General features: G+C 39.6%; 7 protein-coding genes across 14 annotated transcripts; 2 read left to right on the top strand and 5 right to left on the bottom strand.

Annotated features, from left to right (window-relative positions):
• Positions 1 to 4,533: 4,533 nt before the first annotated feature.
• On the bottom strand, positions 4,534 to 42,811 carry AOX1 (aldehyde oxidase 1). The gene is made up of 35 exons (XM_033065379.1): positions 42,718 to 42,811; positions 41,739 to 41,796; positions 40,704 to 40,800; positions 38,927 to 39,035; positions 38,365 to 38,491; positions 37,419 to 37,480; positions 36,743 to 36,823; positions 35,873 to 35,953; positions 34,261 to 34,405; positions 33,999 to 34,091; positions 32,247 to 32,398; positions 31,911 to 32,004; positions 31,093 to 31,202; positions 30,064 to 30,248; positions 27,549 to 27,711; positions 26,454 to 26,546; positions 24,294 to 24,463; positions 22,915 to 23,041; positions 22,501 to 22,623; positions 21,320 to 21,416; positions 20,274 to 20,398; positions 18,711 to 18,844; positions 17,403 to 17,490; positions 15,835 to 15,921; positions 14,202 to 14,393; positions 13,664 to 13,891; positions 12,530 to 12,625; positions 11,934 to 12,062; positions 11,390 to 11,464; positions 9,520 to 9,572; positions 7,842 to 7,956; positions 7,173 to 7,238; positions 6,408 to 6,596; positions 5,818 to 5,985; positions 4,534 to 4,875 (listed from the first exon to the last, which is right to left on the bottom strand). The coding sequence occupies exons 1-35, from the start codon at positions 42,775 to 42,777 to the stop codon at positions 4,816 to 4,818; spliced, it is 4,032 nt and encodes a 1,343-aa protein (XP_032921270.1). The 5' UTR covers positions 42,778 to 42,811; the 3' UTR covers positions 4,534 to 4,815.
• Positions 42,812 to 46,330: 3,519 nt separating this feature from the next.
• On the bottom strand, positions 46,331 to 61,292 carry SGO2 (shugoshin 2). Its single transcript, XM_033064647.1, has 11 exons — positions 61,066 to 61,292; positions 57,568 to 57,695; positions 56,298 to 56,391; positions 55,108 to 55,265; positions 54,397 to 54,572; positions 53,967 to 54,044; positions 53,181 to 53,263; positions 52,565 to 52,791; positions 50,152 to 52,110; positions 48,379 to 48,523; positions 46,331 to 46,754 (listed from the first exon to the last, which is right to left on the bottom strand). The coding sequence occupies exons 2-11, from the start codon at positions 57,623 to 57,625 to the stop codon at positions 46,649 to 46,651; spliced, it is 3,084 nt and encodes a 1,027-aa protein (XP_032920538.1). The 5' UTR covers positions 57,626 to 57,695; positions 61,066 to 61,292; the 3' UTR covers positions 46,331 to 46,648.
• Positions 61,293 to 61,312: 20 nt separating this feature from the next.
• KCTD18 (potassium channel tetramerization domain containing 18) lies at positions 61,313 to 67,574 on the top strand. Of its 2 annotated transcripts, none has more exons than XM_033064653.1 (7): positions 61,313 to 61,412; positions 61,907 to 62,104; positions 63,370 to 63,581; positions 64,482 to 64,675; positions 65,640 to 65,734; positions 66,065 to 66,167; positions 66,889 to 67,574. In XM_033064653.1, the coding sequence occupies exons 2-7, from the start codon at positions 61,948 to 61,950 to the stop codon at positions 67,418 to 67,420; spliced, it is 1,293 nt and encodes a 430-aa protein (XP_032920544.1). In that variant the 5' UTR covers positions 61,313 to 61,412; positions 61,907 to 61,947; the 3' UTR covers positions 67,421 to 67,574. The 2 variants fall into 2 exon arrangements, with proteins under 2 accessions (XP_032920544.1, XP_032920546.1); XM_033064655.2 differs by lacking the exon at positions 61,313 to 61,412 and adding an exon at positions 61,537 to 61,693.
• Positions 67,575 to 71,775: 4,201 nt separating this feature from the next.
• Positions 71,776 to 148,896, bottom strand: SPATS2L (spermatogenesis associated serine rich 2 like). Of its 5 annotated transcripts, none has more exons than XM_033064648.1 (14): positions 148,822 to 148,896; positions 130,094 to 130,150; positions 111,807 to 111,870; positions 101,420 to 101,528; positions 100,107 to 100,156; positions 99,441 to 99,681; positions 95,554 to 95,628; positions 94,626 to 94,826; positions 94,080 to 94,215; positions 82,062 to 82,120; positions 78,548 to 78,657; positions 77,972 to 78,074; positions 74,991 to 75,208; positions 71,776 to 73,118 (listed from the first exon to the last, which is right to left on the bottom strand). In XM_033064648.1, the coding sequence occupies exons 3-14, from the start codon at positions 111,843 to 111,845 to the stop codon at positions 72,723 to 72,725; spliced, it is 1,737 nt and encodes a 578-aa protein (XP_032920539.1). In that variant the 5' UTR covers positions 111,846 to 111,870; positions 130,094 to 130,150; positions 148,822 to 148,896; the 3' UTR covers positions 71,776 to 72,722. The 5 variants fall into 5 exon arrangements, with proteins under 5 accessions (XP_032920539.1, XP_032920540.1, XP_032920541.1 ...); XM_033064649.1 differs by lacking the exon at positions 148,822 to 148,896 and adding an exon at positions 148,347 to 148,363; XM_033064650.1 differs by lacking the exon at positions 148,822 to 148,896 and adding an exon at positions 139,117 to 139,134.
• Positions 148,897 to 215,541: 66,645 nt separating this feature from the next.
• On the bottom strand, positions 215,542 to 222,214 carry MAIP1 (matrix AAA peptidase interacting protein 1). Its single transcript, XM_033064138.2, has 5 exons — positions 221,901 to 222,214; positions 220,150 to 220,221; positions 218,273 to 218,399; positions 217,154 to 217,304; positions 215,542 to 215,958 (listed from the first exon to the last, which is right to left on the bottom strand). The coding sequence occupies exons 1-5, from the start codon at positions 222,210 to 222,212 to the stop codon at positions 215,880 to 215,882; spliced, it is 741 nt and encodes a 246-aa protein (XP_032920029.1). The 5' UTR covers positions 222,213 to 222,214; the 3' UTR covers positions 215,542 to 215,879.
• Positions 222,215 to 222,363: 149 nt separating this feature from the next.
• On the top strand, positions 222,364 to 231,155 carry TYW5 (tRNA-yW synthesizing protein 5). Of its 3 annotated transcripts, none has more exons than XM_033064137.2 (8): positions 222,364 to 222,670; positions 223,964 to 224,118; positions 226,258 to 226,327; positions 227,173 to 227,217; positions 227,647 to 227,784; positions 228,377 to 228,464; positions 228,934 to 229,050; positions 230,764 to 231,155. In XM_033064137.2, the coding sequence occupies exons 2-8, from the start codon at positions 223,967 to 223,969 to the stop codon at positions 231,018 to 231,020; spliced, it is 867 nt and encodes a 288-aa protein (XP_032920028.1). In that variant the 5' UTR covers positions 222,364 to 222,670; positions 223,964 to 223,966; the 3' UTR covers positions 231,021 to 231,155. The 3 variants fall into 3 exon arrangements, with proteins under 3 accessions (XP_032920028.1, XP_032920026.1, XP_032920027.1); XM_033064135.1 differs by lacking the exon at positions 222,364 to 222,670 and adding an exon at positions 222,985 to 223,074; XM_033064136.2 differs by lacking the exon at positions 222,364 to 222,670 and adding an exon at positions 223,109 to 223,314.
• A 5,506-nt stretch (positions 231,156 to 236,661) lies between these two features.
• Positions 236,662 to 242,016, bottom strand: C7H2orf69 (chromosome 7 C2orf69 homolog). Its single transcript, XM_033064134.1, has 2 exons — positions 241,729 to 242,016; positions 236,662 to 240,103 (listed from the first exon to the last, which is right to left on the bottom strand). The coding sequence occupies exons 1-2, from the start codon at positions 242,014 to 242,016 to the stop codon at positions 239,264 to 239,266; spliced, it is 1,128 nt and encodes a 375-aa protein (XP_032920025.1). The 3' UTR covers positions 236,662 to 239,263.
• Between the last annotated feature and the right edge of the window lie 1,777 nt (positions 242,017 to 243,793).

Here is a 243,793-nt window from a genome sequence, read left to right as displayed (position 1 = left end):
TGCAACCAAAGAATTTTGAAAGAAGCTACTGAAATGTGAGTGAGGATTAAAAAAAAGAGTGTGAACCTGACTGCTTGGATTCTAACTCAGTCCAGTCTGGTAAATCCTGCACTACCATTTTCAAAGATCTCCTCTTGCCTCTGACTGCAGATCAGGGGCCTTTCCTCCTCCTCCCCCTCAAGTTTTCATCTGTCCTTCTGTGAATTTCCAGTAACTACTGCAATTAACCCTCTTCCTTCCTCTTCAAGTCCTATACCTTTCCTGCACCTAAGTCCAGTCCCAGGTTGTCAGGGTCTATGTCCCAGCTGGAAGAAGCCATCCAACAGAGTACACGAGACAGAAAAGATAGAGAAGTTCATTTAGGATCTTTCAAAGAAAATACTACATACCACAAAAAAAGGCCGACTGGTGCAAAATGAAATGGTCCTAAGTAAGGAGCTCTTCACAAGTTGGCTTTGCAGAGGCAGACTATTCATTTTTTTGAAAAAGTGAGGTATTTGTAATAATGTCAACATGTAGATTATCCACATTGAAATGTCTCATTATGTGTGACTAAAACTAGCATCTTCTATTTATCTGAGGACAGATCTTTCAGTTTCACAAGAATATCAGGTTTTCAATGTCTGTAGGAACTCAGTAATGCCTACCATTACTTCAGGAGGAAATATAAACTCCTGTATTGGATCCATGGGTGAGAATTGTTCTGGACTGCAAAGACCCAAAAGGATCTGCAAAGAAACTGAGGGAGGGTGGGGGAAGAATGCACGCATTCATGCTAAGTCACAAGTCTTTGTCAACAGATGAGATTCTTTCCTAGAGTGACAAGGAGTTTTGACACTTTACAGGTTGAGTTGCAGTCAAAAATTCAAGATGTCCAAATCTTTAATTCTGTTAAATCTATTCATAGGCTACTCAGTAGGGGTTATCTGACTAATCACTCTTAAACATTTGCTTGAAATACATCAAGCCTTAAGAAAGATGTCCCAGGATTTCCTGAAACTGATCATAACAAACGTGTTGCAGCCACATTGGGTGTGTAATGTCTACTGTGGGAAAATGCAGATTGTATAGCTGTGTTCTGCTCATAAACTTACCTTTCTGTTCATAACTTACCTTTCTGCCAGTCACAAAAAAGATTTGCTTATCTGATTGTTGAGAGCAAGCCATGCTTTTGCTTCAAAGTCTGAAAAATAAAGCTTTATGCATCAAGAGAAATTACTGAAATGTTGTATGCTCCTAAAGGTCAACTGAGTTTTCTTTGTCCTGCAGAATTTAATTTGATGCCCAGTCTGAAAATAAGCAGGTGTGGATGAGCCAGTGCAATGTCTGCCATTTATCAGCAATTAATGCATATTCAGATGCTAACACACCACCTCCTACTCCCCACCCTAACACTTCTCTGGCGACTGGAAATAATATTCAAAGAACTTGAGCTCCTCTAATTCTAACCCTGTAACATAGGAGATAACTGTGAGGGGAACTTCTGGGTTTGAGCTACAACTTCCAAGTCTGTTCATCCTGTTTATTTCCAGGTCTGTATATTATCCAGTAACAGATGAATTTAGAATACAAAGGCATGCCTGAAGCTAAAACCAAGGACATGCAACATTACCCTCTTCTCTCTTTGCTTCTAAAGCAAAGCTGTGGAGCCACAGTTCTCATCTTAGCTTGACCTGAACTATCTATGATCTTTTTTTCTGCATAATGACTAAGTTTTAACAAAATCAGCATTACTACTATGCACACATTCAAAATTTCCTTCTGGTTATCTCTGTGCTGTGTCAGTTCTATGCCCTTTCTGCTGTGGGTACCATATTTAACACATGCTGTGAGCTTAAAGAGAGAAATCCCAAATCCTGATTTGGGATTCAAAACTCATCCATTTCTTTGTACACGTGTCCAGAAACAAATCAATCTTTAAATGCCTTGCTAGAGCTGGCCTTTATTTTTTTAAAAGGAGAATTTTGGATATATATTTTAAAAGCCCTCATTGTAAGTACCTGTCTTTTGTTTCATTTACCATTTTACAGCAAAGCTGTCTGTATTTCATTTAGAGTGAGTGAAGGCTCGCAGGACAAAGTAGGAAGTCCCTGATCTTTGACCTCCCTTTAGAAGGCAAGAAGCTGATTATCAGCAGAGATATGCTGCTGGTTTTATGATTATCCCCTAACATATCCCTGAGAGCTACCACAACAAGAGCACTGGAGCGATCTCAGTCACTGAGTCCCTGTAGGCAAAAGCCCTAATGAGTCCTGCCAAGTGCAGCAGTAAAATCACTGTAGTACTCCTCATGCATTGTAGGTACAACAATGAAGGCTCAAAGACCTAAGAACAGAAAGAACCAGACCAAATAATTGATTTTGGTAGTCCAGTATCTAATTTACAGGCTAACCCTCCAAACCACAATCCAGTATTTATGTTAGGTATTTAAGCTTTCACCACATGGAATGGGCCTGCTGAGGGTGGACTGCTACAGGAACATTTCTCTCATGAAGAAAATCAGTAGAAAGAGTTCTTCTGAACCACATCCAGTTTGGGGGTAACTGTGCACATTACACAATCATTTACAGTGCACATTCATGTGTCAATAGCCATCCAATGTCAGCGCCGTTGAAGCCTTTACATTTCTGCTTATCTACCTCTCTGAAGATAAGAACACTTCTTTCATAATATCCCATGGAGCCATATTATCACCTGTCAGGATGGTAATTTGCTGAAATTTCTAGCTTCCAGGAAGGTTTTGAAACATTTAAAAGCCAGAAGACAGCTTAATATGCTTCAGACCTAAAAAACTCAACAACCCATATTTGCTACATTTATAGAATGCACTGAAGCAACTAGACAGGGAATCTTTGCTAATAATGACTGAGAAGCACATAAGATTTGCACTGCAGAAAACCAAGTGTAGGTCTAGAATGTGATGAACCTTGGAGTGTGAACACCTCAGTACTGCGGGTGGGGAGACACCATTGCCTGGAAGGTTTGGGCAACATTTTTACAAGATTTGACTTGCCTGGAATGAACAAGCACCTGTGCTGGTGCATAGGTACACAGGACAACAAGAGATAAGAGCGCTCCCACCCCAGTTTAGTAGATCTGTAGGCTCCCTGCTTCAGTATCTCCCAGAATTCACACGTATTTTGGGCAGTTATCTACATGTGGGGTTGCAAGCTGTCCTTGACAAACCCATATGCAAGGACTTAAAGAAGTAGTTGCCTGTCTCAAAACACTGTCCCCTTAAGACAAGGGAACTTGAGATAAGCACACCTGGCACAGCAGGAAGGAGCTGATTCCAGACTAACAGAGGCAATGGTTTGGGTTAGCAACTGGACAAAAATTCCCACTGTGACAAAATCTGGAAAACGGAACAAGTGCTTATACATACTCTTTCTCAAATTATTGGAATAGCATGTATATCCCATGGATACCCAGGACCTGGACTGTAGAGTAGTAGTACTTCCAGAAGAATGACTCTAGGATTATTGACTTTGGCACAGCGTCTTTGCACCGTAGGTGAGGCAGAGGCATCTCTTATAATCAGATTGTAGCACCAAACAGTGAAACGAAGAAGATATTTCAAATCAGAAAAACGAATTGTGGCAGCAGCATTCACGTTTAATTTATTGACTTCTAACAATATAATAAAGCCATATTAATACAAAGAAAGTGAAGAAAATGAAGTAAACCCCAAAAAGGCTTCAGCAGCCTAAATCACTTTCAGTACCACTTTCAACAATTACAATTACTATTATCTGTCTGGTCTCAAGCTGCTATACTCTATCTTCCAGTCCTGTGCTCCCCCGTGCCATGTCTCTACTGTCTTATGACATTCTAAAATGGCACAGACATCTATGTTTAAGCAACTGCATTTCACCAACTCATCATGGTTACAGAGAGACAAATTGAAACAATAAAGATTGCACATCTTAATAGTCAGTACAAAAACTCTTTAAGCGACTGACTTGATTCCTGTCACAGATACAGTGTCAGCTCAACAAAAGAAGGGAAGACAAGAGAGATTGTGGGACACTGAGGCAGTGAAATAGTAAGAGTCTGTAGGCTGACATGTCATCCATTCTCCCATTCAAAGCACACTGAACTCCATGTCAATTTTTCCACTGTGTTCAGAGGCTTTTGGCTTGCTCCATGAGATAAAGAAAGCTTCTGGTGGAAATTACACCTCTGTCAACTTCTGGGATAAAATTCTATATAATTAGGCTAGCCATGGCAACTTTCCTGGCACAGCAAAAGAGAATCGTAACTCTTGTTTCTTGCAGGATTTTTAACACAAAGATACCTGTGCCAAAAGATTTTAAACCAGTTTTACTACAAGTCAGAGCATCACTTCTGGTCAAAAAGACTCTGAATCCAACAAACAAGGTTCTGATTCTTTGACAAAGATCTCTCCACTTACACTTCCCTACAAGACTCAAATCGAAATTAGAAAACTAGCTGAAGCCATTACAAAACCATTTCTCGTATGAAATTATTTGTGTAGTATGTGGCAGTAAGTTATCTAGCATTTCATTCTAACTTTCCTCTCCTTCAGCATTTGAGCTGTGCTGATCAGCAGATCTTTCCTGTTGAAAATACATGGTTCAAATGCAGATGATTTATTCCTAACAATTAAATGCAATTCTTTAAGCAAAATACTGCAATGAGTCCACTGGAGGAAGAATGAAGATAAGGATGTAAGATATAAAGTGCCTATTTTTGGTAGCTGGTTCTATTCAGAAAAAGAGAAAATACATTTATCTGTGTGTTGATTAGTGTGTCTTGGGGCAGTAAATCAGTTTTCCATTCCAGTCTTGTGCACTATGGTTTGTCATTCACACAGATGTGGCCCGAGGAGGAAGCAGCTTCATTGTTTGCCATCTAAGAGACAAGCAAGAAATGACAACAGTGACTTTATTTGACTGGCAACCTCACAACACTGCCCTTATCGGGTCCCTCCAAATCAGTGATAACTGGGATTAGGACTAAAGAGGGATGGAGAAGCATGGTCCCTGCTCTGGTGGACCTCAGCTCCTGCAAGTTCCTGCAATGAGAGTAAACCCAAAAACCTGCTGATGCAGAGGCCAGTGGTGCCTCACCACAACCACAGAAATACCATGGGAGTAATCTGTGAATGAGAGCTCAAGAGTTTCCACAGCAGAGCCTCAGAGGTTCAGGGCACAACATGGATTTACATGTTGGAAAGGACCTTGCTTCACTAAGTAAAAACTTACCCAGAAAAAGAATTGTAAGAGCAGTGGGAGCATGACTAGAGAGAACAGTTGCAGAAAGCAGAGCAAAAAGGATCAGCATTATACGAAGTGTATTGCCTCGTTTGTTTTTCTTCTGTGTCTTTGTGTTAGTTCTGAGTTAATTATTTTCTCCCAAAGAGTACTGGGCATAGCAAGGAAGTGACAGTGCCAGCATGCAGTCAGTGGGGCAAAGCACCTGGAAGGAGACTGAAGATGCTTACAGCCTGATCCATTGCAAGTTAGTAAGATGAGCTATTTAATACTCTATGGGATTTGACTTCCAGAAGAAAGGAGGAGAGTTCAGGGACAGAGAGGGTTGTAAAAAGTATGTAAATTTAAAAGAAAAAAAATTATACAAAACCCAGGGAAAATTCCAACACAATGTTTGAATGGCATTTGTTGAAATAACTTGTGCAAATGAGACCTGTTACCAGACACTTCAATTACAAAGAGCTGTATATAAAGCATGACTGATTGGAGACATCATTAGGCTCTTCACAATTTAGGCCAAAATCAGCCACCACTCCTAGCCAGCCATCGTTAAACAGAGCCTTCCCCCACCTTCTCTTACCATCTCAGTAAATGCATCAGTGCAGTTTGCCCGTATTTGCTCAGCAGTCAGGGGGCTCTTCAGTGCAAAGGTCTTTTTCAGTCCTCTTTCATTCCTCACACCAGTTACTGCATCTCTCAAAGCAAAGAACACAGAACATCCCAAGAAAAATCCTGCTTCACCTATCCCCTGAAAAAGATTTAGGGAAGCCAGTCTCGCACACAAATACACACATACAGTCCTATTTTGCATTGCATAGTACCCACAAGTAAGCTGCATACTTTGAATGACATTATGATTTCTCCATCAATTAAAATTTTTACTCTAACTTTTCAATTTATCACCACATTTAGAAGTATGACTTTAAATTCGTCTTGCAGCTTCTATGTATGGTCTGTTAACAAAATTCTAAAATTACTACTTGCCAACCATTAAAGTGACACAATATCTGGCTTTATCAGTTTCCCTGATGTCATAAATAAAGCAATTTACTGGACATCTCTTTGAAATGCTAAAGGAGAGGAAATGAAAACTTACATGTGTTTTATATCCAAGTAATTTCAAAGTTTGACCTGGGATCTAAGAATTAGGCCCTGTGATGATCTGCTTACCTTGGATGCATAGATGGCATAAGGATTCTGAGAAGAGGACAGCAGGGAAACACTAAACTGTTCTGGAATATCACAAACAGCAGGGACCTTATACTGATCTGGACCCCGAGTATAGAGGACTCCTTCTGAAGAATACTTTAACTCCTCCATCGTGTACAGTCCAATACCTTGAACAAAAGCACCTTCAATCTTTAAATAAGAAAAGAAATAGCATTTATGTACTCATGTTTGGTTAACCGAGAAAACTTCACCAAGAAGTCATTTGTATCACTATCTGTTGCTGTAATACATGTGAGGCCTAATGCACGTCTGTTTGCCTAATGAGATTCTTCAACATTTTGGGGAAACTGTAATGGAAAAGCTTTCACACTCTTCTCTTATACTTTAGAAGAAAAATGCTGTGATGAAGTGATGAGATCTGTGGACCAGCCTGCAATGAATTAAGATGTTTCCCTGCTATCAAGTGGGGAAGGCAGGTCAAACAACTTGGAGACTGTAGATCACAAGTAGGATTTAAGTCCAGTTGACAGAATACATACACACATACCGGAAGCACGACAGGTTGAAATCATGGGTAAAATTCAAGCTTCTTTGACATCTACAGAGTTCTGACACTAATTCAATTGGAGCAAATCTATAGGCCAAAGACATTTTAACATGATCTAGTAAGAAATTAATGTTTTCTGAATTAATGAGATAATCTTCATTTCAGATAAGGACAATAGTGTAATGGAAATAAGGCATCAGAAAATTCTTGGCACATACCTGTCCTATATCCACAGCTGGATTTATGCTACATCCAACGTCCATAACAATGTCTGTCCTGAGGTTCTGTTAATAAAATTCAAATTTATATCACTCAGAGAGATGGACTGAAAGCATTAGAAGATAATGTGGGTCAGAGTTGGTATTCAGTGAAATAAGAAATATTGAGATAGGGGCCCCTCCATGTACCTAATTTCAGAATAATTGCCAGTATCTCATCACAAGCAAAATGGGCTTGTCTCAACTTTTACAGAAGTTTAGCCAGAGACAGCCCTGCCAGAATTTTCCCATTGCTCAAGGAAATCCCCATATAAATGTACAGATGGAGGGCATATGATCATCAGGCTGTAGCCTTTAGCTGTCCAGATGATCAAAAGCCTGGAAATTCAATATTGCTATACGGTGTTTGCCAGCAAACAGGGACAGAACGAGCAAAGAACATGTTAGATGTCAGCCATAACCCAAAAGGTGAACACATATGACACTGACGTGTGTCAGAAGCTGGTTAATACTGCACAGCTTTCATTCTGCTCCACCTGTAATTCATATTTACATCATTGATATATTTACTATCATGTGACAGTGACTTATTAACCCCAAATCTGAATGACTGTTGGAGCAAGCCTTATTCACATTGCTTTCAAAACTTCTCTGATATTCAGTTATTACCTTGTGATCTCCTGTTAGACAGTTAATTTCAACCTCTGAACAAGCAGCTCCAAAAATAAAATATGTGAATGGGTGTCCTTCCCCTTTCTCCCAGTCCATGTATTCATTGTAACCTCTGATGGAAGAAACAGAAGTCCACAAGAAGAAAACTGACCAGTCTTCATTATAACAGAGCAGGTAAGCACGTAAGTTTGAAACTGCTTGTGAAATCTTAAGTACAAAGTCTTAAATGAAATCTTAAGTAACAGCTCAGAACTTCAAATTTCATTAAAGCCTACAGAGCACTAATATTTTAGGTTTGATGCCTCTGGTATTTGTATAAAATACAGCAGACTAGCAAGCTATTTCAGTTCAGGAGAGTCTACAACCAGCATAATGCTAGAAATATATTAATAAAAGCACAGTAACACAATACAGAATAAACATCCAAGATAGTGGTTACTGGCATAATAGCACATAAAGGAATTTAGAAAAAGGGACGAACCTGTCAGGACTTATGAAAGAATAATTTAAGAGAGATAAATAAAAAAGTCAAACTTACAGGAACTCTACAGAATTGAGTGAGAGGATTAAAAGAGAAATATTGAAGTAAAAGTGTAATTACTTAGAAGGAAGTGGGATTAACCGAAGACACCATAGTAGTCAGAAAGATGAATCCAAGGTAAATGGTAAATCCAAGGACATGAGAGTACAGTGAAACGTGGTATCTTCCAAACATGGGAGCTAGGTGACTAAGGTGTATTTTCTGACTGTGTATGACTGGAATGTCTTAAAGCAATTATAGTACAGAACCATGCACCCAAAAAGAGATATCAAAATCCATATACTCTGCTTCTCATAATCCATTTACCTCACCTGCCTTTGAGATTCTTGGAAGTAGACAATATGACTGGATAAGAACTAGATCAATACAGTGTCAGATCTGCAGATGGTTTTGGACAACATTAAATACCGACAGCAAAGTATGACTGCTGTTCATTACTTTGTGATACCAACATTCCTAAAGGGCTGCATAAGCAGAAAAATACTTGAACAGGCTTAATTGCAGGAAGGGACATTTTATTTTGACATTTTTTGGTGGTTTATGAAATATGCGTTTCCCAAGTGCCCTTTCAACTTACTCCAGACTGCCCAGGGACCTGAAAAGTTGCTACTGATAACAGCAGAAGGAGAGAGAGAGATAAGGCACAGCAGGCTAAGAGAAAAACTTTGCTTTGAATCCCACCTGAGTTATAGCACAGAAGTTTTTAATTTCTGGCTCTTTATAAACATTGTGAAAGAATTCAAAGAAAAAGGACCAAGAGACTGCTCTGAGAGCAGTGGGAACAATGATATTTCTAGCTTATAGCAATCCAACCGCCAGTAAATAAATTATATCCCACTTTGCACATGACTGTTACAGGCAGCAGTCACTTTCTTGATGTTTTCTGGTTTGGTAAATGTCAAATCATGGAGCAGAGATGGCACAAAATATCCTTTTAATACTTTATAGAGAGTCCACAGAGGTCTAGACATAAATTAACACCTAAACTTTATGCTTCCAACTCTCCATATATCTACTAATTATATAAAACATAAAATGAGTTATTAGACAGGATCTTCTCTTTACAGCATTAATTATCTTCAGAAATCAGTCCTGGTCTAATTTATGCCTTTTTAAGGAACAAAAATATATTACCTAAAATAGCCAGTAGCTGAAAGGTTCACACTCTGCTTAAAAGCTTCTTTAATCTGTAAAATATAGCAGTGCTCATTGTAAACCAAGGAAGGAGTCAGGAAGGAACACAGTGTGTTTACTTTTTTTATATACTTACCCACGCATATTTACTTAAAAAACAAACTGTAAAAATTGTCAAGAAAGGAAGACAAGCTGAGTTAAGCATGTTTAGCTGCACATGGTGTCTAATACTACAGAACTAAAATCCTCTTGCATGAAGAATCTGAATTCTTTTGGCAATACAAGATGGAATAGACTTGTCAACAGTGGTATTCTTGCAGAATCTTTTTTACTGGTAACTCCATAGTCAGAAAGGGCCTTGCTCAGTTTTTCTGATCAAGTTCAATAGGGATTGTGCCTCTCTGCCAGCTAACCAGACCTGGTTGATAAGTCACTGATTATATTGGGTCATGAGACTGTGTGCACATGCAATCTTCTGCTTTTTCTTTTATAAACTGCCTTCATCTTAATCCACAGACTTGCTGGTTTTTTTCCATCTCATTTTCTTCCCCTATCTCACTGAGAAGGGGAGTGATAGAGCAGCACGTTGTGCACCTGGAGTCCAGCCAAGGTCAAACCATACACTGACATAAAAGATCTGCATGACCTATTTGCACAAAAACAACAGTTTTCAAGAGAAATGCTCTTTGTAAAGTTCTGCCAGTCATGAAAATGACAGCATGAGATCGCGTATCTATTCCCTTTGAGTGATTCTCATCTTAGATTTACTCAGTTTACAAGTCCAGAAATTTTGGTGAGGCTTTGGGTCAGTTTTGCTGACTTTCTAAGATAAAAAGTTACTTCTCTGTGTTTATTAACATTCCTGCTTTGGTCAGCCATTTCTGATAATACTTTGGTGTGTCTGAATGATCCAAATTAATTGCATACCTTTTAGAGGAGATTAGGTATTTTGGATTAGGGTTTCACTGTTATTCCTAAGCAGGGTTTACACAGAGCCAAGGTCTTTTCTGGTTTTTGGACTGTCCCTCTGGCGAGGAGTTTGGAGGTGCATGGGAAGCTGGGGTAACTGACCCCAAATGACCAAAGGGACATTCCAGACCATATGGCATCATGCTCAGTATACAAAGTGGGGGGAAGAAGGGGGAACAGGGGGATATTTGAAGTGCTGGTGTTTGTGTGATATGTTTGTGTGAACATTACGTGTGATAGAGTCCTGCCTTCCCAGAGATGGCTGAACACCTGCCTGCCCACAGGAGAGAGTGAAAGAACTATTTGCTTTGCTTTTGTGTATGGCTTTTGCTTTACCCATGAAACTGTCTTTAATTCAACTCACAAGTTATCAAGCTTCCACTCTTCTGACTCTTTCCCTGACTCTGCAGGTGGGGGAATGAGTGAGTAGCTGTGGCGTTTGGTGGCTGGCTGAGGTTACACCCCAACTTACTGTTGTGATATTTAGACAATTTGACATAGGCTGTGGACCAAATCTGAAACTAAGCATACCAGGCTGCACCTAGACTCTTCTGGAAAGTTTAGAAAGCCAGGGCATCTCACTGATGCTCATGACTCAACAGGAGGGACCATAACCTGATTTTACTATAATCCATTGTAACAGGTGATAGATTTGTTACCTGGGTACTGCACTGGCAATATTTAAATATTGTACTAGCAATAAATCTAATTGTTATCTTCCACATAATCATTTGTGCCTGGCCAAGAATCTTCTCTTGACCTTTCACCTCTTTGTGAAATAGCCTGTTTCTACAGTTTTTAACTTTAGGATTATTAGGCTGAACACATTCATAGACTACAGTACATATGTCACAGTTTCTGCCAACACTCAGACACATTCAGTAGGATTCACAGGTCTTACCCAATCATTCCAGGTCCCTGTTGGGTTCTCCTTGATGATGGGCTGCAGGCGTTTCAGAAGAGTTTGGCAAGCATCCTGGTGAGAATCAGGAGAATATATCACAAAATTAACACAGACACATTTGGTACTATTCACGTTCTAGTTACTATTAAATTAGTATATGCTTTACTGTCATCTTAGTTTGAAAAGGTATTGCAGGAAGTGTTGTATTAATTACATAGACATAAAACTTCTAAATGGTTAAAATACAAGGGCTGGGATCTGCATGAATCAGTAGATTTCAAACATGAACAGGGTGCAAGATCTGTATGGGACTACTTAGGTCGTTAGATAAAACAGATTTTGTCAAGTGTAAGCCTTTTTTGGCAAACTCCAGATTATATTCTGAAAACTCATAAGGACCATTACTAAGAAACTGTCAAGTCATGTTTCTTCTTGGCCATCTCCAGCAGTATTATTGGTAATCCCACACTTCATTTTTATGGGATCACTAGGGCCTAAAGTTTGGCAACTACACACCTCAAGGGACAGGGTATTTTTTTACCTTCACGGCCATGCCATTGACATCTGTCCCTGCAGATCCTACTGAGGCACATGCATTAGGAACAGTTGTTGTGCTTGTTTCACAGAAGTGAATACATGACATGGGGATGTTCAATTCCCGACTAGCAACCTGTCCCAGGAATAACAACATATTCTTTGTTTTAGAAACAATCTAAACACTAATTTTCATTGACTTGATAAGTATCTCTACAAATCTGTCTCAGAATTATCCAGTAACCAAATAGGATCGTAATATTATCATCATGACTATACCAATCTGAATAATCTCTGCCTTTTTCACTATGGGTTTTATGGAATCAGCTCCCAAAAATCTTATTTTTTATAAGCCTCTTCACATGCTAGAAGAACATTCTGGAAGAACAAAAAATAGTCTGTTTTTTCCTTCCTTCTGCCTCCATGAAGGGCATGAATTAATGAAGGTACCTTTGCTTTCTAACTCTATCAATGTAAAGAAGTAGTGGCTATGCTGATAAAGAAACTGTCTTGCTGGTACACTAACAAAAAAGAAAACCTTCACACTGTTTATCTGCATGACAGATAAAACTCACAGCAGTATTTATTTAGATCATTTGTTACCTGGATCATTTTTGTATGAATACCCTGCCCCATTTCAATTCCACCATGTGTCAGAAGCACAGACCCATCAGTATAAATATGAACCAGTGCAGCAGCCTAAAAAAGAAAAACAATATCAAGATCAGACTAGTGAGGAATGTGGTGTATGTGGTGATGAATTGAATAAAAAAAGACAAAGTGTTTAAGTGTATTTCATTTTTTCTGTTTAGTGGTTTAAACAGAAAGCAAAATTTGAAAGTCTGCTTGCTACTCTTCCTCTATAATGAACTTCAAGAGAAAAAGATACAAATCCTCAGTGGTCTGCTTTTTCTTCTTTGTAGATTCTGAAACAAATGTCCACATGGCAACAGTATCTCAGTGGCTCCAGAAAAAGCTGGAGGAAAATCCTTATCCGTGGCTCTAAATGCAATTTACTGCAAGTTCCATTTTCTCTCATTGACATGTAAGGGCCTTGGAGGTTTTTAAACGGCATAGGTTGAATTTCTGAATGAGATTTTATTCCTGGACTCAGCTAGAAGCAGTCCTGTAGACTACAAAGACCCTGTGGCTTTAACATTGAACAGAGACAGCGAGTTTGATATGACATCAGTCAGTCAATTAATTAATTTTCAGTTGATAGAATGTTGTCTCCTTCAGAAGCACTGGACACTTACATTAAAAAAACTACAAGAACCAAAAACACTACTGTCCTTTTTTGCTTTGTTAACCTTAGCCTTTGATGGCATCAAAGGATTTAAGTTTTTAAAAACAGCATCCCATAGTACCCCCTTGGGCAGAAAGAGGAGGCACAGAACTATTTCTGGAGTGGACAACTTATTCAATGAACATTTTGCTATCAGTCTTCAAAAACTTTTTCTAAGTGTGTTGGACTCACCTATTCCAACACTGTACCCCAACAGATGGGACTAGCCTTTAAGTAGGCAGGGTCCAAGCTGCCTCGGTGCTGAAAACCAAACAGCTTTGATCTCAGCTTGAAAAGAGCTACAGGCTACTACAGCCTCTTCAGGGAACAATCATCAGGAGGATGATAACTTTCCAGGAAAAGATAACATATTTGTTTTGTATTCTAAGATAAAGTGACTGTAATCTGCTATGGATAAAATGCTTAGCTCACTTACTCACAATGAAACTCACCTGAGAAAGGTAAGGTGTTCCTAGTCCAAATGGAAATTTCATCGGTACAATGGCAATCCCTCTTTTCTTCCAGTAATTTTGTTTGTTAAATTCATTGATAGCTGTTCTCCTACTGTAGTATGCAGATTTCTCCATACACTCATTCCAACACCGTATTAAATTCTCTGGATCAAGTTTTTGTTTGAAGTGTGTCTGCTCATTCTTCTTATACATATTTATTTCCCTAATCTGAAAAAATAAAATTACAGCTATCACACAATCCTGTTAAAGGCAAACTGACCATCTAGGGGGACTAACAGACAACTAAAAGATCACTGTATGTTTTTTTTAACAATTACCAATTTGTAAGATCATGCTATTCATTCAACAACCAGACATGGATTAAAAAAAAATATGAATTTCAGCACAAATTATGTTTAAGACTTGAAGACTTAAGACTAGAAAAGACTTGTTCAAACAATTAAACTAAACTAAAGGTTTTTAACTTTCCAGTTCCACAGACTTCATTTCAGGAGAGAAGATGCCTTCATTTAGTCACCTTTTCTGGTGCTAAACCAGTTTTATCTGCAACATCTGTAATCCAAGTTTCTGTCACCAGTCCAGACTGAGGAAAGCCAAAGCCTCGGAATGCTGTATTTGACGGCAAGTTTGTTTTGCAGACATATGCCCAGCATCTGAGATTGGGAATCTTGTACGCATTGTCCATTTTTAACAAGGATACTTCTGCTACCTGAGGAAGGAGACAAACAGATCTAGTTTAATGTCAGAACAGCGCTTCTTTCAAATTTACATTTGAATCTTCCTCATCTCTTATATAAAAGACCTAGAGACAATTAGCTTTAAAATTGAGTTTCTGGCCATTACTGGTACTAAGAGTACTCATGCATGCATACAGACTTCATTAATACATTTTTCATGCAATGTAGTAATTTTCAGGGTTTTTTTGATACAGAACACAGCTGATGTTACTTGTACTTGTTATCAGTAGTTAAGGATGTAATAGATATGTCATTTTATGATTGATTTTGCTCCTACTTCAATACCAAATGCCACACAAACTAAAAATAGGCAGATTAGATTGAAAGCAGGAGTAGCTATGAAAGGAACTGATGAAAGCACACTATCACATCCTGTGGAAATCCACACTTAAGGTTTAGTTCCACCAGCAAGCATATGTACTGCAGTCTACAGTGTCTTCTGGTCCTTAAGCTTTTCATTTAGAGGTTTTGCATGGCAAACACAAAATCCCATGAGGAAGAAAATCCTGTATTAGAGACCTCAAATTAGGTGCTAGGAGTCAGTATAAAAAAATAAATTTAAAAAATGGTTTGATGCCTGATGAAGAGGTCACTGTCTCTCTTCAGTGTTAAGTAGATTTCTCAGAATGACAAATTTAAGCCTCAGTTACTCCTGCTAGGTCCAGTAGCTTCACTGAATCATTGTAGGACTTCATCTTAAGACAGTTCTGACATGATCTGCATTAACATACATGCTTCTAATAACGATTTTCTTCTAACCTAGGCTATTTTTCAGATGCAGGTTAGGCAGCAACATCACAGGCAGTTACACTGACAGATTGTAGGATGCAAAAAATATTCATAGGTGGGGCAATGACAAGCAGATGAGGGGTAGTACAGTTTCAGTTACAGCTAGAATAGCCTGTACAAACACAAATACATAGTGATGATATCAAAGACAGAAACATACTTCGCAGACCTGTAACTGAGGAACTAAGGTATACAGCACAAAAAATGCTGAGCCAGTACAAAAATCTATAGGGATAGCAACAGAGTAACTATCACTATGAGTTTTCTGAAGGCCAAGCAAGGTCCACCCAGCCCTGAAGATGTAAAGCTTTAGGCAGGGACAAATGGAGGTACTACGCATTTTAAAAAGAATACATTGTTAGTTGAGATGTTCATTACAAAAAAATAAGCCAGAGAAATCATTAATGAAGTGAATGTGTAGGGCATTATAAGATAGTAGTAAGATGTTTCAATAAATTTAATAAAATAAGGTTAACCTGCTCAGCATAGATTCTTCCAACAACCCACAATCCGTATCTCAAAAGTCTATATGATAAATAATAAATGGGCAAGGGAATTTGGCTTCCTAATTTTCCAGCTAATGATTCCTCCATGTTGAAAGGTTCATCAGTATAAAATCCTTACCAGGACAGACTCGTCAGGGGTACATCCTCCATTAACATAATATTTGGCATCCACAGCTGTGATCCTACCATCATTCATGAAGCCAACCTAGAAGGATCAACAGTACATTATTTAGAATTCAGCATTCATTTGTTTCTGAAGTGCTTGTGTATTTTGAAAATTAACATAACCCACACATTTAGGGTCATATTGCACTATTAATTTCTGGACAGCATTTACTGAAACTATAGAAGGGCAAGAGATAAAGGAAGTATGTTACTAAGATATAGGCTTTCCCTCCTGGCATCTGTGATCTGAATAGGTACAGCAACATAAGCCCACTGGAAAAGGAAGGAGCAGTGGCTTCCTCTCTATTGCCTGAGATGGTTGACAAGAGTATCACCTAGGAGTGTTTACTGTAGATAAAATCAAATCCCACTTTAATGGTAACAGCAGTGTCTGACAGATGAAATATGAAATTTATGTTTATTAATGAAGAAATGTTATCTTTATCTCACATCCCTCTTTTCACCTGTTGCAACTAACATCCTGAATTCTCAGCATGAGCTACAGCTAATTTTCAACTTCAGAGAAACATCTTATAAAACTTCTCTTACTTTGCCTATGTAGAATGCCATGCAACTTGCTTAGTATTAGCAGCTAAATCTGTAGCAGCCTTAAACTGCAAGCTGAGAACTTTCCCCTAGGTATGCTGAACTGTTACCTAGTCAAGTAAAAGAAGGCCTCAGAGAGTCAGTTCAAGTTGAAAGATAAGGAAGCTATAATCTCTAGCAAAGGCTGCACAAGTTACATATAAGAAAAGAAATGGCCCAGTTACAGACAATGAAAGAAACCTATGAGGAATGTGAAGACTCCAGACCCTTAATATTACTAGTTTGTACTGTCATGGGGGGGATGGGGAGCTTAGATTGTAAGGGTATAATTGCCCAGGTATAATCCTATTATTCAGGGTCCCTCTTTGAAGGCATCCAGCTTGAGCTGTAGTGCTATTAACAAAAGGTGTTTTAAAGAGAAATCTTTCAGCTTATTGATTCAGCAGAAATTTGGACTTAAACCCCTTAATGGTGGCTGGCATACGTAATTGATATGACAAGTAGAAAAGGAAAAGAAGGCAGAAATTATCCTAATGAATGACTGATAGTAAATGAGCAGGAAAGAGATTAATTTCCTCCACAGGGTAAGTTTTCTCCATGACACCATTTCTGTGAAAAATTAGCTTCTTCTTTGTGTGAATCTAACCATATGGAGAGTTTAAAATAAAGTTCTGAAGAAGAAGTCTGACATAGGTTTGCTTCATGTTCCCAGAAAGACAGAAAGAGTTATAAAAGGAAAATAACATGAAGGAATTAGAAAAAATAATAAAACAAAACCCTGAAGAGACAGAGGTAGAAGTAGACACAGGAGCTGTACACCAACTTTATCTCTTGGGTTCCTGGCTGGTAGTTTTGTTGAAAAATTGAATTGGTTATACCAATTTTCATTAATAGAACACATTACCCAGTAACACTGAAATATTTATTTGCAGAATGTAGGTGGGTATTTTTTCACAGAATTCTTGTGGCACTCACTTTATATTTAGCAATAAAGGGATGTCGGCCACCAGTGATTACCATATCATCCTCTCGGCTTAGAATAAGACGGACTGCTCTGCTGGTTCTAAATCCAAAGAAGAAAAGACAGATTGCAATTAAAATAAAGGATCTTATTAATAAGAGAGCTATGGCTACTCATCATGTATCCAGATCCAGTCATGCATATAAACACGCATTTAGATTAAACTTAATTTTAATAAGCCTGAACATACGCTTAACACTTGTCCAGAGTTCGTATTTCTGACATTTACAATCATGTCAGAATTTTCATTTCATCTCTTGAAAGCCAACAAGATAACTCAGTGCAAACTACTCCTGAAGAAACTATTTCAGTGTTAAGTGTTCGTCACCTCTTAGCTATTCAGAATCATACTGAAAACAGAGTGTCTTGAAATGAAACCAAAATATGAATAACAATAAAAATACGAAAATTAGTCTAGAAATGGATATACCATTTAAAAAATTACTTTAGAAAAAGCTGACATAAGGTGTAAAATAAGGGACTAAGAATAAAAAAGATAGTTTAAACCATAAAATAAATATTATTTTTAGCATGACCTATTAATAAAAAACACAGATAATGTGGCCAAAAATAATCAAGAGCAAATTTTATACCAGTGACAGTAGAAACAACATAAACCTATTGAGCTAACTCCGCACATGACAAGATCATTTTGGCTCACAGGATGCAGCCTGATGTGAATCTGCAGCAAAACAGTTATAAAGGAGTTTAGTATGTCCTGACAGCTAATTGCCAATAATAGCCTGCCAAATTTGGAAGATGGGGGATGAAGCTTTATGTGTTAATGTTCTTAAACTAATTCAAGCAGTACTAGAAAAAGCATAATACTGCATAGACTTAAGCTAATTCTGATTGGAAGATGTTGAGGACTGAGCTAGAACTACTTTTTCTTAAAAACAGTTCCACTCATGAACTCTTCTTTCTGCATTCTGCTGTGTCAGTGAAGTTCACAACCGGAGGGTTAACGTCATATTTTAATGAACGTACAAAGTCTCACTAGTTAGGGACTGGTCCTTTTAAGTATTTCCAGCTTATACTAACACCAAAACCACCTTCTTGCAGCCCATTAATTTAGTTGAGGCTAGAGCTGCTTAACATAAGTAGTCCAACAAAACAAAACAAAAAAAATGCACCAAACAGTCTTGCAAAATGTGAAGTCAGGATTGTACGACTTTTTGACTAGCAGATGTGGAAAAGGAGAAAGCAAAATGTAAAACTTGTTTGCTCCATTTTTTTTCACATCACACAGAAACTGCACTTACTTGTTTGCTGCCACTGCAGCAACTGATGCCAATAAACCTGTTCTCAGGATTTTCCCACCAAAAGCTCCACCAACTCGTTTAACATGGCACATGATCCTGTTGGCTGGAACACCTAAACTTGCAGCTACCATCTCCTGTAAAACAAGTTTTAATATTTTATGCCAACTCAAACTAAGCCCAAAAGCTAGGTTCTGAAATAGAAACCTGTTCTAGAAAAGGGTTTCACAAATGTTTTTATTCTTCTATATAAGATGAATGTAACTTTTCCTTTACCTTAGGTTAAAAAACAAAGAAAGAATAACAACAAACTCCCAACAGGGCTCACATTTCAAATCTTTACCATGCAGACTGTGAAAAGGCCATTGGTTGATGTGAAGAATAATACTCTTGAATTACATTATCTAAACAGTAAGAAGCTTCAGGTATAATACAAATGGATTAGTACACAGTTTCTATTTTTCATTACTTTTATTTTTATTTAAAATAAACCTATTTGTTTCTTAGTAGTCTAAGGTCTTGCTAGTGTCAGGAATGTTTTTGCTTGAAATAATTTTCTCAAACAAAATACTTCATACTATTTGGCTATTGGGAATACAGTAATAATGGAAATGATAAAAGGAGCTGAACTAGGCTTTGAACACAACATGCCAGTGTTGAATCTGAAATACAATCAGTTTCATGCACTATGGCTATTGCTACATAGGCCACACGCTATGGCAGTTTTGTTTTGTTATTTACCATCATGACAATATCTAGAGGGTTAGAACACCTCTGCTATGAAGACTGAAAGACTTGGAGTTGTTCAGCCAGGAGAAGACAGCTCCAGGGAGACTTTACTGAGGCCTTTCAAACTATGAAGGGGATTTACAAGAAAGAGAGCAAGACTTTTTAGCAAAGCTTGTATTGACAGGACAAAGGGCTACAATTTTAAACTAAAAGAGGGCAGGTTTCGACTGGACAAGAGAAAGAAATGTTTTACAGTGAGGGTGGTGAGGCACGGGAACAGGGAACTTGTTCAGAGAACTTGTGGACACCTCATCACTGGGAGTGTTCAAGGGCACGTTGGGTGGGACTCTGAGAAATTCCATGCAGAGAAAGACAACCCTGTCTATGGCAGGAGTGTTGAACTAAATAGTCTTTAAAGGTTCCTTGAAACTCAAACCAATCTGTGATTATGAGACTGCTGCATGGAGTAGCAGTCTCACCTATAGCTGTTAGACTTGATCAGATCCTCAGTAGGTTCTGACTGTGTAGGGAACTGATTGCTCCTCACTCCAACAGAAAACCCACAGAGACGGAGGAGCCTCAGCACTCCACAGGGAATTTTTCATGCCTACAACAGTGCAGTGTGAAGTATTTTGCTCAAAGGAAGAGACTTATCCTGATAGTGTAGTGCTCAGTGTTTATCAGAATATAGCAGTACTACAAAGTAACTGTTATTGGACAATCCAGATGGGCAATTTCATGTTTCTATCACTTCCATTCCTCCATATTTTTAAACCAAACTTTAAAAGCTCTATTGTCACAAGTCCAAACACTTTCTCTGAGAATGTTCTGCATTACCTGAATAATTGCTGGATGCTGTGTCGACACATACAAATCCATTTCTTTATCCTCTCCTTTTGGAACAGCTAGCATACTCTGAGTCTCCATGTAAAAGTGTTTCTGTCCCCCAATGCAAATCTCCCCTGATCCAATGAGAGAAAACACAAGTGTTACTGAGGGAAATGGACAGAAGAAATGAACTAGAGAAGAACTAGCATCCCACCATCATGTAAATTATGGCAATCAGTGTCAAATCCTCCGATACTTCTTGTGTGAATGGGCAACATCTAAAATAAAAACACAAATTAAAATCCTTTTAAGATTAAATTGGTCTTGTTCCAGTAGCATCACCAGAACTGGATTAAGAGCAGAACACTTACTGCTCACAAGTGGTGACAACAATAAATAAAGCATAGGTAAGTTAAACAAAGCATGCACACACTGGACCAGGTCAAGAGGGCTACCAAGATCCTCAGGGGGCTGAACCACAGAATGTATGAGAAGAGGTTGAGAGAACTGGATTTATTCATCCATAAGAAGAAAAGGTTTAAGAAGAGATTTTATTGCCCTCTACAACTATCTAATGGAAGGGTGTAGACAAGAGCAAGTCAGACTGTTCTCAGAGATGCCCAATGGAAGGATAAGAGGCAATGAACACAAGAAATTCCAGCTCGCTATAAGAAAAATCAAAGTCAGCATGAAAGTGGGAAACACTGGAACAGGTGCCTATAGATGTTGCGTAACTTCCATATTTGGAGGTATTAAAAACACAACTGGACATGGCCCTTAACAACCTGCTCTACCCAGACCTGCTTTAAGTAGGATGTTGGACTAAAAGACTCCCTTCCAACCTATTTATTCTACAACGTTTTTCAAGAACGGATGATGCAAAAAGCTTTAATGCAGTAGCAGAACAACACCACACCTGTCTTCCAAGTGACCAACAGTTTTCTCAGGTCTAATGACTACATGGAAAAAAGGCATAACTGGGACTTCATAAGCAAACAGCCAAACCCAAATATTGACAACCAAAAATTTCTCATCAAATGCATTCTACAGTTTACCTTCAATTATATTATCAGCAGTTCCAAATGCCTCATCAACATTTCCTTGTTCTAATTTTCTGCTTGGCTCAAAGAACGAGTTGTGTTTTATAGCTTCCTGCAATGGAGAAAAAGAGAAATAGGGAGGTTAAGTATTTTTAGGATTCCCAGTTTGTTGCAGTATTTCAGTCTCAGGACTAACACTGCTGTCTTCAGAGACTGGAACCACCAGCGACCGAAGTCAATGAACAACTTTATCATTTTACTGTCATTGTCAAGTTTCTTTATTCAATATCAGTAATTCTTTCCTGATGCATCTTGTGTAACTGATGACAGCAGTTTCTGAAGGAAATGCAATTAGTTTATTCAACCTGCTCTTCCCTGTCATACATCCAGGAAGTGACCAAGACACCACAGAGTAAGAATGCAACTGCATCATCCAAAGAGTGATGCCAGTAAGAGGGGAAGAAGTCACAAGAACTCAGCAAAGGTGGAATCTATTTATAAATCAGCATTTGCTTTATTTCTAATATGATTTCATTGGAGTTTCAATTCTAATGAAATATTAACAAAATTGTCAGCCTTTATCTGTTTTTCTATCAGAAAGACTGTTCCATTAGACTACACATTATTAAAACAAACTGTAAAGTGACTACCAGAACTAATGCTGATTCCCTGCAAGTGTGTCCTTTGTTCTTTACTTCTACTCTCTTTAATCCAGGGTAAGTCCATGTGACTCCCACATTACACCTCTAAAATTTTGTACATCCCTAACATCTTTCCCTCATATTCCCCCAACATTCACTACTGCTCCAGACTAGCTGACTGTTAGCTACTATACACATGCTGACTGATCAGCTGGTATCTATCAAAAAATTAGAAACCAGCATGATCATTGCCTTTTTCCCCACTGGGAACATTAGGAGAGGTCTTTTTTTTTTTTTTCATTCTAATGTTTATTATTGTAAAACTTGTGAAACCTTCATACTTTTGAAACTGTTGCCCATGTATCACCAGTGGTCAAAATTAGACAAAAGGTTAAAAATTTATTTACAGGGAGATACTGAGACTGCTTAATTGGACGTTTAAGTTCATCTCATTTCTTAAAAATCATATTTAAAAAGCAACTAAAGAGTGTCAACTGGTACTTCCATTAATTACATAGATAAAACAGTAAAAAAAGCAGAAGAAATTATTAGTACCTCAATTGTTAAAATTACTGGTTCCAGTGTTTCATACTCTATCTTCACTTTTGCAGCTGCTTGTTTGGCATGAACATCTGAATCTGCGACCACAGCACAGACAATCTGACCCACACAAATCACCTGTAAAATATGTATCATGTAATGGAGCAGTGGATTGAAACAATTCCCATATGTGCTATTGAAATTCTTATTTTATGTAACCACCATTTATGTTTCCTGTTCAGAAGTTTTCTTTGACTTAGGAGTCCTGTATTTTCACATCATCTAAGAAGCTAATAAATTATAAAATACCACTATAACTACACAAACAAGGACAATACAGTATTCAGAAATGGAGAGTGGGAAAATAAAAGGATGGACACAAAACAGTTAAAATTAAGGAAATCAGTTGCAAAAAGATTGCAATTATACCTCGTTTCTTGCAAATATAATCTCCGGATCATCATAAAAATAAAACTCATTTGCAGCTGGCACATCATGAGCTGTTATGACATCAAACACACCTGCTCCTTTTAGGGCCTCTGAGGTATCTATAGATCTAATTGGGATATGGGAAGAGAGAAGTGTAAATTCATTAATTTTACAAACTGTTCACAGGAGAAGGGAACACAATACAGAGGAATATTTCTTGTACTACCAAGTTCTGCTCATAGGCTCATACGTGTCTTTTCCTCCTGTCTCTGGCATGTGGAGAAGTACAGATAAAAGAGAATTTAAGATTTTACTAACCTTCTTCATATTTAGGAGATCATTTAGAAACAACAGGGAAATCATTGTCCCATTAGATAGCTTGAACTGCACAATTACAATGTTACAACTGCAAGACCTCACAGTATACACTTATACTGCAAGATAAAAATACTCATCTTCACATGGAGGATTCATGTAGAGATATAAAAGAAATTACAAAACCAGTACAAATGAAGAAGGAATGGAAATGTCTAGATGTAGAAGGACCAGAAGGAACAGCAGAAAGTCTATAAGAATAGCATGTTTTGACAGCATGTAGTTCAGTAAGTCATCCGACCCCAGTCCACGTACGGGCATCTTCTCTGGACACCCAGATCAGGAGACAAAGGAGACTGAACAGATCCTAATGACTTGCAGAAATGGGGGTGATGTCACCTCTGTGATGGGACCAAAAAGAGGGCTGCCAAACCCAGCACTGACCTAAAAATAAGCTGGTAAATATGACAACGACTCTATAGCTAGAAGCCCCAGTCCTGTGTGTCATGACAACTAATCTTGACTAGATCACTTGAATATGCCTTGGTGCCTAAATGTTGAACAAACTGTTAGAATAGGTGTCTCTTTGCAGCATACATGAAAACCGTTTTCTTACAAAATAAAATCCTCTTCTCCACCATTCTCTCCTATAAGCCTCATATGAGCTTTGCCACCTTGTTGCTGCAATGTTGCCACACTATTTCCTACATTTTAGACAATTTTCGTCTTTCATCGTAGAGTTGAGGATTCAAAGCAGTGTTGGTAAAACTGAATCTTGAACTCTGCTTGCACTGCACAGCTGAGAACTTTGCGGCGGTAGCTAGGCTAGGTCTGGGCTGGTTTATGGACCAGAAACAGTTCAACCTTACTAGTATAGTAAAATGGGGTGAGACACTTAAATCCTAACAAACTCTTCTACTAGTGCAACAATACTGCTTCCAGCATGGATTTGCCTGCAGGTATCAGGCATGCTGCTCTGTACACACATAACTCATTAGCATCTCCAAAAATCTCAGGCAGCAATTCAAGATAACACTTTCTTCAGGTCCACTTTGAACACTTACACAATCTTAGCGTGAGCTCTGGAACTAGTGACAGCAGCCAGGAAAAGCTCCCCATCCACAGAAGGAAGGTCATCAATGTAGACTGCTTCACCAGTGGCATGCTTTATCCCAGACTGGTGCATAATAGGCCGTCCTACAGGGTCCTGGGGACACTGGCTTGGCTCTACGTCCTGTACAGTCAGAAACACACATCCAGCACCCCCAGTTAAAAAAAGAACTGTTAATCTTACAGTAATCAGAAAATTAGATGAATGAACAACTGGTCACACTATCATCTGGTTCAACACTGAAAGAGATGTAGCTGCAGGAGGTGACTGCTGTTCCTGGGGATTTCTTTCTCCTTTTCTCTTAAGAATCCTTCTGAGAGCACCACACGGTTTCTTTACTTGGATTTTTTTCCTTAATTATTTTTTTCCTTAATTATTTATCAGTGACAAAACCAGCATTTTTTCCGAAGGACATTTTCCTTCCTTACTGAATGGTGTCATGAACCTTTGATAATTTTCTGAATTATTTTCACAAGATTCTGCTCTGAATATTATCATTGTCAGACAGTGTATTGTGAGCTGTTTGCAATGATTTCTAGGATTTCTCATCCTCACTGAAAGAGTGCAACTGATCAGTGCAAATCAGTGAGAAAATATTGCCTAAATATTTTCTTCCCAATTATTTCCTGGCTCCTGTGTATGAATTTCATATGAAATGATCATATCAATCTTTGCTGCTAAGTTTTTTTGAAAACTGACTCAGTGTTTCCAGTTAAATCTGCCACATCAACTAACGTTGCCAACTTAGAGAAGACCTTAACAATTTTTGTGTCAGTATTCATGCTAACTTTTTCTTTTTCTACATTTAGAATTAGTTAATTGTTTACAACTTAAAATGTTTTTACTTATAAAGCTTCCAGCACACAAGTGTTCAGGCTACACACTTCTACTTCCTGCACTTTCTGGCATACTGTCTTCTATTGGCACAAAGTCAAGAACAAACACTCTTCATTTAAATGCCTAAAGTTCTTCAAATGGATGTCTCAGCCAAACCACTTCAACATTTCCACAACAGAATGTCAAGGTATTTAGATTTCATGATAAGCATCCTTCTTTTAAATCTTGATTTTAAAAGCTTAACAATGTCCAAATGAAGAAGTGCAGACAAAAAATATAGCCTTACAAAATGTAAACAGAAATTTAAAGCAGAAAAACTCAGATTTTCTGGGTTTCTAAATTTCTATTGTTCAGTGCCAATTGATCTGAGTAACAAATTGTTTCAATTTCTGATGTTCAGACACTTTATCACAGATAGGGAATAAACTGTCACAGAGAACTAGTACCCTTGATCCTGGCTCCTCTTATTGACTGTTGTTTTTTTGTTTGTTTGTTTGTTTTGGTTTTAAATAAGAATAATAATAACAACTCTGAAGGAAATTTAAGATGACAATTTGAACAAATTTAAACTATTTAAAGCTAAAATGTTTTTCTGAGGTATATCCAAAAACTAAAAGAAAAACAAATATTTACCTATATTTCATTTGAATTTTTCTTTAGGTTTTCAAAAGTTGGCATTTTGACTTGTGTATTGAGGGTGCCAAAATATCAAAAATCTTTGTGGGTGTTTCTACCATGAGCTATTTGTACAGTGAGCTCAGAAAATACCAAATGTGTCCTTTGCTGCTCTCTACTGTTGATTTAGGACAACCTGCTCGTGTTAATTTGAGCACACAACCATCACACACCATCTCAATTCCTAAATCTACAGTAGGACTTAAGAACCCCTGAGATTTTGAGAAACAATACTACAGTTATGCTACAGTACATATATATATATACACTATACTTGGGTTTTTCAATCTTTTTTGTTTTCTTCTCATTTCTTTCTAACTGGGTTGCACACTGCAATAAACCAATTTTAAGCAGTCTGACAATGGAGTTTGCTTAGCATATTTATCTTCAAAGAAGATAAAGTAATGAGTATATCCCAGAATCTATTTTTACAAACAAGGACTCTCCAAATGAGATGCAGCTGAGATCAACCACTAAAAGCCTCTTGCTTCCAGTCTCTTGGCAAATCTGTACCTGACCTTCACAGCAGGTTCATGCTTGAGCTGTGACTTTTTACCTAATCTTATAAAGCACAAAACAATGTCAGAATGAAATCACTTGCCTGGTATACTTGGATACTCTGGGGCATTCTGGTTTTGAAATCTTGAAGAACACTCTCATATTCCATAGGTATGCCAGCATAATGGCAAGGATCCTGAAAAGAAAGTGTATTACTACTAAAACTCACATTTTGAACATTCCAATTAAAAAAAGCCAACAACCAAAATCAAACACAAATTTTTTATACAGGAAATGTTTTCCAGGTTCAAACTAGAAAGGCTCGAAAATAACAATCTGAAAACAATGTAGAGGTTTTAGATGTTACTAAATAATATTTTTAAATATATTGGATTCAACTAATATGCTTTTTAAAGTAAGCAGCATAAAGTAGGGACAGACAGAGGAGCTTTGTTTTGAGATCTGATCAAAACTGGCTCAGAATCACTCCTGGTAATAAACAATCACCTAGTAATGGCAATTTAGAGGAATTTCTTGTATATTTTCTTTGGGTCTTTGGTATGTTGTTGTATTAATACTGCTCAAATGTGTTTTAAAGCCTAATGTCTAAGGTAAAGACACCTGAGCATCTAGAAGTTTAATGGGCATCTCTCCATCAGTCTCTTTGGAAGTTAAACATTCAGTTAGTGTGTAGCTCCAACCACCAAAGACAATGATTTAGCACACTGTACAAATGGCAAGCATTAACACGTAGTAAGAACACCCCTTTTATTTGCTTGCAGAAGAGCAGACATGGGGAACACTTGGTTTGCTCAGCCTGGAGGTGACTCAAGGGAGACCTCACTGAGGTCTTCAACATTCTCACGAGGGAAAGTGGAGGGGCAGGTACCAACCTCTTCACTCTGCTGACCAGTGAAAGGACTGGAGGAAACAGCATGAAGCCAGGAGGAGAGAGCTTTAGGTTGGATATCAGGAAGAGATTTTTTACCCAGAGTGTGTTTGAGTGCTGGAACAGGCTCCCTAGAGTAGTGGTCACAGCCCCTAGCCTGAGCTCAAAAAGCATTTGGTAATGCTATTAGGCACATGGTAGGACCCCTGTGGTGTCCCATCCTGGGCCAAGAGTGGGACTCAGTGGTCCTGATGGGTCTCCTGTAACTCAGTATATTCCATGATTTTATGATTCTATGAACTAAATTACCATTGTCTTCAATGACTGTGATACTTCCAGAAAAAATCTGTAGAAGAAACTGACCATCAAAGTTTTCTTATAGTCTACATTTTCACCACCAGTTGAGCCTGGAAGAGCAATTTCTTTAAGAACTAGTCTGCATGCTTCATCCAACATTTGTTCATTCCAGTGTCTGTTAGGAAGAACAACAGATACAATCAGACTAGGACTAATAAAAAATAAATACAGATTGCAGTAATATATGTGTACCATCGACGACAGGCATAATCCTGCTCACAATGAAGCCAAAATATTGATTCTAATAATGGTCTGCAATTTTTAAAGTGGTGTAGATCAATGCTGCTCACACAGCTGAGCTCCCATAAGTAAACTGAATTAAGTGCTATGCCAGTATTTTTAAATAAACAAATACATAATTATACAAACCCTATTACAGCTTTGAAGCTGCTTTAGCAGTCTTACAGATTCTCACCATATTGCAGATACTATCCTGTATTTGAAGTAGATATAGATGCAAAATGTAGATACTTTCAAGGGACCTAATTAGCTGTAACATTTCCTGAGAGCGCTGTCTTCTTCAAGTATCTCAATACTCTTAATTCTCCATACTTACACAACCGCAGATATCAAAATATTAGTCTCTTGGACTAAATTTAATCATGTAAAGCATCAAAAAAGATGAGTACAGTAATTTCACGACCATAAGGCGCACCGGACTATAAGGCGCACCCCCCCGGATTCGGCAAAATTCGCAACTTTGTAGATCAGATAAGGCGCACCCGACTATAAGGCACACTTTTTTTTTTTTTTTTTAGCGAGGCTCCACCCCCAGCTCCCCCCGCGCGGTTGCTGGCCAAGGCCCCGCCCCAACCCGGCAGCCATTGGCCCCCGGGCCTGCCTGTATCCGCCATTCCGTGCGGCATCCCTGGGGCCGGAAAAGGCCCGCCGCCGCTCTGTGCGGTGTCCCCGGCGCCGGAAAATGCCCGCCGCCGCTCCATGCGGCATCCCTGGCGCCAGAAAATGCCCGCCACCGCTCCGTGCGGCGTCCCCAGGGCCGGAAAATGCCCGCTGCCGCTCCGTGCGGCGTCCCCGGGGCTGGAAAATGCCCGCCGCCGCTCCGTGCGGCGTCCCCGGGGCTGGAAAATGCCCGCCACCGCTCTGTGCGGCGTCCCCGGGGCCGGAGAAAGCCCTCCGCCGCTTCGTGCGGTGTCCCCAGGGCCGGGGAACGCCTGCTGCCGCTCCGTGCGGTGTCCCCAGGGCCCCGCTGCTCCGGAGTTCCCTGGTGCTCCGGGTGCCCCCATGTCGGCGGGCTTGCCCCGCGCCGCCACTGCCCTGCCTCCCATCCCTCGCTCGGCTCGGCGCACTGCGGCCCCGTCGGCCCCTATCGGGCTGTGGCCCCGCTGCCTCCAGCACCGCAGCCCCGCTGGTTGCGCCTGCCCCTATCAGCTGTGGCGCCGCTGCCCCCAGCACTGTGGTCCCATCGGCTCAGGCCGCTGCGCACAACAAAGTTACAAAGTAGTAACACCTCCCTGCCCACGCTGCTCCCGGTACCTGGGGCACCCAGGGCCGGCCCCTGCCTTCCTGCCCTTGCTGCTCCCCGTGCCAGGGGCTGCCTGGGGCCGCACCCCGCCTTCCAGCCCGCGCTGCTCCCGGTGCCTGGGGCCGCCGGGGGCCACGCCCCGCCTTCCAGCCCGCACTGCTCCCTGTGGCTAGGGCAGCCCGGGGCCACGCCCCGCCTTCCAGCCCGCACTGCTCCCTGTGCCTAGGGCAGCCCGGGGCCGCCCCCCGCCTTCCAGTCCACGCTGCTCCCTGTGCCTGGGGCCGCCGGGGGCCGCCCCCCGCCTTCCAGCCCGCACTGCTCCCTGTGCCTAGGGCAGCCCGGGGCCACGCCCCACCTTCCAGCCCGCACTGCTCCCTGTGCCTAGGGCAGCCCGGGGCCACGCCCCGCCTTCCAGCCCGCACTGCTCCCTGTGCCTAGGGCAGCCCGGGGCCGCCCCCCGCCTTCCAGTCCACGCTGCTCCCTGTGCCTGGGGCCGCCGGGGGCTGCCCCCCGCCTTCCAGCCCGCGCTGCTCCCCATGCCTGGGGCTGCCCGGGGCCGCCCTCTGCCTTCCAGCCCGCGCTGCTCCCTGTGCCTGGGACTGCCCGCGGCTGCCCCACCATGGCTACTCGGCGCTCCCGCGGCGCCGCCCCCCCTCGCGGCTCTCACTTCCGGGGTGGAAAATTTTGCAACTTTGTAGATCAGATAAGGCGCACCGGACTATAAGGCGCACTTCCGGGTTTAGGGAAAAATTTTAGTCATAAGGGTGCGCCTTATAGTCGTGAAATTACTGTACTTTAAATAAGCAGTTGCATATTAAATGGTAAACCAGGCCAATGGGGTTACATTTAGTGTTTTTATGTTGCTTGAATTTGCAATTTTTTTCCTCCAAAACTTGGAAAGGCATTGCAAATTGGGAGGGAAAGTCAGGGACTAATTCCAGAGATTATTTGTTAAGAGACACAGACAAGATAGGAAAATTTTACCTTCCAATAAGTGTTGAACAGGTTTGTTTTGCACAGACTGTTGTTGAGACAGCACCTCCATAGAAAATGCTTAGATCCTTTATAATATCTGTATCTTCTTCAAAAAGGACTCTCATCCCAGCATTGGTTATTGGAAGAGCATTTTCCCGTCTTGGTGCTTGTCGAAATGCAGAGACATACTCCCCCTGAGCAAGATCAGACAGAAGTGTAGACATGTAAGTATCTGAAAGTAGAACTTGCTATTGCGCTATGTGAAGCAAGAGAACAAAAAATGAGGAGCACAAATTCAACTTCCTGAGCATTCAAGACTGTGCACTTTCTTCTCTTGACCTTTCAGTACCATCTTTTATTTTCTAGCAGCTCATACCCAGTCCTCCATCACCTACACAGTTCAGATGACCTAGATTTTCCATGGTAGATAACTGGAAGACAGGGATCTTGTGGAGTTATATTTACAACCAGACCATAAGTTCAGAGGCTTTCAAGTATTGCCGAACTTCAGTATTCAAGTAACATTGTCCATAATTCTCTTGTAAGATCCTATATTCACTCTTGCAAACCCAGTATCAGTTAAAGACTATTATTCAGTTCAGCAACATTTATGGAACCACCACACACACATCCAACCTTTTCCCATTTTAAAGAAATATCCTCAAGAGATGCCAATGCTTTACCTATTTGATGCCAGTCATATCACAGGTGAGCAGTCTGCTTTGGTGAGCACAATGGCAACTTGTCCAAGTTGTCCCTTTCCGTAGGGGACCTAGAAAATTGCTATTGCCCTCATCATTTTAGGGCAAACTTTTGTCTGACCATCACTTTTTATATAGCATTGCCAGCTACCTGCTGAGTTATGTTTTTTGGCTAAAACTGGGAGATGGTATGGTACTGAAATGAACGAATATAAGGAATTCAGAAAGTGAGCAGTAGCAGTGCTAGTTTAAAGAGATGGATTTATGTCCCCTGCTGCTCTTTATTTCATAGTCTTTAACTCTGCAAAAAGCAAATCTAAACAATCTAATAACTTACCTTCCTAGAATAGGGAATAAGGACAGAAACTAAGATCTCTTCTGGTGTAATGGTATTGTTACCAACTCCATCTGCAAAAATGTCAGTCATAGGAATCTGTCGCTTTTGTTCTAAAAAAAAAAAAAGAAAAAAAAAATCCCAAATCCAGAAAATTCCATACAATTGTGCAATTAACACATATCAGTAGTATTTTAATTAGCAAGAAATACCTGCTGCTTTCCTGAAAAAATAACCACTATAGAGTTTACATAAAAAATTATCAGTGATATATTCTATAAATTCAAATGGCTGCTCCATCTTCCATAACATCGTAATACCATATTCCTAAAAACATACCCAGAGATCAATTCCCATTCTCTAATCTTCCTTTCAGATACTGCCAGGATGATCCCACCCTAACTCCTGTCAATCTATTCCAAATCTCTGCAGCTGTTGTCATAAGTACCTTTCATTCTAAAACATAAAAAAGGAAGAACTGAGTAGTAAAGAACTGCTGTAAAAGTAAAAAAATATTAGGAAGGTGGGGCTTTTGCTGTGTAGGTTTTGGGTTAATTTCTTCTTTTCTTTGTTTGCTTTTCCCCTGAGATTCTGAACATTTCCAGGAGTCTAGAAAGAAATAAATGCTATTGCTTTTTCATTTCTCTTCATGATATTTTATTCTAAAAGTGAACATACTTGTTATTCTATGATATATATTATGAAAGTCAAATTTTTCAGAAAGGAAGATGACAAAATTCTGCAAGGAACCTGAGTCTCTAAAAGCCCTTTGAACACTTAAAATCTCATTTATGCTACAGAGACAGGCTATCTCCTCCTACCTCTTGAAGCCAGGTTGAGCATGCAGTTGCTGGCTGCCAGAACAGGATTCAAGTCTGAGGTTGATTTTCTACTTATGATGTTTCCACCAAAAGACTTGAAAAAATAAAGTAGTTTATGTTATCTTTCTCTGTAATAGTCGTATTTTTGTGTTAAGTGACAATATGACATGCAAACTATATGTACACTTATACATACTAAAAATGACAAAAAGAGGTATTGATAAAAAATTCATGGCAAAATCAAAAATAAAAATGCAAGTTCTACATGTGGTCAGGACCAATTTCACATTTGTTACCATTTTTTCAGACTATAATTGCAAGCAATTCCCAACATACAGCAACATTTCTTATCTGTTCTCCGCCCAGAGTTCTCAGCTGCTGCAAGACAGCACAGAAAACTCTCGTCTTCTCTTCAGGGAACTTGGCAATTGCATTTGTCAAGATGTCTTTCACTAGAGAGAGGCTGCAGGCAGCTCCCAGAGTTAATCCTGTAACCAAAGGATTATGAAAGTTAACATATCCATTGCTTTATTGCCTTGGTTTTAAATTGTGTTCAGACTGTAGGGCTAGGACAGCTCATGCGGGCTAAGGCAGATAAAAGGAGAGAGGCGTTCGCATTTTAAAGGAAGTGGAACCTTTCACTTCAGGAGACTGAGGGTAACATCCCCAGAAATTATGAAATTGAACTTACACTTCACCTCTTCTGCTTAAAGGGAAATCCCTTCTCTGCTTCCAGCTGCACATCCCAACTGCTTCCCTTGCACCTTGCTTTGGCTGAGTAAACGTTTAGGAGACATTTCACACAAAGGTGAGTCAGCTTCAAAACGCTTTCAACAGACTCTTCCTATTTTTAAGCATGATTTTCAACCTAATTTGCTCTTGCTTTGCATTCTAGTTGCTGTAGTCATAACAATGAAGATAGAATTATTTTTCCCAATAGAAAGACAACTCACATGCATTTACTTAAGAAATTTTTTGAGAAGATTATACATCCAATTTTTTTTTAAATGGTACACAGTTCCTTTCTATTAAAAATAATTATTTACATAATATATTAATGTTTTCAGTGAACACTGAAATTAAATGTATAAATGAAAATATAAATAAATTTAATGAATTTTAATCAAGCAAAGCAATATTAAATTTTGTGTATTTAAAAGAAAATCAAGACATATTTTATATTTAAATCTGATTAAAGAGAGGAAATGCTATTTCTGGCTGGCAAACTAAACTGTGTATCTCTTGTTTTAGAACTGGTAAGTCTCACCTTCGAATACCTAACTTTTATTTACACGCTTTAAAGAAGCAGTAAGCATTCTCCCAACTTCTTTTCAATTCCTAGCTACTTTTCAGCTAAGAACAAACTAGTCTTTGCACAGAATTGGATCACTGATCTGAAATAAAATAGGTATTCTAAATGCAATGACAGAAATATCAAACATAGTTTACCACTTTTAAAAAAGTGACTTCAAGCATGTAGCAAGTAATTTCATCAGCTATGACCTTCCTTAAATCTTTGACTATAAGCTTGTACAAGGTAATTTTTATCCAATTACTTTAGACTATTACAGTAAGTTGAAACCTATTTCTAGTTGTATTTCTAATCACTAGAATTTATTCAAAGCCCAAAATCTTTCTAACTGAAAAAAACCTCTATGCTTATTATAAACATGCAAGTTGAGGCACAAAAATTTTAACTTATTGTAATTAATGCTGTTATGATTGAGAACAGATTAGTTAATGCATATCAGCTATGCCAGTTTAATCACAGCCTTTTTTCTAACATAACCAGGCATGCTGCATGCTATCCCTCCCTGTGGTTCTGTAAGGGTCTCTGCTATTCAGGAGAGAGAGGCACAGCAGTCACAAAGCAAATCCTGCATGACTGAGCAGCAGAACCAGTATTACCAGAATAATCACCCTCAAACTAAGGCCCAAGATAATACTGCTGGCCAGCTCTGCACAGTCAGGAAGACAAAGCCATCCTGCACTGTGATGTGGCAACAGCCCCCTTGACCTGGGAAACAGCCAATCGTGCAGCATTCCTTACTGCAAAGAATTTCTGAAAAAAAGTAACTGTCTACTGACCATCATTCGTGTATTTCAGCACATTCAGATCTGGGATCCTTGCAGGAGCAATAAGAACTGGATGGAACACACCTCTGAATTTCATGTCAGGTCCTACAAGATAGGAATAGACTTAGACAAAAGGCTTTTCCATAGCAACAACTCTCACATAGTAGAACGTAAGCTTAAGGATGAAGATGCAAAAAGAGAGACAAATGTAGTCCCACTCCTCACATGCATATTGGAAGTAAAGCAACAGGAGCCATTCTGATCACATACATACCCACACTGGTGTTCCCAACCACAAGAGGTGCTTTGGGGTGGGCAGCTTTCAGATCCATCAGTTCATCCAAGCTTACAGGAGAAATCCACGTTACTCTCTCCCCACAAAAAACCAGAGTTCTTTTTGGTTGATTTTCTGCCATTCTCTGATGGAGAAACATGGCAGATTTATATACTCAGACATACAGACAGAAGTGAGGTCCAATCGACACTAGACTGAAAGTCAAAAATGTTCTTAAACAACAGCAGTTCTACATAATCCTTTAAAATTGGGCAAAAAGGGGACATAAATGTTATGCTGGCTCTTTGTAGAGTGATGAAAATCAAGACTGTGTGGGTGAAATGTCTTCAAGTAATTTCCATGGGTTAAGAAACAAGATTGATAATAAACAGCTCCCTAGCAAAAGATTTGGGAATAGATCCTGCAATTTCTAAAACTGTTAGAAAAGTGATAAAAAATACTTAGGGAGGTATTTGCCCACTTAGCTTGCTTGGAGAGCACCAATGACACTGACAGTAGCACTCCCTTCTAGATTATGCACACACTTACATGTCTCTGGCTGTTCTAGCACTGTTCACTGATCACCTGGAAATAGCTTGTGAACCAGTGCAGGTACAAACACACAGTCAAGAACTCCTGTCCTGCAGTTATCGATCTTTCTCCAGAAGCAGTCAGCTAACTACAATCCGGCTTTGAATCTCTACCCTGACAATAAAGTAAAACAAACAGCTTTCAGTTTTTCTAGGGCAAAAAATTAATTCCAGCTGTTTATATATTTGGCATGCCTTAATCACTGGGACTAAACACTCTCTGATCTGGGTGGCTATCTGAGAACAGACTAACAAAACTTAAGCCGCAAAAATGCTTGTCATTCAGTTTGTTGTGAGGTATTTGTATCTTCAGCTGCTGGACTGAAAACCCAGTTTAGGCTGCTGTGCATGATACAATTCCTCCAAAGACATCTTCCCCTGGCCTCTGGAACTTGCTATAATAGATAAGGTATCCTAGATACCAAGGTTGAGCCAAATTCCTTAAGAATTTGGTCACTCTCCTAACACTTTGGAAGATAATTGGTTAGAAATTAGTCTGTGTAATTGGTCAGTTCGCCTTTAGAACTTATTGGATGCTGTTCTTTGTATAAACTTCTATTGGTTGTAGTTTGAATCCCCCCTGAACTTATAAATATGACTGTCTCTCCTTGTTCTGGGAGAATCCCTGCTTGACCACCCTTCACATGAAATAAAGATTCTTGTGGAACTCATCAAGTAAGGCCTCCGGTCTTTCTCTGCTGGCTAAGTGTAAGCTTCTGAGGGATGGCTGATCGAGATTAGCACTCTCAGGTCCTGGTAAAACTATCACCAGGGACCAAAAAGAAAGTTACAGGCTGCTTCTTCATCTTCTCACCCAACACCGAACTCTGCATCTTCATTTTTCCAATATGACTTTTTTTTGGGTATGTGAATATTCAATAAGCTTACTGGGCAAAATACCAAAAAGGAGTATAATAACATTAAAATGTTTTGCCATTTCTTCTGATGAATTACTGCTACGCAGGACTCAAGAATTAATTCTGACCAGAGCATCAGAATAGTCTACAAGCAGCAAAAGTTACCATTAGTTCTGGAGGGAATATAAGCTCCTGGGTGGGATCTAACGGCTGGAATTCATCTGTTGAAAACAGGCTGGTGGAGACCTTAAAAAGAAGACAAGTAAAGACCAAGAATTTTCTCTCATCATTAATTTCATACAACAACAATAAAAGCAAAAGCAAAACCAAAGCAGGAGACTGCCACTGAAGTCAGTAAAAAATTAGTAATTTCATTCTGATTTGGATTTGTTGTTAAATCACCACATATCATTTGGAGGTGCTGAAGAAGTGTTCATAACATTTTCTTAAATATTACTGCTAATTTAAACGATAGAGCAGAAGCAAGAAACTGAAGGACAAGCTTCCTGTAGCTCTACTATAACAAAGTATTTTTGTGCCAACCTGAGTACTCAAAACCCAAAAATGTAGATCACATACTACTTAAAGAAAATTGAGAACAAGGTGAAATATTTATATGGATAAGAGGTTTCACATAAAATCCCAATCACAGCCCTAATTTTTAAGAGTGTATCAATTCTTCAGACTCAAGTCAGCTGTAGTATCACTGATCATTGATTTAAGCAAATTTCACATATGCCCTAATGTCTTGAACAATATAATTCTCACTGTATTGGTAGAGCTCAGACTACTAATATTACTGAACCTGAAAAGCTATTCAAATCTCAGCTCTGGAGATCCAAACTACCTTTATATTGACTATCTGACACATCACTACCTCACATGGAATATACACATGGAATCCACAGTTTTTCAAAATAGTTCCAAATTTCTTGTGAGGACTAATAAAATATCTTATTTATCAAATACTATACACAACATCCTTTCTCTAAGTTTTATACTGAAGTGGGATCATTAATACATTTAAAACTTTACCTTCTCTTCACTGTCAAACAAATCATCTTCCTGATCCAAGCAACATTTTCCATTTGCTTTCCTTTGACAACAAATGGATTCCTAAAATAGGAATATGTTATTAGTGAAATACTGCCCAGAATGGCAATGAGTTAAAGCTCATAAGAATAGCAATTCTGTATTTAAATAAAGTTCTAGATGAAGTTTAATTACAAGCCAAATTAAAAGGATTAAGTGTTAAAGGAGTAATATTAAAAAATAATTTTAAATCATCAGATGTTGAAGTCCTTAATACAAAATAATTCCTTTATGTAGAATTCAGCTGACATTGTGAGAGCAGACGCAGATGGTCTGTATTGCTCCCTTTACCAACTGTTCACTCCCATTTCTCCTCTGTAGGTTTCTGACATATTGTGTGCAGGATAAATTACTAAAAGCATGGACTGAAATTCTGATTTATTCATGCCAGTACTAACTCACAGTAAACCACATGCAGTTACTACAGATTACTCTTCATAATCCAGGCGAGACACCATGTTTATTTGTGTTAATCAATTTTTTAACAGGTTAGGCCATTTACTCAAAATGACATCCTTAAACAGAGGGAAGGGAAAATCTTAATGAAAATCTTGATGGTTGGTATATGCATATTCACTGATGGCCCCAATCTAGCAATCCTATTGCCACTACTTCTTACCTTACAGAAGGTTTTACAGGCATCTAGGATTGGCCGGTATCCAGTACAGCGGCACAAGTTCCCTGAAGGAAGGAAATCAGTCAGAAAAAAGCTTTGCTCTAAAGTCCATGGCTTTAGAATTTCATGTCTTTATGTGATTTATGTGAGTTTTGTGTTTTTGAAGTTCAAGGAGAAGTGTTAGCTCTCAAAACAGAACAGTGTCACAAGACTTAGGACCCTGTAGCTCCCGACAAAACATGCTGTTGTTTCAAGGGGAGTATGAAATAGCTGAGATCTGCACTACAGTGAATGCTGGCTACAGCTCAGTATGCAGGAGAATAAGAGATTGGATAATATTCTTCACCCACTCAAAATGTTGTTCTCTTTCGCCCGACTTTTTTCTAGAGGTGAAGGAAGTTAAAACTACACCTCTAAGATTACCATCGTATAGCAACAGGAAACATCTTTGGCTCCACTGTGACTCTAGAGCACAAGACAGAAGGCTATTTTACCTACAATAAATGCTCACACTTTTCCTTACTGAAGGCAGTCTGCACCTCTCTGCCTTATCTGGTCTAATCCTACTGCAAAGGGCCTGTCCTGCAAGGTTTATGACATTCTCAACGCCAGATACAAAGGCACCTTGGAGATGCTCAGATGCAGCTGCTTCTCCAAGATGACATCATTTTGACACATCTGATTTTAAGCATTTCAGAAGACACATATGGGGATGTTTTGAACACCTGAAACAATCCACAGCTCCATGTTTCATTTTCCAGGAGAAAAGAATGTCAGGGAATACAAGGTGTGCATCCAGTAGCCACTCTTCTAGGAAGCACAGTTTGTAAAAGTACATTATCCATGGCTGCAGGAACGTATACTCACACAGACAGGCACTCACATAGACAAAGCATCAGAAGAAATGTTTCAGGAACACATTTGCAAACTAAAAAGTGGCAATATTTACCAGCCAGAGCTGCAATCATCTGCTCTGAAGTTGGTTCTGGGTGGTTTCTTAGTAAAGTGTATATGGACATCACCATTCCAGGCGTGCAGAAACCACACTGGGAGCCATGGCACTTGGCAAGTCTTTCCTGAAATGAAATCCCACAAACAACATGCCTTCCAGCACTCCTCTCTATTCTAGTGACTGTTCTCTTAAATGGGAGATGCCATACAAAATGTTGCCTTCATAATAAATCAGACTTCTTACGTATAACACTTTAAGCAATATTAAAGAATAATTATTTTGGGTGTGATGTTCAGGCACATCTTACTAAAGAAGCTAAGTAACCATCAGTGGACTTCTGGGGTTTTTTGCATTTATACTAAAGTAAGATCCATCATGAGCAATGTCATCAGCCTTGATCAATCAACCACCAGAAACCAATATTGTCCTCTGTTGTCACTTAGCAGGGAAAATAATCATCTTATGAAATTCCTAGGTCCTAAAAGCACTGTCACTAAAGCCATTCCATCCAAAAAAAACCAATCACTAATCCTCCTATACAGTGATACTGTACTCTCACCTGAACTGGATGAATCCTGGTTTTTGTACTTCCAACACCTTCCACTGTAGTTACTGCTGCACCATACAAGGAGCAAATGGGAAGCAAACATGCATTGGCTGAATAGTGTCTTTGGAACATAGAAGAGAATAAAGAACATGAATATTATTAAAATAAACAAGTCTGAGTATTATTTTTTCAGTCAATCAAGATATAGTTCATACTTACAAAGCAGCCACTATTAACATTTGGAATGAGAAGGGATCACTTTCTACCTATGTCTCTTGTCCCCTGTGTAAAACCATATCTATGAGGACAATTCCATGGAATTTACATCTTCCTTAATACCTTAGTCTTTTTAAATTGCCCTCTTGCCTTGTTTGCCAACAAGCAATCTGTCAACTATATTTTGGAGGAGGAAGATAGTGAAGATTGGTGTAGCCATTGGAAGGAAGTAAAGAATTATTGTTGCAAATTTATAATCAAAATTCTGATCGAAAGAAAATTCCGATGTAAAATAAATATCATACTAAATAGGAACAACACACCAAAATGAAAATTCTTTAAAGCATTTAATAATTTTAATAAAATTATTTGGTTTTAAAATATAGTTGAATTGTTTCTTTTCAGGAGTCTAATTTTAGCTCTTTCGTTAACTTTAAACATTTTCATTTGTTTTGCATTCCAATGTAATGTAACTGTACAAAAGGACAACTGGAATGTTTTTTTCTCCACCTAATAAATACTTCAATGCACAATGACATGTAAGCATTTAACAATTTGATTGGAGTTTTCTCAACTTAAAAGTAATTTATTCCAGTTTCTAGCTTAATGGAACTTCAGTTTTGAGTTTCAAAATCTTTTTGTGGGTGGGGTGTAATGAATAGAGTTCAATATTAAAGGGCTGGTATGACTCACACTTCTGCTGACCCTACCTTCCCACCAATCATATGACAGTATGCTGGTTTTGGATGGGAGAGAGTTAACTTTCTTCAGAGTAGCCAGTGTGAGGCTGTGTTTTGCATTTGTGCTGGAAACAGTGCTGGTAACACAGGGCTGTTTAGCTACTGCAGAGCAGGGCTTACACAGAGTCAAGGTCTTTTCTGCCTCTCACCCCACCTCACCAATGAGGGGGCTGAGGGACACAAGAAATCGGGAGGGGACACATCTGGGACAGCTGACCCAAAATGACCAAAGTCATATTCCATACCATATGGCACCATGTGCAGCATACAGAGCTGTGGGAAGAAGAAAGGGTGGAAGTTTTGGAGTGATTGTGTTTGTCTTCCCAAGCATCCATCACAAATGATGGTGTCCTGCTGTTCTGGCAGTGGTTGGACAGCTGCCTGATGATGGGAAGTAGTGAGCAAATTGCCTATTTTGCAATGTTTGCATGAGCAGCTTTTGCTCTATCTATTAAACTGTCTTTTCTCAGCCCATGAGTTTTTTCTTTTATCCTTCCAATTCTCTCCCCCATCCCACTGGGGGGAGTGAGTGAACAGCTACATGGTCCTCAGTTACCAGCTGGACTTAAACCACCACAGAGACCTGCAGGTACGAGCCACATTCCAGTGGTCAAGCCAAAGTGGTCAAGTATGATAGCTCAGCAAACTTACAAGATGGCCGAATCAACAGCAATTTAAACAGCATTCTCTTTTTGGATTAAAGTGACCCTTCTCTGGATTCTTTTACTATTAGGTACGAATTCTGCAAGTCTGTTTTTAAAGTTTCATATCTGGAAATGGTATCTACAATCATAAAATTTTCTGCAGTTTTCAAAATATTCTGTTTAGGATACCGTATCTTCTTTGAAGCTGGATCATAAGTTGATATCATCACTGTGCAGGCACCACAGCCACCTCCTCCACAGCCATACTTAGTTCCTGTAAGATGGACTGAAAATGCTGTCATTAGGGAAAATGATAATCTGTTCCATTCTGGTCTTTACTCCAATCAAAGACTTGAGGTTTATACCTAAACCCCTAAGGAACACAGAATTGCTTTGGTATCAGCATATGTACAGGACTTCTTTCTATATTGGAATAACATTTTCAATTAAAGCAAGATGGAAGCTAAGGAATCACATGACCAAAATCCTCAAGAAAACAGAAAACTTGATTATGGCTTATTTTGTGGGACAGAAAAGGGAAGTGAAAAATGGTTCTCCAAGTGACAACATGAAAGGAAGAAATGTGTAATGGGCAAACCAGTTGTATATTTGAAACTTCAGTGAAACACTAAAACTAATTTCCCAGTTTCTCCCAGAAGGCCCATTTATGAGTCAGAATATTTGCCTTTTATCTCATCTGAAAGATCACACTTCTGAGAGAAGTGCACATTTCTGTGAATCTGGAACAGTGGCAAATCTAAAACTGTGAATCAACAAATTGGTAATTCATGTTCCAAAGTCATCAAAAGGACCTTTTTGCCCCTCAAAATTCCATTAACCTCAGGTTCTCATCACAAGATCTCCCCTTTACCAGGAGAGAGACTATTACAAAGCTTGGGGACTTCTATTCTGTCAAGCTTTATAGATACTGAGCACTAGATTTTTAGACTTCTTTACGAGATGGGAGGGGAGGAATACAGACACATATTCATTGTGTCTGATGGCATAACTTTGTGTGTTTAAAAAGCCGGGCTAAAAATACAGCAGCCCAATTGAAGAACATTTGGATTAAGAAAGAGACATAATTTAGTGTGATTGATTTATCTTAAAGGAATCACAACTTCCTTAATCTGGTAATTAAACCTTGAATTAAAATGTATGAGAAGTTTGCTTGAATAAGGCTTTCACATGAGTGACTTTAGAGAACAGTCGAGAAAAGGATACGCCTCTTTCGCAGATAAGACAAGAGCATTTGTTCAGGATCAGCATTTTTCTCTATTATCTGCAGCAAGAAAGTAAAAACAAGGTTTAATTAGGAAATCAAGGCCTCTCAAAATTAAGGGCACAGACTACATTCACACAAAGCCAGAAAAGAATCCTTCTCTGGCTCCCTCATAGAACTACACTAATTGCCAAACACCGCAGAAGAGTTTGGGCTCTTTCTGGAAATTCCTTTTCAGACAGATACATTTCCAGGGAAGAAGTGTTAGGGCACCTTGCAAGTACTAAAAATAACTGCTGCTCAGTGAAATGTTATACTGAGGGAACTGACCTTCGGTCACACTAGAAATAAAAACGCAGAACTTTAAAGACAGCGTGAAGAACTAATGATTTGCAGATCCCAAAGTCTCTCTGGCACTGTGACGCAGTGGAGTAAACATTAGAGGAAGCCTTTAAGCTATCGGCGGTAGCAATTTCTTTTCTAGTATTATTTGTATTAACTTTCACTTGCTGTAAGAAACTGACAACAGAGAACAACAGAAATATCCACATTCTTGATTAAGTACAGTACTTATCCAGTCACGTAGAATAAAATGGCTCCTTACAGTTGCTTTGGATCAGCAACCACTCCTTGCAGTATTGTATTTATGGTCAATAGTCCAAATTTGGGCACTGGAGTCTTGTTTTCAGTTGTGCCTCTGAAAACCTGATACCATCAAAGGTGAGAAGCCAGACAAACCAATGAAAAAAGTGGTTTGCTTACCAGATAAGTTTGATACCCAGCTAAAAGTGTGTTAACTTTGACACGTTTTTTCTCCCAAACACAGCAGAGCTAGCCAAAATGTGATGCAACCATCCAACCTTCTTCTGGAGGCTTGTGTGAGGATTCGGTTACATTCCCATGATAAAGTCTGAGGAAGCCAAATCTGTGCCCTTCGGGGTTCCTTCAGGCACAGCAGCCCCTCCTCCGGGCTACACTTACCTTCCTGCCATTCACATAGAAAACGAGCTCCTCAGGCGCCGCGGCCTCTCGCAGAGCCATGGTTGGCAGCCCCGGACCGGGGGCAGCAGGGAGAGCCGAGCAGCTGGAGGCGCCTCGCTCTGCAGGGCGGGGCCGCAGCGCAGCGGGGCGGGCGGGGAGAGCAGGGCCCCACCCGGCCCAGGGGTGACAGGGGCATCCATTGCAGCGTCCTGAGCTGACTACTAGTGTTTCTCTACTTCAGCCTTTTAAGGTGTTCTTTAAGTGTTCCAAAGCTAAGCCATACCTCACATTTTCTCAAAGACACAGGTGTTCCTGCAGAGCAAAACGGCAACATCAACACTGTGCACTGTTATCAGGTTCTTATAATAAAATCAACAACAGTAATTTTTAACTGAGATAAAATCCAGCAATGTAGTGATCATAAGATCAATGGGATTTTTGGTTCTATTTGCATTCACAAAATAATCAGCAGTAAGGTCTAAGTATCATAGCCCTTTCTAAAGGCTACTTGCACAGGCAAGGATTTATAGAAAAAATATTTTCTGTATAATCAAAATATATGGAATTAATTTCCTGCAAAATTTCAATTAGAATAAACATGACAAAAAGCAACTTTAAAGCTATATAAAGAAGTTCAAATTACCTTATCCTCAGCAAAATTATCTTCATTCCTGGTGATGATTACAAATTGATTTTTATGCCAAAAATCATGAGCTGCTTTTACATCATTTTCCTGGAAAGAGCCTCTAATATATCAAATGACCTGGTAAAATAAGCACATATAGTAAAAGTTCAAAAACAATGTTGCTTTTATATGATCATTTTGTATAACAATTACAAGAAATTCAACCTAGGAAATAACAAAGCGAGTTTTCTCCGTATTCCATGATTGAACACCAATTTGAACAACAAGAGTGAGGATGGAGAAAACAAGGAAAGAAGGGCAGCAGCAACAATGATTTTACAGTTACTTAACTTCTGTGCATCTTCAGGCCACTTTCTTTATCCTTCCTTACTTTGAAAGATATCTATACTAAAGGAATGGAAGAAATGAAGGCATAAAGCCCTAGGCCTTTTATTTTTATTGAAATGACATGCTTGTATTTGGGACACCTTAGCCGTCTAGCTGGTAACACCTGAGGCTGTGTGGAACAACAGGGCCTTCACTGAAAAAATAATTAAGCCCATCCCCAAAGAGATTATTTATTTTCTGGGAAGATAAAAGCATGTGCTTCTGTTTCTACCTTTCAAACCGCAGGCAGTAGAGAGAAACAACCATTTTAAAAACCACTGTGTTTTGCTGCTGCAGTGCCAGCACTGGGAACACAAGTTTTAACAGGTATTTCTTGAGGGTTTCTAATGACACAGCTGGTGATGCTGATAAATAGTAGCAGCTAGCAAAAACATTTCAATTAAAAATGAAATAAATTAATTACGGACTTGGTAACAAAAAACAAGGAAAATGCTTAATAATTTCTGTGTGTACTTATTTTTAAAAAATAGCATTGAAGAAGGATAGAATCTATCTTCCCAACCATTTCTGCACCTCTTCATAATAGTCTTGCTAATGGGGTGACGTACACAGCATGTTTCAGAAAGAAACTTCCCAGAGAATGTTAACAGCTCTGTTTTGCAATGCAGATCACATAACCTAGGTGATGAGGTAAGTTTTTTATTGGAAGAATTTTCATGCTGATTGAACACTCTATTTGTACTGCAAGGTTCTATATGAAAACACCTTGCTCTATTCACTGCTGTATATTTACAATCTTCACATGATCTTTGCAACTGGTAACCACAGCTACACAACTCTCTGTTTAGGGAATAAATGTTCCCTTTGTAAACTATTTCACTAGTGATATATTTAACTCCAAATTCATACATGGAAAGTCCTACAGGATCTTGAGGAAGCTGCCTTAGGGTTACAGATCATAACAAAATAATCACAGCAGAAAATAGTTGTGTTATTACTTAAGTGTTTGCAAATAATATGTTTATGCCTCTTAGTGTTTATGGTTATGGCTCCAGACTTACCTGAAAACCATATCCAGGAGTGTGTTTTGATATGTATGATTCCCTTTTCTGTCAAAATACACAGCTGAAATTCCGGCAACTCACAGGAGAAGGTTGTAGGTTCCTCCTGTTGAACTTCTTGAGATCCTTTCAGCACATTTCTGCAGCCAGACCCCTCTGAACAGTGGCACAACCATGGCGTATTTCAGCCACTCCTTCCAGTTTTGTATCAATTGCAGACTTGTGGAGGGTGCACTGGCTCATACAGGATGTTAGTCAAAGTGTTAATCACTGTTGGCAGCAGTATGAAACCCTGAGGAGCTCTAATGTTTTGCCTCCAGCTGGACCATTTGGCACTAATCACAACCTTCCAGGTTTTCAGCTCACCTCATATGCCCTTAAAAACCCCAGTTTGTCAGTGGAATGTTATCAGAGAAAATGTCAAAAGCCTACTATAATTGAGACAAACATCTAGTGCTCTACCCTCACCCACCAAACTAGTAGAGGACTATCAGGTTCATAAAGCCTGATTTCCTGATTGCAAATCAATGCCAGCTACTCCCAACCACCTTCTTGTCTTTAACATGTGTTAAAGGCCTATTTTCTCCATCAGCTTTCCAGCTGGCAATGTAATCTACAATGAAGTACAAAGAGTACACATTTAAAAGAACGTTTGTAAGAATATAGTCTAATTGTTAATATATTATATTTTAAGAATATATTAAAAAAACTGTATTATAAATCTAAGAATATAAATTATACCTCATAAAAATACACATGCTGTATCAGACAAAAGGTCAATCTAACCAAAGAACTGGTCTCTGAAAGTGTCAACAGGAAATGTCATTGGAAAAGGTACAAAAATTGGTCAAAGGCATAGTAAGGCTCCTCAAGAATCATCTTCCAGCCTTCAAAAATTTGCAGTTCAGGAATATCCTGTGCCAGAAATGGTGTTTCTGGTAATTCCTCAAAGGTTTTTCTTCCATTAATGTGTTGATCAATTTTTAAGCCCATGTAAACTACTGCATATGCATGAAAATCCACCATCTATAACCAGAATAAGTTATTTCTATCTCATAAAAAATGGTTTTCTGTTGCAAAATTAACCTGAACCTTATCCATTGTAATGTGTAAAAGTTGTGTGGGTAGTGAGCTATCACCTGCATCTGGCAGCATCTACAAATCAGATACTGCCAGAAATGACAGCACATTATGGAATGCAGAGGGGAAACAGTACAAAACCCTGAAAGCTGAATGGTATGACATTAATGCATTACTAGTCACACTGGAACTCTCAATTGGAAATTCAAGGTCTTGCTTTGTCTGGATCCAATTTGCTACTGAATTCCTGTTGCAGTGCTTTTTTCTTCCTTACTGCCTCTGGCACAAGTGTGGACACTTGACTTCCTTCCATTATTTCTCAATGAGATTTCCTTATTCAAATCTCAGTGTGTCAAATCCAAAAGTCAACTATCAAAAATAGAGAGACTATCTCCATCAATTTCAATAAATTCATAAAAATTTGGGACATGTGTTTATGTTCCAACCAGCACTGAGAAATTGTTCCACTCAAAATAAATATGAAAAACTCACAGTACAATTCCCGAAGCCAATTTATTTTTATTTCTTATTAAAACATATCTTTTCTAACAATTTAAGAAGTGCTGCAAACCATTTGAACAGATTATAAATTACTGACTAGAAATGCAAAACCTGAGCAAGTATAACCTGTATATGCCTTCCTCTGTAAAGTATTCTGTGCCCCTTTTATAGAGGTTCTTCTCCAGAAAATTTCACTGTGGAAGACCTTTACTAATCAAAGAACAACAAACACTCTATATTGCTAAACATTTACATATATACATAAACAATTGTACCCCTTTTAGAAGTATTGTCCATAAAGGCAATTCTCTATTCTTCAATAAAATTTTGATTTGCTTTTAAAATTTCCTTTCTTTTTCACTTTGTAGATTGGGGAATTCAGGAATTGTGTATCTGTAAATTGATCTCCTCGCCTTAATTTGCTGTAAAGACAAGAAATAAAAGACATCAGATCTAGATAGCATCAAGCACATATGCAACTATAATAATGTAATCATAATAATTCAAATGGTAAATAGCATTAATGAAAGCTTGATATGCTAAAGAAATAAAATTTGTGGAAAACAAGTATGTCTGAAAAAGCAAGACATAGATAACTACTGCATTCCAAAATAATGCTGGAAACATTAGTCTTTTTATGTGACCTCTATCATATGAGGATATGATATTCCTATAACACAAAATACAAAACTTATTTAAACCAAACACTTATCAGCACCCATTCAGGACAGTGTAAATCTAACTAAAATACAAATAGGAGACAATAATCTAAAATCTTGACTGACATCAACATTTTTTTCTGTTACTAGTTCAAGTCTCTCAGAAATACAAAACCTTATCACTTTGGAGTAAAAGAGTGGCAATGTGTGAATATATAATACTACAGCATTTTAGCATATATGACAATTAGTAAAATAAAACTGTGATTCTAATCCCTTTACAATTTTTTTTACACATTATCTGGCATAAATATTTCTGAATTTCCAGTGGTAAAGTGAAGGCTTCCCACATTACTTTTAGCTCCTACTTTTCCTCAGTCTCACTGCTTCAATTGTTAGCTTACTCACAGAAGTAAAAAATATTTTGAGGTTGTATGAGAACAGTGCTCTAATTTTTTTTTTCAGTTTGTGCATTTATGTTCTTCTCCTGCCACCGTGCTGCCAGAAAAAAAGGCTTTTTATACCTTTGTCATAGAGTAAGTTGCTATAATCCTTTCGCTCTCAACACTGTTCCAGGGAAGCCTTTCTACTGCCTTTACCTCATGAATACACATCCTAACACACACTCAAGACAGTGGAGCTGTTCCTTATACTAATATTATACTTCAAAAAAAATCCAAACCAAACAAAAAAACCTCAACAACTTTCTGGCAAGATCTCACACAATATTTTCAGAAGTAATGAACCTAAAGGTCCGTTTATATTTAGATCTATTCATGTAAGGGCAAATAGAATAGTTTTCCTAGTGGAAGTTTGGGTTTCAAATCCTCTTTTAAATTTTAGAAGTAATTTCACAATTTATGTCTTGTCTTTTAATAATCAATAAAATCCTGTGCCACTAAATTTTCTAAGAATACTAAGAGGCAATTAATTATAAAATGATATATCCAATATAAGTATCATTTTAATATATAATAAATAATTTATTATATTATATATAGCTAGTTAAAACAAAACTACTGAATTATATAATATTTGTACATAAATTTCCATTTGACAAGATTACAAGGACATTATTATGGTATAATTTACCTTTAAGTATAATATTCATAATTATTCATCTCTAAAGGGGTTTACATCATGATAAACATTAAGATTTACTGTTATTCTCTATTTGTCCAAACTATATTTTAGAATTTGAATACAACTGTTGTCTTACTTTGGCACTTGGAAATTCTGCCAGACTAACTGGAGCTTTATATCAACACTGAAGTATCTTGGCAATAGATTTGTGACAGCTCAGCTGTTTATTCAGAGGTTTAATAACCAACCTTTAGTGAAGGTAGCAAAACACAAGAGCAAAAGGCCCAATTTATTGTGAACCTACCTGTGTAGACTGGGCTCCTTGTAGGAAATAGTGGATCTGCTTCGTCTCAGTGGTGCTGCTGAGTCTTCTGAAGTTTGGGGAGATTTAGGTAGAGAAGTGTGAAATTGTATACTAGTATTTGTCAGATCTTGGAAAGCTTTTCTCCCTGTAAATACAGTAGTTTATATAATTCATTTTAAATAATTCCTGAATCATTATGCAAACTTCAATTAATAATTATTTTTAATATGTTTCTTAATTCAGGTATATTGGTTACTGCTCCTACACTAAAGATACTCAACACAAAACGGGATAGATGAGTGCTACTAGAGCAGCTTTCATCCTGTACAAACTTGGAGCTGTTTGAGGTCTGCCTCTGCTCATGGAGCATTTCAGAGCAGTCCCATGACTGCTCAGGACTCCCTTATGGCATTTACAAAAGTAACACTGCACACAGCTCCTGGCCTTGAACACAGGGGGAGGGCACACATGTATAATCTGAAGAGCCAAGCTGTTCAAGAGTTTTTTAGTTCTGCATTTTCCAGCTTTATGCCTTATTTTTGGGCCTGTGTGTAAAAAATGAGCATAGCAATCTTTCAATTCAAGATTTGGATTTGGATGTAGGATGCAAACTTAGATGTCTTTTGAATGATGCTAAAATAAATGAATATTAAATAACTACCTTGCTTTTTATGGCAGCAGTGTTTGATACTGCTGATCACAAGGGCTTACTAATTTACCATTAGAGCTACTGAAAATAGGGGATCATTTTTCCACCTGCCAAAGAAGGAACTGAAGATGAGAAGATGCAAGTACAAATCACCTCACGCAACGGTCTCATTCTGCCAGTGTTCCTATTCTGTGCTCATACATAACTGGAGATTTTTTTGTGTCCTAGCATTCAAATGAAGCCAAGGCAGTATTAGCTTAGTTTGTGATTAAAACTATTAATTTGAACTAGGATACTTCTGGGTGTTGGGGATTTTTCAGACTATGAAATAAACAGAAACTTGTTGAGAACAAGTATGTTTACAGAATAGATCCCTAATGCTATGAAATTTCAAAGCTATGTTCTAAAATATATTTAAACTCTTGTACAGATGTGTTAATTATATATTTCATTAACTCAATTACATTGCATTAAAATAATTGCATTTATTATAGAAGAATTTAAAATTATCTTCCAGATTACACTGAATGTTCTTATTATACATATATATATATTATGTTCTTATTGTATCTTACTTAAACAAAGAGATTGGCACATGGGCTGGTTACAGAAAAACTCAACATACTTCTTTTAGATATCAGAATTCCTGTTGAATTGCAGTTTTTCTAAAGAAACAAAAATGAAATCTCTAAGTACAGCTATATTTTCAATTTAAGAAGGGAATAGTGTACTTCTGTCTTGTTTCCCTTAGACAAAAGCTCAAGCTATTTTATCTTTCAATCGCCACATTTTTGAATGCAATGGAATTCTTCAAAAAAGGAATACATACATGCTTTAACTAAAACTGCTTCTCAAGAATGTACACTACTTACATCTGCCCTAATAAGTATCATCGTGGGATATACTGAAAAGCAGCAAGGATACTAGTCACCACAATTTAAAAAGATATTGCATTGATACATGATATAGAAGATTTTGATGATTTTCATTCTTACTTTTATCCACTCCTGTTTTATCTGCTCTAAACAAGCAATGAGAGGACAGAATTAAAAGAAGACATGTTACCACTATTTCAGGCACTACCTAATTCAAAATGCCTTGCTTTTTCTAGCCCACACACTTACCATGACAAGGTGTCAGAGTAATTTTGTCACTCTGTTTAGAAATATGATCCATATTTTGTTCTGCTTTTTCAGCATCTGGTGCTTCATTATGATCATTTTGCCCGTGGATTTCAGAGCTTTTCAGTATAGAGAAGTTGATGGAAGCATTGTGATTATCAAGAACTGGGAACTCTACACTGGAAAGACCTTCCCGAGAAAAGCTTTCTGCCTTACATGGAATATTCTTACAGCATTGCGCTTTAGTCACAGGCCTCAAGTTACTCACAAAAGAATTCATTTCTTGAGGGACTTCCTGGTCATCCAAAATATTCTGATCTCCCTGATCAACATGCCTCAAATAGCTTTTTTCTTGTCTGGTCTCAGCAATATCAGAACTAAACCTCTGTTTCTGCTTTGCATGCTTATCAGGAAAATTACTTATGTGGGAGATGGTCTTTTTGGCCACTGCTGAGGAATCTACTTTCTTTAACCTGTCAGCACCATCAACCTGTTCTTTAGCTTCTGGTGTATTCAGAGCTGCATCATTCTGAGTAACTAAAGCTACTTGCAGTTGCTGAGTTATAGTTACTTTCTTTCCAGCCTCTGCAAGCAATGAATCCTTATTTTTTAGTTCTTCATTTTTACAAACTGAGAATCGTGGAAGATTTTCCTTTGTTATTACACATGCTTTGCGACCGGCCTTTGCCAATGTATGCTTCAATCTGCCTGGTGAAAAATGGCTGCTCTTTTGGTCTGCCTTCTGACTAATTTTATGAGGGCTGTCCTTTTCAGTTTCTCCACCCTGTCTGTAACTACTTTTTTTGGTGCTTTTTCTCTGTGTAACATTCTTCTGGTCTTGTTTTCTCTTGCTGCTGTCACATTGGTTTATCTCTGTTTGAGATTTTTTTGAAATATATTCTCCATACTGGCCATTTTCCCCTCTACAGGATTTTGTTGTGTTTGCTTTGGAAAGGTTTTGAGTCTTCCTCTTTACTGTTGCTTTGTTATCTTTCTCATTTGTATTCAGAAAGCCCTCCTGTAAAGAAGGCAATGCATAAGAAATGTTATCTTGGAATGGTAAATTTTCAGCACAATAAACTTCTGGTGGGATCTTGTTAACAGATGAGCTTGAGTCTGTTTTTTGTATTCTGCTGTCCACTTCTTCAAACATTTCTGAGGAAGTTCCTTTATTTGTCTCTTGTTTTCTTGGACTCATTACATTAACCTGGTATGTCCTCCTGGCATCCTTAGCTTTACTTGTTTTACTCTGCTGCTCTACAGAACTTCCTGTAGGTAGCTGATCTGTCTGACTGTGGAATGGCTGAGTTTGTGAATCAGTAGTTTCTGAAATTTCACAACTGTCAGCCCTGGAGTGCCTTTCTTCTGCATGCAAACTTGAATGGACTTCAGTCTTGTTTTTAATTTTTTCTTTATCCTTCTTAGAATATTTTACTTTTCTGAAATTTGGTAATATTTTGTCAGAATTGTCATTATTAATTTTATTTTGGTGCAATTTATAATTGCCTTTTGCTGTAACTGTGAGTAGTTCACTTGCATCACTGGCAGTCAATTCCATATCAGCATCATAAACAGTTTCTTCAGGCTTCATCTTGTCAGTAAAAAGCAGCTTGCTAAAATCTGTCTTACTTTCACTGTTAAATTTAAGAGGTGAAGGAATAATCTGAGACAAGTCACTTGAACCTTCCTGCAAATTCCTATCATTGGTGTTGCTGCTACTGTTGATATCATGATTAGGCAGATTCAATGACCTACATTTTTTATCAAAATCCTTTATATTAGGTTGAGTTTTTGACTTACAAAATACTGCATTTTTCTTTCTTTCAGTCACATTTTCATAAGATGGCAATGAACCACCAGGATATTGTTCTGCAGGCTCCTCAGACTGTTCTGAGGATTGTGTATTTTTTCCATGAGTTGGGAAGGCACTATTGCAACTTAATTCTGCACACAGTTGATGTTCTGCAAAGAGAAAAATTTCAGCAGCTTGGGGAAAAGAATAGAGTGTAGTTATCTGCATAAAACTACTGAAGGCTGAACCAGAAGTATGGAAATTTGCACTTTTTTTTAAACCTGAAAACACGTATTCTATGGTTGGTTCTTAAAAATTTAATAAACTGAAACTAATTTCATAATTTACTGAACTTGGGACACTTGAAAATGGAAAGCAATAAAACTCTGTTTTTCTAGAACTACTTCAGCTATTATTTGGTTACCTATGTGATTTCCATCAATATTATTCTATAAATGATTGTAAGGACACCTATACTTATAGATGAGCATTTATTTTTCACTGGTTTATTATGGTTTAGGAATCTTACTACACCTTTTGTATTGCACACTGAGTAATGAATTATTAAATATGAATTCTCAGAGAGCTTGAAAAATAAATCACTTACACAGTAATACATCATACCTTTCAAAAATCTATTCTTGTCAACCGTTGGTTCTGTTTCAATTAACTTTTGATTATTTGTACCAGAAGGCAAGAGTGATGCAAACTTGACTTGACCTGAATGCATTTCCTCTGTCGAATTAGTGATACACTTGTAAGAATTTGATGCTTCACCCAGAAAAAGGCTACCTTGCTGCTTTGCATTAACTGTTGCAACGAAAGGAAGCTTTGCTGGCAATTCTACAGATCTGAAAAGAGAGAATTTTACTGTGAAGACTTTTATTACATTTTCTATCATGGCGTTCAATTATTTAAAATATTCCCTTAATAAGGGAATAGCAGGAAACAAGAACTCAAGTATGATATTGGGTTCTGTCTTGGGGCAAATGCATTTTTGATGATAGAGAATTCTGCTTTGGGCTGGTGAGATCACATGAAACAAGTAGCGAGTTACTCAAACACAAGTTTTGTCTACCACTCTCCCTCTCTAATTCCGAGTTGCAAACAGGTAATTTCTGGTTTAACAGGAAATGGTTTCTCATTACCTCAAAACTACCTAGGACAAGGTACCAAAAGATTGGCAGTAAGAGAAAGCCACAGACACCAACCACTTTTGGCATTTAATACTACCACCTACCGAGCTGACCGATGGGCACTCCTGAACTTGTGACCAGTAGGGCTGCTTGGGCCAGCTGACAGGGGAAAGGAACTCTGGAAAGCCTTTCAAAAGAAGAACAACAGTGAAACACAAACATGTTTTAAGTATTGGAAATATCCGGGGGAAATGACCCACAGAAATGAATCCAAAAAAAATACGTGCACTGATGGAAGACACTGATATTCAAACACATGCAATAAAGCAAAATATTTTGTTACAAAATTCATAAAATACATAACCAAATTTTATCCGAAAGGAATGTACAGACTTTCTAAACGTAGCTGTAACTCATGCAAACTGCATTATACATATAGAAGCACAGAGCAACACCAAGCAAGTTGAGAACAGACAGCACAGTATTTTCCTGTTTTTAAAGTTAATTGTATTTTTTCCATGACACAAGGACTAACATGGACTATGTTTTCTGGTTAAGTTTCCAGATACAAGATATTTATTGCAGCACTAAGCAAGGAAGGCAGGTAGCTTGCTCTCTACATACTGAAGTGCTAAGCTCTTTTTTTTTTAACTATATGATTCTTCTTTCAGGCTAACTGATATTTAACTTTTAGACACTTTGGAAACTAGATTAAATCCTAAATTTTCAGTACAGTAAAACTGAATCTATTTTACTATACTAAGTTTTAAGGAACATGGGTAAATGTTTTGTAACACAAATAGTATTTCAACATTGCACTCAATTTCATACTTTGAAAATCTTACCCTGGAAGATGAATTCAGTATAGTAAAGTCGAAAAAACATCTTACCTCAGAAGGACTGCTTATTTCTATTGCAGTTAAGAGGTGTTTGTTCAAAAATGCATCTATTCCAATAAGAGTTTTATTCTGCATATAACAGAAAAAATATAGTTTGCTTCTGATGTAAGAAGAGACAAGATATAACAAGTGAATCTATGCTGCAATTTTTTTTTTAGGCTTATCTGAGCACAAATTCATTTTGATACCTATAAAAATATAAAGGTGAAACTGGGACTAAAACAGCTATAGATATACACATAGATAGACAAAAAGCTACAAAAGAAAAATTAAATGTAAATATTATGCTGTCAGGTGATATAACTATATAAATCTGATACGTATTTTAAGCCACCACTTTAAGAAGTAATATTAAGTTTCAAAAGAAGATAAAAGCTTAATTTAGCTGCTCTAAGTTTAAATTATATTATTTGCAGCATACCAAACAGGTTAGTTTTTGACGAAGCGACATATTATGAATCTGGAGTTTTTCTATTTCCTTCTGAAGAAAAATCTTCTCATTCTTTAGCTTGCGAGAATTTTCTTTCTCAACACTCAAAGCCAAAGCTAATGCTTTGTTATTTTGTTTTAAAGATACTTTAAACATAGATGAGTTATCTAAAAGAGACAAAATAATATTATTTTCAACAGGCCCTCTCTGTGTGACTTATCACTATATGACAACATTTTTATCTGTAGGTTCTGGTGCAACAGCAGCAAAGCCTAACATTTGTCAATATAAAACTGTTTATGTGGCTGCCATTCTGAGTGACTACTCTGTTTCAAGCTTATTTCGTGCATAGATTCTGCTCTAGTCTGGATTTTAAAAAATAAGGTTATTTTAAGAAAACATTTAAAAATTGATAGCTTCACAGGCATAAGGATGTTTACAAATATAAAAAATAATAAATTTTAAAAATCAAAATGTTAAAACATTCTCATAATAAATATGAGTTTTGACAACATAAAAAGTTTTATATTCAAAATATATATTCCCACTGTCATAACGAAAACCTACCTATACCCAACTGTTACAGAATGGTTTTAACAGGCAGAATTTCAGCCAATCATGTTAAACACAATTACTATTCCTTTTGAAGCCATACATTCTAAGTACAGTATACAGCTTCAGTTTTATTTTAACAGGACTTACTCATTAATTTAGTTTTGATTTTAGAAGCTAAGGAAGCATTCAATTTTGCAGCTTGTAAGGCTCCATGCCTCTTCTTCATCCATCCTGTATCAGCATTTGGGGTGAACACAGCAGATGATGATTTAGCAGTTGCGCCTTTATCCATCCTCAAAATGAATCTGTACACCGTCAAGCGGAATGTCCAAATAAATAAAGGATCTTTTTGACACTTTTCAAAGTTGAGCTTATTGTCTTAAGAGGATTTGTGTCTGAAGTTGAAAGAATTGCTTCAGTCTTTACCTTTGTTCAGTTAATTAAAACAGATTAATTAATTAATCAACACGAGACATCAACAGAGAAAGGCAAAACAATTACCTAGTAAAACATGAAACCTGAAAATATAATAGATTTTTTTAGCTTGTCTATTCCCTCACGTTAATCACCCAACTTTACACATAAAAGGGGAAAACCCCAAGGCTCTACCACTTCACGACCAGACCAGATTGTGCTTTGTCAGGACAGATGTAAAACCCATGCATTTAAAAAAACGCCATTAAAAACTGCGCAAAGCTAACCCGAGAGAGAGGCAGAGACCGGCGGGCCAGCAGCGGCGCGGGAGGGCGAGGCCCCGGCGAGGCTCCGCCCGCCCTCGGGGCCCTCAAGAGCCCTCAAAATCCGGAGAATCCTCGGAGCCCACAAAGCCCTCGGGGGCGTCAGAAGCCGGAGAGCACCCAAAGCCCTCCGGCGTCTCAGAACCCGGAGACCCCTCGGAGCCCTCAAAGCCCTCCGAACCCTCAAAGCCCTCGAAGCCCTTAAACCCCTCGGAGCCCCCAAAGCCCTCGCAGCCCCCAAAGCACTCAGGACCCGGAGAACCCTCGGAGCCCCCAAAGCCCTCGGAGCCCCCAAAGCACTCACAACCGGGAGAACCCTCGGAGCCCCCAAAGCCCTCGGAGCCCCCAAAGCACTCAGGACCCGGAGAACCCTCGGAGCCCCCAAAGCCCTCGGAGCCCCTAAAGCACTCAGCACCCGGAGAACCCTCGGAGCCCCCAAAGCCCGCGGACCCCCAAAGCCCTCAGAACCGTCCGAGTCAACGGTCGCTCGCGGGGGCCGCGCGGCGGGGCCGTTGGGCCGGGCGCGCGCACCGGGAGCGCTCCACGCTGCACAGGTCACACACACGCAGAATCTCCCATAAAATCGTCCAAACAGCTCACCCGTGCTCGTACATTCGGGCAAGGACGCTCCAAAAGTGCGGTATGCAGAGGTCATTAACCGCTAATCCACGGTTCCGGCTCTTCAGTGACATCTCTGTGTGTTTTAAAAAGGAGTCGGGTGTTTGTAACTTCCCGTTTTCAATACCAACCATTAATAATATATAATTAAATTTTAAAAATAGATATTAAGGTTATGAACGCTCAGCATCAATCTCAGTGCACTGTGAGGAAGGGAATACAAAGCTCCAGATACTCTACTTAGCCGTCAGAGATTTTTAGGAAGAATGTGACGTGTTTGGCATTCAGTTCAAAGATTTGCTTTAGGCTTAAGGGAGAAAAACATGTAATTCCTTCTCAGTGGCAAGTTAAATTTCTTTCTGGCTGATTTTGAGCTATTAGTAATACATGGAATAACAATGCATAGACAGACATCAGGGCAGTTAGGAAGAGAACAGTGGTAAATTTACAGTTTATTACAGGTTACATGCTGCATACCTACAGACTTGAAAGGGCAGGAAATCTCTGACAACAGAATTTGAGCAAGCCCAGTTTTAATGTGCTTCACGTAATATTAGGACTGTGAATTGCATGAAAGTACCTTAGTCTAAATGCTTTTCCCCAAAATCTCTTCTAAATCTAAAAGCCTTTTAACACTCTCTTCACGTACATTCTCCTTTACTGGCTGTGTGTGCCTAGTTCTATCATTAGCTCAGGTGGACATTAATTGCCAAATTTGATCCAGAAATTGGTAGTTTTAGAGTAAGCAGAATTAATGCTTTATTTAAAGATTTACAGAGATGCAAAAGGTTGAAATAAAAAACACCATCAGTTTCTGTAATGCAGTAATTGTCAAACCTTACTTAGCTGTGTGCCAACATTACAATATTCTATAAAGTAAGACAAAGGAATCACACATGAAATATGAGTAGCATTAAGTGAAAATGAATCATCATGAACTTACTATTTTCATAATCTGCTCTAAACAGCATTTGGAGACTCCCTCACTTATACCTTTTTTAGTGAATGATGTATGACAGAGTTTCTCAGTGTGGCCCTGAAACTGCAAAACCCTATGCTTCTATGCAAAACCCTTAAAATACAGCTTTGATCCAGCACACATCATATACCTTTTGGTACATTTTCCCTTCCAAGGAAACTTGGAACTATACTACAGTATAGTGACTGTAGCCACTATAAAACTCTGGCCAAATAAAAGAGCAAATAACCTTACATAACTTTAAAAATAGAAAACTAATCAAATAAAACTTACCTCCTTCTCCTTTCCACAAGGCAGTATTTTCCTTCCAGATCCAGCAATGAGTTTTCATTTCCTCCAATTCCACAGCGGTCTCAAGTCTTGAATCACCAATTTGCTTCCATTTAGTGTTTATGTCACTACTGTGGGCAATAAATGTAAAATAAAATGTAAAGTACTGCATTTCCACCCATGGTCATACTTTCCTTTACACTTCACTGAGCAACTCCCACGCTGGAACACTTCACGTGTAAAAATCTCCTGTTAATTGCCAGCTACTCAAAGTAGGAAAGAACTTAAAGCACTGCCAAGTTTCACAGCCTATATATCTTCAATGTATATTAAGAGTAGAATTATGGGTTTCAGTCACTTGGGATCCTATGACTGGTCTTTAAACTGAATAGAAATGAAAGGTAGTGAGGGAAAGACACACAGACTCTTGTTAAAGCTCTAATCATGTGGGAACTGAATTTATGCCTTACTAGATACCTAAATATTAATGCCTGAGAAGAATCTTGGTTGAGGAGTTAATCTTGTAGTGGCTAATACAGTGTGAGCTATGACTAAAGCACTTCTGGTGGGTAGATTATGTAGAACAGCTTCTCTCTTTCTGGATTTTCTGATGTCTAACAAGACCTGAGCTCACGATACAGCTTTTCCTGAAGTTACAGTATTAAGAATCTATCTTCCTCTAATCACACCACTTCTTGTACAAGCTTAATGAAAAATCCATTCCTTAATGCCTCTTCCTCTCCATCAAATTTGACTGAAATTACTAAAGTGAACCACAGATATACAGAGGGTGAGTGTGTAAGCCTGGCTTCCTTGGGAAACTAGTAAACACCAAAACAAAACCTCCCTGTGTTCATCTCCCAAAACACGCAGCTCAAAAGGCACCTTACTTGTGGGGGCTGGTTATGCTACACACTTCCATGCCAAGTACATGCTGTTCTGAGGTCCAAAACCTATTGCATTGTTTATTTTTATATATATATATTACATATATATATATATGTGTGTGTGTGTGTGTGTGTGTGTATATATTGACTGAAACTGTGTGTATCATTCTGGTCTCACAGTGCAGAAATACAGGAACATTGTTCAGACTTTTGAGGCAAAACCAAGCCAGCTTAAAGGTGAAAAAGAAGCATGGAGCTGCAGCTCCATTAAGTGAATGTTTTAGAGTGAGGAAGACAAAAGGCTGTACTTATAACATTTACTATAACATTTAACAATGGTCACATTTAAGTTGCAATTGCTATGCATGAACTATTCCCAGTGAGTAAGGGAAAACATATCCTTAGTGAAGATACAGTTAAACTAGATACCATTATTCCACAAACACGATCTATTATACTTATTTTCACTTGTTTTACAGTAACTCCAACATCCATGAACTATCAGCCTGTATTGCATTCAGTGACATGTAACTTGCCCTAATCATTAGATATTAAGCATCAGAAACCTGGCTTCTGGGTACACTCTTGGTCAAGAGCTCTCCAGGGAGCACAGGAGAGCCTTGGCACCTGGCATGCCATTCCCTCTCTTTGCTGCAAATTGGAGCATGATTACATGCCAAGAAAAATGAAACATGTTTACTTTATGGCTTTACTAAATGGCCTGAACTGCCATTCAAATGTAAATCTGTATTACGATAAAAAGAAGTGAGTTTTAAGTAGTAAGTGATCCCTCAGAGTTACACAATTTCAAAGAGAATTTATTATCCTCATACTAGGACCAGATGATGATTTATATGATTTATTTGGCTCTTTCCTCTAATGTTCTTCACTTGACTGAAGGGAAGTCTGAATTATAAGTTTATAGTCCTAAATATTAACTGAAAACATAGTAGCCTATGAATATTTAGGTATTCTCAGAAATAAAAATGCAATAACAGACCAGAATAAAGCAAGTAACACAGTTGGAATTGTTGCTGCTGTGTCATATCATTTGGTCTGACCCTTTAGCAAGTGAGCTTGTAGCTGAAGTTTTAAATACCTTTTCTGTCACCTTAAATTGGTGACAAAATACCTCCAAAAGGAAATTATGCGTAAAAAAATTAGGATGATACAAGATGGAAATCAATAGATATCACATTTATAACTGAGTAAACTGTTTAAATACAAAATAAGCACATTTCTTATAGGTGCAGTGTACAGTGAAGTATGTGGATTTTTACTGAACTTCAGGTAGCAATAAAAATACACTGTTAACATCTGGGATTTAGTTATCATATAGTAAATATGATATATAAAATACTATATATTTTATATAATACATTGTGTATTCTAAACATATATATTCTGCAGGTTTTCTGGAAGCTCATACCTTCCAGAAAGTCTGCAGAAATCCAGAGTTTGGCACTTTTACATTTTATACCCAACTCTTAGTTACTTGGCAGTTGTATCCACAAGGGTAGTTTCTTACTGTATGTTATGGCAAAGAACCAAACTTTATAAACAAATAAAGGAGAATTAAGTGGGAACTAGACATAATGTTGTAATTTTTTTTTTTAGAAATATTTTCCAAATATATAAACTTTGTGTAATGAAGCTGAGACAAAAGTGTAACAATAACCTATTTTCTTTACCTTTCAATTGTTTATTGCATGCATTTTGATGACCACACAACTCTATGTTAACACAAGGAATTTAATAGGGCACTTCCTGAATGTCTTTTTAAAATGACTGTGAGGGTGAGGCATCTTCCCTGCATTACTGAATCACAGAATCATCAAGGTTGGAAGACATCTTCAAGATCATCAAACATCAACGCAGCACCACCTTGTGAGGAGCCAGCTCAGGCTGCTCTCAGATCCAGAGCTGCCCTGCTGAGAAGGACCTGGGGGAGCTGGTGGAGGAGAGGCTGGACATGACCCAGCCATGGGCACTCTCAGCCCACAAAGCCAAACGTGCCCTGGGCTGCATCCAGAGCCCCGTGGGCAGCAGGGCAAGGCAGGGAATTCTGCCCCTCTGCTCTGAGATCCCAGCTGGAACACTGCATCCAGCTCTGGGGGCCCCAGCACAGGAGGGACAGGGACCTGGTGGAGTGAGTCCAGAGGAGGTCACCAAGAGATTAGAGGAATGGAGAATCTCTCCTTTGAGGAAAGGCTGAGAGTTGGGATTGTTCAGTCTGGAAAAGAGAAGAAGGCTCCAGGGTGACCTAACTGCAGCCTTCCAGTACCTTAAAGCAAGAGTATTTACATGAGCATATAGTGCCAGGACAAAAGGACATGAGTTCAAATTTCAAGAGAACAGGTTTATATTAGCTATTAGGAAAAAAAAAAAATCTTTTCTGTGAGGGTGGTGAGGCACTGGAACAGCTTGCCCAGGGAAGCTCTGGATGCCCCATCTGTGTTCAAGGCGGTTGGAAGCAGATGATCTGTTTCCAAACCAAACCATTCTAAGATTCTGACTATAGAGACTATAGAAACAGCAACAAATCAAACCTATTCTGAGTAGCCCCGTACTTGTAATTAAAAAAAATAAACAAAAAAATCAGCACAGTTTGTACCTTACAGAGCAGCCGACAGCCGGCGGCTCGGCCGCACTTGGGAGGGACTTGGGAGGGCGCCTGAGGGAGCGCCGGGGAGCAGCGGCAGCCGAGCCCGGGGGCCTCTGCTCCGGGCTGGCCCACGGCAGAGACCCCGGGAGGGCCAGGCCATGGCCGGGGCACACGGGCTGGCCCCGTTCGGCCCGGACACACGGGCTGCGCCTTTGCTGTCCCCGCTCGGCCCGGCCCGGCCCGGCCCGGCCCTCGTCGCCGCCATTTTGCGCAGCGCGGCCCGCGGGCGGCCCGGCTGCGGGGCACCGGGACAGCGGAGCAGCGGGACAGCGGAGCACCGGGACGGCGGCACACAGGTAAAGCGGGGCAGCCACCGCACCCCGAGCCCTGGGCGCGCTGCCCTTACCGCTGTGGGCGGAGCAGCGCCCCGCGGCATGGGAGGGCCGAGCGAGCGGCCCAGGAAGCTAAAGCAGCTCTAATTAAAGATCGCTTTTTGAAGAAGTCAGTCATTGATTCAAAAAGAGGTGCAGTTTTAGTGTTGTGAAGTATGCTCAGGATTTTCCAGGATGTCCTTCTTGAGCTCTGGTCACACATCTGGTCACACACGTAACTCTGCTTGCCCATTTGTCTCGAAAGAGTAAGCTTTGTGTTTCCTAGCCAAGTAAAACGCCATAGTTTTTTACACTAAAGGTGCAGAATATTTGGCTATTTGCATTATTGGGTCTCCAGAACTGTTTTCAAGGCAATATCCTGTTACAAACATGCAAGAGCTGAGCTTGCTTAGATCTTGTATGTGATATGTTAAGTCCATAGCTTGCATTTGTTTGACTCCTATTTGTATGTATTTTAGGTTTGAATAGCTCGTAATGAACAGCATCATTGGCAAATGCAATGGAAGAGGGCAAGGCTGAAGATGTGCAGGATATTCTACGACTGAATGTGCGAGGCTGTTTATACACAGCCAGGCGCGAGTCTCTGTGCCGCTTTAAGGATTCCATGCTGGCTTCCATGTTTAGTGGACGCTTTCCTCTGAAGGTGGATGAATCAGGTAAATATACTGAAGCTCTAAACACCACATTCTTATCATGGAGCTCCCTGGCAAATACATGCTTCTGTATATATTTATGCATTTTATAGTATATCTCTTTTCCCAGTCTGCTGAGCATCAGTTGACTCCTAATTCGAAGTTGTAAAACAATTCTGCATGCATGACTTTATATGCACAGGTAGTTCATCTGAATTCCACAAGTCTACTCATGCTTGAAAACACACACATTTGTACAGTGCCATGTCCAAACTGTGGCACTGGAATGTACTTTTTCAGTAAGAATACAGAGAGAGATGAAATTGAAGTTGGCAGAGTATTTGGCATTTATCTTGAATCCTGTCTCTGAACCCCTATAATCTCCTAAGAGGCGTCTCCTAATAAGAGGCGTCTCATTCCCTCTGTTCATTACATAAAGAGATTTGGGTCTAATCTTTGTTTCAGAATACTTTATTACCCAGTAAAAATTGCTTTTTTCACTACCATGGCTTGATATAAAAGTTTGAATAAAACTATTCATGGGTCAAATTTCACACTTTTTTGTGAATTAGAAATCCTGCCAAAGTAGGTCCAGTTAAAAGAGACGATGGATGAAGAATAGTAATTCCTTGATGCATACATTACACTGTTTAAAACACCCAAAATGTTTAACATAAGGACTTTGCATAACACAGCAGGGCTTTGCTACCATCTTTCACAGTTGCAGTGAACATTCTGTTGTACAGACCATATGGTTTGGTTGTTTTTCTTGGGGTCCTCGAGCCCTTCAGGCAAAAGAGAGAAAAAGAAACAAATACAGTACAACTTGAGCAATATTCAGGGAAGGTTTGACTAGATGTGTACTGGAACTGATGTCAATTTTAACTCTTTTAGATGCTTTAAAAGCAAAATTGAACAGATCCCTGCAAACAAGTAAAGATGCACCTGCGGTTAGAATTAGAAATGTGTCATGAATTAGATTTTAGCATTTTTAGCAGAGTGCAGGCAGCTCTGCTGAGGTTGTATGTTGCTATGGTCCTATGCAGATTAGTGATTTCACTGAAATTCCAAAGAAATGTTTACTGCACTAAGAATTTCATCTTCAATTAACAAATATTCCAGGGAAACAAAATACTGTTTTAAAAGAGTAAAGACAGTATACTTACTCCTCCTAAGTAAAACCAGTACAGAAGTTTTGTACAAGAGGCTGTACTTGATGATTTCGTATAATGTGATAAGTTTGTCTTCACTTGCTGGAAACAGTGTTTTAAATAACCTTATGTTTTCAGGAGCATGTCTAATTGATCGAGATGGAAACCTCTTTAAATATCTTTTGGATTATCTTCATGGAGAAGTTCGGATTCCTGGAGATGAACAAGTTCGAACTGCACTGCAGGAGGAAGCAGATTATTTTGGAATCCCTTATCCATACAGTCTATCTGACCATTTGGCCAATGAAATGGAGACATACTCTTCAAGGTCCAATATAGAGCTTAAAAAGGTCCTGACATTTCTAAACATTTTTGATGCTGAACTTTCTAACCTGTGCCATTTATTAGCACCAAACACTAAAGCTACAGAATGTCCAAGCTAGCACCTCTTAGTGACCACACTAAATCATGAGTAAATTCAGAGTTTTAGGTTAAGAAATCCTAGAGTTGGTAATGCAGTCAGTATAATTAAGGACACCAGCTTTTACCATCATTGCACTACAGCAACCTTTTAAATGTAAGTGTTGAACATGCAAGTCTGCTGTAGAACTTATGTAGTAAGAAGGACATTTAGTTTCCTATTTTGGCTTCAAATTTTACTTGAAATTCGATTTGATCCCTTCAAGTGGTTTGGGTTGGGGTTTCTTTCCTAATTTTACAAATTATTCCTAAAACTTGTAAGACAAAATGTACTCTGTCATTTCTTTAGAATGAGAAAGGAGAAAAGGTAATTAGTGTATTATTTTAAATCCTCAGGTTTTAGAGTATTGTAACTTAAAAGCTAATTCTAATTAACTGGTGGAAATTAACTCATATTACCAGCTCTGGCTGTGTTATTCCTGACAGTCATCTATGCTCTTAGCAAGTAATTTTTCTCTGTATTTCACGTTCTCCCTTACTCATTTCCTTTTGAAAAGTGTAAAACAATTCCAGGCCTTTCAGTTTCTCTGCATGTTAAGGAGTTGCCTTGTCTTTAACTATTTCTGTTGCCTTTCTGTGAACCTCTTAGTTTCACAACATTTTCTGGTAACATCAGATAAGAAGTAACTGCAGACATTATTCTAGAAAAAATACCTCGATTTAGTTAAAAGAGCTCACCGGTACAGTTAAGAAAACTTAAATATGATAGCTTATTCAACTAAAAATACTGCATTCTTATCAATATTCTATATGTTTTACGTTTTTTCCAGGCTTTGTTGGATTTCTGTGACTCTTACCATTTAATTTGCACCAAGCCTACAGTTTGGATCCTTCACTATCTCAACACATCTGGAGTAAGCTGTGAAAGTAAAATTATTGGTGTGTATGCCACAAGAACTGATGGGACTGATGCAATTAATAAGGCGCTAGGAATGAAAATTCACAGCAAAAGCATGTACAAAAGGTAAGGTGACTGTCAAACATGAAAGCACTCTGAAGTGAGAATAAATACATATTATAATTATCCCTGAATATTATCATATGTAGCAAAATGCAGCATTATTGTACTATAAAGAAGGAACTTTTCCAGCTCCCAAGTAGCTGGATAATAGAATGTCCACATTAAACAAATAAACAAGATAAAAATTAAGCCTGGAGGTTAATAATCTGAGAGAGTACACACAAGGTGGTTAGCATGCAGTTGCTGTAAGTTCTTCAGTCTGTTTGACTTACTGTTTTAAAATGTCTCAACAATTAAAAAATAATATTTACACTAAATACAGTGAATAAATCCCCATACATAAAAACCTCCAGAAATATTTGCAAAGTTGGTTGTGATTCATGCAATTCTTTCGTGCAGTCTTCTACTGAGAACCAAAGATGAAAGGAAATGGTTTTAATTCCTTAAAGAAGGTGTACAGCTGTATTACACTATTAATGTATTTATATGGCAGTAATTGGAAGTTATTGGTAGACCTGTACTTAAAACTGGAAGCAGTTGGTCTTTATCTTTCTCACAGTGCAGTGTCAGAAGTGTACTTCACTGTGCATCTTTTTGTTAAGATAGAGCTCTTAATACTTCATCATCTTTATAATTAGGATGCATAAATTCCTAAATTTAGGCTGGCAACATTAATATTTATTCCAAGAGGATTTGGCAACATATCAGGTATTGGTTCTCCTACTGTGTATTCTAGAAAAATAGGTTTTTACATAACTAATTCTGTATCTATTCTTCTATTAACATCTATTCTTTCATGAATATCCAAAAAATCAAGAGTAACATTTTCCTTTCTGCTTTATAAAACATTTACACTGCTAAGTTCTTTAAGTTAGGATATGGTAAAAAGAATGATATATTTCACCAATGGTACATTTTTAAGGACTAACTAATCATGTAATTGTTGCCTGTAAAACAATATTTCTAGAGAAGCTGGAAATAACATCCAATACATCTGGAGTTATTACTCAGTAGCTGATCTGAAAAAGATGATGGATGCTTTTGAAGACTGGGAAGGGAGAGGTAGAGTGATAATTTTTTATTTCAGTATTTCAATTTTTAACATAAAAATAAGAAAAATATTTGCCAACTGAGTATAATAAAAACTGCATAAACTTCCATAACATTTTAAAATGGTAGTGGCTGTTTGGGGGGAAAAATGTTTTATTGGGTGTTCCAGAGAGGGGACAGGAGTTGAATGAAGCAGCACGCTGGCTGTCAGCAGTGCTTGTGTCAGCAGGTTGAGAGCTGAAATTCTGCATAATAAAATAGATGTATATGTGTTTAGTCAGGTGTAAACATGCATGGCTGTGTTCTCTCAGCTCATCAGTACAATGCTGCTATGAAATGCAGGTGTCAGCTACTGGAGAGTGCCTCAGGAGCTGATTGAATGCTGGACTCTGGAAGAACACCCTCTGAGAGGCAGTTTGCATCATATGCCTCCAGTTCATAAAAGGTACGCTGATTTGCCTGGCTGGTGTAAAATCAATTAACAAATCAGTGCCATCTTGTTTTACCCCCGTTATAATTTCAGGTTCCTTAATGTTGACATTTCTCTGTTTTTTTAATTTACATTTTTGTAAGATGTCATACAGCACTTAATTGCACAACTGAACTCACTAGAAAGAAATTACTTTTTTTTTTTAGGCTTCTGAGATTTCTCAGCATCCTGGCAAGGACTAACTTGAACAACTAGAGAGCAGAATTAGTTAAACCAGAGCAGGATTGCTAAACCAGAAATTTAAGTGAAAACTTTAAAAGGTTAACTGATGTTCACATCTGTGAGATGTTTTCTTTTTGGAAGGAATTTCTAGAACTTTCTCTCTGCAGTTTTATAGCAATATTTTTTATTACACCTCCATTCTCAACACGTTACCTAAAAGCAGCCTTTTGCAGCTGCCACTGCACAGTCACCTCAGCTAGCCTGCAGCCACTTTGCTGCTGCAATTGTTGACGTGTCATCTTATAGAAGCAGAAGAGATTGATGGTTCTATTCACAGAAAGGCAACCCTGATTGTAGTGATGAACTGTTGGGAACCCTGATTGATGCTTCTTACAGTATCACTTAAACCTATCTGTGAAAGGCTGTTGTAGATGGTCTGTTTTGCAATAATGTTATAAAAATAACAATTTACATATATAGTTCATTTTTTAAATTGAAGTTTTTTGTTTTACAGACGATTAATTGACTATACTGAAGTGGAAGGCTGTTTGCCATGTAAAGTGGGTCCCCAGCCAATTAGGTTCTCAGGTCCCTCAACAAGTACCCACATAAAAGTCAAGAATTCATCTTCATTAAAGGTAGCTGCTTGCAATGCTTCGTGTTCTCCAGCAATTCTTAAACGACCCCACGGTGCAAAACTGATGCTGCACAAAGAAGCTTCTGAAACCAGATCCACAACATGCACAACAGTGCCCAGCAAGTCCCAGGCTCCATGTGGAAGGCAGAGTGCTGGCAATGGAACACTGAGCCAAATGCCATTCCAAGCTGCAGGGAGTAAGAAGCCTGTGAACAACCGCGCAGTGAAGCTGAAAAGGACTCCGCTTTTTCTTGTGACACCATCTCCACCACCTTCTGCATCCAGTGAAACAGGTGAAAAGGACAGTGTTGCTGTGGAAATGCCTACTACTTCTACAGTACTAAACAAGAAAGAACCAGCTGTATTAGCAGAAAGTACTACATTTAAGAGTGATAAAGTGGATGGATAATGTTTGACTCAGTCAACAAGGACAGACTGGACAGCTCTGCATTATAATAGTGATCATTATCTCATGTGATCCTTTATTCAAAGATTAGGTAGAAAATTGTGATGAAAAAGATAATGAAAAGCACAGGAATAAATTGTTTTAAGTGAGCACTGAAGGCTGTTTTCTGCTGTATTTCTAGATATTTTTTTAGATGTTGGGAATAAGAAAAATGGATTGAAAAAATCGCTCAAACACATGCAGTTTAACTTCCCAGTAATTCCCATTTGTATTTCTGTTGGGCTGTACCATAAAGTGAGTACTTGCATAGCATAAAACAAAACCTCTTTATCAACTTTTAACTACAATTAAACCTCAGTTTGCACCTTTAAAGGGAGGGGAAGGAATAGATTAAAATAAGTAGTTTTTATTAGATACAAGTTTGCCACAAGTGTATAACCTATGAGCGATGCAGAGACACCGGAAGTTGAATGCACTTACTGGCACTTCTGGTGAGGGTAAATGACCATTGTTGCTCTTACTAGCAATGTGAGGGATCACCTGTGCTTGTACACTGAGAGAAAATTCAGAAATACAGGAAGGGAAGAAGTGTGCTATGTGAGTAACAAGGCTGCTGTCTCTGGAGAGAACACACATTTACAGACACACAGTACCGTGGTGTGATCTGCCACTGGGGTAGGGCTAGTGCAGCTGTGATATTTTGTGTCACTCCGCTGGGGGATGGCTTTTCTGGGGCTGCAGGGTCTGAGTTACACCTGGCTTTCCGTGTCCTTCTGCAGCTCCTTTCAGATCAGGAGGGCACAACCTCAACTTGTGTGCAGCAAAGCACAGAAGTTGAGGTAGAAGTGACATGGTTTCAAGAAAGTCTCCCTCCATCCCCCCGTGCAGGCTGGAGGAGACATTCTTGTAGCGGGGCAATTGTTGAGTAATGATACTGAAACAAAAGAGCTGCTGTGTGTTTCTATCAGCAGAGGAAAGGCAAGTTTGGATCTTTGATTTTCAAGAGCCTTTTAGTTGTTTAAATCAGTGAACAAAACCTGGCTTTGTTTTGTACCCTTGCTTAAGAGTTGGGCGCCAGGTTTTTTGCTGTTTTTATGACTACTTTTGCTTCTCCAGCACAGTGAATACAGCTGTCTCTGAACACTGAGAACATTGCCAAAAAACAAGTTCTTAAAATTCCTGAGACTATTAGAATTACAGAACGGTTCTTTAAATGTTTTATTTGCTAGATCATTTAAAGCCATCACATTTTCAGGCTTTTCTCCCAATCCTAAGGACTTGAAACATAATTTGCACAAGTAAAAAAACCCCCAAATTTTCATGTACTAACATGTTTTTAACGAGACATTTTGCCATGAACAATAGTCACCATAAAGGTGTAGAGCACTGTAATTTTCTGTTATTGGTGTGTATATGGAAGACCAGCTGACCTTTAGAGTATTTAAGCTAGTGTTTTTTCTTTAAAAATAAACCTGAAGATCAACAATCCCAAGGCTCTTCCTATCTCACAAAAAAAGTTTCACTGAACAAGGGACAAAGCAGAAATTATGGAAAGTTACGAACATAATGTACTCTTAGGATTCTTTGAACATGCAATTCATTGAGACTATGATTCTGAAATTTTTCACAGTAATCTGACTGAAAAGCAGTTTTTAATACTTATCTTCTGTGAGTTCTACTTCACTATTTATTCAACGGCTGAGCACTTTACCATGCACCTTAAAATCTTTTCATAAGGCTTTCTACAGCTGATTTCTTCCAACTTTTGAATTTAGAAAGCTTCTATAAACATGGAATCAGAATATAATTCAGGTGAGAAAAGACATACAAGAAAAAACTTTGACAATATTCCTACAGGACTTTATGAGTTTGTACTACCTCGGTGTTTTTTTGGTAGCAGAGTATTTTTCAAGTAACGTTTGTGTCGTTTGCACTACAGTGGCATTAGTGAGTTTTCTCTTTGTCCTGGACATATTAGCTTGTGGTTAAAAAAAATACAAAACAACCCCCTTGAATTTCAGTAGATGAAATGAGAATGTGGCTGTGGTGAAGAAGGTAAAAAAAGGACTTGATTTTATTTATTTATTTTCAATTGGATGTGGTGCAAACATTGCCTTTTAACTTCTCTAAGTAGACACTTCCAGCATGTTTTTTATATCATAGAATCTTGTTCAGTTTCTGTTACCTGCTAAGAGTGATATTGAACTGCTTTATGATAGATGGATAGCATTAACCTTCATGGTGACTGGAATTAGATGCACTGTCAAGTGGTGTGACAGTGGTTTACTTCAAATCTTTGTAAAATTATAAATCATTATAATCAAGTTAAAAAAACCCCAAAAATTAACATGTTTAGAAAGTTATTCCAATTCCAGAATTATTGGGTTTTCTTTCAAGGAGACATTTTCAAGCACATTAAGTGTTGGGGTTTTTATCTTTTCTTTTTTTCCCCAAGATGGTTAACTAATGTAAGTTTTCTGAAGAGCTTGACTGTATTAAGTTACCTTTGCTTTTTAGTTTTCCAGCTGTTTATGTGGATCTTTATTTTGATGGGTTCTCTCAGTTTACTCTTACTGAATTTCTTAATTTACTCTCTCTGAATTTAATCTTACACAAAAGATAAACAGATTCAACCTGCTTTAAAATACTGCCCCTTTAAGATGTGTTTCCAGTTCTGGAAGAGCACAAAGTGCAGTGGGAATTCCATGTTTGTGTTTGAGTGAGGCCAAACAGCTGTATTTACTTTGTTAATTGAGGGGACTTTTAGACTGGCCTGGAAGGGAAGCCTTGCCCTGCCATAAATTCCCTCACTGCCCATCTAACAAGTCCCTTAAAAGGAGAATTGCATGTAGTTGTCTCTGTAATGAGAAGATAAAAACAGAGTTCTGTTGAAGATCGGCCCAAGAGCATTTGGCTACTTGTAACTACCGAACAGTAAAACACTGCTAGAAATTGGCAGGTAATTCCAAGCACACAGACACACATGAAATGACAGATGAAAATTCTGACAGTTTCAGAGCACAGCCACCTAATGTGGTTAAAATGAACATTGGAATAACCTTCCCAAACCAGTACAGATACTAGACAAAATTTGGTGAGATAAAACTGCAGCATTCCCACAACCAGCCTTCTCCTCAGCCTAACCAAACACGCACAGCTCTCTACCAAAGATGTCTTTGCATCACCAGAGAAAAGAGAAATGCCATCTCTCACCTCTTAGTCCTGGATCTGTCATATACTGAGCCTCAAGTACATCAAAGCTTGGCTGCTACTGAAGAGCACAAGGTAGTCCTGTTCTGCTGAGTTATGACTTAAGTTACAGATTTTACTTATTTATCTGCAGAAGGTTGCTTGTCAGAAACTGACTCATGGAATAAAGTAACTTTCAATAATGCAATAATCAAGTGTAGAAGCTGTAAGGAAGGAATAAATGTCATTACAGGTAAGTTCGATTTTCCTATTTTTAGAAAGGATTACAAGAAGAGACACTTTTCACAACTTACATATGGGTAATAAAAGAAACTCCTCTGTAATATCTGCATGGAATTTGTAATTAAATGTCCCAGAGTGAGGTTACGGTGAAACTGTTAGGCAGCAGATAAATTTTGAAAAGCTGATGGATATCTGATGGGTATGCACAACAGAGATTCTGGAATTTCAGTTCCATCTACTTCAGCTCAAAACATTCAGCTCAAAAGTATGGTAGGTAATTAACTAGGATAATAGCAGTGCTTGCAATGCTAAGAAAACCAGTGTCTACCTACACATTTATTTTTCTTTCACCCCTCTTCCAGATGACTTGCCCTTTAAAATCAAGTTTTACTAATATTCACATGTGGGACACTGCACAGGTATATAAAGAAAAATAAAAACTAGGGAATGCACCTCACTCCTTCCTTGGAGATTATTTTTCAAGGGCCCCAGAGGAACAGTAATCCAGTCAGTACCTAAGGAAGTGTGCAGTCAAAACAGAAATTAGGCAGAGGAAATTGGTAAAAAGCAATAGTGAAAAATCACCTAGGTGTAAACTTTTAAAGCTACTCAAGTGTCCTCCTGCTCTTACTGACCTTTACACCTTTCAGATTCTGACACTTACACCAACAGGTCACTTGACACCAGCTCTGCATTCTGACACCTTACTAAGTTAAAAAGTAACTTACTGTAAAATGTGTTCAGCACGGAGGTGGCTCACATGGCAAGGTTGTTTTGTGCGCTGTGGCATTAGAATCAAGCTAGAAGCAAAAGCCTAGTCCAGTCCAAACTCAGCTGAAAGCCTCCCACTGATACCAGTTCCACTACACAAATACAATTTGAGTAAGAGCACAAGGTTAGGCACTGCAAAGCAGCAAACACCAGAGTATTTTAGAAAGATTTTAATTATTTGGAAGAAACAGGTTTTCTGAAGTACAGACTCAGAACATAAAGACTAAGTAATTTATTAGTCATAGCTCTTGTTATGGACAGATGGTTCCTACAGCAAAAATATAGAAAAATAATTTGAATTCAAGTCTAGAAGACCTGCAACTTTTTATATGCAAAAAATAAATCCAACTAGTCATAGAAAAGTGGCTGATAAGGATGGAGAACAGGGCTGTGCATCTGAATAGCCATTACTATATACATTCCAAACTTAAATGAGCGTATTTCCTCAGCCTCATAAAAATAGTTTGTCCATGAAAAATACCAATATGTAATACATTTAATACAATTTATACTTGAATTTAAAGATCTCAGATTATGGAATAATAAGCTAAAATCAAACAAATTGCTTTTTCAACTCTTCTCATATAGAACAATACTCTCTGTGTATACAGTGTGCATGCATGTACATGTATACACGCACAGAAAGAAAGAGGTGTATAGAGATTTGCTGAAAAATTCTACAAGATTATTTGATTTCATCGCAGACCACAGCATACAGACTTCCTGGGATCCTTCTAACACAGGGTGTTCTATGAAATAATAATGCTGACTGGTAAAACCACATATCTACAACAGGATTTTGCTATTATGAATTTAATTATCAATTTATCTTTCCAATCTAGATTTCATTTCTCTAAGAAGTAAATGCTGCTTTGGTAAGATTCCGTACAGTCATGACAAAATAAATGTGAACATACTGGGGAAAGCCTTGAAAGTATGATTTAATTTTGATAATTAGTAAGTAATAAAGATACTGACAAGTTTTAAGCAGCAAAAGATTTAAAAGACTATGTTCTGACTTACTTTCTTCACCAACAAGCTTTTCGAGCAACAAACTATAATGAAGAGATTGAATTTCTCTGCCTGCCATCACTGTGACATTTTAAGCAACCAAAGTCACAGCTGGCACTGAAAGAACAGTGGCATCAGCAGAGACCTCCATCCTTGCAGGACACAAATTGCATTGTGACACCCTGCCAACGTTGTCTTGGAAAGGCCTGTGCTCTGCGGTGTCTGGTGTGTGATGCTTCCGTCGGGATTTCTCCAAATGCGTTGGATTCTCTGTGGTCCTTGCAGCTGTAGACTGCTCTTGATTTTTCATCGCTCCTTTATTTTTAGATCGAAAGCTGTTATGCTGCTGCCTTCTGTGCTCAGACCTGGAACCACTCTTTGTATTTTGATCTGCCTCATTACTGGCACCTTGTGACTTTTGAGATCCATTGAGCCGCATGTTTTGTTGCTGAGGGTTGAATCTTCGTCTCTGGCTAGAAGGCCCATTCTACCCAGAAAGAAATTGAATAACTGTTAGATTGTCTGAATCCTTCCAACAGGCCAAGAAACACAGCAGTCAAAATTAACAGTGTTACTGTTAGGAGGGAACAGGAGAGGGAAAACACTAAAAGGTCTTGATTCTTGATTGTTACCAGAGTCTCTTTATAATATAACCAGAACTATGAGTACCATCCGACATCTGAGTAGCCTGGAGATACAGATGGCAGGTTCATCACTGATGCCAAGTAAAAATCTGCTGTGATTCAAGAGAATACAGAAAAAGGGGATGAAATTCTAGACATCTCAACAGCAGTTGCTGAGGGAAGAGATCTGCAGGTTCTGGTCAACCGAAATTAAATGTGAGTCAGCAGTGCCCTGGCAGCCAGGAAGCCAAGTGTGTCCTGGGGGCTATGAGGCTCAGCATTGCCAGCTGGGCAAGGGAGGGGATTGTCTCACTCTGCTCTGAACTGGGAGGGCCTCACCTTGAGTGCTTGGGGGCAGTTCTGGGTGCCATGATATAGGAAAGACATTAAACTATCAGAGAGTGTCCAAAGGAGGGTCATGAAGATGGTGTAGAACCTTGAGGAGAAGCTGTGTGAGAAGCAGCTGAGGTCACTTGGTCTGTTCAGTCTGGAAGAGACCTCACTGCAGTCACAACTTCGTCGTGAGGGGAAGAGGAGGGACAGGCACTGATCTCTGCTCTGCAGTGACCAGTGACAGGACCAGAGGCAATGTCCTGAAGTTGTGTCAGAGGAGGTTTAGCTTGGGTATCAGAGAGAAGTTCTTTACCCAGAGGGTGGCTGGGCACGGGAACAGACTCCCCAGGGATGTGGTCACAACATCAACCCTGCCAGAGCTCAAGAAGTGTTTGGACAATGCTCTCAGGCATGTGGTGGGATTTTTGGGGGGTCTTGTGCAGGGCCAGGAGTGGGACTCAGAATACTCTGTGGATCTCTGAGCAGTTAAGAAGTACTGAAGAACTTAATACTGACTGATTTTTTTCCAAAATAATGAATATTGCTTTCCTAATGAAGTGTTGTGTAAGTACTACAGTATGACTGGAGGAAGAACAGACAGTCACATGTAACTGCAAGTCAAGTGAAGAATTCCTCATTTTGGAAGACATGTCCATTGTGATATTTTGCTCAGAGGATACTTTGGTTCTTAGTGGGAAGTAGCTGAATTATTTTTATTTGCATGCCTGACAGGACAGGTGATTCCATACATGCACTGACATTATACACTGTCTTTTATTTCCCATCAGGCATTTACTTGAGCCTAAAATCCCTACTGGGACAAAATTCAGACCAACTTTAGTGGCAGATTTACCTAAGAACAATAGTACAGGAACATTCTAAGGTGCTAACACAACAAAATGTAATTCATATATATGATATATATATGTATATCATATATGTATAATATAATGCTATTAATATAGCACAATACTATAACCTGTATTATAGAGCTTCTGAAATACTAAGCTTTTAAAACCTGGCAGGATTCTACTTTCAAAGTGTATCTAATAATTCTTCTTCAACAGCACATCAACTGACCATTTATCATGGACTAAATGTTTCTCCTCTATAACAGTTATCTATAATGGAGGGGTTTTCTTTTTCACTCTATTACTGCTAATAGACACTTCTAAACAGACAGCTGTCTTTACTAATATGGTATTTCTGGTATTTTTACTTTGTATGTTCACACTGCCTTGAAAATGAATCTGGAAAATATATGCTTACTATCTTCAAAAATTACCAATTAATTATAGACCACAAACCCCTTTTTGATTTTGTATTAAAAACTTTCAACACTACATATTTTTCTGAAAGTTTTGAAGTAATTTCGTTTAGTTCATGATTGATTGACATCTTACCTGTTTATTTGTGGGGACTCCTTGAGAAGCAGATTCTGTAGGATTGGAAGGATAGCTTTGTACTTTAGTGCTGGCTGTTTTATTATCAGAGTTCTTGGCATTACTAGAGGACTTTCGGTTGTGCGTATTTTGCTTGCCAGTTGTTGCATGTGAGGTCATTGAAGAGAGCACTAAACTACACGGTGTTCTTGAGGAATAGTTGTTCTTTGGGTGAGAAACTGAAAAAAAAGGAATTATGTTTTAACAGTTTAATGATCAACATCTAAACAGAAGACTGTATTCTTACCCTGCTTATAGTTAATTTTGGAAGCATTGTTTCAGTCTCACTTTAAATAACGAAGTAAGCTAACTATTGAAGTAACTTGGTTGGAGTCAGGCCTGCGAGTCTGCCTCACTGCAAAGCACTTCTGGAGATAAAAGAGCCAATGTGCTAGCACTGCATTAAAACTGGAAGGACCTGGCAGAAGGCCAGGCTTTTGGCATCCAAGAGAACCCATCTAAAGCAAAGGGTAAAAAAGGCTCTTCTGTATCATGGGTATCTACAAAAACTGGAACTGAATACCAGTGCACTAATCCACTTCATGCAGATCACAGCAGTCTGCACCATCAGGAACCACTACTGCCCATCTCCATATATCCCTACTCTCTACTTCTCAGTATTTTGGGATCACCTAATTTACTAAGCACTGTTGTATTTGGATATGAAATGCACCCAAAAAATCCTTGATTCCTCTGTGCATTTTTTCAAGCTGCCTTTGCAAAATGGCCCCCAAGCAGTCTTGAAGAGGATTCTGAGACTAATAAAGTTCTTGACTTTTATTTGCTGTCCTGATTTTTCTGATTATGGAACTTTTCTCTTTCCTTCTGATACAGATGACAAATTTGAGGTTCACTCCAGAGAGACACCTGTTGTTTTTATCTATTTTTTCACTTCTAGTACAGAGAAAGAAGATGAGGAATAATTTTAGTAACTAAGCATTATCTGTTAGGTTTTCTAAAGATCTTAGTCACTTAGACCAAAATCAGCTACTTCTCCCACTAGGTGTCCTCTTCAGAAAAACAATGCAATGATCTGCACAATGAACTGAATTTTCTCTCCTGAGTTCAGTAAGGGTAACCATCCCTGAATTCTATTAATTCTCTTTCATCTAAAACAGACTGCTGAACATGGAAACTCATACAAAACGCCAGATGCTTGTCATAAAAATGTGTTTTTAACAAAAAAGATGTATAAGGAAAGGATACTGGATGTTCTGATATATGTCAATCCAATTATTTTTGTTTCTTCCTGTCCTTCATTTTGAGTATATGGTGTCTATGATCTCCTCATGCCAGAACATTCCTTCCTTTGCACAAACTCTGTGGGTTTGGTTATTGCTTTTGTTAAAGCCCTTAGGAGTGGCTGTTCTTGGCTAATAGGCCTTGTACAATCTCTTGTTTGATGGGTATTTGCAGCTCCTAGCAGGGTATGGGCCTCATTGAGAGATGATGCTAAGAGAAACATCTTTTGCACTGAAAAGCTCTTGTCAAAGACACCAATCATCACAAGTTGCTCATCTAAGGTCACTGAGGGCAGGTATAAGCGAAGTCCATCAGAGAGTCAGTGCACTATCAGTCATTTCTAGGATGACACTGCTCCCCTGCTAATAGCTGCTCTTTTGACTTCACTGACCTGATTTAAACAGGCCTGCATCAAACTATGCTTTCGTAATGCTTTACTGAAATGAGGCATAAATAATTAACTTGCAGAATTAACTGCAGCTGGAAGTTATTTAGGAAAGTAGTTCAGTGAGTTTTAAAAAATAGTCTATGGTTATATTAATAGCAGCTGTGGTATTATTAGTCAAGATAATCTTTATGGAATTTTCAATCTCTAATGCTTCAGGGTATTAGATAGGGTCTATGAGGTGACTGGAAACAATTAGATGCATTACTGGGAAGTTTATGTCTTCCTCTGAAACATCCTGGGTTGGTTTCATTGAGAGACAGGATATGGGATTAGATCTTCAAAGTGTTCTGCAAAAGCAGTTCTTATGGTCTAATGAGTTAAACTGCTTATGCCTTCAAGCAGCCAGTTCTTAGCTGTGCAGTCAGAAGCTTGTATTGGCAGACTGTGTAGTACTTTCTCCATTTTCTCTTTCTAGGAACTGCTTGAAAACATTTATTATTTTCCTTCCACCAAGATGCACTTGTTCAGTATTGTTTTACCAGGTTTCTTCTAACAGAATACCATAGGACAAGGTAACAAACATACTGGGCAAAGCCTTATATTATTTACTTTGTTTTAGGGGAAAAAGAAGCAGATGAGAGATGAGAAATAGGCTCCTATTTTGCAACAGGGACATGATACTTGAAGCAAAAAATGTGAACCCAAATTTCCAAGCAGAAGGACAGATTATTTAGAAACAGGAGCCTGGAGAAAAAAAGGCTGAGGGGAGAGGTTACTACTCTCTAGAACTACCTAAAAGAAGGCTGGGGAGCAAGGTGGGATCAGTCTTTTCCAAGCCTTAGTGATTCTATGATTTGGGACTCTAGATGGCTCCTGAAAAACCCAACGAATAGTGAATATAAAGCTGGGGAATTCTTAGCAGGAGAGATCTGAATTGGTCTCATTACATTATGCTCACACACAGAAGCTTCCAATTTACTATTTATTTATAAATTACTGAATTTGTGTATTCCCCAGAGTTGGGATCCTCTTTAGATTGAAAACTTCAACTCATCTGAATAATACCTGGAAATCTCTGACAAAGATGGTACTGTGCACCTGCAGATGGAGTGTGCAGCCAGGCACAGTGAATCTAACATGTTGCAAACTGTAAAGTTGACTCGTGTGTGTCCAGCAGTCCTGCTGCATCCAGAGACACCACTCATATTGGGCTTGCTGCACACTCGCACACTGGCAGCACACGTGCTGTCAGCTCTGCTGAACAGGTATGTTTGTTCTGAGAAATTTAGTGAGAGGGATCATCAGCACTTACTTTCTCCACAGAGCTGGATCTGGGTCTTCAGCTGCTCTGTATCACAGGAAAATCGGGCAGACCTGCCCAGCTCTTCATCATATTTCCGTTCACTCACAAAGTGCTGCAAAAATAGACATGTTAACAGTGATTTACATTCTGAACAAAACACTGTATGGGTGGGAAAAGAGCCAATAAATACTTAAGTTCACTTTAAGGCTCCACAAATTCTTGACCCTGCCCTGTTCACAAGACTTCTGTGCAGAACAGTATTTTCACATCATTACCAAATTTTGTCTCACAGCCCAGTGATGGGTGGATCACTCCCACACTTGGGAAGTGGGTCATTTCAGCAGAGAATGTATGTTTGATCAGTGAACCTGAAGCTATCAGGTTTACTTGCTGAATCTTCTCTAGTAGCATCTGTACACAACTCAGAGGTGCTACAATGCTTTAAGAAGCTCCATTTTCCCTATGGAAAGCTATTTACCCCTTGGTCCACAGCAGCAATGAACAACCTGGGTATGTTAATGTGACAACTCTTCGTTGGCATTTCTGAAAATGGCTAAAATACCCAAGGAGAAGTGAAAGCCTGACCTTAATTTCAGCCCTGAGTTCAGAGAGTTGTGCTTCAGCCATCTGACTGGCTAGGTCTGCCAGCCTCTTCAGCTCCTCTGCTTTCTTCTGCCGAGCAGTCAGGATTTCCACTGCCAAATAACAATAGTCAGTCATTAATGCTAGGAAGGTAAATTGCTCTGTAATTTAATAGTCTTTGGGCATTAACATGGTACATCCCATGTGAGACAAACACATGGACCACTGAATTCAACTGGACTTCCAGTATAGTATTTGCAAAGATTAAGTTGATCACCATATTTCACTGATTTTGAGAAAGATCTGAAAATGGGATAGCTGTCAGAAAATCAAAGTTAAACCAATCCTCCAACATTCAGACAAACAGGGGCAAAGACCTGTTGTTTTGAGTTTTCCAGTGTTTTATTTTGAAGCACAAAAACAGGAAGCCTTCCAGAAACATGGAAAGAAGCACTGCATTGAGTCACCAGCCTGTTTCTGAAGACATGCTGTATTTGATTTATACAGAGGAATTTCACTTCCTCTGAAAAAAATCTGTTCGTATACAGTTTATGTTATCGCAATTTTGCTTTCACATATGGAATACACACTTTTGCCATTTCAAACCAGCACTGAAGGCCAACTGTCTTTATGAAAAAAGTACTAAATATTCATTACTGCCTCTCTTGTATATTCTATGTAAGGAAGGGGTGAGTAATTATATTCTTATAGGGAAAGATTACTCATAAACCACAAAGCAATAGCCTACTTGTACACAAGATAATATGACATTACAATTTTGGTGGAAATACATGCAAACTATTACCTAAATGGTGACTCTGTAAAAACTACAACTGATCAATTGGCTGATGGGATCAGTACTTACAGCAGAGAGGAAACAACATCTAAATGTAAAATAGTAACAATCATGGTCTTTTGTCTTGAACTTACATTTACAGTCAGGAGGAGTGGTTCTTAATGTAAACTATCCTAAGGACACAGACTCCACCACAGCCATACAGATTTTGGTTTCTTTGCCTTCTTTTTGCCACAAATTTCCACAGCACACTTGACAAGTCATGTAGCCAGCCTATACTTTTAATGCTATTTTTAAAGGTGAGAATTAATGATATTTCACAGACAGTTTGTTTCTCAACCCATTATCATATATTTAATCAGAATAACACTTCTTTTGAAAGTATTGTAGAGTCAATAAATAGTTTGGCTGGAAGGGACCTTTAAAGGTCTCTAGTCCAACCCCTTGCAATGAGCAGGGACGTCTTCAACAGATGGGGGTTGCTCAGAGCCTGACCTTGAATGCTTCCAGGGATGAGGATCTCCCCTTCTCTGGGAAACCTGTTCCAGTGTTTCAGTACAATATTCAGTACTCATGTTTGAGTACAACATGGTCCAACAGGCACAGGGAGACACAGCTGCACCTGCACAGCTTTGTGGGAGCAAACAAGCTGTGTGACTGCAGAGGAGTGTGTGTCACACACAGCAGGGAAGGAAGGCAGAGGGTGGCTGCAGTTCCTTTAGCCCTGCTGGTAAATCTGTGCCTATGTTATTACTTATGCTAAGAACAGTTGCTATGTCCCCAGCTGCTATGTTCTATTTCATTTTTTGTAGAATATGGTCGACGAGAGTGAGGAAATTTTATCACATTAAATGAACAATTTACCAGGTGCTTACCTTGTCAACAGTTCTGCTTTACTGCTTATTCTATGTAATGCTAATATTGTTCCTCCCCAAGATCAATATCTTCTTTGCTGAAGTGACTGCCCAGACCATATGATCTCATCTCATATGGCATTTATTTCCATGAGATGCCAGCCATATACTCATGTTTAAAAAACTCCCTGAAATTATCATATTTTGAATTTTTCCTAGTGTTGACAGTACGAATAAGATCAGCCACTGTAAAACAGTCCTTGAGTGCAGCAAAGAGATATGAAAATAAATAATATTTTAAATTTTGGTTAGCATGTTACAGTCCTGAAACAACTCTCTGCCTAAGTTTCTGAAGGCACTTTACAGCCAACAGCAACCTTGAGAAAGCACACTGCTGGAAACAGGTACTGGGCCATCCATTCTCCTGCAGGAGCTGGCAGGAAAACAGGGAAACAGAACATGCCATGTGCAAATGCAGCACTTTGCATGCTGGTAGGCAGGAATTAGGTTTACTTTCTACAAAAATTCCTATAACTGGCAGAGATTAATGAAGAGGCCCTATAATACCATCAGCTCTGGACAGTGGATTTCCAAAAAGTGGTTTTGTTTGTGCAGTTAGGGCTTAAACCTGTGTCTGCTGATCAGTGGGAATTCTACCATCATTTTTCCTGGGAATGAGTGCATGCTGTGTAGCTGATTATGGCTACCTGGTATCTGCAGGTAAACAAAACCTGCTGATACATATCCCTCCATAAGTCCTTCCCAGAGAAACACAGAGCTTCAAATTCACACCTCTTTCGTGTTATTCCTAGAAAATTAGCAAATAAAATTCAAAACACAAACTTTGCAAATCTCTGCTGTTTTAACTTCATACCTTCTAGCTTCTACACATATACAACTGCAAAAGACTTGGACAGCAACACAGAATTTAGAGCATTTTTTTCAACAAAATTTCAATTAGTATTTTTTTGTAAACTAAGTGAGTTCTAAATGCAGATGAAGCATTCAAGAATGTTAAATATATTTGTGATCCTGTTTGGAAGGATCTTAAATTCACAAATCAATAAAAGCATTGTATGCATTCATAGCAAGGACAGGAAAAGTATCATTCTAACAATGCTTTGGTTACTCTTCAATTTCTTGCTTAGCATTCTCTACTGAAATATGTCCCACTGTATTTCCTGGGGGTAAATACAAACACTGTATCTTGGATGGAGTGTAAGACAGACACTGTGGTATCCTAACACAAGGCTCACCTTGCTTTTACTCACCCCAAAACAGAATATATATACATGAAAATGCAAAAACCAGACACAACATGAAAGCCTGGAATCAGATCAACTCCCACAGATTATTAACAAAACAGACTGCAGTAAATACCTGGTTTTTTATTTTTTAAATTGTTCTAATTCATAAGCTTGATCACTGTCCCTTAAAGCTATGCAAGGCAACACAATAACCTACTCCCCAATTCCAGTATTCTAACTTATGTAGATGATATAAGCAAACAAAGAGTGACTGACAAATGGAAACAAAGTAATTGAATAATCATAGAAATGAGGCGAGTTGCGGGGAAAGAGCAGTCAAAAAGCTATGATAAGCAAGCAGAAGGAGTAAGTAATTTAAATCTAACTCTGTATCACCTTTTGGTTTACCTTAATTTCATAATACTGAAATTTTGATGCACAATCCTCATAAAAACTACCCTGGCACATCAAAGCTGTATCTGACTATACATATAGAGTGAGAGGTGATGGAATGCTGCAAACCAATTTTATGGATAGAGTAATTTTCTGCCAAACAAAACAACTGTTTCAAAAAAATTCCAAAGTATTCCAAAATTTCCCTGTGTATTTTTTTTACTTACTGGCTTCTTCTTTAACTTTATCAATTTCTGCCATTAATGACACTTCTTTGTCTACGATGCTACAAAAGGAAAAAAAGAAAGAAAAAAGAATGATTTAATTCATGCTAGAACTCCATCAAAATCAAAAGCTCTAACTACAGACCACACAGACTTCAGACATTAATAATGGGCAGTTTTGAAATAACTAAGACTTAAAAAACTGAAGTTGAAGAAATACCTAGGCAAGCCAGTTACAAAAAAAATAGTGATAATGAGTATGTGCTGCTTTACACAAACAACTCAATGGCCTTCCCTTGTATCTGCACAGATGTGGAAATCAATCTGATTCAGCACAGCAATCCTCAAATGACAAAACACTCTTTCCTAATTACACCAGATATACCATTGCTGCTACCCAGATTAATATACCTCAGGTCTCGGCACAAAACTAAGAATGAAACAAAATTAAAGATGTGTGGAATGAGTTCCTTTCCTTCCTTAGAGATATTTTTGCAAAATATGTCAGGGTAAACAAGAAAACGGTTTATGATGTATGTAAGCATTTAAGTATCTGCATAACAGAAGTCAGCTTCCTTGCCCCCTATTGCCACCACGATTGGAAAGGACTTGTTCCACTGTTACCTGGCCTTCCTAAAGGGAATATGTGCCTCTCCTTTACAAATGCCTGGTGTGCAATCCCTGACTTTTAAACTGTCTTTTAAACTGTCAAAGTGCAACTAATCAGGTGGGTCTGCTGAGGGGAGATTGCTCACATTATGAACGCAGTGCATTGTCCAGTGGAGCAACATCTCTGCAGAATGCTCTTCAGGGGACAGTGGCCTGGTGTGCCATCCTGTTCTCCCCTCACTAGATTATTCCTAAAGTTAAATTCACATTTAATAAACACCACCAATGTTAATGGTCGTGTTTGCATAAGTGAGCGAACTCAAGCAGCTGGGGGGAAAATTGCAAAAAGTAGGTCAAACATCAGGAGTACATCTAGGCACACACTAGGGACAAGTAGAACTCTCAACCCTGTAAGTAAAATCAACCTTAAACATTAGCTTTTGTACCCAGTGAAGACACCGAGTTACGTGTGAACAGGCTTCTACTGAAGGAAGACATTATAGGAAACTTAAACCCAAAACATTTGTCTAGAACATCCTTAGCAAGAAAGGGAAGATCCTCCAGAGTTCAGTGGGCAGTAAAGAGAGACAGAAGACTTAGAGAGAAATATTGACAGGTCCTTAACTAAAAGAGGGAAAGATTGGTGAGCAGGCAGTGCGGGGAACACATGGCAAACACACAGCTGACAACCAAACATTTACCAGCTACAACATTTTCAAGTGCCATTCATCCTTCCTTGAAATCTTCCAACCAACCTCACACAGAAGGTTTGCAACAGAAGCTCTGCAGACGTCTGTCCTTGAATTTTCCCAGTCTTCCATGCCCCCTGAAGAGGAGGAAACCTTTACACTGCCTCCCAGTAGCCAACAAGAGGGACAGAAGCAGGCTGGCTGATGGCAAAGCTTGCAGCAGGACAACACAATTGCAGTGTAACAGATTTTTTTGTTTCATACATAGAAACAAGACAAAAATTACTGTTTCAGCCTGCCAGATCGATTTAGTGTGACCTACACAGCAGAGGAAATAAAACAGCAGGGGTTTTTTTATGGTAGAGCAGATCAGTTAAGAGGCAGGCTCTGACAATGGAAGGACACGCTTATTCCAGTTGGCACTCAGTATTCTCCAGGCATAAGCATTAAGCTTGAATGCCAAATAAGCAGGTGATGATTCCAGCTTGCTAATCTAAATAGTCATAGCTCCTCAGAATAAATCTAGTTTCAATTAGCTTTTGTAACTGCATGGTTAAATAAACTTCCTTGACTTTCACAACAGGTGGCTGAAATTAATCTTGCAAATTTCTTACCTATCCTCCACAAAGAGAAATCTAGTTATCTTTAATACTTCCTCTTAAATTGAAAAAACTGCAGATTGTTGCCTGTTCCATCTCTGTTATCAAAGTGCCTCCCGAGTGCACTACACAGGTTATATAAACATAAACTTTTGTCTGGAAAACATATTCAAGCAACAAGGTCACAACAGCAGAACTCATCAGAGGAGTGTTTTAGTGCAGCTCATTGCAGGATTGTCCTCTCTGCACTCTAACAATTGATCCTTAGTAAACTGATGGCACCTAACATTTTATTCTGACCCCAAATAAAACCACTTTTAATACCAGAATGAAAACAAGGCCATAGCATTCCTATATTTATCATATTTTATGATAAATAAAATACACTCCTAATGTTTCACTTTGGTCTCTGACAAACATTTCAGAAAAGTGTTTGAATGTCATGGTAGTAGAGGAGACAACCAACGAATTTAAAGAACAACCACCTGTGTACTTCCTTTCTAGCTATAAACTAACATTGGAAAAAGAATAATACAAGAGAAAACCTGTTTGGTGCCCTTGTCTATGTAAGAAACTTAAGTTTCTTTAATAGCCAGACCTTGAAAAGGTTTTCCTTCCCTGAAGACAATGCAGCTGTACTAATTTATATCAGCAGAGGACATGCACTCTCTCTCTCTTGGCTAAAGGAAAGGAACATACTAATTTTCATCTGGAAGCATACAACCACATTTCTCAGCTTGGAAACCATAAACTGCCATATGTCATATATGGGAAAAGTTAATGTTTCTTTAGAAATGTCCTAGGCCAACCAGCACCAGCAAATGCAAAACAGAGCAACACTGCTTCCAACAAGGATTTATCAAAGTTACAAACAAATGAAAACAACAGACGGAAAACTGGAAAAAAAACCTTGGCCTGGGGTTGGAAAAAAGGACAGATGACAAGTACAAAGAGAAAACTTAATGCTAACATATAGAAGGAGAAAGGACAGGAACAGTGTGGAAAAATCAATGGATCAAATCTTGCCTCTCATTTCTGCTAGTATCCCACTGTTTCCACACAAAGGTCCAACAGTCAAACTGAACAGCTCCTTAACTTGTGAGTTCAACCATTTTTAATGTATTTTCTGGAAAAATGCCCTACTCAGCCTCAATACAGTGATTGTGATTAGACCACAGCAAAAGCGTTACTGAGAACTGCTTGAGGCTCAGCATAGCAATACCTCCCAGGAAGACATTTTCTTTTAATGCTTCTTAGTGTCCATTTGGCACTAAAATGTTGTATAAAGCTGGTACAGTCCAGTGCACAGCTTGCAGCCATTGGTGTGCTGTGGAGAACTAGAAACTGAGTGCTACAGGAACTTTCTGCACACTCAGGTATGACCAGACTTGAGCTCTAGCAGAGCAAGGAACAGAATTCATTTCACATCTAAAGACCTGAGGGAAAACATTCAGCTAATTCCTTCCTCTCCAGTTATGTTGTTTATCTTGGGTTTTCTATAGATGTTTGGAACCAGGTTTAAAATAATGAACATACTACTTTAGCTGATGTTCTCAAGAGTTCATTATCTTGTCGATTTTTTCTGATTACTCTGAGCACTAAAAATCTGAAAGGCATGGCTGAAGCCTGCCTTTTCCTTACCTTGAATATCAATATCAACACCTGAATATATTCCCACATACTATTTGAGACTCTGATGACAAACACCTCAGAACCACTTCCTTCTTTGAATGCACTTGAATTCAAGCCCTAATCATCAGTTCATAGGTTCCCCTGCTGCAGTAGACCAAACATGGGACTAAATTCTCCCCTTCACCGACCAGGTTTAGGACAGATCTGAATCAAGTCAGCTTTATCTCTGTGATTGATGATACAGAAAAAATTAGAGTAACATTACTATCTCTTTCTTTTCTGTCTCCTTTCACCACAACACCTGTCTCCTGAAAGAACTTATTCTTCCTTTTCTTACTCCTCATGTTTTCAGGATCAGCACCATATCACTGTTCACCACAGGTGAGTATCTGCAGTTTGCAGCACAGGATTTAGCACTGTTTGAGCTTAATATCCAGGTGAAATTTTGAAGTGGAGCTCAGAAAGGAGACAATATATAGAGGGGACATGGCAAAGCAGAGGCTTAACACAGAGGGCATGCAAATGAGACACAGCCAATGCTCATGCTGTAAAGATATGAGATGCAGCAGGAGAGACAGCAGCTCTCTAGGAATCATTTTGCTGAAGTGATTTTGTAGGCAAAAACGTAAGTGCCTTATTCCTGGTCAAATGAACAGTACACATGCCTTGGCCCTACAGAGGCTGGCAGGATTCACACCAGTGTACAATGGAAAAAGAGCTGCAAAGGCCAAACTACAATGAGCTATTGGCACAGCAGTGATGGGGCAAATTATGCTGACAGCTGCCTCATTTCACAGTTTCATACTCAGAACAAATTCTGAATTTGTTCTGACATTAGTGGAAACAAATTAATCTTCCTCTAGTTTACAACATGAAATCTAGTATTTGCACAGTGCTAAAGAAATTATATTTTCAGTCAGCTGCAATACCTCCAAATCCCACTAAAATGATTAAAGTTATTAGTGCCTCTTGAGAAAAGCTGGTTCAGATTGCCAGGCTGGCTGATTTATAGCTTTACTGATGAGAATCACAAGGTTTGCATATGACCAGAATCTTCTCTTTCTTTCTGCCTCTTCCAGGAATTATGACAAACCTATTGTGCCTGAAGAGATGGGGAAATAAAAAGACCAAGCTGACATGGAGGCAACATGCTGACAGAGCTCACAAAGGTAAGGCCCAGCAGCATGGCATAGAGGTTACTGTTAGGCATAATTCAAATGAGTCCGTTCATAACCCTGTTAAAGACCTCAAAATGCCAGTTTTCTCCTTGGGATGTTTAATAAGCTTTATTCTCCCCTGAAGCAGCTTTGTGCACAGTTTGAAAATGATTGTTGTTCTGGACACTGAGGAAGACAGTGTCAGCTGTGGCATCCTGAATAACTGCAGCAGGGCTCTTCATCTGGAAGGGGGAAAAACTATTTTTTCCTGGGCATCATCTGGGGGCTGGTTCAGCTAGAGTGCTGCTGAACACTGAGGCACAATCTGAACCCTTTTTTCATGAGGAAGGGAGTTAGAGTAGTGAGACACTGTTGGAGTCTGACAGTTTAGGCATCAACAAAAATACAACATACTCCAGTGATGTTGCTCTGTCAACACTTTGGAACAGACCCCAGTAGCTCCTTGAAGCTATACTGATTGACAAGCTGCTGACAAGCCCAAGCAAGTTTGAGGGATGTTAGTACAGTTACTGTCTCTGCTGTATTTGAGCTGAGGTTACATGTAAATTCGTGAGATGGTCCTGATAAGCTCTGCATTGGTCTTTAAGTATTATGCTTTCTTTCTTGCATGTATTTCCCTTCTAGCATGAACATACTTGACCCACAAGCAGTGTGAAAAGACAACTGATAAGAATCTCTCCAATTGTGTATTTCACAAAAGAATCCTGCATGTCAATCTAAAAACTAGAACTGCCCCTGTCAAACTTTTGGCACAAGGAGTTAGAGTGATGTGATGAGAATGTAAATATAAAGCTCAATCACCTGTACTAGGTGACTACAAGTGTTACAGGATTACTGACTAGCCATGCTATTTTGTAACTGGAGAAATGATACTTCAAGTTCTCTTTATATTAATAGGAAATATATATATATATCTACTGTAGAATATACCTTGTTGGAAAAGAGAGTAGATGACATATTTTTCAATAATGCAGCAGATTACATTCTTCAGTATTAGTTCAATATTATTTAAATGTTCACAATGTTTGAAGGTTATTTGATCACCATATTAGCATATACACAATGTTTACGCAGATTACATGATTTTTCATTCTGATCACTAGTACAGTTTGACAATAAGAAGATAAACAAAAGACAGCATAAATCAATTTCACTGAAATTCTTCCCTCTGCAGAGCAGTCTAGTAGAACTGAAAATGACAAAAGGCTTTTAGTTATTCAAGTTAATTTTGTGTAATTTTTTATCTACCTTCACTAATATCATTCTCTTTAGCAGCTAGCGAGCACAGTGATCAGGTAAATGCACCACAATTAAAGGTCTATTTGCAATTTTCTTTTAAGCTCTCTTTACAAACAATTAGAAATTTATTGCCTCATCACAAAAACCTCTTTAAGCTAAAAACTGACACAGAAAATCTTTTCCTGAAAGAATATTTCTAAATTTTAGTTTTTTAGAAATGAAGGCATTGTCTCAATTCGCCAGTTTTAACAATGGTGAGTATGAGTTGCACCATGGCTCGTTAGCATCCTGCACTTTTTTACACAAACTTGTAAAGTATTTCTTTCCTATTTGAGTTTCAGTTCTGAACTGATTCTTGAGGTATCTGAATACCTTACTGGTTTTATATATTTTAGTCTAAACACACTCCAGCAAGAAGACAGTTGTTGAGTTCCTGCTACAGAAAAGAGGTAATTCCCAAAAGCACATTGGAAAGCGGCCTCAAAGAAAGGTCTGGCTTTTTGGTGGAATGTCAGTTGAAATTTTTCAAGATAATTATTCTCTTTTTGTGTTTAGTAAGCTAGATTTCTCACTAGTCTGACAACAGTGAGATCAGAAAGGAGATATTCATTTTCATCCACAATGACATGCACAAAATCAAGAGTCTACCTGCACAGCCTCAAAACCTGCATGTTCTGTGTTTTACTGAGGATGAAAAACACACCTATGAATGACTGGGAGGGAAGAGGGCACCATAAAATATGGACAACAGCTAAGAAATGTAATCCACCTTTGAATCTCACCTCTTCAATCTAGCTTCACAAACTTGATAAAATAATACCGTGATGAAGTAAGCAATTGTAAAAGACCAAGAGGTCAGAAGGGGGACACATATCTCATTGAAACCTAACTCCCCTCAGTTCCATGAGCTCTGTTCTTGCCACTAATGCACAGCAAGGGTGGTCCCAGCCTGCTGGAGGTCATGAGAAGAGTGCCAGCACAAGCCCCTCTCCAGGTAGGTATCCAGCCTGGGGCCAGAGCTGTTGGATCAGATTCTCCCAGACTGCCCAGGCAGCAGTGCCAGGGCCCAGGGCCCTTGGTCAAAGCACTGATCTTTGAAGGTACCTGAAAACCCAGCAGAGCCAAGGAAACCTGGATGCAAGGAGATTCTCTCCTCTGTGCTGACAAGGTTAAGGACTGGATCGTGTGACTGATGGGCAAACAAACATCACAACAAACTGCAAGAGGATTTGAAAACCCAGACTTTAGGAGCATAAGGACTACCAAAGGTCGGCTGTCAGACAGACAGAAACCTCATAAGAACTGCCTGGAAATGGAGAGAAAAACAGCAGAGAACTCTGTTCAGTGTAAAGCAGTACTAGTCCTGGCCTTTCCAGCCATCTGCCCTTCTCCAAAGCACCACAGCACAAACAGGCAGCTCTCATCTGGTACCACTGATTCTGGGCTACAGCTGACAGAAAACCATCTTTACAGTTTGCCAAGTAGGGGTCCCAGGAAGGGGCAACTGTTCTCACTGTGAGCACTGGCACCACTGCTTACTACCCCACACTGAGTCAGTGTAGACATAACTATGTAAGTACAGACATAATGCTGTTCTTTTACGTTACTTCTTCCCCTGTTCAACCACTCCTCTACTTTAACTTAGAAAACAATACAAAAGCTGCTTAATTTTCCCCAAACATACAGCACATGCTTTCTAATTGTTACCCTGAATCTATTTTATTTCTAAATTGTCAGTATTGCCAAACTCCATATTCCCAGCATGATGTCAGAATAATTTTTTTATCTAGCCTATGGTAAAGCTTTCAGCTGCTTTTTCTTCACTCCAAAAATTCAGTTGTGTTGATTTTCAAGCTCTTTACACAGCACTGGACATACCAATATGTCAGAAAAGAGTAGAGAAGCTTGTATTTATGTGCTTCAGTTCTGCATGCAGTGTAATTAAACCTGGTTCTTGCTGCTTTCTACAGACTATTTGTGGCTGGCAGCAGACCATACGGGCAAGTAGCAGATGTTTCCTTTTAGTTTTCCATATGACTGTATGAATGCCCAACATGTGAAAATTATTTTCTGGCAAGAGGTGTTATGGGGAGCTGTGGCTCCTTTTGTGCTCTACGCATTTCGCTCAGATTTCCTGGGGCTCTCCTTTTGTCCCCAGGATGGTTATTCAGTCTCTTGGTGGAAAAGAAGGGAGAACACAGTTAATGCCTGTAGGTTTTGAGCTTGGCAACAAATATCTCAAGTGCACTCTAGTGAAAGTTCATTTAGCTTTTTTAACCTTCCTCTGCAACTGAAGGACTATTTGGCAGCCTTCTTTTCTGTGCTCTGCATTACTGTGGGACATGGCTACACTGATATATTTTATATTGAAGAAGTAAGGGGAACACCTTATGTTCTCACTCACACAAAAGTATTCCTGAAAACCACAGACCAAAGCTGAATGCAATGAGGAGAAATACTGGATCAAGAATACTGTCAAGATTTTTCTCCTAAGGAAAAGCCCTTCAGCTTGCTTTGCTGAGTGCTCTCATAACCTTGGGAAAGCAATGTCACAGAAAGCCCAGCAAGAGCAGGGGTGACCAGAGTGCTGGATCACAGCAGGAGCACAATCCACATGAGACTGCAAAAGACTTCTTGTGGGGCAAAGTGCCCCGCCTGGTCCAGCCCGTGGCTTGTAAAATGCTAGAGTGTCTTCTGGCATGAAAAGAACTGAATAAATGCAAGCTGTTATCACTTCTGAGCACACAGATAATTAGTCCAGTTAGCAGAAACTTCAGTGAGGCTCTTTAAGAAAGAAGAAATGAGCCCAATGCAATGTTTTTAAATAAACATCTTGCTGGGATTGTTATTTGCCCCATTTTACTACAACATCAAAACTAAAGTAAGCATGGCATTTTCCCCCCAAGCCTTCACAGGGGTTCATGGCACATCTGCTCCCTAGCACTGTTTTCCAGATTGTGGGAGGGTGTCCATTATTTTGCCAGGAGACTTCTTAAATAGCAGCATAGTACAAGTCCAGGAGTAACTTCCCTATTGGTTAGGTCAAGCTGTAAAATACTGAGCCAGAGAGAAACATGGATCTTCACTGGCAGCTATCACTCCTAAGGTTCCGCTGTTAAAAGAAGTTCTTGTGAATGTTTTTGCTGAAGCTTTCAGGACATCTTAGGCCACATGTGCTATTCATTTAACTCCATAATAATGGTTTCATTTACACTCTGGAAGTAGGAGGAAGATACATGATATTATCTTTGCAATCTCCATTCTTTCTGTGATTGGTAAATAATGGAAAGATTTAAAAAAACCAAAACAGATCATCACAAAGTTAAAAATATTACAGACTCTTGCAATGCAGTTTTGATACTGACCTCAACAGCAAAAAAGGACACAATAGTGGTCTTATATCCTATTATCAAAGGAAGAAAAATAAACCCAAAAGAGACAAATTGGTATGTGTTTCAGCATTCAGCTGCAATGCAAGATAAAAGCGTCTGACTTCACTTAGCTCCACTAAAACCCCTTAGGTGGTGACAGCTGTGTGTAACAGGAAAGTGTTACAGTATTGAGCTCATTCCAGTATTCCTGGCAATTCTGAACACAGCACTTGATGGCTCTTGTATCTGCTGTCCATCCCAACCAGCCTACACTCCAGCAGGAACTTGGAGAGACACTTAGAAAAAGCTTTGGAATCATGATCACAACAGAGACCTGACATCATGCCCTTGCTTTGGCCACTCCGTAGCATTCTGGGAACAACAGTTCAGCTGAATTCCTTCACTTTTCCATGACAGGCCAGTTGACTGTGTCACAGTGAAACTCCATGCCAAAGGAGGGCAATAAATACGCTCACTTAAAACCTTCTCCTCCTGCTAGCACTGGGGATGTTTTGTTCAATTTCAGAGCAAGGAAACTCCCATGTAAGTAACACACACTAAACCCTGCAGCTCAGGAATACAATGGATCCTTGTATGAGGTCTGAAGCTGTATGTATCATTGGTTCAGGTGATTTCTACCCAAATCCAGTAAATTTACAGCAGTTGTTAGGGGCTTTTTGGAAACGAGGTATTAAAACAGCTGTGTCCATCTTCCTCAAAGTTTAGGCCACAAGATCATATGAAATATCACAAAATTCTCTTTAATTTTAGCAAAGAAGGTGTTAAGTCAGGCAGTTTACTGTTTAAACAAAAATTCCCCTTCATTCATTTGAAGAAAAACCTAAATGTTACACTTATGAGCTGCCAAAAACAACACAGCCAGCACTGAGATTTCCATAAACATCTCCTGACATTGTACTGTCCTCGTTGCAGTGCTATGCTGAGGCACAAATATTCAGACCGCAGATCTGTTACATCCCAGAGCTTTCAGCAGACTCCGCTTCAATAATTTTTAGGCACTGAAGCTGGTACAAGGCAAAATTAAATGAAGCCTATTGAAGAGTTTTCCAGGCTATTTCCATCATTTTAAGTACTTGCATTTACAAACTCTTTTGGGATATTTTAGTATTAGGCAATACACTTTACTGTTTTCCAAACTAAAATATGAATATATGAAAAATGAAGAATTTCAGTCCTGAACTTACTACCTCCCTGCACTTTTAGATCATGACAGAATTCTAAGTCTGTTCCATGACCAGAGTGACAATTGCTTAAAGACTGAATTGCCTGAGACTGTCTGCAGCCAAGGTGAGACATGCCACATAAGGTATTTTTAACACTGCTGCCAAATACAAAAAAAGTGAGTGAACTACACAGCAACTACAGATTCAACTACAGTTTTCTCAGAGAAAAGGTTTCCTCAAAGAACTACTAAAAAAGTGCAAGGAGTTGATGAACTCTGCTCAGTTTTCTAACCCAACAATCTTATTGCTACATTTAAGTTCATAAACAAAAATCACTGTAATGGATCCAGAACAATCCTGACTTTACCAAATTTAGTACAACGGGTGATCACAGCTCATATTCACTGGAGAGACAGAAACACAGCTCTCCCTGCTATACAGGAAAGTACACTGGGGGCTCACTGAACCAGTATCTTCCCCAAATTCAGCTCAGCAGCACTTGGATTTTCTGCCCATACAGAAGTGGAGCCCCAATGGCCCTAAAGTTACTTTAGATGCATCTTTGAAGACAATGAATACAATACTGAAGTCCAAAGTTAACAAAATCCTGCCAATACTACTGCTCTTTTATAAGATACGCTCATGAAACTGACAAATACTGTGATTGAATTAAAGGGGAAAGGTTTTTCACTCTTTTCTGATTTGTAACCAAGTATTGCACATTTTAACATGATTTCTTCTACTTACTTCAACACTATCTAAGGCATAGGTTTTATATGACATCTATACTTAACCAAGGCAAAGCAAAACTCAAAGCAGAAAATACTTTTCTATGACAAGAATATACCAAATATGCAACTTGCTACTACAGCAATTATTTCTGCTATAAGTTTTGAAAGGGCATAGATATACATGCTGAAGGTCAGCAGTAATCAAAATTACAATGGAAAAACAGATTAAATAAATAAAAAATGAGGAAAAAGAATTAACTACAGATGCAAATTGGAAATTAAGTGATGGATGGGAAACTTAGAAGGAACTATGAGAGAAAGTTAAGAGAACAATGGTAGTATAAGAAGCAAAGATGATGGGACATGAAGAGACAGTAAAGGACTGTCTGCCAATGGAGATAAGATCAAAGATTCAGTATAGAAAGAAGAGCTTTAAAGAAGGTAAAAGAGACTTCAGAAAATCCCAGACAAGATATTTAGAACAGCTTTCATTTGCTCATATATATTGCCGCTGAATCTGATACAAAAGAATTAGGTCAAGATGGATAATTTAGAAGTAAAAAAACCTGAGTTTCTTTCAAAGAACTTTATGTATGTATACAATACATGCATATATTACTTCCTGGCTGATGAGAAGTGTCATTACTGAATGGCACCATGGTTTTTTTTCAATGAAACCAAATGCTGCAAACAAAGAGGGTGTGAGTGACCCCTCCCCACTAATGCCAGTGGCTTAATTAGTCCCTTTTCTAAGTGGAGCTGATGGATCTCTGCAGCTGATTTACCTACCAGCTGTGTAATTCTGCAAAAGCAGCTTTGATCTTCTTCACTGAATTATCCACTTCCTCTTTGATCATCATACGGTATCTGGTTAGAGAAACAGTGCAACGTTGCAAGTCTTTTACTGACTTTTCAATGTTTGGCCCTAAAATAGAAAACAAAAATTGCACGGTAGTCAGAAAGTTAGTTTTAGTTTTCCTGAATGAGGCACCAGGAATAGTTCAACATATTTGCCCAGATTAGAATGAAGTGGTTATTCTACTGAAGTCCATAAAACCAACTTTTCCACAGTCCCTCCCTAGTGCTCTTCAGTTTCTAAACATGTTTGCTGAAATGCATCCCCCAAATCAAATAAATATTAGAAAGGCATTATTAGTTTAAGTTATTCCGTTTAGTATGTTAAAAAGACCATAAATTGTTTTATTAATTTTGTTATAATTCTGCTTCTACTTTCCAATACATCTCTTTTTTACTTATGTGAATTCAAAGGTTTTTTTCCTAGAGGCCTCAGCTGTTTTTTGACCTTAGAACACAGCAACCAGAGACCCAATTTACCTCTTTTTTTGACTGAATCATCTGTCTTTGTTTCAAGTTGGGTTGACGCATTGGGTGATTTAACTGAGGAAGATTTTGACTTTGGCCTGCCTAGGTTACACTGGAGTTGAACTGATGACTGAAGGGGCTCATGCTGTTCTACTCCATTCACAGTCTTTGGGTTTGATTCCACAGATACTCTCTGGCGTTCTCGTTCTCTGTCTGCAAGAAAGCATTAAGAAGAAAACAGGGAGCTGTAAGATTAAGAAAGGTATGAAGCCCTACTGTTAAGTCAGAACGACTTTATGGTGACTCTATCCTGGCACACATTCTACAGAACCTCAGGGAGCTATGACAACAAATGAATTTGTTTTGGTAATTATACACTAATTGGAACACTTCCTTATTTCAACAGTGTATAAAAGAAAAACCTCAATAAAAAGATTAACTCTCATGCCAATAGGGAAAATGCCTCATAACATAAAAAGCATGCTACCCATTATAATATTTGCCCAAATAGGTATATATATGTAGCACACAAAAAATGTTCCTAATTTTATCAGCATTTTAAAAGCACTGATTAAACATTCCTACCTGAAATACTTACCTTGCCTGACTACAGATTTCTATCAAAAGCTGCTGCTAAGAGAAACCAAGCAGGAAATGAAAGTATGTCAAAGATTAAGCTCCTGGGTTCAACAGCTTCAGAGGGATAAGATAACAATGCCTGAGCCTGTTTGGCTGCCACAAGACTACCTGGTTTCCTCTTTTCAAAACTCCAAAGGGATTCAAGATACCAGCATCATAACAGAGGAACAAGCAGCCAAAACATGATGGTGAAAACTGACAGGCAAGGCCAGCTATTACTGCCACTGTCAATTTTAGTTAAGAAAACAAGCACAGAAAGTGTTTTGTTGTGTCAACTCATTTTTCTAATTTTTGTACTCACTTCGATGAATGGACGATTCTTCATTCTGAAGATGCTTTTTATGCATCACTTTATTCAACTGATGATTCATGGTGTCTGGAGAAGAGGGATTTGTCAGATTAACAACTGGATTATGGCCCATGGAATGGGATAAATACTGCTGGGATTGAGGGGGTATCACATGGACAGGTGCAGCATACCAGCTAGTGACTTCTTTCTGCCCTGGCTGGCCATTACAACAGGTGGAAAGCACATCTTGGTGCGTTTAATTGCAATCATGTATTACCAGAGAAACAAGTAGGAACATCAGTGCTCACATTTTAAATCAGCTTTTAAGGGCTTTAAAAGGTTGAGTCTGAAAACAGAAAAGGTGTCTTGCATAAAACAGTATGTAAGAAAGTAGTGAAAGAAGTAAAAGAAACCTGAATCTGTGAAAGCAAGAAACACCAGTAGTGCTGCACTCTGAACATGTCAAAAGTTTGATGCTGACACCGGTTGCACATACAATGAGGAACTCTCCTGTGAGAGAACTGCCACTAGCCCTGTTCAACCCTGGCTACATCTCACACTAATGCAAATAGAACATTCTTTATAAATCAAGGCCTTCTACTCTCAGTTGAGGCTGACCTTCCTACCTAACTAACAGGTAGTTGGAAACCAGCAATCTAGAAGCTAACCTATAAAGAAAGGCCAGGGCTCTTCAGTTCTGTCCCTAAGATTTAATCTGAAATATGTTGTTAACATGCATAATTGCTTTTACTGCATTTAATTACAGCTTTGGAATACTTGTCAAGACAATTACAAACTTGACAGCTTTTTACCTAAAGAAGGTCACCTAGAACAACAATTATACTCTAAATTAAACTTTTTTGATTATCTTTTGTCTGTAATATACTTTGACTCTGTTTCTTCCAAAACTACGCACAAGCTACTTTGAAACCCAGCAGAAAGATGCCCAACATAGGCTAGCAAACAGTAGTTTTGTATGCTCCAGTGGAACTTTTTGACTGAAGACAATCAACACAACTAAAAATAGATCAAGAAAGTCTGCAGCAAGTCTCTGAAGACTTGCACCAGCTAAGACGCATGTATAACAAAATCTAGGAACACAGTCTCTGTCAAATATCTGCAAGAGAAATCAAAAGTCTGCATAAGAGTAGCTGCAAGTAAACTGTAACATGGTTCAGTACGTGGTGGCTTGGAACTTCAGCACCAGTCTATGTTGTGACATTTGCTGCATTAACAGTCAAGTATGACCGTACTTTCCACTACTGGCAACAGCCCAGATTAACTTGCTCTGAAATCTGCTGAGCTGCCATCTTCACAATGAGTGGTTTATCTTTTTGCAGCAGCTTGCCGTTCAATACCTTTCATATCAAGTGAACCTCATAGATTCTTTGGCTGAAAGAAGAAAAAAGCCATATGACCCCTGAGATATAAATAGGAAGTCTGAAAGATTCATTAAAAATCTTCCTACATGAAAAATAAGTAGGGGAGAGATCAGGATCTGATTTTACCAAGGTCCCTGCAAAAGCAATAGCATGGCAAGGCAGCACTAAATATCCTTTCAGTGCATTCACACTGCTTCTTTACAAGGTCAAGCAGAGAAAGGGTAACAGCAACTAAAGATGTCTAAGAAAAAGAAAGATGGAATAATGGCAAGAAATAAGTAGAACTGAACTAAAAGCAATACCAAATGTTTCTGCCTCTAATTTTCTATGGAGAAATGCTGCATCCTCCCATCTGATTCCTGAAGTCCCTTTCAGGCTGCCAGGATTTTATGACTCTAAAAGTCCTAATCTCACAGACTGGGAGTTGGTATAGGCAAAGTTTCAACGTCATGTTCCTCATGGGGAGGAAAGCATTAGGGACTCTCAACAGACACCTATGATCCTTCTGAGCTGTGAGCCTTCTGAAGAAGATGATGAAATGACTACAGTAACATTCATTTCATAGGGAAGGAACCTAAACAAACAAGCCAGACAAGGACAATACAAAGGAAGATGACAACACAAGAGAGAGCAATATGAAACAGGTGCACTTTGGTCTCACTTCAACATTTCACACTGCTTTGAAAGAGTTTCTTTGAGTTGTTCAGAAACTGCAAGGGCACAGCTGCTGGTCCCTGAAGGATCCTGATCACTTCAGCACAAATGTAACAATATGAATATAGGTAGCTTTTGACCCTAAGAAAGTAGTTATACTGACTGCAAAGAAAAGGATATTAGTGCAACTGGAAGTGAAGAAGAAATTACTTTCTTCTATTAAAAAAATTTGCCAGGAAATTATTTTACTATGTAAGGGAAACTTGAATATTAAAGTTTCAGGTTTTCTATTTCCCTTCTTTTCTGCCCTTTTTTTTTTTTTTTTTTTGTTTTAAAGCTCTCTCCCCTCATTGTTATTGAAACAGGAGAAATGTGTTTAAGCTGAAAAAAAAATTGTAAAGCTATGGTCATTTCTCACATTTCTCATTTGCCACCCGCAAAGGCAAAGAAAAATTTCCAGATACTTTTTGCCCTTTATATGTACAACTAACTCTTAACTATTTCAAAGATTCAAAAACAGGATTTAAAAACATAAAAAGATTGCTGACAGCATGGGTACTCTTCTTGCTTTCTGTACCTCCTAGAAAACATTCCCCATGCATAGGCAATTAAGTCTACATATCTTTATTCATGCATGTACCATTTCAAAAAATGCTACTCTAAGAAGTCTGGTTTATACCACAAGTTTGTGTCTTGCAAAATAAGTGGCAAAAATGCTTTTAATATTATGGAAATTCAGAATTTTCTGGCTTATGGCATATTTTATCCAAAGCTAAGTGGGAGTCTAGCAAGGGCAGGGAGTGTATCTCTGGTCCTTTGTGAGGTATCAGATTTTTTCGGACAAAATTTCTTTGCATGTTGTTTGTTTGGCTGCTATAGGTTGCACAGTCTTCATTTAATTAACCAGAGGCTGGCACTACCAAAGTCATCCAAAAGCAGTAGATAATTAATTGCAGGACAATTATTACTTTGGCACATTCCATTAAAATGAGGTTTGAGAGCTGTATTTGCAGCCATGGAAAAAAGGATTTCAAGGAAAGGTCTTAAGATACAGGAAAAAAAACTAATAGTAGCAATAATCCATGACTGTCGGACATCAGAAATGTGAAGAACTGAAGAAACACTAGCAGTACTGACAACAATTAAATATGAGCTTTATGAACTTGTAGGCACAAGTTTTCACAGAGCTTCTGCTCCACAGCAGTGAGTTTGCTCACACTGGTGTTGGTACAACTGTAACTCTGTACTTCCCACCGCGAGGAAGTTTCTTTCTCTTTCTGTGTTACTGCCCCTCCCAGTTTCAGAAATGGTAATTAGATAACTAACCCTGTGAGAAACTAAGTGCACGTACTAAAAGGCTATCAGAGTGTTTTTCCACACCTCAAAGGTCCTCCCTTCCCTGCTAGGAAAAGCCACTGGAGGTCTACTGTGACTGGCCTGTGTGGGGAAGATGAAGAAAAGCAAAAATGGGCTAGTTTGTACTAAGAAATAAAGAAATCCAGTAATATGCCAGAAGCTCACAGTGCTCAGATAACTCTATCCCACAGGGACTTAATAATTTTGCTAACAATTTGACACTCAAGCTATTTTCTAACTCTGCATTCTTCTGTATTTCTACTTCTAATATTCTGTATCATCTGGGCTGTCCATAGGAGAAGAAAGACATTTAGCAAGGAAACTTATTGCAAGATGAATAGTATGCAGATATAAATCTATCAGCATGACTTTGATAGTTATGTGCATTATTTTTCTACAAAAAAACCTCTACAACATATTAATGGCAGTAAAAATACCATGATCTTTATGTCAGTGAAGGCTTGGCCACTGCCAATTGAAAAGGTGCTCCCTGTCAGAGGAACTGACCTTTGACTTCTGGACAGTCCAGTGCTGACCCTACAAATCCGGAGCCTTTGTTCTCAGGAGAAGAGGTTTCCAGTTTCTGATTGGCAGAACCATGGCCAGAACTGTCCTTAGGGCATCCATTCATATGACAGTCATTTATTCGCTGAGGCTCTTGAGATGCCTTCTCAGGTCCACTATTCTTGTTTTTAGGATCTTTATTGCCTTGTTGCTGTTTAGATTTGCTTCTTTTTCTTCTATTGTTCTAAATGGAGAAATATCACAAGAATAGAGATACCACTCAATGCAAATCATACAAACTTAAAATACAATTAGTAAGTTGAGCACTGTAAGTGCTGTGACTATCCAGGATACAGTTTCTTATTAAAAGTGTTTCTGTGCATGGGCTATTTTGGGATTTGTCCTGTGCTTATCCTGGGTCTGATTCCCACACCCAGGTACACTCATGTGCTGTCCCAGAAATTTGCTCAGAACACTGGGTTTAGTGAAACAATGAGAGGAGAATAGGATTAAAAATAGTACACACATTTACTTTCAAGTACTGTCTACAGGTGGGAATGAAGTCACCTGTGATGGAAAAGGCCAAGTACTGACCCAAAATGCTACAATTCAAGTACAAACAACTGACAAGTGATTTAAATGCCTTGACTCTCAAGAGTAAGTTCTTACCTTCTTTTTCCCTGTCATATTCCATTCTTTTAGAACCTGAGCTGCGCTGCCTAAAGAAAGATAAAACATTTCAACAAAAGTTCAGCTGTGAAAAAGAACCAGTGTGTTCATGATCAGTTTCTAGCCTCCTAGCTGAGAAGCATTTCATTTTGTTGTGAATTATCTTATGTGGGGAGAACAAAATGGACACTGCTGCCTTTCTGCTGTCTTTCTTTTTCCACCACCTTCTCCAGGACACACATTACAGGAAAACAAAATTATTGTTAATTAGGTGCATCACACTTTCCTTTTTCACTGTGTGCACAGACAAATGCAATTTCAATACATCCCTCAGAATGTAATTGTCTGTATAGTTGCCTGAAGCAAAATGAACCATATAGATTTGATGGAAGAATTTTGATACATTTATAAATAGTCCAGTTTGTTTGAATATGCTTTTTGCATATTGGTAATTCCTAGCATATGATGATGCTTTTTGGCTGATACCTTTTAGTAAGTTCTTCCAAATCAAATTCAAAAAATATTCTTAAGTCAAATAGACATGAATTAAACAACTTGCTGAGATTGCAAAAAGGAGGCATTTTTAAGATATACAGGACGCTTTGATACCATTGAACTTCTACTATCATTTATATAACCCCAAGCTACAAAAATTTTGAAAAGATTGCTCATAGTATGCCATTACTTCTGCAAAGGGTTTCTCACAGATTGTGGTGAAAGTTCAAAATACTTGACTTTATATATTTACCAGGAAAGTGATATTAAAATACAAGTGACCTTTCATTAGAGATGGTCTCATGACGCAAAATACAAACATGGATCCAGGTTTAAACGGCTCAAACTTTCAATGGAGTCTTAGTTCAGCCATTATAAATGTCAAGGTTATTTGCAAAATTCAGATTGAGGTTTGAATGTCAATGTATGCATCGAATTCAGGGATATAGGGGCCTGGTTATGTGCTTCAGAACTATCCCAAATTGTTCTTAGTTACCGTACCTTCAATAGGGAATGATTTCCTGACACATTACTTTAAAAAGCATTAACTTTCATGTAGAATAAAGAAGCAGGTCTGCAGTAAGAATGGCTTCAACAATAGGAAAGTCAGGTAGAACAGATGAACAGCCATGTCAAACTTGTAATATCAAAAAGCAAAAATACAGACAGAAGGATCTTTTTTTTTAAATAATTAACAAGTGTCACACATCAGATTTCAGAAGAACTACAGAACATACTTTGAGCCACTAGAGACAATGAATACTTTGGCATGTGATTGAATTGTACCTGCATTAGTGACAAAGGTACATTGTACTCACCATCCATGAAAGCTTGAACAGCCTTGTCTACGTTGTTATCAAATTGCTGCAACACCAGAACTATCTCATTATTGCTTTTGTTTGGAACAATTGACCGGATTGCATTGATCTGTAAGTAAAAGAAGACAATAACATGAATTTATCATACTCCTTTAGACTATAAAGAGTGCCAATACATGTTTATATAAATGCCTGTTACACTGATGTTCTCATGAGAACACAACAATGTATCTGCACAAAGCAATACCCATCCTATCCTTACCCAGCCCTGCAAATAATGAAACAATTTCTTCATGACATCAAACCATAGAACTGGTAGTCAGTAATCCTGGAAACAAATCCCACTCAGTTACAGCACAAGAACTAGCTTAATTCAACGGACAGAATTTGGCCTTATGCTTCTTTCCTAAATGGTCTATTTGCTGCCAAGGGTCTCGACATATCACCTACACAAATTTAGTGAGCACACAACTTCTTCAAGGCTCTTGCATGGCCTTGCTACATGAAAGTTATAACTGATGTTTTTTTGGCACCTGAAAAACAGTCATATGCATAAAAACAGTGGGAGGCTAAATGAGAACAGTATCATTTTTAAAAGTTCTAGTAGATGCTCAACATAATTTCAGTTTGCTGCTCCGCACACAAGTGACCAGGAAGCTTGTGTAACAAAATCCTGAACAAAGATCATGGGATGCCATATGCTTCCTTCAGGAAAGTTGCTGATGAATGAGGTGCTACATTCACAGATAACTCTGACATGCCACGCTTAAATTTCACAGCATTTGCCACTGCTGTACTGTCAGTATCCCTTAACACCAAATGGAATTCAACTCATGACGTTTCAGTAAAATATTCCTACTGGGATTACTTATTTTATTTATTGATGATCATTTATATTCTCATCCCTATATATTATAGCTATTTTAATGCTACAAAAATTTTACGAGATCAGACCAAAAATAAAAATATTTAAATCTAATTAGCAAAGTAAAAGCCTATGATAAAAAATGAGAGACTCTGTCAAACCAGTTTAGCTGTTCCAAATTAGCTTTATGAGCTTCCGTGTCAAGATATCCAGCATGTATTTACAAACAGAAACTTGTTATTGTCCTGCAAATGTTTATCAGGCACCCTCCTTTGTCATCTTTCTGTGGGAATACATCCTTGATTAGGTGTACTTTATTTACTGCATCCCAATGCCATCATGCTAATTGTGAAGCAGTGTGGTCTTTTTATTGTACTGTAAAATGTAATTACAAAAAAGTAATACATGAAGGTAGAGCTGGTTAAGGGAATTAGGCTGGCTCACATGGCAAAAGCATTCACACTACCATGTCTTAGCTGCCCTACAAGGTGCTGAAGGACAATCTCTGTGGAGTCTCCATCAAAGAGGACATCAGAACGTTATTGAGAATGTTTAAGTGCTCAGATTTGACCAAAAAATCTTATTTTTCTGTAGTATGTTCACTCCACTCTTCAACCACTGTGTTTCCCTGTGCTGTATGCTACCACAAACCAGGAATCAAGGCAGGTTCTCTCAATGTAGTGATGGGACAGCTCAGATTCCTGATGCCTACTGGACTTAGCTTCAGAACTGCAAAAGGCCCATACTTGGCTACAGAACGTTAGTACAGCTACTCAGCACAGCTGATTTACTGTGCTCTTCCATCATCCCATCACACCCCTCTCTGCAGTTTCACATTTGACCACACCACCTCTCAGGTAGCAAGTCTAGCGTTGGACAGTCCAGGCCAAACCCATAATTCAGAAGTTAGTGGAGCTGAAGTGTTTGTGTACTTCCCAAGGACCCTTTCCCAAAGGCCTGTCTCATTGTCTGTCTAATGCTGCCACGCTACGACCAAACCAGGCCTGCCCACAAGCCCAGTCCCCAGCCAACAGAGGCTGCTTTAGAATACCACTAGACAGGGGTAACTATGTTGAAGTTCATACAGACTAGGCTGACAAGTGGACTGCTTGAACCAGAGGTTGCTGTTGCCAGAAACTATGCAGAAAATCCTGTCTGCTCAAGTTTCTCCCTTCGGCTGACACGCATGCATGGGGAAGGAAGCAATGAGTACAGTTCTGTGCTATGTACTGCAGGCAGCCAAGTGAAAACTAACCCAAATCAATAGGATGTGAAGAGAAAGCACTGGAAAAAGGAGTTAATTAATCTAGTGATTGTGTGCACAGGCATGCTATTTACTGATAAACCTGCAACAAGTGTGAACCGAGCTGGCTCCATAATAAAAGCTGGAAAAGACTGTAAGGTAGAGCAGGCCACATGCTGCAGTCCACTTTATGTTCAAGCTCATAGTTCCCAAATATTTTCACCATGTGCACTACATCTTCATAGTCTCACAAAAAACTCCCCTCTTCTTTCACAATCATGTGGATCATCTCTCTGCCTACTCAAAATTGCATAATCTCCTTGTGGTCACTGCTTACAGGAAAAATAGTAAAAGAAATATCGAGAGTATTCTAACCAACTTTAAACATAAGCACAAGGATCTCACAATGGCTTCTAGGTCCTACTTTGCTATGAAAGGTCTGCAAACCTCAGGAAGCAGCAGAAAACACCCAAGTGAGGCTAAGATCCCTACTTAGAGGATCAGGCAACTCACCACAGTGCACTTTGGGAACTTCTAAAAGACAAGAAGAATATCTGAAGGGTAGAGAACATTGACACACAAGAATTCAACCAAGCAGGCTATGTTTTAGACTGCAGAATCAACCGAAGGCTTTCTGTTTGCACTGTGTGATATCTGTTAAGAACTTTTGGATTTTAGAAAAACCAGAATTAAAAGCTAAATTGTACTTCATCCAACTAGTACTAAAATTAAATGCAAAAAGGTTATGGAAATATTCTAGTTGTGGAGATAACCCAAAAAAACCAGGATGATGATCTTAGGAAAAATGCTTAACAGTACAGCAAAAAGAAATTTATCATATGACAACAGCCATGATTTAGTTGGACTGCTAAAAATTTTGATTTAGGGAATTAATGTACTGTAAAGCTCAACAGTTTACTGCCAAAACCCAACAATATTTTTTGTTGACAGCTGCACAAAAAAAATACATTTGTTTACCTATTTGGAAAATAGAAAAAATTGAGAAGCTTAATGAAAGAATTCCTCAAGAAAAGAACATCAGATTGCAAAGGAAAGCATCCAAGACCTAGGAAATCCCAAATCAGAAGTTGCTTAGACTTTTTAAATCTGAATCTCTTGTGTATGTATACTGTGATACCCAGGATACCTACAAGTTAGTGTTTCTCCTTCCCAGATTTGTGCAGTGATTTATGTGGGCAAGTAGATGAAAACTAAAGTTTGCAACCAGTAGAATGCATCAAAATTAATATACACATACATACATATACATATATATATATATACATATAACCATCTCAGTTCAGAACCAACAAAGCAGAGATCTCAAAAGGTTTTACTCCAAAACAAAGTATTTTGTCTTGCAAGTTTTTAGGAACAAAATGGCATCATGCTACCATACTTCTGGAAATTGAAAGACAAAGATCTGTGTGCCAGATGTCAGGTCTACAACACACGCACTATTTGACCAATCTTTTAATCCAGAATACATTGGAACTGTTGTACACAGGCAATGAAAATGTCAGCAATTTCTGGACAGAAATTACTGACATGTGGTTACAAGATTCAAATTGTCACCCGAGAGTATATCTGGGAGGAGGACAAGGTATATGGAGGGAGACCAGGCTATATGACAGCCTCCACCTAGAAATGCAAATTTCAAGGTCCCTGATATTCCACCTCTTAGCCCTTTAACTCTGATTTCAAATAAACATGTTGATTTCTAGGTCTGAAACTCAGCTCTGTCCCCTCACACAAAAAGTGTCCTATTTGCTCCCAGAAAGGGACCTAGTGATAAAAAAGAAAAAGCAACAGGGAGGGATAGGAAATTTCCTGACAGCGTAAGCCTAACAGAAAGGCACTTCTCCAGTGATAGGTCATAAGAGACCTAACACAGACTGTGAACAGAAGCATATGAAAGCTCCAGGAATGTCTGACAAATGCAAGATAAGAAGTGGACTTACACTGCAGGGCCCAATGTGAGCTGGATCTAGGCACTCCAGGTACGCTGGCTCCTCTCTGGTTCACCTGCTAGCTCAGGTGATAAAGCAGCCCTTGTGATAGAACAGCTATACACCCCACCTGCTTACAAACCTCCAGTTGCTTGAGAGTAGTCCATCACTTCCCATTCCCAATCAAAAAAACCCAACTGTATAGAGCTCATTTTTATTACAGATGTGATAGGATGATGCCAGGGCAGGAGGTAGCTCCTACCTTTCTCTCTCAAAACTGACAGGCATCAAACTCAGCAAGATTATCCATCTTCTTAATACATAAGCAACAGATTAAGCAACTGGAATAATCTGGTATTTATGACTTCTCAACAACAAACTCATTTAAAAAACATTTAGCATCCTAAAGTATGAAAGAAAGTAACAGAACAAAAGACTCTCTTACCAGGTAATGGTACTGCATTAATACCATTCTGCAAAGGCTAACTCAGCAGTCAACTTTATTAGATTTCCATGTATGTGGGAGAAAACATTTTTCTACTTACTGAAACCTGATCATAGGAGAAACAGCATTACCAGACAGACTACAGGGAAGTCAATTATTTTAATTATTTTGTGAAACATCCTGTTTTTATCCAGTGCAGATTCCCAGTGAACTGCTGTCATCATCTGGATGCTAGACAGCATTCCAGGACACCAAGAGAATTCAGTAACATACCTTCAGAACCACAGATAATTAATGCTATTAATGTCAGCATTAGTTGAAGATCTGTCACTGACAGTAGTTAAATTCCTGGGCTTTCTCTCCTGTTGTCTAACAGGGAAGCACATTACTTTGTTTACTAAGAAAACTTTCTCTGAACTTCAGTTTACAAAAGCTACTTTAAATCAATCACAGATCTAAATTATAAATCTTTGATCTTGAAAAAAAAGTGTATACAGTCAAGAACATGAAAGACAGAACCCAGGTCCACCCCATTTAAACCCACAAACCAGAGCTCAAGTCCTGCTAATGCTTGCTGCAATTTGAGCCAGACTATCTCATCAGAATTCCAGAGTCATGAGTTTTTATCTGTCTCTTACAAAAAATGTTGAAGACTGCCCAGAAGTGGAACCAAAATTGATAAAGGTTTCAGATAAGCTCAGATAAGCTTCTGCCTCACATTAAAATCCCCAAGGTCTGGTAAGTTACACTTGATTGTTTTTCTGATTACTGTTAAACATCTCACTTGGGGCAAATTTTTGGCTCACCTAAAAAAATAAAATTAAATTAATCAGTAACAAGTTACTTGTGAGGAATACAGCACACAGGAAAGGATGCTGAATTCTACCGTCTCATGGTAGCTTACCCTAAGTCCTCACAAACATCCATCTCACAAGAGTTTCCAGGTAAGTCAAGCTCAAAAAGAAACAGAACCTGCCTGGAAGTTGTGACACCAGATTATCTATCCCACTTGCAGAACGAAGCTGACATTGATGTGTATTCCTCTAAGCCCTTCACATTCTCTGTCAAGTTTTAAATGGTTCCCAGGCAACTGTAACAACATGGACTCAATCACTGCCTGTTTGCTGCTCTGCTCCATCTGGTCCCCCTTGGCATCATCTCAAGGAGGATGTTTCTGGTGAATAAGTAACATATCCGGGGTTCAGAGAGTTTGTTTATGTACTTCTGACATACTGACAAATTAAACTTCTTTGCTGAAAGCTCATGGCTGTTCTGAAACCCCTGAAGACAGCTGCTCTAATCCCCTTGAAGTAAGTTACTATTATGATCACTTAGAAATATTCTTAGTTATGCTTGGTTAGGAAAAGTGACTCTGATCTACCTTCACTCTGTACTAAACAATAAGAACAACAGATTTTCTCTAAGTTAAGAACAAAATTAATTTATAAGTATAGTTATCAATAAACACACACATTTCTTACTTTACTTTCATTGCATGCCAGTAGCAAATTTTTATGTACCGATATACATAATTCAATTCCATCACACCCCCAATTTCTCCCAAATCCTGCAAGTGAAGTGGAGAAGGGTTGCCTGCAGAACACTGCTGGTTTTGATAATCTAGGAATTTAGCATTAGCAGATGTCCTGGCTACATTAAGCAAGAAAATGCATTTTAAAACCACTTTATGGTAGAAATTTTTTAGAAAGGTTTTGAACTTCTACACAAACATATTTCATGAATACAATTTTACTTGGTTGCATTAAGAGGCTGAGTCTTACACTGGAGACATTTTTGCAAAAGCTTTACTAAGTTCACCCTGACAAACTGAACAAGTATTCTCCATTGAGCAAAATGACAGCTTTGATCAGGTCAGTGTCTTTCTGCTACTATCTGTTCATCACCCTGATGTCTTCTGATGATTTATTCCTAGTAAGCCCCAAAAAAGTTCTACTTGCTGCAGCAAACTTCTTTAGGCACTTGTCATGGATATATTATTTCACCCTTATCCATAAAATAGAAACCCAGACATTCTAGTATGCTCATTCAGGATTTGTAAGAAGTTTGGCTTAGTAAGAACTATTCTACTTGAGTGATGATAGCACCATTTACAGACATGAGTCTGTGATATCCTTAAGCCAAGTTAAGTGGCTTATCAAGTGACAAAAGTGCATTTTGACCAACTTTCCTGGTCTTTGAACAGTCCATCTACTTCAACATATGGGCAAAGAACAGCTGCAAAGGGCAACTTTAAGGAGAAAGTGAAATCACAGACTGGAAACTATCTGCTTTTGTAACACATGATTTTAAATTTACACACTACTTCCATTCCTTCCACTCTAAATCCTACTCTTTCCTTGCATGCTGACTATTGCTTATGAAAACCACATTTATGGTGTAATGCAAACAAAACTGTGAAACCTCCAAAACCACATCTGAATAAAATTTCCTTCTTGCAGTGCTGCCCATCTGCTCCTCCAGCTCTGACACTTGAAATGACAACTGAGAAAGCAAGCCTTTCAGGAGAACTTCAGCAAAACTTCACTCCTAACAGAATCTTTCAAAAGAAGACTTTTTATCTGAACAAGTGTTTTGCTAATTCCAGCTGACAGCAGAACTCACTTGTTCAAACATGTTTAGACAAACAGTGAATTAAAAAAAAGAAAAAAAAAAAAAAAAGAAAAAAATGGGCCGAAAGCAAGTCCTGAAGTTTAAACAAATCCTGATATTTCTTTGGATCAAAACCAAAGTCACATGCCAGAGATGAATGGTTATTCTGAGGAGTGCCTGATATTCACTCTTCTCTTGTTAAACTAAGAGGGCCCTAATTGTTGCAGAAGACAATACATCACTTGTCTTCCCCACTCCAATTGCTTCTTCTTTGGAAACCTTGTAATTCAGAATCTCAGCACCTCTTCTGGTGCTGTACTAGGTTAATGCTTGAATACATCCTTTGATTTTATGGATTTTGGGTGCAAGCCAATGAGTTTGGCTCATTTTACCCCTTAATCCAGTGAACTTTTGTGCATATGATCTGAACTATGTATAACACTCTGTCTCTGAAAACTCAGATACAAAAAATAAGTCCTTACTTACTTTCAGGCACAGAGATCATTATGAGTGTTATCAGAGGCAAGAGGGAACGTGACATAGTGAATGAAGACAGGAAGGGTCAGGGCAGAGGAATTATTCTGAGAGATCCTGATGGTAAACTTCTTATACTAGTTATGAAGGCAATTAATGACCTTTGTGTCTGCTGAAATGCAGAACTTAGGTTATTCCAGAAAATCTGTGGGTTATATGCATTAAAATATGGTAATTGAAACAGTCCTGGCTCCCCCACAAGAGTATCACAGCTGCAGGAGTCTCTGCCAACTATGGAAACTTTCATTAGCCTCCCTAACATCACAGGCCAACATTTATATAAATCTCTCGGGGGAGAAAAAAGAAGATATAAAATAGAATGTTTAACCTATTGACTCTATGAACTACTTCAGCTGAAATGCCAAGGATGAATTATACAAGTATCACTACCACAGTAGCATTCTCTTATGACTATAACTCAGGGGTGGGGCTTTACAGAGCCTGGGTGTGAACATAATGTCCAAAATGTCTGCACTGGCATCACACTCACTTTTAAAACAGTGGCAGAGGTTTTACTTTCTTGAATAACTAGAAGCTGCTCATGGAGAGAACACAGGGAAAGGTCACCACTGGAAAAAAAAAAACCCAAACAACTGTCCCCACCCCCCACAAAGAACAAACTGCATGAGATCTGCAGCACATTTTTATCACTGTGAAATAACCTTCAATTTAAGGAGAAACTTGTGTGCTACTTTTGCAGAAACTCACATGAGTAAGTATTTGTGTGCAGATGTACAGCTCCTTCAGTTTCATGCAAGTCTTAGCAAGATCAAAGTCTTAAGCACGTTATGATCTGCAAGCACTAAGGTAGAAGAAAGGGAGAACTGGGAAGGGACTGTATTCTAGTCTGTTCTTTTAAACCAGGCCTGCTTGTATTTACATTGATGGCAATGGATTTGTGGAACTCAGTAGAAGCATTACATTTATAAACCTTGGGTTTTTACCCAGAAATATTGGCTCCCAAAAGGTGGATAAAAGTAAACATTAAACTCACTCTGCTTCAGTGTTGTGAGGCATGACCATGGAAGCTCTGTAAGCTAAGTGAGGAAGTGATGTGATTTTGACTCTTCCCAGCACACTATAAATATGTCTGCTTTTCAAACATGCAAATGAAATCCTCATGTTTTGGCAGTTTATGTGCAAATATTATCAAAGGCAACTCTGCAGGACTTATTTGTTCAACTCTTCCCTCATATTTCTAGCACATCACTCAAAGACTTCTGAAGCTGCAATCACTTCACAGTTACTCAGCTTGTTGTTGCCCATATGGTAAACCAGATACAAGATACCAAACTGAGTCATTGCAACCCTGCTTTAAAACAAGAGGGACTTGCCCAGGTGCAATGGCTCTGTGAGCACAACACCTCCTCAGCTGACATACATAGATTGCATGAGGCTTATGCTGTTTGGTCACCAACCCTTTATGCAGTAGGTTATCAATCTATATTTTCCAGAATAAAATCCAGTGATTTTGCAAAGTAATTTCAATTGCTATTAAACTAAGTTTTCAATTTGGCATAGGGATTTAGTGGCACTAAATACTAATGGAAGATACAGGAATAAAGAGTGAACAATTAAAGAGTGTATTGATCCAATTATTTTCCTGTCTTAAAATGCATATACTCATAAATATTTGATTTTGGGCACTCCCAGCAGATATCACACTTGGAACAGGAGATATCTATCGTGACTAAAACTCCTGTTGCAGTTCCTCATTCTTAAACTTACAAAAAACAAGCACATGATTTGTAAAACCCTGCACTTGTAAAACTGATTTAAATAAAAAATTTCAAGCTAGACAGTAAATATGCAGAGTTTCAACTGATTTACTGAGTAGCATTTTGAGAATTACTGTACTTTATTTTGAGCACTCTGGCACCAGGGAAAAGAATTTGATGACATTACTTTCTACTGCAAAATCATCATGCTGCTCAAGTTTAAAACCTTGTGCTGTTATTAAGAACTAAGGAAGATATTTATCACCAAGATAGAGATTTATTTTGACATGCAAATTCACAAGCACAATGAGCAATTGAGACATTCATAACAAATACAAGGTATAACTTACTCAAAAAACACCTGGGCAGTGCAACAGGTAAGAAACTGTTTCCCATAAGGAGAGACTGAGTAAAAGAAGCTCTATGGTTACATGGTCTCTTCACAATCTGCCTGCTGGGAGTCACAAAAGATCTCCTGACCTACCTCACATCCTAATTAGCTTTAGGTCCTTTGCTGCTCCTGAAAGGGTGATGAGGTTCTAGCTCTAGCTGAGGATATGGAGAAGACTGACTCATGGAATGCAGTTAAAAGCAGACATATTTTCATAGGAAAAAGTAATCTGCTCTTTTCAGGTTCTGCACTTTTAGGAATTGCTTTAAGTATTATAGGTATAATATTTTTTGGCAGAAAATAATTTCTAAAGGGCATGTTTCTTTAATGATTGCATTTTGTACAGCAGTAATCATCCCAAAGTGCTGTTCTCCATAGCATCAGTGTGCACAGGAATTACAAAGGAATAAGAAAAGATCAGCTGACAAAACAGTCTCTCTGCAAAAAAGTAAAAATGCTTCTCATCAAGCAAGACTCAGATTACTCCTATCAACACCTGTCTGTGTACTTCACTTCATGCACAGAGTCAATTCATAATAAAGTTCAGTATGTGAACAGTGTTGGAAAGAGCAGAAATTAAATATGTATACAAATATAACTTCGGTTTGCATTGTACTGTTACTTGAACCTACCTTTTCCTTGATATTTACAGGAGAATTGATTTCTGCCATCTCTAGTCAGAGGAGAGTAGTGTCTCTGAAATGAGAAAAAAAACCAAAGAGATTAATTTGGAGGTTTTAGTTCCAACCTGTCAAAGCTACACCTGTAATGATTAATTGCATATGCGTACCTGTAAGCATTAGAGAAACATGAGAATACAATGTCCTGCACAGCAGTGCTCAATCCTGCCAAAAGGTAAAGCTAGTCCAGATTTCTTACCTTCCCCAGATTAGTTCTGCAAGCAAATCTGAAAATGCCTTAAAGCTATGAATCTGAATAGAAGGCGTATCACACTTCTCCCAGCCATGTCTCCCATACCCTGCTCTGGGGCTGTAAAGAGCACGAGTACCTTAAATGAACCCAACAGTTCCTGTCTTTTCATTCACCAGCATCCTCAAATTTTGCCAAAAAGAATTTATCAATTAATGCAGTCCTAAAAAGCAGTTAAATGTGCCAGGAGGTTGGGCTGACAAGTGCTGCATAGCTGTTTGTTGTTTGTTTATACTTCAAAACCAATTCAGAGGATTTAGTCACACAGTTCCTACTGAAACTAACAGGGTCTGCAGATTTAAATCTCTAAGTCTTCTCTGAAAACTTGGGCACATGAATGGAATTTGCATGTGATTAAGAAACCCTGCAATATGCTTTCTATTTCCAGTTATGTGACTGGGTAAGTGAGAGACACTCTACCACATGATGAAGAGTTAACACAGGGAAAGGAGTCCCATTGCCTAATCTTGCTTCCATCAAAACCAGCTGCCATAAACTTCACTAAGAAACAGAGCTGAATCTTCACATTTTAAAATTAAATCATACACAAAGAATTAAAGCAAAGACTAAGTCAAATGAAATACAAGCTTGGTTCTGTGACTCTCTTTATTGTACACTGATAAAAAGGTCTAGATATAGATACATGAGAATGAACCCTTAAGTTCATTCTAAGTTTTTAAGTCGGAACACCTCCTTTACCTTATTTGAGCATTTGCTATGTGGACTGATATGTGTTCCAAAAATTCTTCTCAATCTCTTTTAATGCCCTTAAACAATCCTCCCTTAGCTGCTTCTTTGAAACATAGAAGTTTAGAAGAGTTCAAACTCCAGAAATTAAGGACTTCTCTTGCAGTACTCACTGATAACATTTAAGTCTTGTAATTATTTCTGTATGCACCCATTTTCTAACTAAAGAAATGAGAGTTGAGGAAGCATATAGGGAAGAGATAATAGGAAGAAGAAAAAATTCATTTGAGTTTTGGTCTGATGAAGAGTCAAAAGACAAAAGTAACCATTTCCATTTCCATCCAGCTTTAAAAAGACAAGCTTGAAATGAGTTACAGTTGCTTGTGCCATCCCCATTTTACTATATCATGAACAGATGCTCTACTAGAATCTAAATACCTTTTACCTGTATTAAGTCAGTGGCTCAAATGCTTAGCCAAGACTGGAGTCTTGTTTGATAAGGCTTCTTGGTAACTGGGCCACTGTGTTACTCTGAAGGCTTTATTGTCTCTGCTCGTATCCCTGAGTGGAAGGTTGCCCTTCCTGCCCCTCCTTACATGAAGAATGAAAGAGCTCAAATTAGTTTCTTTTTCAAGCCCACCCAAAGGGTAGAAGCAGAATTAAAAACATCTGGACAGAGCAGGCAGGAAGATCACACAGAAGGTAAGTTCAGGGCAATTCCATTTCCAATATTTGGTGTGTTCCAATAACAAAAGAAAGATGTCAAGAAATGCTTGTAGCCTGCAGTCCCTACATAAGTTTTTAAAATACACTTATTTTCTTTTACTGTCAGCTATTTGTCATGCCAAAGGGGCAAAGAACATGAGATATAATCAATTTTCCGATGCAGACTGGAAAAGTCAGTTCTAAAGTTACTCTTAAGTCTTCATCTCCCTTGCTGCTTCTCATAAAAGCATGGCTTCTACCTAGTGACATCAAATCCATGCTGGGTGGTCCCATTCTCTGTTTAAGAGATAACTGTATGGTAAGGAATAGCTAAGGAATTTGACTGGTTTGCACTTGTATCTAGTACCGAACAGATTTTGTAATGTTAGAGACAACTGATCAATGCACTCCTGCACACTGATTCAAATACAATTAATCCAATCCAGCACCTCATAACAACATTAACAAAAAAAAGTAAAATCTGCTCTTGAAGAACCAAACACACAACACAGAAACAAGCTCACTAAGAGAACTAACAAACTCTTCTAGCCTTAAAAGTTTATTAATCTATAAAACCAGTAAGTAATGGGAAAAGATCTTTGTCATTTTAAATCCTCACGTTCTTTTTCAACATATGTTATCAATTCTGTACCAAAATTGCACATTTTAAAACTGCACCTTGTACAAAGCAAATTAATCCGAATAATGGTACTTTGTGAAAGCCTCATGCCTCTCAACTAAGGTATCTTCAAAGATACCAGCTAAATAATTCATGAAATTTAAATTAATTCTGTTGAGTAAACCTTACTATTTAACCAATTCTATTTTTTGTAGCAATGCTCTGACTTGATTTAAAACCAGACATAACTTCATTCAACACCTTGCCAGAATTTGATGTGCCTCTCCTTTGCTGTACACTGCAGGTGTTACTATGATTATAGCCTTCCTCCAATAAATGTGGTGCTGATTCAGCTAGCTTGCAACTGCAAGCTGTTTCAAAAAGGCCTGCCATGCTGCACGAAACATTCCCTCTGCTTCTTTCTTCCTTTCTCTCTTTTTCCTTTTCCTTTTAAGATAAAGAACTAAGAGGACACCAGCTTTTACAAATGGACCCATTTCTCTACACTTCACACACTTCATTAATATGCATATTACAACTATCAAAATGAAGATGCTAAAACCGAGTTGGAGCTATTTTTCATTCACCTTCTCCAAGGACAGATAATTGAAATAACATGCATAAAATGCTTGCTCATTTATATAACTCAGTCCAGCATTGCTTGTTACATAAAATACAGATGATACATTAAAAAGAAAATGTCACTGCTGTACTAATTTTTAAAAGGATCATCCTTTATGGCTATACTTAATAGCTACCAAATTTAATTTTCTCATTGTAGCACCAACTGATTTATTGACTTAACTAGTGTTTTTTTCCTCTGGTGTTATTTTAATCTCAGTATTTAACAATTACTTAGTTTCTAATCCTTTGACAAAAAACCATAGCACATCCATAATCTTATGAACAAAATAGTCCCACTGAAGTTCACAAGCTTTATCTCCAGGCCTGGATGCAAGTTTGATCTACTACATCCACATCCTGAGTTCTTCAGCAAATCTTCTTCCTGTGTGAGTTGTAAAACACCAAAATAGGACCCTCAGCTGGTCCCTAAAGGCACCTAAAGCCAGGGCAGAACAGTACTTTACATATCACCAACAGCATGCACATAAAATAATGTTTAGACAAAGGTCTCTGACAGATTTTCTGCACTGGTCAAGATTAAATTAATACAAGTACAAAATTTAAAACACACAAAACATAATGTGTATGAGAGATTCTCAGCTTGAGTGTCAGCTTACATGCTTTGTCTTTCTCCACCATCTCCTGCTTGCATTTCTGCTCCTGAAATGTCACTGCAAATTATGCCAAAAGACTTCCAAGAAAAAGAAATTGATGAAAAAACCCCAACAAACTACAAAATCCCTTATATAAATGGGTCATTAATTTCTGATACAAATTTCCAAATGCACTACCTGGAGCAGGAGATCACTCTCAGTTTCTCATTACATCCTGACCTCAAATACTGACAGGGTGTTTTTTCTAAAGCTATTACACACATCCAAATGAGACATTTCACTTGCCTTGTAAAATGAAGCATTTCAATAGCATTCAAGGGAATGCTGCAGAGAAGAGTGGACTACTTTTGGCAGAGTTTTACTTTTCCACCAGATGAAGCAATTCATATTAGTCTATGCAGGTTTAAGCTACCATGAACCTGAACCAGGGCATCTATGGTGCTGGCACATGCTCTGTCCTGCTGACCTTAACTGTAAGCTGCAACGTCCAGCAGGCAGACAGTTACAGGAACAGCCTTTAACCACTGCAGAAAAATATTTCAGAGCTCACCTATCACAGCCTAAATTCTGTGGCTGCTTGCCCAGCCTTTACAGAAGTTTCCTTTCTGTCTCCAAGCAGCAGTGAAATCCCACTGCTGCTGTGCTAAGCTTCCAAAGAATGCCCACCACCTTCCCACTGGTACCAGCATCAAGGTGTTTGGCCCACAGACACCTTCCAGCCAGCCAGACCCTCAGTAAAGCTGACAAACACTTCATTCTATACAAGATTATGGATGGATGCAGGTGGGATTGCCTGCCTCTCAAGCAAACAACAACTCTATGTCTTGCCACTGCTGCAAAGCCTTGCACATTTAAATTTCACACTTCGAAACTCTGTCAGATGCTCCCCACTCCTAACACCAACAAAAAAAATCTCCTTGCAAATACACAGAAAGGAAAAGTAGTTTATAAAAGCATAAGGGTTGCCAGAAAGATACAATTTGTGAAAATATCCTGTCACAATAAAGTCTATCAGAGTGGAGACTCTATGTGACACCTGCTCCACCACTTCTGATATCTGAAAACGCAACTTTGGTAAGGGGGATCAGAAAATTCCCCATTGAACAGCACATCCTAATCTGGTGTTAGGAGGACTTCCCATCTGTAGGCTTACAGATGAATGCTTTCCTACACCCCAAAAAATATCCTAGTTCTCATCTGCCCACTGCAACTGTTTCCTTTTATAAAGAAATACTACCCCAGCAAACCAAGAATTCCAGGTCTGACTTGACCCTTGCCAGTGCTTCTCTAACCCCAGTCACTGAGTGATCGTTGTCTATTAGAAGAGAAACCAGAGTTTACAATTTTGTCACACAATTTTTTTTTCATTATGTAGAACAACACCAGAATATGAATTTTAATTAGAGATAGTTTTCTCATTTCCAAATAGTTCAGTCAAAATCCCCCAACTCCAAAAGGGTAGATAGGTATGGGTAGAACAAAGGAATCACAATTTAGAGGAACTAAAAAAAAACAAAAAAAAACCCAAAAAAACCCAAACAAACAACAAACCCAAAAAAAACCCCAAAAAAACCAACCAAACAAAAAAAACCAGCTAAGTATCTTTGCTGGTTCTGGCTGGGACTGAGTTAATATTGAGTTAATTCTCCTCACAGTAGCTGCAACACAGGGATGTTGTAGTTACTGCCAGCATTTCTTACACAGCATCAAGACCTTTTCTGCCTCTCTCCCCACCCCAGCAGTGAGGAGGCTGAGGGGCACAAGAAATTGGGAGGGGACAGAGCTGGGACAGCTGAAAAGGGATGTTCCATATCATATGATGTCAGGCTCAGCATACAAAGCTCTGCCACTCAAAGCTCACTCCCATGGGAGGCAGTGAATGAGCAGCTGTGTGGTGCTTAGTTGCTGGCTGGGATTAAACCATGACAGTATCTAATGAGATTGTAGCAGCTTGCACTACGCTTTCATCTTCTCTATTTCTACCTTCTCTACAGAATTACATCTCATTTTCAAATGGGATTCCTATCCATCCATATATATTATGTTACACTGCCTTGCCTGCAGACTTCCACATGCCCCAGGTAAAAGCAAAGCCAGCAGAATCAGAGACACATGGCCTCCATTTCACATTTGACTTTGTTTCTCATTATAAAGAAATGCTACTAGAGAACTGCACATGAAGCCTGAGACGAACACAATTTTTTCTGATGCAGTTTTAAGCTAACATTGCTGCACCAGAAAGACGGAAAAAACTCTGAGAGTGAAATTCCAAAATTCAAACATTTCAGAAAGGAATTATTTTGGTTTTCACTCAGATTTTATTTAAATAGAAGAAAAAAATAACTAGGTCAAATGGGCAAACATCAGCATTCCACTGATTGTGAAACTACAAGACGTATCAAGATTCAGACATTTGTCTTCAATATCTTGAGATTAGCAAGGGGTATGATTTTCTATTTGCTATAGTCTCAAATCTAAAGAGAAACATAATAATTAGATGCATAAACATAACCAGAGTCAGGAGTACCCAGGCCGTACTAACAAGCATCCTCACAGCTATCCTTTTAGAGTTCTGTGTCACTAGGAATGAACACACCTAGTAAAAGAAACATAAAATGTTATTAATACAGAACTGGTGTTTTCCAGTACTGCTTTATATCTGTCCAACGACTGCATGTAGATATTTTCTATCCACACCATCATTTGGTACTTCCTGCTTTTTGGAAGTTTGAGATTAGCCACTTCAGACTAGTTAAGCACCCTGGGTAAGTTTCATGACATCTGAGGCCTTCAAAATCCTTTCCTTTAAATGCCTGCATAAACATATGTATGGGAGTGCACACACATTCCAGAATATTTCCCATTTGCAGAGTTCAGTCCCACTGCTGTCCCTGGTCACGCTTGTCTCAATCACAGAATGCAGCTGTTGCCTCTGCATTCTCCCTCCTGCTCAGCTATTGCAGCCAGACTCTCTACTGGTCACTACACTCTGCCTGAAACCTATTGGCTGCAGATCTGGAAACAGGATGCAGGAAATAAAACGTCTCACTGATTCCACATGCAGCTCTGGATTCTGGCAAAAAGGAGGCTTATGCTCCCCCATTGTTTATCACCTCCTCCTAAGGATTTCTGAAATGCCTGGTCACACAGTCTGAGGAAGAAACAAACGTCTCAGATCTACAGCCTTGCAGACTGTTTGCTTGGAAATGGGCAGTAAGGGGTAAAGGTTTGGAAAATGCACAGTGGTGCATCAGGAACGCAATTATTTAACTCTATGAAGTCCGTATCTGAGAGAACACAGACCTACCTGCTAAAAACAAAAAAGAGACAAAGGTGAGAGTGGGACGTGGGAGGAAGGACAGTCCTTAGCACCCGGGTCAGTGTCCTTCTGCCTTCTGTCCTCCTCAGATTTCTGCCAAGGGCAGGAATGGCTCTAAGCAGCTACCACAGACACACTGCCATGTCCAGTCAGTATTGCAATACAGTGTTTAGGCACAGTAAGTTCTGCATCTCATTCTGGTAAAACCCACTGCTCTTTGACCCACTGCTATGCTCTCCCCTTCCTAAGCAGAGATGGTACTATCCATGTAACTCAGGGAGAGCCTGTGTTTCTCCGCTCTTGTCAGCTGCCTTGCTTCCCTCTCCCAGTGCCAGTGTGTGAGAAGCCAGAGCACTGCTTATGTGGGCTCCACAGGCATCTGTGTTTTCACAGAGATGTGGTGTGAGGGATCCTCCAGTCCTCCCTGCTCTTGGTGTTGCAGCTCTGCTGTATGAGAATCCTGCAGAGGAACGCTCCAGCCTTTACCAAGGTCACGTTAAGAGAGGCTCAAAAGAAGGTTACTGACTGGCATCTTCCCCAAACTCCATTAATATTTCATCCAAACAGTTTACAAGTATTCAGTGATATAATGGTATCTTTTGATACTGACATCACAAAAGAATGTGGCTGTATTTTCTATCTCTGGTCCACAGAGAACAACTCACCCTTGGTTACAAGTGAGGCTCCTAGCAAACCCTCTTCCTGTACAGTCCCTGAATGCTGGGTCTGTCCCATCCAAGCAAAGCTGTTCTTTAGCACAAGTTTCAGTGTGGCTTCTCCAGAGACTGGTGTCACTGTATGAGTTGGTGTTCGCTCACAACAAGAGACTGACCCTCTAACAGTGACCACCAGTTACCACCTCAGAGACCTGGAAGTTTAACCTGCTACCTCTGTAGAATACAGCCTGGGCTGAAAAGGATCCAAACCAGTAGTTTATATTAAGGTTATTAATGCCATCCTGCATCTGAGCAATGGAGATCAATTTAAAAAGCACATAAAGAAATGCCAGCTCTGCATTATTTACAGCAACTTACTGGAATGAAGAAAAGAGCTGCAGAAGAGGACACATGCAAATCCCGTGTAGAGCTATATATCCATGTTTCAACAGACAGGTACCAATACAAAGTAAATACTCTGTAACTGCTGACATACATACATATATCTATGTGTGTGTAAGTAAACAGGCAGATACGTACACATATAAAGAATGAATAAAATGCTTTATAAAATCATACTTTTAAGTAAAATAAATTTGAGAACAAAGTGCCATTATTTTTTTTGAAAACAGAATTCTAAATATTGAAAAACATCCCTAAAACACATGTGACAGTACACATCCTAAACAAAACCTAGGAATTCAAATTTCAAAAAAAGTCAAATTTCTGGAAGGGAGTCTCATTGCACAGTAGCAGGTTTTTCCATGAAAGGGTATCTTACAGGATAGAAGCGCTATTTCCTGGTGAACATTCAAGGGACTTAGGCACAACCTCTGAAAATTCCTCCCATCCTTTCCCCTACTGACTGTTAGCCAAACATTTATTTTCAAGCCAGATCCTTTCTAAAATTGCAGTTTGCCTTGTGAAGCAGTGAGTTAGTAATCTAAAGCCAACAGTTTCCCACTAAACTATTGTAAATATCCTGTGTTTGAACTCCCTATCGAGCTGGTTTTGTCACCTGAACAACTATCAAATACACTGCTAAAAGTCTATGAGTAGTCAAATGCACATGTAGTTCTAAACTGAGGTGACAGCACTTCCTATTGCTCTTCTTTTTGACCCATCTAATTTATACTACCCATTTACCAAAGAAGAGAACACTCAGCAACACTGACTCTACTCCACATTAAGAAGCTATAGTGAACTACAAAATTACCAAAAGTCTGAAATAGTATAAGGTTGAAATAGTATAATAATAGAAAGTCTCCCAACAATTTTTCATTTCATGACAGGAAATTATCAACTCATTAAAATCTTTGGAACTTAGGAAAAAATGAGGAGTCCTGTTCTATAAACGTTCATATAAATAAGCTGAAACAGCTCAAGTAGAAGAGACAGAAAAAACTCATCTCAGCAACCCAGTGACAAGGGAATGTCTTCAGCCTACACTGAAGATCGAATGGTTGTTCCAAACCTGCCTTCTTCTACACTAGAAGAGTACTTTAACCCCTAGGCCATTCTTGAAAGAAGGGATTTTCTCTAAAGAGTTTTCTTATTTTTCTCAAACACACCTATTAGCTTCCTTGAACCGGGTAAGAGCCAGCAAAAGCATATCCCCACTCCAGAGCTCCAAAGGTAGGAAACCCAGCACCACTGCATAATTACCACAACTGCCCAGTGGCTGCTCAGGATGAAGTATCCACTTGCTGGCTTCTGATGTTCCCCACTTCAGGGGCTGCACCCAGAAGCTCTTCATCCTTCCCACTCTGCAACAGAATGTTGCTGAAGGCTAGAGCCTGTGTTCTGCTAGCTGGTATCCTAGAGGAACATCTGCAGAGCATCACTCATTAAGCATAATCTGAATTCCTGGTTTTACTACATATATCATACTAATAGAGCTGAGCCCAATTGACAATAGATGAATTCAGCCACATGGTCAGTAAAATGGTTCTCTCTGATAGGCAGGAGGGAGGGATGGGGGTTCTGGAAAAACAAATTCAGACTGAGAAAACTCTTTTTCCACAGTAAGACTTGCCAAAATAAACATCAGCCCCTTGCTCTTCCTCAAACGCCTCAAAATATCTTCCTAAGCATACTGATAAAGAGAAGTGAAATAGCAAAAAACAATCTACCCAAATTCTACATCTGCATGACCCTCCTGCAAAACAACAAAAAAAGATTAACTTTCAATTTTTAGAAAGAAGGCATTACCTTCCAAGCTGTCCTTGCCAGGGACTTGAGCTATTAAGCCATTTATGCTGGCTCCTGTTTCAGCTCAGAACAGGATGCCAAGAGACAGCGTTGGTTCATTTGTTCCTGCGGTTGCCCAAATGTGGACTGCTACAAGAGCACGGCTTGGGAATGCTAACAGGGAAGTATGTCAAGTGGAAGCATTGCTTGCCTCAGTCACAGTGGTTTCTCTAAACAGTAAGAGCACAAGTACAAAAGTGAATGTTGGGAAGTTTTCAAATTCACACATATTTTGGATATCAAGAAATAAGTTATCACAAGGAATCAAACTTCTGCCAGCAGACTGGTACAGTATAGTAAATTCTCAGTCCTGGAATAAACCAAAGTTCAAAGATGGTCCTGGAGCTATTCTGATTTCAGCCTTCTTTCTATTAACTATTTGAAGTCCACATCACTTTTCCTTCTTACTCAGACATCTGTGAAGAACCAGTTTACTGTTGCTAGACGTGCAAGGCTAACTCTCAGCAAATATAATCCTTTCAAGAGCTACATAGACTTAAACCAGAGTTTTGCTGGTCCCACAGGAGCCCCCCAGTTGCAGACTGAGAAGGAGAAGTTATCAGAGCTGCCCTGACCAAGCACACAAGGAAGCACCACAGTCATGATGAATTGGCAAATTTACAGTGACTTTGGGTAAAGGAAGCACTTCAACAGAGCTCTGAAAGAGCTCCCTGAATAAAGGGTTTCTGATGAGAACTGATAAAGCCAGGTGCTCAACTGGAGGCAAGACAGACCTGAAGAAGCCTTAGTGTGGTGAGACCTCAGGTAAATAACACATATTCAAAGTATAGGCAAGCATACTTTATGAGTCAGTGAGGTTATGTATATGCTTGAAGGTAAACACTGATTTAAATGTGTCAAAGCAGTCTGAGCCTTCCAAAACCAAACACTGAAATTAAACACAGCCTTTCATTTTCTATAACCAAGTCACCTCATATAGCTCCTTTGAAGAAGATGCAAATTTTTCCTCGAATAGTATTTAAATTATTATATATTATATACATATATACACACACAAAATATATGTACATAAAAGCTTTAACAAATGTTTACAAGTTTCTCTAGTAAAATGACCTAATATATATCCACAATGAACAGACACAGGCCCAGCAGCATTCCCATATTAACAGTTCCTGTAGAGTCAGACACTACACTGTCACCAGGACTGACATTTTGATATTCTCAGATTTATAACAAATGCTAGTCTTCCTCTCCTCCCCCATCTTCCTACTGCCAAGGAAAACATTGATTTTCTGATGTTAACAAAAGGTATTCCTGGAAACAACAACAAAAGCACATAAATAAGTTAATCCATAATTACTCATTGTTCATACAGTCCTTCAACCTAATTGCTATTACACATGAATAAGGGCTATTAGTGCATTTACTGGACTTTGAACTGCACCTTTTAGAGGAATAACCCAAAAGAAACCTATTATTGTTTTCAACTGAAACCCACGCTACCCAGCTACATCAAAATCAATTGCAAAAGTACAGCCAATCAATGCAGACTGCGTACTGCCAAAAACATGCAAACGTGCCTTGACCAGTCCCCCCCTTCCATACCCTCCCCAATACTCAGGAGACAATCTCAAAAAACTTTTCTGCTTCTGAAGGTCAATAGCATATGAAGTGTTGCTGACATGCATGAACTGAGGTTCCTGTTTAGACAGATACATTAAGGTTTGGGATTTAAAAAAAAATTACAGGTTTCTTAACTCGGCAAGGGCAATCCCAAAATAAAGCTGTTTGACTAGCAATGACATATGGACAGCACATGGAGTAATTTTATCAACAGAATGAAAAGAAGATACTTTGTTTATTTGTTGAGGAATATTTCCAAGAAAATAAAAGTATGTCTTATTTTAAGGTACTTTTCTCAAAGACAGGTAAGCTGAATTACACTGTATAGCACAGATAAACATTCTAGAGCATCTTTCAGCTCATCTGTTTGTACCCATTCACTGGAAGTGATCTGTCTTTGGCATGCCAGAATCCATGAAATGATAAAATCTGTGGACAAACCTTTACTTTGCATCTGTCCAGAATTTCTGAAGATGAACCTTTGCGCTTTGGAGGATAAGATAACATACTATCTACTTCACAGAATGCAGTGTTCAACAGTTAAGCTCTAGCTTGTAGTTACCTAGGGTACTAGTGACCACTGCAGGCCCTACCAGTGTGCTAAACTCTCAGTGTGCTAAAGGATGCCAAACCCACTTTTCTTGGGCAAACATGGGTACCAGCAGGTTTCAGATACTGTATTGGGTTTGTGTGGCAATGTTTTGCTAGTGGAAGGGCTACAGGTATGGCTTCTGTGAGAAACTGCCAGAAGTTTCTCTCATATCTGATAAAGTCAATGCCAGTCAGCTTCAAGGGAAAGCTGCCGATGGCCAAGGTCAATCCCATCAGCAACCATGGCAGTATCTCTGGAATAGCAGAGTTAAAAAGGGTGCTGTGCAGTAGCAATTGCAGCTGGAGAGAAGACTAAAAATAATATGTGCAAGGAATAGCTCTGCAGACACCAAGGTCAGTAGAGAAGGAGGGGCAGGAGGTGCCCCAGATGCTGGAGCTGAAATTCCCCTACAGTCCATGGTGCAGCCCATAGTGAGACAGCTGTGCCCCTGCAGCTGTGCCCCTGAGGGTTCACAGTGGAACAAGCTCCTGGCAGTGACCTGTGGACCCTTGGAAAGAGGAGCCCATGCTAGAGCAAGTCTGCTGGTAGGACTTCAGCAGGGGGCTCACGCTGGAGCAGGCTGTGCCTGAAGGACTGCACCCCATGGAAAGGGACCCCTGCTGGTACAGCACAGGAATCCACTGGGGCAGGTTGTGAACTGTAGCTTGTGGGAAGGCCCTGTGTTGGAGAACTTCATGGAGAGCTGGGGCAGGGGCTCCACACTGGAGCAGGGGAAGTGTGTGGGGAATCCTCTCCCTGAGTAGGAAGGATCAGCAGACACAATGTGTAATGAACTGACCATGACTCACATTACCCATCTACCAGCACTGCTCTGCAGAGGAGTTAAAGAACTGGGGAGTAAAGTTAAGCCTGAGGAGGGAGGGTTGGGGGGAAGGCATTTTAAAAATTAGGGGTTATTTCTCATTATCCTACTCTTATTGACTGATAATTAATTAAGCTAATTTATCCAAGTCTAGTTTGTTTTGCCTCAGCAATGGCTGAGCGATCAGTCCCTGTCCTCTTGACCCATAAATCTTGTGTTATGTTTTTCTCTCTCCTACCCACCTGAGGAGAGGAGGGACAGAGAGGGTTTGGTGGGCACTTGGTATCCAGCCAGGGTCAATCTACCACAGACACACAAAAAAGCATGTTTTGTGTGGGAATCTCAAAATTGCTTTAACTGCTAAGTCTCTCTTCTCACTGCTGTTAATTAGTAACATTACAACAGCACTGATAAGCTCTCATATATTGCACGTAGGCGCTATCAAAACCCAGTGCTGGTTAACAGAGTTACCACACTGAGCAAGCCAAAGTCTCAGCAAGTTAAACTCCCAGTGTCTCAACTTGCTCAAACCATCCTGTCAGCAGTAAGAACTGCCAGGCAACAAACAGTTACCTAGGAATTTCACAATCAAATGGGTTTTGTTGCGGTTCGGTGAAGCTACTTCAGCATAACCAAAATATTTCTTGAACACCAGCTAAGCAAGGGTTCCCCAAAAGCTAAATGAATTCCCTGTTAACCAGTTATCCTTTCCCAAAAAGTCAAAATTGCAGCAAAACTTGGGATAAGCAAAGTTCAGCTTAACAAAGCAGGAAGTTACTGTGGCTCGTGCAGACGCGGAAGAGCTGACCACAGCATTTATTATCAAGTAAAGTGCAGTATCAGTCACGCCTTTCCTTCATTATTCTAGAGCCTCACCAAGTAAAGGCAGAGGAGACTCCTGAACAGCTAGTCCTTTAAAATGTCTGACTGTATTTCCATGAAGCCATACACAAAGTTATCATCTTCATTCATAATGAGCAGTTCTGGCACTCTTATACATTTCTTACTGTAGACAAAAGCACAGTCAGAGCTGCCACAAATTCACATCTCCAATTTAGCCACACACCAAAACAAGCAGGGCTGGCTATGCAGGCACCAGATGTGAGCTGTGATTGGATTCTGTGGTTAACACAGCTCTGTAACTGACATCCACAGAGCCAAGGACTTGGGCTGCAGAGAGCTGGATTTATAGGTGCTCAATATTTGTACTCTCTAATACTGGAGAAAAAAAAAAGAAACCCATGTATGAGACACAATTTACATAGGATGAGATTCAGCGCCATTGGCTGTCTTCCTTAAACACGCGATTTACTTCCCAATAATATTGACACAGGTAGAGTTTTTCCAAGACCTGAACTTTATCTATCACTATTTTTCCAGGGTTCTGCTCATTAACTGAGATCAGACAGTCTAGCCACCTTGCTCACAATCAGAGCACAGCAAACAGGGAATGCTTTGGCTTTTTTAAAACTGCCTGAACCATGCAGTTGGAGGAAAAATACACGAACTCTTTTACCACTTTATCCCCACATACACCCTGCTTTTGGACAGAGCACAAATTACTGCCTTGATCCTCCCTTCTAGCAGAATACACACTCCATCTTAGTGGCCTCAGACAACATTTGTTCCTTTGCTGCTTTTATGAATTTGTTCACTCTTCCCCAACATACAAGGAAAGTTTCATTCAAGTCAGTGCTTCAGTGTCAGAAAGCCATGAGAAATTGCATGGAACTTTTGATGAAGACACTAGAGTCTCAGTTTCACTGTGTTTACTGCATGATCAATCAATGCCATAAAGTCATCTCTCTCCTGGAATGATGGCATTGACTAACAAACCCAGTAAGAGGTTTGGAAGTGGCTGCCTGGAACGCTTACCAGTCACACTGATAGACATTTGTGTATGCTTTGTGATGCTTTTCCCTACCAGGAACAAATGCTTATCTCTCTTCATATTAACAAGTGGAATAAAGAAGGGCCACTAATAATAGAGCAGGCCAAATACCCTAAAAATAAAGAATCAATTCAAGAACTCGAGAGTCTCCTTTAATCTTGATTGTTTTTTCTAAAAAATCTGTGAAAGCTCAACTTGCTTTCAGTTTCAGACTTCGATACCGATCAAAGTATTATGAGCTCTAATCTGAACTACCTGAAATCTTTGGATACATTTTCACTGACAGTAGCATACATAACCAAAAGTAAGATGTTGCAGGGAAGAACAGGGTCATTCATTGTTTTTTTCTTGTTTTTTTTCCAGAAGTGAACTAAGATTTCATTCCAACTTCAAATATTTGGGTTTTTTTTTTAGTTTTTCCATTTCTTAGGATAAACCCATAAATCTAATTCTTAATGTTTCAATTTTGAACGCATTTTATATGTCCAGTCTCATGATAAATCAGACTCAGACAGTTGATTAAGGCACAAAATTACATACTTACACCGACAGTAACAAGATGGACCTATAGGCAATTAGAGAATTACCCAGTTCTGACAGGTCTGGTGTTCACACTGGGTAAAATTTCTTCAGCATTGTTCTTGCAAGACAGAGTCAGCTTGAATATGCAGACCCTATTCAGACAAGCACTTAGGTGCTACTGAATACCCTGAAACAAATTTTTTGAGACATTTCTCAGTGAAAAAATAAACTTCAGCAAATTCCCAAGAGTCTTTTTGAACTGCTCAGAAGTGTGCATGATTCTAATTAAAGTTTCACATATGCACATACAAGAAAACATTTTTAATCAAGAATAGTCTCTTTGAAAGATCTTTCAATAGAATTTTGTTGTTCTGATAATTTCTTTTTCAGTACTACATTAAAAAGTAAGTAAAAAAAAAGTAGTATGATTTGGGCTTCTGGTGGGTCTGACTGGAATGGAGTTAACTTTCTTCAGAGCAGCCCACATGGTGCTGTGTTTTGGCTCTGTGGCTACAACAGTGCTGACAACACACCAGTGTTTTGGCTATTGCTGAGCTGTGCTTGCACAGTGTCAAGGCCACCTCTGTTTCCCACTACACCCCCACAGCCAGGCTGAGGGTGGGCAAGAGGCTGGAACAGGACACAGGTGGGACAGCTGACTCAGAGTGACCAGAGGGATATTTCATGTGATGTATACTCATGTTCATAAATAAAAACTGGGAAAAAGGAAGAAAAGGATATTTTTGTTTTCAAGCAAGATTTTTGGTTGTTGTTTCGAGACTAGCTGGGCATCAGCCTGCCATCACCTGGTGTGCAGTCTCCCTTGCTCTGTTTCTTTTTCACCCCCTGAGCCCACCCTTTTCTTCACCTATTAAATTGTTTTTTAACGCAACTTAAGAGCTATCTTTTGTTCTCCCTATTTTCTCCTCCATCCCCCTGTGGAGAGCTACTGCAGGGAGTGAGTTAGGAGATGTGTGGGTGCTTGGCTACTGGCCAGGGTAAACTCACCACTGCGAGTCAAATTAAAAACCCATCCCAGATTGGAGTACTCTGTTCTCAGATTCTGAGCTAAAAATTGCTTCAGTATTCAGTGTCTACAAAAACTCTATTTCTCTAGATATTTGTAGTGCACTTTACTGCCAAATATCTGAGACGAGTATAATCCTCATCCCAACTCTACAGTCTGAGGAAGCATTTATTATTCTCATTCTGCTGAGGGGTAAAGAAGTGGAAGTGACTACAGGAAAAGACTTCCAGAGTAGATTAAAAATTTTGGCCTCATTTGCAGAAAGAATATTTACACACAGCAATCTTTTAGTAGCAACCTGAAGGCTTCTCAGAGCTGAAAAACAATCCCTTTGCAAGTTTAAGAACTTTACTGACCTCCCTACTACTGCCTCTCCAAGTACAGGATTCACAAATATGGATCTTCACTAAAAATCCAGCAAGTTTCCTTATTCTCAGGGTCACAAGGCATCATTCTGCTGTGGAAGACCAAGTGCAGCTGAAAAATCAGCATCTTTCACAGAAATCACTGCTTATGAGAAATCCCTGTGCTGTGTAACACTGCTGACAAGGGTGGAGATACTTCCAAGATATCTCGCTCTCTAGGCAGCCCATCTGTTTCTGACAGCTCAACTTCTGGTCAGCAACTGACCCGGTGAGTCACTCTGCTTGTACTATACGGAGCTCAGAGCCAGACAAGCAATATTTCATCATGTACTTGGCCACACTTGCGATCAGCAGATGCGTAAGAGCCACTTTGGGCACGTATCTTTTTCTTCTTTCCTTTGAGGAAGTCACACAGTTCACCACTACCGAGTTTAGCATGCTGAGTTATTAACTACCAAATTGATTCTATGCAGCCACTCCCTGTGAGCTTCCCACTACCAAAAGCTTTGAAAGTTTGCCATGTGGCAATTCTGTATAAAAAGTCTGAAGCAAAAAGGAAATCTTAAAGAAACAGCACAACTGCCTCCACCAAAAAAACAGGGTGCATGAAGTGAATAATGTGCAAATGAAACGAGTTCTCCTTCAATCTATTTATTATAATGCCTGAGTATTTCAGAAACTTCAATACATAATCATATTTGTTATTCTGACACCCATGCTTAAGTACAGGAGTACTGTTACCTTTTTTTAAAGATTTAAAATTGAGAAATTAAGTAATTCAGTGATTTCTCAGGAAGCCATTCATAAGGGACACAATCCAGATGTCTAAGCTGCAAGGAAACTGGAGAACCTTACAGATATTTGAAAAAAATTATCATCTCCATTAGAATCACACAGAAGGATGAGGTCATTAGCCCACTTGTTGGATTCTGGCTGGGAAGAGACTTAGTTTATGATTTTTAACATGCTGGACACAGAAACTGCCTCCTTTGGACAAAATGGCAAAAGGAATTACTTCATATGTTCAAACAAATATCTTCTCCAAACCAGTGACAAAACCCATGGGGCTTAAACCACTTCTAAAATTAGGTAATTGCAGAGACCCCATTTCTCAGTTTGGTAGTCTATATGTGTATGTAATATTTTTTTAATTACTACAAACCTATCCTTTCCCACAACCCTCTGAACATCACCTTGGACTATACTTAGTGTGATATGACTTCAGAGTACCAGTTCAGCAGAACTTTCAGATGCAAACCATGCTACATCGTCACAGCGGTTCAAACAATTCCAGAAGATGAGGAGATGCTGAGGACAAGCAGTAGAACCATACAGCATAAGCTGGTCAACTAATGGACAAAGGAGAAAAATTTCTCTGGAATGGTGAATGATAGACTATGGAGACAAAACTGCCTCATCCCTGGGAGTATTCAGGGCCAGACTGGACAGGGCTCTCAGCAACCTGGTCTATTGTAAGGTGTCCCTGGCCACAGCAGGAGGCTTGGAACAAGATGATCTTTAAGGTCCCTTCCAACCCAAGCCACTCTATGATTTCCATATGATTCAGCTTCCAAGATGTTCAAATAGACTGCACTTCTCTGGTGAAAGCAGTCCTCAAAGTTCCCAGCTTCTTGTTCCTGCACTGATAGACCTGTCAGTAAAGAACCTTCCTATCTGAATGGTCAGCAAAGAGAGATTAAAAGTATCTTACCACTGCAAATGACTCCGGTTTCCGTTCCTATCTATCTTCTCCAATAGACTGTATCTCCTGCAAAAATAGTTGGAAGTTAGAAAAAACCCCGAAACAACAGAGTAATTTCACGATTATAAGCCGCACCTGATTATAAGCGCGCATCCCGGTGTCGGCAACTGTCTTGGGTTACATACAGAGTGTGATAAAAGGTATCTATTCTATCACCATCTGTTGAGGGTGGGGGCAGTGATCCTTATCTCTGTGGGAGATATTCTGCTAATGGGCCATCCATGGAAACCAGGCAGGGCATTGTTCTTTATCTTTTCACAACCCATCCTTCCTCCAGCCAGTCATTTTCTGCTAATGGCCCATTGAGTCCCACTGTGGGACTGATAAAATTACTGCATCACATTGGAAGTTGTTCCAGCCAGGGGAAAGAGCCTAACATTTCTTACCAAGATAAAAACAGAGGTTTTGGATACTAAGGTAGCCCCTTTTTCCACTGGACTTCCAGAGGAAAACTGGATTTCTCCACACCATCACTGGACCTCCAGAGGGAAACTGCACCTTGTACAGGAGCACTGCTTCAACTGAGCCACATCTGTCACTGCAGGAGGATGCAGCCACCATTTAATGGGACTGCTACCAACACCCTGCCTGACGGGGTGTCAGGTTGTACTCTGACTTTGTCAGGGTTTGGGGTTTGTTTCTTTGTAGTACTGTATTTCTATTTTAATTTCCCTAGAAAAGAACTGTTATTCCTAATTCCCATATCTTCGCCTGAAAGCCCCTTGATTTCAAAATTATCATAATTTGGAGGGAGGGGCTTTACATTCTCCATTTCAAAGAGAAGTTCCTGCCTTTCTAGGCAGACACCTGTCCTCCAAACTAAAACAGCAACTTTTCGTTCTTTGTCCATATATAAGCCGCACCTGATTATAAGCTGCACTTCAGGTTCGGACCAAAATTTTAGTCAAAATGGTGCAGTTTATAATCATGAAATTACTGTACTTAATTTTTTTTCTTGATTTGCTTTACTGTCTTCTCACAGGAGACTTTTGTGAAAAAAAAAACATCCCTCATTCCTTTACTGCTGTGGTCAACACGTGGGGGTGTCCTTATCTGTTTCACAGGCTTATCTTTTCTAACGGTATATCTTCACTGCCATGGAAGCTTAGGCCATCACCTAAGCCTTGCTATTAGTCCCATTTCTGACCACACATAAAACTCTCCCCTGAAACAAACCCATTTTTAAAGCACATATTTAAAGCTCAAACTAGCCAGCATATGGGATATGCAGAAAGATAAACTTAAGCAATGGAAACTACTGTGTCATTAATGCAAGAGAGCTGTAGGTGCAAGTTACAGTAATGCAGCAGTTACTCATCAAACCCCTCTGAGTAGCACTAGTTTCACTGCGGTCATTCTCCAGAAACAACATTATCATCTCAAGAATACCAACTCAGATGAAACAAAGGGAAACCCAAAGAGTGACATCAGCACTTGGTTCACAATACCAGGCCTTTCTGATTTGCATATGAATTTCAGAGGAATTGTACCCAAAGTTAAAGACTCAAAACCACACGGAAAACTGAGTACTTGTTTACATCCATACACAGATGAATGGAAACTCATCTCCCAATTCCATTAGTGCAGGGAAGTAGTTAAGTTTTGCATTCTCTTGTGCAGTTATGAGGACAAGGCACTCGTGGTCTATGGTTTACCATGCATGCCAGATAGAAATTATTCTTCTTTGGCAGCTATTAAGTGAGTTGCACACTGGTCCTTGTTTACTTTGGAATAAGATCTGTTTAGCAGTCCTTCAGCTAATCCTAAAAGAATATTGCAACGTTTCTAAACATCCTGACTGCTGAAATCAGCCTCTGCTAAGCATCACTATGACTGGATTGTCTTTACTGACAAATTTTTCCTTCTGTACTACAAAATACTCACTTTATGTACGGACTAGAAGTGTGTGACTGCTGTCATATTTAATTCATTTTATCCTTACTGAAACTACATATTTTGCCAAGGCCAAAATGAATTTTAGACTGCAAAAGTCCTGTCAGCATCACAGGTTTTAGTTAAAGTGAGGCAGAAAGCTCTTAATTGCTGCTGCATCCAAAACAGCCAGATGTTCCCTGAAGCACATCACCTGGCAAAGGCTCCCACAACAAAGACTCGCACAGCTTATGTCCCAAAGTCCATTACAATCTAAACACCCATTTCTGCATGGCTTGCTGAGTCACAGTTATGTTCAAAATCAAAGGAATGAATAGAGCAATTTAAAATGTGATGCTTCGATGAAGAAATACAAGTAGTCACGTATGTCAGTGTTAAAGAGCATTTCTAGGTACTGGATTCTACACAACAGCCACAGATCCATGAGATGAATAGAGGGGTTGGAAACCTGGAGAGGGAAGCATACCCAATTCCTTGCCTTTGGGCAGAATACCCCAACCAAACACTGGGGAAGAGGCCAATATGTTGGCCCTACCAGGTGTTTTTTCTCTGGGGCAAGCAAGGGCAAGATTTGGCTGTTTCCCTCAAAGGGACACAAGGAAGGGCTGAGAACTCATCCCTTTTGTACAGTGAGCACCTGAATCAAAACTGAGAAGACAGCAACATTCCTAACAGCTACTGCATTTCTTACGCCAGCATAGAGACATTTAACTCCTTCCAGTACTGCCTGTAGTCTGAAGGATGTAGTTTTAGGACTTAAACACAGCAAATCAGATCATGGACATTACTGCACTGAGGCACTAGTGATTCTTCTTTTTTCCTGCATCACACCACCTGCTAATCCCCAGTTTTGATCTTTTTCAACCCAGGATACAGAGGAGAATCTTCTCCAACTTCACTGGAAAACTAAAACCAGAAAAAGTCAAATGAGAAGAGCTTTGCAACTTAAACAGAATATTTTTTCCTCCTGCTCAATTAGTTCTTTTGAAATTTTTTATGCTTTGGAACTTCACAAGATTTGAAGAAGAAAGTAACAGATAATGTCAGAATCCCATTTATTGATGTGGTCAAGAAATACAGTCACTGGTAAGAAATTATTCAAGCTAGAATTATAATTATTGCTCCTTGAGAGCTATTATTAAAAATTATTTTAAAAGACAAAGGAACATAAGTAAATAATTGAAGTCCATAGTTCTTGTTTTGTATCATCATAAAGTAAAAAAGTGGATAGCCAACTGTACACTATATGTAAAATTATAAACCTTCCACATTTCACTGGGTGCAGTAAAGATTTGTTCTTTCCAAGCAATACCCCATCTATCAAATTTGACCAAATGAGATGTATTCCCTTGAAAAAAATTAATTAATTCCACAGGACATCTTTCCACAGTTTGATCACCTTTCTAAATCACCACTTTGTCTTTACTCAATGGTCCATAACATGTTATCAAACAGTACGCAGGAAAAAATTACTCAAGGGCAGAGAAGGGAAATCAAAGAGTAAAGGTACAACAGTTAAAAGGAAACTTATTTCACTTATGTATCATCACAGAAAAAACTGTTGCTTAACTAGCAAATGTTCAAGGTAGTTTCCCATTATAATGAAAGGTCAATTCTTGAAGTGATTTGTATTCTCAAACAACAGAAAGACCCTGAAATAGGGATGCATGCTATCACTCTGCAGGCCTTAGAATACAGACTGAGAAACAGTGGTCCACATTCCTCTGTGGCAGATCCATGGCTGACGAAGGCCATGCACATGGAGATGATGTGATACCCCCTCACAGAACCTTCAACACACTGTCCTCAACTGCAGAGTATGTAGAGGGAAAAAGCAGAGCTTCAGATATCACATCACCAAACCACACATCCACCAGAGCTTGGTGATGAACAACTGCATCAAAACCACCATAAGCCCAAACACCTGTCAGGAATCAGCGCTACAGCCCTGCAGAACATACAAATAAACCAAGCATTTTAATCCCTCCCCATCTTGAGCTGTGACTTTCGACAGTTCCCTAATCCTAGCATTAATGTGATATGTGACAATAGAAGAACCAGAAACAAAGTTTAACTCTAGATCAGAACAGCTATTCATTGTGACATGGCCCTTAATGAACCTAAAGAGCAGAATCAAAGCATAACATGAGCTATGTAACACTCTAGATTGGAGTCCTCATCCTAAGGAATCTTTACTCTTCAGAGGAGCAAAACAAAGCCTTTGACCCCTTTTCTTCTGATGTCGAACCCTGACCACAGCCTTAACCTAGGATTTCACAACACACCCATCACACAGAAGAGCTCAAAAACTCTAACACTGCACTCTTCTAATTCCACTGAAGACCTATGAGCCTTCTAGACCCTAACAGCAAACATAACCTGTAAACTCTCCACTCTCAAGTAAATATCCTATACAAATAGAATTAGTACACCTGTGCAAAATACCACGCTAAATGTATCCCATATTGCATATAGTGACTATAGTAACACTGCAATTAACTGAAAGTTGTTAGAGTCTGTTAAGAATAGTTTCTTTGGCTTCTGTCTTGGGTTGGTTTTTCGCTTATTTTAAAAACAAATATTAAAAGCTAAGTTTATAGTGGAATTAGAGGGATACTCAGCAGAGATGAGTGCTGAACAAAAGGCAACAATGGACTATAGACAGCTAGCTTTTATTTCAGGATATTTCTTTGATGAGACCACATCTAGGTGAGAAGAAAGCACAAGATGGGATCTTCTGAATGTTGATATGAATGACTGCAAAGGCTGTTTACAGTCTGCTGGTCCACACACAAAAAAGTGAGATTTTGTTGATGATTATGGTACTTGGGTTTTTTTGGCCCTTTTCTGGGTTTTGATTTTGGCCTATCTAGTAAGTCACATTTCCCTAACTGCCAATGCAGCAGCTGTTTAGCACATGGAAAGCAAATCTCACTTCCTTTGACAGCCAGACCTTAAGACATCTACTCTCAGCGTTAAGCCCAACACACACTGTAAGTTTTGATGTAGTCAGTTAGGGTTTCTCCTCCTCTGTCACTGCTATGCTTCAACACAGTGGTAAGATCCTATCAGTACCAGTCAGTCAGTAACAACTTCCAAAGCTGAATCCTGCCTGCCTTTAACCCAAGATGCTCCATTTTGTGCACTGCAGTTTCTAACCCTGGCCAGGGCATGCAGTGGAAAGCACATGTCACAGGATCCAGCCTTCAGAGGACAATTCATATCAACATTTACAGCATGCACTATTTACTGCAACAAAAATGTATATGATCGTAAAGCAGCATAAGGCTTTCTCTGTAAAACCATCCTCATCTGGTATTTGTCAGAGATTGCATAGCAAAAGAATCTGTTGGCATTAGGATCGTGAAACAACCAAAGAGCTTCAGGACAGGACCACCTCTCATCCTACACCAGATTTCTGTTCAGTGACACAAGTCAGACAATGATATCACAGTTGGGCAAATGACAGGATCCATGTTCAACTGTCTGTAAGCACCTTTATTCTCCTACCAGTGATCTCTCATTCTTTCAGTCTCTTAGTCCTCCAAATGTAACATCAGTTGACAGTTTGCTCCCAAAGCATTATAGGCCTAATCCAATTCCTCCTGACAGTACTGGAGCTGAAACATATATGTAACACAGGCATAGATGAGCCAGATGATACTGGAAATTCAACTTCACACCATTAAACACCTAGTATCTTACCAAATGAGAAATCTCCACTGTTAGAAGAACTGGAGCCACTGGAAGCCCAAAATAGTTAGTTTTGGCCCCACTGAAGCTCAAGTTCTCAGACAATGAATTTAGGGCAACACTTGCAAGTTCTGCTTCCTATAAGAACTGCTGTCTGCTTCATATACATACCATAGTTATGAGAGATGGGGATAGTTTTTTCCACAGCTGGGAAAGTTTCACTTGGATGTGTTTATCTTTCCTCAATCTCTGACTCACACGTATCACCATTTATTTTAGTTTTCTCCAGTCTCAGAAACCAAGAGGGTTTCTGTAACCAACTCTACCATAACCAGGGTACACTGTTTATAACCTTAGCAGGTCTATAGAAAGCTCTCTTCCCTAAGAAACTCATCCACAATTTCCTAAAAATGCCTTATTTTGGGAGTTAACTTCATAAAAAGCAACTTAAACTCATTTGTTACACAGCAACAGAATGGCTGTCTTAAGAGTTGTTATCTCTCAGCCTGGAAGCGATAAAAAATGGACACCTTTCAGTTTGCAGAACTCCTTGGTGGAGCAGCGATAGCAACAGAATAGCTACTCAGACATATATGCTATAATCAAGTTCTCAGAGTGTCTGTGTGCTTTGCCAAGATCAGCTAATTGAAATTATGATGAGAATTTTCCCTGAAATACATAAGCCCACATACCAAAATTATTCTCCTTAAGGGCAGGTGAGGACTTCTGAAGCTCCATTTGGGAATATTTAAAAAATGACATGACATCCTTAGCCAAATGGTTATGACAGTTCATTACCATCATTAGTAAAGAAAATACTCCCTAAGATATTCCAAGTTAAGATTTGCACACTCTTCTCCACCCTGACCTAAGGATGTACATGAAGTCTACCTGAAAAGGTATCCCAGCTGGAGATACCAAGTCTGGCTGATGACACAAGCCATAACTTGTCAAAATTCCAGCTTCTGAACTTGATGAGTTTGTGTTGAATCCTAGAATATAAAACATATTTAAACAGAAAACCTTTGGGAGTAGCTAAGTGGAATACTTGAGGAAAAAATGACCATTAAAGAAGCTGTCGAGGATTTACAATTGTTTTGTTTGGATCTGTACAGTAGCCTAGCCCATAAACAGAAACCAGGTAGATCTTTTTTTTTTACATTTGCCTTACTTTTTTTATTTGAGAGTTGTGGGAATTATGGTAACCAAGCAACACTACAAACCTGGAAAGCCCTAGTTAAGGCAATTGCTGATACCCTCATGAGCCAGGGTGTGTTCAGCACCTAGAGGAGCTATGGGTTCTCCACTTCTGGGGCCACAAGATTCTAAAAAAGAGTGAGGAAAGTATTCTGTACAATCTGTGGGCTCCCCATGCTTCAGTATGAAAACTGCCTCCCTCCGAAATGAATTTTGCTGCTACTTGGGAGTCCACTGTGAGTTGCCACTTCTGCAGGATCAATCTGTCAGGAGAGCTTCCCCTTACCAAGGCTTGGGAACCCAAAAATACTGGGTCTCAGACAGCACAACTGAGAAGAAATTAAAAATAATGTACATGGATTTATTAGAAATATCACTGTGGATCCATGTAAATTTGAGTACATTCCACAACCTTGTAACTAAATGTTGATGACAGAAAGTGTAACTAAATTGAAAAAAAAAATCTGAAATGTTATTTTCTGGTCAGAAAAGCACATTGGAACAATCAAGCATTTTACAGCTTCTGCAGCGAACAACAGCTGAAATAACTCATTTTCCATGCAAGTGCAATCAGCACTATTTTCAAACTGGCACATCCTCCATGTAATCAGCCTTCAGCCTCCCAACACAAGGAGAGAAGCTTCTGAAGGAAGCAGTACTTCTTACTTTGCACACTTAAGCAAAATCAGTTGTGCCCTCACTCTGTCAAATGGGTTTTATTCAGCATTTTATAAAACAAATTTTTAAACTTCTCCAAAAGTAGACATTTTCTTAACAGCAAAGTCAATCTATATAATTTTGTACAAACATCAAGATATAATCATATTCTGAGACAGAAAAGTACATAAATGACGCTTTTTAAAAAATTAAAATTATTTGCTTATTCAAATAAGCAAAGGCAGAGAAAACATGTCTGAGTGCATAAGCTTTAAAGTGAATGAGGGGTTATTTCAGGAGACAAAGGGTGACTACTGCACACAGCCAATGTGTGGTAGATCCATCAAGGCTGTGGATAATGAATTTATGCCGCTATTCAGCAGACAGCACCTCAGTCTCACAGGTAAGACAGTGAGATCAGTACCAAAAGCAGGACAGCCCAGCTATAGCAGACATGTGCTTAAGACACACAGTATGCAGGTATTGGGGAGTCACAGAGTGCATTAAAAAGCTCAACCCTGTGGAACAGGTTTCAATTTTCCCTCCTACTGATCCAGCTGATATTGGATTTTATTATGCAGTACCCAATATCAAAGGTTACAATAAGTAAGTATTAAAATCAAGTAGAGACCACATCTAAAGATGTACCCAGAAAGTTACATTGGGACACAGAGGTGGCTTCAGGGAACTTGGTCTACTGCTACCATTGCTGGGCTTCTGAAAAAATATCACACCAGGACTGTGAAAAGCAGAACTGTTTGTCAACACAACATCAGGTGCTGAGTGTGCCTTTGTAACAGTACAAGTGGGTGAGCTTCAAAGAATGGAGTACCTCCTGGGAATTTTTACCAGGAAGCAGCCCAGCAGAGGAATGTACACTCTGCATCACCCATTGCATCCTTTAGAAAGAAAGCACTATGGCAGGGCCCAGCGTGGCAGCAGCAACGGATCCTCAAGTCCAGTTCCACTTCACTCCATCGTCGTTGCCCTGGTGTGTGGACAGGAGGAGGATTAAGATCTCCCAGATTGCCATCACCCAAGTAGTTTCACACTTCTCTCCTTCCTGAAAGTCCTACAAGAGCTAAACACAACCATGAAGAATATTTGTAGAGCACAGAGATTAGACATACTCTTTCTTCTATAAAACTCCAATCCTTTTCCACTTAGAATGGAGAAATACTCTTGTCCTGTGTATTCAGATTCTAAGAACGGGATCATAATGAACAAAAATGAAGGATGAAATCAATTTACAAATGTAAATATAACTCTAGCCTCTTTTGAAGCTTTAATAGGAAGGAAGAGCAAAATTACCCAGGGGATCTTGGTCAGACTAAGCCATGAGTGTAAATGAGATCTCATTCCCATGTGGTATTTCACATCACAAAGGAAAACACAGAGCTCTCACAGCCCTGAGACAGAAGGTTCCATCAAACAGTAATTTGTTCGTCAAAGCAGCCTTTTCATGGCAATGACATACAAATAATAAAATAACACCCAAAGTTTAAAAGCAAATTTCTCATGCTGGAACTTACGCTCTTTCTTGATGATTTAAATTATTTTGGCCTGGGCTTCAGCTGAAATGCTTGTGTCAGCATCTTAGTTATGAAGGAATCTGGGTAAAATAAAGCAAAAATACAGTGTGGTTTTCTATTCTGCTAGTAAGTTTGAATAAAAGCAAGTAGGTGATGGTGCAAATCTGGAACGCCTTCAGGAAACTCAGATAAGCCCTTTGTTAAAGCAAACTGGAGTTTGCCTCAGTTTATTGGCATAGCATCTTCTATATGGATCATTTATTCTGAATTAATGTCTGCATTTACTTTCCTAGGAACAAATATGCATTTACTGCTGACACAGAGCCTCAACAACTGATCTATGACTTGGGACCTCTGCTCCAAGTGCCTTAGAGATACCAAGAGTAAAGTTTATTCCAGTAATAACCACACACCCACAAGACATGGTCTGAATACTTTACAGTCCACTAAAATAAGTAATATCCCATTTAATGACAGAAAGTTGCATGGTAAACATTACATGCATGCTACGTGGCCAAGCCACCATGTCTAGCCCAACCTCTCCTTGGTGAATTATCAGTCTTCTGTTTGTTTTAGCTTTGCAAAGTCACAGTACACTGATGTTATTTATTTTTCCATTTTATTCCCTAAGATATTTGCTGCTTCAGTAAAAGAGGGGAGTGGTACACAGTAACTACAACCTATCTTCCTTGTTTCCAAGGTCTCCTGGCTTTCACTGATGGATCTGCACAGTGGACGCTCTGCTCAACACCACCCATAACTCTGGTCCTTGGTATGAGCAACAGAAACTTTCACATGTAAGCAAATCCCTCATCATCCACAGCTGCAGATTTCAAACATGCACACTGCCTGACCACCTCATGTTCACCCTGAATATATATTAAATACTAAAATTTTCTCAGCTACCTCAGGACATAAGTACATTTCTTCTAGTGAGTTACTAAAGTCATGAAGTTGAGAAGCCAGACAAGCAACTCCAGGTGGATGTCAGGAATACAACGCACTGTAAAAACCGAAGATTAAAAGCAGAATTATCAAATTTCAAAGTAAGAGTGAGATGATGATATCTTTTTGCAGTCACATATTGGGTAAGGTTGGATGGGATGGCAGTAGGTCATCTGGAACAACCTCCCTGCTCAGGCAGGGTCATCTCACATTGCACAGGATTGCATCCAGACAGTTCCTGAATATCTCTAGGTATACTGAACACCTCTCTGGGAAACCTGTTCCAGTGCACAGCCACTCCCACAGTTAAGAAGTTCTTCCTTAATATAAGGTGGAATGTTCTGTGGTTGTGTTGCTGGTTGTTCTTTGGAGGCAGGGGGTGTTAAACTGTAATCCATGAACAGATACCTTTCCACCTTTGATTAACACAGACAGTTAATGATTTCTGGCCTGTGTCTTCATCTGTTTTATTTTCCATTTCAATTAACAGCAGATTCTTTCCCAAAGCTCTGTGATCACTACTGGAAACTGAAAATGTCCAAAAATGTAGCATATAAGGGTCCCCGAGGTCCCTTTCAGAAAAAATCCCAAATGAGCTAAAGGCAAAGCCTTTTATGGAATCTGGTACCAAATTTGTTTAAAGCCAAAATCCAACAAAACCAGCCCACTCGGCAACAGCCCTTGCAAAGCAGCCCAGCTGCCAGCTGGCGGCAGCTCCAGCGGTTCCCGTGTGGGCCAGAGGCCTGGAGAAGGAATGCAGCTCTGCAGGAGCCTTGCTCCCATACACATGGGGAAGCACCCTCACCACACTCCGACCTCGTAGACTGACACTTCAGAATGAGCTCTCCTTACCTGGGTCTTTTGGCACTGCAGAAAAACAGTCCTTGCTATCACGTGTTTGACCATTTCCTTCTATTGAACCACTTCTGCAGAGTCGGGCTCTGACTTGACAGCCAGCTCAGTGAGGATGCACAGCCTGGCAGATCAAGTTCAGCCCAGAATATAAGTACCATACCATGGAACAACATGTCTGGTTTTTGTCATCAGTAATAGCAACCCTGAGGTTTTTCTTTTTTAATTCACAGAAATCTCTAATACAAGGCTAAGCAGCTCTCTAGATGGAAGAAGATATTATTCACCTAAAATAGCAAACAGTAGTTTAAAAGTGTGCTATTCAGCTAAACTAATGAGTTTACACTGCTTCATTCTTTCAATATGAAGCAGCAATGCTAATGACTAACCCTTCTGCAGTTTAACAGACCTTGCAACTACCAGGTGATCTCTCTTATTTAAAAAGTCCCTTGTTACAGTTTAAGAAATCATGTTTTGCTTTTTAGCAGTTCTCACTAAAATGCTTTGGAAGGCATCACCATTCACTTATAGGCTGTGTTTAAAGGACCTGACTGTACACAACTGCAATTATAACTTCCTGCACTCGGCATCTCTGGAAATCCAACACTGGGACAGCAATTCAAAATTTCTGACATTTCCTCACCTGTAAGGTAATGCACAAAATAATCATGGTTGTACACAGGTTAACTTCAGAGAGAGGAGTCAGGTGTTAAAGCGCCAATATATCAACATCATCCCAGAAGCAAAGAAAACGGAAACCCATCATTCTTTGTCAAGAGATCACAGAATGGGTTGGATTGGAAGGGACCACAGTGGGTGCTCCAAGCTCCCTGTTCAAACAGGGCCATCCTAGAGCATACTGGACAGGATTAGGTCTGGACAGTTCTTGAACACCTCTAGTGAAAGAGACTCCGCACCCTCTCTCGGCAATCTGTTCCAGCGCTCAGTCACCACACACATGGTCAGGTGGAACTTCCTGTGCATCAGTTTCTGCCCATCACCTCTTGGTCATTGCTCGGCACCACCAAGAAGAGCCTGTTCCACCCTCCCAGGACTCTCCCTTTAGATATCTGTACACATTGACAAGGTCCCCTTTCAGTCATCACTTCACTGAAATCCTCGTTGTACTCATGGCACTGCAATAAATGAATTTACATACATGACCATCCCATGACAGATTATGCAACAGCAGAGTGACTTCCCAAACTGCCACATTATGGAATCACAGAATGGTTTGGGTTGGAAGGGACCTAAAGATCACATAGTTCCAACTCCAAGCCACAAGCAGGAATGTCAATCACTACATGAGGTTGCCCAGAGCCTCACCCAGACTGGCCCTGAACCTCCAGGGATGGTATCCACATCCAAACAGATTTCCTTGTTCAGAACTTCCTTAGTTTTGTGGGCTTACTTGGTCTACTACAAAATAAGGTACAACACTTCCCATTACAGAGTACCCCTCATCCTAAAACAGCTTGTGGACTCTGAACCCTGTTCCAGAACAGTCAGAAGTTTCAGGACTGAGCACTCAGTGGAATGAACACTACTGCAGCCTGCCCCACTGCTAGCTCTCATGCCACATTCTTGGCTAAGGACATAGAACCAAACTCCAATTCACATCAAAGTGCTGCAAAACTGCCAATACATGTAGAAGTCTGAACAGGACCTTAGTTTGAAATATTTTTTCCTTAGAAACTCAGCTACAGAGGACCTGTTTCACAACAGGAAAAAATTGTGAGGTTACCAGCCATGATATGTTGAAGACCCAATAGCACACAATTTGGATCATCTTGTATCAAAAAGCTCCATCTTCCTCCCTACCAGGGTTTCTTCAAACCACCACCTTCTGCTCTCTTCACAAGCCTACAGGCACTTCTCTTACATAGCAGCTGCTCTAGTTCATCTGTATTTGCCTCACACTTCAGATCTCTTCAGGGCACCTCTTGCCCCACCTGCACTAGAGCTCTGTGAACCTGACAGCACACATCTGGTCTTTGACTCCTCTCTCCCACTCTTTTCTTACATTTCAGACCTGGCTGCCTTTCTTTTAGCCAGATGAATTATCCAGTCCTTTTTTGCTTCCACTGTGTTTGTATACAACATAATTTGATTATTGTAGAGGAAGAAACCCTCAAGAATTTTAAGTAGAAGTAGGTTCCCTTTTTTCATCCTAGTAACAAAGTGTGTGCAGCACATGGGAGACCTCAGTAGCTGTGAGAATGGGTAATGAAGCTTCTCTGCACCTTAGAGCTGTACAGTTATCTCCATACCATCCCTCACCCCAACATACCCAGTGCAAGGACCATAAGCTCCAATTCTAACAACAAAGCACAATGTCATGGCAGCACCTTAATAAATCAGCCAATTCAGAACAATTTCTAGCCAAAACCGAGTTATTAATGGAAAACAAACACAGAAAAGGTAACATTTCATTCAGACCTTGTCCTAAAGACCATTAAATCAAATTCTACACAGGCTAGTATCACTGCATAAGACAGTTATTCCCTCAGCAACACAGAAAGGAGAAGTCCCATAGTGATGACATTTTGGGACTTGTAGGTTTTGCACAGCTACCACAAACCACAGCTTCTGAACACATTCTGTATGAGAAGTGCCACCACACCCAAATTGCATGTGCAATGGTTTTACTGTATTTAACTTTACACAAGAGAACCATATGCAGCACTGTAATTTAGATACTAAAAGGGAATAACTTAAGTGTAGTGCAGAAGAGGAAGCCACAAACTGGATGTGCGTAGGACAGTACATACTCATAGCTGATTTTATGTGTTACTAAGTAATTTAGTCTGAAACAACCATGTGAGTACCTGCTTGAGCTTCAAGTCATCCAGAGCCCAAAAACTCTTTGTGGGCAGCTGTACCTAACCAATAAGAAAGTCTCAAGTCTTGATCTGCCACTACAAACCACTCTTCTGCTGCGATGAAAGCCAGGTGTGACCGTCAGCATTCAGACAGACACTCCAGGGTTGAACCTCCAGGGGAAGTACTGCACACATTTCTAACAAAATCAGCTAGGATCCTGAAGAGCTATCCTCGTTTGGAAATGTCTCACAGCACCAACAATATTTTTTGGTGGTGTTCCAGGTAAGAGTCAGTCAAGCACCATAAATTCTTGCATGGATTTTACACAAGGTTGGGCCAACAAATATCAGTCTACCTACCCCAAACACAAAGTGTTTATTTTGAAATGCTGCCAGGTAGATTTGATTTCCCAGAACAGAAAGATAACTCTGTGAGACTGAGCTGTCAATGCAACAGTGGCAGCAGCTTCTTGAATGCCAACTCAAAACACACCCACAACCTTCAAGGATAGTCACCTTGCAAGAAATCCTTCTCACAGTTCACTTGGCTATGCATAGCACAAACAGATAACACTGCTCAGCTCCACCCAGGACATAAAATAACATCAACCCCCTCAAAAACACAGTTCATGGTAACTGTGATTAATCAGGCTTAAGTTACCACTTAAATTTAAAAAAAAAAAAAAAAAAAAAGTAGAGACCTTCAGTCAAAGAAAATCAAATAAAACCGTACCAGTTCACACAGACCAAAATCTGTCCCCAACTGAGTAGCAGCACACTGGTATTCACAAACAGGTGAGGCTTCTTTGCCATCTGAGCTCTTACCTTTCCAACACCTGGGAGATTAGATTTGTCAGCAATTTAAAAACTAGATAGAGTACACTACCATAAGCATTTTTTTCAGCCAGCAAACCACTCCACAGAGTACTGAAAGGCCTATTATGAAGGCCAATCGCTATCCTTTTCTTGAATGACCACATGAAAATCAGTGACTGTTCCACAATGGTTTGAAAGGGCCTTTTGTCTGAAGGAAAGGACAAGGAGTCACAAAGTATTGCAGATTCATTTGTAACTCATGGCTTTTGAAGAAACTGCAAAGCTTCAGTTAAAAGCAAACCAAGAAAAGAACAAGCTTTGAAAATGTTATGCCACAATCCTTTCTTGTTATGTACATCCAGAGCATATTTTTAGTCTCTTTTGTATTATAAAAAGATGGGTTGGCATTCTATATTATTGTTGTTTTACAAGAGAAGTTAAAACACTTGCAGAGTTTTGACTTTATTCCCAAATCCTAATTAGGGTCTGAAGCACTATTGTATAAACAGAAAATCATCAGGAGCTTTTTCTGGTACAACATCTAGTAAAAGTGTAATTGTACTGGGATAATAAGTGAAACCATTGTCACTGTTGCTTAATAGTCACTTTAGTAATTGACCAAATCTGGCATTGCCCATGAAGTATAAGATGGCCAATTCAAGGAAAAGACTTCTTTTACACTGAGAAACCAGTATTAGACTCTAATTTTGAAGCCTGTTTATGAAGGCCCTCACAAAAAAAAAAAAGTTAATTACATCTGCCAACAACTTCCCAGAAGAAAAAAATGTTTTACTTCTTTGCCTACCCCAACGACACTTCAGTGCCCAGATTTTACATGCAAAGGCGCACACACATTCAAAATGGCACACATAATTTCACTACAGTTTCTAAACAAGCTACACATGCACAAATTTTCAGCAGGAATGACAGTGGAAGCTAATAACCTAAAATAGTCTTCTAACCCACACCCAGAACTAGGGAATTACTGCACTTCATTCAGAAACAAGAGTTACAGCTGACAGGCTTGCCCTCTTCCCCGTATGTTCCACCCACATACCATGAAACTAAAGAGTCAGAAGTGTCAGTTTTCACTCCCCAGCTCCTTGCCACATCCCAAAATTTATATTCCTTGTGCTCCCACAATGAATGCCAACACACTGAAACCAAACAATGTATTTTGCACACACCACTGGTCAAGGTGTCAGTTACATTTAGCTCTTCTGACCACCTTATCAAATTACATCAGGCAAGGAGCTGGTCCTTGGCATGTTACAAGACTGTACAAGGGCCAAAATTTTTGCTGTAGGAAGCAGCCGCGATACATGCCACTCCCATATATACATCGGAAGTAAAAGTCCTGCCATGACAAACATACCCCCAAGGTAACTACACACTCCCTCATCTCCTGCTCTCCAAAACAAGAGCTTACTGTTCTGAGGATGGTAAAGAGACTCTTGCCAATGCAAAGTAGAAGCTAAACAATGCCGCACATCTTGAAGCTCAAGGTGCTCAGAAACCCACAGGGCATAGAGGTGTGACGTGTGCCCCCTGTTAATCGCAGTGAAGTTCAGGATCCAAATTATTTGATTCAATAATGATATGGAGCACTGCTTTCAAACAACTTTTAACAGGAGAAGGTGCCCAGTCTAAAAGAAAGGTACCCCACTACTGTTTCTTTTTATATTGGAAGAAGAAAACTGTGAGAAAGCTGGTGAAGCATTTGAGGAAGAAAGGCAGGAGGAACAGAGAAACTGAAGCATTAAAACAGTGCAAAAAACCACAGTGGAGAGAGTAGCACCAGACAAGAGCCATATTTCTCAAGAGTAACATGGACAATAAAATCCTTGTTACTAGCTACAAATCAGCTACAATTAACAGTTAACTGTTATTTTTCTCCCCTAGATCTTCGTGCAAAGTCTCACTGCCCTTTGGTGTTCTGCTCCAAGTCATTACACAGCTTTACTTTTATCCTCCAGTGCACAGTGAAAAGTGGAGTTTGACCTTTCCTTTAGATTTGTAAAGTACCACAGCAGATTGTTTTGAGAACATGACTGAGGTGGGGTTTCTTTGTATTCTGCATGACTAACATTGCTAACAGTGTCTAAAGACTTTTAAGACGTGGCCTCTGAGAACACACCAGGAAACAGTCCCTTAGAACGACAGAGGCCATGCATGGGGTGAAAAGGTACTCAAACATAACAGTTTATGGGAATTAATACCAAATACAGGCTGTGTGCAACTGCTGACAGGCACAGGTTTGGTACTCCCATGATTGCTACAGAAAAACTTGAAGCAAATATAAAACATATTGTAGGCTGCTGGAAACTTTGTACTTTCTCTTAAAAACAGGCCTGAATCAACTTCAGTTCCAGACAAGCATTTCCTTAAAATTCAGGAAACAGCAGGAAGGTGTCCTGACATAGCCTTGTTTCCTTTTCTTTCAGCAAGAAGGACTAGATAAGAATAACTGATCCACATTCAGAAACAAAGCTCTCCCAACACAGAAAGATGCTTGTGTTCAATTTTTAGGCTCATTACTGTATGTCAGACAAAACAATAATCCTCAAGCACATTTCTTCTTAGGCATCTGCCTGGGCATCAGGACTGTAGAAACAGACCCCTCACTTAAGGATAGCCCTGAGGACATTATGAAGGGTACTTAGCTTAATTCATCTTAATCATAGCACTGTTTTATGCAGTAAATTTCCCGCAGTTGTGACCTTACCTCCTTACACAGTTATACAGCACCTGACACAGTACAAGCCTTATCTTGATTAGTGTCTCATTACATTTAACAGATCCTGCTGTTCTCAAAGGGCCAAACACCTTCCACTTCCCCAGCACAATTAGTGGGAGAACACTCACAGCCTAGCAGCAGTGTTCAGCTCCAGCAGTTTGTGATGGCGCCTCACTAAATTCATCAACCTGTTCTGACCTGGAAATCATTCTGCATTTGCACAATTTGACTGCATTCACAGAAACAATTGTGGCAAGGGCACAGTGACCTGCTCACAGCAGCTTAAGGACACTAGTTAGTGGCATTCAACAGGTTGCCATCCAGGATTTCTTTCATAGACAGTGCAAATACATTCCTAGCTAACCTGACATTCTACGTGCAGCAGCCTTTTCCTCTTTCTGCGTAGAAAGTTTTTAGTTCACCTTCTTGAATCACCATGTTTTGGAAAATACTTTATAACTGTATCAAGAGCTCAAAGAAACAGAAGAAAAATACTTCTTGCACACACTGGTAATTCAAATTTAAAGGTTGACAAAAAAAATAATAAAATTCCCACAGAAGATCATTAGTTGCCTTGAAGCACATTTTCAAGCTGAAATCAACCAAATCAATCCAGTGGAATGTGACCTGGAATGAAACAGATGGATTTTCTGCGGTGCCCCTTAGTTCTCCTAAAGAAAACAAATCTGGTAGTACAAGTGATTCACATCTCCAAGTGATGAGGCTGAGGGTGGGGAAGGAGCTTACACTATTAATTTACAGCTCAACAAAGGAGGCAGTGCATTCTGATAGAGAATAAAAGAGTACTGCCAGCTGCCACTGCTTATCAACGAATTCCATACCTACTATTTTTTTTAATGCATAGTAAAAAAGACAACAAAGACTTAAAAAACCCAACAAACCCTAAACCAAACACAAAATCAGTAACAAAAAAACCCAGCACCCTATCATCTTGTATCATCTTGGCGGTCTTTTCCCTTGGCAGAGATAAAGAAGAACGCCAAACGGGTGGATTTCTGCCGAAGGAGCAGCGGAGGCACAGCAAGCTCCGTGCCTACCTTGCGGTGTGCAGCGTTCCCAGCAGTGCCGGAGCCCTCGGCGGCGGTTCGGGACCGAACGCTCCGCAGGCTCAGCGCGCCGGGCACGGGCGGCCACGCTCGGCGACACCCGGCTCCCCGGGCGCGCAGTTAATCATTTATGGCCGAGGCTGTTACCGAATAGCCTTGAACAGCCCAGCCCAGCTCCGCTTCGGCTCCGGAGCGGCGGCCGAGGGGGAGCAGCGGCGAGCGGGTCCCGGCGCACGCCAGGAGGGGTCCAGGGAACGGAGCCGGCCGGGCCGCGGTCCCCGCGCCGCCAGCAGGGGCCCACCCGCAGCCGGGGCTCGGCGCCGGGACCCGAGGCGACAGAGCAGCGGGTGGGGCACCGCGGCAGCCGCACCCCTCCCTCCCCGGCACCCCTCGGCACGAAACTCCCGGCGCTCCCCCCGCCGCCCCGCGCAGGTGCCGCTGAGGGGAAGCGACAGCGGCGCCTTACCTGGTGCGGCCGCGGCGGAGGCCGAGGAGGGGCTGGGGCCGGTGGCGGCCGTGGCACCGCCGCCCTCCCGCGGACACGCCTCGCGCCCCGCCCCGCGCGGCAGCACCGCCCCCGGCCCGCCCCGGGCTGGGCTCGGGGCTGGGGGCGCTGCCGGGCGGGAGCGGCGGGACGGGCCCGGGGCGAGGCCGCCGGAGGCGTCGCTGCCGCAGCGCTGCGCGGAGCCGGGCGCTCCGTGCCGGGCCGGGGCAGTTGTGAGGGGCCGAGAGCGGCCCCCGGCCCCAGGCGTCGGCTTCGGCCGCGGGCTCATGGTTTACGTGTACCCCGCAGACAGAGCACTCACGGCGCGCAAGGACAGCGCTGGGCCTCGTGTAAGGAAGTATTCAGGAACTTCTTCGTAAGTGAAAGTAAACAGACGACATCAGTCACGGCCAGCAGATGAATTTCAGCCTCGAGAAGAGTGACCGAGAGGGGACTTCATTAATGTATATAAATATTTAAACGGGAGGGAGAGTGTGTGTGCTAAGAGCATCTTCTCGGTGGGGCTGAGCAATAGGACAAGAGGCACCGGGCAGAAACTGATGCACAGGAAGTTCTGCCTGAACGTGAGAACAGCTTCACTGTGCAGTGACCGTGCATGGGAACCAGCTGCCCAGAGGCTTTAGAGTTTCTCTCTCTGGAGATGCTGTAGAACCATCTGAACACAATCCTGTGCCTTGTGCTCTAAGATAACCCTGCTTGAGCAGGGAGGTTGGCCCAAATGACCCGTCCAACCTTACCCATTCTGGGATGCTGTAAATCTCTATGAATACTCATAGCAAACAATGAGGATATTAAAAATTTACCACAAGTTTTTCAGTAATCAGTGTTTTAAAATGCTACCTAAAAGGTGCAAGTAAAATACAGTCAGGATTTTTAACACAAAGATTAAAGAAGCAAAAAATAACTGTCCACTTAAATTTAAACACTAGAATGCAGAGGTACAACCATACAACCAAACAAAAAAACCCCCAAACCAAACCCCTGAAAAATTCCACAAAAAACTACAAAGTGGATTTACATACTATCAGCATTGATGTCTTACACTGTCACAAGCATTTCCTTTAACCCAAACACATACCAGTTCTCATTTTCATTAGCAATGATTGCCACAAGTACTGGAAAATAACGGTGCTCCTCTCAAAATGGTTGCACAGCTCTTTTCCAGCTAGCACAAATGGAACTTTCTCGGTCATACCACACCTCTGCTTGACTCCCTTCCCTCAGCCAGGAAACGAACTTTCACCCTCACAGTTCAGAGGCAGCACTCGAGCCTTACTGTTTTCAACCAAGGCTTCTTAAACTGGTGCACTGAAAATCATTCAAGGTGCTATTTTAAAATCCAACTCACCGTGCAAACCAGGCAGAGCTGGCAGCGTTTCCTCCTGGCAGGGAACAGCGTGCACCAGGAAACCTCACTGGGCACTTTCTACTCTATTCAGGCACGGTGGCTTCGTTGAGCGAGTATCTGTCAAATGGACTTGTTCACCTGCTGCAGAAAGCTGGGCATGAATTACATAGTCAATGTTACAGTGAGGCCACAGGTTGAGAATTATGTCTGCAATTGGACAACTATTTAGATCTTCAGTAAATGCTGGTTTATTTTAAACGATGTAATTTGGAATGTCCAGGCTTGTATTTATGTAGGGAGAGTGCTCTTTACAATAATGCTAACATTTGTCTGCATCCTGAGCTGCATGGAGTTTTGGAAATTATTCTGAAGTTCAGGAGAATGGTGGATTATATTCATAAAACAAGGGTGCCACTGACCTTTCAGCACAAGAGAATAGATGTGAATCAGGGACCTGAGATTCATCTAAAGGAACACAGTGGAAACACATGGGATGAAAGGCTCTAAAGGCTTTACAAATTATATTTGGATGGGGGAGAGCAGGGAGAAAGAGAATGTGGGAAAAAGAAGAATGAAAAAGGATCCTGCTGTTTAGCTCATGCATAAACTGTATGTGCCTAGCCAAAGGTCAGTCCTTTTATTTTCTCATTAATTTCAATGACGGTAAATGGTATATGAAGAACAATCTAAAAATAAGAACTGCCAGAAATAGCTTAGGTTTTTTGTGTGACAGCGTGGCAGGAAGAAAAATCTGAACTGAAACTTCATTCCAGATCTTTACTTCAGGCTTTTGAAAAAGTAGTAACTTAAAGTTAATTATTTAAGATGAACTGTAAATCTGTTTAGAGAAGTTAAACAAAATTTAAGTGGTCTACTTTTTAATGTATTTTCCAATGAAGTTTTTATACTCTGTGTACACTGAAATTAATTCCTGAGGGTTTTTTTTTTTCATCTACCACTCTTGTGAGAAATGGTATATATGGACAGTTTTGAGGGGGAGTTTTCTGAGTTCTAAACACAAGTGAAAAAAAACCCCATTAAGTACTGGGCAGCTGTAAACAAGTAGAGGAGGAATAACAGCTTTGGGAAGCCTTCAGGTGCATGCAAAAACTGGCACAAGGAAATTATCATCCTCAGCAACTGAAAGTAGAGGTTGAAATGGGAACATAAAAGGGATAATGTATGTTTTGCTGTGGGGGTCATGAATGGCTGCCTCAAACGAATCTTCAGGCAACAGGAGCTCTTCACACAGAGACTGATGCAACATCTGCCAATCTTTTTTTCCTAGGGAATAATTGGCCAATATCTGGAAGGTGATCTCCAGACAAAGTGACACAGATTCTATAGCACCACTGAAAGAATTTTAGTGTTACTCCACTAGCTTTTTAATTTTTTGCAGCAAATGTGCAAATCTGCATTGACTTGCGGCATACTTGAGTGTATGCTGAGCTCTTTGCAAAAAGAGGACACCGGCTGCCCAGAGTTTAGTTCTCATTTTCTGCTTATGCCCAAATAGCAGTATGAACCTTATGGTTAACACACGTTGCAGTAGTTCACTTTCTGTGTAGAGGTTAGTAATTGATAAAGGTAAAATAATAAGCAACAACAATTAAGCATCCCAGCTGGAACATTTGGGCTAAATTAGAAGTGAGAATGACCTGCTCAAAGCACCAACTTTGGATTTTGCATTAAATCCTTAGGTCACTGTATTTCCTTGCACAACCATGGTCATATTTCTGATGTGATCCCAGACAACTCATTTGATTTCTCTTGGCTTCAGTTTGTCATCTGCAGAAGAAGAAGGGAATTTCCAGACCTCGGTGTATATGACAAAGATTAAGAGATGCTCCAAGTGTAACTGTACAGTGTAGTAACTTTGGCAGGAAAGGTGCCTGAATGATTTCTTGCTCACTTGCAGCCTCCCTGACTCCTTCCTGGCACTGTAATCTGTTATTCTATTCAGTTTTTTAAACCGACCCGCAGTCTAGACCACTGAAATAACCTGGGTTAAAAATATCACACCACACTCCCCATTCTTTAAAATTTTTTTAACTGAGATCCAGTTTTTGAAGCTCCAACACCTGGTAATCTGTCATGAAAAGGACCTTGAAAGGTGACATATCATACTCTAACATTAGATAATGAGCTGTAGTAATCCAGAGGGTATCACAATGCAGCCTTTGTAAAGTCACTGTTTTTGAAGGGGTAAAACACCCCTCAGATATGATATAGGTTCAATATCTGATCCTACTTGATTAGGCTTGGGGCTAGGGATGGAACACGAGCCAACTGAAAGCAGAGGCAATAGGACAAAATTAAATAGGGATAGATTTTTCACCTTTATCTCCTTTGAACACCTACTGCTCCCACAAGACTGACAGACTCCAATGTTTCCGTTGCATCAGTAACACCACATCCTCTTGGACTGCTTCTTGGCAATCAGATTTAAAGTACTGCCTGAAGCAGGTCACTGCCTTTTCCCTCACTACAGATAAGAGACAGTAGCAAAGAAAGACATGGCGCTGAGAACTCAGCTGCAGAAATAAAGCACAGGTTTTCTGAGTCCTGCCCAATGCACACTACAAAGTTTCATCTCCTGCTATTTGGTGAGGTCTGTTGCCTCCCCAAAGGGACTGTGTGCCATGTGCAGCAGCAATATGAGACCATGGAGCAGGGAGAAGTGTCTGGAAGGGAGCTGAGGTGTGTTTCTCTAAATATGTATTTGTTGGTTTCAATACCAGAATCTGCCATTAGGAGTTTTTTAATTGGCAACAAATTAAATCAATTGAAATTCCCCTGGCTCAAAACTGTTTCTGGCTCGCAACAAGGGAAAACTGATTCAAGACAAAAATTTAGAAATAAAGTAGTACAGTCATAGTGGTCTGGCAACAGATCTGAGGGTGAAGATACAGAAAACAGCACATTACATGTTGTGCAGCAGTTGCTAATCTAGGGCATAAATATAACAAAGGTATTTTAAGCCAGGAGAAGGACTGATAATAACATTTTATCCTGGCTTTTGTTAACAGCAATTAAAAACTGGAATGTTAGCGTAAAGAAGTTCAAAGAGAAGCACCAGAAGTGATTAACAGGAATGTATCTTCAGGAGATAGATGTTTACATGCTTGGCTTAAGAGAAAGCAGCCAAGCAAAGAAAAGACAGAGGATCCTTTCAAAGGACCTGGGTGGAATCCCAAAGAGCATTATACACAGTGTAAGGATGGAAAGAAGAAAAAAGAAAATTCATGATAACTATAAAAAATTCTGACAGTCACAGTGGACCAAAACCCTAGAGAGGTTGGCTTCCTACATGTTATCAGCAGAAAGTTGTATTCAACATTCAAAAAAAAAAAAATAGAAATAGAAAAGCCTCTCCACTTGCCTGTGTGATCTCAAGCAAAAAAAATGAAGGACAGCATCTTTTTTAGCTCTCAAAGCAAGTCAAATTCAGGAAGAATAATTCACAACCCACACATAAGTCAATGGCCATTATGTTTGTTCAGACAAGACCTGAATTTGATTAAATGCTTATGAGCAGGCAGACTACACAGTATATAAACAAAAATCTGGTTTGCAATGACATTATTTATATCAAAGATAATTTCAATTGGTTCTTTGAGATTTCACATTTGGTTAAAACTACCAAGTCCCCAAAGGTCTGTGACAGTCAGAGTGCAATAGTCTAAGAAATACTTTCATTTTTACTTTTTTATTTTAAGATTAGCAAAGAGGCTGGTTAAAATCTTCAGAGAAACATGCAACTGAAAAAAAGAACCTGAGCATTTTCTGATTCCAGAAGCAACACAGTCATATCTTGTAGTGTCTGAGGTTTCAGAGTGAGTGGACTTGAGCAGGGTGGTAAACACTTAAGAATGACTGAAGTTCAAAAACAAACAAAAAGAAGCCTTGAGCTCACTCTTGTAGTAAATGGGAAAAAAGTAAGAGAAAGCTTGGCAAAAATCAGCATAATAGTGGGCTTATTGTTGCATCTGAAAGCTTCATTTTCCAACGGTGTCCCTTTTCTGGGAAGCTGCACAACCACTCTGAAAGCGCTTTCTATAGAGATGATAAATCTGTGGTGGAGATTTATGCACATTCAGATTAAGTCAGGAAATCAGTAATGAAAAGGATAATCAAATAGAGAGACAAAAACCTAGAAGAAAAATTACCAAAAGCTCCCAAAACAAACACAGCTAACAATACACCATATATATCAGGTCCTGGGATTCTGACTCTGGCTTTGGCACTCATTCTTGCTTAAGCAACACACAGGGTGAGCAAACCTCATCCTCTTCCTCACTGTGTTTCCCAGGACTTTAGAGAAGGGCAGTTTGCAAAGCAGCAGATTCTGGGTGAGCAAGATGAGGCTTGGTATCTTTGGTCCTCTCTCTGCTTCTTTTTGCACAAGCTCTTAACTCATCAGTAGGTGGAAAATCATAGTAAGGATAAATATTCTATACTTGTTTATGGAACTGTTGAAGACCACAGCATTCCTGGTCCTGAAGGAGCATCCAAAAAGGGACAACTCTCAGTGACACCAGCCAATCTCAAAAAACTCCCAAACAAGCAAACAAACAAAAATGTAAAAAAATGGTTGGAAGAGTTCCTTGCAGTTCCATGATATTGAAGTGGGTTAATGCTCATCCTTCTGAGGAGTTACACCATGCATTGAGTGCTGCTATGTGTCAGCTCTAACGACACAGCCAGAGAGGTACCTCTGTCAGCAGCTGTGGTAGAACTGGACCCTGGGCTAAAGAGGCTGCTCTGTTTAGCTTAAGGCATCCAACCTGAGTGCCAAAAGCAGCAGCTTCAGGGCCTGGGCTGTCAGGGGAGGTGTCCCCCTGACCCTGCAGGAGCCTGCAGCCCCCTGATCACAAGACTTATGTGCCTGCAGTTAAACTGTGAAAATCCCCAGTGCAGTGGTGACTTTGTCTCAGTGTTACTTCCCTGTAGCACCTGCCTGTAAAGATTACCCTCAGTAACCCAGGGGCACTGTGCCAACGTCTGATCTATCAGCTTTATATTTCAAAATGTCTTGGGCCACCTCAAACCTTCAGCAACAAAAGAACAGGGAACTTCCATTAGCTAGTAGCACTAGCAGATTGCTGTCTTCTGTCTGGACTTGATATTGTGAGGAGAAAATCAAGAGTTCATTAGCTAAGTGAGAGCTTTTGAGCATTACAGTCTCCATTTTATAACCAATAGCCCTGTCTTTCTAGGTACAAGTAAGCGAGGGTCTATGAGAGCTGCTTTTGACAGAGAGGTCACTTCTTCCCTTTTGACTTTCAAAGATGCAAAGCCAACTCAGAGTGTTGATGGTAGAGCAAATACACTGACTGAACAAAATTTCGCAAAAAAGACCTTCTCTCTCTTATGACTGTAACTGTAAAACATGAAAACTTAGTATTATGTCATAGTCCAGTGCACAAACTTTTCCAGCTTTAAAGGTATGGTGTACAAATGCTGCAACTCTGACAATCTTTAGTTTGTGCACCATGGCTTTTAAATTAATTAATATATTTACTTTATAAATGTTGTCCCACTTCTCTAAAGTGGATTTGGTCCTAGTGTCTGATTAATCTCATGTGGGGACTAAAGACAGATGAAAAAATTGACATCTAGAAGATGTGGATCTGCTTCCAAGTTTTGCAGTGCAAGATGATCTGTAGCAGAAACTATTTACAATCCCTTCTCACACCACTGGACAAAAAAAAAACCAGCTCCACAAAAAGTGTAGCAATTCCAATTTCTGCTTAAGAGTTCTGTTCTAGGCAGTGTGCAAACTGCTACTTCAGCCCCTGCCCTACTCTCCTTTCTGCTATCAAGAATAATTTACGACAGTTTGAACTTTTTTCCATGGGGCTAGGTGAGTTTATAAATGACAATTTACTTTCTCTTATTAATATGCCAGGCTCAATTAAAACAAAAATCTCCATGCAAAAAATGCCATCTCATTTTCGAATCACATAAATCAAAACAATCTCCCTTAAACACCAAATCTGATAACAAAATATTCCACTGCCATTTGGAGATATATGGGAGTTTAAATGACACTTACATTGCTGTAAAGAAAGAATGCATGTAACAGGCAGCCATGCAAAGTAGGGACAACACTCAAGGACTGGCTTTGCATGTGGACATTACTCTGGTGTCCTTCACATCAAAAAGTCATCTGCACAAGATAATCCTAGCCGGAAGGAAAAGCGAGCAGAATTACTGAGTGCTTTGAAGTGTGGTTTCAAGATCAACATAAAACTTATCTGGGAAGCAATGTAAATAACAAAAGTGGCACATTTAAATTATGATTTACCTACTAACTCAGGAGTTTGGCAGTTGAGATTATGGTTGATACAGTGACATGCCTTATGGTATTTGAAAGAAGGGATGATCAACAGGCAGAAACATATAATCAAGTTGGAAAAAAACAGTGAATGCAATTAATTGCAAAATACAGATTTAGTGTTGTTACACAGCATATAGAGAATTAAAGAAAGTACTAAAAAATAGCAAATACCGAAGAAACTAAAAGGTATCAAACCCACAAGGTGTGATCAATCAGCAGGATGCTTTAGAAGTCCAGTGATCATAACAGAAAATATGTGAGCAATGTGATTCAGAAATTACCAAGGTAACTTAAGGTTCAATACGAAATGGTGCCAAGCATAGATTTGGTTTATCTCAGAAAACACTGAAGGGAAGCTCAACAATGTAGAATCCAAATTCCTCAAAAGCAAAAGGAAGGTGTCCCCAGAGCTCTGCACTAGGAAAGCAGCACCTTTGTTTAACAAGGAGAGAGTTCAAGAAAGTGCCTCACCTATGGCTGCACAGGAAAGCAGCGTGAGGACTGAACACAGTTCTCCACCAGGAAACTTATAGTGCCTGTTGAAAGTTGTCCTAAAATTAAAAAAAACCCTAAATCTGCTTAAAACAAGACTCTGGCTATAGCAAGAACAAAATCCATCTAGATGGAGTTACTTGATTTAATGCACAAATACAGCCTGCTACTCTTAAAGACCAGAAAGGACTGCTCATGGACTAAGAGAAGAGAGAGATAACATTAAAAAAACCTAGAAGACAAAACTGAAAAAAGGAGATATACAGATATAGATGCAGTATAAAACCCCACTAACTTTAGGGTCATCCTTTGCACAAGTGTCACAGAATTCAGACAACACTTCAGTAGTCATGGTCCCCAAATCTTCTAGCATGCAATGAACATGTACCATTTGTGACCCAATTTATTATACAAGAATATAATCCCTTATTAATTATAATCCTCAGGCTGGCTTCAAATTTTTATGAGAAAGGTGATATTATTCTGTGCCTGAAGAATACATAAGGAGTTAACTCACACATAGATGGATATTGTTACTTATCAGCACTTCACTGCCATTACCATGGCAGCAAGGCAAAGACCATTTTGTTCTGCCCCATTCTTCCCTCAGAACTGACAGTTCCCTTCCAAATACAGAATCTTAGCAGAAACTAATGTCTGAGGCCAGATTTTGCATTGTGTCCTAAAAGCTCAATCTGATATGAAGTCCAGTGAAAAGGTGGAACAAAAGGCTGTTGTTTCATAAGGCTAACTGAACATTAGGAGGCTGATTATGCTGTTTGCAGTTCAACGTGCATAAAAAGAATCAAACAAAACTCAGATCAAGTATTTGCTGGGTAAAATGTGGCCAAAAAAACTACCTGCATCTTCTTTTGCTGCTCACAGACAAGTGTAGGGATGAGCATGTTGATGCTGCCTACAGGACACCTATGATTGCCAAGAAGGAACAAATGCAGGGAAATTACAGTAAGTTCATCAGGAATGCGTGGAAAACAGTAAGTGGAGTGCACCAAAGGAGTAGTCAAGAACACGTAACATGCCAGCCATCATTACACTTCACATCTGCATATCTAACATGCTATCAATATTAATAGGACAACTGGTGCAGGAGGAAGCTGCTGGGGCAGCTGCTTGTGTAAAGAATAAAAAACAAAGGGAAAGAATGTCACAGACAACCAGAGGAATATGATCACTTCCTAGCTGGTTCAGGCTCTTTAACTGGCTCCAAAAAGGTAAAAAAATTTAGGAGTCACTGCGACATGAAAAAAATTCCTCTACCGATGCCATTCACCAAAGCTTCATGGATGAACAACTCATAGGAGCTCTCCCACCATTCCTGAGTAGAATTTGGATGAGATGTAGAAGGCAGGAGAGCAAGGCTTAGTGAAACAGAACTCTGACACAAACAAGCTGGGAAACAACTGGAAGGGAAGGTTGAGAAGACAGAGAGATGCAGGGGAAGCAAAAGGCAGCAAGTCTTACTCTTCTGGACAGGAGGTTCCGAGTGTGTGTGAGCATCATGAAAGATCCAGATGGTCTTCTAAACCCAACAGTGTAGTTTGCTCATGTAGGTCTTGGGAGACAGTTACCTGAACAACCTGTTCCCTCTTGTAAAACCTGTCATGTAATCCAAGTTCATCCGCTGAGCTGATCACAAAATAACAAAGTACTTAGCTGTTCCCCCTCTTATGTCACAAACAAACCACTGTATAAGCTGTGTTTTGTCTGCAGCAAAGTAAGAGTTAATATCTGCAGAGGAACAGAGGCAGACAAAACGAAATCAAGAAAGGGGATAGAGTGAGGCTGCAGGCTGCAGCAGTTATGCCATTTGATTCCCAGCTTTAAATAAACTCTTTGAAGTAGAACAGGTTTTTTATGTTAAAAAAGCTGCTTCTCAGTCTGCATCACTGTTTACAGTTGCAAAAATTACTCCACTTGAACTCCAAACTGGATATTCAATATTGAAAAAAAATAGCAGAAAATTTATGTGGAGATCCCCATCATTCCCACAGCTCCCATGACACGTCCAACACTTATTAGCTGCAGCAGTATTAAGTCCTACATTTTACAGATGATACTGTTTTGCAGGCACAGCCCAAAAACTTTACCTTCATCCCTACAAACCACAAACTGAATGGTGTAGCTTCACAGCTCTAAAGTCTGAATTAACTACAGAAAAATAATATGTGTCATTTCTATGAACTTCACTTATTGAAAAGACCTTCAAGAGCCACAAAAGAGAATATCCCATGTGAATAAATAAATGCTGAAGCTGCTGAGCTGGGTTTCATAGCACTCTCCTCTCTCCTACACCTCATTAAATTAGACTATAAATACCAAGCAGAAGTGCAAATAACTTCCTCAGCGGAGACTAAATGTGCACCTACCTGAAGAAGCGTGGCAATTTTGCCATCAAACCCACAGAATTTATCCTTTTGTTAAAACCAGAAAGTTGAAGGAGAGAAGACATGTCTCACAGAGCTTTCAAAATGATGGGTAAAGTCCATACACAACAGTGCAAGAATGTCATTGTTATTTTCTACTATATCGATCTTGCTTCGATATTTAAGGGGTTCACAATTGCCTACTTATGAGATCCCCAGGACTTTGGAGATTTGATAGCACTTATATTGGTATCAAAATTCCCAAAGTTTTATATTCTCCCTGAGAACTAATGAAGAGGACCTCAATAAATAGTTGCTGTGCATTTGTATTTCTGTAACAGCTGTAAATTAAGAATTGCAAACTTGACTACGTGCAATATCAAACCTTAAATCCCAGAAGTACTGAGCTGTAATAAAACAGGCTAGGAAGCAGTTGTTAATTTAAACTAAATTATATAAAGGAACAGCTGTATTTCCAAGAACAAAGCCTCAAACAACAAAAAGCAATGAAGAAAAGACAAGCCTACACATATTTCTTCTAAAATTGCTCTCCAAAGGGAGAAACCTTCACATTTACAATAAAATCTAATGTGGGACTTGAAAGTACAGTAAAAGGCAGTTCTAATACTTGTTCCAGAGACACCAACAAATGGCTACAAACCCTTCAGCAAAGTGCTGTGATTAAAAAGACCTAAAGCTACACAGTGGTCAAGTGAGATGAAATACTGGCAGTTAGCCAGATATGGGTTCAGGATGATACAATTTGTCATGCTCAGCATCGATTGCTATTGCAAAGTTGCTCTGGGATCAAAATTCTGATTGTAATCCATCAAACCAGTAACTACAGTGAGTTGAATGGCTGAGCAATTGTGATGACACAGCTGGCTGCAGGGATGGTGCTAGAAATTAATAAGTGAAGCTGCTATTAACATGTAGAAAGCTTTAGAGAAAGGGAAAAGCAGCATGGTAATTGCTAATACCCACAAGACAGGAACGATATCAAAAGTTTTATTAAAAACAAACCAAATCATGTCATGCTGATTTTTGAATGAGAAATACTTATGGCCTGCTGCTCACAATCTCACAGTTTAAACAAAAACTGTGTCTATATTTCTCTTCACCTGGTATAAGCAGAAAAACTTTGTTCTCTTCTGAACCAGCTACAATCACAGGCCATATCTAAGGAGCACAAGGAGAAAGAATCACAATAGCGGGCAATTCACACCAGCTGGAAATGGCTTTCCCAAGTTGGCAATAGGAATACCACTGTCATACAAAACTGCTTTTGCTTGGGTTGCTGTTTGCACTCTGCCTCTGTCTTGCCTACTGGACAGGATGTGTGACTTACACGGACTGCCCATGCAAAAAACACTTCTGAAGAAGTTGGGCACTTCTGCCTCCATGAAAGCAGAATTCAAGGACACTCAGCAATTCTGACCAAATACTGCTTAGCTTGCTCTGGTAAGTCACCTCAGAGAAGTCTTTAGTGTGACTGAAATCCAGCAACAGAATTCCCCACTCTGGTTTGTGCTTCCTATTGCCTTTGTCACTTTGACCCTTCATCTCCCATCTGTGGGATTCTTGCCTTTAGTGTATTTTTTTCATCTAAATATAGCAGCTCTTCAGTCTTTTTTTCTCTCTGCTACAACCTTGTCTGCTTTTAATGGATCCTGCATGAAATTAGACCTAGTTTGCATTCTAATCAACTTTGGTAGCTTATGCTTTTAATTAATCCTTAATATTCTTCCAGTCTCCATGGATGGTGCACTATAAAAACCCATTTATATGTGTCATTGTGGTTTCAACTTCAGGGGAAAAATGTCTCACAAATGGTATCTATACAAGAAATATATGCAATTTATCATAAAACATTATGATTTTATTCTCTCCAGCTGGAGTAGCAGACTAGTTAATATGTTTTTCCAGTTGAAAAAGTTCCATGTGATTTATTATTCCACAATGAGCAGGGGTCCAACAAGGCCCCTACTTGGATACAACCTCTATGGGATTCTCAACATACTGTAACTTGCTGGATCTGAGTAACCCCTCTCCAAAACCACAGCAGGCTCTGCCTTGCACGCAAACATTTAACAGGTTAATTGACCAAATCATGCTCACTTCAATAGCCCCTTTGTGTTCCAAATTTGACCCACAGAAGAGCTCTGAAAGTTTAGAGCACAACATAAGTGGTAAGTATTACTGGGTCACTTTTGGAGGTTCAGAATCAGTTGTTACTTTATGTTTACTCAGCTTCCCTTAACGCAGAGCACTAAATCAAAAACCAAGGAAGCACCTCCAGATTTCACCCATTATTAATAATTTGATGTTATCAATTCAATATAATGTTCTCTGACATCTTTTACTCTTGCCTGAGTATCAATTCAAATAAAAGATTTTCAGCTGTCACTTCTAAAGTGTGATTTATTGCTAGCCAACCTGCTCATGTGACAGCTGAATGAACCAAGAAGTTTCTGTGAGAGTTCTTGAAACAATTTTTCACTTCAGTTATGTTTATTGCCAGTTTCTCACGGTATGTAACAATAATTAGAATAATGAAATGACATCTGGAAAAACACATATCCTGAGAATATTCATAAGCCAGCAACTTCTTTTAAGACATCAAAATCTCTTCCCATCATCTCAGACATATGGGACTGGCATTAAGTATAACCTGGCGGTGGTTTAGAGCAGTGAGAGTTTTCTTCAAACCCTTAAGATTAGTTCTTTTAGCATTTCACATCTCCTACTAAGTATGTTTTATGAAAATATTTATTCTCATTTTTTATTTGGAATAGAAGAGTTAAAAGATAAGCTGGGCAGTAAAATTCTGGACCAACTATCTAGAACACTTGGTCCCAGGAACATAATGCAGAAAAAATAAGGAGTCCACTGCCATTATTGCCACTAAGATTTCACCTTCTGTTCCCTGCCAGCTCAGCAGTTTGCAACACCAGGACTAAAAGCATATCTGTCAGTCTTGTGGTTTTCAGATATTATTTTTTTGGTAAAGTAAAAGCTATGCTCATTTCTACATTCTAAAGATGAGGAGACACACCTCCTGTCAGCTGAGGAAGTGACAATTCAGTCAGGAAAGAAATCTTGAACTTTTTAACACCAGTGGCACAGGGGCATATCATAATTCTGACCTCAATGTCTCATTTCTCAGTCACAGTCAGTAACTGATGGTTAAGAAAGAGTGTGACAAGAATGAAAGTGGGCAGTGTAGCTTCTCCACTAAAGTCTCCCAGTTTCCATGACTGTGCAGCTTGGGCACCTTCCCTCTGGCATGGTGGAAATGATCAGGATGAAGATCTTAATCTTTCAGGGTTTGAACAAGGGAAATGGTAAACAGTGCCCAAGTGTATCACTTCATATGGGTGACAACTCCTAAAATCCAAGCAGTTGCCTGGATCAAGGCCAGGCTCCTCAGCCCCTTGCAGAACTGAAATCTTAACGTTTAAGAGACCATGGGAGATGAAGGATAATTTCTTAATCCTGGCTGATTTTACACTGAGGCTGCCAGAGTTTGAAAGAGGGCAAGCCTAAAGTGTGTTATGATCTTGGTGGTTACTCAAAGGTATCATCTGGAGAAACACTGGGCCAGACTGGGGATCTTCTTCATTCCACTTCTGCAAACTTCAAAAGAATTTTAACAAGTTACATGAGCATTATGATATTTCAGCCTAAGGTAAATGAAGCTCATAAAGAAAACTTACCTGCACTTCAATCCTAGGAAAGGAAACAACCCAGCTTCAGGATTTAATCCCTTTAAAGGCAACTGACTTTGAGGGAGAATTTTATCCCCAATTCCTGAACATGTTAAATATATATTAATTACTGAATAATTATTTCTTGCATTTTTTTCTTAGTCAAGAGACCAAAAGAGGTCTGGGATTAGAAATTCTTGCAAACCAGAAGATACATGTTTTCAAAACCACCAGTAAAATAAATCAGAAGAATATTGTCAGAAGGGCAAGATAAATTTCTGTATCAACCTAAAATTTGTACTAACAAAATTACACAAAAAAATTATGACTATTACATATAGTCACAAGTAACAGTCAAATGTAGAAAGCTTGGGGTTTGCTCATATGCAGGGCAGAAATATTTCATAATAATTTGCAATACATACAAAAATATACAAATTAAAAAGCCAATTATGTAAATCAAATACAGAGCTGCTCTTAGCAGCAGGTTACCGAAAGATTTCAATGAAAGCAGCTTATATCAGTATAAAGTTCTCTCCATTTCCAAAAGTCTTGTTCTGAAAGTCTTTTAACAAAGTCTTTAACAAAATCCATCACTTTTGCCATTTGCACAAAAACATTTCCTGTTTGCTATGTAGAAACTGAAGTAGGGAATCATGTCAGTGGCAGTCAGGTCTCCCATCTGAAACACTGGGGAAGTATATTAAAATAACTCAGCATAGTCTAGACAGGCTCAGCACTGTCTGCCTTAAAATTGTAGTTCAGGCATACCCAAATGCATGAGTTTGTTTTCAAACAGTAATATCTTTCAGAAATAATTTGTTTACCTTTGATTTTTTTGAGTGTTTGCTGTTTAGTCAAACATTCCCATGATGAATAATTTTTTTGCTAGTTTTGAAAAATCAGAAGCAACATTTCACCTGGTCATAGCTGCCAAGGAGTCGGAACTTGAAAAAAATATGGTGCAAAAATCATAATAAAATTGTGAGAGCGAACAAAACGGAACTGAATGGAGGAAGGTGTGATATGTCCCTAAGTTAACCATTAAAAAAAATAGAAAAAATAAATTTAAATAAATTAGAAAAGTAAAAGGTTTATAGTCTTGTTATTGCTTGCACATTAATAGTATTAAGAATCAGCTTTCTGTGAGAGCAAAAGCTGGAAAAATCTTGCCTTTACTGCAGTATTAAAAATCAAGTTAGTATATGAAAATAGATGGGATGCAGAAGAGAATGCCTGAACAGACTCAGCCCATCCTGGCAGGTGTGACTTCACATTGCTGAGGAAAGTTCCTCAGCCTCCTTCAACACTCCAGCATTTCAAAGTCTGCATAATCAAAAAAATCTTTCCTCTTATCAAACTTCTGATTTCCTTGCTGTGTATTAAATTAATTTCCCATGCCCAGGGGAAGGACAAGTTATCACTGTTCTTCTTAGAAGAATTTCTATATTTTCATTTTTATCTCCATTTTGCTTTTCCTTTTTTTTGGACCAAGAATTCCCTTTCCTCACTTTATCTCATTAACTGTATTTTCTTAGCTTTCACACTATCTCAACCTCCCTAGGCTCAGGTTCTTTGTATAGTTCTCACAGAAACTTGTGACCTACTTTATATATACACCCAAAAAAGTACATATATAAACAGCAACAATTAAATCAATCAAAACCAACCCCCATTACATTTTAACATATTTATATTAACTTGTCAGTCAACAGTGTCATCACTCCCAAAAGATTCATGACACCTCCACAATGATCTTCCTTCTTTTCCTGCAGCACTTTTTTTCAATTACATTTGGTTGAAGAGCTTCACTGATGTCTATTCTGTAGTGCAACTTACATTTAAGACAATATACAAATCCTTGGATAATATCATCAGTAGTTCTGAATTTTAAACATTTTTAAAATTACTGGAATGTTACATTTCTTCTAGAGGTGCTGACATTTGGAAAATTTTTAGTGTTTTCTTCTCAGAGAGAAGTCTTGGGAGAAGCTCAAAAGTCTGAAGCCACAGATGCCAAGAAAAGGAAAAGAGATCAAAAAACTTCCCTTCCCCAGATCCAACAAGTATTTGTAGTGTCTTTGCAGGTGAAGGGGGCAAATTGTACAACTAATTTCACTCCATGTAAGAACAGAACATTGTAAATTTTTTTTAAACCTAAAAATGTGAAAAGAAAGGCAGAAAAGCTGTAGGGGGAGATTATAAACTGACCTGAGAAGATGGAATCTGCCACAAGGAACTTCTGAAGCTGGGCAAGCATCAGAGTAAGAGTTAGAAGTGGGTCAGTGCAAGGTTGGGGTTCTTCCTGCAGACAAATAAGGGTTACAAAGGCTCCTTGGCACTGTGAATTAGGGAGTGAAATCGGCATCCAGCTGCTCCAAGGAACCTGAAAGAATTGTTGTGCAAAGATGAGGATGGATGTGGGATGTCAATTTTAATAAAGACATTGAGAAACTGAAGGAATTAAGTGGGTTCCAGTCATAGGGAAATACGATAGTGAAGGCAAAAGTAAATTGCTCACAATTGCTCCAAGAAAAATACAGAGCATATGCAAATATGCAGTGACACAAAGTCTAGAGGTAGGCATTATACCCAGCAATTTGATTAAAAACTAGACACACTTTGTCTAGTAGTAAACTGTAATGGGGATGCAGCATTGCCCCAGAATCTCACAACAATAATTCTGACAGTTGGAATGAAGAGAGAATGTTTCACATGCCTGCAAAGGCCACGATCTGCCAAGACAGGGGCAGATGTCTGTCATAACAGAGATGATCTGGAAGTGTTGGGTAGAAAAGCAATCATTAAAGAGAGAACTTAGATATTTTTTGACTGAAAAAAGAGGGATAATAACTTCTTCTACTGGTCCTAAATGAATGGTTTTGAAGAACCTGTGAACACCTACCAGGAGTACCAAGAAGAATGCCAGGCTAAGAAAAACAGATTTTGCTTCTAACATAAGCAAATATAGTCCTCAGTGTGCTAGTGAAAAAACAGAATAGAGATGATAACATAGCTGAATAGGCCAAGGAGCCTCAGCAGCAATGAAATGTGGTAACCACCTGCAGAAAATTGAATATTTTATGTCTCTGCAGTGAGAAAATGATTTCAAAGAAAATGGAAAATCTGAAATTTAAACTAGGATATACAAAGGTATTCTTAAAAAAAAAAAGTAGTATGATTTGGGCCTCTGGTGGATCTGACTGGAATGGAGTTAACTTTCTTCAGAGCAGCCCACATGGTGCTGTGTTTTGGCTCTGTGGCTACAACAGTGCTGACAACACACCAGTGTTTTGGCTATTGCTGAGCTGTGCTTGCACAGTGTCAAGGCCACCTCTGTTTCCCACTACACCCCCACAGCCAGGCTGAGGGTGGGCAAGAGGTTGGGATGGGACACAGCTGGGACTCAGTGTGACCCAAGGGACATTTCATGTGATGTATCCTCAAGTTCATAAATAAAAACTGGAAGAAGAAAAAGATGGGGGGGGGGGGGGGGGTGTTTTGGCTTCCAAAGTGGATGCCTAGAGCCTGGCTGGGCACGGTTCTGCCTGTGGGAGGTGGTGCCATCTCCTTTGCCTCACTTGTCATCTCCTTTGCCTCATTTGTTTCCCCCACCCCATTATTTTCATCACCTATTAAATTATTTTTTATCTCCACTGTAGAGTTCTCTCAATTTCATTTTTCCTGTTTTCTCCCCACTGTGAGGAGTTGCTGCAAGGAGTGTCAGCAGCTGCTGGCTGGGGTCAGGTGCTGGTTAGAAGAAGCAGCACTTTATTTAATACCGTGCTTTCACAGAGCTTACCTTGCATTAAAGGGAAAAAAAAATCTAACTTCAGTATTTGCATTTACTCCAACTACCCAGAGTTGCAACCACTATTACAGGCAGAACAGCATCCAGCTGGAATTTCTTTACCAAGTTCAAGAATCCCTCAGAGTCCAATACTACACAGCTTCAGGAGCACTTTACCTACATATGTGTCTATTATAAAACCCTAAGACATAAATGCAGCCACTTACATTTGGCAGCCTGTGCCAGCCTCCAGCTTCTTGCTGAATGCGGCAAGTGGAGCTGAAGTTCAGTTTTGTGGTATTTAGAGAGCCTATTTCACATTCAGGTTGCACATCACACACTCCTGGAGACTAAACCAAGCTCTCCCATTTCTAGTCTGGTTAACTGAGCAGTTGGTTTTACTGGAGACTTGATAAATGGGAGATTTCTTCTCATATCCTCCAGTTATATACTTCAGGAATATATCACCTAATCTTAAAAAAGCAATGTAACAGTTGATTTTTCCATCCACATTTTAATGATATTTAAATCCTGCTAATCTCTGGGACTTAAACTGATGGAACTCATTACCAAAGGACATTATATATTAAACAAATGCATATTTATTTTAACTGCTTTAAAATACATGTATTTCAGTCTCATCAGATAACTACAGTTCTGTTAGTTTAAAGAATAGGTAAATTCTAAAAATAATAAAAGCTAAAAACCCAATATAATGCAGAATTTTTTGGCACATTAAAAAATCCTGAGTATTACACTATACTCAGTCCAGTGAAATAGAAAAGTTTTTCCATTTACAACCCTGTACTCTCATATGGATCTCAATTTCATTTCCAAGAAAGTGAAACTGCAGAGCTGAAAGACTGTGGGTACCTGGGTCTTATCCTGATTTACCCTTTTTATGCCTTCCATTATTTCTGCAAAATGGTGAAGGGAAATATTCAAGTGAAATCTAATCCATCTATTCCTCAAACACCAGTTCTAATGCAACACAAGTTCTAATTGAATTAGTGACTGATTTCTAAGCAGCCTTATGGGCCCAAGTTAGAAATAATTCCTTCCAGTGCCAAATAAAATGAAGCTTCTGGTTTGATACTGGTTTGTTTTCCAGGAAAAGAAGGTATACTTGGTTTGTGATTTCTGACACAGAGCAGGCACTAAATCATCTGGTTTTGATACAATGGTGGAACTTTGACTATTTCCCTTTCCCCTCTCAAAGGGCTCCCCTCTCACCTGGCTTATCTGGTGAGGTTGTAGAGGTTCTCTCTTTCTGTCCTGTTGAATTACCACCCAAACTACAGAAGCATTTTTCTAAAACAAAAGCCTACTAAAAGTTACGTAGCTTCTCTAGGAAAACTGTTTTGTGCTCATATCATCTTTCCTTGCAGATCTTGATATAAATATTAGACAAAGACAATTACTGTTGATATGTTTATCAGGATACAAGAACATAATGAAGAATGGGACCTAGGAATCCTCACTCACTGTCAAAATTATGCATTTTTAGGGAAACTGTTTGTCCTTTCAACTTGAATGTACAGGTGACATAGAGAACCAGGACATACATAATTAATAGTGAGATTGTCTAAGAGAGAAAAAATTTCTTATTAATATGTGAAAGTGATAACAGGTTTGATTATGAGACGAAGCTGGAGATAACAGGTTCTTGGTCGCTGGCTGGGTCAACATACATGTGCTTATTTTTCTGCCATACGCAATGAAAAGGTCACAGGCAAGAGATTTAACCACATCTTCTCCCAAAGACCCTCCATTAATCATTATTATCAATTCATGAGTTCAGGATAAGCCTCTTTTTGTTCAATCTGATTTTTTCTCCTCCTTGTTTAGAAGTTGAATTAAAGCATAATTACTTGCATTATGCCACTTGTGACAGTATGAGCTGATTAGCTTGTAAAGCACTGATTAGTTTGGGGCTACCTTAGGAGAAAGCTATGAATTATAATGAAATTCTAAGATAAGCTTGGAGAGGTACTTAGGATATGAACCAAATGAATTTTATATATAATTCAAAATGAGAGTATTTCGTAATTGCAACCTACTATAAATGGAAGAATTGACACCATATGACAGATTATGCTAATCCCATACCCAAACAAGCAGCATCATTTCACAACCAGTAAATCTTTGTTTTCTGGTGCAGCAGCTTTGTGTCCCAAGTCTTCCCTCCCTCTCCAGCACACTCCAGCTCCCAGTGATGGGTTCACTTTATACCTGGCTGATGGGAGAACTCCCACTGGTCCCACCACAAACATTTTGGTGGAACCAGTGGGTTGCTTCGTGGCATGTCAACACAGATCACACTCAAACTAGAGCATTTTACATTGCATAGCTGACTGCTCTGCTCACTGAACCACAGGTGCTCTCAGGTCAGGGCACAATGGGTGGCCTCACCATAGCTCAGTGGGATATCTTCTGCATGTCCTACTGGGTAATGAGATTTTGGAACAGAAAACAGACTCATAGCTTTTAGTGCCTTTTCAGCACATATGAGTAGGAGAAGCACTTTTCAGAGCTGCCCAAATATGAATACTATAATCTATTGCTAAGTGTCCGTTCTAGAAAACAATAATCTATTTTTTCCAGTTAAGCTGAAATTTACAGGATGTGATCTAGCAGGCTTTTTTGTGAGTCTACTCCCCTTAGTAAATTTAATGAATTGATTTACATACTTTTGCTGCTAGCATCAGGGTAAGATAATGCAGTATCTTCTGAGAGGGAGTATCAGCTTGTGTGAAAGAATGCAGATGCACTGATTGTTTTGGAATGTGGTAGATTTACAGCAGCTGAATAACTGACTGTCCTCCAGCAAAACTGTTGCAAAGGTCAGATGCACACATCCAGAAGAGCATCCAACAGTGCTCACACTTTATTTCAAGCTGGATTCCTCCAAGTTGCTAAACCCACATTGTATCACACAGCACAGAGCATTGTGAATCTCCTGACTGCACACACTCAGGGAGTAACCTGGGTTACATTACTATAAATCAGTCTTTTCACTTGGGCCTGTGATTTGATTACAAGCTGCAGTTGAAAAATGTGTCATGAGGTGGTTGGTTTACATCTACAGAAATCAGATTTGTTTTGACAGCTTTTTCCAACTATAGCTTATAATGTGGAATAAGAATGGTACACTTCTGAATCGTTCTTCATCCACTATTTATTATTTTTTCACTAAAAGCATTTCTGGAAATTTCTTCCAATTTGACAGCAAATCAATTATCTTTAAAATTGCTTTACTTTCTAAGCATGTGCATGATGTTCAGTGGTTTCAAATGTTTATGCAGCATTGTATATTCAGAAATCAATGTGCAATCTGAGGTTCTTCCCCCTTTCCAAAATGATGTCAGTTTTAAATTTTGTTGGAAAAATCTACTACTCCATTAGAAACTCAGCAAGAAAATGAACATGTTGATAATCATAAAATGAACACATTGATAATCTACAAATTTCATTTAGTTATTTTGGGCCTGATACAAATCACACAAATTTGGTAGACTTTGGCTGACACCACAAGCCTTTTTTGTTTTTCCACTTTAAGTTATTCTCTATTTCACACAGAACCTTTAGCATTTTTAAATGTCATTAAGCACATAACAGAGGAACTAAAGGATTAATTTTTCAGTATGATATTGCATACAGTTGTGAAGGAGATTTTATAGAATAATAAAATCACATGATAACTAGTTGGGTATAGTGAGTCTCCCTTTGTCAGCACAATTACTGCTGTTTCAAATCAGAAATTCTTTCTGTATTCTTATAAGCTCAAATGGATTCCTGCTAGATGCCTGCCTTTTTTATTTCCCTACATGGACACATATTTTTCTTGTTACACTCTCTGTCATAATACTTACAGCAGAGTTAGGAAAGTGTTATGTTTGCGTGTAATTTTTTTCCTAAGTATTTTGTCCTCTTAGAAATCCCTTAAAAAACAGCAAAAGAACACATCTACCAGGAACAGCAAACAGAGAAGGAAAGCCTTTGACTCAAAAAAGAATGGTTCAGGGTCAATGGGCCTAATTTGTCAGTGAATTTTCTTATGGCCAGAGAGATAACCAAGAGCTCTGAAGGAGCCTTAACCTGTATTATTTAGTCACAAGGAATTCTGTGTGGTGAACAACTTAAAGACACCAGAGGAAAGCACAATGTGTAAATCAGAAAAAGGACAAAACAATCAAGAATCTTACAGAGTCCAACAGCACAGATCAGCAGCAGCAGCTATGGTAGAAACTATTCTTGAAATTCAGTATTTTGGCCCTTGGCGTGCAGAAGAGCCCTTTGTCCTTCAGTGAGTTTTGAGAGTTATCTGAAGGACACATTCTTCTCTGCTGTTTTCAAGAATCCTACGCCAGTTACACATCCTGTTCTCAGGTCTTCAGAAGAAACAAAGATAGTCTTAGCTCAGTAAGTTTACAGCTACCCTGCAGAGATAGTGCACATCACCAAGCAATCTTCTTTGCATAGTTCCCAGTTCAACAACAGACTCTTCTCTGTTCATCATTAAATTACATTTTCAATCAAAGCAAGAATTCTTTAGCCTTATCAGTTACTCCAACTGGATTTTAACTGGCCATCCTCTATCCTTGTGCATCATTTCACTATCAACAGCACAACCCTTCAATCCATAGGAAGAGGAATACTCAGAGGATATAAATGTGTTAGATTCCCTTCAGCACATTTCATTAATGAGCTTGTTTACTTGTCTGCCACATAATTCTTGGTCGGGGAAGCAAGCACAAATGCAGCCCCATAGCTTCAAAGCACACACTAAGCCTTCCAAGTAAACACAGATACAATAAGATAAACATTTAGCAGGAAATGCACACTATTGCCAGGGCACATGGTCCTAGTGAAGATAATTTTTTGCATACTTCTGTGGTCACTGATATACTGCATATATACTTGCAACAATTTCCATGTCCTTAGCATAGCTCAACACACATATGTAACTCTTGGGAAAACAGAAATAGAAAATTAATTACTGACCTGTGCTACGTCTCCTACTTGCTCCTGTAACCCTCCTCCCTTTTCTTTAACATGAAATAATGTACTTTTACTAGCAAACCATAAGAATTCACACGAGAATACTATGATGTAAGCAGCAAAGTCTGCATGTGCAGACCACTTGTGGATTACTAGAAGAGAAATCAGACATTTAAGAACCTTTCACAAGAACCTCATGGATCCTGGGGTTGCATGGTTTATGTCCCCTGAGCATTACATAATGCATGGAATAGACCACATTTATAACCATGGTTGGAGTACAGGTCAGGCTCTGATAAATCAACACCAAATTTTGCTGAATGTATGCTAACACCACGGTGAGCTTCCTCCCTGTTACTTGCCACATTTAGCCCATATTACTCCTTTACAGTATTTTGTGGCTTATTCTCCTGCACATCTCTGCTCAGTGTTTTATCCATAACCCAATGTTTTTCTGCACAGTCCCTCCCATGTTCTGTAATTTAAACTAAAAGCTGTAGCAATCACTCTAGCAAATTTTTACAGGATAAAAAAACTGCTGCCAGGTCCCTGGAACCACAGTAGCCAAATTACTTGACAGTCCTGGAGTGAGAGCAGTATAGCTGGAAATGTCATGTCCTCCTCAGCCTTTGGAACAAGGGTGTCATAACTGGGCTCAAAAATCACTTACCGGTGTGATTCGCTCTAATTTGAAAGCCATGCCTCGTTTGGCAGGAAGAGACAAAGCCCATCCAGCTAGGTACTGAGGTTATCTTGAGGACTATAGACTTCTTAGTAAGAAGACCATCGAGAGTCTGTGCCCTATTTTCTTCAGCAATCACCAGCCAAGCAGGATTTTACAAAGCCCTGTTCGGAAACACTGGAGCTAGATGTGCTTCAGTTACACTGTACCAGGGGATCTCACGTCAGTATCACTGCCTTTCCAAATGTTTACAACAGGGTTTCACTTTTATCAGTTAGGTATGTCCTGACTGGGCAGAAACTTCAAACAAGTTACCCATTTATTTGCTGTACAGTGCTCACAATACTTTGCAAAAAAAAGTTGAAACAATAATCTCAGCTTTTTCCCCTCCTTTTCCCTTGTACACTCAGCTTTTGAAGCTTTGTGCTGGTCTGTTTTCACTTATTTTTAAAAAAGCATTGTACACAGTACAATATCAGACCGGTTATGGTTTATATATGTGAACATATGTGGCTACATTCTTTCTCTTTAAGTAAACAGTGAGCAGCAGAGTAGTCTGTAACCTTTTGGGAAAAAAGTCACCATTGGAAAAAATTACTTCGTAGATGGCTTCATGCAATTGTGGCTACAATTCTTTATGCCAAAGATGGGAAATAAAGAAAAGAGTACAGCAGTCCCTCAGACCATGCTGAGGCAAACACATGAGAATCATTACACATACACATACACTCCCAAAATAACCTCAGAGCCTAGCTTCTGGGTGGGGAGGTGGTAAATTCAAATGAAGGCTGAATCCCTGGACAAAGTCCATCTCTGATGTAACTCACTGGGGGCCCCTGAAACCATCAGAGCCAACTAAGCAGAGCAGTCTGACAGCACAGATGGAAGATGCTGCTCTGCAGGCAGGTGCAGACAGTGCTAAGCAATGTCACCTCTGCCTGTGGCTGAAAGGATGCCAGCACTGAAATGAAGACAGGGTTTTGAGTACCTGTACCTTGAAAAAATTTTCACTATCTTCCATCTCTGCAACATATTAGAGCTCAGAATAAGCAATAGCTGAAGACAGTAGCTTGCAGCCTCAAATCCAAATTTCTTTTTTGAAGAAGGTGAATGGTTTTCTCAGTTAAGTCTTTAACAGACTTTCTGCTGTCTTGCCTGGAGTTACAATTTCACCCATCAAAATGAAAGAAGGTATGAATCAAATGTTAATTCCACCATTTTGACTCAATGCCCACCAAAGGAAAAGAGGAAAAGAGCATTATAATGTACCTTTTTTTGTTGTTTTGTTATAAAGAAGCTTCAGGAAGATTCCATACCAGAGAACCCCTGTTCTCTGTATACTCCACAGCACCATCAAACACTTGGGAGCACTTGTAATGGCAAAGTTATCTGGGCATCCATTCAGTAACACCTCTGTACCTAGGAGATCTTTGGAACACCTTGTATCCAGGAGAGAACTAAGATGTCAAAAAAAGTGTGATGGACACATTAAGCCTGAGGACAGTTTAACTAGCACAGGAAGGCTCAACAGAGTTATATGAATCCTGGATGCTGGCCAAAGTATTCGCTATTGTAGAACTTTCCAGATCACTGAGGTGGACATTTTTGATCTGACAATACCTGTAAATAAACTAAGCTGTTGCTGCCAAAGGACAGGTAAGACTGGAAGATGTGACACAGCTGAAACACTGCAGACATACTGCCATCATAACTGCCAATAATGGCAGCCCCACCCAGACCTCTATTTTTAAGTGTCAGGTGCAGCATTTCCAAGGGTGATAAGCAAGCAGAAAAAAATATGAGAAGAAAATATAAGAGACCTAAAGTGATTTGCCTGCAGTTTAGCATCAAGTGATAGATATGGGAATAGGACCTAGGTGTCTGCCCTCTCAGAATTCTGTCCTCTCCAGCCCACTTTTTGGTTTTCTTGAAGTAGGCTGTTGAAATTTTTTTCCTCTCTTCCATATATTTCTAAAATGGAATGAAACCAGAGAGTCAACGCGTAAGATTCCAAAGACGTCATTCCTGAAGTGAAGGACACTAAGTCCTTGCCAATGGTCTAACTGCCTGCACAAGGAAGCTGGAAATAAATTGAGAATAATTTTTCAAACTGCAGAGAAGCAAGCTTATGTTCCAACCCATTCCTTCTCTACCCTCCTCAGTGTACAAAATATATGCCCTCTTGGTGAAGATGCCAATTGAAAAATCCACCCTTCAGCTTGCATTACTAATTTTAGGAGATTTAAATTAAGCTGGCAGTAATAAAAAAAGCCATTGGAAATGCTACCAGGATGTGTAAGTCAGACAGGTAATGCCACATCCAAAGGTTCTCATATTTTATAGGTGATAAAAGTAACACCCCACTGTGGAAAGTCAGAAGGCTGGAGACAGTTTTCAGCCAGCTGACACTCTCATCCAAGGCAAATGCTTTGATTGGGAAAACAGCTGCTAACATTGATTTTTGCAGTGTCTGTTGTACTGAGAACAATGTCAGCCAGGAGTGAAAGGACTACCATGGAAGCAAAAGTATATACCTTGTCCTTTTCCCTTCATACCTTCTTTGCAAGTGTGGAGAGTCACAGAGACACCCAGAGCTGTGGCAATTTCTCTGCAGAGGCCAATTCCTAGAATTGCTCCAGTTGAGGCATGGTAAGTTGTGGCAAGTGCTTGCTCTTCTCTTCCAGGAAAGGTCTTGCCATTACCTTGCCAGACTCCTTGTGTGACCGCTACTTAGTGTTTGGAGGGATTTAATTTTATCAGCAGGCTCTGCAGAGAAGCTAGGTGGGTGATAATGGCCAACAAAAGGCCAGTGAGGGTGGGTTGGTTATTCTGCCTATCTGCTGAGTTTAATAAATTTAATAAATTTCACTCTGTAAACAAACAGGATCTACTGCAACAATAAACATACAAAGAAATTTCCTTATCATATCCAGTCTCACCCAGATGCCATTTTAAAGAGTTGGTACACAAATTCTCTGCACCTCACATCAGAAAACTTGAAAGACTAACATATAAAAAAAATTAAAATGAAACTTATAAACATTCCATAAAACAAGTAAATAAATAGAAACTTGACATCTGTTAACTTTTGTCGATGACAGTTGCTAATTTTGAATTTGGCAGAAATTCCATTTCCAGCAGTATTTTTCAGTATTTTTACAGTCTTGCTCAACTCTGAAGCCAAATAACTCATTTCAGTCAGAAATGCTGCACAGTGTGGGGTCCATTGCCTCTATTTGCAGTGTTTGTACCTTTCTGTTTCCTGTTGAAGACTTGCTGTCTCAAAGCAGATCTGGGTCTGGAGCTGCAGCAAGTAAACTTTGTCCATCGAGCTAAAACCCATCTGAGCTCTTCCACTGAGCAGCCAGTGGCAGCTGCAGCTCTTCCTGCCTTGGCTGCCTATTCTTGCAGACTATCACTGCAGCAAGACAAACAGCCATGGCTACTGCTTCTTGCCAGCACTCAAAGAACAAATGACTCTGAGACTCTCATATAACTAAGTCCAACTTGTGTTTTGCTGGATGGCTTTCATGAGCTGTCAGCTTCCTCACTACCAACACTTCATAAGGTGAAATTCACTCTGCGTTTCTAGTTATTTACTTGGCTGTTAAAAAGCAGACACTTTTTGCATGTGCAAGTAGCTGATACTCTTTCCAAAAATCACTAATCTCTCAGACTAGGCAGATATCTGATATCCCCATTCAGAGAGATTTCTATGAACAGTGAATAAGGGGTGAGGTGTTTGACTCTGCATCTTTTCAACTGTGATTGGAATTGCTTTTGGCAGAATCCCTTAAGTAATGTGAATGTGTCAGATATTAAAACCTAAAATAAAAATCAGTGGAGCCTTCAAATAAATTACAAGCACATTAAATATGGTGCTGGCAACACTAAAGGTCAGAAACACTGTTTTGTTGAATGCTTTCAACTTCCAGGCACAGAAATCCTTTCTGATCCATCCAGCTCAACACCTTAAAACACAGCAGAAGAAATATCACAAATGTAAATTAAATAATAAATAATTTAGTTGGCATTTGCCAGAAGGTAATCTTCATGCTAAAGACAAGTTTCACCCTTTGGACAGGATCATGTTAGCAATCACTAAAATCCCAAGACAGGAACACAAAACAATTCTCCACTTTGCTAGTCATTAGACAATGCTTTCAAAATTGTCAACAGTCAGAATTTTGAGTAGATAAAGATTCACATACGTACTCATGGGATTTTCCAAAAACACAAACAAACTCAATTCCCATGGAAGTTAACTGGCAATAAGGACTAAACGAGACTCTCTAATGCAATAAGGGATTTACCCACCATTTCTAAGTGCCTGGATATCTTTCAAACCTAAATAAAGTCTCTTGTGAAACAGTTTTCCAGAAGTGACTCTGGGTTAGTTGTGAATTCCAGTTCAGTCACAGTGAACTGTGCAAACTGAAGTTAGTCCCCACAGGACAGGAACTGATGAAAACTCTTCACAGTGGGATTTGTGCCTGTTGGGTGGTGACACAGCCCCTGGATCAGATCCTCAGCTGATGTTAACCAGCACCCATCAGGCCTTTCCAAGGTGTGTTTTTACACGATTAAATCTAAAAGTTCAGAACCCAAAAGGCACAAAATTCGGAATCCATATACTAATATTTTTATATGTCAGGCTTGAGGGATACATGTTCCTATTAGTAGCCACTGAAGGAGAAACTGGAAACTAATGTTCCTTTCAGTGTTCACCTAGCAGCAACTTCTGCTGCAAATTTATCTTCCAGCTTGACATTACCTAAGCAATGAGCTTTGAATTGATTTGTGAGCTTGTGTGTATTGTTCACACACTAAAAAACAGCACAAGCTTACATATTCCTGTACATAAGGAATATGCTAATATGTTTCTTTAAAAAAATTTTAAAGGAGAAAATGGCAAGCCTTTATTTTGTGACTATCAGTTCTTGGCTTATGCATATTGCTATACATTTCTTAGCAGATAGCATCTTAGTGGGGATGGGTTGCTCATATATTAGCATAAATGCAAGTATTCCCTATACAGGAGATGCCAGTCACTGGTCATTTAGACAATACCTCTGTAGAAGTGGAAAGGAATTTTTTCCATAAATATATTTCTTCCTCTCCACCCTAAACTGAACTCTCTTAAGACCTGATTGTAGAGCTACTATAGGCAACATATATCAAACATTCCATGTGCCTGAATTACATACAGAATTTAAAGCTCATCCTGTAACTTTCTTACATGAAAAAACACCAGGGAGGCATACACAATGCCCACCCCTGTTTCATGCTGCAGACACTTAATGTTCCTCTGAGGGACACGAACACGAGGCCAGTGCACCCTCCAATCACCCAGTGAAGCCTTTCCCAGGGTTTTACCAAGGCCCAGCCCCTGCTCACATGAATGGAAATGCTTTATAACTGTTAATAGGAGTGAGCTCTGTATTACAATAGCTCCTCTGAGGATGTACTGTACCAGGTGCTGCACACAGAATGAGAAGGGAGACAGCTCTGCCTGTAGAATACACATGATCCTTACAGAGCCACCAAGTCAACAAATCTAGGTAAATGGCCAGCCTTTTGAACAGGTGTACTTGAGGCATAAAAAGATCAAGAGGAGAGCAAAATCACACAGGAAGGCTCATCAAGTCCAGAAATGGCTATTCTTTGCCAAGAATACTCACATCACCACTGCACAAGCTGAACAATTACTTTTACTTGACTGTGTAAAAATGCTCTACCTTCACCTCAGGTGATGACCCAAAAGGTGCTGCCCTGTTTGCTCAAACAGTAATCTTTCACTGCTTAAAATTAATGTTTCAGTACCAGTCTAGATGCTAATTATAGAATTAAGCAAATAAATTAAATCACAACCATGTTATCATCTTAGAAAAATATTTTTTTTAAAAAGAATGAATTACCAAACAATAATTGAACACAAAAATCCTCTCTCCAGTGCAAATGTACACCAATTGCTCCAAACCCTCTTTAGTTATATGCAACAGGGGCCTCCTTCTTTAATAACAGATATCCCAGATCCCCATTTTTAATAGAGCCACAGGAAGTTAGATGTGCTGGATGAGCTGAAATGACCGTGTTAGTCTGAACCTGTGACATTTTCAGCCAAGTTTTGATTCTTAAGATCACAAAATAACTAAAACTTTTTTCTTCCCAAGCATACTGCTATTACAAGGGTTTGAGTCAGCAGGAACACATGCATATTTTTCAGAGTGAAATTTTTCCAGTGACTTAATGTCTGAATGAATTTATCATGAGACATGGAAGTGTCGTTAACATTCGCCCCAAGCAAAAGAGTAGCTTTGAGTGTGTCCACACACATTTGCGTCATTCCAGCCACGGTTCACTACCTTGAATACTCATTCCACCAGACTGTTTGGTCCTGGTAAACACAGAACAAGTTTTCCTGGCTCCTCTACTTATTAAACCAAAGGATCATTTTGCTGACAAGTGTGTAGCTGGTGTATTTCAGAACCCAGAAAGCAATCATAGGCTATCTCTGAAAAAGTCTCTTTCATACAAGATCACAAACCTGGTTGGCACCTTAGGGAACTTTGGACTATATAGAGCCTTTCAATAAACCAGAAGAATATTTTGAAGATGGAAAGAGTGAATCTACAAGAACTTCCCAAAGATGAAAGGAAGCTATGCAGGAGGTGATTTGAAATGAAATTCTCCTTCCTACAAATACGTAACATCTATGCCTTCCTTACAAGGCACTTCTGCATACTTCCAAACAAAAAATGCACACATGGGACATTTTTGTGAAGCCAAATTTGTCAACTTTTCCCACAGGCCAGGATAAATTTGTTCCCATCCAACTGCAGCCAGAGATCTGTTCTGCATCAAGTGCAGATCCTCCCAGAACCTTCCCAGTGCTTTCCCCCCAAATGTTAATTGCATGCAAATGAATTCCACATGCAAATGAGAAGCTCAGTGAATATAACAAAACTGTCCTGTTATTCCAGTTCTGTGACTTGAGAAAAACAAGACAGCTGCATTACCTATGTGTTACCCTTTATCCAAAATCTCTGTTAAGCACATAGTGGTCAGATGCAGAACAACACACACAACTTGATTGTGTCCCAGTCCAGGAGCTTACTTAATGCAAGCTAGGATTTATTACTCTGTTAGGTGGAAGGGAAAGGTAGCAAAATCCAGTTTTTAAAAGCAATAAAATGTTGTATGGGTACTGATGATTCAGTTTCTTCACCCTGTGTAAAAGCCTATGAATGGGCTTTGTGTTTTATATCAGGACATTGGAATACAGAATTCTCCTCTCCCCTACTTGCTAAGAAGTCAAGTACTGATGGTTCCAATAATTTCCACAGCCTTCCCCTACAGACTGACAGCCAAAGGCTGGGAAAGTTCTACCTCATTGCCTCCACACCTTTCCATATCAGAGATGTGCACCATGGAAGCTCTGTCATAGTTCATAATGTGATAGACAACAAAGTGTTTAAAGTTTTGTCATTAATTGCTTTGTATATGGACTAACACTTTGTTCTTCTTGCTTCTAATGTACCATAAGTTTTGGTACAACTAAAGAATAATCTCAGATCCCACTCTTACTTCACAGTTTTAACTTCCATTGGATAAATGTGAATAAAGAATGGATGTATCAAGAGAGGCTAGGCAATAATTTTTAAAAGGAAACCACTGTCAACACCAAACAATGAAAATTTAAAAAAACTGAAACACTCTGTGTAAGAGTTTTAAAAACTACTGGCAATTTATAGCTATATTCTATTCCAGAAACTTTACAGCTCCTCCTTTACAATAAGGACACATTGTACTCTAACATAGTGGGTTTATAGCTTTTAGCAGTTTAATTACATAGATTCTCAGAACTCATTTCACGGAGTTGTACTACTATACACTGTAAAAATTCACATACCTTGTGTAAGCTAATGCAACAAAAAATTTTCTCCTGTCATCAAGTCCTTGCAGGAAACTAATTGGGTGACCCATAAAACACATCCTATTTACTAACAGTGCCCTACTGATTTCAGTAGGGTGTCAGGTAAATCAAACATACTGACAGTTCTCACAGTAAGAACCATTAATAGTACTTAAAACTGAATCACTCTGGCCATTATAAAAGTCCTTCAATGCTACTGTTTCTAGTACCAGCGCTTCTTTCAACTAATTTATTAATTCCCTGTAATTAACTGTTATATAATTGATGTCAAAGAATAATTTACAAGGGCAGTGTTTTGCTTTCCATCCGAATCCTCAACAATTATTAAAACTTTAAGAATTCTTAGATGTTAATGCCACCTGTTTAAAACAAATTGTGTTGCTGCAGAACTGGGGCACAGATTTTACTAAATTAAGGAATCTCAAGCAGCTGCAACAATCATAAGGTTCAAGAGCAATTCCTGTACTTCAAGAATGCAAAAGTTGCTAAACTCACAAATTACTGGACTTCTGCCCATCCTTCTCATAAAAAATTAGTAAAAAATCCCACTGCATATGCCAAAGTTGTACTAGGAAGTGGGAACACGCAGAGACTTATGTTCCTGCAAAAAACATCAGTCTGATTTAATTTTCACATTAGTCAGAAAGATGTCATGGTCCCAGGATGTATCTATGTAATACTATTCCAGAAAAAGCAAATATTAAGGTTTTATATGATTCAGTTTGAAGAAATCCTCAGACATCATGGCCTAGGAGTTCTAAGAAAACATAGGCATTGATTTCAGAATAACTCAGCTTATAGATCAAGAAGTTTTTACTTCCTTTACCCTTTTTTTTTTTTTTTTTAAAGGATAAAGGTTAATTTTTACTCAATTATAAATCCACTGTAGCCACAGTATCTAGCTGGAGTCACCCATCAGAGGTTGACTTACTAGAGAAGATTTGAGAAGGCTGTCCCTCCCCACCCAGCTCCTGTCACATAGGGCACACGTTCCTAGGACTTCTGGTGGACATACCACAGTGCCAATACACAGCTCTCCTATTCCTGCATCCACACCAACCAATGCAGTTACACTGGGAATATCACCTGCCCCACAGGGCCTTGCCACAGCTACTCAGCTGTCCAGTTCTGTTTCTCCTGATGGAGGATGCCTGTGTGTATCCACAATCAACAGTCCCCTGTCTCAAGTCTCGTCAGCAGCCAAGGACTCTCCTCAGCTGGTAATAAAAGCTGTTTGATCATCAAGTTCAAGAGTAAGGCATCAATCCTAATGGTCTCAGAGACAAGTCTGAAGCACTCTGCCAGGCTGTGTTAAAGCATTCAGCTCCATATGGCACAGTACAGGAGTAAAGCCTCTCCCTCAGGAATATTTGGAGCCTGCTGTGGACAGAGAGCTGACGCTGCACATCAGTGAGGAAAACACTGCAGAGCAGGACTGAAAGCACTGTGTGACCTTGGAAGGGCCTCATGTCCCTGGGGAGATGCACAGCAGGAGCACATCTCCCACAGAGATGACAGCAGGATAGATTTGGAACTATAAATACAACCTAATGTGAAGTCATTATAATACATTTTTTATTTACAGCTGTTAGGAACTTGCTTGTATCTCTAAAATCTCTTGGGTCTGTTCTTCCACCAGCCTTGCACAATGGCCAGGAGCACTCTCCTCAGTTCCTAGAAAAAAACAGCAGGAGCAAGCCAGACGAAAAGAGGTTCTTGATACAGACTGCTGGTTAATAATTTGCCTGTTAAACATGTAAACAAAGTTTCATAGCAGAGATGCTTGTTAGGGAGTATTTATTAGCTCTTTCATGTTTCCCTTCTTAAAAGTTCTTTTATTCTTCAGCATTGTAGCTTGATGCTAATTTTATTACATTCAGCTTCAGCAATATAATCTTGTAGTATAAAAGCATCACCAGTGGTTATGCAAGGAAAGGAAATTAAGAGAGCTCAAAGGCAGATATCTGTCTGTTACAAGGTTGGTCAAAAACATGCGTGCCCTGGCAGATGCTGCGAGTTGAGTGGTAATTACACAAGCTGAGATAATCACAGGGTAAGCCTGTGTAAAGCTATCTGGTGAGCCCACCTGCACATGGTCCTATTTCTATTACCACCCTAAGGAGCAGAACTGATGATGGACTTTGGCACCCTGTGGTTACTGTACTTGGATGGGTCTTTATAAATCCAGTGCCTGGATTTTAGCAGCAACGTTGGTTTTCCTGTCACTTAATGAGACCCATGCTTGGAAACTTTAGAAATACTGCAGTTAAGAAGATATAAATGTTTTGACGTAATGGTCATGACTACAGATGACTTTTTTTTATTTCAGTGGCTGAACTGCAAATGTGTACAAGTGAAGAAAACATTTAACAGTGGTCTGTCAAGAGGATAGCTTAAAAAAATCCCACCAAGTGTTCAGGATCGAATAAGTAAATTCTAGTTCCCAAAGTTGATAATAAAATAACACATAGTTGTCATTGATGCAGAAAGTTGGAATATGCTCTCTAAAATGTTAACTACATATAGTTTAACCTAAAATTCTTCAGCCCATCCTAGCAAAGACTGCAAGGTAAGGTTCTTTTCAGTTATAATGCTGACTATGCCAGTATGACAGATGTTTCCTGTCCCACTGGCTCCATTAGTGCTTCACTCAATTTCTGTGTTTCCAGCAAATGTTGGCTAACTGCTAGGTTTTAATCTTTCTCATTCATGCTATTGCCTTTGCATCAGGCCAGTACAGATGCCTCCAAATTAGCTCAGAGCATTAACATTCCAGCTTCTTCATCTTTTGCACAAGACCCATGCATCATATTTTCTTCCGTGACTTCGCAGAGATGATTTGAAGATGTTTTTCTGTTTGACATATGCTTGTATCAAGAGCTCCATGCTTTCAGATCTCCAGTACTTGCTTCAATTTTTCCTATTTTCCACTTCTATTTTCCAAATAAGCTTTTGGAATTGTCACCAGGAAGGAGGATTGAGGAAAAAGCCCCATAACTAAGTGGTGAGCTCATTTCACCATATGTGAAGTTGCAACTAGAAGCCAAGGCATTTTTTTTTTATAAACTAATATATTGCAGAAAATGAAGGAGCAAGGACTTACCAGGTACTGGGCCAACACGAGAGCACTGAAGGCCCATCCCAGCTGTCAGCAAAAGCATTGGAGAGGCTGGATCTGGGCCTAAGGCTTTTAAGCTGGAAGGGTCTTGCCACAAGAAGAAAAATCTGGTTCAAGCTACAACATAATCAACTCTATTTCAACACTAACAGTAACCTTTTTAAATCACGCCCTGTGTAAACAGCCTCTTGAGACAATATCATGTGCCCATAGGAAAAAACTGTGATAAAATGAGAATATTGAACAGCATGGAATACACAGTTCTGTGTGTGTGTATTTTTGATCCATCAGATCACAGACTTAACGATGACCTTGGGCATTTTTGGAGATGACTTGGATGGGTCCTCTAATTCTAGAGGAAATAGAGCCTGGATACCCCCTACAACTCTTTATTCAGCAATGCTTTCTGTAATCTTAATCTGTTTAAATAGTGGGACAGAATCACAGAGCAATGGCACCAACCAGCATGCAAAAGTATACCTGTATACATGTTCACAGGACCCAGGCCTTGTGGTACAGCTAGAAAAATTTATAACAGGTTAGGTTCTCACACAGCAAAAATTGGTGCAGCTCTTTATTAGGAGAGCTCATAAAGGTTTCCTTTATGCTGTCAACTCTTTCTAGCTAATGTTACAGACATTTAAGGTGATTTATGAGAATATCAAAAGGAGTCAATCCACTCTGATTTTATGGTATTTTAATGGATTTTCTTTTGGCATTTTAGGGGAATATGAAAAGGTTGCAGCCTTCTGCAATAAATAATTAAAATGAGTAAAGGGGAGCATTCTTCTTATGAATACATGAACTGTCTATTAGAGCTATAGCCTGAAATGAGGGAATAGTTTTGTTTAGTTGAACAGGGGAACTGGAAAGCAACAAGCAGAAAGGCAGATAATAGCCTAAGAAGTACAGTAATTTCAGTAATTTGGTCCGAACCCGAAGTGCGGCTTATAATCAGGTGCGGCTTATATACGGACAAAGAAGGAAAAGTTGCTGTTTTAGTTTGGAGGACAGGTGTCTGCCTAGAAAGGCAGGAACTTCTCTTTGAAATGGAGAATGTAAACCCCCTCCCTCCAAATTATTATAATTAACTCCTCTTACCCTTTTGCTTCACACACATCTCCTCCCTGTGGAGACTGAGAAACATCACCCCAGCAGGGCAGGGGAAGCATGAAATCACTCCCACATCTCTCTTCTCTTTCTTTCACAGGACCTACAAGACACTGTGAAGCTTGAAAATGAATGTCAACCACACAAAAATCCCTGGCTTAAAATTTTGCAGGCATTTAAATTTTGCAGTATTAAAATTTTGCAGGCAGTATTATCTGATGAAGGTTGGCAATAGAGGAGGGGACCAAACTGGAGCCAGGTACCATCAGAATCTTCCTGGTGGCTATAAGTTTTGGCCCTGCCTGTCATTTCAGGTGCTATTGGATGTAGTGCTCAGGTAATTTTGACCAACATACAGACCCTGCACTTCCCTGTATAATCTCTTTCTCCCCCATTATGTGGCAGAGTAAAACCTGAACAAGTACCATCTCAATCCTTGCCAAATGCAAGAAAACGTAAATGAGAAAAACGTTCTAGAGCAACACAACACAAGAATTGGAGATGTAACACAACTCTGCCTTAATTCCAGCATTCAGTCACCTCCACCCCTTTATCTCTTCTTGTGAGCACGGTGAACTCTCACGGTTTACACAGGGAGCCAGAGGCAGGCAGGAAATCGGGACCTTTCACCCCTTTCCAGGGGCTGCAGGGCCTGAACTAGTCCAGAACCCATCACTCCACCATATTTCCTATTTGTTTTTATACAAACACAATAAAAAGACAGAAGCTCTCCACGTGTAAAAACGAGACCTGGGATTCACTTAACAGAAAGATCTCAGTACAAAGCACTAGCAGAAACCCCCTGTGCTGGCTGCTGCTAACACCTGTCAGCACCACTGAGATAACATTTGTTTCACACATGTCCCGGCTTGGCAAGCATCTGATTTACATTTTCACACTTTGTATCAGCTTTCTACACACTTGCTCTCTAGCATAGCGTTCATACATCAGACACCACTGTTGTCTCATTTTTCAGCACCATCATAGCTAGATTATCGCAGAGAAGAAAACTCTTGCTCTGAAGTACACCTGCATCAAAACACAGTAACCTTGCAGTAACACATGAATTAATGACACACAAATTTTAGGTTAAAAAGCCATTAACCTGTTAATAACCAAGCCTATTTAATTTTCAGACTTCTCCTTACTGCACTCTAATAATGAACTAATAACTTTTAATGACTGTTAAATTGAGAACAGTAACCAGTAACTATGACTTCACTCGTCTTAACAGAATTGCATCCATTTCTAGCAGTCCTAAATTTGGCCCAGAAGCCACTGAACTCACTAGCCCCATTTTCTCAGGTGCCAAGGTAGGATACACCTGTACCAAAACCTTCTCTTTTTAATAGCTGATAGTGAGCTGACCCTCCAATTACAAGTGCCAGAACGATATGTGTTTATCCACCCTGAAGGATGCAGTGGTGCTAAGAATGCTTTGTGTCATTTGCAGCTCTGTGGGCAAAAATGATGGACGGAATGAGCAAGCAAAGATACTTCTGGCAAATCTCTTAACTGAAGTCAGCATTGCTTTTCTGTGACCACTGAGATGTATCACTGAAGGAATGACACTAAACACTTATAGACTGTGGTTTATTTGCAGCACTAAAAAGTATTAATTAACTGCATTATGCCAGAGGCATGTCAGAGAACATGTATAGCACAGGACCACGTTCCTCAGAAATTATGATCCAAACTGACACAAGAGCAAAGAGAAACAGAGAACCCAAGAGGCAAAATTATCTATCCATGGTAAGCCTGTTGCAATGTTTGTAACCAAGGCTTTTTGCCTTTCAGACCCTGTTCTGCTCTTCTTCAGAACTCTCAAGTCCTACACGACAGCCAGGTAGGGACGTTAGAAGTGCTCTTTTGTTAACACTAGACAGATGCCTCTGGAAAATCCTAAATCATACTTAAGCCATACCTGAGTAACTTAGTTGTTGCTATGATTGATACTGCAAGACAGAAAATACTAGCAACTGTTTTTTAAAAAGTAGCTCTTAACAAAGATGGCTCCAAATCCGCATAGGGGGCAGTCAACAGAGTAGTGCAGAGACACAGCAGATTACAAGAGCAGCAGCTATACATGTTGAGTGCAAGAACCCTGACAGTCTCCTACAAACAGGGGTGTAGAACAGATTACTGAGTAACATCCAGATGGATTCCCAGAGAATTACATAGATAGGTAACTTGCAAAAATCTTCAATTGCATCAGTTCCCACAGAACAGTTTTACTGGGCAGGAGCAGGCAGCGAACTTCTTGGCCCTCCAGAGAAGCCTGATCTGGGCTTTAGAGAAGACCACAAACTCTGGGAGAGGTTATCACTGACTGATGAAAACAATGTCCCTCCACCAGCAGGATGGATGTTGCTGTCAGGGTTAGTAGGGAAATTTCTCATGTGTTTCTGCCCTTGTGAATCAGGTTATTCTTACAAGAAACAGGTCTGAAAATGCAGAGAGCTGCACCCCATGAACGCACTTGTCTAGTACAGGGATCAGCCCAGAAGGCTACGACATTTGTGTGTAGTTTGCAGTGGATATTTATAAGATATTGTTACTCTTCCAGCTTTCCTGTCGATGTCATAGCTGAGGTGGTTTTTGTAGAGCAAGCAGAATAACCTAACCTGTGATAGAAACCAGCAAGATCTTTCATGTGCCATGCTCACATGTGACTCTGCTCACATTAAGGTGTCCTTAAAGCAGTGTGCAGTTATGCCTCAATCATTAGCCCACTTGTTTTGTTAAAGCAACAGAACTCTCATAAAGAAGGTGCTGGTATGGCCAAGAAAAAGAGATGAGTGAGACAAAGGGGAGGAAAAAGAATAATCTCCTCCATGGGCAGAAAAGGTTGGGTTCAGACTCTCTCGCTTCAGAGACACAGAATCAGGAGTACAGAACAGGAATTGGATGACACCCCACAGACTTCACTATAAGGAAGACATCTATATTTGCCCTGTTAGAATGGTGTATATTAGTAAATTTATTAACTGTGTTTAATCAACACTTTATATCTTTCTCTACGATGCTGGAGGCAACAGACTCTCACTTGGATATAACTGATATTAGAGCTTACAACCTTCAAAAGTCTCTTAATTCTTTGCATAATCCTGTGATAGGCAGTAAGAAAGTTCTGAAAATCTCAGCTGGAGAGTTACTGGAATTTTACTTAAGAATAAGAAAGGCAAATGACTACAAACCAGGATATAATCATGTATCAGCCCAACATGTGGTGGGAAGGATTGCCTGTCAGACTCCAAACTTCTCTTGGAGCCATATTTTTCAGCGAGTCTGTGTTACAGGATATAGACCTATTTCAACAAACAGGTGTTTTATGTACACCATCACACACCTTGCAACCCAGACTTCAGACAAACAAACAAAAAAGAGATTTACCTGACTCTTTTGACTGGTAATGAAAGCCCAAATTTGCCAAGTTGTGTAACAAAGTCTAGCCCTTGGCTACAAAACACCTCCTGGAAGCTCAAGGAGTTCTGTTTTGGGTTAATCAGCTAGTTCCCAAAGGAAATGAGACTGTGACAATCACAATGGCTGAGTAATTTTTTGTGCAGGTAGACTCACATCCTGTGTGACTTGTAAATTTATTAACAGATTTCAAACAAAATTGACAGAGGAATGGGCAATTCAGAGTTAAGAGGAAACAGGCAGCTAAATAGAGGACACTATCTTCAGCATCTGGCTGAGGGAACAGCTTCTGACATCAGAGAACATAGTTGGAATGCTACTCTTAAATTTTGCAACTATAAAAAAGTCAATGTTTGCATAAATCATGAAGCAGAAATCTATAGAAACCAGATTTTTTTACTTCAGTTGTTCTTTTTGTTCTGAAGGAAAAGTTCAAAGCTTCTGTGGATGGGATACTATTCCCACATTGATTTGTCAGTGGTACACAAATCCTATTACAGAATCACAGCACATATAAGATGGGGGACTAAATGCTTCCCCCCTAAGTGATTGAATGGTAGACAACAAATACAGTATTTTGCTTAAGAAGTTAAGAGGTTACTTTGGTACAAACACTGGAGCAGAAAAAGGTTATTAAAGCATTCTTGGCACCAGCTTCCTTTCTCCCTCGAATTCTTGTTTTAACTCTGTTTTCACTTTAACCTTGCCCTTCACCTTTATGCCATTTCACTGAATACAGAAGAAAGTGTTTTCTTTGCTGCTTGTGGTAATGAAACCTGTTGGTTTCGCTCACTCTGAGATGTACATGTGTGACCAATAGAGGATATTGCTGCCAGCATGACAACAGATATTGCTGTCACTAGAGTTGGGCTGTAGTTCCAGAAGTGTGACCCTGGGATCATATAAAGGCATCTGATTACAATAGAGGGCTGTGCATTTTTGTAGAAATAATAAAGTTCTACAAGTAAGAGGAAAACAAGAGCATTTCACAGAGGGCTGAGTAAATGTTACTCTGCTGATTTCCACCAGACACTGTGCATTTCCAGAGCTGAATGTACCATGTACCCTTCAGACTGGGATGATGCATCTCAAGCTTGGCTGAAAACATGTCAGAACACTGATGGCTTTCATCTGTGTCTGTGATGCTCAGGGTGCTGCAGTAGAAAAAGCGATCTGAAAGCATAAGGGACAGATTGTAATTTTGCAGTCTTAATACTTTAAATTTAATTTCAGGGTTATAAAACAACCTTGAGAAAAGGCTTTCAGGTCTCAAATGAGAGTTTGACAGTAAAACTCATGTCAGATCCACATTCTCCTAGTGTCAGAGGTAGAACTTAAAGAAGATGCTGAAAAACAAAAATATTATCCTTTCTCCTGGTACTCACTGATCTCCATTCTCCTCTAAGTCAGAAGATGCCAGCCACAACTCTAGGCCTATGAAGTCACTCTGGAGAATTTCCTGTGAGGAGAGGGTGCCTGTCTTGGTGGGTTCTTAATGAGTGCGAAGACACTGCCCTTGCAGAATCTGTGTTCTGTACATAATTAAAGAGATGAAAGTGGACACAGAATAAAGTAAGTCATTAAAGAGGACAAATAGGCTTTTTTCACCCAAGTTTATCCCAGCACAAGAAACTATGTAAGCTGTGAAGTCTTTTCACTGGATAGATTTGCATCAAACACCCACTAGCTCTCCTTCTCCAAACACCTGATGAATCCAACACTGCCACATATGGCACACTCCTAATTTAACTCCTGTATTGTTTCTCATGAATCAGATGCTTTGTCGAAAGATTGATGCAGATGGAGAGGACTGAGAATAGATACAGAGCTGTTTGGACACTGGCTCAGCTCAGAATTCAAAAGAAAACCAAATGCCTAATGACACACAGGCTTTAATTTGTTATCCAGCATTAGACACATGAGCCACTCTCTCCAGTTCTCCATTAGAGCCAGGGGCAAATGGCAAACAGAATCAATCCAAGAAAAAGTGCAGTCTTTATTTTGCTTTAACCAGCAACTCCAGAAAATGCTTAATCTTCTTGCAGCTTGCATAGAACAGATGTTTATTTAACTAACAGTGGAACAACAGTATAGAAGGTGACTGGGAAAACAAAGCTTGATGTTTTAAAAGATGAAAATATTTACCAATTACAACAGTTACAGTTCAATGTCCCAACAGCAGTACAATATATAAAGCTCCTGTCAAAGGATTTCTATCCAGCATGAGTTTTTGAACTGATATCACTAACCATATTTTAGCCTCAGTGTAAGATAGTTTTTGCAGAACTAATATTATCTTGCTACTAAAGACTATTTCAAAATAAAAAGATACCTCTGCCTAATTATCTTAATGCCATACAAATGCTAGTACCAGTATTGACCTTTTTACTTCCTTTAGAAATCACAATCAACATCCATCCTGCAGATTAATCTCCTAAATTGTTTCCTTGTCAAAGTGTCATGCTTTTTCATTAGTGATTGTAGCTAATTGCAATTCTCCCCAATCTGCTATGCAGCTAATTATCTAAAACAGACTTCACTACCAGAATATGCATGTTGTCTCTGTTATACAGTAAAATGTACCATCATTATTAGTATCACCACAGTACTTAGATGTCCCCAATGATGCTCTGCTTTTCATCTGCTAGGTGCTGTACAAACAGAATTATCTCCAGCACTTCAGTACCAATAAAGCTATATTCACATTTGAGTGCTCTGGTGCTTGGGTCTGAGCACATGTGTAAAGAAAGCATCAGCTGAAAAGCAGACCAGTCAGTCCTTACTGTCTGAAGGCAGGTGGGGCATACAAATGAAACCATCCAGGATTATGAAAAATTTCAGAAGGAGCAGAAACTTAACTCAGAATCTTTTGATCTGGGTTTACAGCTTCACAAATAATTCACTTCCAAGCATTTACAGTTTATACATGGCAAAGTCCAGACTAAGAAAACCATAAACTGAGTCACAATAACACAGCTGGCATTTCTTAATTACACAGTCAGAAATACAGTCCTGGTTTCCAGAATATACTTTGAGTACTTTCTCTTTAAAGAGAGAGGAGAAGATGTGAAACACAGAGAACCTGCTAGCAGCAACATGGAAAGAACCTGCTGTATTCAGACATACCTTTTTCATGTACATAACAGCCATGAGAAAGGCAGGGAACCAACACCATTATCCCTTTCACATCAGTGATAGGCAGAGTGCAGTAAACCAAGATTCTGAAAGGAGCTCCCAAGCAACTACTGGGAACAGTCATTTTAACATCTTCCTGAAGAGGCACAGTGGTGAATTACAAAATATAACATTCAGGTAAAATATTCCCAAAAAACAGTTGCATTTTAAAGACTTTGAGAAAACTCACACAATCCTTTCAAGGCACAAAGTAATTTTAAAAAATTAAATGGAAAAGTTCATCTGAAATAAATGTTACTGCCCCTTTCAAACAAAGCAGGACAAAAGCAGCAAGACTTGTGGGATTCTGGTGGGAAGGGAAATTTAAACAAAAAAAATATTAAACTGCTCTTCTGGGGGAGTTTAAATTGGTATAAATTTGAGGTGGAAAGTGATTGGGACTGAAATAGATGCTGATGAGATTTTGAAGAGAAGCAGATTTGATGATATGTGCTAAGCAGGCCATGTCTTTATGAAGCAGTCCACATCAACTAGTGTGTAATTCATCAACATTTCTGGCTTCTTCAGTCAGCTTAGGGAATTTTTGTCAACATTTATCTGAATTTCCCACTATTCTCGAATAACATTACAGCCCCAAGAGATGGGCCTACTAAAGGCCCCAAATCTCTGCTTGTTCACTATCCCCATCACTGCAACTTGCAAACAGACCCTTTCATGCCAGAGGGGGCTTTCTTCATTACCATCTGCCTTCTCTCCATCCTCTTCTCTGCTTCTGCACCACCACCAGTCTGCAACTTATGTCACCAGTGCACAGAAAGCTACAGTTTGTGGTGATTTATAGCCAAAGGAAATTCTGAAAGTTATTTGTGAAGTGGCACAGGAGGTAAGAACTTAACAAAAATTACTCCGGTAATTGGACTGTTGTAATCAAACCATGTCCTCACTTGGGCAAGTTTATCTGTCAATAAATTATCAATAACAAAGTTTTTCCCCATTTGCCCTAAGTTAAATTGGCCCCAACCATTTAAAATACCTCACATTCAAATATTGCTGTGTTATGAAACAGTGCTATAAAACAGAAGTTACTGATACGTACTCCTAACTACAGCCAACCTAAAGACCTTTTTGAGTGGAGATGTGTATAATTATTACCAGATTGCTCTTATATTTTTATTTCAGTAAGTCACAGTGCTGTTGCCAAATCATAAAGCAGCTTCAAGATCTGTTTGTGCTGAAAGACATTAAGATATAAGGGCAAGAAAATATTCACTAAAGCTTAAGGTCAACGATATGCCACGAGAAATATATACTGAAATGAATTAACTGCAAATATACCACATCAAATATTCCAGGAGCTTTACTGTTTATGCCTGTTTAACTTTTATAGATATTTATAGACACATATATACACAAACACTCATAAACATATATTTCCCCAAAAATAAACTTCAGATCCCTGGCAGTATTATCAACATATTACCATTCAGATATTGCATGTACCTCATTCTTTGGCCTGATAGCTATCACATGAACTTTGAAAAAGACTCCTGTTTCTAATTAATAAGAACATAAAAGTGTTTATGCAGAAGGAGAACCTAGAGAGCTTATTACACTGAGGCCTGTTCAGAGCCAGTGTGGTTTTGTCATGTGTATGTTAAAATGGACACAGTCAAGTTTGGTTACAGCCCAATAGAGCATCTGCAAGTCATTTACATACTTCCAAATACTGCAATGATAAACACACAGCTCTGTGACCATCTGATGCTTATGTTTGAAAGTGAATGAAGAGAAAGCATTCAGAAAAGGAGACGATAAATTGCTTAGACTGAATTTGGGTGAGGGTGGGAATAAAGAGGAAGAAGTCCAAAATATATTTCTAAAGACCTGAGCAGAACTTATTTTACAACTCCTTATTCTTATATCAAAAACTTACTCCTGCCACATTTACATTGTGGAGGCATAGCCCAGGGAAATATGGCTATTCAGACAGATAGGAAGTGGATTTGCTTATCACACAGCTGCCTTACTGACCTCATCATAAGTTCCCAAGGGAAAGCACATTTTGGGCAGAGACTGATCCCAACACAGATCTTGTCTACTCATGACCAAATTTCTGACTCCAGCCTGAGCTAAGAGTTTATTTCCTCTCACACACTGGACAGGGCTCCTTGTCAGATGTTGATTTTAGTCACAAGAATTAGCCTTACTAACAATCCAAATCAATCACTTCAATATAAGTATTTATTTAGACATACCCAAAAGAGTCTTTTTGTCCGTTTTACTCTGAAGTTAAGAATCTCACTCTTATTTCAGATCTCTAAGGAATGAGAAAAATGCCCAAAGTTGAATCTGCATTCACACTCTCGTTATAGCCAACTCCAATGAATAGTGCTGGTGGTAGAATTGTAGTTTAAAGGTCTTTTTGAAATGGCTTGGGGTGTTGGTGACCCTCTAATCTGCTTTATCCATTCATACAAGATCTATTAAAGGACTAAAAGGATGTGGTGTAAGTTAGAAGGAATGTGTTTGGACAAGCACTTTGCATTATGTACTTCTTGGCTACAACTGTCTGCTTCTTTGTAATTTTTTTTTTTACTAGCAGAAAAATGACTCTAAATTTTCAGTGCATATAAAAACCCAGTAACAGCCTCCCTGAAATACAGAAAAATGTATATACATGAAAGAAAAGTTGAAATTTGGAAGTTCTACAAGTTTTATTGTTATTTCTGACATTCACATCAACAGAGACCATCAGCTGACTCCTCATTGGTGACACCTCTTTAGAAAAGTCAAGTGATCTCTGTAGAGTTTCTACTTAGTCAAAAGTTAGCATATTTTTAGATCTGAATTTACACAGCCTACTCTCTTTAGCTCAAAACATTTCCCATTAAATTGAGAGGACAAGTGTTCCAGTCAACCACAGCCACACATGTAGTAAAATGTACCTCCAAACCAGCCTCAAAGACTGCTCTGATTTACAGTGGTAGAAGTAGGGATGAAGAAAAGCCAGTTAAAAAACCTGACTGGCTGGAGGATTATGTGAGCAAAAATAGCTGTGATTTCTTGCCACAAAATTAGCAGTTGCAGCCTGGAGGCCTGGCTATAAAGTCCCAGGACAGTGATAGATGGATTGCACTGCCTTCATGCTTTTATCATGGGACTGAAAATGAGAAGACCTCATTTCTGTTCTGTCTGCTCTCTCATAGGTCATTAATGGCCACATTTTCCTATAATTTGCAAGCAAATTTGTCCTCAAGACAGCAAAAGTCAAATCAAACAATTATTCTTCTAACTCAATACCAGCTGAGATCACTACTGGGAGGAGCTATGACCCATGCAGACAAACAGGTGGCCCTGAGTGGAAGTGGCGTGTCAGTGGGAATACTGTCCTTAAAACAGGACACATGACACAAAAGTTTGCAAACAGCTGGCTTTTTACACACTTGTAGGCACATGTGGGCAGAACAAGCCCACACAATGTTGGAGCAGTACTGTAAACCACTTACTCTGCAAAACAACAGTTCTGGGCATCTGGCCATGTGACTGAATGCAGGGATGAGTCAATCCTAAATCGAGAGATACTCAATAAACTAAACAATCAAAGGGTTTACACACTAGTGAACTCTGATAAACACATCTATAACAATTTTAACTTTGTAGGACTTAAGATCCAACACCTCCATAAACATACTTCTTACTCAGTTTACTCTTGTGTAATTGCAGGTTTGATAGGAATCCTAAACACCTTGGTTGAGAAAGGGGAAAAGGCACAGCAACTAAAATAGCAAAAACTGACCACAATTATCAGCTATGCCTAGTATAGAGAGCACTGCAGCAAGACACAGATTTCAGTTGCTCAAACAAGCAAATTACTTCCTGCTTTTGAAAGTGCATTTCTGCACTCAAAGGCTAATGATAAGCATTCAAAAATCTTAGATTCATAAAAGTTTAATGTATATACAGTAATTTCACAACTATAAGGTGCACCCTTTTGACTAAAATTTTCCCCGAAACCCGGAAGTGCGCCTTATAGTCTGGTGCGCCTTATATTACGTACAAAGTTGCGACATTTGTCAACCCGGAAGTGCGAGCCTGCAACAGTCCCCAGCCGCACAGGGCCAACCTGCTGGCATTGGGTCACCCGGAGCGCCAGGGGACTCCTGGAGCGGCGGGGACGCTGCACGGAGCGGCGGCGGACATAGCCCGGCCCTGCCGGGTACAGGCGGGCTCGGGGGCCAATGGCTGCCGGGTTGAGGCGGGGCCTCGGCCAGCAACCGCGCAGGGGGAGCTGGGGGCGGAACCTCGCTGCAAAAAAAAAAAAAAAGGTGTGCCTTATAGTCTGGTGCGCCTTATATGATCTACAAAGTTGCGAAGTTTGCTGACTCCCGGGGGGTGTGCCTTATGGTCGTGAAATTACTGTAATCCATAGACAAAATTATCATTTTTGTCTAGTATAAAAAATAAACCATGCCTGAGGCGGGGGGGGAAGTCACCCATGTTTGACCACTTGAAAGTCAGGGTATTGGTTTTGCCCAAAATGGGCTGGTTAGTATGAATCTATGATTTCCACTACTATAGCTACCAATCTTGTCGATGTTTTTGCGCTGTGCTGTCTATCAAGATTCAGCTAAGTACAGTAAATTCACGAATACAAGCCGCACTGAGTATAAGCCGCATCTCTGGGTGTTGGCAAACATTTCGGTTTTTGTCCATAGATAAGCCGCACCCGAATATAAGCCGCTTTGTCGTTCGCAGCGAGCACCTGCGTGCAATTAGTAACAGAACCGCGGGAGGGCGGGGTTTACTGGCTGAGCTAAGGCTGTGCAGGCTCGGCCCGCTAGGGGCCGCTGACGGGGCCAGATGGCCCAGCCCGGTGCTGCCGCTCGGGGCCGGCCGTCGCTGCCACTGGGCTCGGTCACCCCGGGTCGGCGCTGCCCTGCGGTGGCAGGCAGGGACGGAGCGTCCCCTGCTCCTACGGCAGCGGCGGCGGGTGGGGACGGAGCTTTCCCGCGCCCGTGGCGCCGGCGGCGGGCAGGGACGGAGTTTCCCCGCTCCTGCCGCGGCGGGCGGGGACAAAGCACCCCGTCGGCTCCCCGAGCCGCGGCAATGGCTGCGCGGGGCTCCCGTCGGCTCCCCGGGCCACAGCAATGGCGGCGCGCGCTTCCCCCCCCCTCCCTGGGCCGCAGCAATGGCGGCGCCGGCTTCCCCCCCCCTCCCCGGGCCGCAGCAATGGCGGCGCGGGCTTCCCCCCGCCTCCCCGGGCCGCGGTAGGGGTGGCCCGGGTCCCCCCTCTCCTCCCCGGGCTGCGGCAATGGCGGCGCCGGGCCCCCCCCCGTCTCTCCCCTGGGCTGTGGCAGAGGAGGAAAGAGAGCTCTCCCGCCTCTCTCCCCGCCCCCCGTGCTGCCTACAGGGAGCCAGGCTCCACCCGCGGTGCAACAGAGTAGCGATTTGTAACAATCGCAAAATGCCGACTTTGCAGCTGCTCGGCTCAGCACTCTGGCAGGCACTTCTGAGGTTGTATTAGCCGCTCCTGATTATTAGCCGCATTTCCAGTTTAGGAGCAAAATCTTAGTCAAATTGGTGCAGCTTGTATTCGTGAAATTACTGTACCTTCTTTTGTTTGGTAACTCCAGTGAAGATAGGATTGGAAGACAAAGTCAGGAGCTTGACTTTTTAAATTACTCTCCTGTGCACATCAAACAAGTGTCCCAGTTATATTAAACCTATTTGTACCATCTGTGACCCACAAACATCTGTGTTTCCACAAAGGTGCCCAAGTACATCTCAAGTAGACAGACTCATTCTTGTACTGTGGGGTCCAAGATGCAGTAGGCAGCAAAAAAAAGGTGATGTTATAAAAGCATCAGCAAAGCAATATTTATGTTTGAGATAGGCAACTGCTAAAGACCTGGAACAACCTCCTGTTAGTATTACTGGGGGGAAAAAAAGCCAAACAAAACCTACTCCCCCCTCTCAACTAGTTTAATCACAGTTCCATAAGGTTACAAGACATATCACCCCCCTTAGCTGGTGCCAGAGACTGATTATTCAGGGGAACAGCTTCCAGCACCAGGTCAATAGTCTAAGTCATGCCCTCAGTGTACTCAATGTCTCTGGGATGAAGATGATTAATTCTGGGAGCACATTTGGTAACTCCCTTAGCACTGGCTGTGCCACAGCTTTGTCACTGGCACTGGAAGATGCCCACACAGCTCTCTCCAGTGCTCTCCTGCACAACAAGCCAGCCACACTTCCTGCAGCTGCCACAAGCCGCAGCCAGCTGGGCTAACCTGCACCAGTGTTCAGAGCATAGGCACTGCAAACAGCATGGCCAGAACCACATCCTGGACAGTTGTACTTTCCCCTTCTAGCCCATCTCCAAAATGTGCTCCACCATCAGTCTTGAGCTCCTATTACTAACCCCTGTTTTATTTAACTGCTTAGAGCAGAGATCAGAAAGGAAAAGTTCCCTATAGGGAGTATTACTAATTTAGCGAAATCCTGCAGGGCCTCAAAAAATCTGCACTAAAATGAAGCATGCCCTGGAGTTTTCAAAAGACTAGCAGAGTTTGAGAGAAAACAGGTACTCTCAAGCTGTCACTGCTTCTCTTTGCAGAGATCCAGCTTTGTGGAAAAATGCAACATTTTGATTTGCGAATCTGATCCAATTTTTTTAACTGGGCTGCTGTTCAAAGTAACGTCTTAAACTTCCTCACTTCAAATTATTTTCCCATTTTAGCTTTCTGGAAGTAGATGCTCTCCACTGACCAGATTTGTTATTTTGGTTATTCACTATTTCCAAAAGTAATGACATGTTATTCACTTAAGGGGTTCAGTTCTCAACTCACTGTTATGCAGTCATGATTAAATCAGTCAATCATTGATGTGAACTTGAAAACCTCAATTTTATTTTTAAAATGCTGTTCCCAACTGCAGTGTATGCAGTTTTTAGAGTGTAACAGGACATTGCATTGGAAATATGGCAGAATTTACCCAGAAGCTTTTTGGCACAGAGCCTCTCACACCTCTTGCCCTTTTCCTGGATTAGGCATATTTCCTGGATGATCATTAGGTACATATAACTAATCTCAGTAACCATCTATCAAGAACTGAAAGAACTGAGCTGGCTGATATACATAGATTACTTCATAAATCACACCAGTCTCAAAGGCATTGCTGGCTGAGCAGTTTTAGAAAATACATCCTGAGTAGTTACACGTGGCTTTTGGAAGCTGATGCAGTATTTGAAGAACTGAACTAATAGGACTAACGGCTTCACTTTGTGCATCACAATGCAGAAAACTGGCACGTCAATTCTCAATACAACAGCTTAAGGGAAAAAAAAATAAAAAGGCCACTTCACAGAAGCTAAAATCTCTAAACTCTAAAGTCCCAGATGACATAATGAAATCTCTTGAAGGCCAAGCCCAGGATTACAGAACAGAAGCACATGTCCCTTCTGCCCTCCCCAGAGATCAGGGGCTTGGACATGCAAAGTTGTTCAGATATCTTCTGAGACTTGCAAGAGCACTTAGCTCAGTTTTGTACTTAAGTGGAATACAAAAAATAAAAAAAGATTTTAAGATCCCATCTTCAGTGACCTGTATTGTGCAAGATCAATTTCTGGTCTCACAGCTAAAAGCTGATCTGAGTATCGATACATGTTTCTGCCTAAAACAGGTGGCAGACAACCATACTCTTATTTTCCAGCATGGGCCAGCCATGTAGAGTCTGAAGGTCTGAGCAACTATTTGGTGCAGAGAAAGCCTGGCTATTATTTTTTATTGATTTCCACTGAACGTAACATGGATATATTGAAGAACAGTTGCATGTCAGAAGCAATATAGACTCATATTCTAGCACTTACCATAGAAACCTCATAGATGTGATCAGAACACCCTTCCAGGAAACGGCCTCACCAGACTGTCCCTGGTGACTTCAGAAGACTTAGCTCATAGGAGCTCTGCCCTGTACTGGGACAGCAGCTCACCTAAGGACACACTTTGTGTTTGTAACAACAATGCTTTAAAATACACTGAGTTAATGCACTGGGGATTTATGCACCTCCAAAAAAGCCAGGACTAACAGCAGAAAGAAGAAACGATGGTCCAAAACACTTGTGTATTTTTTCCAAAGTCTAAACCTGTAACTCAGCTACAATTTCCCTGAGGAGGTAATAATCATGTTTGCACTGCAAGTTTTGTAAAGAAGAGGTAAGTGATGTTTACGCAATAATTTGAGAAACTGTTCTAATCTACCTGATGCCCTTAAAATTGCTTCCCCTGCAGCCAACCTCCTAGACAGCAATAAACACCGTTGCCACAACCATGAAGAAAAAAAGTGCTGCAGCAATAGAAAAGCCCTTTGAAGGTCCCAAAGTTCTGTCCCATGCCCAGAACTCTAGGTTCTGTGTGAGAGTCACAGGCTGCCCAGAGTCCAGCACAGCCCACTTGCTCTGTGCTGCTTAAACTACACACACAGTATGAGCAGGCAAAGGAAGAGCTTGCTTTGCACTTAAACAACAAAATTCGGTGTTAAGTCACTAGGATTAACTATGCTTTCAGTGAGCCACTGTCTAGCTTCTTATAAAACACAACAAAAAATACACCAGAACAAGAGAACTCTCTTCTTCAGAATGCCATTGTGTGTTCTTATACTTTTAGATTAAAGAGGCACATTGCTAGAGATATAAAACACATAAACAGCCATAAAATCATTTTTCTGCTTGTACCTCTAAATCTTTCTCTGGGTTTTAAAATGGAGAAGAACTCCTTTGTTTTGAGCACATTTCCTCTGCATTTCATAAGGTGGGGGCTCCCTCTTGCTTGAGAAGGTTCCCTTTATAGAAAGTTAAACAATGAGTTTGGAAAAGTTTTGATTGATAATAACTTACATATGGTGCTACAGAAAAATAAGTCTATTTTAAGTATCCTTCTTCTCCAAGAAGGGATTCTAAAGAGGCACCATGTGTTCCAAACTTGCTGGCAACACTTGAGCCTGCTCACAGAGCCTGCCTCTGGAACTGCTCCCTGGCTTGTGATGGAAACCATAATCCTAAGAGTGGTGGAAATACATTTTATTTCCTATGCTTGTGAGGCTTTGAGGATATGGTAGCACCAGTGTGTAACACATGATGTTCTGGAGGGGATTTCTAAGAAACATTCATACAGTGGTCTCAGGTATATGAATACAGAACCACAGATGTATTTCTTCCACACATAAATCCCCAGAAAAGGAAGGGACACTTGGTTGTCTACTTTCCTCCCTAGTATTTGCATTTTAAAAATGTGTTTAGAATATATTATTACAAGAAAGTGCATTTTAGCTAAAGAGACATTTTGCGATTTGACACAACTATCTGAGAAATGAAACTGCCTGAAGCCTTTTGTATTAAGATGAGTCTTCAGGTCTTTCTCACTTTTCATCAAGATCTAATCCTAAAACATAATGTTAAGGGCATCAGACACAGCTGCTTTCAGAAAAGAAGCTTGTGTTTCAGGTCATAATCAAGAAAATTCCAGGAATTCTTCTTTCAGCAAAAAACAGGCAGGAAGGACATAGTGACCTTGCAACATCCAACCTGCATCAAGAGCTGTCTGCCAACTTAAATCTTGCCTATGATTTCTATGATTACACAGCATTTCCTTTCCTAAACAGTTGCATTGCCTTGTGTAACCGTTTAGTATATTATTTACAGAAGAGTGAAATAATCTCTATCAACTTCAGTGATTACAAAACTTGCCAAGAACAAAGTAAGCTTATACTCATCAAGTTTTGAAAAAAAAAAAAAAAAGTATTAGCTTATATTAATTTTAAAAAGACTTTCATAATGTCTACAGCTATGACAAGTCACTTGGAACAAAACTGAAAAACATGCAGAAGGGGGTTTTTGCTTATGAATCCTCTGAATTAAATATGCTTTCTATAAATATATTATCAGCATTGTTCATGTACAAAACCATTTGATCATTGTAACAGTCCTAACAATTATTTGTCATCTGTGGCACATCCCTTGAAAAATGCAGATCAGTGTTTGTTTTCTTGATACCTGCAACTATGTATAATGGAAGCAGAACTATGCATACAAAGTGTTAAAGTTTAAAATATTATCGGAGTTACACTTTTTCATTTTCAATACAAGCTGAGAAGTAAGAAGGCACTAAAAATGTTGTGTGCTTTACTTACTCCAAAACGCTTTTGACATAATGATCATCAAGTGTCAGAGGTTCCTAAGATGAATTTCACTGCAATGGAAAAGATGGTGGTTATAAAAACAGCAAACCATGTTGCCTGGTTTTGGTTAAACTACCTCAGTGCTTGCATACTTCTTTCTAGCAGCAGCATGAATTAACTACCATGGAATTTTGCAAATATAGAAGGTCAAAGTTATCTCTAAGGTACAACAAAGATAATTTTGGTCTAAATTAAAGCCACCTGAATTTTAATGCAGAATAATTAGTGTGTCATGTGCAAATGCACTCATCCCAAGTTCCATATTTTTGAAATTTCAAATCAAAGACTATATTGGAGCCTTCTGTCTGACTCAAATGTTTTACTAAGGATATTATCTTCATTGACCTCATAATGCACATTAAGTGAACAAAACAACTTAGCATTAGGCAGTTAATAATGCCAGCACACCATTCACATCTGTAACTAGAGAAATACATGTTCCTCAATCTTTTCAGTGATGGGTGATTGTACAGCATTCATAGCAATAGCATGTACTGGGAACATCAAATGCATTAGGCAACAAGTTTGGCAGAAGGGAAACCTTCACATCATAATCCTGTGCAATTAATCCTGGCATTGTGAAGGATTGTCAGATCCATGTCTCACTGCCAGGTCTTGTCATTTTAGAGATATTTAACACTGTGATATTGTTCTCACCCTTGTGAGAGCTCTTCCTGGTTAAACCATGACAGAGCTCCTCCCTGCCCCTCAGTAAAGCTTCCCTTTTCACTTGAAGCACAAAGGTACTTTGCAGATCCAGTCAATAACCAAGCGCCCACCCACAACTCCTTTCTCTTGATACTTCCAGCTCCAGGAATGATGTTTACTAGAAAGGCAATTCATCTTCCTAGAAGACAACAGGGAGTGAATAAATGCTACCACTAAGGAGCATTTCACACTCTTCATAAACAGTTAATTCTAGCTAGTACATGCAGACTCACAAAATACAACTGCTAAGGAAGAACATATGCTTTCCATACACAAACAATAAAAATCTTCCAAAACTGTCTTTCAAGACTTTCTTTTTCAGCCTGAGCCAATGCACTCTAATCCCATGGAGTTGTCTGCCTCAAATGATGCTGCATTGTTCTTGCAGCCTTCTGAAGTAGTTTCCTTTTCTGTGAGCTGTGCTTATCGCATCCTGTGCTTCATTATGTTTCCAGGAAAGGTTCCCTAGCACAAGTCAGTTTCTCTGAAGCCCTTTTGCTCCATTCCTTTTCCTCTGCTGCTTCATGACTTGAAGGAAGTACAATCACCTCAGGGAGAAGAGATAGACCATGGCTGCTCTGCTTCCCTTTATTACAACCCCAGCTGGTAGAGAAGCCAGCAGAGCCTGGGTGTCGCATAGCTTGAAACTTCACACCTCAAAACCTGGATCTGCAACTGACTGATAACTTCAAACCAACACTTAATCTACTGCTTCTCTGCAACATCCTTCCTAAAACACTTTAAATGCATAATGTACAGGTAACTAATGTATATAAAAAACCCCTGTGGCTGCCTTGCAGAAAATAGGAGGCTTTATTTTTTAAGGAAATAACAACAGTAAGGTAGTTTTTGAATAGAGACACCAAACAGATTTGTCACCTGAGAGAGAAGCATGGAGTCCACACAGGGATGTTTACTTACTCAGGCAGCCAGGAGCACAGCATTATAGTCATTAAGATAACACCCTTCCAGATCTTCTATCAGTCATGTTAACCAACAGCAATATTCCTAACAATTTGATCCCAGTTACCATAAGCTATTCAAAATACACAACTTGTCAGTTTAGATCCAGGCTTTCTCAGTCAAAACTCCGGAAGTGCTAACAAATTCCAGGTAACAGACCGGCTGAGGGTTAGGAATTTATTCTTAAAAATTACCTAGATTACTTGTTAATTCCTCAACCCTCCACAGATGTATGCAAGCATGTATGAGTAGATGTAAAGCACACATATTCTAGGGCAGGAACTAAGCTGGTCAAGAGGATTTCCTGTTCTTTGAAAAGAAGTGACCCAGTTTTGTTGTGTTGCTACTTCTTTGTCTAGTGAGGAGTAAATTTCACAATTGTCATTAAAAGTGTAGTACTCTAGACAGGGAAATACAAACTGGGTTAAGTATAAAGGCATAATTTTTTTTTCATTTTAACACAGATAAAACATTCTGTTAACAATCTGCCATGCAAGGACACCCTTCCACACCCCTTTCTTCCTAACAGAAAAAGTGGGACTATTATGAATTGTGGTCTTGCCTTATGGAAGATGCAGTTTTAGTAAATAATGGGGATATTTGTTAATAGTTGGGGTTTATATATATATATATATAAAATATTGAAGGAAAATACTGAGAGATTGTCAGTGTTCCCAGTGCATTAGAATTCACCTGAGTTGGAAGGATTAGAAATGGTTTCCCTTCCCAAGACTGAAAAATGTACACACAATAAACTACTTCCAGTATTGTAAAACAGAAAAGGTGGAAAAGTTTAGGAGTTCAGGAGACAGCAACCTGTAGAATTGCATTTAGTTGGTTTTGACTCACAAAGTACAGTTTGGGTAAGAATGTCACCATCTCCTTTAAGCAACTTATGCGCTGCTTAGGAAAATAGAATCTCTGGTGCTAATGCACAGATTAAAAGAACTGAGGATGTTTTTTTGGTTTCCACAGGCAGGGCTGGTCAGGTGGCTCATGCTTGTGTCTTGTCCCCATCTGTAAACACAAGTAAACCCTGCTCTCAACTCCTGGGCTTCTCATCATGCCTCTCATGGATCCTAAATCCCGATTTCCTACAAGCATACGAACTGAGGACAGTCTCAGTGACATTGGAAGACACCATCCTTGTCTTCAATATCACACAGAAAAGCTTTCCAAAATGTGCCTTTAATGACCATACAAACTCAAAGTCAGAATAAAACAAACCAAAAGCAGTCAGATCTGAGTTTAATTTATTTAACAAATATTAAGCTGCTGCTGTCATTTTTGACTGTTTTGCATTCAGTAACACCAGATCAGAACAACCACAAAAAACTAAGGGGAAAGATGAGTACACAATTTTTAGGATGTCAGCAGCTATGCAAGTGATGGTCTGATGTAACAAGACTCATTTGCGGAGCAGGAGGCTGCCTAAGCACTGGTTCAGCTGCAGAGACCAGGCTCCTCAAGGGAGAACTGCTGCTGAAAGAAGGCAACCCAGTACTGCAGGGCTGATCACATGCATAGGTGCAATAAAACTGGTTTAACACATTTGCACAACACTCACAACTGCTGAGCCAGGGCAATATCTAAGCAAAGAATCCAATAATCTCTGAGCATTTGTACTTCTCTTGAAGCCCAGCCTAGCAGTTTTTAAAAAATTAAAAACAACAAAGAATAGAGGGAATAGGTAGCCAACAGTGGGGCAAGGAGGATGAGTAAACCTTTCTTTGCCCACAGTAAAACTGTTTTCAGCAAGCTGCACTTGAGAGTACTGGAGGGAGTGCTGCTATGTGAGGATCCTGGGGAGAGGCAGCTCACACTGCAGCAATGCTGCTGATGAGGGCGAGCAGGGTGAGTTTTTATCACTGCTGGCTATTTTCTCCTTCCTCTAAGAGGCACAGCTGTTAACCAGATACATGAAGCAGGAAGTACTTCTACTTTCCTTTTCTAGTGCTTTGGGAACAGTTAATGAGAAGTCTGGGTCAGAGCTTACAAATAATATGAGACTTAAAGTAAGCTAACAAATTCCTGCAGGAGCAAGCTTTCAAGAGAACGACTGCCTGTGTTTCTTCTTTTTTGGCAAAAAATACAGTACACAATTTGACTGCAGAACCAAAATAATCTGAATTACATGGCAATTCAAGCTCTGCCTTTTTTCATAAATGTCCTTCATGTACTTTTCCCTTCCCCTCATCCTGACTGCTAGGAAGGCCAGACTGGCCCTCTGCATATCCCAGGGAACTGTTAAATAAGAGAATGATAATGTAAAAAAATAAGCCACTGATACTTAAGTCTTAAATCAATATTAGAACAGGAAACTTTAGTCTAGTGTATAGGTCAGGGTAGTATTTGAAATACAAACACTGGACAGCTTGGTTCATGGAGAGGCTGGCTCAGAGAGCTCTGCTGCTCTGAGGAAAGCAGGATACAGCTGCTCTGTGCTGCAGATACAGTTCTGCTCCAGGCTGCTCCCCACAGAACACCAGAGAGATCATTTTACTGCTCCAAGATCATGATGGGGTAGAACAGGCCAGGTTTCATATAAAGCTGGGGTTTGGACTGCACTCAGAGAAAAGAAGATGATTGCTCCTGCTCTGAGACAAAAGCCTTACTGGACAGTAAGGCTCAAAAACATGTTCCTAGCAGTACTTAAGGAAACTTATCAAATTGGGAAACTGAGGCTCAGACTTGTAAAAGGAATCTAAAACTGTAATTATAAAGTCTGCAATGTGACAGGTGCAGTGGTCATAGATTTCATCCAAAAAACCCAAACAAACGGAAGCCAAACCCAACCCAAACAAACAAAAAGCCAAGCCCAACCCAAACAACAAACTCCCAGAAATCCACAGAACTTAAAAAGCAAGAGTGAAACTCTGTAATCCATGGTACTTCTACAGAATATTTGGTAGCATTGGGACTAGAACACACAGCAGCACCTTACCTTGTTGAATACCCAGTGAATCAGTGAATTGCAGAATATTCTGAAGCACACTGAAATCAAAAGAGTCATTCATAAGAAGTTTTGAGTCATGTTTTATGCAAGCTGACTTCAGTGAATGATATCAGGCAGCTGCACTGCTGAAATCATTGCAAAACTTCAGGTACTGAGGCTTTTGAAAACAGAGTCCTCAGGCCTCAAACAAGTAAAATGCACATTTTAAAAGCACAAATACTGGCAGGGAGGCTCTGACCCCACAGAAACTGAGACTAGAGAAATGTATTCTCCCACCGACTTCAGCAAGTGAACCTGAATATAGCCAAGAACTCCTCCACAAAACCCCATTTCCATCTCTAAATGAACATGATAAAATGCTTAGAAAGCTGCATGCAAAACAGGTTTTTCATTTCTCAGTGGTTTAGAAAGACCAGTTACCATGGTTTGCTTATAGAGCAGACATACATAAACACTTAAGAATCAATGCAACACCTTTTTTGGGATGACATATGTTAGGGGTCTGTACCTTATCCTCACTGCAAATACACTAGAGTTAGTGCATGAGATGCACTGATAAACCACTCTCTGATCTGGTTAAACAGCCATAACCAGGTAAACATCAAGCTCTGCTTGTGTAGCAAGCAAAAAGGACAATTGTTCTCATTGCATCCAAGAACTACGCATGAGGAACAGGAGCAAAATTGAAACAATACTTTAAACATTAGGATTATTGTGCAATCATGTCATATATGCTTTCTGACCCCTCTGAAGTGTTTATGCCTTATGCCACATGGGGACGTACTTCGGCACCTTTTATTTTAAAAACTGCCTAAGGATGCCGCACACAGCTATACAGTCCACACTTTAAGAATTCTGGCATCCCAGGATAATCTTAACTGTGCAGTAGCTTGCACAGTACCTGAAGAAACTCCTTGCATCACAGTCTGCTCTTTCCTGGGAAGACAAAACAAAGTAAATCTCTCTCTCTCATCAGTGCTCTCTGACCAAGGACAGTGTTTCTACATTTCCAAAGTGACTTTTGTTCCATGTTTCTTTAGTTTTGCTTAACTGCATTGGTAGAAATCACCTTTAAGAATAGTAGGATGGAATATAGCACTGAGAATAACAGGATATGAATAACAAATAACATTTATTCAAGTAAATGATAATAACCATGCTACATTTAATCCCCCTAACATACAGTGTACACTTTCTAGGAATTTTGATCTGCATTTAGGGCCAGACATACAAATATCTACTGAAAAGACAACCTTTCTAGACAATTTCTAGGAGGAAAAACAGAAACAGAAGAGGAGAAAATGAAGCATGGAAAACACAGAAGCTAAAATTCAAAACCAGAGCCGTTTCACAAATTAACAAGCATAAGAAATTAATCCAAGTTAAGCAGTTACACCAGACTGTAGGACTAACGTTCAAGTGTTTGATACATACCAGAGAACCTTGAAGGAGAAAAGGCATGTGAATAAAATATGATTCAATAAAATAATTCATGCTGAAATGACAGGATTTTAATTATGTGCAACTCCAGCCCTGTGAATATGAAACAGGAAGCACCTCAGGCATTTAAGGCTCTGATGACAGAAGTTACAAATTTATTCAGTGATTTACTTTATGAAATATTAAATTGGATGCAGTATTTGGAAAAAAAAAAGAAAAAAGTCATAACCAGCAAACCCAAACCAAAACATAAAAACCAATACACAAGCAAACTCACAAAGACTATATGTTTAGATGCGGTCTTCATCAATAATCAGGATCTCCAGTTTAAGAATAACTGAAATGACAGCATAAAGCTACTTGCTTCAAATACCTGTGCGCTCCAAACAGCTGTGGCATCAGCACAGACACTGCAATGGTGCTCTCAAGACTCCACAAGGAAATGCAACAGAAAGGTAGGCAAGAAAAAACAAAATACATGAAAGTACACATGTGGATTTCCATACAGTCCTGTTCAGGGAACAAGAGAGCTCATACACTTGGGAGAGGGATGTATATCTGGATAAAGGTTCCAAAATAGTTTCCAAATCATTCAGGAAGAAAGCAAGAATGGTAAAACAATTACATATGGTGATGTTCACAAAGAAAACAGGAAATATAGTCCACTGGGGAGAAATATAGAAGACTACTAAAACAGGCAGCCTGTTGTGAATGCAAACTAGAAATTAGAAGAGAAAGCAATTCAAAACTCCCCCACAACAACTCTTACAAACCACAAAGCCCAGCAAACCAGCTAAGAAGCAAGCAGGCAACACTAAGTATCTAAATGAATCCTTTTAAAATCCTCCTTGCTTTGTAGCTCATTCTACATCCAAATGGTAAGGGGAAAGCTTTTTAAGTAAATGTCTAGTGAAAGTTCAAGAAAAATTTAAGCAAAAAGGAAAGATCATGTAAATATAAGTTAAAGGGTCACTGTTTTAGTAAAGCAGTAGGGAAGCTAAAGCAAACAATTAGGTCTTTTGTGCTCAAACAATTGGCTGGATTAGTGCTCAAAAGACACAAATTTTATGTATGAAATAAACTGTATTGAGTTGGGGTATCAATTTACATATGAAAAATATGACTAGAGATCAGTGCAGGAGGGGGTACACAACTGTGACATGGTACACTGGCCAATTATCAGAATCACTGGCATCTAGACAGGTCTTGACTTCAAGTGACACAGCTCTGCCTGTCCCAGCAGAGACATGCAGACAGGCAACAAGATAAGAGCTCATGAAAATCTGAGTACAGGAAACTAAAGCTGGCCTTGCCCTGGCATTTTTTGAATGTCTGAATCAGCAAATCTTCTTTTAAGTAGCTTTGGGCATAATCTTTGAAACACAGATTTTATCTTTTTTCTGGGCACAGGATGAAAGAAATAATCACTTAATGCACCATAAAGAAAGCAAAAGGAACAAGAAAGAAATGAGAGCACACGGAATATAGTAAAAAGAACAGGAATGCACAAGGTTAAAAACAAGGGGAGAAAAAACCTATGGTGGTATGTGTGGTTGGACAAAAGAACTCCAGTTAAACAAGGTAAAAAAAACCTACCAGTCACACACAGGGTCAGACATAATGCTGGGAAGCAATCTCAAGTACTCTGCTATTATGCTTAACAGAAGTAATGAGATCCTGCAAAGTAAGCTTGAGAATTCTTAAATATGAAATTAGAGGAAATTATCCCAACACACTGGATAAATACAGCAGGCTCAGCTCTGGTTAGGCTGTTAGAGACAGAGATTTTTGAGAAAAGACAATCAACTGATTCTGAGACTACAATGGGATTAATGCATCTGTGAATGAGTGTCACCAGCTCCTCTGAAACACCCACTACCAGATCTGCAGGGTTAGGAAACAAGAGTAGTGTGATGGTTAATATAGTCACAAAGGCCACTTGACTGCAGACTGAATGTATCAGACAGCCTCATGAGAAGGCATTGAACTACTGATGGAGAGAAATAATCCCTGGCTCTTGAAAGTGAAGGTTTCAGCACGTGTTATCACTACAAAATATTCCAAAGACCTTTCTCACAACTGTGGCAAGTGACTATAAATCTAGAATTTGCTTCTTCCTGATACCCAGGACACTACCTCAGAATCCTACAGAAATTCTCCAGCCTTTTATCTGAGAGAACAACCTCCAGTCAGAACACCAACCTTCTCACAATTTATTCTTCTCAAGTTTTCTAAACTTACTTTTATTTCAGGGCTGCTTCAGTTTCTGCTCTAGAGACAAAACAGAGTTTACTTCCTCTTTATATGAATCCTGCACTACCACCCACCTTTAGATCCCCTTCCTCTCTCTACTCCTGCTATTATAATTTCACAGATTTTGCCAGGAGGAACCATTAGATCACTTAAGCAGATCTCCAGTGTAATGCAGGCACTAACTTCCACCCAGCTACCCCTGCTGAAACCCATATACTTCAGTGAAATGAAAGCAAGAGATTAAATTGTACACTGCAGGAGACCCTGCAGCACAAGCTGCACTAGCAGAAAACTGGGCAAAAACACATGCAAATGATTCCATCAGGAAACAACAGGCTCCACTGCAGAGAAAGTCAGTGAACATTACCAATTTGGCATTAAAACCCCACTTCTTTCCAACACAGAATCTAAAAGTAGAACATGAAATATATAAAAATTACTAATAATCTAATTTTCCTTAGATGTCTTACACAATGAACACTTTCTCTAGCCTTAACTAACTGCTGGTGTTTAGGAGAGAATAAAAAAATACAAACAGAAACCATCACAGAACAACATGAACAAAGGAAAAAGCCCTCCCTCACAGCAGAAATTATGCTAAGGCTGTATTATAATTACTGTCTTAATGCAGTTGATATAAATTCACACTTAACATCTGATCTGTAGATTTGCTTCTGAAACTTTTAAGTATATACACAGTAAGTTTAAAATTTAAGCCACAAAGGTCCTACCACCTTTACAAGTACTGGTACAAATGCTTTACTACCTTCTCAGACGGAGGGCTAGAACCCAATGGCAAGATGGAATCCACAGTTTAATTCTCACACCACTGAGTTTGCACAGTGTTTTTTCATATGCAGAGACTGTTCACAACAGCAGGAATGATGCCTTCCAAGAGCACATCTCAGCAGAATTCCAGCAGGATTCCTATACCAACAAGTAAGGCACGCTGCCGAGGATGAGCAATCTCGCCATTGCTCTACCTTATGAAAAATCTCAGAAAAAATAAAGTGACTTAGTGACACTAGTGACAAAAACATAGGAAACAGGCTAACAGCTCAGAAGATTCTGCTATAGGGAGCTGAGCCTGAGGTAGGCCTAAGGGACAGCGACCCCATTGATAATTAAAAAGGACAGAGTACTTGACTAAGCTAATTACAGACTTTAATAATATAAATACATTGAAAATACAGAGTAAGAGACTTCAGGCAGCTTTCAATGACTTCTTCATTTCTAGCCCAATCACACCAGTAGTGATTAGATTTCACTAGTGATTAGATTAGTTAATGGTCAATGCCTTGCATTACATGAGTTCTGGACTACAAAAATTAGTTTTCACTAGCTTGTTTGTCACTTTATATTGCAATCTCTCAATCCTGTTCCATTTGAAAGAATTCTTAAAAATCTGCCAAAAAATTATTTATATTCATCTGTTCTCAGTTTATGAAATGAAATACACAATACAAAAAAATAACATTAAAAGTAATGACCTTTTCTAGGTGTAGTGCAGATGAGGGTCCTCAAACAGCATTAAAACCATAAGTGAGCACAGAACCCAACTCCGTGACAGCCCCACAGGCTGGAACAAGGTACCCACTTAATCCAATTGCACCACTGAAACTTCCAGACTTGGCAAATAGCACTGACCTTACAGCTACTGCACCTGCCAACCGGATCCAGAAAGTCAGAAGAAATAAATTACCAAGGCATTTTCCCTACCCCTCTCCTTTTTCACTCCGGTTTCTAGGGATGTGCCAGCTGGTAATTAGCCAAAGGTAGAAATAGCCTTTAGCTGTTCTGATGTACCCCACCTGGGTAGTCTCTCCCACAACTCCCCAGACTAGGCAATCTCTGCAAACTTAAGGTGAGACCTTAGCTCTGATCTGGAAAAGTCAGACTTCTTCCCCATACCCAAGCAGAGCTTTTTATGCAAAAGGTTACTGTCAACCGCAAAATATGATTTAGAGGAACATTCAAGCCACCACTTGTTTCCAAATACCCCATGTCCTTAAGGCAAAGGGCTGCATCCCTCATGAAATGCCACCTCCTCTGCACTTCTCTTTGCTGTCCTCCTTTCCCTCCTAGTGCCTCTTGGCACTACAGTACCAAGCTCACTATGAAAAAGCCGAGGAGGGATGAAATGCTACACAAGAAAATACAGCATGTCTAACTTTAGCTTCCCTCTATTTCTGATGGAGTAACTTCAAAGGCAGCAAAGAAGTTGCAGTCTGCTCTCATTAAAATGCAGAGCAGTTTCCTCTGAACAACTTCAGTAGGAGAACTTTATATTAGAAAAAGCACACACCACTGAAATCAGACAAGATACACATAAGAGAAGCATTGTGATTGAGGGAGTGTTTTCAACAGTGCTGCACGAGCTCACAGTGACTTACCCAACTTCTATCCTATGGCAACACTATAAAAATCCAAAAGGCTGGCACACCAGTAATGAAAAATGAAGGTAAAAGAAAAGGAGGGTAACTCCTATGACTTAAAGTGATCAGTACTCACTGTGCAACAGCTTTTGCCCCAGCTGCTTTTCCCTTAGAAGAACAAAAGCACAGCTGTGTAGGCAATGCTTGCTTTTTCAGCAGCTAAATACCTCTTTCTGTGTCTACATGTGGTCCAGTGCCTAGAAATCAGTTATCACACCCATACACCAGAGAGAAATGAAACTAAAAGCACTACACCCTCTTGTATCCCATCTCTTATAAGCTGTGAACCATCATGTGACTACAGCCTGTGAGGAATCTCAAAGCCCCCACCTGCAGCCAATAGGGCACATGTGGCAGAAATCAAGTTCAATCACACATCAAACAAAAAAGCAGGGGAGCTGTGAAGTTTTGAAGGAGTATGCTCACTACAATGATAAACAATATGACTTTTACTACTAAACAGATTTCCAGCTGTAAGACCTCAAAATAATTAACTAAATATAACCTGAAGTGAGGATAAGGTCAAACTTGAACATGCCTTAAAAACTGGAGAAAGTTTAATGTGCCCCTTGAAGTAATCAGACAATGCTGGGACAGGAGGGAAAGGAACTACAATCAACATGATAAACACATTTGAAAATGTGAGTATTAAAAATTAGCTTTGCTACTGTCAAACACAGAGGTGCCTGCATGAATTCACATGTACAGCACATCTTTCCCACATTAAGAATTCAGGTAAATTGCCAATTTAAAATGGCAGGCACTGCAGAGAAAACACAAGACACTATTGATGATTTGCAATAAAAGCCAGGAAAAATATAAAGACTTTTTAATAAGACAAATCTAAATTATTTAAATAGCATTTAATGCTTCTACCATTTTATCCTTTACCCCACTTAGACTCTCATGAATATCAGTTACTTCCCAGCCACAATAGCTTTGTGACCAAGGCCATCTACTGGTGAGTGGGGTTTGTGAATTAATGAGAGGTTTGTTGGCCAGATTTAATTAGTGCTTGTCAAAATTTAGGCACATGTATTGAAACTGTGCCAGGCAGCTGTCAGGAATTACTAAACATGATCACAGTTTTGGATGAACAAATAAAAAATTAAGGCTTCCCAACTCCACATGGACCTATATTGCCCAGAGGAGAAGAGTGTGGTATTTTGAATCTGCATCCTGTTGCAGACCAGACACCGTGTCACCTCACTGCTCTGTGTAAAATTATTCAGACATGTCAGTGTTGCTAATAGAGATATGAATTTTACCCTCAAAATCACTACCAAACCTGGTAACATTGCTTTCAAGAATTAATGGGGTCTGAATGGAAACATTTATAGACCAAAACTGCCAACATTTTAAATGGGGATTTTAGATGGGGATTTATTGGCTGCACACCAGCATTGGGCAACAGAAATGGACACCAAGTAAGGAAATTAAGGAAAGCAAAATTAAGCACACCCATATCCTTACACACTGTCATTTCCAAGGTGATGTCTGAGACTAATCAACAAGGGAAACTGGGAGCAACAGCATGCTATGACACAGAGATGCCCACACTGTTCTACTCTTACCTGCTGAGCATCATTATTCCCAAATCAGGAAGATGTTTCTAACAAGACCCTTCCTTTAGCTCTATTTTCAAATTCTGTAACACTTAAGTTAGCATTATGATTTTTAGAGTGAGGTATTTGAGTGGCAGCACTGCAAATCCCCAAATTACAAGACAATAGTCTCTCCATCTTTGAGATGAAGTGAAGTTAACCCTTTACTCATCCTTCTTGCCATAAGAATTTCAGGCAACCTAAATAGCACAGAACTTGAAGAAACTGAAATAATTTCTTATTGCTGCTTTTGGATGGCAACATAAAAACCTGAAGTTCCTGTTTTGCTTGAAGAAATGACACAGAAGAAAAGTATTTCCACAAGAGAAAATGTAAATGCCATAAAATGACGAATATCCTTCAGTGGCTATCACTTCAGTCTGATTAATCGCTATGATGATCAGATTTATAACAGAGAATTTATGGATGGCAGGTAAAAGGAGTCAAACCTTCCACATTTGTTCATTACAAGTTGGGTTTGGGGGTGGTTTGTGAGGGTTTTTTTTGGGTGAGGTGGTGTTTTTTCTTCTGAAGCCAACATTAGACTATAAATCCAGTTTAATTATGCCAGTTTTACTCAGTGTGGGAGAATGCCATTTTCCAATACACCAAGCTTAGTAATTTATATACCTTTCTGATTTATTTATGGTGCAATAAATCCATGGGCAGTTCTGTGTCTGTTTGAGATTTGCAGTCTCCAGGATAATTTTTTAATTGAAGATCAGAAGGGGGGAAAAAACCCCAAACACTGAACTGTGACCCCACTTTGGCTCCAACCCACAAAACATAAACAACTTAAAAAGAATAAAACAGTGCATGTGAATTTCCCATTACATCTTTTGCAGCAAAAGTGTGTTATCAACTAGTTGATAAGCTTTAGATGTTCCTCTCATTAAGTCATTGGATCAAAAGAGCTGAACTGTGGAAAATTTAATTTATACCTTCAATTACAATTACTGTGAATCAGAGTAATTACAATTTTAGACTGCACTAATGTCTACAACTTGCCTTGGTAGAAAGTTAGCTGTATATTTGATATAGGGGATGAAGAAACCTGTTATGATCTCCTGTTAATTTGCATAGAAAAGCCTCCAGCTACTTACACCAGGATCCTCATGTCCCAGAAACCAGAGATAAAGTGACAACTAGGAAATTGTTCAGTTGCAGCATCTAATTGTAAGGATTTGGTCATTTCTTTAACATACATTTCAAACAGAGGACTTCATTTAACTTCACTGTTAGGTCCTCTTTTAAATCCATGTTTTCAACCAATTTTTCTTCCATAATTCTCTAAACATGGAACTGCCTGTATATTACTGAATTGAAAGCAATGTTGGTGGTTTTTTTTCATTTTCCAGAATATATATATCTTTTTGATCCATTTTCCCAGTGCAATGCTAAAAGCTTTACCTTTCTGCAATCCTAAGCAAATACTAATAGCAGCTCTAACTTTCTTAACCTCAAATATATTCAAAAACAAGATTACCTCAAAATGAACTGCTGAGGCTAAACAGGCTAAGAAGTCCATCTACCTCTATTTCATCTTGCATATTATTCAGCTATATATTGTACAGTCCCTAGGGAAAAAAACACAGGAACGTAACTCAGAGGGGCCATCGGTCATTTAAGTGTTGTTTATTTTCAAACAGTACCATTTCTTCTCAGAATGTAAGAAATTGACATATCCATGACACCTGCCTGAATGAAACTGTGCTGTCTAGATGCCTTGGATGAGCACTGGAACCAACTGAACTCCTACCAGCCTGTTCCAGGATAAAGGCTTTGCTGTAACGCTGCAGCACGGTGCAAACTTCAGAAAAAATTTTTGGAAATTCTACATAGAAAATTCATCCCTCTTTTGGAGGAAAGGGAAGGAAGGGAAAAAAAGACCCAAAAAAGCCTGGTATTTGTTAAATCAAAACAATTACAGTGGTACATAAAAAGGCTGTAGAAGGCATTTATTCTAATAGCCTTGGATGTTCAATCCGTGTAATAGTCCAGTCTGGTTTTGCTCCTTCTGTAAACTCCCTCTGGAACCTGAAAAAGAAAGTAAGTGACCTTAAGGAGCTATTAATATGACAAGAAATCATGAAGAAATATTTTACTTCAAACTTATTGTTGTAAAAGCTACTTAAAATTAATGCTTATGCCCCAAAATGGCAGACAAAAATGATTTCTATAGTAAGAAATAAAATGCACTGACTTCAGAGTGTTCTGGTTCAGATTTTGATCTCAGACAGGATCAAGCAGCAACAGTAAAGACCGTGATATCAAGAAAACACTCAGTTTTCACAGCAGGAATATGGAAAAAGCTTTATGGAAGATCTTGATGTTTAAATAAAGGGTTTCATTTAGTGGATGGTAAGTGAAGGGAACTCATGTGCTCTGCATTTTACTCACAAATTTTCACCTTTTCTGAAGTGTAGTTTAAAAGGTAATATATTTTCAGAACTGTATGAAAGATCAAGTTAACAGTAGCACTGAATCTCCCTTATCCAAAGATAAGTCTGAGCTTCAAGCTGAATTCTCACGTTCTCAACCTGAATGTCATGGACAAGAGCAGTATAATATCATTGCTTTGCAATCATGTGCAAATCCACTCCTATGAAGTGGGATTGGGAAGATATTTAGGCTTTAAGGGAAGGCTCCTAAGGTTAATGGAACCTCAGAAGCCTCCGATTCTAAGGAAGATGCTGAATTCAGCTAAGGGATGGATCCACAACAATCTATCCTGGTCTCCTCAGAAGTGTTACCTTCGTTTCAGAGCTCCTCATCACCTAAACTCCATATTTTCAATCTCAAATGTGGGTGTAGAAATCCTTGATCATACTTAATTTATCACACAAAAATCCTCACTTCTCCCAGCTTCTCAGAATCTTATTTTCAGTACATTTTGCCAACTGTGTAGATCTTTTCTGCACTGCTCTGACATCAGTACACCAACACAGACATTATTTATAAGCATTCCTATGAAAATCCATCTTCCTAATGTGTGCTTTGAGGATCACAAACCTCATTCAGTGCTCCAAACACCTTCCTTATAGAGAAAGGGTTCCCATTAAACTTGACCCTAAAATCAAAACTGGAAAGCTGGATGAAAATTAACTTAGATTAGAGTCAAGGTAAATTACAAACACTGGGCTCTGCAGTGGCACAGTGGGAGTGCCTGCAGAACTGCCTATCCCACAGCTACCTCATGGACACAGGAAAACAAAGGGACAAGCAAGCTTACTCATAGTTTGCTGTTAAAAGATGTTTCTTTTCTTTTGTGTTTTCGTCTCCAAACACAATCTGGAAGACTTTGGCTTCACCTGGTACTTCATCAGGTAGATTAGCACCATTCAGATACCAGAAGCACATCAGGATGCTAACAAACTTTCTTCCTGTTGGAAACAAATCAAAACTTAAGTTAGATCTCATGTTTCTCAATACTCCTAATTGCTATCTAGCATATATTCTTGTGAGACCCTGGAAAGAGAGCCATAAAGAATACAGGATACAATAATGAGTGATAAAACTACTTTATACCATACTCATGCTGTTAAGCAATAATAAGAATACACTCTGTAAAAAATATGTATTTTATCATGAGTGTATATAATGGAACTGTATAAAAGGAATTGTTTCCTACAAATTCCAAAGTTAACTACAGATACAACAAATGTATGCAGAGCAGCTGAAACATGGGAGCAATCTAAGAGGGGAAAAAGAAATTCCTGTTTCCCAAACCAGGAAAAACGCACACTGGTCTGACAACTTGAAATGCTCAACTGAAGACTCAGGGCTAGACCCACATATCATCTGCTCTGTGCCTGATAATGAAAAGAGCACACAATGCTGGTATCCAACAAAAAAAAACCAACCAATTGCTTAAGTTCATCGCTAGCTTACAAAAACCCAAACCAATCAAGGAGTCCTACAACAAAGTGTATTTCATCACAGAAAGACTACATCAGCAAAATTTATTTAATTATCCAGCCTTTACTATTCTTCTTGTAGAGTTCATTTTCATTGTTGAAGCAAACAGCTTTCAGCATATATTAGAATAATTGTTTTTGAGTGGTTTCACATTCCTGAGGATTAATAATATAAAATTCTGTACCAAAGAAGAGGAATAAGCAAAACCCAAACAGAAGTCAATATAGTATCATGGTGTATTAACACCACGTGGTGTATTATCTCTGTCTCTGGTTTAAAAGGAAATCAAGAAATTTTATATGGATGAATTCTAAACAGAGAAACAAGGAACGAGAAACAGTACTCAAAACCACGTCTGCACAGAAAATGTCTAGTAGCAAAACCAGGAAATAACACTGCTCATTGTTGAAATGTTTTAGGATTCTAAACATACCATCATCATCATAGTAAATGCGAACATCTCCTTCTGTTGTGTACATGATTGCATCAATGTCAGCTGCTAAAGCATCCCTGTGGCTGTCAGGGAGCAAAGAAATCTTTTCCTTCAGCACCTGAAGTACCTAAATTCAGAAAAACTGTCACTTAGTTTTTCATTAGGAAATTTAAGTAACAATTTATTTCTACTGCAGTTAATAAAATAAGCTGTATTGCTAAAACATTAGTCTAACACATGTAACAGCTAAAGTGAAAAAGTACTGGGAAGTCTGGGCATTCCTAAACCCTAATTCAGCAGCACTGAAGAAGGTCCATTTACTGCTCAAAACAAATGAAAACCAAGCACATCAAAAAATGCTATCAAAACAGCAGCAGCAACACAAGCCATGTCAGCCCAGAACAGCCCAGTGAAGCTTGCTCCCACAACCACACTCTGCCTTCTCACCACTGAATTCTCACTATTTGCAGGTTCCTAGACTTTTGATTCAGTATCTTTTAGCTATCTTTCACAAACTTCTTTGAAAATCAGTTTCATTACCAACGAGTTTATCTTTGCCATTTTGTGATCCACACTGCATTTTGAAAAAGTTTAAACACCTGCAATCAGCATAGACTGAAAAAGTGTTCTGTAATTAATGTCCTGATGACACTCACATCCATATTATCTGTGTCCTAAGATCCACCCAGCTGTGTTAAGCAGAAAATGGTAGAGTGCAAAAACTGCGCAGAGGTAGCACCTCAAACACCATATGAGAAAGACAAGTCACAAGGAAGGATGAAACTGCAGAATTTATTTTTAACTAATACTTATTTTTCACCCTAACCTGACCTACCATTTTTGAACAACAAACAAATGCAGAGGTTACATGGAAGCAAGAGGTAATCTTCAAAAGGAAACATTGGTTTCTAGAACAATTTACAGGTACAAAATTCATTGGCCAAAGAAATGACAAGGTGTGTGGGATCACAGCCTCATCTATTACATCCTTGGCTTACATGAAGTCTCTGCATCAATGTAAACCTGAAAAATTTACAGTGACCAGAGCAAGTTCTTTGAAGAGGAAGCAGAGGAGATGCCCTTTCAAAACAACTGCAAGAAACAAACTCACATTTTATTGCTATCTCTGTTCAGAGAGAGGAGGCAAGACTGTTCAGAGGGGATGCACTAGAACAACACCAGAGTTTTTGCTGCAAAGGCAATAGGACAGGCCACGCTGACATCCTGTAACAAGGCAGACATAGACCTGGAGTGTCTCCTCCACTTGACTCTGATGCATCTGCTACCTCCATGCCCTGGGAAGGCCAAGACAACTTCAGCAATCAAAAATTCATAAAAACACAGAAAACACAGCACTGATGTTTAACCAGGTCAGTTACATCCCTGAGACTGACACAAGAGTGAAGCCTTCCAGCCAAAACCAGTAATGAGCTGTATGATCTGATGGGGGTGGGAATGTATCAGTGCAGCAGGGATAAGCACAAATCTGTTTCTTTATTCACATGAATTCTGGTGCACAGACTGAGTCAGCTTCAGCCACCTGCCTATACCTAGAGACACACAATTCCACTTGCCTGCTGCCTTTCCATCCTTCCTGGTACACTAGCAATCCTTCTGGCATTTGGTCCTCATGCTCAACAGCTAAAATGTGTTTTATTTTGTTTCAAATACAGTAACTTAGAATTAAATTTCATGCCTTGAAATTAAACATAAAAAAAGCTGCAGGACAAAAAAAATCGCCCACCCTCTCTCACGTTATGTTGTTTTTCCCCAAATTAAACCAAATTGGCAACTTCTACATAACAACAGGCTGAGTGCATCCATGTTAATTTATAACAGACAATCAACTGCTAGAATAGGAGATGGAAAGCATTTACCTCTGCTGATACAAGTTCTTCCAGCAGGTCAAGTTTACGCTGAGACAGCAGCTTTGAAACAACAGAAAAGGCCTACCAAAATAAAACAGAAACAAAAACCAAACATGAACAAGCAACTCTAGGCTGGCTTATTTTTCAGACAAATCCAGAAGTATATGACATGCTAGCCAAATATTCCATGAATTAAGATTTCAATATTTGCAGAGGTTACTACCATTGAAATGTAATTCCTCCAGCATTACAAGAGTGATTTTATGAACTAATAAAAACATGTGATTTCTTTTCAATCTCTTATTTAAAACATTATAACTTCAAATAGGTTGAATTCATAATTTACAAAAGAAAAAAAAAAGCTTTGCATTATTTTGTATGTTGCTTTACCTCTTTTTGATAATTCAAACAGTCTGTGTCTTTCCTGTAAATATTTTGCTCCCCTGCCCTCTTTTCCCACTTATCTGGTTTCAGTCAAAACTGATGCTGCAATTTACAAATTTTCCTTAGAAATCTGGTTTAGTCTCTAGACTTCAGGAAGTTCAACTCCCCTCTTCCCCCTCAATTTTGTAGGTATTTTTACATACATTTATGCCTCTACATATTCAAGTAGTGCACTTATGAAGGACAGTGTATTTAGGACTCTACACCAAGTAAAAACAAACACACCAAAACAACACTCAAAAAAACCAGGTCAAGGTAAAACAGGCTCTGCATACTTGTCAAATTACTTGTAAGTGTTGGTTTTTTTCCTCTCTTGAATTGATCCTAATAATTTTAACATTCTGTCTCCTAATGTGTTGTTTCAAGTTGGCTTTTTTTTTGTTAAAAGTAAATACAATAATAAAAAGTTTGCCAACAGATAACTCTCTAGCTTTGAGATACTTACCTCTTTGACACATTCTGTTGACAAAGCTTACTGGGCACATAAATTTGGAAAAATAAATAAATACACCAGCTCTATGCCTGTGTTAACTTTATCATTTCAGGAAAACCTGCTAAGAGGAGACACACTTCTCCTAAAGTCTCTACAACATTTGGAAGCACCTTCATTCACGCTTCTTTGGGGGATGGTTTAACCAGTTCATTTTAATTGTAGGATCTGGGAAAACAAGAAATTCCTGAAGAAAGGTACAACTCTGCTTGTATCATTTGCCTCAAAGTGTGGTGCTTGGAGCCAGCACTGGGGAACTCCATGTATTTCACACACAGGAGCACATTAGCACAATGTCCATACGCTTATGTTCAGCCTCAAGAAGAGATGGCTGAGAGGGATCTCGTCAATAGGTATAAATATTTAAAGGGGGGGAGTGCCAAGAGCATGGACCAGGTTTTGTTCGGTGGTGCCAAGCAACGGGACAAGAGACAATGGGCAGAAATTGATGCTCAGGAAGTTCCACCCGAACACAAGGAAGGACTTCTTTACTCTGAGCACGACCAAGCACTGGAACAGAATGCTCAGAGGCTGTGGACTCTCCCTCACTGCAGATATTCCAGAGCCGTCTGGACACAATCCAGTCCTACGTGCTCTAGGACGGCTTTGTTGGAGCACGGAAGATGGAACAGATGATCTACTCTAGTCCATCCCTACCTCACCCGTTCTGCGAATCTGTTATTATCTCTGAAGTCCTCTCTACCCTAACTGGTTCTATAACTCCATGCAAGTAACCGCGAGCATCGGCAGCCCCCTGGGACGGTCAGCAAGACCTTTCCCCTCAGGCCGGCCGCTCTCCTCGCCCCGAGGTCCCAGGCCCGCTCACCTGCTTGGCTCCCCGCGTGAACTCCTCGATGCTGAATTCCTGGTCGAAGTAGAGGCGGATGAGCAGGTAGTAGAAGCGGGTGCGGAGCCAGGCGAAGGGGCTGGTGATCCTCACTACCACCACACGCCGCTGAGGGCCCTCGGTCCCAGATCCGGCGCTGCTGGCGAACCGAGCGCTAAGCTGAGGCAGACGGGTCCGGGCGGGGCTCAGCGGGCCCGGTGCGGCTGCAGCCGGCGGCAGGAGCCGGGCAGAGCCCGCCAGCGCCCGCGCCAGCCAGCGGACACGGCCCGGAGCCGCGCAGCGCAGCGCCATGACGGCCCGGCCCCGCCCTGTCCGCCCGTAACTCCCGCTCCCCGGAAACACGGCCGCGGCCGCCGCTGGTTCCGGTGCGGATGCGAGCGGTGCGGGCGGCTCTGGCAGCGCCGAGTCGGGGGCTTGAGCCCCGGTCACCCCCGGAGATGGGGAGCGGCCCCGCTGGCCCTGCTGGGGCCGCGGCTGGGGCACAGTGTCCGGCTCTGGGCTGCTCAGTGCAAGAGAGACAAGGAGTGCCGGAGAGGGTGCAGCCGCGGCCACAAAGAAAGGGCCTGGAGCAGCTCTTTTCATCAGGAGAGGCTGCGGGAGCTGGGCCTGTTCAGTCTGGAGGAGATTGGGAGGGAATCTCATGAATGCATGGAAATACCTCAAAGGCGGGTGCCAAGAGGATGGTGCCAGGCACTTCTCAGTGGCTCTCAGTGACAGGACGAGGAGTAATGGCCATAAACTAAAGCATAGTAAGTTCCACCTCAGCTTGAGAAAGAACTGGTTTACGTTGAGGGTGGCAGACACTGGAACAGGCTGCCCAGGGAAGTCATGGAGTCTCCCTCTCTGGAGACATTCCAACCCCACCTGGGCATGTTCCTGTGTCACCGGCTACATGTGACCCTGCCATGGCAGAGGTTGGACTCGGTGGTCTCCAGAGATCCCTCACAACCCCGACAATTCCGTGATCCGCGGGCTCCCGGCCCTCGCCCGGAGGGAGAGGCAGGAACGCTTCTGCGCGGGCTCTTCTTTCCGGGGGAAGCGGCGGGGCGGGCGCGGTGCCGCGGCCATGGAGCGGCGGGAGCGGGCGGCCGTGGCCGTGGAGCGGCTGGACGGGGTGACGCGGGAGCGCTTCCTGCGGGACATCTACCCGCGGGTACGGGGCGCTCTGAGCGGGACCCGCCGGGCCGGGCGGGGCTCCACGGGGACACAGGGCAGGGGGTGTGCGGGGACCCCTCCTCAGCGGGCACAGCTGGGGCACGCAAACCTCAGGCTTTGGGTGTGTGTGTTCCCGGAAAGGTGTCCTGATCCATTGACGGGAATGGGAGTTTAGGAGCAAGGAGCTTCTATAGGCAGATCCTGTCTGAGCTGCTGGCAAGTTCCGACGGTGATCTCTGTAAGAGTCCATTTCTTTGGCAATGGTTAAAAAGTTTGTTTGGTTGCTTTGTCATCTCTCGTTTTATTTTCCCCGTTCCCCCCTTACCCCCCACCCTCCGAGGTCCCAATTAAACGCAAAAGTGTCTTTACTTTTTGTGTGTGGGCTGGTTCAAACCTGTTCGTGGTTGTGAGCAGCAAGGAACCTTGGTATAGGTGGAAAGAGCTTCTCTCACGAGAACATAACAGCATCACCACGGCTCAGTCTGTACCTTAACTGTGTGGGCTTTTACATGTTTTGTGTTAAGCCTTGGCTAGAAAGATGAAATCTGTTCCTGGAGACTGGATTCCTCAATGGCCCCAGCACAAAGTGTAGGCTAGAATTGTCTTTGCCTCTCCATATCCTTCCTTATCCAACTAGGAAAGAACACATAGTTAATAGAGAAACAGTTCCCTAATTTACTGCATTTTGTTTCAACATTCAGCATTTGATTCACATTGCTTGTGAACAGAGTAGTTGTTACCTTGTGTAGTGGGTCCTGGCATTCAACTGACTTGTTTGCTTGGATTGTAATTTGAAAAATTCGTTCTGCTTTTTTTTTTCTTTTTTTTTTTCTTTTTCTGTTGGATGCTGTGATCATTCATCATTGAATTTTTTTGTTGTTCCTTAGAGAATGCCAGTAGTGCTGACAGGACTGGAACTGGGCACTTGCACCACCAAATGGACAACAGATTACTTGAGCCAAGCTGAAGGATCTAAAGAAGTAAAGATTCATGTTTCTGCAGTGCCACAGATGGATTTCCTCAGTAAGAACTTTGTGTATAGGTACTTCACTCCAAGGCCTCTTGTATTTTAAAGGCATGTGCTTGTAACTTACAGACATACAGTGCATCTGTTTGAAGCTGTGGATGGGAATGGGAAGATAGTTTGTGAAAACATTTCATTATGGATCAAAGGGTTGCCCTAGATTTCTCCCTCTTCTATTAATTCTACACCCTGAATAAATACAATGAGGGTGAAATGAAGGGCCAAACAGCACTTTAGAAGTGATGTCATGGAGAAGGGTTATAAAGGTATTTTGTCTGAGCACTCTTGTTGGAAGTTTGAGCCTGGCACTTGCAGCTGTTAATTAAAAATAAACTAAAACACCCCTGATATCTCCAGTCGATGACCTGGTATTTTGTTCTAGTTATATGGTACATGCTCAATGTCACTGAATAATCTGATGATTTCTGACTCACTGTGTGTCTGATCCCCTTTGAATGCTGGTGTATGTGCCAGCCATGGTATTCCACTCCAGAAAGGTGTAACTAATTAAAACCAAGCTCCTTTCAAAGTTAGCATGTGCAGCTTTCAGAATGTTCAAACCACTGGATACAACACATTTCACCAGCTCTTTAATCTTGAAAAAACCTTGATCTCCTCTGGAGCTTCTCTTGTGTAACTGCCACAACATTTCTTCAGAGTTCATTTAATCTCAGTCATTGTGTTGTCCTGCGAGGGTAAATGCCTTTATTTTAGCAGTCCTTTGTTTTCCCCAAGTGGGAACACAGTGCTCAGTCTGTGAAACTTCTAAGCAGGTGGCAGTGTATGCCATAGGTGTAAACGAGCTACAAGTCTCTGAGTGGAACCTGTTATTCAGGGAATAAACACAAATTACAATCATGATGTATTCTGCTCACTACAAAATGAACTTTTGAATCTCTGAAATTAGCTTGTACTGACTAACTTTGCCTTATCTCCATACTGTGTTTTCCCTGCTCTGTTTTGGGGTTTTTTAGTAACTCTTGCTGTGAGTTCACGTACAGTTGTTCTGGAGTCTTAGTTCTAGCAGGTTTGTAGACAGACATATGGACACTCTGATGGTGTTTCATTACAGCAGGTGTCAGGACTTTTCACATACTTCACTTGAAATTCAGGAAGCTTTGACCTTTTCCACAGCAAGCCCCTCGTTCTAATCTGAGGGGACAATAAGTAGAAACAAAAGAACAGAAACTCTGAGGACTTAACATCCATTAGTTTAAACTGATGAACATTAGTAGTACTGCAGTTCTGTTTCAAGTTGCATGCTCCTACCCTGTTTTTGTGTTGGTTCTGGAACTCATTCAGCCAGGTTGTGATGTGCTGCAGAAATCTGAATGTTTTTCTGCTGTTTTAGCTTTGTAAGCAGGTTCATGGAGAGGTCAGATGAGTGCCAGTGCTACTGTAAGGGGGGAGATGGGGTGATTAGGGCAGAGCTGTGGTAGCACCAGAGTGGATAAGTTCAAGCTGTAGTAGAGCTGAGCTCTCACTTTCTTCAGCAGCAACTGTAAGTGGACATGATAGAACAGTTTGGCTGAAGTCAGAGCATTGGGTTTTGTTTGGTTTTCCGTTGACCTCAGTGAATTTTGTATTTGCCTATTCCAAACAAGCCTAAAATGTTTAGAGAATTGGTTTAAGTACTGTCTGATGCAGGTTTACATTCTAGTAAAAAAGATAAGAGGATCAAGAAAAAATTTGCTTGAGAATGGTTTCTTAATCCTAGGTACTTGGTGGTTGCTCTGCAATGTGATGTTTACATGCAATAATTCGTTACCCAGTGACACCTAGTGTGAGATGGTGAGCTGCATGAATGGAACATAGAATCCATAATCATGAATGCACGTTATGTTGCTGATTTTTCTTGGTTTGCCATTCAGATACCAACTGATACCAAAATCTGTAATCTGTATGAAAAGCTCCCACTATATAGATAAATATGTAACACTCCTACTGACTTCAAATTGTCTCTCTCTCTGTCTTGGGAGAACTGTTCAAACATCTGCTGCAAACAGATTAGTCACTATGTTAAGTTAAAGAATACAAGAGCAGCCTACTGCATCTTCCATTATACTTGATATGGTAGGGGAGTTACTGTAAATCTAGAGTTTAGACTGTGTGTTGTTGCACTGATTCATGGTACAAATTCAAATATTTATATTTCAGAACTCTGCCTTTTGATGTATTTGTACGAAGAGCAGCTGAAGTCAAGCACAAGGAGTACTTTCTTAGTGAGGTAATTTCCTTAGTGTCACAGTTTCTTCTGTTGGTTATTTTGCTGGTATGTAGAGAGGAAAGGGATTAATTGTAACTTAAACTCTTACTTCAGTAAAAGACTTGATCTTTAATTTAACTTTCTTGTGGCTTGATGCCAAAGGAAAAAATGTGAGAAGTAATTCTTCTCAGAAGATATTTTGTATGTGTCCAGTGTGGTTAACTTCAGTTATCCTGTCTCTCTTAAAAACTGCATACATGAGCAAAAAATTCCAGTATAAAATTTAGAAATCAAATCTTGCTTTAGAATAACAATCATATCATTGGTGTGTTTTGCAAGAAAATGTCATGAAGATATTTTAGAATTTTATTACTGTCAAAGTACAAATCTAGATATATTGTAACATAATTTGTGAGTAGCAAATGTCTGGTTATCTTTACATATCAATGTTCAAGTTAGGGATTTTTCAGGTAACTGTGATTGGGAAGCAAATAGTTTTGAATGTAGACATGCTTTTTACCTTTTATACCGCATAGAATGCTGTAAGTTGTGAAGCCAGTCATAATAGTTTTCTGCAGCAGGATACTGAACTTAAATATGAATCTGCATTTGCTTTGAGTCTGTTCAGTAACAGCAATGCTGAAGCAGTTGACTCTCAGTTAACTTATTTTTCCCATTTCTCAAGGTGAACTGCAGGGATCACTAAAGAGCAGTATAAAGAGCTGCATTGTAGATGCCCTTTATTTGTACCATATTTTAGTGAAACTCTGCATTAGATAAATGAGAAAATACAAGCTCTTTGTCTAAATGTTTTGGTAATTCTTATTAAAAAACCCCAAACCATTCTCTTTTTGTGTTCTCTTCAGGATGAAAAGTACTATTTGCGATCAGTGGGTGAAGATGTTAGGAAGGTAAGTTACTGAAGATCACAGTTCTAATATTGTAATGTTGCAGTTTAGAAATATTTTTTAAAGCCTGTTGTCATACAGCTTACTTAGGGTCATGTGGTTTGTGAATCTGACTGGATTTAGTCAGAGTATTTCAATGTGTCTGATATAGTTGCTGTTGCATGGGAGCTGAGCTGGTCACTGGAGAGTACATTGCTAAACTCCCTTTCTTTAGCTTTTGTTATAAACTAATATAAAAGCATTTATGCTGATCTCTTGCTCCCTCAGTGTGATTCCTAGCCATGGTTAAGAGCAGCTCAAGCGTTGCTGATTTCAGGTGTTTGCCAATGCTGAAGTTCTAACCCCATTTCACATGACTGGAAATGATTGTGAAGTGCTCCCCCTTTAAATGTGCGTAGATGGTTCTCCAAGAGTTATGCCTTTCTGTTTCAGGATATTGCAGATATCAGGAAGCAGTTTCCTATTTTAGCAGAAGATGTTCATATTCCAGAGTATTTTGAGAAGGAACAGTTTTTCTCTAGCGTCTTCCGCATCAGCTCAGCTGGATTACAGTTATGGACACATTATGATGTAGGTAATACATGGGCTTAGCATAAAATATTGCAGATGGCATTACAGAGTTGAGATAATAAGGTGCAAATCTCTGCCAAAGATTAGAGAATAATAACAAACTTCACATATTTTAAAATAATGAAATGAACCACATTCAGTGGTATGGTGAATTTTAAATGTTGCATTGCTTAGGCATAGTAACTGGGTTTATGTCTAATTCCAGACTTGTAAGACTGAAGGATATTTTCTTTTGTTTCCCTTTTTTAACTGTTTTGAGTTTCAGTTGAAAATCTGAAACACAGTAACTTTCAACATTTTTGTCTTCAATATTACTTTCCTTCTTTTTTTTTTTCACTCTAATGGCCAGATTAGGATCAATTCTAGTTGTATAACACACTGCCAACTGTGGAATGATTGTAGTGGTTTCTGGCTGCAATGCAATAGAATCCAAATAAGGTTGTCTTCTAACATTGTGCAGTGAGTTCAGAATAAATTTATTTATAAGATAATTCTTAACGTGAAGGTTTTATTAATTTTCTTTTTTAAGCTAATAATTAGATCAGTTGAAGTCCATATTTGGCTGACATCTCTTTTATTACACTCATCCCAGGTGATGGACAACTTCTTAATCCAAGTCACAGGGAAAAAACGAGTTGTTTTGTACAGTCCTCGAGATGCACCGTATTTATATTTATCAGGTATGCATGTCATAGGTGTCTAGTCCAGAGTCTGGTGATCTTGGCTTTTCAGCTCACAAGTATTTTCACTGTAGAAAATAATCACTAACAGATGACATGGTACAAGAAGAAGTAATTTGTTCCTTTAGCTCTGATTCTGTGTGCTTTAGACAAAGCTAAGGTGAACAGCGGCTTTGCCTGATTACTTTCAACACCTAACTGAAAGAGTAAAATGTTCTGTCTGGGTTTAAAACAGTTTTTTAAATGTCAGGAAAAGTGTTTTTAGTGTTATAATAAGGTTGCAGTTACAGAACAAATAAAGACAACAGGAGAGCATCTCTTCAGTAAATAAGGGGTGCCATCAGGTTTCTCTGGTTGTGAGAAATAAACCAGTACAAAAGTTGATTCAAGAGCTGCCATTTCCAGCAATATGATAATGCTTTGTTACTGTTGGAAGAGTGAGAATATTTATTCACTGAAACTTTCCTAGGTACTAAATCAGAGGTGCTGGATGTGGATAACCCAGACTTGCAGAAATACCCCCTTTTTGTGAAAGCCAAGCGCTATCAATGTGTTTTGGAAGCAGGAGATGTGTTATTTATTCCAGGTAAGTAGCAAATAATTCCTGACCATGGCATGGTATTAAACAGTCTTGTTTCTAATTTATGATTTCTGGAGATGGTATGAGGTTGCTAAACCGTTTCTCTGTTATAAGTAGGAGCATTGAAAGATGTTGGCAAAACTGATTTACTACTTCTAACTGTACAATTAACCTGAAAAACAGTATTATTTTATCTACCTACAATCTTACTTTCCCTCAAGTGTACATTCTGTGCTCCTGAATTTGTGTCTTAATAGATTAATACTATAAATTTACCTTCTGAAATCTGAAATAACTTCCATGACATGGGTTTTTTTAGTGACACAACTTGAGTGAAATACCATTTCTCTTCTTCTGTAGCTCTGGCACTTAAGCACTGTGAGGCACATGGTCTGATGACATACATGGATGGTAGAGTTATTGGACCTTCTAAATATTTATAATCATCTTTGGGGAATGGAAGGACAAGTTCTAATAATTTTTCTGCACAGGAAGAAAGCTGCTTCCTAGGCTGACATGACAAATTCTGGTAGTCAAGGAAAGGCATTTAAAGGCATTTGAATTACTCCTACTGAACTACTCCTCCTTGTTACTGATTTTATTTTAACTTGTGAGCTTGCAACAGATATGACTTATCCTGTCACTTTCACATTATCTGGGCAATATAAACAGGTCAGTAAACAAGAAGGTAAAAGGTTTTTAGGAAGTTATTTTTTAATAGTTTCTTAGCCTTGGACTTGTTACTTAATTTTGAACTTACCTTTATGTTTCTTCCTAAATAAACTTTTGGTTACAGTTAGGTAGTTGTATGTCACACTGCTGCTGTTGTCAGCATCCTTGTTTTCTGTTATGCAGTCCAGATACTTGTTTGTCTTTCCCATTGGGTGAGAAAACTTGAGACACACTCAGCTTTCTTAAGACTGACTGGAGAGTATATAGGGATTTTTGAGTCCAGAGAATGGTGCTTTGTCAGCATCCTGCAGTGCATATCACTGAAAAAAAAGATGTTTTTTGAGGAATGTGTGTGGTTATTATGAAGAAGGTAGAAGCAGCCCCTCTTCCTAAACTGAAAGAAACTTGATGTTGATTTCTCAGAATAAACTTTTCTACATCTTCAGCACCTACAGGTAAATAAGATACAATAAACACAGCATTCAGAATTTTAGCTTAAAATTCAAATATCTTAAATATACCATATTAAACTGATTATTTAAATGTACCAAATGAAACAAAGATGTCTTGGCTTCCTTACCACAGTCATGATGATTCAGCTGAAAAACCTCATGCCTTCATTATGAGAAGATTAGCAACTTGCCTGAGTGACCTGGCTGATGCTGGTGGTTTACATTAATGCCTGGACAGTGTGTGCAAGGTTAGGGACTAAGTGAAAATAGATATCTGCATTTAGAGTGGAGGTGAGCGAGGGAAGGTGTCTTTCTTTCATCCTACACATGCTTATTCTTTGCTTACATTTGAGTACTTCTACACTTCAGCGATTTTTACTTTTATAAGAAGTTATAGATCAGCATAAATGGCTTGAAAAACTTTCCAGATTTGGTACAATGCAACATATTCATATGGATATTTTTAAATAAACAAAAATACGGTAGTTGAGGCTTTTCCTCAACTAGATTTAGTATGGGTAATTCTGACATCTGCGTAGAGTCACATGGAAGTTATGGACAGTAATTTTTATTTTAGACACTGTTCTTCCTACAGCTTTGTGGTTCCATAATGTACTTTCTGAGGAATTTGGAGTAGCACTGAATGTCTTTTGGAAGCACCTTCCTGCTGAGTCCTATGATAAGACGGATACTTATGGTAATAAAGATCCCATGGCAGCCTCTAGAGCTATTCAGATCTTGGACAGAGCCTTGAAAACACTTGAAGAGCTACCTGAGGAATACAGGGATTTTTATGCTCGGAGAATGGTGTTACGTATCCAGGAAAAAGCCTATAGGAATGATTATGGATAAAGTAACACTTTCAGCAAGGTCCCTTGCATGTAGAAAATTGTATGTTAGTATGGTATGGAAACTGTCCATATGTACTTACATGCACTTTCTGTGAGACCAATAATCTGTCAATAAACATTCATCTATAACAAAGTTGATCTTGTAGATTTTCTTTCAAGTTTTTCATGTGCAGTGAGGTCACAGACTGCTTGATCTGGAGATGGTTTCTTTTCTAGAATGAGACAGACATTTGCAGTGCCTCTGCTTATAACTGTACTTTTTTGGAATGTTCTGTTTAAATTCTTCTGAACAAAAGTTTTGATATGTGGACTGACAGCATGTATGCTTAGAAGTAACTGTACATCTTTGTGAATGCAACCTTATTAAATTTTAGGAAAGCCATACTGGCTTCTGAGGAGGTCTAAGCAAAGTGTGGTAGCTGTAATGGTCATGTTTTCTTTTTAAGTAATAACCTGGCAATTGGTGTAGGGAGTTTCTTCTCCCCCTTGTAGTGAGACAGAGTGGGTATGGGAAAAAAAGCAAAACTAACCATGCCAGGTTACACTTAGAATTGTGCTGCAGCTTGACTGCAGTGTAAATGATTTACCCTTTTCCTAGCTCAATAATGTGTTACTGGGGAGAAATCTTTTTTGTCACTGCCCCAGTGCAGACAGCATTGCTGCTGCTGCAGCTGTGAAACACTTGCCACTAATGTGCCCACAAATCCATTCAGATACAGTCCTGGTATCTGCAGTGGAGTTCACAGTTGTGGAGTGGACACAGAATCAGTTGGGAGCTGTATTTGACAGTGCTCTTTGTTACCATATGAAAGGGGGTTTGCACAGCACCTTTTGGGATGGAGCCTGTTGTTTAGGCATTGTAGAAGGTTACTTTTTCAGCAGATTGTGCTGCTTACAAAAGCCCTGTGAAATAAAGGTGGGGATCTGACAAAAAGGACGGCTAGTCATTGTCTCTTTGAAACACCTCTGATGTTATTACTTGTGATGTTTGGGGAATGCAGCATTTATCTGACATAGGTCAGTCTGTTATACTTCTAGCAATGTTTTTTCAGAATTGAAACTTGTCAAAAGCTCTTAGACTAAATAAATGTGTAGTGTTAAAAAAGTGCTGGAAAAAAGCTTTCTTCAGAAGAGCAGGAGCTTGAACACTGCGCAGATTATTCTTCTAAACCTGTTCTCCTTGGCAGTTCAGCACAGTGAAAATAGTCTGGTACCATGTGAATGGGCACCCAGCCACCTCAATGAATAAGCATGAATGGAACCAGCCAAGCGATTCTGACGGGCATCATTGTACGTTCTGAGGGTAGAATTTAAATTTGGGATCACAAATAGGTCTCCCAAAATTTTTGTTCAGGAAGGAACAAGGATTGTTTGTGCATACTGCTGAGACAGAATCCCTCTGCCTGTTAGGCTGGGGTAACCTCTTGGCTTGGTTGGACTGGTAATGTCAAGGGCCCAGTCTGAATTGTAGAGGTGAACAGAACATATTCTTTGTGTGTTAGGACTGAATGGAGAGGTTCAGAGAGCCTGCAGGGCTCCACAAAGCTGTGTTCCAGCATTGTGCCTGCACAGCCAGCACTTTAAACTATAACTGCCAGCAGCTTCTCAAGATACTGGTACAGAGGACTGTGCTGATGTCTCCTACCATTCCTTGGATCTCCATTCTCAAAAGGGAGGTGTTAGCTTGGTATTATCAGGCTCCCTCAACACTCAAGTGTAAATTTTATCTTAAAATGAAGCCTTTATTTCACTTTGAAAGAGTTTCTTCAATTTGTTATTTAGTAACTTCTCTAAAACTGTTGTTCTGAAGTGCTATAAAAGAAGAATGCAAGCATTTTAAAAAAGTATTTTCTTAATTTGAGTATAATCTAGCGATAAAAATCTGGAAGTTACTGTGTTAAAAAAATTAAGTTACTGAGTGCTTTGTAACCACTGTGCAACATGGTGTGAAGCAGGCAATAAAGTGATGAATGAATGGTGAAAGCATTAAAGGAATAACTGTCAGATAACATAATAAGAGATTACAAGTAGACACAGTTAGAAGTCCATTACTGAAATCACACAAAGAATTACAGCCACTGACATTCTGTGGACATTTGGCTGCTAGAGATCATGCCACAATAAAACAGATGAAGTTGTGCTAACAGGTATTAGAAAAATAAACACTGAGCATCTTAAGCATTCAAAGCAGCCACTTCAAGTGTATTTGTAGGAGTTGGGTAATGCAGACTGCCCAGGAATGAAAGATGAGTTGACAGTTATATAAAGACAGTGTCTGAATTTAGGAGTTTAAATTTTGCCTACCCCAAACCTTGAATTACTCTAAAAATCTGGTGACTGAGGCATTTAAAATGGAAATTGATTGCAAGTCAACATCTGTAAATTTTTGTCTTAGTTATATGAAATATAAAGGATGGCAAATTATTTCAGATTTAATTTTTTAATGTGCTTGTTGTAGAGACATTAAAATGAAAAAATTGATGTCAAAATATTTTTGTCAAACAATTAAACATATAATTAAAAATCTGCCTGTCGTATTCATGCTGACAATTTGATGTACTTAGAACGTGTTGCTCTCCAGCAGCTACATAAGGGTCCAGGTTAAGTGTCAAGTTAAATGCCTAATGAGAAAGGGTTTCACTTGATCACAAAGGACCGGAGGTACATTTGTAATTTTTTAAAAATATGCAGGATGAAACTCTTTGTCTCATTCACATTGTTGGTTTCACAAGACTGACTTGACTACAATGAGAATGATTTTATCACAGTAGAGGTGATATTACATATGGGCATTACTTCACACCTTCAGAGAAATTCCTGTATACCCTCAATTCCTTTTTCCTCTCACCAAAATCTGTCTTCCCAAACCTGATATCTTCCTGCATACAATACAGGTGCTGAAGATGCACATTCTGAGACAACAGCTTTTACAAGGGATTCTCTAAGTTGGTATCACTCAATAACCAAAGATTCTGGTGTTATCTGAAGGACAGGTAAGTTTTACATTTTCTTAGACAGTTATCCAAGTTTGCAGTAAAGCTGTGCATTAAGATTTTATATTTTACTTTAGGTCAGACTCTACAGTGGGGATAGATTCTGAGCTCTGTATGCAGGAATATCTTGGAGCAGCAATCTCTCTTAAGCAGTGATTCCTGAGAGCAACAAGAGCAGATGACTTTGTTTCCAACTGCTCAGGTCTGTTCCTTGTCACAGACTGAAGCCATTAAAAGAACTGCTCAACCATGTCAAACACGCAGCTCCACGTGCGCTGCCACGTTCATACAAAAATGCTCAGAAGCTGCTGCTTGCAGTAATAACACAGATCATAGCAGTGGACAATTTCTGCTGTGAAAACATTTATACTTCAGCTGTCAGGCGGGAACTGCTTTAAACTTCCACCACAAAACCCTAATGTATTTCTTATGATGGGGAATGGGAAAGAAGAGCTAAGCACATGGTGTGTAAGGGATACAAGGGCTTTGTCTGACACCCAGGCTTAGGAGTATTGCTCAGAGCGTAAACTCTGGTGTGGGAGAAAAGCCTTGTCCTGCCCTTCAGCACTGCTCTGTCTCTTGACTGTTTTTTATATCTTGCAGCAGTGCTTTCTTTAGAAACAACTCAGCTCTGAAGTGCCAAGTTTAACAAAAGAAACCAGCAATCATGACTCAAAGTACTCTTTTGAGAGCCTGCTGAAAGAAAGAAAAATTTATTCTGAACCTTGAAGTAATGGCACTCTGTTCCTTTTCAAATACCTAAGGTGTTTATACACATGAATTAAAACCAGGTAATTTATTTTTTCCTTTTTTATTAATAGTTGCATTTCTGGTCATTTGCTTAAGTAGACTTTGATACTTCTTGGGTCACTTGGAAATATTTAATCAAGCTCTAATGACAGGAAATGACAAAGCCATCACTGCCATATAACCCACACTACACCATATTCAAATGACTGCCTGAATCAGTCTTTCCTGGTTTCCACAGTGATGTTGAAGAGCTAATCTGGTGTAAGTGGGTTTTTTGTCAGCAGGAGGAGTGAGTTATGCTGTTAATACAGAATGAAGTTAGTCAGGAACAGTATGTCTGGCACTGGAAAAGGCAGTGCCTGTCTGACACATAGGTGCTACATGATCTTGCATTACTGGCTGAATGACTTCATGTTACTTTATTCCAGTTAAAAACAGTCACCCTGCATCTGAACAGATTTAAGAGATTAACAACACAACAGAAAGCTAGCTTTGGTCTTAGGATCTCCATCTGCAATATTCAAATGTGTCTAAATTTTCATCAGTTATGATCATTAGAAGTAAACTTTTAAAATTTAATCTACCATCCTTACAAGAATGAAATGGGATTTCAATGAAAAAGATTGTGAAGTAACTTTGAAGGTGATTAAAGAGGCTTTCTCTCATGGATTGCAATCTTGAGACACCTGCCTTTGCTTCTGTATTGCACAAGGGCACCAGACACATACTTGTGTTTGTGGATTCTGCTAGGCTGCAATGTATCTAAAAGTGCCACTCCCAACAGAGCACACACATCCCAAAATTTTCATTTTTAATACATTCTGTATTAACTGATAAGACCTCATGTAATTTAAAATAAGCATTCAAGGTAAATGAATGGGTATACAATTAACCTCAGTGCTTCAAATTTCAGTCTGTACAAGACAACAAATATCGGTTATGTGCGGAGACGAAGCAACTGTTACAGCTCAAAAAGAACCTCCGGGCAAAATCTGAGTGCATGCTCATGCACAATCATTTTTATCTGTGCATATCCACAGTTGTAATAGCTAACTCCTGAACTGACTTAGCAGTCTTACTTGAAATAATTTCTGTGACTATTTAAATATAGAGCACTGCTGTTACTTATCTCTGTCAGCAATGGTGTTTGTTTAGAAAGATAAAACAGCTTACCATGAAAGTGCTTGTCCAGGAAGGCAGCAGGATTTTATCAATGAGAGGACAGAGAAAATTGCTCCTTTCAGCCACACATTAAGGATGAAACCCTTAATCACCTTCCAAAATTAGGGGCCAATATTGATTAATGCATCAGCATTTGCAGAGATGTGATTAAATCAGTCCCTGATGGGATGAAGTTTATCAAACTTTATAGCAAAATCGTTTAAGTCATCTGGACTGTTTCACAGACTCAAGCCTTGTGTTAAAAGAATCTAGCAGTCACAGTTTAGAACATGTTAGCATGTCTCCAAATCTGAAGACTGTCTTGTCTATTGTAGAGAAACAGGCATGTAATACAAAGAACACCAGTCATTACTAGGTTGTACTAAGGACTGTGTCATGTTGCTCACTCCATTAAAAAACAGAAGTGTCTTGAACTACCCCACTATAAGCAGACAGCCACCAAACTTTAGGCATTTACTTCTAAGCTTATTAAAAACTGCCTTTACAGTTAATGTTCAAAAATGGGCATATGCAAACTATGACCCATTTTCACCCTATCACAGAAATGTCCCACCCTTGGCTGCTTCATGCCAACTTTCCTGTGATTGTGAGATGCCAGTAAGCTGTTTTAAAATTATGGATGCTGACTACACAAACACAAATCCTCCTTGAAGAAAAGTTACCAAATAAATCTGATTTTTTAAACTAGGTCTCCACAAACAACTGATAAAAGCTTAATCCACAAAACTGCACATTCCTTGTTTAATGGTTTTATACTCACATCAAAGTGTTTTCACCCATTAGAAATAGTTTATTTTCTACATAGTTAGCAAAATTTATTTTTAGCATGCATTGTAGTGAATGACAGAGGCACATTCCAACAGAGTACTACAGCTGTTTAAAGAATGAAAAACAACCAGTCAGTTTTCCCTCCACAACAGGAGGTCTCATAACAAGATTAGTTTTACAACAAAGTGCCTATTCTTCAAAGTAATGCAGCAACACTTAAGCCTATTTAACAGTTATTGTAGGCAGCCTCCATCAAACAGGTTAGTATTATTTTCATAGGACAGCCATCCAGAAACTTTTGAAGGCAATGTCAATATTTTAATAGCTATTTCCAAAAGCTTGCAACAACGTAGTCCTGTTGTTTTGGCAGGCATAGAATTGTTTAGAAATTGGTCTCTGATCTGCAGTGTTATTGGATTGACCAAATGTTAGCACATCCAACTTAGCCTAGTCAATCTGAAACGGAGGGAGCAAAAGCAATAGAATATTCTGGGGTTTTTGTTGGTTTACTTCTGAAAATTTTATTTTGTAAGTGGATGGTTAAACATATTTCAAGCCATTTGCAGGCTTTCTTTAAAGCCACTTCTTTAGGTGAGCCATATTTCCTTTACAGAAAAAAGTCCTCACATATGCTGCAAATGTTATCAAAAGGACCAAAAAGGGGGGAAAATATTCCTTGAGACACATTTTAAAGTTGTTATAAGCCTCTTAAGATGGTAATCAACAAATAGGATTGAACAAAATCTCCAAGAAACAGCCTAGAATAAAAAGCAGATGGAACTAAATTTCAGGTTCTTCAGAGTTTGTTTGCATGTTGCACTTTTCTCCATCAATTAAAATAGATTTCTTTGATGAGCTAGGTATATGAATCTAATTATTAGTAATAGAGTTCTCTTTCAAATTGTAAGAAGCAGGCTGTATGCATAATCATTTATATCTTTCATATTTTGAGTGTTAAGAAAATTTTATTATGAGTACAATACACTTTTCTCATTGTTCAGTGATTTCCGCCAAAAGTTTTCTGCATGGAACCTTGTAAGTTTTAATGATGCCACCAGAAGAAAGATCACCCAGGACTTGCCTTCCACAGTGTAAGAGTCACAGGAAACGAGGAGCAGGGCAGAGATTCATTAAACCATCAAACACAGAACCAAAGTTGACTGAAATGCCGTTTTTCAGAACTTAGCCACAATTGTTTGTGTAATCTTCACAGTGTTTTTCTAACTTGCTTTTGTATTCCTATACATCCAGGAAATCCAAAACCATTTGGAGTTATTGGTTCATTGTTAATAGCTGCAGTTGTCTTTAAGAATGATACTAAGCTTTGTAGATAAACAGGAAGTTACTTGCAATGTTATTAATACCATCATTGTTCATCTTCCAGTATTTCTTAAGAATACTCAGGTTTGGTGTCTGAACCAGATTACATCTTTTGTATCAAATCTGGCTGGCTTTCTATTTAATTAGAGGTTGTTTTTTTCTGTAGGAAAAATTAGGCTCCAAAAATAAGATTTTTGGATGGCTCTAGAAGCAACTACTGCTATACATTTAAAGGAGATAAAAGATTTTAAAACAGGCATTTTGAAAGAGCTACAGTCAACACAATGTGAATTATTTTATGCAACTTGTAATAGATTATGTGCTTATGGCTCAATTTAGAGCAACATCAATGCAGCAGTTACCAAGAGAAACCTTGCCACCCCAAGGTAGGGATGGCACCTCTTGGTGTGACAATAAAGGTGTAACTGCTGGTCCTTACAGAAGTTAGCAAAGCAGCAGCAAGGCATGTTGAAACAGGAGCAAGCTGCGCTCTAATCAACATTCTTGGTTACTTAACATAGTGACATGAAAATTTTCAAGCCTCCAGGTGAAATGGCTGTTCACTAGCAGATACTGCTCAATTAATTAATCAAACTTCAGAGTGACAAAAATGGCAAGGCGCACATAAGGAAGAGAAATGCATTGGCACTATTATTCCAAAGGTAAGTATTTGTGAGTTTGTTTCAAACAGGAGAGATGTTACAAAACTGGGAGATTTAATTACCTAGTAAAACAGGTCTCAGCAAAATGTATAACTAACATTCTTCTTACCATCAATTTCCTTAAGCCAAAAAATTAACCTTACATCTGGTATTCACAAAGACCAATAGTTTTAACCCTGGAATCCACTCAGCTGAAGTATCTACACATCTGAAATTCTGAAGCACTTTAAAGTCCTATTAAATGCAGTATATGATATTAGACATCCAGGACTAAAAATTCTGCTAACAGTTTAAGAATAAACATTCACATATAACAAAAAAAACATGTATAGGATTGTTCTTCATAACACTTTTTTCCCAGGAAACAAAAAACAACATCTGTTATAGTTATGGGGTCCCAATATGCCTTTTTTAAGCTACAGAAATTTATATATAGTATCTATTAGCAACACAGAACTGATTTAGTATTCTGTTTAGAAAGTATCTGATCAAAGCTGAAAATCTAGATGACAACATTTACAATGTTAAAGTGCTTCTACAAAGAATATACTGTTCATACACACACAGTCTCAAAATACTTCATGAACTCTGAAATGGTTGTCTAAGGAGGGAACTTCATCAGCAAAATGCAGTTGATCATTTATTTCCACACCAAATTCTTCAAGTACCTGTACAAATTTCTCATGCTCTTTCCCAATCCATGACCTCATTGTGTCAAACACTTGGTACGGTGTAACGTGAGCATGAACTTCAATTCCTGTCTCTGCAAGTTCTTTCAGCATTTCAGGGTAAGTAACCCAAGTGTTGCTTCCTCCCGAGTGACCACCATCAAGCCAGTAAATTGCTTTTATGTTTTTTAAGAAGGCATTTGTATTCTTGTCTTTTTTTGCTTCCTTCAGCTCATAAAGCAGCTGGTTCAAAACCACACAACCTTTACTGAAGCCAATCAGAGTAAACGATGCTGCACCTACAGCAGATGGTACCATGAAGTTCACAGCAGAATTATTAGAGCATTCACAATCTCTCTCCCTTTCTTTGGACGAGCAGCCATTTGTTGTAGGAACAGACTGCGGCTGTGATTTACAAGCAGCTATTTTTGCATCCTTGCTGACACCATGCACACTTTTCTGGGACAGCAGAATATTCTGAGAGAGTCTGAATGCATTAACTAGCAAAGCATGGAGATGCTTGAAAGCTCCAAAGTCAGTGCTGTGCTCTGGTGCTCCAAACATGTTACTTGTCACAAAATTGTCATAACAACTGAATTTGTGCAGGTGCATTCGAGAACATTTTATGACCCAAATAAAGCTATTGGGGAACCGGCGAGCAAGTATGGTAGCAACATTTTCAAAACTCCAGTGCTCCCACTGAAAATTTTCTGGGTGGCAAGACATGATGTCATGATAGTTCTGAAAAATTAAAAAAAAATAGAAAAGATGTATTACTACATTGTGAAAATACTCAGCTCCAATGTACTCATATTTATAAGAAAGGACTGTAAAAGAAAAACATGCATTAGAGGCTCTTACTTTTTAGGTTTGCAGAACAAGAAAAACATGAAAGAAACTGATATCTTTTGATTTGCTTACTTTTTTTTTAACCACATATTGTTAATACTGCCAAGATCAATACAATAAAATCAGCACATGCAAATATTCATAGTTTTTGTTGACTTCACACAAAAAGAAAATTAAAATATTATTCAATTTAGTATGATACAGAATACATAATTTTACTGTATTACCTCCATCTACAGAAATACTGATTATCTTATTACAAAACAAAAACAGACAAAACTTTGCAGCAAGTTTTCTGGATTTTATACAGAAACAAAAATATCCCTTCTCATTCAGCTGTAGGAAATTTTTATTCACATCTATAGAAGGCAGAGATGGAAAGAAATGAACCTCCAAGACATGAATGAACCTCATGTCTGAAATCTTAATGGCAAAGAATGCTAGTTCATTAATTTTACTAAGGAATAATGAAGCCATATGCAAGAATGGCAATCAGACTAGTCTTCACAGGCCATCCTAATTTCCTTAAAATAAAAAATTCTGCATCTTTACCTGACATAAGGGAAAACCTTTTCCCTTGAAGAAGAAGGCTCTACCCCTGCTTTTGAGAAGCAGCAATGACAACTGAGATTAGCTGGCTACCAGATCACGTTATGTTAGAGAAGTTGACCACATGCTCGGGACAGCACTTCAGAGTCGCTGCAATTTCCTGCCAGCTCAACAGACCACAAGTGCCTTCTCAGGACAGGCTGAGAAAGCATCAGTGCCTGTCAAATTCCCAAAGGACGGTGTCTAGGATGTCCATACACCTGCATAGAGACACGATGCTCTGCCTGAGGAGGACAAACAGGCACCTGTCTTATCTCCACTGCCACTCCCTGCCAGCGTTCAGACACTGCCACCCCTGTCACAAGTGTCACCCTCAGGCAGTGCTACAGGGCTGAAGTGAGTCCAGACAAGGAGCTAGTGAAGAAGGGGCTGGAGCACGAGTCCTGTGAGGAGCAGTGAGGGCGCTGGGGTGTCCAGCCCGGAGAAGAGCAGGCTCAGGGGGAGCCCTTATCGCTCTCTACAAATCCCTGGAAGGAGCTGGAGCCAGATGGGGTCGGTCTTTTCTCCCGGGCGACAGGAGGACATAGTTTTAGGTTGTGCCACGGGAAGTTTACGTTGGACATTAGGAAGCACCCTTCACAGAAAGGGTGATTAAATTTTGGAATGGATTGCCCCGGAGGTGGCGGAGTCACCGTTCCTGGAGGTGTTGAAGTCAAGACACTCAGCCTCACGGTCTAGTTGACTCCGTAATCTCCAACCTAAGTGATTCTGCGAAGACCGCTCTCTATCCTCCCCTCCCCTAGTGCTCCAGCTCAGCTTTCCGAGGGCCCGTCCCCGCTCCCCGTGCCGGCCGTGAGGGGCAGCGAGACGCTCCGCCGGCCGCGGCGGGAGCCGGCCAGTGCCCGCCCGCGCAGCCCTTCAGGCAGTCCCTCCGCCGCCGGGCCCCCAGCGCTCGCCGCCCGCCGTACCTGCACGTCCCCCGGGAAGTACACGACGTGGTGCTGCGGTGCTGGGGCCGGGCCGCGCGGGGCCGGCGGCGGCAGCAGCAGCAGCTCGTTGGTGCGGTGCGGCTCGGCGCCCGGCACCTCGGGCAGCCGCAGCCACGGCGGGTTCAGCCGCGCCGCGGAGACACCGCCGCCCGCAGGCCCCGCCGGCGCCCCGCAGAGACTCATGGCGCTGCCCAGGCACAGCGCGGCGGGGCCGGCGAGCCCCCGCAGCAGCGCGGCGGCGGCGGCCGAACCGCAGCGCCGGCTCATGGGAGCGCCGCTCCGCGCCCCGCGCACCTCGCGCCGCGCCTGCGCACAGCCCACGCCCCGCCCCCCGCGCGTAGCCCCGCCCCCTGGAGAGGGAGCCGGCAGGGGGCGTCGCACGTGTGCCCGCCCCGCTATGACGTCACTGGGCCGTTCAAAAGGGGCGGCGGGAGGCGCGGGGCCGTGAGGGAGCAGGTGCGCTCGTGTCGCTGCCGGCCGGGCCCGAGCTCCCGGATCCTGAGGGGAGCCGGGTCACGAGCGGCCGTGGGATGGGGCAGCACAACCCCGCAGTGTGCCTGTAACACCTGCAGCACTAGGAGGGATTTAGCGCTCCACCTGGAGCAGTTAATTGCCAAACTAGAAGGTAATGTGTCTTGGCTTGTCTCCTAAAGCTGGTCGTAAAAAAAAAAAAGCAAATAAGAAGCTTTGAAATACTGGCTTTGGTTGCACTAGGCGTACTGCATTGGACGAAAAGCTTTCACGTGTACTGGTGAGGCCTCTGTGTTTTACACGGCAAGCAAAGCAAGGAAACAGCCTTTAGTTTATTTCTAAGCATTGAGGGTTCCTTTTTCTAAAATTTTCATGTTTTACATGTTTATTTATTCTCTTATTCTGTCTTCCTAGTCCTCTTAAAGACACTTGTATGCAAGCCTGGAAAACTACCAAATCCCAAGCCTGTCTCCCATTAGCCGAGCCACTCAAGAAAGGAGAGCTAATTGAACACTGATTGCTTAATCGAGTAATCAAATTATTGGCTGGCTCCTTCTTGTTGGAAAATCCAACAAATTAAAGGAAATATGGTGCCAGTAAGTGTCTTTGTTAGTGGGTTGGCTTATTTTTTTGATGTGTGAGTTCTGGTCTGCATGTCTGTGTGTGGACTGCCCATGGAGGTTCAGTATGTGCTGTTCACAGGAATAGCAGAGATTAATTAAGTTTTATTGTGATTTAAGTTTGCTACGTTTTTGATTAAAGTAGGTTTTTTTTTAAGCTTAACGCTTCTATTTTTTTGTATGAAAATTATCTTTGGTATGGTTAGTTTTTATCTCAAAGCCTAGGATAAAATCCAGTTTTTTGTCACCGGAAGATGGCGCTGTGCGGCGCGGTTTGAAGAGTCAGAACAGCCAGAAACATTCAGGTGCTCACTTTGGGATTGTCCCTGGCACATCCTCTTTCCCCGGGTTTAAAGTTTTGAGATGTTGTTGTAGAATGTTTTTTAGCTTTTTGTCTGTGAGCATGCCCTAAGGCTGTGATCCGAGTGGACACTATCTGGTTTTACCACTTAAAATAGAAATCACCAATTTATTCCTACTCTCAAGAAGATCTGAGAAATCTTCTGTGACATATCAATTTTAATAGAGACCAATTGCACTGAGCTTGCTTCCAATTTTTGTCATGTGGCTATTGCAATATGTAAGTAGATTTAATAACTGAGTGTATTAATCCTTACATGTCACCAATGGAGGCATGAAATACTGTATTTTTAAGAGGCCGTTGTCAGCCTTCGTGTTTGTACTTTTCTCTGTGGTGCCTCATGTCTCCATTCTTCTATTTCCTTATTCTTTGCTTGCTATCTTCTCTATTTAAAAGGAAAGACCTTTTCTTTTTAGGTGCCCCTTCTCTTACCACATCTGCTCTTCTTTCCCCACAGAACCCCTCACAGTTCTCATATACCAGATCAGTCATGGGCTGACCCCTGAGTTGCCAGTAAAACAGCCTGTCCTGCATGTGCTGTTCCCTACTCCTTTTTCCCTCCTTCTGTAGGTTGGATAGGGAAGTGAAGTGT

The sequence above is a fragment of the Catharus ustulatus genome, chromosome 7 (assembly GCF_009819885.2).
Source record: "Catharus ustulatus isolate bCatUst1 chromosome 7, bCatUst1.pri.v2, whole genome shotgun sequence".
Lineage (NCBI taxonomy): Eukaryota > Metazoa > Chordata > Aves > Passeriformes > Turdidae > Catharus > Catharus ustulatus.
This window is presented reverse-complemented; position numbering and strand designations above follow the sequence as displayed.

Coding starts and splice junctions, on each gene's coding strand:
- MAIP1 (XM_033064138.2), bottom strand. CDS start 222,212: ATGGCGCTGCGCTGCGCGGCTCCGGGCCGTGTCCGCTGGCTGGCGCGG. Junction 220,222..221,900: donor TCACGCGGGGAGCCAAGCAG/GTGAGCGGGCCT, acceptor TTATTTTGGTAG/GCCTTTTCTGTTGTTTCAAA. Junction 215,959..217,153: donor CTTTTAACAGCAAACTATGA/GTAAGCTTGCTT, acceptor TTTCTTTTTCAG/GTTCCAGAGGGAGTTTACAG.
- KCTD18 (XM_033064653.1), top strand. CDS start 61,948: ATGGAAGAGGGCAAGGCTGAAGATGTGCAGGATATTCTACGACTGAAT. Junction 63,582..64,481: donor CCAATATAGAGCTTAAAAAG/GTCCTGACATTT, acceptor CGTTTTTTCCAG/GCTTTGTTGGATTTCTGTGA. Junction 66,168..66,888: donor ATGCCTCCAGTTCATAAAAG/GTACGCTGATTT, acceptor TTTGTTTTACAG/ACGATTAATTGACTATACTG.
- C7H2orf69 (XM_033064134.1), bottom strand. CDS start 242,016: ATGAGCCGGCGCTGCGGTTCGGCCGCCGCCGCCGCGCTGCTGCGGGGG. Junction 240,104..241,728: donor ACTTCCCGGGGGACGTGCAG/GTACGGCGGGCG, acceptor TTAATTTTTCAG/AACTATCATGACATCATGTC.
- SGO2 (XM_033064647.1), bottom strand. CDS start 57,625: ATGAAAACTCATTGCTGGATCTGGAAGGAAAATACTGCCTTGTGGAAA. Junction 56,392..57,567: donor CTTGTGGAAAGGAGAAGGAG/GTAAGTTTTATT, acceptor TAAAACACACAG/AGATGTCACTGAAGAGCCGG. Junction 52,111..52,564: donor CAAGAATAGATTTTTGAAAG/GTATGATGTATT, acceptor TTCTCTTTGCAG/AACATCAACTGTGTGCAGAA.
- SPATS2L (XM_033064648.1), bottom strand. CDS start 111,845: ATGGCAGAAATCAATTCTCCTGTAAATATCAAGGAAAAG. Junction 101,529..111,806: donor CTGTAAATATCAAGGAAAAG/GTAGGTTCAAGT, acceptor TTTTACTTACAG/ATCAATGCAATCCGGTCAAT. Junction 94,216..94,625: donor TGATTCAGTCAAAAAAAGAG/GTAAATTGGGTC, acceptor TTTCTATTTTAG/GGCCAAACATTGAAAAGTCA.
- AOX1 (XM_033065379.1), bottom strand. CDS start 42,777: ATGGCTCTGCGAGAGGCCGCGGCGCCTGAGGAGCTCGTTTTCTATGTG. Junction 18,845..20,273: donor AGCATCCAGCAATTATTCAG/GTAATGCAGAAC, acceptor CTTGTTTTACAG/GAGATGGTAGCTGCAAGTTT. Junction 12,626..13,663: donor GAACACCTTACCTTTCTCAG/GTGAGTTTCATT, acceptor TTTCTTTTTTAG/GCTGCTGCACTGGTTCATAT.
- TYW5 (XM_033064135.1), top strand. CDS start 222,988: ATGGAGCGGCGGGAGCGGGCGGCCGTGGCCGTGGAGCGGCTGGACGGG. Junction 226,328..227,172: donor AGGAGTACTTTCTTAGTGAG/GTAATTTCCTTA, acceptor TGTTCTCTTCAG/GATGAAAAGTACTATTTGCG. Junction 227,785..228,376: donor AGTTATGGACACATTATGAT/GTAGGTAATACA, acceptor CACTCATCCCAG/GTGATGGACAACTTCTTAAT.